Here is a 288,358-nt window from a genome sequence, read left to right on the forward strand (position 1 = left end):
TTTGCGCCATGGTAGAGAAGACACCACAGTGTGCGTCAAATCCAACTGCCCAGGTGGTTTCCTGTTAGATCTGTGAAGCCCAGGAGACGGAGGGACCCTGCCATCAGGAACACCCTCGCCAGGCGCCCCTGAAACCAACACATCGAGCCTTGCATTTCTCAGGCTTTGCCTTCTTTCTCCTTTTCTGTCCTCTGAGTGACCTACAAGGGCTGTCGCTGTTAAGTATGAAAGAAAATGCTCCCTAAGGTTTGAAATCAACACAGAAAGCAATCCACTATTGGGGTATTTATATATATAAGTTGTGGAATTAAAATTAGCCACCTACTGTAGGGTTATCATTTTCTTCACAACTTTAAGACGTTATTTAGGTCAAATAAATGCACAATTTTTAATTGTGATGAAGTCCAGTTTGTCAATCCCTTTTCTTGTTCCTGCTTTTGGTGTTCTATCTAAGAAACCTGTGCCTACCACAAAGTCACAAAGGTGTTCTCCCTTTTCTGCTAAGAATTGTATGGTTTTAGCTGTTACATAACATTTATAACCACTTTGAGTAATTTTGTATGTTTTGTGAATTCAGGGTTAATGTCGGTTTTGTAAATTATGAACATCTAATTATTCAATCATCATTTGCTGAAAAGACTTTACTTTCTCCCATTGAATTGCATTCATCTCTTTGTTGAAATCCAATTGACCACATATGTGTGCACTTATTTCTGTGTTATCTATTCTGTTTCATTGATCTAAATCTCCCCTTTCACAAAAAACACTCTCTTGATTATGCTAGCTTTACAATAAGTCTTAAAATTAGAGATAACATGCCTTCAAACTGTGTCTTGTTTTTTAGTTTCTTTTGTTATTCTAGGTCTTTTGCATGTCCATGTAGATTTAGGAATCAGCTCATGAATATAAAAAAAAAATGTTTATTAGGATTTTTATTGTGATTGCATTAATCAATTTGGAAAGAATTGGCGTTTTAATAAAACTGAGTTTTACAATCCATGAATAGGATTTATCTCTCCGTTTATTCATATCTTTTATTTCCCTCGTAATGTCTTGTAGTTTTCACTGTGATGAACTTGGATGATTTCTCTTAGGTTTATTTCTAAGTAATCTATGACTTGGAGGAGATATTTTAAATGTAATTGTTTGTGTTTATTTTATTTTCCAAGTGTTTGCTGAAGTTTTATAAAATAAAGTTGATTTTTGTATCCTAATTTTGTGTCCTGTGAGCTTGCTAAATTCACCTGTTAGATTTAGTAGTTGTAGATTCCTTGAAATAGGTTAACAGCCATATAATTATAAAGCAGGGAGAGTTTTACTTATTTCTTTCAATTTTTTTTATGATTTATTTTTCTTACGTTTTGGCAAAAGTTAAGACTTCCAGTGAAAAATTGAATAGAAATATAAGAAGTGGTAAAAGGGGTCATGCTTGATTAATTTTTCCCAATTTGGGGAGGAAGGCACTCAATCTTTCACCATTAAGTATAGCTATATTTTTCCACATATTTTTTCTTTTTTCTATACTCTTTATCAGCTTGAGGAAATTCTCTTTTATTTCTGGTGTGCTAAGTGTTTTTATCATGAATCGAGGTTGAGTTTTGTCAAATGCTTTTCGGCATCCTGAAATTATTATGTGTGTTTCTCCTTTATTCTCTTACTCTGGTTAATTATATGGATAGATTTTCAAATATTAAACCAATCTTGCATTCCTGAGATAAGTCCTATTTGGTCATAGCATGTTATTTTTTGTCTGTTTTTGAACTTGATTTGCTAGAATTTCTTAGGAATTTTTATATCTATCTTCATGAGGAACATCAGTCTATAACTTTCTTTTTCTGTAATGTCTTATCAGGTTTTGTTATTAGAGTTAAGAATTACGTTATTAGGGATATATTACTAGAGTTAGGCCTCATAAATTAAGTTGTTCAATAGTCCCTCCTCCTCCTCCTTTTTTGGAAAAGTTTGCTTAAGATTGGCGTTATTTTCTCCTTGACTGTAGAATTCACGGTGAAACCATCTCGGAATGAAGTTTTCTCAAGAGAGATTATTTAAATACTGAATTTAATTTCTTTAATAGATAAAGACATTATCATATTTTTTGCTTTTTCTTGTGTCAATTTTAAATCTTGTATTTTTTTAGGAATTTGTCCATTTCATCTACGTTTCTGAATTTGTTGGCATAAACCTGCTCATAATATTCCTGTTATCCTTTTAATGTGTAGGATCTGTAGTTAAAACTTCTATTTCTGATATTAGTGATTTATTTACTGTCTCTTTTGTATCTTGACCAATCTAGATAGAAGTTTGTCAATATGGTTGATCTTTATAAAGAACTAATACTAATTTTGGCATTAATTTTCTCCACGTGTGTCTTTTTTCTTGATTGTTCTCCTTACATTCATAATTTTGTTCCTTCTACTTACTTTGGTTTCACTTTGCTCTTCTGTTTCTAGCTTCTTGAGGAAGAAATCTTAGGTCATTAATTTAGAGCCTTTCTTCTTTTTAATTTAATCATTTAAAGCTAGAAATTTTCCCCTAAGCGCTGCTTTAGTAGCAACCATATTTTGATATGTTGTATGTTCTTGTCATCCAGTTCAAAATATTTTGTAATATTTTTATTATTTGTTTATTGACCCATGAATTACTTAGATGTGTTGCATCTAATGTTTTCCCAGATAATTTATTGTTAGTCATTTCCAAATAAGTTCCATTATGGTCACAGCACGTACTGTATACACACATTTTATGCCTTTTTCTTTTTAATCTACATTATAAAGGTCAGTGTTTGCCAGAGAGTATTTGATTTTGTAAAAGGCAAAAGATTTATGTGCTCTGAAAAGAAACATGAGCAGAGGGTATCCGATTTTGAATGCAAAATGAAAACTACTTTACTTATGCAGTCAACTCACACATATTAATATTTGATATTACAGGAGTGAAAATAGGCCACAATTAAATGTTGGTTGACTGAGTAGCCAACTAACTTTTGCTCCCATATAAGTGGGCTGCGATTAAGTATAAGGAGTGTAGTTTCATAATTTATTTTCATATTTTGAGTGATGCTCATTTCTCAGGCCTAGAGAACAAGATGGAATTGTTGTTGACTTTTATACTCTCCAAAATATTCAATACTCTAGGAGGGACTGCCTGCGTTTGGTGTTTTTCAGGGATGGCTCGAAGCCCACAACACTTCTAAGCCATTAATATGTTTGACCACAAGAGACTTATTACACATGTAGAAATCCTTCATTGTAAAGAAAAGTGCTTTTTCCATACAGAAATAGTTCTTTGAAGATCTTGCCATAAGGAGAGTCGGCCTGGTTGGTTAGTGTTACTAATAGGAGCATGACTTGTCTTTAGATAAATAAAGTCCTGCTGTTGAATCGCCCTGGAGCACTGCCACAGAGGCTCCCCCTGCCCAAGCAGGAAACAACTCCATCACGGATCAACCTCGACACTGCTCAGCAGACTGCCTGCTCAGCCCCACAAGGTCTCTGTCCTCAGGGTTCCCAATGGGAATATTGTGTGCAACATCATAGCCACAGCTCAAGTCAGACAACCCCAAGCTTTCTCTCTAAATTTGGTGAAAATCCCTCCAGCTTCATCATTCTCTGATGTGGTAAGTGACACATAGAAGGAGTTTTTGCTAGATAAGAAAAGGAATATGTTTTAATAAAAAGACTATGATAATTTACTATAAAAGCAGACATTCTGCAATAAAGAATAGCTCAATCTCTTTAAGGTTTTGTCTACATCTCTTTAAAGTTCCAGAACACCTATCTCACAAATATGTTGTAAAAACTAAATGAAATAATAGGCCTGAGAACAATTCATAAATCACATTAGAAATGTTGGTTTATCTTAACCTTCCAGCTGCAGTAAAGGGAGAGCAATCGCTGAAGACATACACTAAACCACATCTCAAATGTCAGTGAAGGAGAAATTTCAGAAAACAAGTTATTAGAAAATGAATTTATTATTTTAATGAAGACTGATTTTTGATTTAAAAAATATGCCATATGATATTGAATCAAATCCTAGAAGGATAGTCTAATAAAGAGAATTGAATACATTTCTAGACAATCTCAATCATATTAAAACAATTTTGGAACAAGATAAATTTTTTAAAAATGAAACATATATTTACACCAAGCTATGTATAATCTCATTTATACAAAGCTATTTTTTAAAAATCCTAAAAGGGATAAATAAATGTATGAGAAAATGAATCAAATGTAAAAAATGGAATCTTCCTTTTCAATGGGTATGTTTTATACATTAAAATAAATTGTTTATTATTATCATTAGTTTTAGAAAAATTAGCATTTCATAACACGTAGTAATCTACTTCTTAGGAAACAAAAACATAGTTTTAAACTGAGGCAATTTAGTAAGTGGCTATTTTTTCAAATGCTTCATGTGACTTAAATTTAACCCAAGATGTTAGTAACAGATCCTTCTAATCCTTGACCCATGTTTATAAGGTGATCAGTGTTGAGCTGTCTGCGCACAAGTCCAGCCGATAAGAAGTGATGGATCTAAGTTGTTTCTCTTTGATGGACTTGTTAGGTTAAGGTGTGTTAGAGCTGATGTGAAGGGCAGGTGTTTGCTTGCTTTTCTACTTCAAGAACAGCTCAAGCAATGGAGATACTAAGGGGAGGCAGTTGCATTATTCAGTCATGGGCATAATATTAAAACCATAAAAAGTTACTCAACAGTTCAGCTTTCACCCAGAATATAGTTTATCTACCTAGTGCTTTAAAATAATCCTTGAAAGTCTACCTTCTTCATCTTTTTCCTCAATTGATGAAGTCATCTGAACTACTTCTCTTTTATGGCTATACGTCACAGTCAGTGGATCTGTTAACCCGTGTTGCATCTTGCAAGACCTTGACTACGTGGAGCCATTCATTCTAGACAACAAGCTTCTTAAAGACAGGCACAGATTTTAATTTCTGCATCATGACACATCATATTAATTTGATGATCATTCCTGGGCATTCCATAATGCTTACCTTCTCCTTGGGGCACTCATTCTCAGCAGAGATAGTTATATTCTTTGAGAAAAATGACAGCTTTATATTTGATATACATATAATGAGTATTTTATATCTAAAGGAGTATCTTAAGCAGGATATTTTTTCTAGAAAAAATATATTTATGAAGAATCTGGAATTAGTCAGATATGTCTCTAATGTGAAAGGAGATTTCATTTTTATTACTATTCCGAATGCAGAAATATTCCAGGAAGCTTTCATGTAATACTGTACCCAATTCCAGATTTACTGAGGCTGCCATATTGCCTCTGGACAGTCACGGTATTCCCTTAGATCTTGTGGGTCCAGACCTCAATTTGTTGGAAAGAGACATGACTTTAGGCTGTTTTGTTCGGTCATTATACATGTCTTAACTACCCAGGGCAGTGGTTTTGTCTTACTCTAGGACATCTGGTCCACTATGGAGTAATGTAAACATCTGCTGTTCTACAGAAACAAGGAACTTTTAGACTGTGTTGCATGAATATCTCGTTCAATTAACTAAATGAAAATATCATGACTTTGGCATTTGAACTGTCCATTCAATGAGAAAATCTCCCAAAACATCATCATAGCTCAGGAATGAGAAATTTTTCAATAGAGTTCTTTCTGCCTAAAAAATTCTGAAAGTTGACACAATTAATATTAATCAAGTAAATCCACAAAGTAAATCAAGTAAATGAGTACCATATTATTCATTTAATAATATTGGTAATATAAATTGAAGGTCAATGTTTATAATAGCCAGTTAATTTAGAACACTAGAAACATCTTAATCATTAGTATTGTGAAAACTAAATAAACTAGTCTCACAAAATTTTAATTCTTCAGCAAACTGTTTTGCTACTGAGGATAGCGAAGCGCTGCGTGCAGGAGCCTACGGTAAAGAAGAGTGGAGGGAAGTGCCATCAACATATGAAACACATATATCGCTCCTACAGTATGTCATAGAAATTTAGCAGCGCGATATTTTATAATTCTATTTTCATCAACTTCATTGAATAACTGTGTTAGAATTTACTTATTTATGCTAACTTAGGGGTTATTTTTTATGTGAAAAAGTTTTGGAAGTTTTTATTTTAATAAGCAATATTGCTCTAATATAAAACCCTGGCTGTAACAATTGATTACTTTACTTTTATGCCTTACTTTTTAAAGATTAGAACAATATAATGCAGTTGTTCCCATATTGTCCTAAGCAAATAATCCCATTTCTTGGTAAGGATTCAAGGAATCAGATAACCTCATGGTGCAAGGAAAATTAACATTTTCCACGAGTTCCGCCCAATATAATTTTTCTTCCTACAGTATTTCTTGACTTCCACTGGTGTTCAAATGGATGAAGTCATTATCATAGGCAGCAGCTTATTCCATGATTGCATGGGTTTATCAGTAATTGTTGAATAACACACTGCGCCAGAATTTAGAGTCTTACAACAGCAAGCATTTAATCAGCTCCCAAGTCTTTGGGGGCTGGAAGGCCTTGCTCAAGCATCTTTAACAACTGCTGCCAGCTGTGGAGCAGCTTGCTGATTTGGGATGGGTATCCTAGGGCCTCTGTTGGACTGAATCAGTCAACTCAGCTCTGTTCCACATGGCCCCTCACCCTCCAGCAGGCTACCTTGGGCTTGCCTGCATGGCAATGGCAGAGGTTGAGAGAAAGAGAAGGTGCTTGAAGGCCCCTTGAGGACTGATAACTGCCACATTGCCATTTCTGCCATATTGTATTAGGCAAAACAAGTCATACGGCCAGTCCAGATCCCAAGGATGGAGAAGAAGACTGCACCTCTTGATGAAATGAGTTGAAAAACCACATTGAAAAGGTTATGGATAAAAGGAAGGTAATAACTGAAACATTCTGTAATCAGTCTACCACAATTATGTTTTGTTTACAAATTTCTTTCTAATGCTGAGCTGGGCCTTTCTCCCAGCTGCCTGTGGAGGAACACAGACACAAGGTATATGTTCCTTTCCCCATAGATTTTACTATTAGATTCATGGCTTCACAGGGTGGGTCCCTCCACCGCTCCTCTCAGAAACTTTCATCATCCTGGTTACCTGACTCTTGAGGCTTTCTCATTCATCAGGATTCCTATGCAAATTTGACTTCCAGAACTAAAACCACAACTGCTGATATAATTTAACAATAAAAGGTACATAAAGGCACTTAATTTCAATGATATGAAAAGTCCTGTTCTGGTAATACAATTAAAGAAGTTAGCTTTTAGGGGAAAGCCATGTATTAATGGCTCAGTTTAATTTCAAAAACATTCATCAAGCACTTAAGATAATCAAAGCATGATGCTTGCACTAGATACACAAAATAGCGGCAAAAACATCGCCATCTCTGCCTTCAAAAAGCTTACATGTAATACAAAAGGTAATCCAACAAACATTCGTTTCCAGTATGATAAAGATTAAGCTAGAGAAATGCATAGGCCTCTATGCGAGAGCAGAATAGCACAATAGATAACAGGATGATTTAAAATTCTCATCAATAATTACTTCTTGGCTTATGCTGCCCCAAATCACCAGAAAATGGAAAGCCCAGACTTTGAAATCATGTCAATCTGACAGGGACCATATTTTCAAATACTTATTAAAAAATACATATCAATTTCCATAGAATTAACATTTGCTTTTATTCTAAAGATGTAAAATGTATTTTAAGGCTAAATACATGATTTGATATGGAGCCCTTATTTCATCTTGTTGGTTTCAAATGAGTTTTCCAATCCTTTTTAATGTGAACCCTCTTACCTTTGCCTTAATGATCATTTACCATTTAAAATCCACATTCTATGACAATCATATTTTCCTTTAATTTTGAAAATTTACTCTTCCAAGGAGAGAGTAATATAGAATTCCTCTAGAGATTTCCTTCCACTTTGTCCCAGAGAGACTAATATTTATATTCTATTGTTTAACCCACTGCACATAGCCAATATATTACCCTCTTACTCATTGTCAAATGCTTCAAAAATTACCACGTTTCTGGTATTCCCCTGCTCAATCACATAGCAACTTTACCACACACAAAATGAGGTTAATTCGCCATGACATTTTCTTGAGAGCTGTTATTGGCTTCTTTCCGTGTTCTTTCGCTCCATGTCATGTTCTTTTCTAAGGCCTCACAAACCTTCTGCCAGATGAGTACTCAGAGAAGGTACTAAGGGATTAATTTAAGTAGTTGTCCTTTTAATAAATCAGAGGAACATTTATCAATGTCCCAGTTTTCTGGCCCCTGTGCCCCACTCTGTGAAGTCACAGAGATTACTACCTCAAGTTCCAAGGTCAATTATCTAAATTTCTTCAGCTCCCTGCATTTCTTATCTATTTGGCAGTAAGTGTGTGCCAAGTGTATTATTAGCTCCTCAACTAATTTGGGGGAAAAGCTTTTTCAGCACTTTGTTTATACTTTCTGTGTGCTACCAAGATCCTTCTCCCTAGTGGAAAAACGGAAGAAATATGATTTCGGTAATCATTCTCCACGGTATCTGCTGTCATTTTCACTGTTCTTTCTTTCCCGCTTCTTGCTTTCTGAGGAGTTGAATATAAACATTTCATTGCCGTGTCATATTTTCAACTCAAGCCTCAACTACTTTATCTTTCCTGAGATGATCCTGTTGAGTTTTTATTACTATTTAGACTTTTTCACTAGGCACTTTCTACTCTATCCACCTTTTCTCAATGTTATTTAGAAATTTCTGTTTCTTTTTTTTTTAAGCTATCAAAGAATTTCCTGTACAGTCCTATTTCTTTCCATGGACACTCTTCACAGCCCTGGCTATACTCCCAACCAATCCCAGCCAGCATCCCATTGCACACAGACATACAGATGGGCACACACCTTTCTCATTGTTTTCAATAGCATGGGTTTCACTGAGCAGTCTGTAGTAAATGCCTGCAAACCTATCACTCCTTGTTCTCCTTTTATGACACTAGTCCTTTTCCACTGAGATTCCACATCCATGTTGAAAATTTATAAAAATAAATTTCTTTCATTAAAAGCAACTTTAGAATAAAGCTTACACTCCCACTGACATAATTCTACCACATTGCAATGGTTCATATGAAATTGCATTTACTTTCTTTTGCTAATTTTTTTGTTCATTGGTATTCAGATGTCTGAGGCCACAAATAATATTTCTACTTTTTTTTTTTGGATGGGGAAGATTGGCCCTGAAAGAAAATCTGTTACCAATCTTCCTCTTTTGCTTGAGGAAGATTGTCCCTGAGCTAACATCCATGCTAATCTTCCTCTATTTTGTATGTGGGACGCTGCCACAGCATGGCTTGATGAGTGGTGTGTAGGTCTGAGCCTGGGATCTGAACCCATGAACCTTGGGCTGCTGAAATGGAACATGCAAACTCAACCACTATGCTACCGGGCCAGCCCCTAAATATTATTTCGTATCAGTTTTCTTGTTACTTTCACTTAGGAACTAGCAGAATTTATCTTCCTAATAGTCATTTTACACTATGTCAAATATATTTCCATTATTCAAAACTGGGCTGAGAGGCCAAATTGGGAGTGGAATAATAATTGCGACTAGAGTGGTTGATAGCAGGACGTCTAGATAAACAGTTAGGGCATCAGTAGAATACGGAGGCAGGGAACAGTGTTAAAGAAATAGAATTAAAAACAAAATTTTCTCCCAAACCAGACAATCTCTCCACAAAGGTAGAAGAGAAAGAAAACATGTTTATTACCGAATATGCATTAAACCAGAATGTGATGCGCATCACAGGGAATCCACGAAGACACTGCAAAGACAGAAAGAAAGCTCACCCTTCACAAAGCCAAGCAGGTACGACCCATTACATACATGATCTCGAGATAAACAATAATTAGTCTTCAAGCAAGAGATATCGATGGCATCCATTTATTACACATAGTTCATCCCAAATTCACCTGGTAATTGGGGTCACTATCTGTGTTAGTTAATTGTCTTTAAACAAAGGAAAAATCAGCTGCTCCTATATTTATGACAGGAGGTAGCTTTGCAACTTGGAGCCAGGTTCCTCTGCAAGATAGGCTCCTAACCTCCCACAGACTGGGAGACAGGGCTGTTATCTCCCTTGATGTTTATATTTCAAAGAAATGGCTCCCAAGTCCTTCAGAAAGACATTCCTGGACCAGCTTATTTAACATTTAAAAGATTTACATACTTTCAAAGACACAGAGAAAGAACTTACAATTACAAATTTTATGATAAATGCTCTTAGTAAAGGGCATGGAAGGAAATAACTTCCCTTGTTTTCAACAGGGAGAATTAAGCCTCTTATTTTTAATTTGTATTTGTCCTTGCAGTAGGCAACAAGGTCCACCAGACAGGCTGACCAGTGGAAGCAGAAACTGGAGTTTAGGAACTAGGTTACGGTGCAAGCAAATAAGAAAGTGATCAAAGTACTGAAATTGGGGTACAAGGTTTGATAAGGAACAAAAGAAAGGTCCATTTTGGAATTGGGATAAAAAGAGAGACGATATTAGCCGCATCAGTTAATTGAGAAGTTTCGGGCTACTGGTCCAGAACTTGCGCCGTTCCCTCCACCAGGAGAAGGCCGGGTAGTAGAGCCTGTGGTGGAGTGAGCTGCACGAGCCACAGAGCAGATCTGGGGGAACTGATGGGTTTGGGAGCAGGGAGTCAAACACGCCTGCACTTCCAATACATGGCTTTGTAGTTTTAGCTAGAGTTTTATCTCTCCTTTCTTAAAATTTAATTTAAAGCCATCTCTATGAATCCACCAAATCTTTCAAAATCATTAATTTTCATTCCATAACAGCAGCTTTTCATTTTTATTTCAGCAGTCATCATTTAGAAAATGGAAGCATTTGCTTTAATTACATCTATATAGTTGTTCGCTCACTATTTCATCCATTCTCTTTCAAAGAGAATTAAAAAGAGATGGGAAAACACCACCTGTTCCCTCAAATTCCCTTGCTTCCATCTCAGAAATTCACGAGAGATTCTTTCCTGACTATTTTGGACTTTATAATTTTTCCCTACATGAATCAGCAAGAAACGTGTGCTTTTATAATGACTGGGAAGTAAGTACCTCATGATTTGAATACACACGTTCAATTCAAACAGCCTGCTTTTCACTTGGCCCTGGCAGGACGCCATGTTCCCCGTAGCAGAGAAATTCACAAAACACATATCGCCAAGGTCTCCATTCTTTGCTGTGTCAAGTTTCCTCTCACTTCCAGGGCCTGTGAATTTGTTTCTTATTGTTTCACTTGAGATGACTGTTCCTTCAAATTCTCTGGAATTATTCTTCTCCTGATGTAGGATAAAGATGTTCGAAAACTCCTCACCCTGTCTGTCTAGCAACATGGAGATGATAACAATGGTCTTATCAGATAATACTGGTATGAGGGGTGCACAGGAATATATACGTATAGAGCTGAATATAGAGCCTAGAAAATCGGGAGAGCTCAATGGTAGCAACTATTAAATATATTGAGCTTGGCTATTTCTAATGTCCATTCAGCTGTTAATTCTAATATGTGATCAACTCAGAGAAAATACGCCCTACGTTTTCAGTGTGATATGTTTTCTATTGTATATTTTACAATAGTTGATTCTAGAAAATTGTCCCTTCTTCATCCCCACTGTCTTCTTTCTTGAGTAGAATGCTTCATCCTGTCTAACAGGTGTGATCTAGAGAGGCATTGCTGAAGTCTCTTCACACGGATCTCTAAGAAAATTAACAAGCTTTCACACTCAGCAGTGAGCCACATAAGAAACAAAGAGACATTACACACCTGTTAACCAAAAGAACTATTCTGATGCTTGTAAAATTGGTAAGAAAGACTTTATTCAGGACTATTTTAATAGGGGTATTGCAATAGAGGAGAGAAATGGTGCTCCACTCCAAATACAGCCAGGACAGCTGGGGATTTCTAGCCAACAAGCAGAGTGAGGGGGTCAGTGGATGGAAAATTACATAGAGGAGACACCAAGGTAGGGGGACTCTGGCTTAACGGGCCTAACAGGATTACATGAAGGTGGGGACTGAGGAACTTGGTCAGATATCAAGGGTGAGAGAATTCCAGCTAACCTGACTTAGCAGGATCATGCTCAAAGTGGGCTAGGCAGCCACAGATGGGATGGGGACAAGGTTTAGACCTAGTCGAGAAGAGGGCTCCGTGGAGCCTGACTACAGTTTGGTCAAGGGGTGAGTCTTTGGCACACCCTGAAAGCTACCACGGTACCTTTCCATGTGTTGCATCTTAGCTCTCCAGATTAAGTCCTAAATCCGCCTGAAAAATTGCCGTGGAAACTATCTATATTTTTTCAGTTGCTACACTAGTGTCCATAAAATAAACTTTTTAAAAACTACTTAACCTACTTTCCTCTAGAGTTTAACATTATAAATAGTTTTAATTTATATGAGTTTTGTCAATTATTGAAACATCAACTATCTCTCCAAAAACACACAGACAAGTGCAGGCACACCCCCATGCGCAGGTGAAAAGTGTTCCCTGGTCAAAGGCTAGTTGGGGAAATACTGCAGGACGTGTCAGTTTTTGGAAATCCACATTGCTACCCATATGAGGCTATGAGAGATCCTTTAGTTAAACAATGATGAAAAAGAGAAAAGGGAAAAAGCAAATTTATAAATATTATTTACTCCAGCACTTTCCAATTTTTTTCCCTCACAGAGTCTTTTTCTCTACATCTGTTGACATCTGTAAACCAATGTTTCCTTAGGAACAATTACTGAAAGCCTAGCGAAAGCATGACAAATTTCAAGGGAGCCCCCAAATAAAGAGAGTGGGGGGCTTCAACAACATGCTCTAGAATGGTTATATTCAGTCCTGTATCTCCAATGCCTATCAGAGTAAGCTCCCATTAATATTTGAGCAACTATTTAACCTATTTCTGCCAAAATTTGCAAAATTCAAACTGTACAGAACAAATAGGATAAGAAATACTATCATTCTCTCTAAATTCCCTCTGTGGCTGGGTTTGTTGTCTGATGCTCCTGCTTATCAGGTACCTCAGAGAAGTGTTTAACCCTACGTAGCTCTGTAATTCCCCTAAAAAGATAATCATCCTTTACAGAAATGATGGAGAAAATGACTCAAAGATTTTATAAAATACTCATGTGACTTTTTAAAATAGCCAGAGATCCATGAAAATTGTTCTAATCAAACTAAAAGTAACAATTCTTTAAAACTGTTTAGAATGTAGCTTTAGACTAGTTCCAAAAAATGTCCTTAAAGACATTTATAAAAATGAAACACAATATAAAATGTTTGAAACAAACTCAAAAATCCCTTTTTTTTTTTTTTTTTGCTGAGGAAGATTAGTCCTGAGCTAACATCTGTTGCCAATCTTTCGCTTAATTTCACTTGGGAAAGATTAACCTGAGCTAATATCTGTGCCAATCTTCCTCCCCTTTATACGTGGGTTGCTGCCACAGCATGGCTGACGAGTGATGTAGGTCCATGTCTGGGATCTGAACCTGCGAACCTGGGCTGCCGAAGTGGAGCGTGCCAAACTTAACCACAACGCCACAGGGCAGCTCCCCAGAAATACCATTTTTAAAAACTGAGGAATATATGAAACCAGAACAGTTAATTATAGAAGCTAACCACCATGTTTATCTCTAAGTAACCTATCAGCCAAAGTAAAATTGAAAAGATCTTTGATTATTTAGTATTCAGAATCTCATAAATGCTAGCGACAAACATTTCTGGAGCAAAAAATTAATATATTTATTGAGCAGGCCTTTTTGTAATTGCCAGTTGCAGCTGATAAAGCTGAATAATTTCTCCAACTGTGTTTTTACAAAAGACATGGAAACGTTGCTCAAATGTACGTTACGTATATCAACTATCTATACAAGTGGATAATAAACACATAGAGAAGTTTTCAATGAAGGAAGTCTTCTGGGGATCTCAAACTATAGCTATAGTGAGAGAGAGAGATGTAAATTATAGTACATACATCAGATTTACTGATGATTCTACTTAATAGATCTGAAGATTGAGGTTAATGGCACACATCCTTGACCTAGACCAGTTTTATCATTTACTACCTTAGTGGACTTGGAAAGTTTACTTAACCTCTCTGTGCTTCCACTTTCCCCTTACAAAATGGGGGTAATGATTATGCTTAGAATAATATCTGATGCATTACTATGCAACTGTTGGGTAAAATAAAAAAGCATAACTTGAAATAGCTATCAAGAGTTGGCAACTTTTGCTAAATATTAAGTATTTTAAAGCAGCCCTTGACAACTGTAGGATTGTAGTTAATCCATAATTGAATTATTTGACAAGTATTTGAAGTGCTGTGTTTCAATGTTGTCAGTTGAAGAAGAAACCATGAACCTATATGTGGAAGAAAACTTCTGGAAGTTTAGAAGCCTGATTTGTATTCTCATTATGTGAAGGATAAGCATATTTTAGATGCAGGAATATCTCTGAACAGAATCAATATAGTTCCAAGGAAGAAAACTGGCTTGATCTTTAGAACAAACACTTAAGACCATAAAATTCTACTACATCAAACAAAAGGGGATGATTTTTCACTGAAAAAAATTAGTACATAAATTATTAATCAGCAGCCACAACTGTAAAAGAATCTTGGCCTGACATGTGGAGAACATCTGATTTTCAGTATAATAATTACTGCTTTTTACCAAGGATTAGTTATATGCAAAATAAATTCTAAGCATTATTGCGAGCTGACCATTTGAATGAGGTTCTTGAGTAATACGTTTAAATATGTACAGATGGAAAGCTATTCTCTGTGCAGATTCAGTTGATTCGTAAATCAGTGTTCCTTGTTTGAGATAATTTAATTAAATCATTGGCACAGATGATATTTCTTTAGGGGGCACAATTCTAATTCCTTCCAAAACTAATGAATTGTTAAAGTTTAAATTAGGAAAAAAAAAACTACTCAAATTTGCATTTCTTTTGTGATTGGTATGGTTGTTGTTGCTTTTAAACTCTGTCTTACATTGTTTTGCACGATTAGCATGTTTACTTCAACATCACTCATATACTTTTCAATAACATATCTAGTAATCTAGCACAGACTCTCAGATAGTCTCATTCTGAAATCCCAATCATCTTTCTAGAACTTTCTTTAGTACCAGGGTCTGCACTGAAGAATCCCACCAGTCTTGTTCAACCCTTTTTTCCAAGACTATTACTTAGAATCTTCCTCCTACCCAATAAGATTCCCACCTTCCTTCCAAGACTGCAATCTCTTTTCCTTCCAAGATGACAACTAGCTATTTTTCTAAAGGAGTACATGAAAACAAGCCAGGTGACAAAGTCTAGAGGACTTTACCACTAGCATAGTATATGCATTTTTCCAAGAGCCTTTTGGAGATAGTGATCATATTGTGTTGATGAACTCAAAAGAACGATTCCAGTGGAGGGAATTTCACACCATGTGAGAAAGTGCAACACCCCCACAGGCTGGCAGGAAAAGTGTGAGATGAATCTGGACCACATTTGACTTTCAGCATCAAACTGTTATTAGACACCATAATTTCAACCCAAATAGAAATATATTTTCTGTTCTCTTTCAAATATATTTTGGGCAAAATAACAACTGCCATTTATAAAATTTGGTACGTACACCAGTCTACTGTGATAACACCATTTAAGATCAATATGACCTTGCAGTAACCAAAAAACCCACAAATTTTTAGGCATCACTGTATTCATTCTATGTTTATCTCTGTTTTCTCCTATCGATTTTCTTAAATGCTAATGGCTCTAGGAAGACTACAGGTCTCTTTAAACAACAAGTCAGTTTAGTAAACTCATTAATTATTAGCTCATCTTCATTCTTGGGTACTTTCATTCCTGTGAGAAAAACTTACATAACCAGCAAAGTCACCTCTGTGACAACTAAAGCAGAATCTGTAATGAATTTCTACCTAATTAAAGGATAGTTCATCCAATTTTATTCCTAAAGAAAAATACAACCTATATGCAAACTGTTGATAGCAGTAGTAGTAGCCATATTGAGCCAACGTAGGATGTATACATACACTTGTGTACTTAAACCTTAATGGAGAGTGCTGGTTTAACTACTGGAAAGGGGCAAAAACCCTGTGTTGGTGCTCTGCATGACTATTCCTCTGAACAAAAACAGCAACAAGCAGTCAACGCCTACAGCTATTATAAAAGTTCTTCTTTATTTCACTCATTCATTTCAATGTTGTGCATGACGTATACCACATGGATTCTCTACCATCTAGGGTTTGTTTAAACAGTTTATTGAGATATGATTTATGTACCATAAAATTCACTGGTTTTACGTGAATAATTCAATGATTTTTAGTGAATTTGGAGAACTGCGCAACTATCATCACAATCTAATTTTAGAACTTTTCCATCATCCTTAGGATCCCCTTACCTCAACCATGTGCCAGATACTCATATCCATTGTGTTCCCTACCATTCCGGAAGGTGGATTTTATTAAGCTCTTTATTAAAGCTTATGACAATTAAATAAATTGCCCATAGTCATGCAAGAGAGTCAGTAACTAGAAGAACCATAATTCAAACCCAGGTCTATCTGATACCAAAACCCAAGATCAATCCATGACACATGCCGTCGCTCTTATTTCTTCTTGTAACTCCTGCTGCCTTCTGCCCACCACTCCTACCAACGCCTCCAACCTTGCACAGTAATAGGTACATAAGAAATATTTACTAAGAGCCTGTTGCTTGAAAAGAAAGTACTCAAGATTTTAAATGCTATAATAATTGGAGAATTTGGAAATCTTTCTTTGAATGATGAACATTAATAAATTAACTAATTAATGAATTAGTTAACTGACTCCCCCTTGTGTGAGCCAGATTAAGGGTCTCTCTAACAGGAGAGCATCTGGCTTGACAACTTTTCAGGTGCTTTTTGGAACCAAAGTTTTTATGTTCGTAGAAAATCCAAGTTTTAGAAAATTCTTTAGCTAATAAAATGCAGTGGCTGAAGATGTCACCAATTTATAAAATCACATGAACTCCAGTAGGGGTTGATAGAGATAATTAGTCAAAAATTTAAAATCTAAACACTTTAATCCCCTTAACAAGAACAATGGAAAACTGATGATCAATCCATTTATGACAACCACCAATGCAAATGCTAGTGGGTCTGTGAGCTATAGAGCTCTCTTAGTAAATCAGATCTTTATAGCCTTTGCCCAAACTTCAGGAAAATCTGTGTAACAATTATGGAAAATATGCTCATCCGAAAATGTTGCACCATTTTGTTTAATGATTACAAAATAAATAAGATACTATGGAAATCTTGATACTCTTTTATAATATGTGAAATTTGATGAGTCCAATTTTATATTTAAAAGAAGCAAAGAAACATTCCAACACAGGAGGTCCGGATAAAACAAAAAACTTCCTTTATTCCATTAAATGCTTGTTGACTTGATCCTTTCAACTTCCTTAAATTTGAAAATATGTAAACTCAGCAAAAACATCCCAGGCTCCACACATCTGACCCTGAGAAAAGGTTTTCTTTGCGTGGAACATAGCACAAAACATAATCACTTTATTACCTATTATTAAGGATTATCATTATAATCATTATCATTGATCGACAGTGGAAAAAAAATCCCGTCTACATTTCCCTATTCCTGTGATTTGCCCCAGGCAAGGACAAGTCACCTTTCTGTTCCCTATAGGTTTTCCAGTTCTGGACATACCAAATAAATGCAATAATACAATATGGTACCTTTTTGCATCTGGCTTCCTTAATTTCATATAATATTTGTAGTTCATTCATATTGTATTGCATATCAATATTTCATTCCTTTGTATTGTTAAGCAGTATTCCCCTACTATTGAGTTTTTTAAATTTAAATTGTGAGCATAAAAAATAAAATGACAGTTAATACAATTATCTTTAAAAATGACCATGGTTCCTCTAGTCTGTCTCCTTTTCAATGTAAATCAGAAAAAAATTCATTTATAAGGGAGATTATTTTGCTTTAGAATCACCAACATTACTACAAAGAGGCACAAAGGATTATTTATATTAAGTTCCTTTAAAGTAAACTGTTGGTAATTTTTTTAAATAAACAAATTAAAAAAATTAATCATACTTTATCTTTAAATTGACATTTACAAATGATGCTCTTAAAGATTTTATAAATATTCATAGCAGCCTTCTTCAGAAAGAGCAGAAATTTTTACTGTATTCTAAATGAGAGACCCTTTTAGTAATTTTATGAACTCTCTGGTTTATGAAACACTTCAATAACTCACTGTCAAAACAGGGCCCTAACTCAAAGAGAAATAGTCATTGGAGAATCATATAATGTATTTGAGGCCTTCTATTTTTAAAAATTTATCATGTAATTAAACTCATAAGATGTAAAACAAATACGTATGGCTGGATTTCTATAAGCTTTTTATATTTAATCAAAGATATTAGTAAATTGAAATAGTTAAGGCATTATAGAAAAATGCTGTTTTCAATGAAAGCAGTTGAAAGGCATTGAATGATTTAGGTGATTATAGACAAAACTCCAGTACCCTCTCCTTATCTTTACCTCCTTTAGCTTACAAAGACATTTTCTTAGTTCTCAATACCAATTTAGGATCCGATTCAGTTCTTCTCTCTGGTCAAGCTTCTGCCATTTGTGACTGTAGATAACTTAATTATCCACATAGACAATTCTTCGAATTTATCACTCAAAATAGCTCTACCTATGAGATTTAGTGTTCTGAACCCCCTCCTGCAGCCAATCGCTCTCTCTCCCACTTTTCCACTCACACTAAACTGTTCCTCATTCTTATGGTTACAATTTATTCTTCAAGACTTCCATATTCTCATTTGCCTAATCTGCCTGGAATCCATAGTCAGCCATTTCAATCATATGCTTATTTCCTCTAAGGTTGCCAGAAAAGATATAGGACACCAGTTAAATTTTAATTTCAGGCAAACAACAAATTACTTTTTAGTATAATTTTTAAAAATAATTTTTAAGTATCGTATGTCCCATGAAAATTGAGAAATTCAAATTTAACTAGGTGCCCTGCATTTTTATTTTCTAAATTTGGCATCCCTACTTCACATCCAAGAAATCCTCACCCCTCACTTTCCCACTGTTTTCATTTTGCCAGCCTTTAAAACTAGGTAAACAAAACTGTGTATTCATGACTGGCTATATAATTTGTTGGGCCCAGTGAAACATAAAAATGCAGGGCCTTATAAAAAATTATTAGGAATTTCAAGATGGTGACAGCAGAGCATTAAACCAACTGTGGGGCCCTTCTAAGAGCTGGGTTCTTTGTACTTGCACAGGTCACAGGCCCATGAGGTCAGCCCTGTATTTCACTATTTTTTCATTCCTGGGTGTTTGAAATTGTCATAAAAATTCTGATTCATTCACCCAGTTATTCATTTATTCAGCAAATATTTACTGAATGCCTATGATATATCAGGCACTATTAGAAGTGATGATGATAAAGTACTGAACAAAATTGACTTTCCCTCATGTGTGATACACATTATATGATATGTTACATGTACACTCTATATGATATGATAAAATTTAATTTAATTTATATAACCTCTTATTCCTCATCATTTCTGAATCCCTATTTTACTTCCCACAGCAATTGCTCTGACACTGCTCCACTCGCTTTTAGCATACAAACCCGTATCCATTCTTGACTCTCAACAGACAACATTCTTCTCCTATTTACTAAAGAAATCAAAGCCATCCAACATAAAAACACTAACTTTCCTCTCTTCCGTCAAATCTCTCCAGGTCGTCATTGCATTTTCTCTTCCACTGCTGTCTATAAAGAAATGTTCCTTATCTTTGTCCAATATCATCCCTCGTCCTTTTTCTGTGATTCCATCGTCTCTTTTCTCCAGTACGTCTTTAATGTATCACTTTAATGTATCACTTCCATTTTCCTCTTCTGCTTGTAAACAATTACATAATATACTCCCTTGATTTAAAAGTATTTCCTAAATCCTAACATTTCTCAGTGTATGGCTTGCTCTTGCTTACCTGCCTTTAACTGGTAAGTAGCCTACTCAGATTACTGCTATTTTCTCCTCACCCGTTAGCCCTCAGCTGCATACAATATGGCTTTCTTCAAAATAACTCTCCTGCATCTTTCCTCTTTGTGATCCAAAACAAATGCCTAATTGCCAAATTTGGAAATACTTTCTTATTCTTCAACTTTCTTGAACACGGTAACTATTGACTGAAATTATTGATTTTTTCCCTTGAATTTTGACTTTTCCTTACAGAGCCTTGATACGGCGCGTCTGTTCTCCCTACTGTCTCCCTTCCTGCTTCCCCTCTCTCCCTCCCTCCTGTCCCTTTCCCTAACCTATCCCTTAAATGTAGATTATCCTGGCTCTGTGTTCAGTCCTCTGCTCTTCCTTTACAAAAGGCGTTTTCTGAGTAGAACTCAGAAAAATACATATGCACACAAAACTTTGCCTATTTTAAAGGGGTTCAAAAACCCTTGAGACACAGTCTTTAAATCAACAACATTCTGTGTACTGCAGGTGAAGGTACTGTTCTCTGCTTCAAGAGTCCCTGCTCTGCACAATCTGTCCAGCAATCTCACCCACATTTTCGTGCTGACGTATAAATGAAACAAAATTAACATCCTGATTCTATTATTGATCTCAAACTCCCAGATTCCCTATTGCCTGCTGGATATGTGCTGTGATGTGTGGTCCACATACCCAAAACCAGTCTTATTATCGGCCACCCAGAACAAGCCCACCTGAATTCTGACTTTTTAAATGTTTTAGTATTTTTCATTGAAATGTAACATACAAAAGTGTAAATTCGTCAGTGCACTGTGAACAGCTCACTGAATTTTCACAAGCATACTTTTCAGCACCATTTTAGTGGCTGTTTTCTCTCCTATCAAGCCATCCCTTAGGAATTATAGATAAAAAGGCCGAAACAGTTAATGGCCTTTTTATCTTACAGGAGGGTTCAGAGGACAATATGGGCGCTTGACTGGGTTCCTGCAGGATTCCTGAAGTCCACACAACACCAACAGGATTCTAGAGTTGAAGAGCTAACTCAGTAATGTGGTTAGTCTTGAACGACCTTGAACAGGTCCTACACTCCAATCTGCAGGTTTCTTATTTTCATTTTTATGTTTTAGTTTACATACAGGGAAATTCATGCTTTTTGTTGTACAGTTCTATGAGTTTTGGCAAATGCTCAGTCATGTAGCAACCATGAGTGAAATTACGTGGTGTTTATCTTTCTCTGTCTGGCCTGTTTCACTTAACATCATACCTTCAAGGACTATCCATGTTATTGCTAATGGGACAATTTTGTCTTTTTTTACACTTGAGTAGTAGTTGACACCTTCTTCATCCATTCATCTGTAGAAAGGCACTTGGGTTGCTTCCACATCTTGGCATTGTGAATAATGCTGCAATGAACATACAGGTGCATAGATCTCTTTGGATCATTGATCTCAAGATTCTTGGATAAATACCCAGTAGTGGGATAGCTGGATCGTATGGTAGTTCTATTTTTAATTTTTTGAGATATCTCCATGCTGTTTTCCATGGTGGCTGCACCAGTTTGCATTCCCACCAGCAGTGTATGAGGGTTCCTTTTTCTCCATATGTTCTCCAACATTTGCTATTTTTTTCCACTGTCGATCAACGATAGTGATTATAATGATAATCATTAATAGTAGGTAATAAAGGTTTTGTGCTATGTTCCACTCAAAGAAAATCTTTTCTTTTCTCAGGGTCAGATCTGTGGAGCCTGGGATGTTTTTGCTGAGTTCATATATTTTCAAATTTAAGGAAGTTGACTTGATCCTTTCAACTTCTTTTCTTTGTTTTGTGTTGTGAGTTTATGACTAAGTTGAAGTGTTTATGTTACCTTTGATGCTTTCCTTTCCCTTACCTTTTAAGTTATAATTCAGTATCTGCTACCCTGCTCTGAAAGAAAGCTGCACTTTTCTTATTTTGCCTGTCTGTTTATCTCCTTGCTCAATGTTTTGTATACCTTTGCCTTTTGTTTTTCAGGTATGAGGGCATACTTTACCATTTCTTGTAGGGAAGGCCTAGCGGTGACTTGCTACCTCACCTCTTGTTTATCTGGGAAAGCTTTTATTTCTCCATCTTATCTGAAGGATAGTTTCACTGGATAGAGTATTCTTGGCTAAAAGTTTTTGTCTTTCAGTATTTTGAATATAGCATTCCATTCTCTCCTAGACTGTAAGCTTTCTGCTGAGAAAGCCACTGAAAGCCTGATAGGAGTTTCTTTTTAGGTTATTTTCTTCTGCCTTGCCCCCCTTACCATTTTTCTTTGTCATTGATTTTTTTCCAGTCTTACTAATGTATGCCTTGGAGAAGGTCTTTTGGACTGATGTAACTAGGAGTTCTGTTAGTTTCATATATTTGTAAGTCTGGTTTCTTCCCCAGGTTCAGGATATTTTCATCTATCATTTCTTTGAACAAGCTCTCTGCTCCTTTCTCCCTCTCTTTTCTCTGTGAAATACCTATAATCCTTATGTTGCTTTCCTAATTGAGTCAGATATTTCTCCAAAAATTCCTTCATTTTTTTTATCTTAGTTCTCTCTCCTCCGCCAGTTGAAGTGTTTCTGTAGTTCTATCCTCTAACTCATTAATTCTTTCCTCCACAATGTCAGCTCTATTTTCAAGGGTTCTAGATTATTTTTTAACTAATTGTGTTCTTCATATCCAGAATTTCTGCTTTTTTTTTTTTATAAATTCAACCTCTTTGGTGAAGTATTCCTTCTTATTAATTTTATTCCTGAGCTCATTGAACTGTCTTTCCGAGTTTTCTTGTAATTTGTTGAGTTTCTTTATGATAGCTACTTTGAATTCTCTGTAATTCATTTATTTATTTATTTTTTTTTTTTTTGAGGAAGCTTAGCCCTGAGCTAACTACTGCCAGTCCTCTCTTTTTGCTGAGGAAGCCTGGCCATGAGCTAACATCATGCCCATCTTTCTCTACTTTATATGTGGGACTCCTACCACAGCACAGCGTGCCAAGCAGTGCCATGTTGGCACCGGGATCCAAACTGGCAAACCCAGAGCCGCCGAGAAGCGGAACATGCGAACTTAACTGCTGTGCCACCGGGCTGGCCCCTGAATTCTCTGTAATTTAGATTGTAAATTTCTGTGACTTCAGTGTTGATTTCTTGAGCTTTGTCCTTCTCCTTTTGCTTTGAATTGTTGCTGTAGTTTCTCATGGTGTTTGATGAACTAATCTTTTGCCGGTCTATTTTTGGTAGTATCAGTTCACAAATTCCACCTGCAACCACTGGAAGGAAGCAGGAGCTGTGTTTCTGATCCCACCCCATCTGCTGGAAGTTGTGCAGGTAGAGTGGATGGTCCCACCAGCCTGAATAAGCATTTGCATGTGGGCTCAGTGTTGCCCCCGTGTCAAGGCACATTCCCTCTTGTGGGGCTGCAGTGGTACTGTGGGCCCTTGACCAAGCCAGGAATGTGTTAGTGTGCATGTATATCTGCCACCACCTCTTCTTATAGTCATGCTGGCCACTGTGTTTGGTGGGCAGGGCTTCTTCATGGGGTTGAGCCTGGACCTCTCATTGGGAATGCAGCAGCAGGGTGGGCTCTCTCATCAGCTGGGAAAGCATTTGGTCATGGGCCCCAGGATGCTGCCACTCCCTCCCACTGTCATGCCAGAGCACCCTCCCACTTTTGGGGCCACAGCAGTACCATGGGCACTCATATGGGCCAGGAAGGAGTTCAAGAATGTGCACAGGGCTGCCTGGGAAGGGTAGAGGAGTGTTCACCTATCTCTGCCACTTTTCAGAGAGCCAGTCCATCCACCTTCAGATGCATAGCTGTGTGGGTCTCCTAGGTGTCCCATTGTGCTCTGTGGGTATTCTCCGTGGGTCAATGAATGTTCATTTAGTTGCAGTTCAAAGGGGGAGAGATGAAGGGAAGAGCTCACTCTGCCATGTTGCTGATGTCAACTTGCCATTTGCTTTTTCTTCCAAATTTTTTTCCAGCTTTATTGAGATGTAATTGACATGTAACATTGTGTAGGTTTAAAGTATGCAGTGTGATGATTTGATACATGTATATATTGCAAAACGATTACCACAATTAGGTTAGTTAACATCTTTGTCACCTCACATCATCAGCATTTTTGCATGTGTGTGGTGAGAACATTTAGGATCTACTCTCTTGGCAATTTGACTCATCTCCTTTCGAAGTCTGCTGTTCACAAACACTCCAACTAGCTCCTTTCAGTTCTCACTACCACAAGTACTATAATTGCTGTACCACTTTTGTGGGACATCTATTTTACCTCATATAACTACTACTTATTTACATTTCTCCCCACCACTCTTACTAGATTTTTAATTTTGTCATAACTTCTATCACAGAGCTTTAAAGCATATTTATTGGGTAAATGGATGATAATCAATGTTCATGTATGTTTACTGTTTTTTGCATAATAGTGTTTTTAAACTCTATACAGTTGGGACAATTACAATCATAGTCACATAGTAGAATCCCAGATGTCACAGAATCTAATATCTAAACAAATCAGCAGGACAAGGAATCTTGACTTGGGATAGAAATAAGCAGCTTCTGCTTTTTTTTCCCATCAGGAGGAAATAAAGCACCCTTCAGTAGATTAGCACAACAGCCAGTAGGAGGAATAATCAAATAATGTTACTACTGCTTCTCTGGATGCAGACCTGTGGTGGGTGCACCATGAGCCAGCAGAGCTGCCTGAGCAGCAAGAGCTTAGCCAGTCTGTTTCATAATATAACCCAAAGAAGAATGACAAACTAAGAATCACAAACCTAAGCAAAAAACCAAAATTTACCCACACAATTGTTATTTCTTCTTCCTAGCCTCCTCTCCAACTGGAGAATCTCAATAGTACATATAGATGGCCCATAGGTAGATAAAATTATTTTTTATTTGTAAACTAAAAATTATTCACTGATCCATAGCATTCTGTAATATCCCAGCTGTGACTTTATAATTCTGAATTGTATCAAGTCTTGCTGTGTGTGTATGTTAGGTAGGGCTTGGATGATTTAATAACCATAATAGTTTGCAGAACAAGAGTGGTACCAAGAACGGTTTGATCTGCAGGGATCTTGATCTGCTAATAATTTGGCCAGATGTTTAGGTATGGAAGCAAAAAGATAGCCAGATTGATTTGGGAGAAAATTAGTGGATAGCACTCTTAGAATGGGATCAATGTTTGAGGATACTTATGTACCATGTGAAGGCTCACCAACAGACCATCACTAAAGAGGAAGTGCTCAAAAATCCAGTGAATAAGATGGCCCATTCCGTGGATGTCAGTCAGCGTCTTTCAGAAGTCATTCCACTGTTTCTTTAGAGCTCATGAACACAAAGCCCAAATGGCTAGTATGGACGTTGTGCATGGGGTCAATGACACACACTTTCTCTTAATAACTACCACCACTGTGGAATATTCCATCATAGAAAGGGTGGCAATGTTTCTTCACTGGAATATACCTATTCTGAATATGGATTTCCATCTGTGCTGACATTCTTGCCAGCACGACCCTTAATGGACCTTAAGCTTACTCACAGTTATATTCTCCCAAAGGTATGATTGGTTTTACAGGAAAATAAAGAGTGAGGGGAAAATGCTGATAACTAATCAACTTCACTACCTCACTTCTCATCACCAAAAACACCTGGTCTTATGGAAAGCCTGATAAGTACATAGAAGATTTAATTTCAGTGCCCTGGAAGACACATTGGAATATTGAGATATTTCTATAAGATGTCCTATAAGATGGGGTATATGCTAAAGTGGGAGTGGCTCTCTTACATCTAATGGACAACAGACAATTAATTGCCAACCCTCTAATTTTAGGTTCTGCTGTTCAGAGTGTTTAGTACCCAAGGAACAAATGCATCCATCAGGAGAAAAATAAGGAAATATTTTAAAGTATTTTAATTTTGTGCAAAGTGCCTGTTTAATTTTCCCTAGAGATAAAATAGTTCTCAAACATCAGAAGCACACTGGAGGCACGTTTATTTGTCATTACATTTTGCTTTTAATACCACTTAACCAATCCTTTTTCTCCAGTCAAAGATCAATGATATCTTGGATTCTATTAAAATCATGCTGCAAGATTAATTACCATAGATATATTTCATTTATGGCATTACAGCAGAATTATTGGGCATCATGACATTAAAAAATATCTACTAAACACATACTTAATTCAACTTTTGAGAACAGAAAATTGCCCCATCTCTCTATTGCTGGACAGGAAATGTACAGATATAAAAGAATAAGGACCAAAACAAGAAGTATGAAATGACTACATTAGGAGGGCAAAAGGAGGGGAGATAATTGTTACCTGCCATTGCTTTAGGAAGGAGGTGGTATCAGAGAGATTGTCAGAACTTATAATGTCAAAAATAGTAGTGTCAAAGCACCAGGCAGAGGGAATTAGGCACGCTGAGGTGCAGAAGAACAAGTACATGAGATAGGCTCAGAGAACAGTGAGTGGGATAAGAGAGAGGTGAAGGTAGGGGAGTCGGGTCAGGCGAGAGACAGTGAACTGCAGGAGAAAGAGAGAAAAATGAATGAAAAAGAGAAAAAAATGGCCAGAGCTGGACAGAGATAAAAGAAGAAAAAAGAAAAGAAGAGGGCACTAAATAACACAAACACACATGACTGATTAAGGGTAGAGAGCTGGTTTGATGATCTCTCTCGCTGTTGGAAGAAAGGTCACGAGTGGGATTATGAGGAGAGAATAATAAGGCGCGTGTCAGTACGCAATTCCAGCTTTGTCTCTACATAACCTGTCCCTAACCTGAAGTCCACTCTGGAAATGCTCATGAGAAATCCCCTAAAGATGAATAAAAAAGGTCTCACCCAATTTTTATGTTTTAGAGGCTTCTATCATGGTATTTTGTCTTGAAATTATCATGAAGAATAACTATTAATTTTCCTATGTGACTAAGAAAGAGGTTTCATAAATATTTAATATATTGTTTTATCCAATAGGAAAATGTAGGGTTTGCTGCTATGGATTTCATCGGGACTGGAGTGACCTTTTTGTCCCTCCATTTCCTAAAATGGATTATTCTTTGTTCAGCAAGTACATGATTTCACTTATCTGATTCTGCATTCATCTGACTGCCTGGTGACTGCTGGTTCTCAGAATGCCTGACAGAGTTTCTTGTAAGCGTCATACATGATAGAGAGAGGGTACTGATGGAGCAAAAGACTTTGAAGTGTCATTTTGGATCAGTGTGCAGCATGACTCAAGGTTGTACAGATAGAGAACTCTGAGGAGACATTAAAAATGTGTGTGTCCATATCCTGAAGTGCAATGTGAATCTACACTGGCCACTCGTGTTCCCAAGGCCAATTGATGTGTTTACCTCAGCTTTTCTCATCACAGATTTTACGCTATCTGAGAACTCAGATTACTTAGAAGGATTAGTTAGAATTAATAATCTAATGTAATTATTTGGGGCAAAAGTCAAAATGTGGATTGATTACCTTATTTTGATGATCGACAGGCATTTTCTATACTGTTACAAAGGCCAGAAAAATCAGAACCTATTTATAAAGTTACACACACACACACACATATTATAGTCTTAAACAATTGATTTAATTTGACGTATCAAGCGGAAGTGTAATCATAGAAATTCCTAACTGATACACTGATGAGATCTTGCATGAATCTGAATGTGTGAAATCTTTTAGGATTCATACAAATATATCAAAATCTGTGTTGTACTGAAAGCAGTATATGAAATCCTTCTTAGTAGAGTGTTTCAACCCATTTATCTTTCAGCTCCTGTAGTTTTTTTTTAAAGGAAGTTGATGAGTTATGTGGTATATAGATATTCGTAACTGTTACATCTTCACTGGGAATGACAGCTTTTAGCATTAGAAAGTGCCCATCACAGGCCCTTTAACATGTTTTAACTTGAATTCTCCTTTGGTATTAGGGTTGAACCCCTTTCTTGTGGTTTATTTTTCCTGGTATACTTTTGTCCATCCTTACATCTAGACTTTCTGAATCATTATTTTAGGTGTCTTTTGAACACAACTCACAACTGAGACTCACTTTGGAGTTCTGTTAACAGATGACTTTACCCCATTCGTGTTGACTGATATGACTGATATGATTGGGTTCAGCCTCATCATACTATTTTGTTATAATTAAGATGTGTATCATGTTATAATTCCTATTTCTTCTCTATATGATGTATTTTCTTTGTCATTCATTTTTTAGCCCTCTTCATAATTAAAAAGGTTTATATTTTTGTGCTTGTGTTTTATTTTTGCTTATGTCCATAGCCTTCTATTTTGTTATTTATCCTTTCACTCTCTGGTGTGTCACTTTTTAATGGTATCCTTTCTCTCTCCTCTATTATATGAATAACAATACATAAGCTTACTCTTCTTTTTTCTTTCCCTTTCCTTTCTCTCCCCATCTTTGTTCAGTTTCATTACTTCTACAATGTCAGAACATATACCTACGTGTGCTTATTCAACCTCATCCCACTTTTGTTTTAATCTTAGATCTGTACTTAATATACCAAATGCTCACCACCAGTGATTTGCTGATCTTTCCCCAGTCATTTCTTATTTGAATGAAGCTTATAAACTCACATCTAGTCGATTCCTAAAGAGGGCTAATGTGGACTGTGTTTCTCGGGTGTCTGTATGTTCAGAAGTGTTTTTCTATAGCCTTAATATTCAGGGAACGTATTGCCTGGCTATAAAATACAGTTGATTCTGGTTATTCATGGTAGTTTTGCTCTATAAGGTTGCCACAAATGCTGAATTAGTGAATACTGAATCGTTGCCCTAGGGGAAATACCGGATAAGGTTCTCGTGAGCCTCTGGTCACAATATTTACATTAACTGATCAATATGTAACCTTGTTTTATGTGTGTTTCTGTTCAAAGACACCAATTTAATATATATTGTTGACTCATTAACATGAAACACATGGCCCACCAGCGCTATAACTCACCCCTGAACAAAGTTTACCTAACGCATATATTTTCTCTGCAAGGCATGTCACAGCCTTCCTACGCTTACGAACGCTGGATAGCACTTCAGCACGATGGTTGTGGGCCACTTTAAACAGCAAAATCACCATCAAAGAGCACAAAAATGCAAACAAAAGAAAAAAAGGCTGCACTAAATAGACCATGAAAAGGACACATTCACGGTATGAGAGCTGAAAGGAGAAGGCAGGATGTCACCTCGTTCGATACCAGCCGGGATCATGCACGTCCGACGACTCAAATTTTTCATGCTTTATGCATATGCATGTCCACAAGTAACCCCCAAAATGCCATGGGTATTGATTTTGGAGTTACAAAATACATTTTGGTGACTAGGAGATTTGCAAATATGGAATCTGCAGATAATGAGGATCGATGGTAATTGGTTCACACTTTCTTTTCCTGAGTTTCTTGAGAAAGTTGTTTCATTTTTGCTTTGATGTTATTATTGAGAATTCCGACATTAGCCTGATTTCTTGCTCTAGCAAATTATGATCTTTTGTTTGAGGCCCTAAGTACTTTTTTTCTTTATCTTTAAAGGCTGAGAGTTTCATTAGAATATGGTTCTGATTTTAACGCTTTGGGTCATTTTTCTAGATGTCTCACGGTCCCCTTCAATATGTAGGTTCAGGTCCTCTTTCATTTCTTGTACATTTTCTTGAATTATAATTTTACATGTAAGTTCAAATTGTTTTTTGTTTTATTTCTTTAGGGACTCCAGTCCCATATGTCCTCTGTTGGTAAAAGACAAGATAATTTCTTAATGGATGGCTTTTTAATGTGGAGGTGGGAAGAGGGTTATGTATCCTTTGCATTGTCTGGTTATTTCTGTCTTGCCAGATCTTTAATTTTCCTGTCTTGCATCTTTTACCCCTTATCATCCAGTCTGCAGGTGGAAACTCTCCTTCTTTCTCACCTCTTCCCCCAGAAGTGATGTCTGTCTGACACACGCAGCGTGTCTGGGCCGCTTTCAGTTGTTTTCCTGGAGCCAGCGTTCGCAAGTAGCAGGACGGTTCCCACTGAGGAGGCACTTTCTCCTTCTGGATGTGCGTTTACCTCATTCATGCCACTCTGTTTCCCTTCTTTTCTCCAGTACCGTTTTTCCAGATGCCTCACCTCTCCACAAAGACTTACAGCAGGAGTTTTAGAAGAAACTCTGCTGGAAATCGCTGTTTGTTTTTCTACTTACAAATAATTTAAGGTTTATATTTTCTGACTTCTCTGCTGAAGGTGTGAAATTTCTGCTTGTCGATCTGCTAGTTTTTTTGGAGAGATTTGGATTTATATGGCCACCATTACCTCAGCCACCTGGAAATTCTCCCACTCTTCCTGCCATCGTTATGCATGTTTTCAATTTTCTCATATAAGATGCATACATCCCTGATTTCTCATTTCTTTGACATTATCACTTCCGATGATTTTGTCCTACACTCCATCTCAGTCATTTTTACTAATAGTTCAAGCCTAGAACTGTAAACATTCACCATCCGTGTTAGTCAGCTCGGACTACTAGAATAAAACCCCACAGCCTGGGTGGGGAAACAACAGACGTTTGTTTCTCACAGTTCTGGGGCTAGCAAGTCCAAGATCAAGGTGCCAGCAGATCTGGTTCTTGGGAGGGCCCTCTTCCTGGCTTGCAGACTGCAGCTTTCTCTTTGTAACCCCACATGACAGAGAGATGGGGGGCTCTGGGCTCTTTTTCTCATCTTATGAGGACACTAATCCCATCATGGGGAATCCCCTTCATGACCTCATCTTAACCGAGTACTTCCCAGAGGCTGCAGCTCCCAATACCATCATATGGGGCTTAGGGCTTCAACATAGGAATTCCATGGGGTCAGAAATATTCATCCCATAATATCCTCCAAAATCTCTATTTCAAATGTCCCACTCTCTGGCCACCAGATTGTATTTTTCCAGCTCTTTCTTTCGAGTAATTCCACTCCAACAATTCTTTCACACCAAATCCACTGCATCCTTTCACCACACATCAGCTCCCACCTGTTCTTACTTCCCTCCTCACCATCATTAGAATCATTCTGCTGCACCTGCCTCAACTCCCTTGCCCCTCTCTTCCTTCACTGAAATCATCTGGATTATTAGTTTCCTATTGCTCTGTAACAAATTGTTACAAATTTAGTGGCTGACAACAACACGTATTTGTTCTCCTACAGTTCTGGAGGTCAAAATTCTAAAATCAATGTCATGGCTCTGAAATCAAGGTGTCAGCAGAGCTGGTTCCTGCTGGAGATTCCAGGGGAGAATCCATTCCTTGCCTCTTCCAGCTTCTAGAGACTGCTTGGCATTCCTTGGCTCATAGCTGCATCATTCTAACCTCTGCCTCCATCTTCACATTGCCTTCTCCCCACTCTGATCTCTTGACTCTCTTCTGAGACTACATCAGGCACACCTAAGTAATCCAAGATAATCTCCCCATCTCATGATCCTTAATTTAATCACACGTGCAAAAGCCCTTTTGTCATATAAAGAAACATTCACGGGCTCCAGGAAATAGGATGCGGACATCGTTAGGGGTGGGGGCATTATTTAGCCTACTACACTTGCAAAACGTGCACCTCCAAACTTGAGATAACCAGTGCTTTATCTTTTCTGTGTCTTCACCAAAGTAGTTGAATTTGGCTGTGAAATAACAAGCAACCATGCTGTTAAAGTCTCACTTTAAATATAAGCTTGCAAACCTCAAGTGGGCCAAAGGGACTAACCAGAACCTAATACATCTCTCTAATTCACTGTTCCACTCTAAAAGGTGACAACTTCCATAACACGCTTCTAACTAATCTTTTCTGGCTCTTACCCTCAACAATGCCCCACCTACTTATTTTGTGGAAAATAAATAAGCCACCAGAAGAAAACATCCACATTCTCCCACTGCCAAACCAACTTTCATGTGTCCCTGTATTACTCTGCATTCCCTTTGGGTACCATAGATAGACAGCTCGTATTCCATAAGATCTCCCTATTTGTGCACTAGATATCATCTCATCTTATCTATCGGAAAGTTCTCTCTTGAAAATAACTCCTCCTTCCTCTATTTCATCAGAGTTTTTCCCCCTCTCTAGATCATTCCCATAAGCTTACAAACATGCAGTAATACCTTTCAACTTAAGAAAATGCTGCCCATGCCTCCATAGCCACTTAACTTCCATCACATCACTTAACATTCTAGAGTTACGCATACTCAGTGTCACCATTCTCTCTCCTCTCCATTTGTCTTACATCTGTCCCATTAAACTCTCATTTCTATACCCCAATAAACACGCTATGTCAAGATTATTAATGACATCTACATTGCTAAATCCAATGGTCAATTCTTGGTCCAGATCTTACTTTACTACTCAGCAAGATTTGCATAGCTAACACTTCCTCTTTCTTGAAAGATAAATATTTTCAAATTAGCTTGAGTGACAAAAAACAATTTCCTGATTTTCTCTTTGCCTTACTAATGACTGCTACTAAACTGAACCTTCATTGCTAGGTGCCTCATCCTCTTCTCAAACTTAATGTTGGAGCACTCCAAGGCTTGTCTTTACATCCACTTTTCTCCTCTTGCTAGACTGGCTTTCTGGCTGAGCTCGCCCATTCTTGTAGTTGTAAGTATCATCTGTATGCTCATGATCCCAAAAATGAGTTCCCTAACCTAAACCTTTCTCCTGAACTCTACTGGCATATTTAATTACCTACTTAACACCTGCCCTTGGAAGTCTAAGATGCATCTCAAATTTATTACATCTAAACTTGATCCCTTCATTCCCCATGTTTCCTTTCCCCCTTAGTAAAACCTGCTCATCCTTGGAAATTCTCTCTCTCGTTAAATGGCAACATCATTCAGTGAGTTGCTATAGCCAAAGTCTTTGGAGACAGCTTTGCTTCTCTCTTTTCTTTACACTTCACACCCAATTCTATTATCGCCACCTACAAATATTTAAGAATCAGACCACTTCTCAACAGTGCCTCTACTAACACATAAGTCCAAGTCATCCTCATCTCACTAGGACTACTTCTTGTCCTCTTTAACCCATTATCATGCAGTAACTAAAAATATAAGTAAGATTGTTTCAAACCTCTGTTTAAAACCCTCTATGTCTTGCATTGCACTTAAAAATAACTTCAAATACCTTACCCTGATCTATAAGGCAATGAAGGACAGATTGTTGCCTACCTGTCTGACATCATCTCCCTTATTTCTTTCTGGTTCACTTTCTTCTAGTCACATAAGTATGCTAGCATACAATAACTTGGTAAATGATAAACATGAAAAAAGTCTAGTCTCTAGTAGTTGCTTATGAATTGATATTGATCTGCTTATTCATCTTTATTAATTACATTGTTTAAACTGGATAGCTTCATTTATTTTTATCTGCTTTAAATAATAAAAAGATGGAGAGGTATGTTAAGGACTCCCACAATTATTATTTCTGTGTAGGAATCCTATGATATTATGCTTTATATTTTTGATGCTTGATTATTCAGGACAGAAGGACCATGATTATTCTCTCCTTTTATGACATCTGTGCCAATATAAGTTGAGTCTTTTACTGTATTAAATTTTGTTGCCTTGAATTATACAAAGTCTCTATTATTGAATTCCTGGATTCTTTTATATTTGGTTGTAATTTTGTATTTATTTAATATATTCTTACCTATTTTTAACGTTTAATCTTTGTGAATCATTTGTTTTACATGGGTCTCTCAAAAGTATTATGAGATTAAAACTTGTTATTTTAATTCAAATATTATTTAACTTTTAACAAAGACTTTATTATTCTATTGTTTTAGAAGGAAGATGTCCTGTTTCTAATTTAGTAAATTTATCAAAATATTATTTAACCAATATTTTCAAAATATCACATCCAACATTAAAAACTTCATCTTCTGAGTTTCCTCCACGTGGTAAGGAATCAGAAGACACTCCAACATCAAAGTTCCCATTCTTCCACTTTAAATTACGATCCAGCTCTCCTCCAGTTTGAGTCCACTGTCAAGAAATGTTTTAAAGAGCTAGTATAGTCTACAGGTTGTTGCACGTCCAAGAAGGTCTGTTGCATTCACATGAAAGACAAATTAGCTGGGTAAAATAATTAGGACAAAATTATGTAGAGTTCCATTGTACTCTGGTAGTTAGCTTTAAAGAGAGAATGTCTGAGACAAATCTTTTTTCCTCAGTTTTGTTTTCTCACTCTGAAACCAATAAATTTTATTCTCTACCCTTATAATCCAAATATTCGTCAGAAATACCTAATTTGTGGCTCTCTGTTCATTGATTTTTGCCTGGAGCAATGTGAACTTTTCAGTCTGGATGGTCAGATCTCTTTCAGCTGATGACGATTTTCTTCAATATTGGGTTTTATCACTTCGTCTGTTCAGTTTTATTGTTCTTCTCTAGTATAAAATTATTTTCAAAAATAGATCAAGATGCTTTTTCCTTCCTGTTGATCATATTCTTTGTCACTGTTTTTTCTCTTTGACCTTTTCTACCGCCTCTAAGACTGCCTCTCAAGTTTGATCTCTGCAGCTCTGCTGTTTCACAGGGATGACTCTATCCTCAGGTCATGGTGCTGGATTTTCACTTTGTTGCTACATTTTCAGTTTGTTTGTTTTTTTAATCCCACCTTGAGTTGTCCATTTCTCAAATTAATCTCATGGTATTTTTATTTCTGCATTTTCTCTCTTCACAACTTTCTCCCATTTCATAGATGGAATGCCTTGTTTTATATAGTGGATAATAACAATGTATTCTCTGAAATTTCCTTCAAGTTTCTTCATCAAAAAAAATTTGTAACTATGTCTTCTTTATTCATGGACACGATTTTCTCCTTTTGTGGTTCAGCAGTATTTTATCTTAGCTATAAGTTGTGTGTGTGTGTCAACATATCCACACACACACACACACATATACACACATATATCTTCCTCCTCCTCCTCTTCTTGCTTTTCTTCTCCTCTTAACTCATTCTCAAAGGAGTTAGACTTATTTATATCCCATGTTCAACCACAAGTGGGGTGTATAGTTAGCCTTCATCCTATTTAGCTGTCCCTTTTGGTTCTGACCAGCTTTCGGTCCAATACTTGCTTTTGGGTATTCATTTAGTTTTCTTGCGCTGAGCTTGTAAGTAACTTACCCTATCCCACTGCCTCATTCTCTGATATTTTGCACTGAGTACATGAAAACATACACTGCCCAGAATGCATTGCTCCTCGGGTTCCGTACCTTCCACTACAGTGGCTTGCTTGAGAGAATTTAACCTCTCATAAAGCAGCCCAAACCTGACAACACTTCTCCACCTAAGGCGCTGTTGTCCTCTGGATGTTACAGAATCTGAAGGGCTATAAAAAGGAGGCACCGAAAGGGGGAATTTGAGGTAAAAGAAAGCAGCACTTACGGTCAATAAAAATGTAGGAAGAGCAAGGTAAAAAGGAGGTCGTCCAGATTTGTATTTGGTACAGCTTGATGTCAACAGTCCCCACAAGCATCTTTATTGAAATGGGGTCTTTTTTGAAATTAAGCCTGGGTTCCCATAGGAATTTTCTTCATTCGGTTGTTTGTTGTTTTGTGGTTTTGTCTGTCCCTTCTTCTGAGTCTTAACGGAATTCATGAAACATTGGTGCTCCTGCAGGTTCAGCTAGACGTGGTTTTCACGCTGCTTCTACAAGATCCACTGAGGAGTGGTCTTTATATGGCAAGGGTATAAGCATGTAGGGATCACATGAAAACCAAGCCCACCTGAAATTTTGGAAACTGTCACATACCCTCATATTAAGATAGAGAAGGAAAAATAGTATGCTAGCCACCATTTATTGTGTTCTTACCAAATGACAATTCACTTGGTCATTCATTTAGCATGGGGAAACTATTTTATGCCAGGCACTACTTTTTGTCCTGGCAATATAATAGTGATTAAAAAAATACAATTCCATACTTTACTAAGTTTATAGTACAGCCAGCCATTAACTGAGTAATCACACTAATGAATACTCAATTAGACAGTGAAAGAAGTACTTTGAGTGAATGTTTCATAAAGCATCAAGATAGAGGATGTGGTGGCAGGTGGAGGTCAGAAAATATATTCCTAAGGAAATCACCATTTGATCTGAAATTTGGAGGAAGGGTGGAGATCACCTAGGTGCACAGAATAGAGGAGAAATACAAACAGAGGGAACTCAATGTGTAAAGGCCCTGGGAGTGCTGAGCTCTGTGCTAAGTGCTCACTCTCATGGGTTTTTTTGAAGCTCCGTTTCAGTGTGGTCAGGTTCTGTTTTTCTTTTCATTATAGGTATTTAGTGAGAAATTTGGAGTGTGTTATGGACTGCCAAATGAACACAAATTTTCAAATCAGATTTCTAATTTAAATATAATTTTACATAATATAGCAGTCTTAAAAACAGTTGAGTGTCAATGAACATTGCATACATATCTATAATCCTGAGTATTATTTTGCCTCTCACAGTGAGCAAATACAGGTTTGATAGTTTTCACATCCTAGAGCAGTTTTAATTCTCCTGTTAATTTTCCTTTGACAGTGGAAAGCAAACTGATGTTAGGGAAAACTTATTTGCAAAAATAAGTTAGTTTTAAGAAAGTCTTTAGGCTTTCAGCCTAAAACTAATATGGACAAACCCAAGTTAAAGAGATGATTAGTTCAACCAAACCTAGTTGAATTTACACTCTAATTCCAGGGAGCCAATGAACTTGATGATTTATAAACAGATCTACAGAGAAACTGGACCTCTCACCTTTTGTTTTCATGAGTAACGCAGACTTTCAGTGGTGAAAGTTTACACGCCGCACTCAGATTAGCCTTTGCAAACACCGATGTATTCCGGGAAGCCAGGACTGAAAATACCCAAACAAACGTAAATGAGTTTTATTGAATTTTTTATGTTTTGAGGTGGTTATTGGTAAATTTAAAGCAAGGCCCCCATACAGGAAATAATATCTAATGATGCAAAACTCAAAACATAATTATTCTCAGCTACAGTGTAACAATGGATGCTCACGACACAAATACCTTTGGAAAAGAGAGCAAAGTTGCACAAGATAAAATCACATATATTTAGCACATGTACTGGCTCTTGGTTACAGCCTCCCTTATTTCACAGGGCTTTTGGCACACGTGTGTGTGTGTTGTTGAGGGGTAAGGAGTCAGCTACCATGACAGTGGCTGTGACAAATTTTGTGGACATGATTGTTTCCTATACTCAACTCTGACCCTCAACCATGTGGGGACTTGTTGGCCCAGTCTAATGAGAGCTGGGATTAGAGGCAGAAAATCAAGTTCTGAAGTCCAGAAACCTGGTGTAATCCCACATCAGGATTATTCCTAGTAGTGTGAGTTATGAAAAGTTACTTTCCTCTCTGAATCTCAGTATCTCCGCTGTAAATTGCGGATAAATTTGATGCCTAGTGAATCCTTCTCACAGGAATTTTATGAGCACCACGTGAGGTCATGGATGTGTAAGTACTTTGTTGATGGCCCTGTGTCATGCAGTTGTTTGTTTAATCATTAAATATGCATGGCTGTCTTTTCTGTGCCTTTGACTCCTTAGCCATAAGGTTCGATGCTCTGGAAGGTTCATGAATACTGTGAGGAAATGAAGAGACGCAGGAAACCAGATTCAAGAAATGTTTTCCAGGTATACATCTATAAATTAGATAGTCTTTCTACTTTCTAGACTTATTCCAGCTTATTTAGCACACATTTTTTTTTTTATTGAGTTAATGATAGGTTACAATCTTGTGAAATTTCAGTTGTACATTAATGTTTGTCAGTCATGTTGTAGGTGCACCACTTCACCCTTTGTGCCCAACCCCCACCCCACCTTTCCCCTGGTATCCACTAAACTGTTCTTAGTCCACATTTTTAAATTCCTCATATGAGTGGAGTCATACACAGATTATCCTTCTCTCGCTGGCTTATTTCACTTAACATAATTCTCTCAAGGTCCATCCATGTTATTGCAAATGGAATGATTTTGTTCTGTTTTGCAGCTGAGTAGTATTCCATTGTATATATGTACCACATCTTCTTTATCCATTCGTCAGTTGCTGGGCACTTAGGTTGCTTCCATGTCTTGGCTATTGTAAATAATGCTGCAATAAACATTGGGGTGCATAGGACTTTTGGGATTGCTGACATCAACCTCTTTGGATAAATACTCAGTAGTGGGATGGCTGGATCATATGGTAGTTCTATTTTTAATTTTTTGAGGAATCTCCATACTGTTTTCCATAGTGGCTGTACCAGTTTGCATTCCCACCAGCAGTGTATGAGGGTTCCGTTTTCTCCGCAACCTCTCCAACATTTGTTACTATTAGTTTTAGATATTTTTGTCATTCTAACAGGTGTAAGGTGATATCTTAGTGTAGTTTTGATTTGCATTTCCCTGATGATCAGCGATGATGAGCATCTTTTCATGTGTCTATTGGCCATCAGTATATCTTCTTTGGAGAAATGTCTGTTCATGTCTCCAGCCCATTTTTTGATTGGGTTGTTTGATGTTTTGTTGTTGAGTTGCGAGAGTTCTTTATATTGATGGATATTAAGCCTTTGTCAGATATATGACTTGCAAATATTTTTTTCCCACTTAGTGGGTTGTTTTTTTGTTTCAATCCTGTTTTCATTTGCCTTGAAGAAGATTTAGCACACATTTTATGTGGTTAAATCTTAAGTCCAAAACAAGACTGCAAACCTCCTGAGAGCAGGGAGATCATCTTCTATCTTCCATCAAGACTCCACATATGAAGTGCTTAATGCCCCCTGTCGATGGACTGATTTAAATATGTATTATCCTTTTCGTATTTATAAGTAAAGCTTTTAGAATTTAACAGATATCAGGGATGTATTTCTCTACACTTGGAAATCTGTATATTTGTAAGGAATTTATTGATTTCTTTATTCAACATATTATCTACTGACCATAGACACTTTGATTGTCAGTGGGAGTTCACTCTGGTCTAAACCATAACCATCTTTCGGCTTGATTACTGCAATCACCTCTTAATTATTCTCCCTGGGTCTACTCTGCCCCTTTTAGTCCATCAACAACATGGCAGCCAGAGAGATATTTTCAACACATAAATCAAATCATACTACTCCTCTTTTCAAAACTCTGCAATGGCCCCTCTTTCGTCCCCTTGCTGACTTTGCTCCAGCCGTGTCAGCCTTCTCGCTGTTCCTGGCAGATGCATTACGCCCCTGCCATATGGTTTTGCTGTTGTCTCTTCTCTCTGACTATAACACTGCTCTCCCAGATAACTGTTTTGCTGACTTTCTTCCCACCTCAAGCCTTTGTTAAAATGGGGCCTATCCTGACCATGTCAATACTGGAATACAAACTCTCTGCCTACTCCCAAAGTTCTCATCTGCTTTATCCTGCTTTTTTCCATAGCATTTATTACTTTCAAACATACTATATACCTTATTTTTTCACTATGGTTATTTTTTATTGTCTATCTCCCCCTACTAGGATGCGAACTCTGGATGGCAGGGATGTTTGCTTTGTTTACTGATATACCCAACCACCTAGGCTGCGGCCTCATGAATGGAGTAGCCATTCATGAGGTGCCCTGACCTCCCGTTATGTGCAGCCTCTTAAGAAAGGCATGCAGTGAGGGTCCACTGAAAGTGACCACTCCCCATCTCTGTCTACGTCAATTTTGTGCTCTCTCTGGGACAATTTAACTTGATATAAAGTTCTGTTCTGACAAGTATTTATGATCTATACTTTGATAATGGTATTCTATTTCCTCTGTCATCTAGTTTTGCTGCCGAGAAGTCTGCTTTCAGATTGATGGTTGTAACATCGTAGGTCACCTTTTTCCTCAAGCTATTTTTCAGATCGTTTTATCTTTGATGTTCTGCAATTTCCCTAAGAGGTAACTACGTGCAGATTTATTTCCATGTGTCTTCTTTGGAGTTGACTTTAATTCTTGAGTCTGATGCTATTACCTCTTCAAATATTCTTTCCCATCCTATCTATTCTCTACTTTTAGAATTCCTATTAGACACTGGATGACCTTTCACATTCTATCCTCCATGTTTCTCATGTTCTCTTTTCACTTTTTCCATCTCTTTACACCTCTGTACCTCCACACATCTGCCCATTCCATTCCTGTTTCCCTGAATGGTTTTACTCCCCTTATTCACTCAGTGAACTCACACCTAAAGGGGTAGCTAAGGTGTCTGTTATGACACTCTCTGACCTACCAAAGCCTCACTTTAATGTTGCTAATGCAACTACTTACCTGCATGCTCCTGCACATTTTTGAGTTAGGTATTGCTTATAAGAAACTTGTCAGATTTATACTCCCATTCATGAACTTCTATTTCGGTTGTATTTATTTTGCTGTTTAATTCAATGATTCTAGTTTTATTTTATTTTAATGACTACTTTTTACCTCTAGAAGAGTATTTGGTTGTGTTTCAAATATTCCTATTATTTTTATCAGGGTATCTTAATATTGTTTTCAACTGCCATCTTTAATAACTTAAAACACATTTATTTCATAGCTCTAGAGGGGTCTAATTCTGCTTTGCTGTAGCTGCCCTTTACTGATCCTTGATTACTGATTTTTGTGTTCCTTCATTTTGGGTTGTGGGTTTATCTTCAATGGGGCTCTATCTGTGGGAAGCCTGTTCTTATTCCGGAGTGCTTTCCTGGATTGGGACCAATTTTTGTATTAGTATCTCAGCTTGGAGTTTGCTGGGCAATGTATACAATGTAGACTTCCCCTCAAACCTTTAAGTTAGGTCTAGGATTTTGAATAATTATGGACGACTAATTATTTTCTACCTGGGATGTAGGAAAAAGAGACAAGTGCTCTTTTTGTCTTTTTGTACCAACAAACACAATTTTATTTAATCCATCTTTTTACCAAATTTGTAGCTACTCAAAGATCATGACTGGCTAAAGAAGAACGCATTCTCACTCACCTGACAAGGCCAATGCCTCGTTTACTCTCTCCAGGTGTTGAAATCTTGGCCTTAATGTTGTAGAGATTAAGAAGCACCACTCCATCTCATCTTCACCTTAACTCTCCTGTTCATTTCTGTGCTTCTGTTCCCGTTTTGAACCTTAGAGACACTGCTTCCCTTCCTGTGGGCTCATCTATTTATTCAAAATGTTGCATTGTCCGGTATTTTATTTATTTCTTCTGTAGTTGTATAGCTTTTCACCCCAAGTTCAGGTGCTTCCACATTGTCTGAAATTGAAGTCCTGTCTGTTTCAGCAAGGAACAGAGTTTCCATACAACCATAGGCAGGAAAAATTAACAAAGAAAATTCAGTTTCCTCGGAGTTCCATTTGATGAGGGAGTGAAACAGCTAAGTAAACAGTTTTAATGAAATGTGGCAAGTGCTCTGGAGGCACTCAGAGAGCACAGAGGAGCTTTGTGAAATACAGGGAGGGCAAATGGTTACCAGGAGAGGCTTCATGGGGGAGTTGAATCTTCAGCCAAGAAAAGAAAGACGATGAACACTTAAGACTAAGATGAATGAAAAGATTCAAAGAAATTCAAGTAATTTTTTTGTGGCTAAAACACAGTGTAAATCTGGAACGGTAATTGAAGATAAAGCTGAAGAGGGTAGTTAAAGCTGAGATCATGAAGAGACTTCTGCTATGCTGATGAGTTAAAGTGCAAGATTTCCATCAGGGTAATGACACCAGCAGATGTGCACGGTGTAAAGTGCATTATGACAACAATCAACGTGAAAGGTGGATTGAGAAGGAAGGAATTAAGAGGCCATTGCAGTAAAACAGGCCATAAGATGATGGAAGCCTAAAGTAAAGCACTGGAAATGTGAATGCGGGAGAGCAGACACACTTAAGCAATAATCAGGGGAGATCCAAGGACTTGCAATTACATAAGGAAAACTATACATCACTTTGTTTCTAGTTTGAGTGTTTACGTTTATCACAAAGACAGAAACTGCAATAGGCATACATGTGGTGCCAAGATAACACATCCATCTTCAGAGAAGTTAGACCTGAAAATGCATCTGAGACACTGAGATAAAGATGCCCTTCCCCTCAGCACAGACACATGCAAATACTCACTCTTCTGCCACTCACAAACACAGCTCAGAATTTTGCTATTTGAATGCCAAGATAGGCACTTCCATTTTACTTTATACCCCAGAAAAGCAGACCTTCAACCAGGGTTCCTTCGCTGGTTCTCAGTTCAAAAGATATTTGGAAGATGTCTAAGCAAAAGTTAGGAGACAGAATCACCGCCCACAGCCCCAGGACCAGAGATTCTGATTTCACCAGGTCCAAGTGTGGTCCAGGAATCTGGCCTTTTAACAGCTCTCCTAGCTGATTATGATGCAGTCACTCACTGAACACCCATTGAAAAACACCAGCCAGGACCCTCCTATTCTTAAAATGAGACCCTCAACCTCAGTTTCTTGATATACTCCTTGATTTGAATGTCAATCAATGAATCGACATCATAATAGCAGCAGAAAGGCTACACTTTCCCTGTTGTGAAGTCACCATCATGTGATCTTTTGACAGGAATTGCACACAGAAATTCTATTACAGAATTTAACTAAACAGTGAGTAAGTAGCCAAAGCCAATGTGAGTGTCAGACATCAAGCTTTACACAACTTACAAAACTGAGGCAAATAAATAATCTAGTTGAAATCACTGGTATCACATATGGACCTGTCATATCACCAATGCATCAACGCTGGTCATCTTCTTGGTTACAGTCTGGGTACAGAGAGAGTGGAAACTGTCAAATGTGCAGTGGTGAGAGAAAAGAGAATTCTCTCAGAAAGAAATGATAGGAATAAAAGCTATGCCTGTCTTTTCAACAAATGGTGTTGAAACAACCAGATATCCACATACAAAAAAGTGAATCTAGGGACAGACCTTACACCATTCACAAAAGTTAACTCAAAATGGATCATTGGCCTAATTAGAAAATGCAAAACTACAAAACTCCTAGAAGACGACACAGGAGAAAATCTAGGTGACCTTGAGTTTGGTGATGGTTTAGATACAACACCAAAAGGATGACCCATGAAAGAAAAAAATATTGATAAGTTGGATTTCACTAAAATTAAAAACTTCTGTTCTGTCAAAGACACTGTTGAGAAAATGAAAAGACAAGCTATAGAGAAAATATTTGCAAAACATCTATCTGATAAAAGACTAGAATCCAAAATACATTAAAAGAACTCTTAAACATCAACCATAAGAAAACAAACATCCTAATTAAAAAGTGGCCAAAAGATCTAAACAGACACATCACTAAACAAGATAAAAAGATGGCAAATAAGCACATGAAAAGATGCTCAACATCATATATCATTATGGAAAAGCAAATTAGAACAACAATGAGATACCACTATACACCTCTTAGAATGGCTAAAATCCACAAATCTGACAACACCAAATACTGGTGAGGACGTGGAGCAACAAGAACTCTCATTCATTGTTGGTGGGAATGCAAAATGGTACAGACACTTTAGAAGACAATTGGGCAGTTTCTTATAAAGCGGAATATACTTTTATCATCTGTCCAGCAATTGCATTTCTTGGCATTTGCCCGAATGAGTTGAAAACTTACATCTAAACAAAAACCTGCACATGAATGTTTATAGCAGCTTTATTCATAATTGCTAAAACCCGAAAGTAATCAAGATGTCCTCCAATGAGCAAATGGATAAACAAACTGTGGGACATCTGTACAATGGAATACTCTCCAGCACTAAACACAAACAAGATAGGAAGCCATGAAAAGACATGGAAGAACCTTAAATGCATATTGTTAAGTGTGAGAAGCCAATCTGAAAAGGCTGCACACTGTATGATTCCAATTTTTTGACATTCTGGAAAAGCAAAATTATGAAGACAGTAAAACGATCAGTGTTTGCCAGAGGTTGGAGGTCAGGAGAGAAGGAAGGATGAACAGGTAGAGCACAGAGGGTTTTTAGGGCAGTGAAACTAGTCTGCACGATACTGTAATGGTGGAGCAGGTCATCATACATTTGTTAACACCCATGAGGTGGATGAGACAAAGAGTAGACCCCAATGTAAACTATGGACTTCAGTTAAAAATAATGTATTAATCTTGGCTCATCAATTATAACAAATGTGCTTTACTAGTGCAAATGATAATAATAGAGACAACTGGGGGGAGGAGAGAGAAGATTTTAGGGGGTATATGGGAATTCTGTATTTTATGCTCAATCTTTGTGTAAAATCTAAAACTGCCCCCCAAAATTGTCTATTAATTTTAAAAAAAGACAAAGATTCTATGCCTGGGGTGTTATATTCAATTGATGAATTAAAGTATCATTCTTTTAACATCTTATTTTGGTTAAGGAATAAATAGTTGGGATTACGTTCTACAAATCTATAAAGTTTGGAGTTGAAAGAATTGATAAAGTGCTAACAATTAAAAGGCAGGAAGCAGGAAAGCTCTCTGCATTTTAATGGAGACATCCTTATAGGACAAAAACAGCTAGGCTGACGAGTCAACACTCACATCTCAATACTTTCCCTGCTCTTCGTTTTTAACACATCATCTGATCTAACTTCACAATTGTTAGAGTCTCTCAGGAGGAACCAATACACAAGAAACTCACTGGTCCTCACCTCAGTTCTGAAAAAAACTGAGACTTAAAACAAAGAAAAAGGTAGCAAATTCTCAAAATATCATCTTTATTTCTAATGAAACCCAGGGTTCAAGCATATAGCTTCTGTAAAAAGCCAATGGGCTTCCTAACTCCACAAGATGCCAGTTAGCCATGGACAGCAGTGCTGAGCCCAGCAGGTCACCCTGCCTTACAAAGGAGGAGCCTGCCCCTGGAGGGGCAGTGTAGATCAGTGCCTCCTGTGGGCAGCCCATTCCTAATTGCAAGAGACCCTGAACAGAACAAGCTCAGTTTAATATTCTTGGATTTACCTATCTTATAATGAGCCCAGTGCCTCTGGAGCAGCCTGAGTAAAGAGGCAGGGAGGAGCTAGGCCTGTTGCATTATTAAGGATCCTTTCTCATGGGAAGAATAGGAGAGAAGCATTCACTCTCCCTCAACAGTTATGCTTAGATAGATAGTATTACGTCCACATATAAATTCTGAAAATGTATGTTTTGGTGCCTTTTACAAATTTGTGGCTCCAAGAAGATCTTAAGTGTCCTTTAAAAATGTTAAAGATAGCTGCATGAACAGGAAAATGATGTCAACATTTGCACCAATCATAATACATTGACGGAAGCCCAACCTGAGACAATGTATGAGGAAGAATGGGAGGCTGGATCCGGGCTCAGCAGTAGAGCTACAATGAATTGGTAAAATCGCCCACAGACACATGAGGAAGAGGCTGGAATATGTGCCCATGGCCACTCCTTATCTACTGTATCAGTGTGAGGCTGCTGACGAGAGATTGCAAGGTAAGAATTCAGATTCATAATTACCATGGTATGAAAGTCTATATTTTAGATTTGTCATACCAAAAAGTGCTCATCAGGGAGAAAAAAAGTAGGCTGCAATTTTTATTCAAATGAGAACACCTTAGGGCTGTTAATTGAGATAGCATTTCAGTTTAACATTGAAAAGCACGTGGCTAAGGCACAAAGTCAGGGAAGCCCAGATATATTTGAGGAGGCACAACCATGTCCTTCAGTGTAGGGAGGGTGAAAGGAGGAGTGACAGGAGGGTCAAGTCTAGAACAAGAGACTAGAACAACAGCTGGGAAGCATGTGCTGGAATACTTCGAATGCCACGCAGAGAACCTGCGCTAATTCAGTATAACGGAGAGCCGCAGAAGGATTTTGAGCTCCAGAGATCAATGATCTGTGCTTCACTTAGGAAAGAAGATTCGTCTTTCCCAGAGAAGGGAAAGAGCCACAGAAAAGAAACAATAAGAGATTATCAGCGAACTCAAAGGTCACCAAATGTCCCCCACAACAAGCAGTCCAATCTGTGATGATGCCATTAGTACATTTTGTGGAAGAGGCTCCGGGGAAGGAAAGAGCTTTCCTCAATCCTTTAGGATCCCTGATGGGGTCTGAAAATTTAACTGACAGAAATAGACTAACAGGAGAAAAGCAAAGAAATTTTGTTGACAATGGGCTTCTGCCCACTTGTTCTAATTTCTCTCTTCAGATTTGTACAGAATACTCTAACCTTTGATCCTCGTGACAGGACTTCAATTTTTCTTTCACAAACAATTCTGTTTTTTGTTTCCAGACTAACACCATCAGTAGTTTTCAATGTTTCTGATATACATGTAGTTAGTACATCCATGACCAGAACTGAACCCAGGCTGCCCGTGTTTCCTGAGGATTGGTGCTGAGAAGTTAAACCCTATCGTGTTTTGTCAAGGTCAGAGAAGAGCCAGCTCCAATTTCTACACTCTAAATCTGATAATTCTATGACTACAGCTCAACATGACCTCTGCTAGCATTTCTTGAGCACCGACTATATGCCAAGCCTCATGCCAAGTATTCTACACGCAAAATCCTATTCAGGACTCACAACACCCCTAAGAAATAGGTACTATTACTGTCACATTAAAGAAGAGAAAATTCAGGTCCTTAAGCGAGATTAAGGCCACATATCTTGAAAGGAGTACAGCTGGGACTAGAACCACTTTACCCGAAAGCCCCTGCTGCTAAGGCAGATGTTCTGGACTCCTTCTCTTTACATTGCTTCAGCCTTTCTGTTTCTGTTTCTTTTTCTATTTTTCCCTCAGGGAGGAGGCAGTGACATTACATAGCTAACCTATAGTGTGCTAAAATTAGTGGTTATGAAACTTGGCTGCACATATGAATCACCTTGAAAGGTTTTAAAAACTTCTCATGCTCGGGCCTTACCCCAGAGCAATTAATATAAATCTCCGAGGGTGGATCGTGTTCGCTGGAATGCTTTAAATCCCACCCAGGTGATTGCCAGGTTCAGTCAGAGTCGCGATCTGTTGCCGTCAGCCCTTTTTACACGTGTTACTGGTAAGTCTCTCTGCCTGGTTCTAAAACGAAGCAGCCGATTTGAAGAGACAAATGCAGGACCTAACGTGTCTCACAGTTAAACCTTATCTGACTGGATTTGGCCCATTTTTCCAGCCTGTCAAGACCTTTATGGAACCTGATTCTGTCACCTAGCATATTTTTTAAACCTCTCAGTTTCATGTCATCTAAAAATGTCATAAGGATTCCTTTGATATTTTTATCCAACTTGTATAGAAAGTCAGTGAGCAGGAAACAGCCTTCAGGCTTGTTGGCTGAATGTCCTCAGACAGGGGCACCCCAACGCAAATTTACAGAATTGTGCTCACCTCTGCTACAGTTCCCTATCTGTTCATATGAACGCCATTCACGACCTTTAAAAAGACTTGATGAAATACAAAGAAACTATCTGTAGCACATTTTTCTGCTCTCCCAATTAACGGCCTTTTCACAAAAAGAATTACTGTGTCCCTGCCATGGCTTAGTCTTCGTTATTGTTTATTAGTCATTCTTAATTACGGTTTATTCTTATTCTTACTGTCTAAAAATCTCCCTGCATATTCATCCCCACCTCAGTCTTCCTTCCAAGGAACTCAGCCTAGAGCACTCAGGGTTCAGTGCGGGTCTGAAACCACCACAGCAGGACAGCGGGAATGTGTGAGGCCCCTGGGAAGATGAGTGAACAACCGAGCGGTAAGATGGCAGTGGACAGACATCATGGAATGACTAGACTGAAGGGCCTAGGGGAAGAAGTTTTGCACTGATAGGAGACTGGGGACATGGGAAATAAGGAACATCAGGAATGGACCATCACGGTGGCCAAAAGAGGAGACAATTTCAGGAAGGCAGGTGTTACCAATATCACACAATGAGAAGGTTGAAGAGGATGACAACTAAGCAAAGGGGTCTCTGCTCCTACGCCAACCCTCAGGAGGGGTTCTGGCACTTCCTATCCTCAGGAGGGGTTCTAGAACTTTCTCTTGGGATCAGAACCTGTGTGTTCTGAGGCAGTAGAATGGCACAAAGGGAGAAGTGGCTGCAGTTTTGATCCAGTCTCAGGGAGGCCTTAGCTGACCCTGCAAGGAACTCTGGAGATAGGATGACAAAGTAAGGGGAAGAGAGGTGGGCCTTTGTGCTCCAAGGTTAAGCAGTCACTAAACGCAGGTGCCCTAGGGAGGGAGCAATTGTCTGACCACCGACAATTCTCCACCAAGCAGCCTCAGTGACCTTTCAAACACAACGTTTAGATCAAGTTGCCTCTCTCTCAAAGCTCTCCAAAGGCCTCTAAACACACTGCTCACACAGACTGACCCTGACATCTCTCTGACTTTACTACTCCTTCCGTTCTGCTTATTCCCTCTGTTGTAGATTTCAGACTACTTCTAGAACATGCCAAAAGAATTCCCACCCCAAAGCCTTTGCACATGCTGCTCCTTCTTCCTTCCTTAATCTTCCCTCTAACTTCACTGCATCCACGTCACTTCCCTCAAAAATTTCATTCCCCACCAGACTAAAACAGACTCAGCCCTGACACTCTCTTTTCCCTGACACTGGATGAGCTTTCCTCATAGCAATTATTATTTCCTGACTCACAGTCATATAGTTATATAATATAAGCGTCTACAAATAACTTCATCTTATACATAGCAAGGTGAATCTTTGCCCTCAGCTAAGCTTAATCCTCCATTTGACACAGACTGTATCACATACTATGGCCAGGCAATTATATTTCTAAAAGACTTACATTTAAAGTCTTACATTAAATGATAAACTTTAGATGAGAAATTCATACTAAATGTCTTATAGCCTGAGATAAACCAGGCAAAAGAAATCATTTTGCTTCCTATCAAAGAAAATAAATTACTTTTTCATCAAATCTAAACAGCATCCACTCAGAATTGTTGACTGCTTTGTAAAAAATTGAACTATAAATACCACTTTTTCGTTTTAATCTGGGGGGAGCCAGGTTGTTCTGACTTTGTTGCATTATGCTTTGTTATTACAAGAATTCCATTTTGTGCTAAAAGAATTTCTATCTTTTTTTTTCTTTCACAAAATGTGCTTGTTTATTTATGACTTCTCTCCCCTCTGGAAGGGGAGCGCCATGATAGGAGGGACTTTGTCTCGTTCACTGCTGCTCCTGTTCACTCAGTACTGGAAGAGTATGGTCTATAGGAGGCATTAAATAAATACTTTTCAAATGCACGTTGAATTTGTTCTCTAGGAACTTTAAGAAATAATTTTTAGGAGAATGGTAGAAATAAAAGCGAAAATGCAGAAGGATAATGTATGAGCAAGCAATGAGAATGTGTAGCCAGATAACCCAGTCAAGAAGATATCTATCGATTAAGGGAAGGAAAGAGTCAGAATCCTAGTGTGACAGAGAAGTAAGGAAAGATTCTCTAACATAAGGGAAGAGAAGAAGTATTTGGGTATATCTACAGCGAGAGGAGAAGCCACTAAATGAATGGGAGGGAATGAAGAGCCAAATAAAGGAGGGATTATATTGTTCAGGATTCTTGATTACAGAAACACACATCGAACTAGATTAGACAACAAGAAATGAATAGTTTGATGTAAATAATCAAATTGAAGGAAGAAGTATGGTGCTGGCCTTCAAAAGCTAACACTAGCAATATGTATATTGTCAATATAATTCCTCTTTCTCTCTCTAAACTCACTTCTGCTTCTTTCTGCTGTTTCATCATTGTATACTGCAGACTAGCCTTATTTACATTCACATAAGTACTGATACCCTCACAACTTTTTAACAAGTGGAAAGGATCTGTTCCCCAGAATGTGATGGAAAAAAATATGAGAAATTCTGATTGTCCCTGATCAAGTCAGATGCTCACCCATAAGCCAATCACTGTGATGAAGGAGGCGGAGACTTGTAAGAATGGGATTCCCATTTGAACCAAAAGGTCAAAGAAAAGACAAGAGTAACTCACCCAAAGAAGGAAGGTGGACAAAATGACTAAGGTTTATAACAAGGACACATGATTAATACCATTAAATTTAAAAAATGCATTTTTATAATTACAGAAAAAAATTCAGGCAGGACCAAAAAGAGATTTCTTTTACATAGATCTTTCAGGATTATTTATAAATGTTCTTATCCATGTTTATATTTCTCAGAGTGTCTTACACAATATATAGAACCTTGTACAATAAATTATTTCCCTTATTATACAATATATCATACCTTGTACAATAAATTATTTTTGTTAATAATTGTTTTTTAAAAAAACACCAAATATTAATTTTTCTCTTAAAACCTCTTAAAATCAACCATAAACTTCTAGTTATAGATGAGATAAATCAATTTTCAAAGTTACAGAGATCACAATTTTCACACAAAATACAATAAAAAGCAGCTTGTCTAAACATGCTGATATTCAAGTGACACCATCAATCACGATTTTAAATTTATGGAAAAGAAATGCAATGACCTTAGGAGATGACTGTAACTAAACCCAATAAAGACCATAACCTGTCTCGGCTATTTTAAACAATGCACAATGAATGTAGGGGATAAAGAAGATGTGGTGTATATATATATACAGTGGAATACTACTTAGCAATAAAAAAAGATGAACTCTTGCCACTTGGAACAACATAGATGGACCTTGAAGGTATTATGCAAAGTGAAATAAGTCAGATGGAGAAAGACAAATACCGTAGGATTTTACTCATAAGTGGAAGATAAACAAACAAAAAACACATAGATACAGAGAACAGACTGGTGATTACCAGAGGGGAAGGAGGTAAGGGGAAACAGAAGGGGTAAAGGGGGACATTTGTATGGCGACAGATGGAAACCAGACTTTTGGTGGTGAACACAATGTAGTTTACACAGAAGTCAAATTATAATGACATACAGCTGAAATCTATATAATGTTATAAACCAATGTTATCTCAATTAAATAAATAAGTAACTAACATAATCTGGAAGCATAATGTGAAAACTCTTCTAATGGGCTTTCAATTTCTACTGTAGACTAGGTTTAGCCACAATTCTATGAAACAAAATATCCAAAAAGACATATCTAGAGAGAAATATTGATTTATCTGAGCAAAAACTTTTCAGAACTACACACACATGCGAACAGCAAGCTGCTTATTTTTTCTTTGATTTACTTCAATATTTAAAGTTCTGATCCTAGTGCAAATTACTAGGTTTTTTCTAACCCCATCTTTAATTGTTATGTTCAACATTATCATCAATTTTAAATTTCAAAAGGAATGGAAAATCTTATTTCCTCAGGCTCACTCATCCTCCCTGTTAAATCTTTATGCTTCTATTTCTTAAATGTCTTCGCTTGCATAAAATTGTCTGCAAACAATTAAAGTTAATTATGATAACATCACTTGAAAGTAAAGCCATCTCATCAGCAGGTATCAGCTTGTTAAGCAAACGAAAAATAAGTTTTTGGAAAATAGTCAGCCTTTGTTACCAAGTCACAAATGGCAAAAAAAAAAAAAAAAAAAAAAATGGCTCCCTTCCTAATTCATCCTGTTTGGAGGATGCATTATGTTTTCAGAGTCATTAGATGCAATTAGCTAGTCACCCTTCTCTAGCAGCTTATTTCACAACACAACACTACAGATTCAAGAATTTGCACTTTGGCAATCTTCTTGTATATGAATTATGATAAAATTCTCATAAAGACAGCAAGTCTTTTAACTGCCAAAAGAGCTCTCTGGCCAGATTCCTTGGCAATTAAATCTTTTTTGGTGTATAGGACAAAGCACTATTCATTATCAGCAGTTACACTGATTTTAGATAGGCATTTGTGTAACTTTCTTACATAAATAAGCAATTAAAAAGGATTGAAAATGCTGAGACTCTCTCTAGGTATAAGAAGGGGTAGAAAAATGATACACGGAAGTTTTAAAATCCATGAGAGGCTAGATAAACCTTCTGAAGAGGATTGGAAGGAAACAGACCAGAATGATAAATACAATGTAAAAATGCAATAAATGTTAATATCATTACTAAGAGTACTGACGTTAGGAGATGAAAGAACATTTTAATTTTTTTTTCTTTTTTTTTTTCTTCTTTTTTTTTTAAAGATTTTATTTTTTCCTTTTTCTCCCCAAAGCCCCTCCGGTACATAGTTGTATATTCTTCGTTGTGGGTCCTTCCAGTTGTGGCATGTGGGACGCTGCCTCAGCGTGGTCTGATGAGTAGTGCCATGTCCGCGCCCAGGATTCGAACCAACGAAACACTGGGCCACCTGCAGCGGAGCACGCAAACTTAACCACTCGGCCATGGGGCCAGCCCCAGAACATTTTAATTTTTGAAAAAGTTATTTCCTGGATGATGAAATGGATGATTCCAAAACTTCATTAATTTGAAATATCCTAACAAATCTGTCCTATATAGAGGAGAAAAAATAACTTTCCCTCTATCTTTCTGAGTCCTTAGCTGCGACCCGTGTATTAAAAGACAGCTTAAGAAGAGAAAAACACGTGGAAGTTATTAACATGTAGACCTCCTGTGTACAGGGGAGATACCCAGGGAACAGTGAGTAACTCCCCCAGGTGGCTAGAATTTAGGCTTAAATATCATCTTAATAGGGAAGGGGAAGGAGGATGTAGGCCTCTTAGGGGAGAGTAAAGGATTTTTAGGAAAGATAAACAGGCCCTTAGAAGACTAGATGGGAGGTGTGATAGTTTGTGACAAAGTTTGTCTGGATGGGGGGTTGACTTCTAGACTCCTACCCTGTGAGAGAGTCAATCTTTCCCAGTTGATGAGACTCCCTGAGAGGGGACTGACGACAATTGGGTTCCTGTCAGAGGATCAGTCTGTAGACAGGTAACGGGAGTTCAGAGAAAGCTGCTCCCTGCATTTGTTATTTTCCAGGTGCCCACAGCTCAAAATAATCCAAATACCAAAGCAGCAGATTTTGGGGTGGCATGTCCTGACCTCTTATCGTCATATTAGGGGGTGGCATCTTCTGTTACCCTTCATAAGCTTCTTACTTTAAGGAAAGTAATAAAAGGAGTATATAGACTATAATAAGGCAGGGTTGCATATTATAATTTAGGACCTCTGCTAAAAGCATATCAAAAGTGTGTACTAACTAGCTGATAGAGGGTAAAATAGAATAATAAATAAACAATATTTGATTAACTCCAAGGAAAGTGAGAAAGGGAAATTTTTAAAGGAACACCAAAAAGGTGACTCAAGTAAGAACAATTAGAAGTAGATATAAGTAAATATTTATAGACCACTAATTGCATTAATGTAGCTGAAAAATAATAACCTATCTAAAAGACAGTATTTTAGACTAAAAAAATCTTTTAAGAGAGTTAGAATAAAAGAAAAAATATGGATAAAAATACGTAATGAAAACAATATTCATAATATAACAAATGTGTGTGACGTAGGGTAATCAGAGCTTAGGAAGAAATTTATAACCTTAATGAATATATTAGAAAAAGATAAAGACTGAAATTCAATGTTCTGGGCTTCCAGCTCAGGAAGCTAGAAAAAAACAACATATTAAATCCAAAAGTATAAGAGGAACTAAAGAATAAAAATATGAATAAAATAAATAAATTAGAAAACAAACCTAAAATTTTAAAAGTGAGGAAGGTAAAAAGACAGGTAAATTTTAACAAAATTTGTAAAGCCCTAACAAAATTGATCAAGGAAAACAAAGAAGCAAACACAATTACCAAAATATAAATGAAATGTAGGTATCAATACAGATCACTTAGGCAATAAAAATGTAATTGAACACATTATACAATCTTTATGCCAAAAAATTTAAAACTTAATTGAAGTGGATAAATTCGATTTCATAAAACTGACACAGAAATCGAAAACTGAATGGCATTATAGCTCCCGAAGTAAATGAATCCATTTAAATCCTTCCTACTAAGAAACTCTATGATGGATGATTTAACTGGAAAATTATTCTAAAGATTTAAGGAGGAAATTATACCAATTTTGATAAACTGTTCCAGAGAGTAGAAAACTAACATATAACATTTCCCAACAAAACATGAAAAGAAAGGTAAATTACTATTTCTCTCACGAACATGGCTCAAAATTATAAATGAAATATTAGCAAATCAAACCCATATATATCCATCTATCTATCCAGGGTAATATATCATGAACGATATATTCCAAAAATTCGAGAGGGGTTTAATGTTCAAAATGAATCTGTTAATGTGATTAATGAATACTACAAAACATTGAAAGGAGAAAGGAGTGTAAGAAAAGCTATTTGACAAAATCAACACTCATTCATGACAGAAAGACTCAGCAAACTATGTAAAGAAGGGAACTGATAAAGACCAGGTAAGAGAAATTGTAGCAAACAGTGCTCTCAATAGTAAACTACTATATACCCTGTCTGAGGGGAGGAATGAAACAAAGACATCCACTGTTAGCTATTTGCGTGTGTGTGTGTGTGTGTGTGTGAGGAAAACTGGCCCTGAGCTAACATCTGTGCCAGTCATCCTCTATTTTATGTGGGATGCCGCCACAGCGTGACCAAACGAGCGGTGCCAGGTCTGTGCCAGGGATCCGAATCTGTGAACCCCTGGCCACTGAAGCAGAGCACTCGAACTTAAACACTACAACGCCAGGTCAGCCCTAGCTATTGTTTTTAAATACTAAAAAGTAATTTTAAGTTACTTGAAGTTGTAAAAAAGTAAAATAATAGCTAAAAAAAAATCTGTGAAAGAAGAGTAATGTGATTAAACATTAAAACATACTCCAAAGCCTCAGAAATTGAGTGATACTGACATTATGTCAGTGACCATAGAATACATGTAAAAGTTGACTCGAAAGAACAAGAGACTTTAGTATCTGATAAAGTTGTCATCTTAAATCAATGGAAAGATGATGCCCTATAAAGAAAACTTTTCAGGAAAACTTCACAAGCATTTGAAAAAGAAATCAAAAAGCAAGGTTTGAACCATACCTCACAGTAAATACTAGGAAAAATTCCAAATGGTTTTATGATTTAAATTTGAATCATAAAAATATGAAAGTGCTAGCATGAAACATAGGTAAATGATTTTATGACCTAGGTGTGACAAAGGCTTTCTAACTATGACACAAAATCCTGAAGCTATGAAAAAGACTGATAATTTTGACCATATAGATATAAAAACTTCTGCCTAGCAAAAAGCACCATCTCAAAGTGAACAAATTTAAATTTCTGCAATGCTGCACCCCCCGAGTTGAAGCCCACTGCTGTTACAAAGGCGAATAGCATGCAAGTGACCTTTAAGAGAGGACCAGGCTCTTCTCAAATACCAACAAGCTTTGCCACTCACTGCCTGCGCTATCTTCGGCAAGATAATTAACTTCCCTTTGTCAAGAACTGTGAAGAGTCTAAGATGTTACCTCATTTGCAAGCCAAGTTCACTTGCCACAGTTTTATGGATTCTGGTAGATGTGAGGCTGCTAGGTCAGAGACTAAGAACTCCATCAGTGATGGTACAGGGGTCAGCATGGTTTCCTGTTTGCTTCATTTCCCCCTTTGCCCCCACACCCCGTGGGAGTGATGTGGAAGCAGACCCAGGCAGAGGCTGGGCACACAGTGAGTTTGTGTACATCTGAGGAACTCCAAGCTTAAGAGATGCCAGTATTTTAAAGGGATCTGCTAGCAAAACTGCCAAACAGAGGAAGATAATATCTTTATTATATTTGTCAGAAAAAAAATCTGCCCTTTACCTTGGGGCAAGACACTATCTCTAACTTCCAATGCAGTTTGCTATACAAACATCCTTTAGAGAATAATCTGGAGTAAGAGCTGATGCTGGATGTACAGAAACACCATGGAGAACTGTCTGCCGACACTCTTAGTCTGAGTCGTTTCACTTGTGTAGTGTGGACTGTCGAGCAAGTAGCATCTGTTGCCGATCACCAGGAGTAGAAGTCATCTTGGCATCGAAGTGGACGAAGAAAACACAGCACAGTCCAGCACTGGATGGAACAACACTTTACTCGCACAGAGAAGAGACAGAACAACATAGCTCAGGAGTGGACGTCAGTCCCCCATGGCCAGTAAGTACGTCCCAGCCACCAACGCAGGGCAATTGGCCTGCACAAAACCCCTCTGGTGCTGCCACAGAACCAAGGACCCCGTCCCCTCCCTGCAGGGGACAGATACAGCAGTGGGGTTGGCCAGGTGCCATGTGACACACACACTTAGACAAAACAAAGGAACACACGTTGAGTCCAAAGTAGGGAAAGATATTCCCACACAAGGTGACAAACACAGCACGGCTGTGAGGACTCTCTCTGTCTTGGTAAGGAAGTGTTCCAGGCCAAAGCCCATTGTCACGTGGACAAGTGGGGATTAGAAGACGGGACACATGAGACTGCCCCTCCCAGCTTGGGTAATGCACATGGTCTAGTGCAGTTACAAGAATTAAATAGAAGGTCTGAACAGGTCTGGGACGATGCTAGCACCTCGTAAGTGCTCACAACACAGATGCGATCATACTTTTGGTTATAATTATACAAACTATCTTTAAAAATGTCTATTTTTAAACACACATATTAAACTATGTTTAAATATTATTTCGCTTTCTACAACTAAAGACAGGTTTCTTTTTTATACTGAAACATAGAGATTAGCTTCTAGTTTCTACTAATTTGTATCTGGATTCACTATAAAAGGACTTTGAAACTTAACTCTTGTGTCTTCAATGGTTAACAAAAGCATTTCCCACAATATCTCTGACTCCAAAATAAATAATCAGGGCTCTACATATATTATAGAAAGAATCATAAAATTATCTTTTTTAAGACAGCTAGTCATATTCTGAAAAAACTCTTTTTTTATTATGTGCAAAGTCGGTAAAGAAGTAGAGAAAGCCAGCTAAATTATGATCCAAATTTTATGTAGCTGACAAAATCCTAAGGGCGTGTTAAAAGCAAATGGTATACATGGGAAATTAGACCTATCAAGTCGGAAACAGATCAGTTTGAAAAATACTGATTGGTTCAGAAAAGAAGTCACTTTCCCCAGAAGCTTTTCCATTTTCAGTTTGGCGTGATCTAGGATTATAAAACGCTAAAAGCATCCATGTTTAATTCATCTTGAAAGTACTAGAGACTAACAGAGCAGCACAGTAAAAATCCTTATAAAAGTAAATAATTTAATATTTAGAGCCAAAATCTGGTGTCGCCGATTGCAATTTTAAAAGTAAACAAACCCTATCATTATTAAATCCCTAAAATATAGCCTTAATTGTTAAAACACAACCCCCCAAAAATGAGGTCCACTGTTTAACTAGGTCTCCATGTGAATGGTTGCATATTTGCATTTACAAAGGCATTAGCCCTTTAGGGTAAACTGATTTAATGCTGTGCGGAAACTGCTAGAAGGCAATGAGCAACAGTCATTTTGAAAATTAATTTCAAACAATTTTTGAACGTGCCATGGGAAAACAAGTCATTAAGCAGCATTATTAACATGCACAGCAGCTGTCATACGATCGTGCATCGTCGCCATGTTCACACATGCTCTCTAATATAGTCTTAAAATACTCCATTGGTCTGTAGTTCGTCATACCTCAATGGGCTGCAAATAGCTTTAATTTCAATTTCTCATCAGTTTTTTTTTTTCAGATTGTTCACAGAGGAGCATTTGCTCAATGCATGTTTGGGATTAACTGTTTTTGAGTTACCTTAGAGAAACCTGCCAAAAAGCCTGTCACACCCAAACACAATCCTGTGAACACACTGAGGTTACTGTTTTCCATCCTCCTGACTGCTTTGTTCAGCGCACCAGGCGACCTTCAGTCGGTGAAGCACAGTCTGCTGCTGTGTCTTAGGTCAGCTCTGCCTTTAGTTAAGCTGCCTACCATGCTTAAGCAGCGTCCAAAGTACTTGCGTTGCGCTACACAAATGAAGCGTTTGTTCTAAATCCCACATTTGAAAATATGTGTCTAAGCGTGTGACTGGCCAAAATGGGCTTTCCTAGATTTAGGTCCCGTCAGGATCATTCCAGAATTTAAGATGATATGCTTTTGCTTGTGTTCAACAGAAAAGTAAGACAACCCTTCTCAAGGAAACGTTTGCTTCCAAAAATTTGTTTTCATGTCCTCAAGACCTAGAATTCAAGGCCACCTTCTCCCTTCTGGTAGACTTTACTATTTTGTTTCTGTCTTCTCAATCAGCAGTAACTTCTATTACTAATAGTTTTCTTCCAAAATGTCTTTTCTGTACATTTGTTTTATAATAATGCCCTAAATATTTCAATTGGCTCAGACAAAACTCTTAAAGGATAAAGTCATTTTTTAAACACTTATCTATACAACAATATAAGTGTATTTTATAGAATGTGACATGTTTGTGAACAAACTCTTGCATATATATAAAACTGTGTGGTTATTTGGTGGGCCAAGACCTTGGACTTCAGGTAAGTTGTAGAAATAAAGGTGCAAAAAGGTTATATGTTGAAATCCTAAAAGATTCTTAGAGTCAGTTATTATGCGTTTAATAGTAATTGACTTGTTTTATAAAGATTAAAGGTTTATGCTCCTATAAACTATCTGGTTTAGGATACCCAGCCAGAATACGATTATGAATGTTTCTGTGCCAATAGTTCATTCTAGGTTAGCGCCCCATCCCCAGCAAAAGTCTTAGCTAGGTTAGTAAAAATATACTTCAGTATTTTTCTTTTACGTTTTTAAAGTCAAAAATCACAAGACTAAAACCTTAGTAAATAAACTGTTTTCTTGGACTGCATATGTTTTTAATGTAGGATCTGTACATATTCCAAACGAATGTTCAGCTATCCATGCAGCTTATTAAAAATAAAGTAGTGAGAACATATATATACACACATGGAGAGAGAGAGAGAATCTTCCTCTGAATAACACACAGAAGACTGGAGAATTTATATTTAATTTAAGAATATTAATTAATTTCCACAGTGTTATACTGTTAGGTGTGTTAAGAATTCTTTATATATATGAGGATATCAAATTTTGAGATGTTAAGGCAGTAACCAAGGTTATTCAACATATGAATATATTCAAAAACATAATTTATACCTCCTGACTCCCAGATCATTGCTCTATCCAGTACACTTGAGCTCATTTAATAATAAAGTAAGTAAAGATAGATGGATAGATACAGATACATGAAATTCTGATTTTTTTTTTTTTTTGAGGAAGATTAGCTGTGAGCTAACATCTGCTGCCAATCCTCCTCGTTTTTGCTGAGGAAGATAGGCCCTGAGCTAATATCTATGCCCATCTTCTCTACTTTATACATGGGATGCCTGCGGCAGAATGGCTTGATAAGCAGTGCATAGGTCCACTCCTGGGATTCGAACTGGCAAACCCTAGGCTGCCGAAGCAGAGCACACAAACCTAACCACTGCACCACCAGGCTGTCCCTGAAATTCTGAAATTTTTAAAGAATAAAATCTGAAATAAGGAAAAAGATCACATGTATACTTATGCTAAAGTGATCTTTTGCCTGACGACATATAATTATATATATACACACACATTAAAATATATATAATTAAAGTATACAACTATGATATATAAAAATCATATATATATGATTCTCCTTGAATGCTATATTTTTATTGCTAAATATAACAGATGTACAGAATAGTCCATTAACCATAAACGGGAACAAATTTTTTTTTTTTGCAGGGGAAGTTTCGCCCTAAGCTACCATCTGCCAATCTTCCTCCTTTTTTCTTCCTTTTTCCCTCCTAAAGCCCCAGAACATAGTTGTGTATAGTTGTAAGTTCTTCTAGTTCTACATGAGCTGCTGCCACACCATGGCTACTGACAGACAGGCGGCGTAGCTCCACACTCGGGAACTGAACCTGGGCTGCCCAAGCAGAGTGCACTGAACTTTAACCTCTAGACCTCAAGGCTGGCTCACAACAGAATTTTTTTTAACAACTATAGATGTTTCCCACTTCAGGTTAAGACATAAAACTTACCAGTGCACCATGATTCCCTCAAAAATCACTTCACAATCTTAACACCGTTCTTTCACTCTAGCAGTCATCATTCTAACATTTTTGATGTCAGCTTGTTTGACTTTCATTATATTTTAGACCTAAATAAATACATGTTTCCTTTTTGAACCTTTCATAAGTGGAAGAATAAGGTATGTATTCTAATTTTCTAGCTTCTTTTCTTGAACATTATCTCCTTAAGATATATCCATTTACTTCCAGCTCAGCTGTTGGTAGGTAAGTAATTTTGAACAACCTTCCCACTGAGAACACTTTTAGAAAGCATATGTCATAATACAAAAACCATTATCTCAAAGCATCATAGAGAGGACAAGGGAATTAATCATTATAGGACAAAAATCTTGGGAAAGGAAACTTTAGATGGGAGCTTGATGTTTGGGGACATTGTTCTCCATCAGTGTCTGCAAGTTCCAGAAAAGAGCATAAGTGCTTTTGAAATACTCATAGTGCTAGGGTAAAACAGCTTAAGAGAAAACCTTGAAAGTACCCACAGGAAACAGGCAGATTACCTTCAACAGAGCAACAATTAGAAATGACAGCTGACTTCTCAACAAAAAAAACAATTCCCTCAGAGTGTAGTGGAATCTTCTTTTCAAAGTGCTAAAGAATGTAACTGCCAAACTAAAATACAATATGCAAACAAAAGAAAAATGATTTGTCATCACAGATCTTAACTCAAGGAAATACTAAAGGGTGTTTTCAGGTAGAAAGAAAATGAACCCACATATAAGATGGCAAAGAAAAGATAAGGGTAAATATATTTTATAAACATAAGTACACATTAATATTATAAAACGACGATAGTAATTATATCATGTGTAATTTAAAATATACATAGAATTAAAATTTTAAAATATCAATGGCTTATAAGTGTGGAAGGAATAAATGGAATAAAAAGTACTAAAGACTACATTTTCTGGTAAGAGGTTAACAGCAATAATTAATATTAGACTTTAGTTAAGAATGAATATTATAATATATACAATAATCATAAAAAGAATAGATGAGTGCATAAGTTCTAAGCTAATGTGGCTTGAAATATTGGAATCATAAAAAATCCAAAAGGAGACAACAAAAGATATCAAAAATATAAAAGAGGCTAAAAAATAGAAAACAATAGTAAAATTATAAGTTTAAAACAGAAAGCAACATTAATTGAAGTAAATATAAATGGAATATGTGCTCCAGTTAACAAAGCTAGATGGAGCAAAAAGGTTGGCTGTACAAAAAGATATGCTCTAAAAACCCACCCACAAAAAGTTGATATAGTTATAAGATCAGACCAACCAGACAGAAATGCAAGACTCATTGTTAGAGGTAAAGAGGGCATTTTATAATGATAAAGAGGCCATTCTAACAGAAAGATGTGACAATTTTTAATTTGATGCCCCTACAAGTAAAGCCTTAAATTATACAAAAATATATAGATCTGCAAAGAGAAACAAATTCACAATCACAGTGGAAGTGTTTAATATACCTTTCTCAGTAAATATTAGAATAAACAGGTTAAAAAACTAAGGATTTAGAAAATTTGATTGACATCCTTAACAAATTTGACTTATTCACATATACAGAATATCTCATCCAATGCAAAGTATACCATTTTTTTCAGTGGCCTATGGGACATTTGTAATATTGACCATATTTTGGGTCACACAGCAAGTGTCAACAAATTTCAGTGGATTTAAGTTTCACAGAGCATGTGCTCTGACCAGTGGAACTGAGCTAGAACGCAATAACCAGAAAGACATCTAGAAAACCACCAATCATTTGGAAATTAACTAGTACATGAATCCATAGATAAAAGAAACAAGTGCAATGGAAAGTCAAAAATATCTTGAAATAAATGACATTTTATAAAAATTACATATATCAAAGGTTTGTGGGATGTAGCTAAATCAGTACTTACAGAGAGGTTTTACAGCATTAAATGTATATTATAGAAAGAAGAAAGAATGAAATTCAATGTTAGGCATAAATCCCCCAAAGCTAGAAAATTAACAGCAAATTTAAAAAATTAAAGTAGAATGAAGATAATTTTAAAGCAAAAGTCAATAAATTAGAAACAATAGACCTACTTTAAGTTCTTTGAAAAGACTAAGAAAAAATGATAAGCTCTTTTAAGAGTGGCTGAGAACACAGAACAAAAGGCACAAAGAATCAATTACAGGATAAGAAAGAGAGGTTAAAAACTAAGAAGAGAATATTATGAATAACTTTAGGCTTACAAATTTCAAAGATTAGGTGAAATGGAAAGTAATCAGCAAAAACTGGTAACCAAATGGAGATAAAAACTAGAAAATACTAAAAGCACTACAACAATTAAAGACATTGAATACAGAAATAGAATTCTTCCCACAATAAGATTCATGAGTAGATGACTAGAAGGCCTCAACAGCAAATTCTTCTAGACATTCAACGAAGTGATAATGCCCATCTTACACAATTTTTCCAGACAAAAGCATTCCCCAACTTATTGAAGAAGATGACAGAACTCTGATATGAAACCCTGGCAAGGATCTTACAAGATTAGAAAATTAAAGAGAAGATGAGAATGACTAAGTTTGCTGGAGACAGTCTATGAATAAACGTCATTCAAACTTAACTTTAAGGCCACTTGGGACGATAACTGTACAGCCCTCCGTGGAGAATTGCAAAGTGAGTGAGTTTAGAGGAGACCACATCAATAACAGTCGCTTGGCATTTATCAACGCTCACAACATGTGGAGTTTCTTCTACTGTATTCGATTCACTCAGAATGCTTTATCCAATCCCCACAACAACCCCACAGGGTGGGCACAACTCTAACCCCACTGCGCTGTTCTGCTTCACTTTCGCTCCTCCTCCTCTCTCTTAGCCCCCAGCAAAATCAGCACTGGAACCAGCTTTAGGGGTGCCTACTCCACAGCACTTTCTCCAAACCACACTGCCTTCCCAAGACTGAATGAAAGGTTATTTTCAACTGTACCAGCAAATCGAGGTTTGCAAACAACAAAGGATGAGGATGGGAGTTTGTCAGAGAAAGAGATAAAGGAGGCAACAGGAATAAATAATCCCAAAATTCCCAACTCCAAGGATGTCATTCTGATGTTCAGTTCCTGGAAATGATGAAACCCTGCCAGTGGTCCAGGTTTGCTCCAACTGGAACGAGAAAGGCAGGGCAGGTACAAGCACCATCCATCTGAGGCGCGTTCGAAGATAACACTGAATTGCTCTTTCTTGTCGTGACTCTGCTGTTCAATTATCACTCTGCAGAGAGTTCTTTATCCTGATTCTTGATGTACAAATCTAGTTACACATTAAGCAAATGTGACACACTAATGGGGTAGAATGCAGCTTCTACTGTCTAAGAAAATTCAGATATTTATGAAGTTTTGCAAAGTGCTGCCAGAGATCCCCAGAGAAAGGCACTGTGGCAAATACAAATTATTAATGATGTGACTTTGGCTTATTTACTTCTTATGTGTCTATAGAACGTTTCTTCTGAAAAGCCTATTTCCTAACGTTTTGAGAATAAACTTCAAATCATTTCCTTGTCAGAAATCAGAGCATTTCTATGAGGTTAGGCAGGTACTAAATTGACCACAGTCAGACACAAAGTTTGGTCGGCATCTCAAAGTAACTGCTCCTAAGCCAAAACATTCTTGATCTGTTTTTCTGTGTTTCCTTCTTCTTGGTTTCTGAGTTTGTTTTATTCTGTAACATTTTGTCTATTTTTTAGGAGAGAATTTAATGTGACTCATGGGTATAACCCTATGTTACATATTTTATATAACTATTATCAAACTGATAAGATATGCCAATTTAATTTAAATTTAACTCCAAACATTAAACTGTATAATGAGAATAACTCAAAATACAACTTAATACTGAGAAAATATTGATTTCCTACAAGCAACTGAACCGCTGGTGATATAAATTGAAATTTTGAAAGTAACTTTTTGCCAAGTAACTTTTTCCTGCTAAGAATATTGATTATCCAGTCTTTTTACTAAAAATAAGCATTTAAAAGTGATTTCAAATTAATTTTTAAATAAAGTACATAACTTATTTGAAACTTTTTAAAACAAATATGTGGCATTTGTAATACGTTTTATATAAAAATTGGAGGGTTATGTAGAAAATTATTTTCCTACAAATACTCTGTTTGAATATCATAGAAGAGTTTGAAGAGAAAGGTACCAGTAAAGAGCAGGGACAGGAGGAAACTGGGTGCATCAGACAGGTTTTTCCACAATTTTGCTGTTTTACACCCCCCGACTGTGTGAACTCCAGTGGCTTAAAATAGTCAGCGTTTCCTTCTCACTTACAGCCCTGTGTGTGGCCGCCACATCTGCAGGGCCCAGCAGAGGGGTTCTGAGCTTGGCTCCAGGCCATGGCTTGTGTTCAGGCTGTTCCATATGTCTTCTCCCTCTCCTTGCTTGATAGCTACTCCAGGCACCATCTTCCTGTGGCAAATGGCAGAAGTGCGAGAAGGCAAGCCAAAGCAGGGACACGCAGTAAAGCCTCTGTTCCTATTACGCCCACTAATATTCCTTTGGCCAAAGCAAGCCACATGGAGAAGCCCAAAGTCAATGGTGCAGGGAAAATACACCTGACCTATTCTAGTGGGACTTTCCTAGAACTGCAAAGTGACATGGCAAAGAGTGTGCATGAATAATTCTTTTATAGACAGGAAGTAAAGAATTAGGAACAATAACCCAATATACCATTTTGGGGAAATCATCATTACCATATTTCTTAAAGAATAATTTCTGCCTGCCTAATTGTGTGTTCTCAGAAATGCAAATATTTTCAGAGTTTTGTAAAAGAAACTGCAACAGATTTATTTCTTGTGGGAGCCTAGGAAACTAAATGCTTGGGTGAATTTTTCCATCCATTATCATAGTTCAAAACCAGAGAGAAAAATTATCCAAAGAAAAACAAAAGAAAATTACTTGAAGTAAAATTGAAAGTGCACAGCAAGCGATTGACCCTAGATATTCAAAGCAGTGGTTTGTGGTGATTTCCTCCCTGAAATATTTATTAATCTCTAAATGTGTGTCTCGCAATCAACACAAAGTTTTTCCATAAAACTATAGTGAAATATAACTGAAAATGTACGTGTCCTACTTATGTTCTTAATGAGTTCATAAATACCACACTAAAGGTTCTGTATAAGAATATCAAAATAAATGATTGCACCAAAATAAACTCTAGATAGCTTTTTATTCTATCATTTACCATAGCAATGACCTGAATACATTTAATCTGCAAAAATAAAGTAGTGAGATGAATGAAGATGTTTTCTTTGGTACGTCACAAATGTTCGTGAAGCCATTTCTATCCAGTACATGCTGATTCCAGGGCAAAGAATATGTGCTCTGTTCTACAGTGCTTATCTTCCAGGAGTTTCCTGGTGGAAAATACCTATGGGGTGACACAATCAGCTAATACCACTTCCGACAGCATCACACAACCGGGGTGTCACAGTGGGAGGCTGTAGTCCTGAGCCTTGAACACGTCGCATCTTGATATGCACAGGTGTTGCAACGTCCTTGCCTCTCACCATGCACGGTTAGGGAAAGGAGGCTTACCATGCCCTCTATCTGTGAGATGTTCCATAAAAGAAAGTCACAAAGGCTGCCTCAGGATGGTGGCAGGCTTCTGCCTGGTCTGTCAAATTTCCCAAAGCATCCACGCATCCAGAATCATCCAGTTGAGCTGAGTAAAAAGTAGCCACGATTGGACTCGTAACCAAGAACTCCAATTCTTGAGCCCATTTTGTTTATCAAATCCATACTCCATTAGTGAGCTTCCTGCCCAGGTCCTTTTGTGTTTTTCTCATCATTTGACAAAAACTGAAGATTACTCCATTCCATTATACATATTTGCACACATCCAAATTGCATGCGATCAGAGTAAAAAAGTTAATAAATTAATAGATGCAAACAGAAATGTGGAAAAGGGGCACCACCAATTCCACCAATTGGTGGGATTCAAGTCCTAATTTAAGTGGATATGTTTGAGGAAAGATAGGGTTTAACTTAAATATTCAACTGCCCTAGCCATAGATGAGCCATTGAAATGCCCTGTAACATTCATATTACAAACATGTATGCAAATAAACAGTTCTTAAAATTCACGAGCCCGTGTTTACTCACAGAAAAATACTTTAGTAGCTATAATCCTAGCTTTACCCCGGACATTTTCTTGTAGCTCCTAACTTTCTCCCTAAAAATGTGACCCCAAAATGGCAAGTTATTTCATATATGTTCAGAACAATCATAAGAATCCTTGACTTTCATTAAAGTGAATTTCACACCAAATGAATAATTTTTGCAACATCTGGTACACTTACTGAAAGAGTTTCATGTGGTCTAAAAAATAAGTTGGATTTATTCAAGCCATGGATCCAAACACCATACCTTCATTTAAGTTTATATATATATATATATATCAAACTCTAGTTTTGCTTAAAACTCAACCACTTCTTGACTCCACTTAAACTTTCTTTAAAGAAATAATAATTATTTTATTGAGCTTTATTTTCCCAATGAAACAAAGTTTTTATCTTACACGTAGTATATTATGTAATATTTATTCAACACATATTTAGTGAGTACCTACTATGCGCCAGGTAAAGGACAGGTAGGTGTGGGAAGCAATCTAGGCAGAGAAATAGCATAATATAATAATGAATGAAACAAAACAAGTATATGAGCATAAAGATTTTAGGTTGCTTAATACAGAGAGAGTTTAGAATTAGACGGAAGGAGTGCCAATAAAGTGAGCCATTTGGAAGAGTTAGACAGTAGTAGAATTTGCAAAAGTTTGGACTGAGTCCTTAATGTGGAAAGCATAGAAGCAGTATTAGCAGGAAAATGCCATGACTAAATCTGCATTTTAGAAAGATTACGTGCAAGTGTTGAGGCTAGACTAGAGAGTAAGAAGTTAAAGAAACGACACCAGCTAAAAGGTTACATAATCTAAACAAGAGATGTGATATGCAGAACTGAAATTAGTGTTACTGGGAGGAGAGAAGTGAAAAAGTGGAGCTGTATTTTGCAGGTAGGGTCTATAGAATTAGGTGATTACTTGGATTATGGGATAAGAGGCAGAGAGAACTCAAAGACAGCACCCAGGTTTGGGGCTCAAATGGTGGAGTGCATGGTATGTGATTCATTGGGACAAATACCACAAAGGGAGTTGCATGTTATGTAAAGAGGAGGATGACTGTAGTGGGGCATATGTGAGTTTAAGGTGACTATGGATTTCCCAGTGGAAATCCCCAGTAGGTAGGTGGAGTGTAAGCTGTAATATGAGAACTGGGCAAGAAGTATGCAGGTGGGAGACATTAACATATCTGTAATATTGGAAGCCCTAGGAGCAGACAAGATAACCCAGAAAGAGTGCTCAAGAGAAGGGAAGAGAATCCTAGCATAGAATCTCAAAAGTTGTCAACACTTTAAGAAAGAAAGGTGTAAAGGATGCAACAATGGGCATTGATAAGCCAGGCCAGAAAGGCAGGCAGAACACCAGGACAGTATGTCGTCCCCTGAAAAAAAAGAGTCCACTTCTAGGTTACTGGTGGCAAACGCTGTCAGGAGGTCAAGCGCCTGAAGGATTAGTTTCTATTATGTTTAGTAACATGGTAGTAGTAGCTTTCACTTTATGAAAGGAATGTCAATTAAGTTGTAGGGGCAGAAATCAGACTGCAATGATTTTGGGAGTGAACAGGAAGAGGAGACAAGTCCCACAGTCATACCAAAGGGAAGGACAGCAAGGAGAGTCTAGGTCAGAGGAGGAAGAACCAACAGGAACCACACAACACAAAATTCTGTTGATTGTCTCAACTGTCAGGAAGTCCTGAAATGCTGTGCCACTGCTGTCAACTCCAGTAGTCCTGCGTCTGTGACATCTGAAAATGTTATAAAACCCAAAATAGTAATTTCAAAGGGTTTAGGCTTTAGTCGTTAGTCGAGTAAGTACTTACATAAAGTATATTGATAAGAAAAAACTACTTATTTATATGAATGTAAATCTCATTTACTTAAACTCCAGTGCCACATCATATACCATCTTTGGAATAGGCCTTATTTTCAAAGTGATGTTTTACTTGATGTCTTCTCAGTAAGCAAAAATATTTTCTAATTATTTAAGAAGTTCCTTCAGATGCAACGCACTCTTATTACACACCTTTACTATAACTTTTAAATTCTCTGTTTCTAAAACAGAGCTTCATTTATGAATTCATGTTCTAAACACATTCATTCATTTATTCACTATATCTTTCTTAAGAGCCCCTATGTACCAACTGCTGTAATAGGGTTGGAGATTTAGTGAGTAAATTAGAAGAAATAGTTCTTCCCCTTATGAAGTTTAGAATTTAGGGACGATTACTAACAGGGAACAAGTAAATTCAAGTATGAGGAATGTTAACAGGGTTTACTGATGTGTTTACCAGGGCTATCTAGTCTACTGCAGGGGTTTATGGAAGAGTATGGATGGCCCGAGGACATAACCTCATAAGCTTGCTTGAAAATTTAAAACCATCATTGCATAAAACACCTTAAATTCACACGAATCTGTATTAGTACGAACCAGAGGAATCAAACTCTTAGAAAACTATTTTTAAAATCAAAGAAACCCATTATAGTTATCTGCAATTATGAGAAAGGAGATACTGTAATTTACGTAATATTAAAAACTAAAAAAAATAGGATGCTATAGAATTAAGATGTGGTTAATTGGATTTTCTGGTTAATTGAGTGCTAAGAGTTTTTACTGCAATGTCACATTTGAATTGAAAATTTATGCTAGCATAATGATGCATTTTAATTGGCTACCAACTGTAATCTAAGAGATCCTTCGTGGTTCTTACCATGAATATAACATTTAAGAGGCATACACCCTAACCACCTTTCCAAACAGCTGAAAGAAAAGCCAACGCAAATATTTTAAATGTAGGGGTACTTTAAATTTCTTTTTAGATCCACTCATTGATTTATTTTTTAAGCAGATCACTCCCTGCTCAACTGTTATGTCAACGTTTCAGTGATTTAAAGGTAGGCGAAATTTCACAACAGGGACCTAACTCTTCTTATAAATCATCCCAGGGGACACACATTTTAGCCTGTCATTTCACAGGAAGATATTATTAAAAATGAGCTCGGTACGAAGCGCAATTCAAAACAAATTTGCTGCTGATACCTTCAACATGCATTACATTTTCATTAGTTGCTGATAGAGGTGGCGGTGGGAAGTAACACCGTCTGATCCGCTGACTAAATGATAATGGCTTTCCCTTCAGGTAAGAGCAAGTCAGCTGTTTTTCTTCATTAATACATGTGTGCATTTCTACAGGCGCTCTTCTGCGTTGATGGGCACGGGAACGACAGATTCATTGGTTAGACACACTGGTGGAACTAACATAGTTAATGAGTTAAGTTTTTTCCCTAAGAGGTCCCTCACTAAGCTTTAGTGATGTTAACATTTTTGAAAACAGCATTGACACAGCTTCCTTCCTTCCCTCTCTTTCTTTTTATCTTAAGAAATCCCATTGGCTCCCTACAGATATTGTTGAAATTATGTATTTGTGTTCTTTTCAAAAATGTTTTGAGGGGACACTCAAAAAAATGCATGTAAAATAATTTCGTAAAATAAAGATAGAATATTATGGTGAATGAACATGGTCACTTAGAATAAGTTTTTATTTTTGACTGGTACTTCCCGGCAGCCTGGGCAAAAAAGGAGAAAATAAATTACATAGCTCTTGTTATCAAAAAGAAAGAATTATAACATCATCTCAAGAGGGAGAACATACTTTCTGGCACAAATTACAAAAGAAAGTTCTCACATGGAAACTGATAAAGAAATGATACAATACATAGCTTTAATGAAATAATTAACAGCTAAATAGGTAAAAAAAAAACCCCGACTCTGTCATTATGTTCCTTTAGAAACAAAAGAAATTCATCATATACTTAAATTCTAATCTTTTGTCTGAGTTCTAGGGCGACTTTACAAAGAGTTAATATACTTGCTCGGGTATAAGCACCCTAATTTGGGTTCCATAGATAGACAATAATTTTAAATTCATGCATACATCAAAAGGTCTGTTATTTTCTACATGGTAAAAATGAGCTTCATTTTCCAACATAAGCCTATGAATTACATTTAAAAAACAACCTTAGTAAATTTCCCTAACAAAAAAACTGTAGTTATATTTCAAGCTCAAGTATACATTGGGTTCTGCCACAGGACATTTGAATCACAGTATTCTTTAGAGATACAGTATACTATACTGTACTATAGAGATAAACTTTAGAGCGCCTGGGAATGCTCTTGTGGTACAATATAAAATAATGAAAACAAGATAAAACACATACATGAGGAAATGATGCAATTTTTGCATTGAAAGTGGACGGGGAAAGGGACGTATTTATAATATGTTGCTTCTAATCTGCCTCTCCTCCACTAAGCACGTAAGTTAGACTCACTACGATTTAGAGTGGAGGGATGAGGACAAGAAAACAATCACTGAACTCTGACTTTTAGGAATGAGCTATTTCTGACGGTCAGTCATGTATTTGGCACTCTATCCGGGTCTATAAAAATGAACACGACATATGAGCCCCATCTTAAAGAGCAGGTAGGAGTGAAAATTCTAACAGGACCTTCACAACAGACCAAAAGGCTGGTGCTCAGGTTTCCTTCTCCAATAAATTTTACTTTAAAGCCTAGTGTTTGAGAGCCTAGGCTCGGGATCCAGACGGCCCGACACTTACTAGCTGATTGCCGTGGGCCAGCCACTTGCCCAGTCCTGCTTCTAGTCTTCTTCTCTACAAAATAAAGGTAATAGCAGTATGTCACTCGCAGCATTGTGGGGAGGACTAAAGAAGTCACTGCAGGTAAAACGTTTAGAATAGTGCCTCGCATATAGTAGTCGTGAAAAGAATGCTAGATATCTTGTGACAGTTCATAATGTTTTATATGGGAAATTGTAGATTTCCCTTTAACGTAAAGGCCATGAGGGAAATAATAAAATTTCTGATCGTTGCTGTTTACTGGAAATATGTGTGTTGCTGAGGGGTGAGATGAAGCAACCTTCTTGACTCCGGAGGGAGGGGCGTGGGGTGCTTGCTGCCGTCATTTAGAGAACAGAGAGAGGGAGACGACAGGTCCTGCGGGGGCAGGAAAGCACCACAACCTGATCCATCTTCCCGCCCCAAACGCCAATAGCGCCCTCCTTGAGACTCCTTGCTACAGGAACCAAGCTCTAACGCCACGTGACAGTCTCCGTGGCTGCAGGAGGTATTTAAAAAAATTATTATTACTTGAGCTTATGACAGGCATGTCTTAAACGGATTAAAAGAAGGACACTTCAAGGCGAATATAGTTTAAACGGCATGGGAGAGAAGATGGGGAGGTCTTTATACACCTCATTTCAACTAGTGACTCGAGAACATATTTTTTGCACAACCCTAGCGAGTCGGGAAGAGGAATGTTGAAGTTCACAGCGGCGACCACGACACGCCTGCAGCATGATTTAGTGTGTCACCTGGGTTTAAAAATAAAACTAAAACAGCCTCTCTTTAGGAAGTAGATAAATACACGTTTTGAACTATTGGAAACAAAACGTTTTTTGAGAAGATTTTAAATTTTCTTACCTATTGGTAGGAGGACTAAACACATTTTTTTTTCCTAAGGAATATTTGTGTTTTGTGAATTGTTGGAAATCACGTTAAATGTGAGGCTTTTCTCTGACCCAGTTAATTCTTATTCTCCGTTACTGAGACGAGTTTGTGGCTGTTCCAGATTTAAAAGCTGAAAAGTAAACATTTCTTATCCTGTGGACAAGAAGGTTAACAGTAAATTGGGATTCAGAAAATATTTGTCATTGTAAGGTGTTTGTTTTCCAATACATATAAGCTACTCCTTAAAGGTAAAAGAGATTTTTTTTTTAATTATGGTCATTTCTAGAAAAAAGCACATAACAGCATTGTCCAATAGAAATATAACATGAGCCAAAAATTCAGGGCACAAAATTAATTTTAAATCTTAAATTTCAAAATTTCCTAGTAGCCATATTAAAATAACATAAAAAGAAACAGGTGAAATTAATCTCAATAATATATTTCATATATCCAAAATAAAATATTTCAAAGTTTAATCAATAAAAAATTGCTGACATATTTACATTCTTTTATTTACACCAAGTCTTCAGAATCCAGTGTGTATTTGACACTTGAAGTGCATCGCAGGTTGGCCTGGCCACATTCCAAATGTTCCACAGCCACACGCGGCCAGTGGCCGCTGCACGGAACAGTGCAGATCCTGAGTGTCTTCCTCATCCCCTACCAACTCTATCTGAATCCCTGTCATTTCCTGAAGGTCTAAGTGCCCTCAGTACATCCTTTTGAGAAAAAAAAAAAAACGTTAAGAACCAAATATTTATCACAGATACCAGCACATTATTCCTCTCTCTAACCTCAAGGATCTTACATTATAATCAAAGAAGCAAAACATATGAAAAAGTAACCATAAGATGTAGAACATGATGAATAAAGGAAGAATTTTTTTAAGTTGTGATAGTACTTCTGTCTTGAAAAACATTAATATAGCTCTCATGCCTCTATTTTGCACCAGCTTCCCTTCTGTTACTATTTCCACATCAGATCATTTCCCCCAACTACATAAATTAGTGAAAATGGGAATTTAATTTATCTTAGTTCCAAAGTAGTTAAATACAATTGAATATATTCCTTGCTTTAACAATCATATGAAATTAGGAATTGTAAAACATATGTATATATAATTTTTTTTTCTTTTGGTGAGGAAGATTGGCCCCGAGCTAACATCTGTTGCCAACCTTCCTCTTTTTGCTTGAGGAATAATGTCCCTGAGCTAACATCTGTGCCAGTCTTCCTCTATTTTGTATGTGGGACACCACCACAGCATGGCTTGATGAGCAGTGAGTAGGTCCACGCCCTGGATCCAAACCTGTGAACCCAGGGCCATGAAAGTGAAGTTCACGAACTTAACCACTATGCCACTAGGCCAGTCCCTGTAAAATATATTTTTATATGATAAAAACATAAATCTCAAAACAAATATCAATGCTAGCAATCACCAGAGATTATAAAGAAGAATAAAATAAAGAAGAAAAAACTCATTAGTAATAATTTATTCCCAAAGATATTATTATGGCATCATTATTCTTTATTTTACATTTCTCTAATTAGATGGTAGAAAATGTTAAGCCATTGTTAATAATATCAGGTTCTACGGGAAAATTCAGAGTCAGCATTTCCTCCTCTCGCCAAGTCTTTATACTTCTTTTTTGCTTTTGCACATAGGAATTCTATTCTGCCCTTTTTTTGTATATAAATACTCTCAGCAACAAGTACAGAAGAAAAGCTGAATGGGTTTATGCTGTGCTGTCTCTGAGATTTCCTGCTTTTCTGTGGGAGGTATACATCAATGTCTATGTTTTATTCAAGAGTTGTTCAGTTGAGGACTACAGAGAATAAACAGATACGTCTGCATCTCATACACGTAGGGAGACCACTTGAGGACACAACTTGGAGTTGGAATGTCAAACACTATAACTGGGCTGTTTTCCTGTATTTGAAATGCAAAGGCCAGTTTGACGTGTCCTGCTATTACTACACTGGGCACGTCCTGTTGGAGATGTGCTGAGTCTCCCCGATTACCTAAGCAGTAGGCAAGAACTGGGAAAGGAGGCCCGGTCCTATGACCAAATTTCTATGAGGTAGGGTTTCCCAAAGTGTGGGGTCGTAAAGATTCAAAGCGTAGAGTTTTGGGGAAGAAGGCCCTCTTTGAGAGGTAGGAAGGCGCAGCGGTGGAGCTCCACGGCTAGGAGCTAGGTTGAGTCCTCAAGAGAATTCCTATCCATAGGATTTAGCCTTCATTTATCTTGCCCTTGGAATAAGGAAACAGTCACATTTATCAAACAGTTTTAGATGTGCAAATCATTACATATTCACTTTTATTTTCTCCAACTCTTCAGTAAAGTCTGACGTGCCTGACCAGCCTCCAGTTGATGCTGGTAGGAGAATAGAAGAGTGAGACAAAAAAGAGAAATGTGGCCTGCCTCACATCCATTCCCGTGCCCAAGCCCACGCGGAGGGAGCACCCGGCATTGAGAGGCCTGGCAGATGGAGGCGTTCAGGCAACCAGTGTAAAGGACGAGCTGGGCCTCGGTGAAGCTAGAAACAGCGTGAAGGAGCATGAGCTGTTGAGATGGGGCTTCCAGGTGCTGAGCCAGAAGTGATAATGAAACAACGCCCCTTTTTCTCATATATCCAGAAGAGGGCACATTTACTAGACAAAGATGATGGAGGAGGGGGCTGCAGGAAGAGCCACCTGATTTTCACTCTTGTCATCCCTGAGTAGGACAAGGCAGTGGTCAAGAAGTTGGGCTCTTGAGTCAGATAGATACACGCGTGTATCCCACACCTACCAGTAAACAGCTGTGTGAACTGCGGCACACATCCTTTCTTAGTGGTCCATCCACAAAATAGAAATAATATCGCCTTTGTAGTGTTGTGAGACATAAATAATATAACACACCTAAAGTTTTTAGTAAATGCCTATCACTGTCAAATTTTAATATTATCTATTATAATTGGTCTTTTAGTTTTAGTCTTTATATTTTCAAGTTTATACACTGAATGTTTATTACTTTAATAATCACAAAATAATTTAGTATATCACTCTGAATAAAGACATTCCTACTCTGTGTAAAGAACAAAACACTAGCCGTTAAGGGGAGGTTCGGAAATTTCAGGGTAAGAGTTCTTACTTTGAGCTGAAGTTTTGATATTCAAGAAGTCTCTAGTCAAGTTGCAAATCATTTTCCAAATACATTTCTTATGTTCTTAGTTATTCAGTCATCACTTCCCCTGAGAAAGCTTGAGACATATACTAAGAAGTCATCTTCAGAGAGGTTATAGTTGGAACATGTAAATAAAAGTTGAGCCAACAGATGACACAGATAAACCAGGGAAACAGGAGGGCCGCCAAGACGGGGAAACGAGAGGCAGACGAGGAGCTTCAGGCAGGCTGGAGAATAAAAGGAAGCAAAACACATTGGAAGCTAAGAGGAGAGAATTTCAAGAGAGAAAAGATCATCACTGCCAAATGCCACAGAGAGAACAGGAACTGACAGTATTATTCAACTAAATTTGGCAGAACGTCAAGTTGAAAGAATTTTTAAAAACCAGTAAGTTGCATAAATGTCAATTTTAGGCTATTTTTCCCAGAACTTTGCAACGGAGGGGATAGATGGCAGAAGAGTGAGTCAAAGGAGGACGAGTCGGGGAGGGCACACAGGAAAGCCGGTCAGGCTGGAGGCAGAGGGAAGCGTGCAGATACATGTACTGGCACTAAGATTTGAAAGCTTTCAAGTGTTTATAATTCCTGAAGAGATGTACAGCCACTGAACTCTACAAAACTGCCCCAACATCCCAAAGTGATAAATCTTGCAAACAATCTGGACGGAAAAAGGAGCAAACATAGAGGGTTTGTCACCCTCTGCTCGGTGGGGGCCCATCTGCATGGAGCTGTGCGTACCAGCTCCCAGCTCACAAAGCAGGCCATCAGTGTCACTTATCCAGATTTACTGTCTCTGAGAGGGCTGGACAGCCTTCTAGGAAGGAAACCTTCAGTTTCCTTCTGAATCTCCCCATTCTGGTAGGGAGAGTGCACCCTCCTGACAATCACAGAACCTTCTCTTCGCCAAACTAGAACCAGAGGGAGCTAATACCACAAACTGATTCTCCTCTGAGCTGATCCTTTACCTTTGAATCTTGTAAAGTTCCCAAAATAAGCGAAGTTTTTGAAAAGGGCTGAGAGTATCTCTACTCCTCCCCCAGCCCCCTCACCAGCTCGCATACTGATGCTAAGCTCTTTAGAGAAATACCTTTGAACTCACCGTAACCATCATCCTTCGAGCTTTAGTTTTAGAAGATGGAGACTCAGAGAGATTGAGCGACTTGCCCAAGGAAATTAGCTGCTGAAGAGCAAAGCTCTTCATTGAACATAAGTTTTCTAATTATCAGCCCAGGGCGTTTTCAAATGAACCAGAGTGTCTCATTTAATTTTTGAAAAGACTAAATTCTTAGTACAAAACAACAAATTGTGGGATGCTTCACTGGATAACTGAGCCTTACTATTATCTCTGAATACATTTCCAGCAGGCATCCTATTTTTACTTACACATAAGCATGTTTCTATTTTAATTAATAGAAAAGATTCTGTTAATAGATTAATTCTATTTATTAGGTTAATATAACAGAATAATCTATATCTAATAGATCAATAGAATAGAACAATTGTGAAGGATTTTATAAGATGTACCATTTTTTTTTCGAGGAGTGATTCTACCTGTCTGTGTAGAGACGACTTAGTCAGAATGGATGTGCCTTTCTTTTCCATAGCACAGCAGACATTGCATAACTCTGACTCTATACTGAATGACATGACTTGAAAAAGAGGCCACTTTCGTCCTGGCATACCTCTTTCTCTGGATTCATATTGGAGCTTTAGCTAGAACTGCCAAGCTGTTTACCCAGCCTAGAAATTAGCATGTTTAAATAAGAGAAGTTGAACTAGGTATTGATGAAAAACATTTTTGATGCTCTTCTCAATTTCAATTTTATAGCTAATGGGGTCAAATTCTGCAACTTTTTATTTCTAAAATAAAGTTTATTAAGAAAACTTAATTCTCAAGATAAAGTCTTTATGAAATTAGATTTAAAGAGACCCTTGGACAAAATATGATTAGCATATTGTGCTCTAGTTCTGCTGTCGATGTTTTTAATCTGTTCCATAAGACTTCAAAAATTATATATTATGTCTGTCCTAAATCCATGATTCTCTGAAATATCTACAAGCATTTTTGGATTTTCTCATCTGTCTTCTTGCCCTCTCTTCCGCACTCAGCAATGGAGAGTTCCCGCTCCTTCTTAAAATTCCCACTTTGGGGCGGGCCCAGTGACATAGTGGTTAAGTTAATGCACTCGGCTTCAATGGCCTGGGGTTTGCAGGTTCGGATCCCCAGCACAGACCAAGCACTGCTCGTCATGCCACACTGTGGCAGCATCCCACATAAAACAGAGGAAGATTGGCACAGATGTTAGCTCAGGGATCATCTTCCTCACAAAAGATAATAATAATGATCTCACTTTTATGGCATTGTGACAGCTCACCCTTCTGATTGCTTTCTGAAGTCTCCAGGGACTCTCGGCTTCCTTCAGTGGCTGCTCCTCTGTCTCCTGGGCCCTGATTGTGTTCCTCTCTCCTCTCTCAGCCCCCTCTTTCTTAAAGGACCCCAAAGAATTCCATCCTGATGACCGTCATCTAAACTTCATGTGAGTAAATTCACGGACTCCACTGTTCTAACTCCTCAGAGATATACACACAAAAATATGAAAAACTCTCTACCTAAGGCGTAATCTGGCACATGGTCAAAGTTTGACAGACTGTTTCACTGCTAAACAGTCTGTAGATGAAGAGTTAACAGACCCATGTATCATGACCAGCCAGATCTTCAACTTTAAAAGTTAATAATTTAAACCAGGTCTAAATTTATTACTGTGTGTTTTGCCATGCCACTGCTTCCACCAAGCTACCTCCAAGATCAAGAATTGCTAGTGGCTCCATTCAAAGTGCCCTCTCGTCAGGCCTTCAGAGTATTGCTTTAAAATGCAAGTCTAGGGGCTGGCCCCACGTCCTAGTGGTTAAGTTTGGGGTGCTCCACTTTGCTGGCCTGGGTCCAGTTTCTGGGCAGACCTACACCACTTGGTGGTGGCCATGTTGTGCTGGCAACCCACATGCAAAATTGAGGAAGATTGGCACCAATGTTAGCTCAGGGTAAATCTTCCTCAATAAAAAAAAAGAAAAAAAAATTGCAACTCCATTCATGTCACTCTTCTCTCCCCAATATAAACCAATTGCTGACACACTGCCTTTAAGAAAAAGCCCAGATTCTTAACACGGCTTATGAATCTCTATCTACATATCTCTTCCTTCCTCATATTTCCAGTCTCACATGCTTTCACGTTCTCTTTCACACGCCATGTTCCAACCACAGAGGGATCTCTCAATCTTTCCATCCTTAGACTTCAACACGAATTGTTTTCTCTTTCAAGAAAAATCACCCTGTTCTTCCTCGAACCCATCTATGGTTAACTCTTCCCCCTACTTCATGTTCAAACTGAAAGTTACTTTCTTAGGGAGTATCCCATGCCATTCAAGCTACACTCAGGTTACTACTCTCTATTTGGACACGATGTTATTCTCTCATAGTACTTAGTTCAACGGCAATTAAGTAATTATTTGCCTGTTATTATTTAACGTCAGTTTTCTAGAGTAGATTCCAGCTATATCCATCGGCTTTTCTGTTCTTCAAACACGCCAAGCTCACTGCTGCCTTGGGGCCACTGTGCGTGCTCTTCCCTCTACCTGCAAGTTTCTGCTTTCGGGTGTCCACCCTCTTCCTTCAGGTCTCTGCTCCAATGTCACATCAGCAGAGCCACTCCCCTGGCCATGCTATATATAATAGCACCCCCATCTCCATCATTCATTATTTCCTTTATTCTGCTTGAATCTTCTTCGTAGTAATTATTACCATCTAAAATATTATTAGCTGATATATATATATTTTAAAAATATTTTCACTATCTTTCTTCCATAAGTAGAATAGAAGTTTCATAAGAGTTAGGATTGTTTTCTAATTGCTTCATCCTTAGTATCTATAACGGTGCATGTAGGTAGTACACACTCAATAAACACTGGAGCTGTTGACTGTGTGACTAGAGTAATCATACTTTCTTTTTCATGTTTCTGTTTCGATTGCTTGAGCAAAGTCTACACACTAAAAGATGAACCAAATGTGAATTTAAATTCATATTCTATATTCACACTGAATTTCATTTGCCAATACATTCAAAATGTTATTCAAAATTGTAGTATTTACTTTATTTTCAGCATTATTTTACAAATCTATGAACTGCTTTTGAGAAATTCATTCCTTTTTGTAAGCTGGATATGTAATGGATCACATCAGTAACAACAAAAAAAATCCAAAATGAAACAAAAATAGTGTCATGCAAATGAACTGAGAGCATGTTACCTCAGATGAATGTGCTGGCTAATATCTATTACCAATTAAGTGTCTATAGCTCATGTGCAGCCTTTAAAATATAGCAATCATTAAGAAGAGAATGATATTTTCCTGACCTCTTAACCTCACAGTTCAGATTTATTATGGGTATATAAACAAAAATTGCTTCAATTTCTTCTCTTCTAAAATGACCCAAATACCTGGCCCATTTGCTAGACAACCAGAGACGTCCCATAGCTTTACAGATTGCAATAGATCTTTTTTAAAATAAGTGTTTCCACATAAAAACTTAGCCCAGATCAACAATCCATGTGTCATCATTATTTCAGATTTTGCAGTTTTTAAAAAAGCATGTTTTATAGACATTAGTACTTGTCTGTTGCTTGTTTCAGTAGGATATTGATAGTATGATAGATCCAATCAGCCACTTCAGGCTGGTAGCTAGTAATTATTACAGAGCATCCTGCTGGGTACATGTGCATCAAGCTTTAGATGGACAAGCCTCCCTAAAGACTACTTTATTATAAAATTAGTCAAAAGCAGGGAATCATGAGCAATTAATCTTCAAGATAGAAGCCAATTTGGAACATTTCTTCCTGACTATGGATTATTTCATAGGATCTAAATCAATAAAATATATAAAACAGTTCTCATCCAATACAAAGTCAGAATTTCCAAACACATTTATATTCATTTATTCCTATATACATTTATCTGTTAAAAAAATAATTGACTGACTACTATGTGGCCAAGCACAAGGGATCCAAAAATAAATGAGATCATCCTTGTGTACAAGCATCTCACCATAGAACATCTCTCTTTAAATATTTATTTTTCTGCTGACACACATGATTGATGATGCTTATGTATAGGATATGTCCCATGGCTGACTGAGGATTATGGGTAACCTCCAGCCACCTGCTATAATTCTTTCTTTCCTTACAATCTAAGCATTCACGTGGGAATGCAAGTAACTGAAAGTGTTATTATAGGACAACCTTCAATCCACCCTGATTTGTCATTCACAAATACCAGCATCATAATTACTATCAGCAGCAATGTTCTTCACATGTACCTCAGAAATGATTACGACACACTAGAAGAGCTGACCTGGTATAGCATAAACAGGAGGCAGCAGACAGAAAGCTGTAATTTACACTTTTTCTTCAGTGTTCTCTTGACAGACAGCTAAACCAGTAAGGAAGTCTGACCTCCGTGTCTCACTCAGCCACCTGTTCTGGAGCTCCCCCCAGCTGCCAATATTCCACCCACGTATCGTTAGTAGGAGGGATAAAAATAGCCTTTTGAATTCCACCGAAGACAACATATAAGTGGTTAATTATACTCCTATTTTTAGTTTTCTTTTTTTAAAAAGGTCACTAATTATAACTGTAATTTACCAATTAGAAATAAAGTATCCCAACAAAGAATTTACAATTATTATTTGTAAATAAACCTAGGCTAATACGACGCCTGTTTAAAAACAGAGCAGATAGATAGAATTTTAATAATCCACCTAATAAAAATTCCAGTGTGATTCAAATGGCACGTTTTTGAAAGGCTGCTGGCAGCCCACATGCAAAAGTAGTAAAGGGGAATAACAGCGCTTAATGGTTTGATGGATGTGTGGAGCACCTATTTGAATGTGTAAATGGCGATATTTTGCAAATGGAATGCATTAGTGCTTAAGCACCAATATCATCTGAATAAATCCAAGTTTCTAACAGGAACACAAACCTGAGGTGCTGTCTTGCATGTGTAAAATCCAGGTGATTCTGTGCAGACAAGGAGACCTGATACACCTGTCTCCCTGAAACATCCTGCTGGCTACAATGAAGCAAGAAGGATGCCACTACCACCTGTTTCTGCTAAACTGAAGCACATGTAATAACCATGTACCTTCTAACAAAGAAAAGAAAAGCAGCCAGGAAATTTTAACTTTCGTACTTTTAAATTTTGTTTGAATACGTTAAAGTGGAAATAAATTACTCCCTTTCTTCTTCTAGCCCACTTATATTGGAATTGGGGCATTTAGTATTGTTGTCTACAGACATATACTAAAAAACTATTATATCCAAAAGGCATTGTTTTCATCTTAACAAACAATCAGTGCACCTTTTCACAAGCCAATTTTTTAAAAGTTCTCACTTGACTTTCGCTCCCAACCATGACAGAGTTGTTAATACTGGACCATCTCTCCCACGAAAAAATGTGCGCAGTAACTGTTCTCAAGCTGAACAACAAAAGCATAGGGCTGTTACACTTGAGAAAAGGAGAACACAGAAAAGTGATCCCCATGATTGTCACATGACCATTTGCTCTAGCTTTCTCCCTGGGGCCATTTGCTGTGTAAGGAGCAGGGAAGTGGATCCTGAGCTGATCAGAAGTCTCAATGAGATGAGGAGTCCAAGATAGGAGTTCCAGGCTTGCTGAGTAACTGGATCTGGCAGGACAGTTTACCTGAGAAGATGGGGGTGGAGCATCTCAGGAGACTGCACGGGGTAATCACTATGGACGCTTTGCTCAAGCAGAGCTTGTACGTACACAGGCAAAACTGGAAATAGCAGAGGTTCAGCAGTTCTGAAAGACATTGGAGTTCCAGCCTACCCATCGTGAGAGACTTCACTGAGCACCTCAGACACTCAGGTAAGACCTAGTAAGTGCTACTCCTTAGCAAAGAACCATGTCCCAGAGTAAGGCACCTACTAGGACTAAATTCAAGACAGCAATAGACCCACCCTAACAAAGAATAAGACCAGACAAAAATAATCTGCTAGTGGCTTAACTACCTGCTAGAACAAATTCTAAAGAGAGAGAACATAATTCGTATTCCTTACAATGTTTCATCTACAAGATCCAGCAAACCCTCAAAAATTACAAAGCACACTAAGAAACAGAAAAAAATGTGACTCAAATGCAGAGAAAAAGTTGCAATTGAAAATAATCATGAGATGACTCAGATGTTGGAGTTAGCAGACAGAAGAAGTGCAGCTATTTAAATATATTAAAGGACTTAAGGAAAAATGTGGTCATAGTGAATGAAGAGATGAGACATTTCAACAGAGACATGAACACGGTATTTAAAAACTCAAAATTCTAAAATTTTTCCTGCATAATATCTGATTCTAGATGAACCTAACAGCTGACTGGAAATGACAGAAGAAAAAATAAGTGAACATAAAGATGGTTTAATAGAAATCATCCAATCTGAAAAACGATGAAAAAAGATGGAACATAAATGAAGAAAGCCTCAGTCCCCTATGGTACAATATCAAGCAGTCGAATGTAAGTATGATTCTAGCTCGAGAGAGAGAGGAGAAATAGAGATTATATGGGGCAGAATTTTTTGAAGAAATAATGGCTGAAAGCTTCTCAAAAGCAGTGAAAACACAAACCTGCCAATCTAAGTAGCTTAGCAAACTCAAGCAGCATAAATCAAAAAACATCCACCTAAACGTGACAGAACCAAAATGCTAAGGCTAAAGATAAACAGAAAACCTTGAAAGCAGATACATACACAGGAAAGTCTACACATTACACATAGAGAAACATGAATGATAGCTGACTAAATATAAGAAATGATATAAGCCAGAATAGAATAAAATATATTTACGTGCTGTAAGGACATATTGCCAACTCAGAATTCTATATCCAACAAAAATACTCAACAAAGATGCTCAAATAGGACATTTTCAGATAAAATAAAACTAAAGCAATTCATTGCCAGCAGACCTGCAGTAAAGGAAATTCTAAAAGAAATTTTAGAATTCTGGCTGAATAGAAATGACGCTAGATGAAAATTTTAATGTCTAGGAAGGAAAAACAGCAGAAATTGCAAATACGTGAGTAATAATAAAAGAGTGCATATTATTTGCCTTTTAATTTAACAAGGTCTATGTCTGTTAGAATATATATATTCCAACACTCACACGCAACACACACATAGGCACACGTATCACTATATTGTAAAGTTTGTATTATATGTAGAGGTAATATATGTGACAAAGATAGCACAAAGTTTGGATGGAACTCTACTGTGGCGAGATTCTCACATCTTCCCAGAGTGGTAAAATACTAAGTCTAGTTAGCCTGTGATAAATTAAAGCCACATATTGTGATCCCTAAGGGAAACACTAAAAAAATTATGTAATGTAAAGTATAGCTAAAGCCATTGGAGGAATTAAAATGGAATGCTAAAATAAAAGTAAGCAATTCAATAGAAGACAGGAAAGAAGAACAGAGGAAAATTGAATGAATGAGAGACAGAGACAGAGAGAGACATACCTCTAGCAAAATGGTAAATCCTCCAAATCAATGACTGTATTACATATAAGTAGATTAAACACTCTAATTAAAAGACGCAGATTGTCATACTGGATTAAATAGCAAGATACAACTATATGCTATATGATGTAGTTGTGTTTTAAATATAATGATGGATACAGGTTGAAAGTAAAATGGTGAAAAATGATATTCCATGCAAACAATAAACATGAGAAAGCTGGAGTTGCCATATTAATATCAGATAAAGTAGACCTTGATGCAAGTACTGTTAGCAAAGATGAAAAGAGATATAAAAATACAAAGGTAAATTCATAAGGAAGACATAACAATCGTGACTGTATATATGATTAATCGTTTCAAAATACTTATGACAAAAAACTGAGAACTAGAAATGAATAGATAAATCCACATATATGATATTTTAGTGCTCTCTCTCACTAATTGATACAACTAAACAAAACATTAGTAATGATATAGACTATATGAACATTAGCTACCTTGCTATAACTGACTTTCACAGGACACTGTACACAGCTGTAGAATGTACAATTTTTCATGTGTATGTGGAACTTTCATCAAGATAAATCATACACTATGCCACAAAATACTATTCAATAAATTTTAAGAAATCTTACTTAATATGTTCTGACAGCAGAATTAAACTAGAAATCAACAAAAATCCAATAGACAGAAAAGCTTCAAGTATTTGGAAATTAAAGCAGTTCTAGAGAACACGTGGGTGGAAAACTATATTTCTGGCACAATGATAATGAAAATACAACATATCAAGATTTGTAGGATGCAGCTAAATTAACGTTTAGAGGAAATTTAGAGCTTTAAATATGTATGTCAGAAAAGAAGAAAGGTCTAAAATCAACAGCCTAGTCTTCTACATTAAGAAGCAAGAAAAAGAAAGAAAAGGAAATCCAAATTAGTACAAACGTAATAATAAAAGTAAGAGCAGAAAGCAATGTAACAAAAATAGAGAAAATCAACAAGGCCAAAAGTTGGTTCTTTGAATAGAATAATAAAATTGATAAGCCCCTAGCAAGACGGATTAAGGACATAAGAAAGAAAATGAAAATTACCACTATCAGGAATTAAAGATGGGACATGCCTACAGATTCTATGGGCAATAAAAGTAATAAGGAAATATAATCAAGTACTTTATGCCAATAAATTGGACAACTATCATGAAAGGACAGATTCTTTGAAAAATACAATTTACCAAAAAGCCCTATCTTTTTAAAGAAGTGGTTTTCAAAGTGGTGGACCAGTAGCATTGGCATCACCTAAGAACATGTTAGAAATGCAAATTCTCAGGCCCCACTGCAGATCTACCAAATGAGAAACTCTGGGAGTGGGAGTTACCAATCTGTGTTCTAATGAGTCCCGAAGGTGACTCTTACGTGTGATAAAGTTATTTGAGACAACATGGATGAATCTAGAGAACACTGTGCTAAGTGTTTCTAAGTATACGACCTCACAGAAGGTCAAATCCTGCAAGATTCCACTTATATGAGGTTATCTAAAATGATCAAACTCATAGAAGCAGAGAATAGAGTGGTAGTTGCCAGAGGTTGGGGGAACACGGGGGATCGTTGCTGAACAGCTATAAGTTTCAGTAACGCAGGATAAATAAGTTCTAGAGATCTGTAGCACAGCACGGTATCTGTATTAGCAATACAGGATTATGCACTGCAAAGTGTGTTAAGAGGATAGATCTCAAGTTAAGTGATCTCACCCCCAAAAGACAAAACATAAATCAAACACAGCGGAACACAGGGAAGTTTTTGGAGATGATGGATATGTTTAGTACCTTGATTGTGAGAATGATGCAGGGTGTATGTGTATGTTCAAACTCATCAAAATGTTTACATTAAATATGTGCAACCTTTTATATATCAATTATATCTCAATAAAACCGTTTTTAAAGTTGGAAAACCACTTTATTAAGTAAATTAAATTCATTTTCAAAATCGTTTAACAAAGCAAAACCCAGACCAAATGTTTCATTGACGAACCTACCAAATCTTAAAGAAAGAAAGAAATACCTATTTTAAACCAACACTTTTAGGTAATAAGGGAAGAGGAAACCTTCCAGCTTTGCTTAGTGAGGCCACCATAACCTTAAAACCTAACAAAGTAATAAAGAGTAAAAATATAAAGAACAGAAGCCCTTATGAGGACGGGTATAATTGCAAAAAATCCTTTTCAAAATATTAGCAAATCAGAACTAAAAATATATCTATCCATTTCCTATTGTTGCTGTAACAAATTACTAAAAGTTCAGTAGCTTAAAGGATCGCAAATTTAATACCTCCCAGTTCTGGAGGAAGGAAGTCTGAAGTGGGTCTTCAGCAGGACTGCACTCTTTTTAGAGGCTCTCGGGGAGAAGCCATTTCCTCCTCTTTTCCAGCTACTGAGACTGCCTGTCTTCCTTGTATCAGGGCCCCACATCACTCAGACTTCTGCTTCCTTGGTCACATCCCCTTTTCTAATCCTCCTGCCTCGCTCTTATAAGGACCCTTGTGATTACATTGGAGTCACTCAGATAACCCAGAATAACATCTCCATCTCAAAATCCTTAACTTAATCATATCTGCAAAGTCCCTTTTGCCATGGAAGGTAACATATTCATTGGCTTCAGGGATTAGGATGTGGGCATCTTTGGGATATTATTCTGGCTACCACAACATATAACATGATTGTGTATCATGACCAAGTGGGGTCTATCTCGGAATTAAGATGATAGTTCAATGGTGAATCAATGAAAGTCCACCTTATTAGCAGAATAAAGGGAAAAAAATATAGGCTACCTCAAGGCATGCCCAAATACGATTGGATAAAAGTCAAAATCCATTCATGATTTGAAAAGAAAAATTCCCCAGCACACTAGGAAAAGGGGAAAAAAAGAATTCCTCAATCTAATAAAGGGCATACATGAAAAACCTACAGCCAACATCACACTTAATGGTGAGATGCTGAATGCTTTCCTCCTAAATTGCTAACACGGCAAGGATGTGCCTACTCAAACACTTTTATTCAACACTGTGTTGGATGTTTAACCCAGTGCAATGTAAAGAAATAAAACACATGAAGACTGAAAAAACCTGTATTTTCAGATGACAGGATTGTTTGTATATAAAATCCAAGTAATCAACAAAGTAACTACCAGAATTTCTAATTCAATTTAACGGAATCAAAGAATAGACAATATTTCAAATCAGTTATATCTCTATGCACTAGCAGTAGACAATGGAAATAAAATTTCAAAAACAGTCAAATTACAATAATCTGAAAAAATCGTTAGGAATAATTTATAAAATATGTTAAAAAATTTATCAAATAATTTATCAAAATCTCAGCAGTAAAAAACGCAGAACATTTCTGAATGTAGTTTAAGAAGATTTAAATAAATAGTCTTCTATACTTCTGTACTGGAAGACATAAGATGTCAATTTTCCGCAAATAGGTTGATAGATTCAACATCATCTCAGTCAACATTCCAGCAGGTTTCTCAGTAGGAACTAATAAGTTGAACCAGAAAATATTTGGAAATGCCAAGGACCTGGAGTTTCCAAATGACTGAAAAGAACAATAATGAAGCCTACTTGATTTCATGACTCACTATAAAGCTTCAGTAATTAAGATAGTATGGTGTTGACACAAGGACAGACAGGAAGAACAACAGAACCGAACAGTGAGTCTAAAAATAGACTCATCCATATACAGTCAATGGATTTTCAACAAAGACATCAAAGCAGTTTAATACAGAAAAGAAAATCTTTTCAGCAAATAGTGCTGGAAATATATCCATATGAAAAAAAGAAAGAAAGAAGGAAGGAAGGAAGGAAAAAACTTGATTCCTATCTCACTACTTTGAGAAAATTGCCTTTGATAAGAATTATAGAAATAAACATAAAAATTAAAAGTATAAAGTTTTCAAAGAAAACACTGAAGAATATCTCTGCCACCTTGGGGCAGACAAAGAAACAGAAAGCAACACCGTTAAAAAAATATGTAGAACTTTGTCAACTCTTTTAAATTGGCAAAACAAAAAACATGCTTAAGAAAATGAATAGTCAACACAAACTTGGACAACATATTCTCAGGTGTAGATGGATTATATAAAGAACACATAAAACAATATAAAAAGACAACACAAATTTTTTTAAATGGGCAAAAGACTTGGACAATTGACAAAAGAAGATATACAAAGGCCAATAAGCATATGAAAAAGCTCTCCACATCACCAATCAACATGAAAATGCAAATGACAACCACAATGTGACGCCAGTACTCACACTTTAGAATAGCTAAAACCAAAAAGCCTGACAATTCCAAATATTGACAAAAATGTGCAGCAATAGAGACTCATACTTTGTGGGTGGGCTGCAGAATGACACAAACACTTAGAAAAAAATATTTTTTGGTTTGTTACTGTCCATCAGATATATGCTCTGTGACTTTATTCAAGAAAAACTAAAACACAAGTTCACAGAAAAGCTTTTAGAAGAATGTTTGTAGTTGTACTTAGAATAGCTCCAAACTACAACCCAAGTTTACAGGAGAAGAGATAAACTTGGGTATATTCACACAATGATACAATGGAGTTCTACTCAGAGAGAGAGGGAACAAAACCAGTATTTGTACTGATAGCACAGGCATGAATCTCCAAGATTTAGGCTGAGTAAAAGAAATCAAATACAAAAGAGTAGTTTCTGTAGGATTCCATTTACATTAAATTATAAAACAGGAAAGACTGATCTATAATGAACAAATTCGGAAAATGATTGTTCTCAATGGGGTGGGGTGATGGGAAGCGGCGCAAAGGTTGTGACTCAGGTGAGAGAACTACGCTACAGTGTGAGGGGGCGGGTCACGCAGGTGTGTGCCTTGCTGATACAATGAAGACGATAAGTCGGGTTTGTGAATTTCTCTCTATGTACCTAAAAATAACTATAAACATACGTTTGAACAAATAGGTAAAAACATTGAGGACGAGGTGAGCTAAGTTTGCCATTGCTTGAGAAAGGAGTCACATATGTGAAAATTAGGCTGACTAAAATTTACCCAATGTGGTTGGAATGGAGTAGGGAATGCCAGTATGTGTGCATGTATGTATGTAAGTACCTATCTATCTGTCTTCCTATCTAGCAGTCAATCAATGGAGAGAGAAAAAAATTAGATAAGTTTGTGCATACACACAGCCATACCCACACACAAACAGCTCTGTCCACTGAGTGGTCCTAAAAGCAACGGTACCAGTAAGAACAAACATGCGTCATTCAGAGATCTTAATTTATTTCACCATTAGGGCATAGAGGCAATGATCCATCATTGGCGGTTAGCACACCTAATGTTCGGACCTTGGTTTCAAAATACCATTATCCACTAAAAGGATGCAGGTATCTTTTGGCAAAATAGCCAATTTCAAGGCTAGGATAGGGAAAGTAGAAGAGCCTGGAACTTATCTTGAGCCTAAAAGTCGTGGAAGCCTCTCAAAAGGACATGGGAAGCAGTCTGAAGGAGTTCCCATTGTCCAAATCTGGAAAAATTTGAGTGTCAAAATATATAACTATAGCAATGGATTGTTATCCATAAAATAAAGTAAGATTCCATGATACTATGGAGCTATATAGACATATAAAGGATGGAGAAGGAAAATTTCTTCCTTAGAGTAGAATGCCAACTAGTATAGAAGGAATTATGGAGTTAGAAAATCATTAATGAATACTATAAAAAGTGGATAAAAGTTTGATGAGTAATAGGATATTTATAGAATCTCAAAATATCTACTCACAAATTATATTAAAAAGACTTTAACTGCACAATGAAAATTCTCATCACTAATATTGTAAGAAACTTTTACACTCTATCAGTATAAAAGTTCTTGTTTGAAATTTATAGTATGGCTATGTAAGAGAATATCCTTTTTAGGAAATACATACTGAAATAGTGGCAAAGGGAAACTATATCTACAATTTACTTGCAAGTGGTTCAGAAAAATATATAACTATATTAAGAGCTGCGTGTGTGTATCAGTGTGTGTGTGTGTGTGTGTGTGTGTGTAGATAGAGAATGATAAAGCAAATAGAAATAGAGCAAAATATAAACAAATGTTGAATCTGGGTAAGAGTATTTAGGGTTTCATTGTACTATTCTTGCAATTTCAGCCTAGGTTTGAAATTATGTAAAAAAACAATTACTAAGAAAAATTCTTATTTCATGAGACCAGCCCTGTGACCCAGTGGTTAAGTTTGGCATGCTCCATTGGCAGGCTGGGGTTTGGTCCCCCAGCCTGCAAAATGGACCTACACCACTTGTCAGCAGCCGTGCTGTGGCAGCAACCCACATATAAAATAGAGGAAGACTGACACAGATGTTAGGTCAGGGCAATCTTCCTCAACAAAAAAAAAAAAAAAAAAAACCCAAATATTTTGTCAAAGAACTGTGCCTGTGAAAAAATTTGTGTGTGATATAAAAAATATTTGGTAAACAAAAAAGGCATATTAATAGATAACGGGGAATTTCTGAACATTGAAACAGAGTGCAGTAGCACACTACCGTGATGAAAAATTTCCAGGAAAATAGATTCATAAAAAGACAATATAAGTTCTGCAGGAACAAATTTAAGTTTTAAGTTATAGTCTGCATGATAGAGAATTCAAAGATTTACAGGTAACAATTTTTACTGTTTAGACTGATAAATTAAGTATTTACTCTAAAAGTGAAATTTTTGAACAAGATAAACCATTTTCCTCAAATAAATTTTGCTAGCACCAGTTAGGATTTAATATTTTCATTATTTTTATTCACAATCATTATGAAGGTGGACATTGATCAATGAGGCAATTATTTATCCCAGAAAGGAATTAACTTTTATCTAAATGGGAAATATATGGGTCCATCCTTAACGACGTACAACTTAGAGTGGACAATAAAATTATATTTTTCTCCCATTACACACAGAAGCCCAATTTCATTAGGCTTTCAATTGCCTTTACACATCATTACCCTCTTGGCTAGGCCGCTAGCCCATGAATTTCAAAGCAATGCATGGGATTTCCCCATGTAAGTCCTACTGACAAAATTCTTGCTTTGTGCAATGAAACTGTAGGGTTCATAGACTTTGGAAATGGAAATGTCTTATTAGGTCATCCTGCCCATTATTTTGAAAGATTATTACTCATTATATGGTCTCTATTCCCAAATGGTTTACCCAGTCAGACTTTTAACAACTCTACTACCATTACAACTTTGTCTGTTGACTTCTGAAGACCATTTTACAATGCCCTGAGGATTCTTTTATAGCCTGTATGTCTATTTTCCACAAAGAATTAAAGGATGAAGTACCAAATTTTCTTGTATCTCTGTTGAAACTGAATCTCTCCACTGACTTCTTCAATGTATTTCCTTCTTCTTTCTACAGAGTCTCACAAAGTTTTGCTTCAAGCGAAAAAGGTGTAATGCTACTGGTGAGATTTTTTTTTTGTAGGCTTTTTTTTTTTTTTTTTGCTGAGGAAGATTTACTCTGAGCTAACATCCACTGCCAATCTTCCTCTCTTTGTATGTGAGCCGCTGCCACAGCACTGCCACTGAGAGATGAGAGGTGTAAGATGGTACCAGGGAACTGAACCCTTGACCACCGAAGCTGAGTGTACCACACTTAAACAGTAGGCCACCATGGCTTGCCCAAGATTTTTTTTTTTTAATGTTTGTGGTTTGACTGGTCAAGGAATATATACCATAGAGATCATATGGCTGTAAATGCTTCAGCCAGTAAGAAGAATTCCATTAATTACCATTAAAAAATTAGCACAATAACAATATTGTTCCCTAAAGTAAAATTTCATAGCAAAATCCATTTTAATTTAATATGTATTATGCTCAGACAAATAAGCCACAAAACAAAGCTTAATGTTTCTCAAAAGCAATACTTATATCAAAAGTAATGGCACTAATTTTTAATTATTTCACTTATATTTTAGCGTTACTTATGAACTGACATTCTGGAAACTCTCTTGCATTCTTCTTATTAAGGTCTTCCTTCTAGAGATTGGTTTCAGAAATGGTTGTGAGATCAGGGATTATGGTCACCACCAAAGCATTCTAAGATAGTTATGAAGGACAGAACGTCCTACTCCTAAAACAAATATATAGTAATCGAGTCTCTGTATTTCTATATCATTGTCATATTAATGCAATAGAAATAGAATATTGTGATTGTATCTGAAAAATGATGCTTTCTGTGAGAACTTAAAATTAATCTAATTATTGGCTATCATTTTTAATCACCATGAAATATTTATGTTGAAGTGTTTTAAATAATGTATTAAATTGAATCATAAAATGATTCAATTAATTTCTATTTATTTAAAACATGTTTTATTTAATCCGGAAGATATCTCAATAAATTCCAAAAATCAAAAATAGTACAAAAGACACACTCTAAACACAATACAAATCAGATGATACTTAAGAGAAAAAAATTAAACAGTTAAGACCCCATTTTGTGTGAAATAACAGAATAAGAACAAAAATCTCTCCCTGACTGACCCTCAGATGAGAAAAAAAGACTAAAAACACAGTTATGAACTTCTGATGAAAGTTGATAGAAAATTTATATATATATATATTTTTTTTATTGAGTTATTGATAGGTTACAATCTTGTGAAATTTCAATTGTACATTAATGTTTGTCAGTCATGTTGTAGGTGCACCACTTCACCCTTTGTGCCCACCCCCCACCTCACCTTTCCCCTGGTATCCACTAAACTGTTCTTAGTCCATAATTTTAAATTCCTCATATGAGTGGAGTCATACACAGATTATCTTTCTCTCGCTGGCTTATTTCACTTAACATAATTCCCTCAAGGTCCATCCATGTTATTGCAAATGGAATGATTTTGTTCTGTTTTGCAGCTGAGTAGTATTCCATTGTATATATGTACCACATCTTCTTTATCCATTCGTCTGTTGATGGGCACTTAGGTTGCTTCCATGTCTTGGCTATTGTAAATAATGCTGCAATAAACATTGGGGTGCATAGGACTTTTGGGATTGCTGACTTCAAGCTCTTTGGATAAATACCCAGTAGTGGGATGGCTGGATCATATGGTAGTTCTATTTTTAATTTTTTGAGGAATCTGCATACTGTTTTCCATAGTGGCTGCACCAGTTTGCATTCCCACCAGCAGTGTATGAGGGTTCCTTTTTCTCCGCAACCTCTCCAACATTTGTTACTATTAGTTTTAGATATTTTTGTCATTCTAATGGGTGTAAGGTGATATCTTACTGTAGTTTTGATTTGCATTTCCCTGATGATCAGCGATGATGAGCATCTTTTCATGTGCCTATTGGCCATCAGTATATCTTCTTTGGAGAAATGTCTGTTCATGTCTCCAGCCCATTTTTTGATTGGGTTGTTTGATGTTTTGTTGTTGAGTTGTGAGAGTTCTTTACATATTACGGATATTAAGCCTTTGTCAGATATATGACTTGCAAATATTTTTTCCCAGTTAGTGGGTTGTTTTTTCTTTCAATCCTGTTTTCATTTGCCTTGAAGAAGCTCTTTAGTCTGATGAAGTCCCATTTGTTTATTCTTTCTATTGTTTCCCTTCTCTGAGAAGGTATGGTGTCCGAAAAGATCCTTTTAATACTGATGTCAAAGAGTGTACTGCCTACGTTTTCTTCCAGAAGCCTTATGGTTTCAGGTCTCACCTTTAGGTCTTTGATCCATTTTGAGTTTATTTTGGTGAATGGTGAAAAAGAATGGTCAATTTTCATTCTTTTACATGTGGCTTTCCAGTTTTCCCAGAACCATTTGTTGAAAAGACTTTCTTTTCTCCATTGTATGCCCTCAGCTCCTTTGTCAAAGATAAGCTGTCCACAGATGTGTGGTTTTATTTCTGGGCTTTCAATTCTGTTCCATTGATCTGTGCACCTGTTTTTGTACCAGTACCATGCTGTTTTGATCACTGTAGCTTTGTAGTATGTTTTGAAGTCAGGGATTGTGATGCCTCCTGTTTTGTTCTTTTTTCTCAAGATTGCTTTAGAAATTCGGGGTCTTTGTTGCCCCATATGAATTTTAGGATTCTTTGTTCTAATTCTGTAAAGAATGTCATTGGGATTCTGATTGGGATGGCGTTGAATCTGTAGATTGCTTTAGGTAGAATGGACATTTTAACTATGTTTATTCTTCCAATCCATGTACATGGAATGTCTTTCCATCTCCTTATGTCATCATCCAATTCTCTCAGAAAGGCCTTGTAATTTTCATTATATAGGTCCTTCACTTCCTTAGTTAAATTTACCCCAAGGTATTTTATTCTTTTTGTTGCGATTGTGAATGGTATTGTATTCTTGAGTTCTTTTTCTGTTGGTTCATTACTGGAGTATAGAAATGCTACTGATTTATGCAAATTGCTTTTATACCCTGCAACTTTGCTGTAGTTGTTGATTACTTCTAACAGTTTTCCAATGGATTCTTTGGGGTTTTCTATATATAAGATCATGTTGTCTGCAAACAGCAAGAGTTTCACTTCTTCCTTCCCTATTTGGATTCCTTTTATTCCTTTTTCTTGCCTGATTGCTCTGGCCAGGACCTCCAGTACTATGTTAAATAAGAGTGGTGATAGAGGGCATCCTAGTCTCATTCCTGTTTTCAGGGGGATGGCGTTCAGTTTTTGCCCATTGAGTATGATGTTGGCTATGGGTTTGTCGTATATGGCCTTTATTATGTTGAGGTAGTTTCCTTCTATGCCCATTTTGTTCAGAGTTTTTATCATAAATGGCTGTTGGATCTTGTCAAATGCCTTCTCTGCATCTATTGAGATGATCATGTGGTTTTTATTCCTCAGTTTGTTGATGTGGTGTATCACATTGATTGATTTGCGGATGTTGAACCACCCCTGTGTCCCTGGTATGAATCCCACCTGATCATGATGTATGATTCTTTTGATGAATTGCTGAATTCTGGTTGCAAAAATTTTGTTTAGAATTTTTGCATCTATGTTCATCAGTGATATTGGCCTGTAGTTCTCTTTTTTCGTGGTGTCCTTGTCAGGTTTTGGTATCAGCGTGATGTTGGCCTCATAGAATGTGTTAGGAAGTGTTCCATCTTCCCTAATTTGTTGGAATAGCTTGAAAAGGATAGGTATTAAATCCTCTCTGAAAGTTTGGTAGAATTCCCCAGGAAAGCCGTCTGGTCCTGGGGTTTTATTCTTTGGGATGTTTTTGATTGCTGTTTCAATCTCTTTTCTTGTGATTGGTCTGTTCAAATTGTCTGCCTCTTCTTGAGTGAGCTTTGGGAGATTGTAGGAGACCAAGAATTTATCCATTTCCTCTAGGTTATCCATTCTGTTGGCATATAGTTTTTTGTAGTATTCTCTTATAATCTGTTGTATTTCTGCAGAGTCTGTTGTTATTTCTCCTCGCTCATTTCTGATTTTGTTTATTTGAGCTTTCTCCCTTTTTTCTTTGTAAGTCTGGCTAGTGGTTTGTCAATTTTATTTATCTTCTCAAAAAACCAGTTCTTTGTCTCATTGATCCTTTCTACTGCCTTTTTCATTTCAATAGTATTTATTTCTGCTCTAATTTTTATTATTTCTCTCCTTCTGCTGACTTTGGGCTTCATTTGTTCTTTTTTCTCTAGTTCTGTTAGGTGTGCTTTAAGGTTGTTTATTTGGGATTTTTCTTGTTTGTTAAGATGTGCCTGTATTGTGATGAATATTCCTCTTAATACAGTTTTTGATGTATCCCATATGAGTTGGTATGGCATGCTATCATTTTCATTTGTTTCCAGGTAATTTTTTATTTCTTCTTTAATTTCTTCAATGATCCATTGCTTGTTCAGTAGTGTGTTGTTTAGTCTCCACATCTTTGTGCCTTTCTCAGCTTTTTTCTTGTAATTAATTTCTAGCCTTACAGCACTATGATCTGAGAAGATGCTTGTTATTATTTCAATTTTTTTTAAATTTGTAGAGGCTTGCCTTGTTTCCCAACATATGGTCTATCCTTGAGAATGTTCCATGTGCACTTGAGAAGAATGTGTATTCAGCTCTTTCAGGGTGAAGTGATCTATATATGTCTATTAAGTCCAATTGTTTTAGTTTTTCATTTAGCTCCACTATTTCTTTGTTGATTTTCTGTCTGGATGATCTGTCAGTTGATGTGAGTGGGGTGTTGAGGTCCCCTACTATTATTGTGTTGTTTTTAACATCTTCCTTTAGGTCTGTTAATAGTTGCTTTATGAATCTTGGTGCTCCTGTGTTGGGTGCATAGATATTTATAAGCGTTATTTCTTCTTGATGAAGTGTCCCTTTGATCATTATATATTGTCCCTGTGTGTCTCTCTTTACCTGTCTTATTTTGAAATCCACTTGGTCTGATATGAGAATTGCAACACCTGCCTTTTTTTCCTTGCTATTTGCTTGAAGTATTGTCCTCCACCCCTTCACCCTGAGTCTGTGTTTGTCCTTAGGGCTGAGGTGTGTTTCCTGGAGGCAAGAAATTGTTGGATCATGTTCTTTAATCCATTTTGCCACTCTGTGTCTTTTTATTGGAGAGTTCAATCCGTTCACATTGAGAGTGATTATTGATGCATGTGGACTTAATGCTGTTAATCTGTCGCTCATTATCTTGTTTTCCTGCGTTTCTTTTCCTGTTTGCTTTAAACTACCCATTTAATACTGCAATTTCTTATGCTGGGTTTCTTAGATTTTTCCTTATTTATGATTTGTGACTCTGTTCTGTACTTTATTCTAGTGTCTACCTTGAAGTTTGTATTTAGAATCTCATGTATAATATAGTCTATTCTCTGGTGGTCTCTTACTTACTTGACCAATACTGATTTAGACCCTTTGCTCTTCCCCTCCTAAATAATTATTTTCATTGTTTATTCCAACTCGTCTTATTCATTTGTAGTTAGAGTGATAAGATCGTCCTTGCTTTGGTAGTTTCCTTACCTTTACCCTAATGCTATAGTTGAATATTTGCTATCCTGTTCTGGTTCTATCCATCGGTCTCCCTAGTCTGTGGATTGTGTCCCCTTTCTCCCATTTTTCTTTTTTCAGGTATGAGAGCCTTCTTGAGGATTTCTTGTAATGGAGGGCTTTTGGTTACAAATTCCCTTAACTTTTGTTTGTCTGGAAAAGATTTAATTTCTCCCTCATATCTGAAGGAAATTCTTGCTGGATAGAGTATTCTTGGCTGAAGATTTTTATCCTTTAAAGCTTTGAATATGTCACTCCATTCTCTCCTAGCTTGGAGGGTTTCTGTAGAGAAATCCGCTGACAGTCTGATAGGGGCTCCTTTATAGGTTATTCTCTTTTTTTTTCTTACTTCCCTGAGTATTTTTTCCTTATCTTTCCTTTTTCCAATTTTACTACTATGTGCCTTGGGGTAGCTCTTTTTACATTGACAAATCTAGGAGATCTAAAACCCTCCTCTACACACATTTCTCCATCGATCCCTAGATTTGGGAAGTTCTCTTCAATAATTTCATTAAGCACACTTTCTACTCCATTTTCCTTTTCCATATTCTTGGGAATTCCTATGATCCTTATGTTCTTACTCCTCATTGAATCCATTATCTCTTGGAGATTTTCCTCATTTTTTTTAATTCTTAGTTCTCTTTCTTCCTCTGTCTGGCGCCATTCAGCCTGTCTGTCCTCGATTATGCTGATTTGCTCCTCTAGGTTGTCTACACGGGCATTCAGGGAATCTGTATTCTGTTTTATCTGGTCCATTGTGTTTTTCATCTCAAGTAATTCTGTTTGATTCTTCTTTATGATTTCAATCTCTTTTGTGAAGTAACTCCAGAACTCGGCTTGTTTCTCTATCTTTCTCTTTACCGCATTGAGTTTTTTGATTATAGCTGCTCTGAACTCATTATCACTTAGTTTACCTAATTCCAAGTCCTCAGGACTTAATTCTATGTTTTTATTGTTTTCCTTCTGGTCTGGGGCTTTTATAAATTGCTGGATGGTAGAGGAGCGGTTTTTTCTCATGGTGGTAGGATTCAGTTGCAGTTACAGCCTGTCGCCACTAGATGGGGGTCGAGAGCGGCGTGTTAGCTCTCCTCCTTAGGGCAAGATGGCTGCGCCCACTGGCTTTGCTGGGGGGAGGGGCTGTTACTCACACGCGCTGGTCTGGGTTCAGATCAGTTCTGTTCTCTGGTCTCCCAAGGCCCTTGGTTTATGGGGTCCCCGCGGATGGAAGCTTCCCCCCATCAGCAGGTCTCCACTGAATCAGCGGCAGGAGTCCTGGATGATCCCTGGTCGCGCAGCCCCTCCCCCGCTCCCTCCAGACCCACGCTGCAGCAATCGCAGACTCTAGGAGGGGGAGCGATGTTCTCTCCTACCGTTCCAGCTCTTCTGAGGCCGTAAGGAGGGTTTATGATCTCTGCCTTCTTGGTATTGTAGGTGTCTAACGAGCTGGCATTATGCTTATTCTCTGAAATTCAGTTCTTCCAATCTTTTGTTGTATTTTGGAGGGGAGAGAATCCCGGGTCAGCTCACCCCACCATTTTGCTCTGCCCCTTCCCCAGAAAATTTATATTTTTAACTGTTAAATTTACCATTATGCTTACACATCAGATGGAGAACTCTCTGTTAACAAGAAGCTGTAAAAAAAAATCCAAAAGTAGAAAGCAAATGGAAAGCATCACAGTAATCTTCAGTTGGCCAGGTGGAGCCTCAAGAATTCTATAACAGGGGCTGGCCCAATTGCTTGGCAGTTAAGGTCACATGCTCCACTTTGGCGGCCCCCGGTTTCCCAGTCGGATCCCGGGCACTGACCTACACACCACTTATCAAGCCATGCTGTGGCAGGTGAACCACATATAAAATGGATGGGCTCAGATGTCAGTTCAGGGCTAATCTTCCTCAAAAAATACCCAAAAAACAAAAAAATTTGATAACAGAATATAAGGCCCAAATCAACATTTTGGGGAAAGCTAAGACACTAAAACAGAACCAAGTACAATTTACAGAACTTACACCTAAGGAAAGAGAATTAATAGGGTCACCATAACAGTAATGTAAAATCAGTGCATTTAATATGTGCACAAAGATGAAGGGAGCATATTTATGATGAAGCACACTGTTATAAAGCAGGAAAAAAGTTATGAAAAGTATCAGTTACAAAGCTATAAATTTAAAAATTATATAATTGCTTAAATAAAAATCTTCTTAGGTTTTTAATGGCAGAAAGGACATAGTTAAAGAGTTAATGTCTTTGAATTGCAACCTAAAAAAATTATCCCTGAATATCACATTAATACCATAAAATTGAAGTTGAGAAATGAGAAAAATATCAAAAAGTTTCAGTGTCTACCTAATGAGATTTTCAGAAAAGGAGCATGTAATTTTGGCAAACTTGAGAAATTCACTGACCTTCAAAAACAGACAGAGCCTGAAGTGGCCTCCAGGGAGTAAATACTCTTTTCCCTCTCTACTATATTCAGCTCCTACTTGAGCAAAATCACTATGAGGACGGAAACCTTAGGAATCCTATTGATGGAGTCACACAAGTTCACTTCCTGGGTCAGAGAGCATCATGGAGAAGGAGAAGTACTCTAGGAGAGACAGATTTCCACACAATGACTTTTGTCCAATTGACTGGGTTATTTTTCTTGTTGATTTGGAGGATATACATTTTTTTGTCTTCTCCCAGTTTGGGGCTGATTTTCTTTACTCTTCTTGTGTTTCCTTTTTTCTTTTTTTCTCCCCAAAGCCCCAGTGCATGGTTGTATATCCTAGTAGTCAGTCCTTCTAGTTCTTCTATGTGAGCCACCGTCACAGCATGGCAACTGACAGACAAGTGGTGTGGTTCCATGACCGGGAAACAAACCCGGGCTGCCGAAGCGGTGAGAGTGCTGAACTTGAACCACCAGACCACCAGGGCTGGCTCTCCTTGTGGTTTCTTTTGATCCACCAAAATATTTGATTTTTAAAAAATTTAAGTTATAATCATTCTCTCTAGATTGTTTTTCTACTGTCATTTTTATTCAATATTCTTTGTAATCCTCACAGCAAACATCTGTTTTACCTATCACTGTTTTTCTCATCTTACAGATAAGAGAACAGCCTTAGAGAAGACAAATAAGTCACCTTAGAATTCCCATTCAGACGTTCCAGAACCACAGTGCACCTCTTACCCACCACGCTAGATGACTCTTGTTGGATATTTTTGTGTACGCAGCTGTACGCTTGTATACATCTCTAAGTTAAACTCCTAGCCTTGGACTCACAGGATCAGATTACGTACATGTGAAATTTTGATGGATACTGCCAAGTTTCCCTCCCAATCTTTCTACCCCCTTGCCATCTTTGAGTACTATCATCTAAAAGGAAAATTATGCCAATATTATAAGTTTAAATGGTATCATGATCTTGTCTTAATATGCATGCATTTCATTATGAGTTAGGTTTACCATATTCGGATTTTGGGCCATTGGTTATTTTTCCCCCTGGCGATTTCTTTTTAGTATACCTTTCTCCTTTTTCTACTTGGCTGTTTGTCTTTTCTATAATGATTTGAAAATTAAGAATGTGTTTCCCTTGTCATTACCTGTGATGCAATATTCCCTCTATTGATATTTTACTTTCGTCTTCATATTGTGTGTGGTTTTTGAGAAATGAAAGATAAAATTTTTATTTAATTTAATACATCATCTTCCTTTGTAGTTTTTTTATGGATTTTGTGACATACATGGTATTGTTGCTATTGCAAATAGTACTTTTATTATATTTTAATTGATTATTATTTACCGTTGGGTATAGATTTTTGGATAATAATTATATACCCATTCCCTTAATTATTTTATCATTTCTCATAGGTTTTTTAATTGATTCTCCTGGGCTAGCAAGTATAAATCATACCATTTAGAAATAATTAAAATTTTGCTGTTTCTTCTCATTAATTAAATTCCTGGTTTTTTCTCTTAGCTAATTACATGGCATAGTAATGTTGGAATAATGTTAAATGATAGTGGAAATAAGAGTCATCCTTTTTGATCCTTATTGTAACGAGAATTCTTCCACTGTTTCACCAATGTGAAAATGTTGGCTTTTAATTTGAGATATATTTCAGTATTTAGTCTGAATCCATCAGTTCCTTTTCACAAAGAATTTTTAACAAAAATAAATGTTATTGTTTCTCAAATGTTTCATTAACATTTGTAGAGATAATTATTTTTTCACCTATTAATATTATAAAATATCCAGATGCATTTCTATATATTGTACCACCCTTGCATTCGATGAAGAGATTATAAAATAAGCATTATTTGTAATAGTGAAAAACTGGAATCCACCAATGTTTTATAATACAGTAGTGCCATAGCTATTAAAATTATTCAGATAGTCTTTTTTCTAACTGGTCTTTAAAAAAAATAAACAAAATATAGAGGGGCAAGATAATGAAAATTACTTATTAACTTAAAAGACTGATATAGTACTTACTTCGATCACAAAGTGCTTTACAAACGTCAGTTCATTAAATCTTCACAACTCTATGATGCAACAGGGAGCTGAAATAGCCAGCCCAAGGGAACACGGCCAACAGGTGGTAGAGAAGGGGTTCAAATCCAGGCACTCTGGTCAGATCTAGCAACACTAATTGTTGCCTCTCTTCTTGGGCTGTGTATTTCAGAGAGGACTATTCTTCTCTCTTGCCATAAACATGGTCATTTTTATTGTCCAAATCTACCTCCTCAATTTTATCAGTCCCCTATGAGATGAAATCACCAAACTTAAATTTCCAACTCAATTTCTTCCCCTAACTCAATACTAATAACTTTATGTTTATTTTTTCTCCTGAATTATAAAATTAATTCATAAATAATAGGGCGTTATAGAGACTAATTGTCAATGTAGAGAATTTGAAAAATAGGTAAATTTTAAAGAATAAGATAAAAATTCCCTTCTTTCATTGAAATATATTTGACATACAACATGTAATTTTAAGATATACAACGTGTTTATCTGATGCAGTTATATATTGTAATTTGATGGCCACTATAGCAATAGTTCGCAACCCATCATATTGCATAATTATCATTTCTTTTTTGTGGTGGGAATAGTTAAGATCTGGTCCCTTAGCAAGTTTGATGATCATAACACAACACTGTTGTCTATAGTCACTATATTGTGCATTAGCTCTCCAGGACTTGTTTATCTACTAGTTGCAAGTGTGCCCCCTTAAACACTCTCTCTCCCATTCCCCAGCCCCAGCACCCAGTAGCCACTGTTCTACTCTATGTTTTCACAAGTTTAGCTTTTTTGGATTCCACATATAACTGATATCATACAGTATTTGTCTTTCTCTGTCTGACTTATCTCACTTAGCATAGTATCCTCAAGCTCCATCCATGTTGCCACAAATGGCAAGATGTCCTTCTTTCTCATGGCGAAATAAGGTCCCATTACAAATATATAACACATCTTTGTCCATTCAGCCATTAACAAGCACTTAGTTTTTTTCTGTATCTTGGCTATTGTAAATAATGCTGCAATAAACATAGGAGTGCATAGATCTCTTTGACATCCTGTTTTCATTTCCTTTGTGTAAATACATAGAAGTGGAATTGCTGGGTCATATGGTAGTTCTATTTGTAATTTTTTGAGGAACCTCCATATTGTTTTCCCTAGTGGCTGAACTAATTTACATTCCTACCAACAGCATACAAGGGTTCCCTTTCCTCCACATCCCCACCAACACTTATCTCTTCTTGATGATAGACATTCTAACAGGTGTGAGGTGATATCTCATTGTGGTTTTGATTTGCATTTCCTCGATGATTAGTGATGTTGAGAATCTTTTCATGTACCTGTTGGGCATTTAAATTTGTTTTCAAAATTTCCTACAGTTCCACCACCTAAGATAAACATTATTAAATTATAATCTTTCCTTCTAGCCTTTCCAGTGTATATATTTATAAAATTTATCATACTATATAATCAGTTTAACTTCCTACCTGTTAACATAACATTACATTACCATCAATTACCCATTTTGATATAACCTTAGCAATTGTTAAATATTGCAGTATATGGATGTACCACAATTTATTAAAACTCTCCTGATATTGGGCATTGGGATAGCTTCCAATTTTTTCCTATTTTAAATCAATATTACAGAACCATTCTACATTTCTAGATACCACTTTTGCCTATACTATTCTCTCTACTCTGACTCTATTTCCTCATTTTCCTACCTGAAAATGTCCCACTCACCTTAGAACACCCAGCTCAACTGCCAGTTTTCACCATATATTGTACTATCTTTGTAAATGCAATTATTCTCTTTCAGTCTTCCCAAATAAATTTGTTCATGACTCTGCGATGGCATTTATCATTTTGTGTTATAATTTGTCTCTCTGAATGTCAACCTCTGTGAAACCACAGGATCAGTTATAGTAGCAATTTTGTCTTACTCATTGATCTTTTCCTAATACCTAGTTCAGCACCTAACACACAACAGACCATCAGAAAACATTTGTGTAATTATTAAATGACAGATGATTAATTAAATAAATCACTGATTGAATAAAGAAACATATGAATAGAAAGACAATGCAGGAGCATGTTGACAAAGGCTATGTGGGTCCTGAAAAGATGTCTGGAATTTATTTTTAAATAATTAGGAGCCAATGAAGTGTTAAGCAGTGTAGTGCCATGATTATCACGAGTTTATCTTTACTACCACATTTGTATTCACCACCTATAGACTTCTCATAACGATCCTTTTCTATCTTATTTACATATGCATAGGGCATGGACCACTATACACATGGTAATATTTAGATAGCATATAGTATGTATTGTACATGCATGTAGCAACACAAAACCAGGTAAGTCCAAATTCCATCATAGAGGTGACCGGTGACACTAAAAGGATTTCATAATTCAGCATGATTTTATGATAATAATAGGAATAAATAAAAGTGATGGCAACAGGAATTACCATTTACTGGATGCCTTCTCTAAAGAGTCAACGAAATACCAGATTGTTATCATAAAATATTCATATAAATGACCTATTAGATACAATTTTAATCCCACTTACAGAGATAAAAAGAGATTTAGAAAGAACAAGTAGGTTACACAAAGCTTTACAATTAAAAAGTGGTGGAACTAGAATTCAAACCCAGGTACACCTAATTCTAAAGTCAATTTTTCATCTCTTAGGGCACAAACACAACACTAACCTGTGTTTTACATTCTCTTAGTGCAATAGCATGTTTCCTATTAGGAGTAAACTAGTTATATTCCATTCAACAAATGATTTCTAGATTCTTCACAAAAATAATTTCCAAGAATGTAGTATAATTTTTCTGAAGTTGCAAACGAAAAAAATTTATTAAAAGAGTTAAAGAAGTTATCCTGTTTATATGTCAAATCATCTCCTAATTACCATTAACCTATTAATTCTTTCATTTTGAAAAAAAAAGTAATGCAGTCCTCAATTACTGTAGCCAACTGGCTTAAAAGAGACATTTAAGTAAGGGCAGTTCGCGGAACAATTCCTCTTGCTCTCCCAACTCTGCACTGCCTTCAAGGTGGACACTGTTCTGGTCACAAGAAAGAGACGGGAATTGCTCCCCAAGGCGCTGCCATGGATCTTAAAAAAATGAAGGTCTTAAGCACACTGAGCACTTTCCCTCAAGTAATCCTCCTGAAAATTTTGAAATATTCCCTATATTACTCTCCTAAGGTAATTTTATTATGTAGCCCTTCTATAATAAAGGTTATTTTACAAAACTGCTTTAGACAGTATCTATTGCAATTGGAAATTCATAAAAGTCTTACAATTATTATTTGACTGCAAATAAAGCCAGGAAACTAGAGATATAAAATGCATGGTTACTAAGAAAAGCTTTATAAAGAGAGTGTACTGACTGTATATTTGTTGTAATTTTCCAAATAGTATAGTGTACTTTTGAATAACACTACAGAAAATAAGTTTTTATGCCAAAACTCACTGTACTAGCTTTCTGTACGCATTACTACACCATAGAATTACTGATGAGTTCTTTGTGTATTCCATTTACAAAACATAATTATTTCAAGAGCTGACAGTCAAGCTATCCACCAAATCATTAATGCTGTACTGTTCCCTGGTGAATACTCAAAATCTACCTCACTCCTTATATAAGTTTTTAAATAAAGTTGGTACTAAACTCTTCCATTACTGAATGCACCAGCAAATCGCTGCAGCCTGGTGATTCTGTAGATATTTTATGTGAGAATTTGCCAAACATTCCCTACAGAAATTCTTCTCTTAAATGTGATAGGGGCTTGGGAAAATCATTTTAAAATCAAAGTCGGTTCCCTATTTTCTGAAGTGAATGGCTTTTTAATTCCCTAATGCAAAATCGCCTTTTGTGGGTTTTGAATAATGCCTTTCTAAGGCAGTGCTCGTAATTATGCTCAAGCATCAGTGGAGAAGAAGAAAATAAAATCAGACAATGAGAATAGAATGTCAGAGCATTAAGCTGTCAACATATTTATGTTCCCAAGATTATTCACATTAGGACATTACATTTAAAGACCAAGGTAAAGTTCAGGGAGAGCTATAAGTCTTTAAATTTCTTCCAAAGGCTTTAGGAAAGGAAATAGAAAATGTATTGCTGGGGCTTAGAATCACTTTGTAAAATGAAAGCCTTCAATTCTTTCAAGTTTAGGTTTTCACAAGAACAAACCATTCCCCTGAAATTCCACCCTCTTTCCTATTTCTGACCCTAATGTGACATGCTTCTCCCTATCATTGTAGTTCTAACCAAATTCAGCAAATTGATCCCGGAAAAACACATTTATAGAGCAAGGTCTCTCGCTCAGGAAAAGTTCACAGATGAGGACAAAAAAGATTACGCTATAATTTGTTAGTGCGTTTTCTTCATCATTATTTAATAATGACACTGAGCTATAGAAGTCCTTCTTCTTAAAAAAAGCACTACCCAGCATGTGCTAAAATGGATATATATTTTCTACATAAAATGGGAGAAAACAATATGGCCCAATCTTATTGTTTTGAATTATCTTTTCCATGAGGTGGTCAATTCATTAACGTTCAAGATATATATATATCTCAACAGATAAGATTAGTAAAATCATATCTTGCAAAGTGAATCATACTAACTTCCTCAAACAAGAATATTTGAGAAAAATTTTCCTAAAGTCATGAGAGAGTAGAGAATTCACTACAGGAGAACTGAGGACCACAGTGAGATTCCTCTCTCTAATTCCACGCCCTTCCAACATGATTTTATGAAAACCTTATCACCGTATGCCATTGCTTCACCTAATGTAAAATGAGGGACTCTATACTAATCAGAGATGACACATAGGTCTTTCTTTACAAGACAATTGTGAATTAATGGAAGTGGCTACATGAAGTACGTGTTGAAAATTAATCAGAGGTTATGTGAACTTAAAGCTCAGAAGGTAAGAATGTGGTGTGTTAGAAACTCTGCCTAATCATGAGAAGGGTCAGTGGTGACATCTATGCCTGAAATTAACCACCCCCAGGCTACAAGACACCCAAATCTCTCCTAGATATGTCTACGGATGCAGTAGCTCTGCGGACGTGGTTCAGGAACAGCAACAGGGAAAGAAATAAGGTCAAGCTCCAGAGGCTCCACTGGCCTACACACGCATGGACGTTTCCATCAGTAGACTCTTTTCTTAAAATTTCCTTTCACGTTATTTTATATATTGTGCTTTTATGTGAAGTTTTCAGTTCAAAGTTGTTCTACTGCACACATAATGCACTGATGCTTTCAATCATGGTATCAGGGTGAAGAATGAACTTATTTTTATGAAAATATTGCATGTTTCTTATAAATAGATGCTATGGAAAACAATTCTAAGTGAATGAAAAGATTGAGCTCTCCCAGCTCCCAAAGCCTGAGGTAATTAGAGATTCTCAAGGGAGAGGTGTCAGTTCATCTCACTCCATAAGTGGGCTCTCAGGTCCAACCACTTTTCTTCCCACAATCCCTTTAAAATTAGAGATTATCTTTCCACTGACAACATCAGAGGCTCTAGATTTAATTTTATTATATATTTTGGCAGATTACTTAATTTGTGTTTCCAGGTGTGAAATTCACGAGTGATCCTCAAGTAAAAGATGAATCTTGAAAATAAGAGCTGAGACTTCAAGGTTGAGTCATTTTTTTGCAGAGGGAGATTCTTCACATCTTGAAAATGTGAAGTCACTTAAAAGAATCAAAAGTTTCCCTTACAAGAGAATGTCAATAAGTAGAGGGACGGGGTGTAGTATATTCAACCTCATTCCATCACAAAAAATGAATTCGGAAAGGAAATTATACCTTAAACAAATTAAGTTACATTGATAAACATAAAATATAACTCTGGGGACATAAAAAAAGAGATCCTAATCTACTTTTTAGGGGAATTAAGAAGTTCTTCTTAAGAAAAAAGAACTTAGGCATGAAAAGTTTACCAGGTAAAAAGACAGGGAAGAAAATTCTTAGATGAGAAAGCCATATGCTGAAAGTGGTGAAGATAAAAGAGCTCCTAACTAAGATGTAACGGAAGAAGTACAAGAACGACAGGAAAAAAGGAGAGGGGAGAGGATTACAGGAAATGAGACTGGTGACTTAAGCAGAGGTCTTACCGTGGAGGACTTTGGAACGACATTTTGGGATTTCAACTACAGCAACAGATGAGTCTTAAGCAAGCAAAGGAGTTGATCAGATTTGTATTTCGTACATATCATCCTGTCCGCAAAATAGAGGGGAGACAAAAGCAGATGCTAGAAATCCCCTTAGAAGGTTGTTGCAGTAGTCCAGGCAGCAGATAATAACGGACTTGGTTAGGGTGGTAGTAATGGGTTTAGAGATATATGTGGAATTTCAAATTCACTTAAAAATTTGAAATTAAAATGAACTACGACCTCCATAGAAGCAAAAGCTTTTTCTTATTAAACGTTGTATCTCAGCACCTGCCACCTACATGATATAATACATAGAAAACATGAATTTAGTTAATAACAATGTTATCAATACAATACATATATAATTAAGAGATTTAAAATAAAAGAAAATGCCCTTTGTTTTCTATACTAGTTAGAAATAATATAAATTTAACCATATTTTCATTCTCATGCTGCTGAAAAAAGGGAGTCGTGAAAAAATAGATAATTGTTATTCTCAGAGTGTCTTGGCATTTCTAGATAGATTTCAATTTTTAATGTTTTTCCACAAAGAAATATAATATCTGTCATGATGAGAAAGCAAAATTACATTGACACGGTCTAAAATAATTGCTGTATTGTAACAAAAATGAAACCAGTGAGTGTACACACTTATAATAACACCATACATAATTATGGATTAATTGAAATTCTTGTAATTATATGGTATAAATGCCTGAGTTGAAAATTCTTTCTAAAAAATACACATGGTGGGATATTTCATAGCTGTATTTCTAAACCTCCAATGCCAACTGGAAATAATAGCACAATATTTGACTGTAGCACTTGACAAATAGCATATTTGATTACACTATGTGCAATATAAAATCACAACAGGGCAAAGGTAGGAAAAAAAGTTGATTTGAATCTACTCCAGTTTTAAAGTCATAATCAGAAGTACAGTATCTAGATAGGTAACAATCTATACACTCCTCACTCTTGAGACCATGTCTGGCAATCACTTTTGCCCCATTGTGGCAACCACCTTTAAGAAATGTAGTGATGGTACTGACACATTGTCTCTAGCAACTTGAGTTACAGAGCAAGGTCAGAGCACCCATCCATGAAACCACAGAAACTCCTCTTTCTTCCCAGCACCAGATCTCTTCCTGTGAGGAGGCCTTCTCTCTGTGCTAAGCCAAATATCAGTGGGGATGTTTCTCATGTCTACAGTGGTCAGTCTTTCACGTGTTGTCTCATAAAAGGGGAGGAAAACACTCTGTTTACCTGACAAAGACCTCTGTTGTCTGCTGGACAGTCTGAAAGTACTTTTCTAAGATATGGAGAAAATCCCGCTACAGTACTCCAAACTATAAAGTTGGCTTATGGGTGTATTATGACTCAATAAGCCTGGCCTCCCAACATCACAGATCCTTATTGAAATATTCTTTCACTTTACAATAGTTTTTGCCCTGCTTGGGTCAAAATAGGTGTCGGTGGGATCGGGGTGGCTGGGTGTGGAAAGGAACCACAGTATCACCCCAAACCTCTTTTTTGAGGCCGCTTTCACAGGACACCTTGAGTTGAATCTTTATCATCAGAATCAGCCAGCAGACTAGGTTCTCCCCCTACTAACAAAGAGTCTTCCCTGGCCTTTGTGGCTCCTTGTATTATTTCATGTCACTTTCCCACAGTTGGGGCCTCCTCAGTCGGTAGCCATACTGTAATAGCACTGAACTGCAATGGAAAAAGGTCTGGGCAGCAGTCATCCCAAAAGAGCCCTCAGCCTCTGTGTAAATCCGCATAGCACAATCTCAAAACTTCCCATTTCTTGGGTCTTCCATATGTGTGAGATGCAATTCAATATAGCTACAGAGCTGGAATTTCGGCCTGTATATTTCACCCCAGAACAGCTGGTATCCATTCCCTTTTTATATGCATAATCAAAATGAACCAAGCAAGTGGATAAACTTATTCAAGGTTATTCAAGGGAATTTGATGTCTTCACATCTAGAAATAGAAATGGCTGCCGACTTACCTTGTAAAAACACAAATAACATCAACAACAATAGCAGGAGGAGGCCAGGGACTCCTATGCTAGTCACCTTTTTAATTCTAAAACTTAATTTATCTGAAGGTTCACAATAGGTGCACAACAAACATTTAGTGACCAACTAATAAAAACGACGTAAGATAAAAACGTACTCCAAGCATAATGTGCACACTAATATTTCTTCTTTCAATTTTTAGCTGAGATTAAAAAAAACACACACGAAATTTTATTAAGAAAATGTTATCAAATTTAGGATTGAAGGGTTTGGTTAAAAGTATATTTATAACTGGAATATTATAGCTAGACAAGATCTGAGATCCTTTTTAAGGTAGTGATTTCTAAATGACAGTGAAACGTTCAAAAATTGAGAAGGGGTACAAACAAGATCAGTCCAAGAGACATATATCAGGGTATCATCTGTATGTAGGTGATACAAAGCTGGCACTTACCTGGCATTGCAGACCAAGAGCCTAGAAAAAGCTTTGCCTCCTCCTCACCTAGTTATATCACACTAGAAATTTATTCTAAGCAAATAATTCAAAGAAAGAAAAAGGTTGTCTACTGCTGTATATTAATAGTAAATAAATAAATAAGGAACAGACAACAAATGCTGGTGAGATGTGGAGCAACAGGGACTCTCATTCATTGCTGGTGGGTGTGGAAAATGGAACATCCACTTTGGAAGGGAGTTTGGCAGTTTCTAACAAAATTAAATATATTCTTACCACACGATTCTGTGATCATGCTCCTTGGTATTTATACAAATGAATTGAAAAGTTACGTCCACACAAAATTACATGGATGTTTATAGCAGTTTTATTCATAATTGCCAAAACCTGGACAAAACCAAGATGTCTTTTAGTAGGGGAATGGAGAAAGTGTGATGCATCCATACAATGGAATATTATCCAATGCTAAAAAGAAATTAGCTATCAAGTCATGAAAAGACATGAAGGAAACTTAAATATATATTACTAAGTGAAAGAAGCCAATCTCAAAAGGCTATGTACGACACAAGTCCAACTATAGAAATTCTGGGAAAGCCAAAACTATGGAGGCAGTATAAAGATCAGGGGTTGCCAGCGTTTGTGGGGAAATGAATAGGTAGGCACTGAGGATTTTTATGGCACTAAAACTATTTTGAATCATACTGTAATGGTAAATGCGTGTCATTATATATTTGTCAAAATCCATAAAATGTTCAACACCAATAATGAACCCCACCGTAAACTGAGAACTATGGACTTGGGGTGATAATGATGTGGCCATGGAGGTTCAGCATTTGTAACAAATGTACCTCTTGACAGGTGAGAAGGCTGAAGGTGCAGGTGGGAGTGTCAGAGGGTATATGCAGAAACTGTGTACTTTCCATTCAATTCTCTTGTGAAACTAAAACTGCTCTAAAAAATAAAATCTATTTAAAAAAAACAAGAAATATCTCAAGCATCAGGGTAATTATTGTACATCAACCTAATGTAAAAGCTTATGAGCTACGAGCAATGCAGAAAATGTTCTACAACACAGTAAAGGAGAGAACTAAATCCCAAGGTTTATATACTCTCTTGTTACAGCTTTGGAAAATATATATGAAAATGGACATACTTAAAGAGAGCATGAAATATTTAACTAGTTTAAGTGGAACTGGGAATGTGGGTCATTTTTGTTGCTTTAACTTCTTGCAATTATTGTACTATGTTGCTTAGAATAAATGCATTTTTAACGGAGGCCCATGTTGTAGGATTCATTCAGTTGATATTCGCAGTGAGAAATAGTATCAATGCTCACTGTGGATCAATAACCTCTACTATATTTTGGGACCCAGAATCACAATTCAACGAATAGTAAAAGAACATTAATTAAATGCTGCAAACTTTATCAGGCACTGTGGATATGATCATACAATCGTGAGCAGAACCTGACATGGTTTCTACTTTCATGGGGTTCGCAGACTTAACTGAGGAAATAAAATAAAATTATAGGCTGGATGATAAAAATTTCCCACTGTGTATATTCTACAAAAAAAGAAGTATACAAAGCTTACCTTAACAACAAATCATGGGTGTCTTTGATCTAATTATGGAGGTGAGGAAAGACTTCTCCAAAGAGGGGATGTGAGCTGAGTTAAGAAGGATGAATCAACCTTAATTAAGTAGAAAGGGGAGGGAAAAGCATTGCAAACAGGGGAAATAAAGTATGCAAAAGCCTTTGGGATGAAAATAACATGGTAAATGGATGAGACCAAGATAAATTCAGTGTGACTACAAAGAGAAATGAGGTTGGAGAGGTAGGTAGGCCTTAGTTAGTGCAAGGATTCAGATGTATATGGAAGATTAGCATCCTAAGACACATGGCAAGCCTTTGAGGATTTTAAGAAAGGAAGAGTGGCTATTTCATATCTAAATTATGAAAAGATCACGTTTAATGAAAATTAATATAAGAGGTATTTCAGAGACTTGGTCAAGAGATTGCAATATTTTAGACCAGGGTGGCAGAGACAGAAAAAAGGAACAGATCCAAGACGTAAACAAAATTCATGCAGTGAATTAGACATGGACAGATGAAGGAACGGGGCCGGAAGGACACAGGTCAGTCTCCTCAGCATGTCTTGGGGGGATGTTCCAAAGTTGTTTCCTAACTACCACCATCTTCATGTTCTGCCACCACCTTTCTGCAACCTATGTTCCATCCACGTGAAACCCCCCCACCATTCCCTGAGCACGGTACAATCTGACATAGCTGCTTTTTCCTATTCTTAAAATAATATATATGTTTTGATCAAGATTCACTAGCTTAAATTTTACCTCTTCTGTGAGTCTTTGCTCTGTTTCACTTATATAGACTTAGTGGTTCTCTGGCATGTCAGGGTAGTTTTCATATGCCCTACCGCATGTTGTGGACTGAATTGCATCCCCCGCAAAAATCCATGTGTTGAAGCCCTAACCCCCAGTACCTTAGAATGTGACTGTATTTAGCAATAGGGACTTTAAAGAGGTACTTAAGGTTAAATGAGGTCAGCAGGGTCAGGCCATAATCCAATAGCAATGGCGTCTTTATAAGAACAGATGCCAGGGATGCTTATGCACAGACGAGAAGTCATGTGAGACACAGTAAGAAGACAGCTCAGGAGAAACCAAACCTGCCGGCAGCTTTATCTTGGATTTCTAGTGTCCAGAACCGTGAAAAATAAATTTTTGTTGTTTCAGCCATCCAGTCTGTGGTAGTTTGTTATGGAAGCCCAAGCAGACTAATATACCACATTCGATTAAATTTATGTGTACTTCTTTCTTTTTAAGTAGATCACGAATCATAAAGTTGTCATTCTATTTTCTACTTTGTATTTCTATATCTGGTACATTGCCTGTATATACTAAGTCTATAGTAAAATTTGGATTAATAAATTCCTAAAATCCTAACTGTATATATTCCCCCAAAACATTGCCCTTATCCTCTACTCATCTATCTCCAAGGGTTTAACTAAATTTCTCTTTTTTCCTCTAAATGGAGTTCGAGTAAAATATTTCCAGCTGCCTTCTGTTATCTGCTATCACAACTTCATTTTGAAATGAGCTTATTCACAACCAATTTAGCATCTTTGCCTCCACAAAATAGCTTCTTCTCTTCACTTCTGTCTCCTTATACATACATTTGGAATCTTAGATACACTTCACCTATCATTCTACTATGTCCTGCTAATGGTGGGTTTTCCCCAAAGTGTCTCTCTTTCTTTCTCAGCGCTTCTCTCAAATCAGCTCTCACACGTGTGTACACCATTGCAATGGCCATCTATCTAAGTTTTGTCCTATCTGTTTCTCCTCTTTTCAGATCTTTCTAAGATATCAGTTTTTATTTATCACTTACATATTCAGATGTATAAAACGTCATGGTCCATTAATAAATATCTGTCAGTAGATCTTAAAGGAAAGAACTAGCAAGGAGGTGAGACTAAAATTTGTGGAGAGTAATAAAAATTTAAGCTCACAGATGTAGGGATGTGAAGGAACATATATCATATATATGAAAAAATGACAAAATGCAGTGGTGTCAAAGTAGCTGCCACATTTAAGAATCAGGACTACAAATCAGCAAGATGCAGACAATTTTCGGGTGTCTGGGAACTGGCTACCTTACTGAGGATTATCTCCTCTGCCCTCTTCCCAACGCTAATCTGTTTCCAGTCTGTTCCCTGTTTTTCATTCAATGGCAGGACAAGATGTAACAACTGCATTAAGCAAGGCGTGCACATCTTAGGAAATGTGGAGATTTGTTGACACTCTTGGTCAAAAAAGATGTTTGAGGGATTATCTCTGAACTCCACTGACTAGTGGAGCATTTGACTTGGTAATAAAGTAATAGTAAAAGTTTATACCAAGGTGGGTGATTCTCAAATGTTATAAAATGCTATTCTCGCTGAGCTTGAACATAAGTCTCAAATTTATGGAAAACTATTTCACTTCATTTTCTTCTCCTTGTCAGTGTATTGACATTGACCAACAACCTAAGCCATCTGTTAAGTTTTAGTTTTCCACTTATCTTAACCTCGGAATTGGTGAGCTGATTTTTTTTCCAGTTCTGACTTCAGAAAAGAAGCAACAGATTTCTGATGAGACATTTGTTAGCATAAAAGAAAAAATGAGTGTTATTCAAAATGATTTCCAATATGTATTTTGAAGTAAATTTCAGAACCAAATTTCCACATTCTAATGGCCTGAGAAAGGCCACAGCAACTGACTTGGAGTATTTCTGGAGTAACACAGGCTTTTATTTTTAACTATCATTCTCTATCACGATTTTCTACTTTCCATATACATGTTTAGCTCACTTTAGAGTCTTTTTTTTTTTTTTTTTGGTTTCTAAATCTATAAAAAGTATAGTGAAGTGTTTATTTTCTTTTAACCAGTTTAAATCTCAATTATAAAAGCACTGTACTTTGAGAAAATGCCCAATCTTGAACTCAAATCTATTACTTTACTTTTTTAAATCTACCTACAATAACAAATCAAACATAGGGTATATGGGCTCATGTATAACATTGCATTGACTTCCTCTCCAGTCATTATTCTTCCAGCTTTGATATTTTAAAATCAAAGCAACTGATCCCACATCTGATTCCCTATTTTGCTAAAGTTTATATGAAATCTCCTTCAAGGTATGTGTGAGGGGAATGGAAGTGATGCAGGCGGGGTACACCCTATGACTTGTTCCAGTTTTATTTTTTTATGATTATATTTTTATTTTTCCTGAACCAATCTTTCTAGAAAAAGAAGTAATTAGTAATCCATACTCCAAATGGATGAAACTCCCTCACTGACAAGTTAGACTGTCTAAGTTTTCACTGAACACCAGGCAATAACAGAAAGTGTACACAGAGGATGAACACCGGCTAAGTCAGTCAGTTCAAGCCATTTTTAGTTGTGAAGATACTTTAGAAATAATTTTTCACAGATTCTTTTACCCCTTAAAAATATTTCACTGAACACTTCTAGTGTTACGTGAAGAATTATTCCCTTACTCTCCAATTAGAGCATTAAAATTTTCAGTAACAGTGCCACATGTCAGAATATTTTGTTTGCTCAGCCCATTCGTCTGCAAATTTGAAATCATTTTGTTGACTCCATTTTACCAGCCACCATTTACTTTCTTATTCACGTCTGCTGCACGTCAGCACGTACATTAGGCACCTTATCAACCCTCTGAAAAGAAAATATAAATCACCTTTAATAGCATACCGCAACATACTATTTTATGTGACTATAGATTCCATTTTTTTAGCAGCTGCTCTACAGCCTGAATTGCTAAACTATTTACAGTGTAGACAGCATGAGGCCAGGTTTCACAGAGATTTCTTGAATAATATGGGCATCATGACATGTTTATTAATAACTAGGCACCTTGAAATAAGCAATGTCATTTCTTCAATGTGTTCTCTGCAGTGTGAACAAGTAAAAAGATTTTTAAATAGCCGTGTAGTACACACAGTACATTCATCGCAGTGAGCATGGATTCATGTGAGCCCAAAATTTAGACAAGTATGAAAAACATCTCCCACATTGTAATTCCTACTTTTCTATTCTTTAAACTTCCTTAGGAAAGACTGAAAAATATTTTTGCAAGACTTGACAACCTCTGCCTTTTTTCCCTCTTTTCTCTGACAGTGAGAATTTTCACACAACAGTGAGAAAAGCATTTCTAATAAGCAATATGCTGTTAAGGACAGCCCAATCTGTCCAAAAATAAATTATAAACTGCACATTGTCTTAAATGATTGAAGAATTTAAGTCTTCCTAAATCAAAGTAACAAGTTTAGTCATTAAAATTAATATATGTAGTCATGGTTATTTCCAAGTAAAATTAAAGGTGATAGAAACTCTCTTCTACAGATTTAAAGTTTCTATACTCCAACTATCACAACAGATACATTTTTTATTAGTCTTTTACAGTCTGTCCTCTGGCCTTCAATAACTCAGGTCCTTCCCAGATAGATGCAAAATACATTCAACCCTCCCCAAGGTTCACAAACGTCTCATCTCATTACAGCATCAGGTCAAAGTCCAAAATCTCATCATCTCATCAGTTCAAAGTCCAAAATCTAAATCAAGTCCAGGTGCATATGAGGCCTCTCCATTTAATCTATTAAGGATGGCTGCTGGGAACAATTCTTCTCCATCTGTTGACATGTGAAACTAAAGGGAAAAGTCATCTGACACTCCCAAATACAGTCGAGGGACAAAGGGGAACAGTTATAGATATTCCATTTCAAAATGGGGGAAATGAATGTAAAAAGGACGTAACAGTTCTGAACTCCATCTGGACAAATGCTGGATTTTTCTGGATTAGGTTTTAAGGTCTGGGAAAATTTTCTAGTGGTTCTGGGCTCAACCTTCTGTGTTCTTAGCTCTGCTCTTTGAGCCATCCTTTATGACAAAAGACAGCATATGTTTGCCGCTGTCCAAAAATAAATTGTAAACTGTATACTTCTTTAAATGGTGGAAGAATTAAAGTCTTCTTAAATCAAAGATTTTCTCAAGCTTTTTAATATCCGCCTAATATTCCATTGTTCCAACGCACCAGTTTTTATTTAACCAGTCTATAACAATGGTTATTCTGATTGCTGATAATTTTTCTTAATTATAAACAATATGTAATTAGCATCTGTGTGTGTGTGTGTGTGTGTATCTGTGTGATTATACAAATACTTGTAGGATAAATTTCCAGAAATTAAATAGCTGAGGTAAATGTTATGCCCACTTAGAAAGTTAATGCATATTGCAAACTTACCCTCAAAATGATTGAAACCATTTATACTCCCACCAATGAGTACGAGTATCTGTGTTTCATGAACTCTCTGCAGCATTTTTTTAAAAATTAATCTATTCCTAATATTATGTGAAAATTTGTATTTCATTGTTTTAGTTTGCATTTTAAACTGTTAGTGAAGTTTAGCAATGCTATTTGTATTAATTTCTTTGTAAATAGACCTGCATGTATTTTGTTCACCTATTGTTGAAGTTGTTCATCTTTTTCATGTTGGTTTATACGAGCTTTTATATAGCAAGAAAACTGTCCCTTTGTCATATGTGTCCTAAATATCTCCATGTTTTTATTTTATTATCAAAATTTTGTACAAGTAAATATGTATTAGTATAAGTATGTACAATTTACAAGATGTATTGGAAGGCCCTGGAGATTCTTCAATGCCTCCTCTCTTCATATGTTCTTATGCATAGGGGAAACATTGATGAAATTTTTATGAAATAATACATGTTAAATCCCAATAGGGAATATTGACTGTTCTTGATTCTGATATGGATGATTACTGTAATAAATCAACCTGAGTCATTCAATTTTATCTGCAACCCCTTGCATGCTTATCTGAACGTTCTGCTATAAGTTGGCAAGAAATTGGGTCTTCAAAACAGAAGGACCATTCCAGAGCCTTGACACAAAAACCTGTATTGGATATTCTTAATTATTCTGCAATGAATAGAATCTTGCATATTTAGGGGTAAAAAAAAAACTGGTTAAAAATTCCCAATGTAAGCTGACATCCTTGCCATGAGTGGACCACAGTAAGATGGCCCAGGGAATGAATCCGAATCCTCAGAACTCTATTTAGTCCAGAAGCAGACAATATTAGAAAGGACAGTGCTAAATCAAGATCCAGCAGGACGAGAAACAATAAAAAGGACTGAAGCAACAGATGAGCAAAATTGTGTGTTTATTTGTTTTAGAACAGCGTTGGCACTTAAACCGCGTTCCACCTCCTGATAACCTCATGTGCAAGCCCTTCCTCTCCTGGACACATCTCTAAGTCTCACTTTAGACAAGTGTTTTTGTTTTGTTTTGTTTTTAAGATGCTTTGTCAATTTGAATACAATTCTCATTTTTTTTGATAAATTGAGAAAGTAGTTGATTATAAAGCAGACCTGAGTAATAACATCATAAAAGTGAAGACAGTTTGGAAATGAAAAGAATCTGATACTTCCACATAATGAAAATCTTTTTGAAGCAACAATAATCAGCATAATAAGTAATTAATTCAACAAATAAATTTGAGTTTCTATGATGTACAGGATAGTTTCCAGGCTGAAAGAATACAGAAGACAGGAAAGCATAAAATGTCCTTACCTTCACTGAAGTTACATTCTAATGAAAAGAGATAGATAATGTTTAAGTTAATAGACAAATAATCAAGAATATTTTGGGGTATAAAAAATATTTAGAAGGAAATCTACAAGGAGTTGGGGTAGAAAGAGCTGGAAGAAACAAAGGGACAGGTCCAGGAAAGTCTATTTGATGAACTAAGACCTAAAAATGAGAAGAATTCAGTTACACCAAGATGCCAACAAAGAACAACAAAATAAACTTTAGACAAATTAAGGTCAACTCTGTAAAAAAATTAAATATAAAAAAACTAAAAAAAAATGTGTGAATATTTATTTATATTCATATTCATATTCTAAGAATAAAAAGCAAAGTAAACCATACACAAATTAAAAATTTGATAGATTTCACTGTCTGAAATGTGATATTTTACCTGTGAGAAAAAATAACCAAAAGAAAAAGCAACAAATTGAAGAAAGTATTCGCTACGGCCATAACTGAAAACATATTTATTGGTTTTACTATATAAATCCATGTTCTAAGTCAATTTAATAATAAGAACAACTGATTAATAATTTCTTATTATTTCTTATTAAAATATAAAGGAACAATGATTTCTCGGTAGAAAATGGCCAAAATACATGGAGAGGAAATTCACACACAAAAATATATAAAACTTAACATGTTTAAAATACTCAAACTATTAATCAAATACCTGAGAGGTAAAACAGTCACAAATAACTGAAAAGATAAAACAAAATGTGGTGTTTTGTGAGCATGTATAAAAACCTCATACACACTAGGCGGGAAAACAAGTTACCTTTTGCCTTTTGTAGTGTAATTTAAAATCTTAAAAACATTTACAGCCCAAATTTATTACCAGAAATTTATTATACTTTATTCTAAGGAAAAAAAAGATGTTATCATGAAGAATTTATGAACAAGAATGTTTCTTTCTGTATATTTCATTTAAATGAAATTTGTAAACAATCCAACCAAGAACTGGCTAAAATGTCGTTGCAAAAATACATTACTGAATATTGTACCACTCTGAAAATGTTTCCCACTACCCTACTGTTTTGATTACTGTAGTTTTTGAAATACATTTTGAAATCAGGAAATGTGATACCCCTAGCTTTGTTCTTCTTTCTCAAGATTGTTTTGTCTATGTGTAGTCTTTTGTGTTCCACGTAAACTTTAGAATTGTTTTTTCTATTTGTGTAAAAAAATTCCATTGCGATTTTGAAAAACATTGCATCAAATCTGTAGATTGCTTTGGGTAGTATGGACATTTTAACAATGGAACAGAATAGAGAGCTCAGAAATTAATTTGCGCATATACAGTTATCTGATCTTCAACACGGTGCTGAAAATACACAATGGGGAAAAGATAGTCTCTTCACAAATGGTGCTGGGAAAACTGGATATTCACATGCAGGAGAATAAAAATGGTCCCTTACCTTACACCATATACAAAAATAAACTCAACATGGAATAAAGACTTATATGTAAGACCTGAAACTACGAAATTCCTGGGCAAAAATACAGGGGAAGAACTTGATGATGTTGGTCTTGGCAGTGATTTCATGGATATGACATCAAAAACCAGGCAACACAAGCAAAAATAGACTAGTGGAATTACATCAAACTAAAAAGCTTCTGCACAGCAAGGGAAATAATCAACAGAGTGAAGAGTTAACCAATAGAATGGGAGAAAGTATTTGCAAACCATATCTCCAATAAGGGGTTAACACCCAAAATATATAAGGAACTCACACAACTCAATAGCAAAAATCCAAGAACCCCATTTAAAAATGCGCTAAGGATTTGAATAGACAGTTCTCCAAAGACTACATACAAACAGCCAGCAAGTATATGAAAAAAATGATGATTATCAGAGAAATGCAAATCAATATCACAATCACCTCACAACTGTCAGAGTAGTTATTATTAAAACACACACACCCCCACAAGTGTTGGCAAAGATGTGGAGAAATTGGTACCCTGTACACTGTTGGTAGAAACAGAAAATGGTACAGCCATTATGGAAGACAGTATGGAAGGTCCTCAAAAAATTAAAAACAAAAGTACCATATAATCCAGCAATCTCTCTTCTGGGTCTTTATCCAAAAGAATTGAAATCAGATTCTCAAAGAGATATTAGCACTCTCAAGTTCATTGTAGCACTATTCACAACAGCCAAAATGTGGAAACAATCTGAACGTCCATCAACAGGTGAATAGGTAAAGAAATGTGGCATATACACACAATAGAATATTATTCAGCCTTTAAAAACAGGAAATTCTACAATATGTTACGACATGGAAACATTAAGGACATTAAGCTAAATGAAACAAGCCAGTCACAGAAAGACAAATACTACATGATTCCACTTATATGAGGCATCTAAAATAGTCAAATTCATGGAATTATAGTTGAATGGTGGTTGCCAGGGCCTGGGGGGAGGAAGAGATGGGAGTTACTAACCAACAGGCATAGAGTTTCAGTTAGACAAGAAAATAAGTTCTAGAGATCTGCTGTACAACATTGTACCTACAATCAGCAATACTGTGGTGTACAATTAAAATATATTAAGAAGATGGATCTTATCTTGTGTTTCTACCACAATAAAATAGAATAATTTTTTAATGTAAAAAAGTAATTATTTTGAAGAAAAAACATTTTTAAGAAATTTGAAAAAATATCAACCAGTAATTAAAATTTAGGCACATTTTACAGACAAACCCTCGTGTTGTGATCAGTGAGGAAAGCTTTACAAATACAAACCATACTCTGCTTGAAGGCACTGGAGAACACATGAGGCAGTGAAGAATTACCCAAACAATATCTCACTAACGGAAAACCTAGAGGTTTTTCTTCACGCAGAAGGAAACGTTCCCAGGTGGATGCAAGAAGAAATGTAAAGAAAAAAAAAAACTGTGTATGGGAAAATGTGAAAATATTGCTGTTGAATACCAACAATTCATCAATGCATTGTCCCAGAAGACAATAAAAGTACATGTAACACTAGGCCTTGATAAATCAAGGATATATTTTATAATGTCTACAGTAACTACCAAAGGTAAAGCCATAAAGTTTATAAGTAGGAGCTAACAGAAGAGAAAAAAGTAACAAAGTATTAAACAATCAAAAAGAATGCAAGAAAAATAGGAAAAAAGAAGGGGTGAGTCAAATAGAAAGCAACTAGTAAGATGGTAGATTTAAAATCAAATGCATGTAGGACTGAGGTAGGGGATCAAAGGTGAACTGGAAGAGTTCTACTAATGGCTGAGTAGCTGGCATAGCCTAACTCTACCACAGAAAACAACAGTAAAATCTTTAAAATAAAACCCACACACAAACTATTTAAAGAATTTGGAAAATAACCAAAAGCAGCCAGAAATCAGAAAAGTATCAACTTTTGAAAAAAAGGAACTAGAGCAGGTGACATTTGCAAGTTTCTGCCTCCTCGCCTGCAGGCACTCCCCATCTGAACATGACTAAGAGTAGCATCGAACTGTACTATTATTGTCTGGAAGTATGGGAAGAGTTCAGTCCTGGTAGAGTGGCTGAGAAGTTAGTATGAGAATCGTGGACAAGAGAATACTGTAGAATGGATGAGCTCCAAAATCTACATACGAAGAAATTCAAATACAAATTCTAGAAGAACAATAAATAAAATTAAATACCAACTGAATGAACTTAATAGCAAATTGGAGTTGGCAGATGAAAGAGTAAGTGAATTTGAAGATAGACTAATCAGAATTTTACAATCTGAAGAACACAGAGAAAAAATGAAAAACTGGGAAAAAAAAAAGAACAGCTTCTGTGATTCTATGGGACAATATTAAGTGGCCTATCCTATGTGTAACCAGAGTCCCAGATGGAGTGAGAAAGGAAGAAAAAATATTTGAAGAAATTTACTGGCGCGAAGTATCACAAGTGTGGTGAAAAGTTTAAATTACAGATCCCAAAAACTCAGCAAACACCACGTAGGATACAAATACAATGGGACCATCTGTAGACACATCATAGATATACTGTTGAAATGCAAAGATAAAGAGAAAATCTTGAAAGAAACTAGAGGAGAAAAGATATTATAACAGGAGAACAAAATATACAATGACGACTCACCTTTTATTAGAAAGGACAGAGGCCAGAAAGCAGTAAAACACCATACCTGAAATGCAGGAGGAAACACAAAGCTTAGCCAAGACTATTATACATGATGAACTTATCCTTCACAAACAAAGGCAAAATACTTAACAAAATTTTAGCAACAGAATCCAAAAGATAATAATGCAGCATGACCAGATGGGTTTATCCAAGCTACGCAAGGTAAGTTAAACACTCGAGACAAATTTACGTAATCCACCGTATTCACAAAGTAAGAGAGAAAACTCGTACAATTATCACCATAGATACAGAAAAAAACACTTGAAAATGGAAATACAGATGTCTTGGTTGTTGTGCTGTTTACATGGGTGTATATATTTCTCGACACTTATCAAACCATATGCTAAATTATGTTCATTTCATTTTAGATAAAATATACCTCAATAAATTTAATTAAAAATGGGTATAATTCGTCACATTACTAAGATTAAGGAAACACACGATTAACTCAATAAATATAGAAAAACATGGGATACATTCAGCATTGATTCATAAAAAAATAACAATGACCTAAGTTTTCAAAGGCCTGAAGGGTGAACAGCATGAATATCTTGCTCAATATTCCACAGCATATGGACATATAAGGACTAGTGCATGGGTTTGGATAAATTAGTCCAGTAAATTGCATTACTTTTCATTATAATGGCCATTAATTGAAGGCAAAAAGAAATCTTTTGCTACTGGAAGAAAATTTGTTCGCCCTTCCAGAAATGTCATGTAAAAGGAGAATGATGGTCATAGAAGAAAACATAAGATGAATGTCTTCGCTAATTTGCATTACACAAAGATTTCTTAGAAAAGCCACAAAAAGCACAAACCATAGAAGAAAAAAATAGTTGATAAATTAGATTTCACCAAAATTAATAACTTTCATGGAAACTTGTTTTCAATAATCATTGAAAAACAAATAGGCAAGCCACCCCAGTTTCTATGATCCACGCACAGGACTTAAAACATAGTTCTACTCACAGCTATGACTTATTACAGCAAAAGGTACAAAGCAAAATGAGCAAAGGGAAAAGGAACATGAAAATACTGCTTGAAACCAGGGGCAAGCTTCCAAGGGGCTTCTCCCAGTGGAGCCACAGGATGTGTGTAATTCCCCCAGAAATGAACTGTGACAACCCACAAGAAATTTTGACAACCATAGAAGCACATGACACACTCACTGCCCGGGGTTTTACTTGAGGACTGGTCACATAGGTACCCCCTGCCTGTCAAGTACCCAAATTCCAGACCCCCAGAAAGAAAGCAGGGGTTCAGTGTGAAACCGTTTTGTTTGTTAAATAGGAAGAGTGAGCCACTCTCACCAGTTAATGGTGGGAACCGTCTCGAAATCCAAGTTCTCAGATGCCAGCCAAGGGCAAATCATGTAAGCAGGACTTTGAAAGGATAGAAGTCTGGCCTAATATGTTTACCTTCTTCTGTACAGATGTTGCATATTTTTTTCATATGTTTATTGGCCTTTTGCATATCTTTCTCTCTGAAGGGTCAACTCAAATCCTGTGCCCATTCTTTTATTGGGTTGTCTTTCCATTACTCCAAATACAAGGACTATGTCAAATCATCTATTGTTTCTATTTCCTCCTACTCTGAGGGTCTTGGGAACCCTCTGACACAACATCACTAGTCACTAAGGAAATGCAGATTCAATCCATAATGAGACACACATATAGTCCTTTCTAACTGGCTTTTTTCATACCTCTATATATCTACTAGAGTGGCTAAAATGGTGTAATTGATAAAATCAAACGTTGGAGAAGATGTAGAGTAACTGAACTCTCAGATGGTGGGAATGTGGAATGATACAACCACTTCAGAAAAGGGTTCAACAGTTTCTTGAAAAGTTAAAACATACGTCTATGCTATCACTCAGTAATTCCACTCCTCGTTATTTAAGCATGACAACTGGAAACAAATGTCCACCAAAAGCCTTGTACAAGAATGTCCACAGCAGCTTCATTCAAAATAGCAGATAACTAAAAATAGCCCATTTGTGCATCAAAAGGAGAATGGATAATTAAACTTAGGTATATTCATATAATAAAATATTACCTCATGATAAAAAGGAATAAACTACTGACGTGCAACTATGTACATGAATCTCAAAAATATAATGCTCAATAAAAAAGCCAGACACAGAAAAGTACATGATTATTCAATTTGAAAGAAATTCTAGAATATACAAAAAGTGACCTACAATAGAAATAAAATCACTGATCGCTTTTTATTGGTAGGTGGGGTGGGCAGTGACTGACTGGGAAGAGGTGTAACAGAACTTTCTGGGGTGATAGAAATGTTCTGTGTCTTGATATAGATGTGGCTTTTTATACACATAGGATTTGTCAAAACTAACAGAATAGTGAATGGCAACCTTAAAATCTGAGCATTTTGTTGAAACTAAATTATATTTCAATAAAAAGGAGAAGGATAAATTCATCAGAACATGAAAGTACACTTTGTGAGTACCTTTAGTCATTGTTAAAATAGGCACTACGAAGACCGCCTGTAGATATGGTCAGTATTTTCACCCTCTTCTTTAGACTCTTTTAATGGAAGACGTGCTTATTTTTAAGATAAAAAATATGTGTAAAGTACATGACTTCAATCATTAAAATGGAATTAAACAACTAAAATTGGTTGAGTTTTAAAAAGGATATCAAACTTTTGCTAAGCTAAATGAAGCCACTCAAATTCAGAGAAAATTTTACACTTCAAAATTGTTTCAACCCTCAACTCTTAATTAAACTACAAAGAATAAATAAAACTTTAAAAAGCAGAAATCTGTTCTATTGATTTTTTCAGCTTTCAGGAAAATTATAAAGTTAAAGATATCAAAGTGTTATGTTTTATGTTATACATATGTCTTCTAATAATCCTATAGCTTTTTTAGCTCTGATTATTGAAATTCAAGGTAACTGTTCCCATTGAAGTTGCCTGGGTCAAGATATTATTGTTAATTTCAATCAGCCATTCCTTGGTATACACCTTAAAAAAATTGATGGATGGATATAATCACATCAACCCAAAAGCTTATTTTCTGGTCCATTTGAAGCATATTTAATACTTACATATTTTTCTTCTTTCAAACTGTGCAAGGCGGCAATACAAAGCAAATGAGTCCTATTTCTTGTTAAAATTTTTTCTCAAGAATTTGAAGGTAATGAGTTATGACATAAGGCAGTTTTAGCTAAATTGATTAAAGATGATTTTTATTGCTTTTCAGTAGTTTTCTGGTTACATTCTTTATGTCAACTCAAGTGTTGCTTTTCCTTTACTGGAGGCTCAAATACAGATGCTTATTCACATAATTTAATTTTCCCAAATTTCTCACAGTCAAGTGTAATATAGTATATAAAATAATTATTGAGGAAGTATAAAATGAGATATTCTTTTGTAATCACACTTTGGTTAAACAAATTGATAAAACATTGTTATGATCCAGTAAAGTCCAGCCATGTCAGCAGCTGATACAGATCACCTAGAAACCAAAAGACTTTGACGTTAGTTTATAAAATTATGAAGGGCAGTTAATTCCCCACTTTTATGTATTTTAAATATGGAGTACATTCGTTATTTCTTCAAGAAAGTATATGACAAAAATATTTTATGCATAAGCCAAAATGTATTTTCATTCTAAATGATCACATTTGATCACCTGCTCAGACTCAATTTACCAGCTTGTCAATATTTCAACTTCATTTGCACTGTGAAGATTTGACATTCAATTTATACTGTGAGATCTTCCGTTGACCGATTGCTCACCTCCTGCAGACACTACTCAAACTGCTTTACGTGCAGTGCCGATGTAGTCACATCAGGTCCATCTGAGACGTGGAGTGTTTTTCCCATTTCACCCTTAGATTGAATCTGAGAGATATTAAGCGTATGTCCATGTTTGCACCGTAAGACAGTGGTGGCCCTGGGATTCCAGCGCAGCTCTTCTGACTCCAAAGCACTGAACATTAGGTCACATTGCCACCCAAAATTTCACAAAATCTCAAATGCCTTGAATTTACTTTATTTACTATTGCTTTCAATTCATTCAATAGTTAATTCACAGAGGAAGTAAAAAGCATTTTTTTTGTTAGACACCACTATTCATATTGGATCGTTCCAAACGTGTTTCTGACCTACTTTCTGAAAGTGAAGTCAAAAAATATTTTGACTTATTATTATTTTGAGTTAGCGTAATATTTTTCAGATATTCTTAATTTTTCTTTAATAACCAGTTATAAGAGTGTGCACCTATTATTTTACGATTAATTCAAAATTTGCCAAACATCTATGAGAGTCATGCCCTAAGCATCAGAAACTGCTTCCTATAGCATCTGAGTTTCTGTGAAATGTGCTCCACTGGTAGCCCTGTATTAGCCTGTCCCTCTCAGTGAGAAAGAACCACTCTAAATTCCCGCTTTCTGACCTATCACATCCATCTCTCCTGGTGAGTGAACTGAAAGCTGAGTTAATGGTTCATAAAATCCCCTGAACTAAATTCATTTCAGGTTGCTCTCTCATTTTATTTTTGCAAATGACATGTTTTACAGGGGCCATCAAAGTCATACTTTCATTTGGCGTGAATTAAAAACAGATAAACTATGAAATCTGGCAGTATGAAAATATAAACATCTTGTTGATGTGCCATTTAACGAAGCTATTTATAATCTCCTATTTTACTCAGAGCAATCACACGCCACATTTTGAGATCTGCTTGCTCGTGGATGAAGGAAAGTCTGAAAAATACTCAGTTAACTTTTGTGTAAGAAACAGTGTGATATATGAAAAAAATATGGTCTTTAGGTGGGTGAGGGTTTCAACTCCGTCTTGAATACTTCCTCAAATGCCAATCTTCATAACTGTAGAAACATAAAAACGATTTCACAAGGCTGTTGTGAGGACTTAAAGAGAAAACACAGGTAAAGCGCACAGCAGGTGACCGGTGTATCGTGGAAACAGACTCTGGAGCAGAGAGCTCCAAGTAACCATGAACTTACAGAATCTAACAATGCAAACACACCCGTGCACAGCTTAATGACGTTTCTGTCAACAACGAGCTGCCTATATGATGGTGGTCCTCAAAGGTTAGTACCATAAAGCCTAGGTGCTTAGTACTTTGTGTAAGTACCCGACGATGTTCACACAGTGACAAATTTGCCTAATGACGCATTTCTCAGAACATATCCCCACCATTAAGTGATACATGACTGTAATAATAAAAAACCCTTTACATTTTTTCAAATAAATTTTATAGGCATTATCATCACAACAGTACAATGATGAAAACAGAGCGATTTAACATTTTAAAAAAATAGCAATGAGAAACAGAAAGTTTACCTAAACTGACAGCAACATGATTATAACATAATAGTTAGAATTAAAATTTAGCCTTTTTTAGAACACTTTCAACACCCCAAATAGAAACCCCATACCCATTATCAGGCACTCTTCATTTCTCTCCAATCCTACTCCATCTCTAAGCAAACGTTTATCTACTTTCCATCTCTGTGGAGCTCCCTACTCCAGATATTTCACACAAATGGAGTCATACTGTACGTGGTTTTTTTGTGACTGGCTTCTTTTGCTTAGAATAATGGTTTCATGTTGTAGCATGTATCTGTAATTCATTCCCTTTTTATTGACAGATAATATTCCACTATACAAATATACCATATTTCATTTATCCATTCAATTGATGAACATTTGGGTTGGTTCAACTTTTGGGCGATTATGAACAGTACTGTATAATAAAGATTATGACTCCATTTCTTGATGTTTGACTTCTGAAAGCTTTTAAGATTCACCCTTTCTTTTCCCCTTCTGCCTCACATCCAGGAAAGCTGATAAGAAATCCCAGATGCTCCCACTTTTGGCACCAATAGGAAATTCAAGCCATTCACAGAAACCCTCATCCCAGCTCTACCCCTTGACCACCATAAAAACCCCAAGCCAGTCTCCTTTCTCTGCTCTTTCAAGCCGTTTTAGACCTGCTTGGGAGCCACTCTTCCCTCCGTAAAAAGCCTCGTATGTCAGTAATAAACCTTTTCATACCCTTTCAGTGTGTATGTGTGTGGCATCATCAGTCTCAAATCCAAACCAAATTTTGGGTGGGGGTCCATCTGCTTCCACAAGATGATTAAAAAACATACTGATATGAACATTTGTATACAAGTTTTCATGAGGAAATATGTTTTCAGTTACCTCGAGTATATACTTAAGAGTAGAATTGTTGGGTCATACAGTAACTCTGTATTTAACTTTTTGAGGACCTGCCAAAATGCTTTCCAAAGTGGCTGCACCATTTTACAATCCCACCAGCAATGTATATGGGTTCCAATTTCTCACAATACATTGTTTATCTTTTTTATTTTAGCTATCCTAGCATTATATCTCATTTTGGTTTGGATTTGCATTTTCCTGATGACTAATATTGCTAAGCATCTTTTCATGTGCTTACTGGAAATTTGTATACCTTCTTTGAAGAAATAGCTATTCAAATCTTTGCCCACTTTTAAATTGGGTTATTTGTCTTTCTGTTGTTGAGTTATGAGTTCTTTATATATTCTGGATATAAGTCCCTTATCAGATATATAATTTGCAAATATTTTTTCCCATTCTTCAGTTTATCTTTTCATTTTCTTGATTGTATCTTTTGAAACACTAATGCCACGCTCAACAACTCCAACCTTCAGCCTATTGATTTTAATTATGTTACATGGCCACCTAATCTGCAAGAGGGCCTGGGAAATGTTTTCTACCAAGGCAAAATTGTCCCTTCCAACCAAATTGTGGCTTTGTTACTAAGAGGAAGGACAGAACAGAGTTGGGGGATGGCGGCCAGCAAACCCCGCCATTTAGGGTAAAGGGATGAGTCGATAAACCACTATCGCAGCTCTTCGGAAGGTATCTTGCCTCTCAGAAGTCGAAGACAATCTAGGGCATCTCCTGCTCTTTGGTTCCAAAATCCTGCCAACCTATGTAATGTCTCCCTTTCACTCTCCAGCCAGAGGACAAAAACTGACTCATCACAATCAATAATTGACAACCTCTGCCTTACAGCAGGGTTTCTTGAGCCCTGCATCATTGTTATAAAGTTCCTGCTATATCCCATAGCAAGTTTTTTGGGATATTTTCTTCACCTCTTCTTAACAAATTAGAATACACAGACATCAGAGTTTTTACAGTAATCATCTTTAGATAGAGAACTAGAAAGATATAATGTACAAATGAGGAAATAGTGCTAACACTGACATGCCTCATTTTAGATCACAGATGTTACTGTATGTCTTGTTCAGTGGAATTTTACTCTCCACTGAATAAGATTATGTCGTCTTATAGTTTTCCAACTTCAGTGTTTAGTATTGACTGCTTAATGGAAAAGACAGGACCCTGAGCATACTCAGAATGTTATTCATTTACTGTTTATTCACTCCTGCTCGGTAGATATATATCAGGTATTTACCATGTGTGAGCCCCTTGCTCTCAATGAGCTTACGGTTTAGAAATGAATCAGCGATCGATCCTGCTGTCTATAAATGATGAGACTGAGCTTCAAAGGGAGGAGCCCCACGATGCAGGGTATAGTTGTTAAATATTGATCTTTTCTTGTCTTCTCTTTCTTCATCTTTTTTTCCTTCTAGATTTAGGCTCTGTTGCAGTATCTATATTGTAGCTTTTTAAAGTATCAATTTTAAACACAAATTTAATTCAGAAGTATTTATATAAATACAATTCAAACTTCTTCTATTTAAAAGGCTCTTGAGCCTTTTAGTAAACACAGACTTTTTACAACATGATGTTTTAGGTGTCTCTGTTTAAATGTTCACAGGGACTATCGAATATGCAAAAGTATCATTTACATTGATGGTGTGGAGTGAAGCCAATAATGTGACAAAATGACAAAGCCATCTTACCTTATTTCTTTACATTTGGTTTAAGAAGATGCAATAAATGGCTATATTTTAGGAACTCTGTAATAGGTTAACATCCAGATATCTTTTCAAATTAGAGTAAATAATTTATAAAATTAAAAATGGAATATTTTATTCATAGTGCATACAAATGAATATTTGACATAAAGTACAAATATTTTCCAAAATGCATTTGATAACTTCTAAATCATTTATTATTTCACTGATATTATTATCCAAAGTAAACAGAGCCAGAAATTTTGTCTTTTTCTGAATTAAAATATCTTGATCTCCCCCAAACTGCCACTACCTTCTTGGAATTCATCCAGTCATCTTTGTACTTCCTCTCAACAAGAGGAAAGAGAGGGAAGGGAGATTGTAAAGGAGGATCAGTGCCATAATCTTGCATGATGATTTGATCTTGGAGACATGCCACAGACTGACTCAACTGTGCCTGTTTCTCTACGAGCACAGCTGGGGTTATTGAAACGTGCCTCATTTCACACCACCTGGGCTGCTGAAAGGAAGGGGCAAAGATCAGTTACTAAGGTCGACATTCGGTCATATTTCCAGGTCCAATACAGAAATCTGTCCATCATCACATGGTATCTTCTAGGTGATAGCCACAGACAGTGCCATTTCCTATGTGAACTATGCCTTCCATCAGTTGTTCACGTACCCTTGTTTACCACTATACTGTTTACGTAACGCAATGCCCAGGCCCTCGTCAATGTCATGTCATTACTCTCTAAACAGCATTTTCCATGATCATGCAAAACCAGTGCGCTAAAATAGTTTACATACTTTTAAGCCAGGTATAAACCGTAGGGGGAAAGGTCACTCCTGGACACTAATGCTGAAGCAAAGGCTGTAAACACTGCAATTGTGTTTCTCATGTTTGTGTCCGGCTTTTAAAGAGTTTTGGATTTGCTACAGATGAGCATGTTTCATGTTTGGAATAAATATTTCTGCTTGATCTAATGTTCCAGTCCATTTGGTATATCCTATACTAACCTTCTTACCTGTTAACGTATTCAGGGAAATTTTTCATTTCCAGCCAGACTCATGGATTTATGCCATGGACCCTACAGATATCTGAGACTATATCAACATTACACAATGTCTAGTATTCATAGTGTATAAAGAAAAACTACTGAATCCAAATTGGAATTTAATTAATATCATGGTTAACATATCATTATTATATTCAGGACAAGACAGCGTATTTACATGAGGGTGTCAGTCTATGAAAGGGGTCAGTACTTAACCCATTTAAGAATGTAATACAGGAACATGTAAAAAGATTTTGGTACAAGTTACATTCTGTATAACATTTGATAATTTAGGGAAAAAGTCTGGTCTATCTTTTTTAAAATCTTGAAATAACTTTTAAGACCGAGACGCGCGACATCAAACTCATATTTTAAGAAAGGATGTGCAAACTACCACACGATAAACAGCCAAGGCTTTTTTAAATTGGCAAAGTACTTGTCACCATTATGTAACTTCAAATCATGTTTTTGAAAAATCCTGCCTTTACTGAATTGTGATAAATTCACAGCGCCTTATCTTCAAATGCAGACAACAAAATGCACCAAGATAAGAGTAGCAAAATGTTTACTTTTCATGGAATTCTAGTCCTAGAAATGAAAATCAAAGTGCTTTCTGTGAATACATGGCTTCTAATATCTGCAATATATACTGTGGAGAAGAACTTACACAGTACACAATTATAGCCATTATCAGATTTGTTTTGGAGTCACTGTCAGCCAGTTTAAAGACGCATATTCAGTCGTGTGGACTGTGATTTGTGTTGGACACATTCGGATTTCTCTGAAGTCTACTTTGAGAAGCCACAGCATCTCAGTACTGCTATGGAGGCATATATTTATTTAAACTTTCAAGTAAATTAGAAAACCAAACACTATATGTTTTTAAAGTTTATTCCCTTCGCCATTACCAACTTCTATTTTTAATCTTTTCTCCTTCTTTGACACAAAGTTTTTATTTACTCTGGAAAGGCAACTAAGTGAGACTGATAATAACCAGTTAGAGATGATGAGAGCTCTCAGGAGCTACCTGGATATAAATGTGGTAAATTATCTGATTATTTCCTGTGTAAATACAATTTAACGAAAGCTGTATTGTTTCATTTAAAGAAAAGACAGTAAATTTTTTAAAATCTTAAAAAATGTTTATGAAAAACATGTTTCCCTGATATTTTCCAACGTCACAGAAGATACGTAAGCACAAAGTGCCCTGTTGTCAGAGGGCTTTGGAATCAGGCAATCCTGCGTTCAAATCCTCATTTACCATGTATTAGCTAAACGATCTTGGACAAATTATTTAATTTCTCAACAATAGATGCCCCATTTGTAAAGTAGGAATAATATATGCCTACTTCAAGTATTGTGGGGAGGATTATTTAAAAACACAAATGTGAAGAGTTAAGGAAATGCCTGACCCAGAGTAAACACTTAATAAATGTTAGATTTTCCTTCATCAACAGGCTTAGAGTTGTATGTGAGAGGAAAATAAGTAAATAAATAAGTTCTGACTACAAGACTGTTAAGGTAATAAAGTGGACTACCAGGGATGTTGTCAAATCTATCTCCTTCTGCAAGTACCTTCTCAAAATAGATAAAAGTGTTTCTCCAGTAGACTATGAGTGAACCTTACATCTCAGCAGACTCAGTAGCCTCTTCACTGACCTTCATCTCCTGTTGCTTCCATGTCTGATTTAATGGCTAGAAGAATCTTGCTTAAGGAACAGAAGAGCTTCTCTTCCCAGAGGAATGCAGAGCTCTTGATTCAATAAAATTCATGATGTGAGTTTCAAAATCCTCCACTATTCGTCCGTCTCCATCATGTTTATCTCCTTAGCTTGGAGTTCAAGATATTGAATTCCTTCATATTAATTACTTGCTGGTTATCTCTTACGGCATGACAAAACCAAAAAAGCATGGATTTGGAATGAAAATACTTCATTTTAAGTCTTGGCTCCAGCATTACTCCCAAGGCTTATGTTCTACGTTTATAAAAGAATCACTGCTCTGCCCACATCCCAAGAGAAAGTCAACATTCAGTCATGTGACAGAGAAAGTGAAAGACATGAAAGGTACAACAATGAGAAATACTTTAAGACAACGCTTAGACTTTCATGGGAATTGCAGGCAATTAATGAAGCCAGAGTGATGATGTCGTGACCAGGGAAGCTCTGCTTTAGTTTTATGACAAAGCTAATATAGGATATCTCTTTTACTACTAAAATAACTTTCCTCTACTCACTAAAATGTCCTAATTTAAAACTCTGTAAGATTCACAACTAAATAAAAGTCAAAACTCACCAGTCTATCTACAATAGTTTCTGCAGGCTCTTGCAACCTTTGTGTGTGTGTGTGTGTGTGTGTGTGTATAACAAAAATTCACTTATTATCTAAAACTCTAGCTGATTTTGATTCCATGGGTGTTTCATTTGTTTGCATGTATTTATCTGTGTTTGCTTTGCTCCTCTTATTAATGACCATGTTTCACTTTCCTTTATGACTCTTCATTATCCTATGTTTCAAGTGATAGTGTTTTAAAAAATAAATTTCTCTTGGAATTTGGCAAATGAAGCAAATATTTTAGGTAGATATTCAATTACTCTTGACATTCATTTGTTTCAAATTTTAAAAATAAACTATTAATCCTGATTTCTTGAGCACTCAATTCTTATTTGGGTTCATAGTGATGATCCCAAATCAAATTTAAGAGGGAAAAACTTATTTTAGAATATTCAGATTTTTTAAAGTTTTCCTTGTATATATTTCATTACTATACAAGCAACACAGATGCACTGCTGAAAAAACAGTAGAAACTAAAGAGAAGTTAAAAATAATCACCTATAATTAGACCACACTGCTTATATTTTGGAGTATATGTTTCATGATATTTTATGCACATGAATATACCATAGTTTGAAAAATGGAGTCATATTATTCCTAGTTTTATAATTAGTTTATTTCACTTATATGTGCACATCTCTTAATGGCAATACCCATATATGAATACAATCATTATAATGACCCCAGAGTATGCCATTGCATATACCAAATTTTATTTACCAATCCAATATAACTGGACATTTACATTGCTTTAATTTTCTTTATATAAGCAATATTATGATAGATATACCTGAATCTTTGAACAATTGTGTGACTTCTTCCCTTAGGATAAATTTCTAACTTTAGACTTCCTTATGTCAAAGGACATGTATCTTTTTAGCTTTCAGTGTACTTCAACAAAATCCTCCAAAATGTGTCACTTTATTTTTACTCTAACCAGCAGGGCAGAAGGTGCCTCTTTCCTGTATTCTCACCAATATTGAGTTTTAACTTTTAAAAATTTGTCTGTTTGTGGAACATCTTGCTTTACTCGTGCATCTTTTACTACTATTAAAGTTGGTGTTTACAACACATATCTTAGTTGGCCATGCGTTTTTATGGGACGAAATGGCATTTCTCATCCTCTGATCATTTTTTCAGTTGAGCATTTTTGTTCATATTGCTTAATAAATAGCTTTTTACTATGTTCATGTTGATAACCTTTTACCTACATATATATTACTTATGTTTTTTCAAAGTGTTTTCAGTAATAAAGTTTCTGATATATGGAGTTTTTAAAATCCTATGTATCCATTTCATTATGGTTTCTGTTTATACATTCTTGCCAGCACTAAGATGACATAAATACACAGTAGGGAACCCCAAGTCTCCTTGGGCTTTAGATTCAAAGTTAGTGTCCCTTCCCCAGCCCCCTTGGTGTGTGTGTGAGGGCACACCCATATGCCCCTTTGCCTACCCCCCATAACATTTAACAAGCTACATGACCAATGTCTCCTTTTCAGATGATAAGCTCCTTGAGGTTATGAAGAGTCTTACTTACAGCTTGGCATAAATGGGAACTTTGCTAAATCAGATCTCTCAGTTATTGTCTAGTAGGCATTCTTAACCTGTCTTTGAACTTGCCAGCATAATTGTAGTAACCCAGTGTTATAAGCACTTAGTACCATGTACTTCTTCAAAGTGTATGTCATTATTGCGATATTCACATTAGTCATACAATTGCTAGCTTAATATTTGTTGCCTCTCTGGAGAGAAATCAAGTCTATTTTGTACGTTACTGGATCACCATTATATTTCATTAACTATAGTAGCTGTAGAATAATTGAAAATTGTAAGTGAATGAATCGACAAATAAATAATATATAGTTTATAACCAAGGACCTCTAGCAAAGTATATCGCCATTGCTCTAACTTTCTTGAAAATCCCTTAATATTTTAGTATTTCTATCCATATTATGATAGGAAACACTGTATGATAGGAAAGATCATGAAGAAGATTTCTAGTTTAATTTCTGCTTTCATTATTGTGTCATATTGAAATAACTCAAGGAGGCTATAATATTTAAATTTTAAAATAACCATCAATGTCATGCTATCAAACACTTTACAGCAAGAGCATTTTGCCTCAAGTTGCCAATGAACATTTTTTCTTAACATGGACTCATTGTATGTATAAGCAGCAAAACACAATGCTGGACAGGAGAATAATAAAAACAGATGGAAGACATTTTCAGTTGGATGACCTTTAAGTTCACAGGCTTGAATAAGACTGAATCTAGTTATGCTAAATAACCAATGGTACCTCTGAGCACCTGTTCAGTCTCCCAAATGCGTTCAACCTTTGCTTCTGGGTTTGTGAGAATAACGGGAGCTTGTGATGGGAGGCAGATGTGACTTGATGTTGATGTGGTTGTACAAGCCATTCTAGCGAATCCTCAAGGGTAACAAATGCACAACCTTCAAGATGAACTATAAAGATGACAAACATTTGCTTAAGGCCTTTTCTCACCATGGAAAAAATATTTAAAAATTTTCAATGAAGAGTATAAATGCTATATTTGTTTTTCAGTCTTTTAGCGTGATAGGTGACAACAAAATCAAATTGGGTTTATTCGCAACCTTTAATAATACATACCTGGTTAAAAGTATGTTAAACCCATTTTTAATAAATTAACAAATTGTTTCATTTAACAGAAGAGCACGGTCGTTCAGAGGCTGGAGTCAGCATCCCTGGACTCAAATCTTGGTTCTAGCTCTGTACCGTACCAGTTACTAGCTACATGAACTTAGACAAGTTGCTCAACTTCTCGATTTTCTTGGCTATAAAAAGGGGTTTATAATACTATTAACAATTATCTCAATTAATCCTTGAGACACTTCATGCTAATCATTACCATAGTATACTTTTAAAGCACTCAGTAACTATTACCAGTTAAGAGTATTATATGAATAAAAACCTAAATTATAGCAGCTTTGTAGGCATAGATCCCTATGTGTCCTTCAAGATTCAGACCATAAGTCACTAGTTTTATTGAAATCTTACTTACCCAGAGCAGATCTAATTGCTTATTCATCTGAGTGCCTATTTTCTCATGATTAGTCAATATATTGAGGTAAATTTGTTGGGTTACTATTTAGATAAGTCACTGGGCTGGGATGGGACCCTTCAAATTGAATTGCTTGAGGAGCAACAAGTACTCACAATTCTGTTAACTATGAGGTTTTTGTTTTATGGAATGCAGTGGCCAAGCAAAACTGCTTAGGATAACAAAGGAAATTTAGAGAGTCTGTATGCAAGAGGAAAAAGTGGACAAATGAGGTGGTAGAGAGAACTGAGAAAACTTGGAGAGAAGACCCTGTACACCTGAAGAAATTTATTCAGTTTCTGGTATTGTATTGTGCAATGTGAGTTCTCTTCCCCACTAAATCTTTAGTAAAATATCTATTTTTAATTAAAGCCTTGCGAAGTTTGATGGATTTGGAAGGAGAGTGTACCAAAGCACTGAGTGAAAGCCCTGCCATCTGCCCACTTCCATAGCTAGCCTGTGAGTTCCCGCAGAGGGACAGTGTGGTGATAGCTGATACCTGCCAAAGAGTCTAAATAGGTGCTGGGGACTATAAGGAAAGTTCCTACATGTCTTTACCCTTTCCAGACTATGAAATCCTATCTTCCATTAATATTGTGAGCTGAACTTGTAAATGTCGTGTTACAACAACATTACAGAAGTGAGATTCTGATGGTAATGGTGCACCTAACTAAACCTCATGACAAATCCATGCAAACTGAAATGCTCATGATCACAGAGATACACAAGGAAATATTAGCCTCTTTGTTACTTTTTTAAAGTTTTATATAAATGTTTCCAAAAATGTGGAGTTTTAACATGTCATTCTAAAAACATGTCATTCTAAAAACTGATTTGAGAGCCAGGAGATATCAAAATAACATTTATATTAAAAAAAATTACTAATCACACAGCAACATTTCCAACATTACTTAATTAAATAAATCATGTATTTTCTTTCCCAGCTAAATATGATGCCTATCTCAGTCAGGAATAATGAAGCTAAAGCAAAATTTGACGTCTCAGAAATGCCAAAGGTGGGGAAAAAAAGCATATTTAAAACAGTATTAGAGCAGAGGCGAAACTAGAGAAACAAATATAAACATATTGCAATAAATGCACTATATATTTTGATAAATTACAGGTATAGTTTCCAAAAAGAGGTCTAAAAATAGTCATTCCTATCACTTTATTACCAAAATCCACTGGGGCTTACAATTAAAAATACTAGCACCTCTTGAACACTAATTACATCTTGGCAGATTTGTCAATATATATACTTTCAGTAATGTGGAGAGATTTGGTAGATTGTGTTTCTTCTGCCCTCAGTTTCTTTTTAAAGACCATGAGATCAGGCTTGGATAATTCTAGCTACAACAGGAAGAAAATTGAGGAAAGAGACCAGTGATGTGGTACTCCACTTGGGATGGTCAAAACCCACACAGCTTTTAAACAGTCTCACCCATGACACGACCATTGTGACGGAACTCACTGTTCACAAGTGTGACCAATTTTGCTGTTTAGATCATTAAACTCAAGCTGATGAACTCATTGTCTCTGAGGAGCAAAAACAATTCTGGAGCCACTCATTTCTCAAACTCTGCAAGACATTCTAGGCAGAGGGAACATGAAAGTCATACACAGATTTTAATGTTCCCATGGTCTCTGCTTGAATATTCTGGGAATGTCTATGCCTCCATCCAACTGTGATGCTTTCTCTAATTTAAAGTTTTAAGGAGATTACATAACTGAACAAAAGTTTTCACATCTTCTAAGTTATCAGCTGCAGGAGTTTCATTTTTTTGTCTCCACTCAGCCTGGTCCTTTTATATTAGAATCCTATTAACCGGCTTTGGGATGATGATAACGTAGCTTGGCCAGTTCAATTGCCACATTTTGTCTGTCGTTTTCCTCTCATGTACTTAGTGTCTGCTTTGTACAAGATAAAAGACACCGTGCAAATCCCCCTTGAAAACATACACAAATAAGTTCACATAGTCATAAATTAAAGACAGGCAATCTTTCCTTTCCACCTGCTTGCATCCTTTTGTCTGATTGCTCCATTAGTCCTTTTCCTCTGAAGTTTCAAATAAAGAAAATGTAATGTCACCTTTAAGTAGAATTAGAATGGATAAATGAACAGAAAAGGACGAAGCATTCTCAGTCATTAATTGTCCTAACAGACTCAATCTGGGAAACATGAATAACGAATATGTTAAACAAAGGAGAATGTGCACTTTTTGCTTAGAAGCAAAGTAAAAATCAGCAAGAGCGTTGGTCTACAGGAGGAAAATACAGGATGCACATTGCTAAGCATCACTTAGCAAATCATGTCTGCTTCTCCACTAGGATATTGTTAAAACAGGGATGACAGCCACACTGTCATGTGTTTGAGTGGGCCAGTTCTGGAAATCTTGACTTATTGACAGGGCTAATTTTAAGATGCAAAACTCTCTTTTTCAGATTGTGTTTGTATATTCAAACTATTTGATCATTTAAATTATTTTTGTTTTGTTATTTAAAATCGAAAGAGATTTTGTTGTTTGCATGTGTTAAAAGATAAATTAAGTCATGTTAAAAATTTGAAGAGTTTACTTGAGCAAAAATACTTCTCTTTGGGCAGCGCCAAACAAGAAGTGATTAGGAGAAATCCACCAACAGGAGCTGGGGTGGGACCTTTACAGAGAAAAGGCAGAAACAAAGCAAGACAATGATTGACTGGCTGTGCTTGAAGCCTCGTTGGCTGTTCGCGGTTGGTTGTTATCAGGTTTTTATTTCATAATCTTGAGGCATTTAAAGGCTTAGATTTTGGTTTGCTTATGTAGGCTGCCATGGCATCAGAGCCACCTCAGTCTAATGGCCTCCTTCAACACATGTGTGTGTGTGTATCTGTGATTATGTGGGCAAACTTTTAAAGCAGGCTTAGTTCCCAGCATTCTGGTAAAGAATGTATAGCAGGAGGTGAGAGAGCAACTGCACATCTACGCAACCATAGTCCACAAACTTCTCCTCCCTCCAGAGACAGAGTGGTGAGGGAGTGAGGACTCAGCGAGCATGCTCCCTCAGCGAGCATGCTCCATGGGCCCAAATCTCGGCTCTGTCACTTACTTGCTCTGTGATCTTGAGCAAATTACTTTTTCTCTATGTCTGTTTTCTTTACAAAGTAGCAATATTAGTAGCTAGCTAATGAGATTTTATAAGGAATGCATGATTAAATATATGAGTGCTTAGAACAATGTGTAGCCCAAGGCAAACACCCCTTACACATCAGGATAACCATAAAAGATCATGACAAGACATGGTACCATCAACTGTGTTATGGTTGAAGTTGGAAGATGACATCAAGTTTTCACTTGATAATCCAGGGTTCAAGCAATCTATCCAGAGTCTGGAGTGAAAGGCATTTGCAAAATGTAAAAGTACTAAAGATATATTGAGATGGCTACTGAAGATTTTACCGAAATCATAAAGATAAGTTAGTCATTGTAGAGGCCATGAGGATGTTGCCTTTCCTGCTCCCTCTGAGCCTTTCTGACCCCACTTCTAAGTGTGCAGTAAATCCGAAATTCAAAGTTCATGTAAACTGATAGCCCAATGTCCCATACGTGCAAAAAATTCTAAAGGTGCCTAATTCTTATTTGATATTCCCCTTGTCTCTCACTTTAGCAATTCATTAAGAGACAGAAAATGACAAGTTTGTAGAGAAATTGCCTGATATGGAGAATCTTTTTGGAGCACTTCCTAACATAACTGTCTTTTTCAGTAAGCTACTTTCTCCCCTTTGCCTCCACCCACCATTATAGCCCAAGACAACAAGGGAGAGCACATGAAGAAACAGGAAGAGATGAGTTAGTTGGACATCTACCACGCAGGAAGAGGAGTAGGAAGCCATGGATCCCATCATCCTTCCACGCTGTGGCTTTTGGAAGGAATAAACAAAATGGAGAGAAGTTGAGGAGAGCATGCCTCTGTCCCTACCTCTTATTCCTAGTTCAAACCTGGTGTGTGCTGTGAGGAGGGGAGGCAAACTGTAGAAATATCCAGATAGGAAAAGGGGAGCAGGGGGGCTAAGACATGCTGGCCTGAACATGGGCTCAGAGGACCTACAAGCTCCTAAGAGACACCCTCCAGGCACCTCAGCACCACAACCATTACAACATGGGAGTGACGTCAGTTCCCACACATGCCATAGAGAACATGCAGAGGTGCCAATGGTGACACAGAAGCCTGCAGTCAGGAAGAAGAGCAGCCAATGGCAGAAACCCAACATCTGAAGGCAAGGGCCAAATTAGCCATTGTGGGCCATTAAATTCCAAAAGGCGAAGTGACAGGCACAGTCCAGAAGATCAAGTTCAGAGATGGAGCTGATTGAGCCAGCCCTCCTAGGTGGCTGAGGGCCAGAGTTCACAGACACGTGGCCCTCTCCCTTGTGGCCACAAGGTCAAATTATTCCTCCATTCCAATACACCCGGGTACAACAGTATGAAGAACAGAGGGGGAAAATATCCGAAAGTCTGGTCATTTCATCAAAAAAGACTTGAATAACTACATTAAGGGTGCTTAAAACCCAAAGAGACCAACACACTTTTAAATTTCAGTTCAAGGTACATTTCTACACTTCCATACAACACTGCCCCCAATCCAGTTGAGGGGGTTTCTATTAATAATTAAATCAGATATAGAAAATAGAGAAACTGCATTTTCTTTCTCCATATTAGTGTTTATAAAAGTGTGACCCCATTATACTTCCTTTCCACAAAAAGCAATTGTACTGAAATCTATGAAAATTGGTTCTATCCACACTATCAAAAGGCCAAACGTGTTCTCACTTAACAGTCTAAAATAAGAAAATGGTTTTTCTTAGAACAAAGAAAAGGAATAAGATAAAAAACGGTGACATACTTTTTAATGAATGGAGAATTGGGGTTGTTTTTATTTTTGGTTGGTTTTAGGGGATGGATTTTTCAGGGTGTTTTGGCTTTAGACTCAGTCATAGCTTTTGGTTGTCATGCCCATAAAGTGTCAAAGGGGCAAAAGACCACTTCTTAATGAAGCAAAGAGGACACATGGCAGCCCAGAAGCGATTAGTATGGTTTCCTAGGGTTAGAATTTGCATGCCATTTGTAAGCAGTGGGAACCCAAGGACCAAGAGTGAACATTTGATTCACGCTACTTAAAATCTTAGGTTTCCCTGAAAAATGTCTGCAAAACACATTAAAAACCCTCTTTTAACTTCCTTTACTGGATATTGCTTAACAAATATTTTCCCAGGAAAAATGGACACCACATACCCTATTTTGAATTAATTATCATCTCTGACACTTATCCAATCTAAAGCCAAGTATATGATAATCCACGGGGGAACAGGGAGAAAAAAGATACTCTTAAGTATCCCAATATGACCATATATTCAAATTTTAGCCAGACTATATTAGATAACCATAAAATAACCCTGAACTCTAAAAAAAGTAAATAAAAGCTAACAAAGAAAAAGTTTTGTGTTGGTGTTTCCCTTTCTTACTAAACATTCAAAATATGTTGTTTCCTAAACTGTCATATACCATTTATATATCTGGAGTCTGAAAATTTTTCATTAGACCTCAGAATTATACTGTAGAATGGATCCAGATTTAACTGAATAATCTTGATGTAAGCTTAATAGGGACCAAAATTTAATATATTCATAATTCACAATTTCAAAGGCAAGGTATTAGTATTCATTGAATGTATGTGTTATGATAATATCCGTTTTTCAGAATTTGAGATACAAGAGAAACATAAGAACACATAGCTATGAAAATCTGGTCCGTAGAGTTGAGTCTAGAGTTCTCCAGGCTTTCCTGGGACACAGATTTCAGACATATCTTTTCATGGCTTTCAGTTTCAGCCTTCCCTGGGGGACTACGGCAAATCTAACAGGCCAGTGAGAAGTTCAAGAACAGGTGTACTTGGTAGCTATCGTATTCATGTCTCCATCAGAAGTTGGGCAATAGCCTGGATCTTTTGATGACTCAACTGTTAAAACCTTGACTCAACCTCTACAATCACTTTCTATCTATTTGCTTCCAATACACGCAAGCAAAGTATGATTTGGAATAAAATGTAAAAGATGATAAATGAGATGTCACAATTCATACACATGTTTCTCCTCTTCCTTAGGGATCTGTTTATATAAGAATTTTAAAGCATATCATTAAAAAAACAGTGCTGAATGCACAATTAACAACATGAGTCATCAACTGATAAGATTTTTTTTATGGATGCAGGATGGCAGGAATTAATACTAAATTTGACCATGTCATAAGCAAATTCTGTTTTAAAGTCCCCTATTCTTTTTCCTTCTTTGTAACTTTGGTCTTCTTGCTCACCCTTGACTCATTAGATTGTTTTATTGGCTTTGGGCTCATGAATCATAAAGGAACGTACATCAGCTGTTTGTGCATGGTACTGTGGTTATAAAGGTCAACGTATTCTACACCTCTGAAGACTAGACAGGAGCAACAGAGAAATAACTAGATCCTCCTCAGAGGTAAGACTCTAAGTAACTAATTCTTCTCACCCAGCTGTATTCTTCTGCATGGAATTCATTCCTTCACTGTTTATCTGAATGTCTGTTTCATTTCTCTCCAGGAAAATCATTTTTATAAGCATTGTTCAAGCCTTTCTCTTAGTGTTAAAGTAGAAGCTTCTTAAAGGTTTTACGTGTGACCCGACAAAGGAATCAGGCAGCAGGAATCAGCATTAATATAAAGTGACCCTCTGTTCTATTTAATAGGGAACAAAGAACCTCCGAGTTTATAGCTTCCAAGATTTAAAAGGAGATTAAGTTTAAAAACTGTGCTTAGTATCCATTTGCAACAAATGACAGCATTGGCCTATAGTAGAAACTTGTGGCAAGACAAACTAAGATCATTAGAACTATGATTAGCTTAGTCAAATTTGAAGAAAAGTATTCCTCTATAGTTGTATTTTATAGTTCTCAAAAATTTTACAATATATCTACAATTAATGATCATAAGTATAACAGATTTGTATCATATATCTCACAAGAAAAATGTACTAAGATATTTTATAGTTAGTTTCTAAAACGATAGAAAATAATTAACAGGTTTGCCAATATTCGTTAATTAAGAATATTAGATTTGAAATTTCCCTCTGAAACATCCATTGCTAAAAGAAAGAAAAAGCTAGCTTAATTAACTCTCAGCTAGATGGAGTACAAATTTGGATGACCACTTTGGAAAATTCTTTGGTAGAGATTATTAAGATGAACATATGCAAAGTCTGTGACCCAGAAAATCCTGCTTTCAGGTACACAGCTAATAGAAATGTGAACATATGTTCACCAAAAGACGTGAACACGAACGTTCAGAGCCTCAGTATTTGTAGTGGTCTCAAATGCAACACAGTCCAAATTTTCATCTGTAGTAGAAAGTACAAAACACTTAATGTATTTATCCAATAAAATACTATACAGCAACAAGAATGAATGAACTGGAAGTAAACGCAACAAAAGGGATAAACCTCACAAACACAACCTTGAATTAAAGAAGCCTGAGCAAAAAAAAAGAAAGAAAAAAAGTATATCACTCTATTTATACAAAGCTCAAAGACAGGTCAAGTTAATCCATGGCTTTAGAATTCGAGACAGCATTTCTCCTTAGCACAGAGTAGGAGAAGGGGTGGGGGGGGGGAGTGACCGTAGAGAGGAGGGGCTTCCTGCTCTGGTAACATTCTGTTTTTTCTTTATCTGGATGCTAGTTACATAGGTGAGTTCACTTTTGTAAAAATACTTTGAGATGTACACTTACATATATTTGCAGGGGGCGGGGTAGATGGTATGTATCAAAAAGATTTACATTAACGAAAAAGACTTCATCATAAATTCAGTCTCGTTCCCTAGGGCTCATGGCATAAATATCACTTTCAACGTGCTAGGCTTGATATAAGGATAAATTTGTGAAATTTCAGTGGCCCAAGGAAAACTTCGGCATTATCAAATGTGATATTTTTACTGTCCTCTATCAACACATTTATCCTAGCACATCCCCAAAATGTCCATGGTACATACGCAAAACCACACACACCTATACCTGAAAACACAGTCAGTGGTAATCCAGCATATTCTCATTTCTATTACATTCAATTTGTTCAGTTCTCTTTTACTCATACCAAGCAAATTTGCCATACAGCTTATACTAATTTAACTAAAAGATACTAAACTGTTTAGTAAGCATCCATGTTTGAAACAAAAAATAAGTTACAATATTATACCTTAACATGCTGTTAGAGACATGTTATAGCCAACAGAAAAGATAATATCTCTAGCATTACAATATTTCCTTTTCTTAACTTACTTCACAGGTGATAAACCAAGTACAATTCCTAAGTGAAGGCATTGGCTTCATTTGCACTCAATATATAGAATTAATTTAACACACGCTCCTTCAATGCACACTTATGGAGAGGCTACCTTATGGCAGGTGCTGAAGTAGGTTCCAATGATACAAAGTTAAATAGGAAATGATGACTCCCAATGAATTTTCACTCTATTAGGGGCAAGACACAAATAAATTAACAACTACAGTGAAGCAGAAGAGATCTGGAAAAAACATGCATAGCATTTTGGGGCAGTGATCCAAGCACAAAGGAAAACACTAACCATAAATTTAACATCTTCTCAGGACAGGTTACTTCTGGGCAAGATTTTTAGCAAATATGTGTGTGGAGGGGAGGGGAGCAGGGAGTAACTAATCAACTAAGGGAGAAGGGAAGAGTTCAGCCAGTAAGAATGGCATATGACTAGGCACAAATCTCAAATCTTTCCGATCCCTCAGATGATGTTTAAGTATGATTCCAAACTTTTATATAAGCCTGATTCTAAAATATCAAGATGACTGCAAATAGTTCCTCAAAACAGGAGAGTGATTTCACGTGGTCACGTGGCAAGAGATGAGGTTAGAGTAACAGGCAGGAACCACATCATGAAGGGTCTGTGTACCAAGTTAAGGAGTATCGTTACCCTGAAAGTAATTTGTCCAAGATCACATGACAGACAAAAGGTGAACGAGGCTTTCAATCCTAGTCTGATTCTAGAACTCACGTCTTAACCATTGTGCTATATCGCATCGCATTTTAGAAAGATGGCGTCGGTGTACACAGTGCTTTGAGAGAGAGTTTGCCAGGATGGTGAAAACCATTAGGAAGTTCTCACAGCGACTGAGACGCTGAGGTCCTGGGTGGAAAAGGAATGGGGGCAGGGGGTGAGGATTCAAAGGAAAGAGATTAAAAACCAGTTCATAGATTGAAGGATATTAATAAAATAGTTCCATAGAATTCAGTTTAAGCCAGATCTATCACATGACCTCGAACCATGGAGATAAAGGAAACATTCAGGATCAGGCAGACCAGGGTCCACTCCCAGATCTTTGATTTACAAGCTGTGTATCCTTGTGTCAGTAATTGAATCACACTGAGCCTTCACTAATGTCTGTAAAATGAGAGTAATAATATTTAATCCCACAGAGATGTCATGAAAACTAAGTGAGGAAATGCATTTTCTAATATCTATCACAATGCCTAACACACTAAGCCTTCTCATTCCAAGGTTAAAGTCAAGGTTTGGCAAATGTGGTTCCTGACACAAGTATTGTGATTCATTCTAATGTTGTCTCTCCCTAAAGAGCGTACAAGGAAGTGTGCATGGGGAACACTATTTCCTTAGGAAGATAAATTGAACGTGGTTCTATGTGTACGGATGCCACTCTTTGGATACGTAAATCATGACTCAGCTTCCTCATGACATCAAAGTTTAGGACGCGTTTTAGGAACTGGCAATGTTAGGGGAAGGGTGCATGTGCAATGATATTCGTCTTGCACTCAATGCTCTTTTCTTTGTCCCTTCAAACTAAGTCTTTTTTAAGATTTTCTTCTTTACTTGTAACTTAGCAAAAAACTAAATCATTGCTGTTTTCCTCTGCTCGTGCTGTGTCAAAGGTTAACATTTATTTTGTTGTTTGTGAGTTGAGAAAATGTGTTAAAAGAGCAACAACATGAAACAGATTTATAAACCAACAAATCATTACCGCCTCTCATTTAGGAGAAAAGTATTCGTATGAAATACAAATCTGTCCAAATAGCATGAATACATGAACTGGAAATGAAGATTTCATTGCACAATCAATATCATGCATATGGATTTAATGTATTTCCACCTATATTTCAGAGACAAATATTCTTAAGTCAAAAAAACTTCATCAGGAAATATCGAGAAGACTCCAAAGATATCAGCACTAGAGAAATTTGACAGTTGTATGTATTTTCCTTAATTATAAGCCTTTTGTGATTTTCAAAAACAATATGATTTGCAAACTATGAAAGCCATGTTGAAATTTTATTATCCAACATAAAACCAATGATCGCTACTTCCCTGAATCTTTTGCCAATTAAAACTGTGAGTAGTAACTATTCAAATTAGAAGCATAGAGATGGTAAGACCCATAGATTTTAATCATGGAAAGTTTTAAAAGACTTTAATTTCCTTACCTGAAGGTCTTTAAAAGTAGACTCCTCAGCCATCTGAAATGCATCCTCTCTTGCATCCTGAATAAATTAAATCGAGAAGAAAAATTCAGCTTGGACAACCCACCAAAGATGTGTGAGTTCGAAATTCCATGAGTCTTTGATAATAGATTCACTTTTCTAATAGCAAGCTACAGTTTACATTTCGAATCCAAATGAGGTTTGGTTAAAGCTCAAATAGATAGTGCTGTTAAAAACAACAGGAATGATATTTCCAACACTAATGCTTTGCTTCTGCACTGTGATAAGGTTTATAATAACCACATGAACTAAGGGCCCAGCATGACTACTTTGTACACTGCTATTCTCCAAAAATGTTATAGCTGGATGCACATAGTGGAAATTAATAAACAGCCATTACTAGGAAATACTACCCATGGAACCAAGATATTGCTGATGAGTTTCTCTATGCTAGATATTAATTTAAAACTTATGTTTGTTTGCACTATAATTTAGAAATATGGTTTTCCTCTTTTGCAAAATTAATTGTTATGCCCATGTCATTTCTTTTCAACCTTTATAAATACTTTGCATTATGAGATATACACATAGAGAAGAATGGATAAAACATATACGCTCATTTAAAAATAATTAAGACAAGATACTTATAACCACGTCTGAGGTTAAGAAGTAGACCTTGCTTGCACTACTGGAACACACTTCTTTGTCCTTCACAGTCACAACTCCCTACCTTAGCCCAGGGTTCACCACTGGCTTGACTTCTGTGATAAACATTTCCTTGGTTCCATTATGATTTTGCCATTGCTATAATTTCCTAAAACATATAATTTCACTTTGCCTGCTTTTTTTGCTTCATATAAATGGAATCTATTCCATATATTCTTCTGAGAATTGCATAATTGTTCAACAGTATGTTTGAGAGATTTGTTCATGCTATTGTGTGTAGCAACCATCCCCCTCAGGTTTTGGCATCTGAGTTAATGCTAAGCTCTTAAAATGAATTGGAGAGTATTTCTCCTTCTATTCTCCATGGGATTCTGTGCAAGATTAGGATTGTTTTATTTCTTGAATGTTGAGAAAAATTTCCCAGAAAAAAATTAGTATGTGGTAATAATAATAATGTAGTGATTTTTTCATGAGTATGTATTGCCTATCATTTCAAAATTTACTATTATCTATATTACCAGCGCTATTTGCATCAACAGATACATATATTTACTTGATTTGGAATGGACTTCAGTCTTCCTTGATTTTGCTCCAATATCATGTTGGTTGTTTGGTTAATTTTTAATTGAGTAAATTTTTAATTGAGTAAGGCTGTTCTCGACTTTTACAGCTATTCAGAAGAATAAGGTAATACAAACAAGTAGCCAGAGTTTGATTTTTTTAGTATAGAGATAAAACGTTTTTCTCTCTCCAGATAGGTAAACATAGAAACTGTTTTATAGTTTTGAAAGTCTGTCTTGAAATAACTTTTGTGGATATGTTCAACATTATGTGCTGAGTCATGTGACATCTGTTTATTATAATGATGACTCAGAGAGTCCATTCTTCCCATGTTCTTGTGTGGAATTTCAAACCAGCCCAAAATGAATAACCCCAACTCCAAGAAATGAGTCTCCTGGTGCACTGTGATAGAAATGCCTGTTAAATAGAGACAGAGTACACACTGATGGCCAACATGATTGGCGTCCAAAATTAATTTCATTATCAAAAGTTGAACTAAAAAGTAAGGTCATGAATTTGTGAGTTTATTTAACTTCTTGCATTTCAGATTTTCAACTTTGTGCTCTGATTTCTTTTTTTTAAAGAAAATTCCTCCTGAATTAAATGAATTTTTAAAGACTTCATAGAAACCAGTGTCTTCACATACCAACAGGGTCTTTTTCTCTTTGCAGACATGAAATACTCGCCTCTATTGTATTTTGAATAACAAGTTCTACAATATTCTTGGATAGTTTCAAAGATATAAATAGATTTTGTTCATAGACTATACATATATTTTTTCCCCTAAAGGAAAAATAAAGTACAATATAAATCACAGACACATGAACCTAACAGCAATTAAAATAAAATATTGGCCTTATTAATTATCAAGTATCCAGGAAAAAGATTAAATAAACAAATGAAGGATAGAAAGAATGAAAAATTTACATACTCTATCTTGTTGTGATGGCACTAACATTCAAGTCAAAACCAAGGCAAACGGGGGCCAGCCTGGTGGTGCAGCGGTTAGGTTCACACATTCTGCTTCGGCAGCCCGGGCTTCGCAGTTTCGGATCCCGGGTGCGGACATGCCACTGCGTGGCAAGCCATGCTGTGGTAGGTGTCCCACATATAAAGTAGAGGAAGATGGGCACGGATGTTAGCTCAGGGCCAGTCTTCCTCAGTAAAAAGAGGAGGATTGGCAGCAGATACTAGCTCAGGGATAATCTTCCTCAAAAGGAAAAAAGAAAAAAATCCAAAGGCCAATGTAGACCGTGTTTGTTTTTATTCCATCTCTGAAGAAATTAATCACTTTAAAGCGGCTCCCACACTACACTAAAGGTTACAGATCTTTTCCAAATTGCTAGTGTTCTCTCTGGAGAACACAGTCTCAGTCTTAACTGGGTGGATAGATTCCTGTGATCACAGCGTAACTACCTTATAATCTTTGAAAATATAGAAAGTTTTATGACAGAAAAATAGCATTCTTTTTATTCTTGTTTTCACCTAGCAGTCTTTTCTGGCATTTTTTCAAAAATCTAAATTTAATCCCACACGCTGTAAAAAAGTATTCTTGATTCTTTATACTTAAGTAAAATAAAAACAGAGCATCAGAATTTTTCTCCTAAAAAAAAATCATTTTAGAAGTTTGTAAAAAAGCTATTTAAAAGGGAGTATCTCTCAGAAATTTTATATCCTTCCCTAATAGTAATTCCAGGGAGTAAAGTTTCAGTCTAACTTAAAAAGTGAGAAGATACACATGAAACTTTCATGTTCCATCTCTGTTCTCTCATATCTCCTAGACCTAGAAATATGATACAATTATTGTGAATGGTGCTTTGCCTAATGTGACCATCCAGCCTTTCTCAGGCTTAAAAAATCCCGTTTAAAGAACCAACTGGGTTTCTACCCACTGTGAAGGCTAACCTCCTGTTTAAACAGTAAGCCCCTACCACAGGGAGGAACAAAGTTGTAGCACCCACCCCTGGGCAGCTCCACGCTTCTTCTTAGGGATTGGAGGGGACATGGTCTGGCCTGGTTTTGTCTCTCATGGAATGCAGCACAGGTTCATGCTCATCAAGGCAGCTCACACTCACCTCTGATCGTTTTCATAGGGTAAAATTATGGCTGCCTCTACATGACTCTTATGTGCTTGAAAGGATCAAGTTCACAGTCATCACTTTAGTTTTTTGCAGAACAGCTCACTTCTCTTTATTTAGCTCTCCATACATAATTAATTTAGAGACATTCAAGACTAGCCATTTGTACGTAAGGCACCTCACTCTTCCTTAGCCTCTACTTAATGTTTGCTGCTACAGCCACCCCTTGTTGCCTTCGGGTGCCTCACTGCACCTCTGTGAATGCTAAGGACTCTTCATGTATCCTAAAGTCTAACACAACATTTTCAAGAGGTTCACTGAGTACAGAAATTCTACCAAAAAAAAAAAAAGCTGTTTAAGGTGAGATTTACCTAGAATTCTAGAAAACAATTTTAGTTTTTAGTTAGAAACACAGATTATTATTACGGGCAATTCATATCATCCACCTATTAGTCATAAAGTAATAAGAAGTTTTCTCTCTCCTGGGGGTCCCAAGAGTCTAGAGGTGAAGGTCTCCCAAGATAAAAACCTGCGTGAACACTGCTCTACAATTCATTTACTACTTGCGTGACCCCTAAGAAGTTGCTTACCTTTACTAAACTTCATTTTTCTAATTATAAATTCTTCATTTTTCTAATTATAACTTCTTCATATTTGAATTAGTTTCACTTGTCTATTGCACTGGATGGACCTTCCAGTATGAGGCTATTACAGAAGCGATGAGATGCACACACTCCCCTTAGCCCCATTTGTAGGGGGAAGTGTTCAATATTACCGTTGAGTCTAACGTTAGCTAGAGGATTTTCATGGAATATCAGGCACATATGCAACAGGGGCTCTCTCAATATCTTAAACCATCCCATCCCTCAAATCTTACAGTTACACAAATTGTAATGTTGTATTTTCAAGAGATACAACCAAGAAAATGAAATGACAAGATAAGGTTTAGTGATATTTTAAAAGCCACTTTAAAAGCTGAAAAATACAGTGCTTTGATTTTAGTCTGTGGAATTATTATGTGCACCACAAGGTCCATTATTCTTTCAAGAAAAGCCACGTCATTTATCCCTTTCCATTCTCTTAAGCACTTCAATTTCCTCTGACAATTTTACCCCAAAATTAAAATGCATGTTAATAAGACATAATCCTTGGTTTTTCCCTACTAGGTTGCTCAGAACTGAGAGAATTTAAAACTTTATTCCTCCCAGCTTGACTCAACCCATGAGCACATGTTCTTCCTTCTTAACAGATCTGTACAAACTATTATCCATGGGGACAGCAAGCTCACACGTGCACACACTCTTCTCCCATTGTTAACAAAAATAAAGTTCTTCCTCATTATTTGTCTCTGTTTGACAAACCAGCTCTACTTTGTAGGCTGCTTCAGATCCAGAGACATTTCACAAGACAGATCTTTCATTAATGTTTTATGTGTTCAATAATTCTAACTCGATTTATATTGTTGGTCTTCTCAGAGAATAGGATATATGCTAAATGAAATTTCCTGTTATGTGCTTGAGATGCCAAATCCTTCTATTTGAAGACGGCCCCTCCTCGTTTTTGTATGTAAAAAAAAAAGAGTTGTACGTTCTTTGAATTTGACAATGAAAGCTGTGGTTGCTTCTGGTGGTATTCAGCACCATTAGTCATGTTTCTCTGTGACCCATCTTGCTTACTTCCTTAATACCAGAAATGTTCATGCTTTAGTGTTCTTTATAAAAAAAGTATATGGGGGAGGGAATTCTAATGAATTTCTGGTGAGTAAGAATGGCCACCAGAATCTGAATCTCTTAGCAGACCATCTAAAAACCCTATCACTCAATAAAGACAGCAAACAGAACCACCTTCAGTCCATGCCTATAGTCTAGCAAGACAGATCATACTAGAAAACTTAACCTGATGTATATAGGGAAATAACCATCCCCACACCAGCAAAGCCAGCTCCAGAGGCTGGACTGGAAAGTCAGGCAAACACCATGCAGAAAATAGGAGAGAGCTCTGTGCACCTGAGGTTAAAGAGGTTAAAATCATCATCATAGAAAAAGAGGCCAATCCTCTTTGGGAGAAAATACTGAGAAGAATCTGAGACCTTCGGTTCAGAGAACTGGCTACAGGGGAATTGAAGGCAGAGGACTTAGCAGTCCACATGCACAGCCGTCTTGGGAAGGAATGACTTCCTAAGGAGGAGAGGGAAGAGACCCGGAAGACGCGCACTTCAAATATTTACTGGCGAAGCAAAAGAAAGAAGCAGGCAGGAGACTCTAACGATCCCACAGAAACAAAAGAAAATCACAAAATCAGAAGACAACCAAAAAAGAAGCATATGTTAAAGAGCCTGAACATCATACTAACAGAAGGGGACAGTCTTGAACAAAATGACAGAGAAAGCCCCTCTAACTGCTCACTCCTGCCTGGACAGCATCAGCTGTTACTGTTCATCCAGGATATGTGACTTCGCAAAAGAGCAGACAGTTGCAGGTAACATCCACATAAAGTCACGATAAGAATAAAATGAAAATGAGAATCAAAATATTTTAATGGATAAAAATTCTCCCCTCAAAACCAACCACAAAACAAAAGAATAAACATAATGCAACACTGCAACCCGAATTACACATTATTAAACAAGGATTTATAAATAAGAAAAAAACTCAAAAAAACTTCAAAAAAATCTCAACAAGAAAAGGATAAAACCAAAGATGTAAACTTGTTTATAAGATTCGAATTCAAGAAGAAAACTGAAGGAAAAAACAAAATTATCTCAGAATTGAAAAACGAAAAACAAATTAGAAGGTGCCAAAAAGGGAGAAAAGATTTGACTGGAAATTTAATAAGAATCATTGAGGAGAGTGATGAAAACAGTCAAAATGACAGAAAACAAAATAAAGAAGTAAAAAGTATCAGAAGGTGATAGATTTAGAAGACAGGTGAAGAATATCCAACATATTTGTAGATGGAGTCCTCAGGAAGAAAACCGAAACAATAACTAAGACGGTGTGGTGTTAGCGGAGGGACAGAAGCATGGATCAACAGAACACATAGAGAACTCAGAGATAGATCCACAGAAATATGACCAATTGATTTCTGACAAATCGTCAAGAGTACTTCAATGGAGGAAGGACAGTCTTTACAACAAATAATGCTGGAGCATTAGACATCCATAGGCAAAAAATAAGCATTGAACTAAACCTTATACCTTATATCAAGTGGGGCATACATCTAAATATAAAACTAGAAAACTTTTATGAGACGATAGGAGGAAATCTTCACAACCTCGGGTTAGCTGAAGTGTTAGCTATGACGCCAAAAGCACAATCCTTAAAAGAAAAAATTGATAAATTTCATTTTATCAAAATTAAAAGCTTTTGCTCTGTGAAAGTTCCTGTTAAGAGAATGAAAAGACAAACTACAAACTAGGAGAAAATGTTTGCAGATCTCATATCTAACAAAGGACTCATATCCAGAATATATAAAGAACTCTGTACACTCAACAGTAAGAAAATAAATAACCCAATTAGAAAATGAGCAAAGGAATTGAAGAGACTTCATCAGACACAATGACAATAAGCACGTGAAAAGGTGGAGAACATCATTAACCATCAGGGAAATGCAAAGTAAAGCATGGTGAGATCCTATAAGATACCTATTAGAATGTCTAAAATAAAAAATGTTGACAGCACGAAATCCCAGTGAGGACGTAGAAAGTACATCTCCTATACACTGACAGGGCAGATGTCAGATGCCACAACCACTCTGGAGATTAGCCTGGTATCATCAACCAGATAATCACCTTGGTTTGTGTAGATTCCGATCTCTAGTTAGTTATCCCTCCTGTCAAAATGCACAGCCTGGCATACTTTTCGAGGCTCTGCCCACTGGCAGTTTTCCTACGCCACTGTCCTTCAGGAAGACCTCAGAGAGGGACTGCAGTGAAGCAGCTGAACTATCTGTTAACCAGGCCCAAATGTTTTTTACTTCAGTCTACTTGTCATAGAGAACTTTCCACACAGTCACAGGTGGAGATTGAGAGATAGCAGACAATGTAGCCAAACTGTAGGCTTATGGCTTCTACACCACTAACTCGTGCAACTTACTGGTACCTTCAGGACCTGCTGGAGCCTGGTCTTGTGTATACTACTTCTATTTGCTACTGGAGTGCTGCTGTGTATGCCCAAATTTATGGCTAGTCCATGATGAGCTAACTTAACGGACACTCATCAAGTATTCAGTACCTAGCGAGGTTGTAGCTGTTTCTCAAGAGGAGGATAGTTATCTGCAGAGAATAGCACCCTTTGCTCCAGAATCCTACAGGTCTGTGCTGTGATCCACTTTTAGAGTCATGCTAAAGGCTCTATACAGCGTTCCTATCTGCCACAGACCTTTCAAACATCAAGCATTTCCTAGGACACGGCTCAGATTGCAGAGCAGCTGGCACAGAAGCCTGGACCGGTAGCACAGTCTTCTCTTCTCCTGGGTGCCACTCAAAACCATCAGTTTTTCAGTTACTTGGTAAAAGGGTCAGAGAAGCTCACCCAAATGACGTAGATGCTGCCTCCAAAATCCAAATGGGCCCCCTGTGCCTCTCCTTCACCTCGGCAGGGGTCTCTAAGCATATCCCAGACCATTGGACCTTTAGAAATATGATGGGGGAGACAGGCCCCTGAAATTTTCTGGAATTGATTTTCTGTTCTTGGTCATGCATGTGCTTTAGCAAGGTGCCTAGAGTAGTTGCTGCTTCCTGACCACCCATCCAACGAGCACGACATCATCATCCACAGACCTTCTACTGTGGATTCCTGTGGAAATGAGAAGCAATCGAGTTCTCTTCAGATTACATTTGACATAGAGCTAGAGAGTTGATTTAGCCCTGATGTGGGACATTAAAGGTGTAATGTTGGTTCTGCCAGTAAAAGCAAATAGCCTCTGATAGTCTTAACTAACAGGCAACGAGAAGCATTTGCCTGATACCACATTTGGATATCAAGTACCAGAAGATATGTTGATTTGGTCTAGCAAAAAACCCCACACATCTGGATGAGCAACTACAACTGGAGTCATCCCTTTATTAAGCCTATGAGAATTCGTTCTTCACAGCTTCCGTCCGTCCTCTGCACTGGCCAAATAGGCAAGTTGAGTGAGAAGTGGTAGGAGGAAACAGTTCTGCATCTTTCAAGTCCTGGATAAGGACACTAGTCTCTGAAATACCGTCAGGGATGTGGTAATGCTTTCATTTTACTATTCTGGAAAGTAGAGGTAGTATATCATGGTTCTCCAGAGAAACAGAATCAATAGGATATGTATGTATATATGTGTATGTATGTATGTGTGTGTATATCTACATGGGGAGTGGGAAGAGATTTTATGGATTAGCTCACACAATTCTGGAGGTTTGGCAAGTCCAAAACATGCAGGGTAGGCTGGCAGGCCTGAGAACCAAGGATGAGTTGCTGTTGAAATCCAAAGGCAATCTGCCGGCAGAATTCGTTTTTGCTTGGTGGTGAAGTCTTTGTTTTATTAAGGCCTTCAGCTGATTGGATGAGGCCCACCCACATTAGGGAAGGAATCTGCTTTACTCAAAGTCTACTGATTTAAATGTTAATCTCATCCAAAACATACTTTCACAGAAATAGCCAGAATATCTTTTGACCAAATATCTGGCCACAGGGACCCACTCAAGTTGACATATAAGATGAACTGTCTCAGGTTGTTCTATCAGATTCTAGTTGACCTTACCTAGCATAATAGCCATTTTTCCAAGTGTCACAATTCTTAATATGGGAATGCTGCCACTTCCTGAGCATAGCAATTCCAATTATTCCAACTAGAACCCTGGGAATAATAATAGGATGGATTCAGAGACACAGTGTGTCCACCGTGAGACAAGCCTGAGATAAAACTCCATTGATTACCCATTTTTCCTAAGTCCCTACTCTCCCTGGTAGACCCAGAGAGTTTTGTGTCCCTAGGAATTTGTGTCAGCTCAAAGCCATGATCCACTGATCACCAAACAGACTGATCATTACCTTTTCTCTAAAGCATGGCCCCCTAATAAATGATAACAGGCCTGTCTGGGAAGGCTGGAAGGAAGAGAGGACTTAGCCTTTCTTCATCAAACAGGTCTTGGTCTGCTAATCAGTTGAGAAGCTGTGACTCCCAATTTCAGGGACTCAGGTCTGACTTCTTTTTATCACACTTAGGGCTTTCCCCCTTATACAGAGCAAGTAAGCTTTAGAACACTGCCCAGCTATTTCAGTTCTTAGGACATCATGATTAACTACCCAATGCTACAGGTTATTGCAGTTCAGAGTATTTTGATTACTGCTTCAATTATAACATTTTTTATAATTGCTGTCTATTATAATATTCATAACCATCTTGTGTTTGGTGATAAAGTCCCACCACTTACAGAGATATCATAATCCACATAGAATTCAGGAAACTCATTTTGATTTCAACAACTCTCACTGTAATTTTGGCCTAGAGAGAAAAACCAACACATATAAAACAAAGAGAGAAAGGGAGGGAGAAAATAGAGAATATATCTTCTCCAAAGTCAGATGAGATTATGGTCTCAAGGACCATTAAAATTGACTATATGTTGTCATTTTTTTTAAATCTCTAAAAGGTTGATAAAGCAGAAATGACACAAACATTTTCTGTTCAGAATGCAACAAAATTAGAAATTAATAACAAAAGCAAAAACCAAAAAGTCTTCACATCTGGGAATATTAAAACTGTTACACTAAATAACTCTTGGGTAAAAGTAAGAACTCAAATTACAGAATTTCTAAAATATAATGATAATGATTACACTTCAGAGCAGTGATCAGACACAAGTTCTTAGCCTTAGGTCTTCATATCAATAAAATTGAAAAGCAGAATTAAAATGAATTCAATTCTAACTCAAAAAAAAATAGAAGAATAACATTTTATGAGCATCTGCTACATGTCAGATCTTCTTAGCAACTTTACTTACTATTAAAGCTATTTAGTGTTGACCACGGCTAGGTATGATACTAGCTATTCCACAAACAGGCGTCGTTTCATCCTCGCAACAATTCTATGATGTAGCGTTATCCTCATTTACAGCTGAAGAAAATGAAACCCAGAATAACTTATCCAAGATCTGCAGCTAATAAGAGAACCGGGGTTTTAGAGGAGACCCAGCTGACTCCCCAGTGTCTTGGCTCAGCCTTACTCTCAGAGAGCACGCTCACTCTGGGAGTGCCTGAGAGCTATGGCATTTACATGATTATGTTTGAACAGCGTTAAAGTGTCTGAGGAATGTAGTTTTCTGTTGCCTATCACAATTTTTAGTCTATACTTCTTATCTCTTTAAGCTTGAGTACATGGCACTCCAGCACACAGAACGAAAGAGGAATCTCTAAAAGCACCTAAACAAATTCACAAAAATAAAAATTCTTCATGACCAATAAAGAATTAAACACTTAGTGTGCCAAGGACACAGTGACAGCCAAAATTTACTCTCATGCCACTCATCTGAATTTATGTGACTTTCTGTTTTAAAAATGTCCACAGCAACCATGCAAATTAAGTTTTAAATGCTAAGTTGATCCTTCATGCTAACATGCGTATCATTTTGTAAATTCACCTAAATGTGTAGAGCTTCCAGCTGGGGCCTCAACAGACTCACATCTGGTTGTTTTGTAAAATATGAGTCAGGTGCCCTCTCTGATCCTAAAGTACTGACGTTCCAGCCTGAAAATAATGGACCGTGAATAGACCGTGTGTTGAGTGTGCATCACAGCAATGCTGTAGGAACATGATTGTGCTACGTAAAATCTCTGTTATTACACATAAGTACTGGCATTCAAAGAGTTCAATTTAAAGCATTTCAAAATCAGCTGAAAAATTTATACTGAAATATGTAAAAGAGTTCATGGTAGGAATAGTAGCAGACACAGTCCAAATTGATTTAGTCATTTCTTTCACATTCTTAGAGACATGCCATCTGTCTTAGTCCATTTGGGCTACTATAACAAAGCAACATAGACTAGGTAGTTTATAAACAACAAATATTTATTTCTCACAGTTCTGGAGGCTAAGAAGTCCGAGATCACGGTGCCAGCATGGTTGGGTTCTGGTGAAGCATTCTAGGTGGCATACCACCAAATTCTTACTGTGTCCTCATATGGTGGAAGGGGTGAGGGATCTCTTTGTTAAGAACACAAATCCCATTCATGAGGGCTCCACCCTTATGACCTAGGCACGTCCCAAAGGCCCCACCTCCTAAAATCATCACATTGGGCATTAGAGTTTCAACATATGAATTTTGAGGGGACAAAAACATTCAAACCATAGCATCAGCCTATTGCACTTTTCTGAGATGACTATGGCCAGACCTCTCTTCCAGTCTTGCTACTTCTAGTAGTCTAAGTGAATTCTTTATAGATTTAAGGGTCCTCACGGTAGAGGCTTCTAGAAGCCTGGCTCTCAGTAAGATATCAGGAATAGCCATTTATGCACAGAAGGTCAAGAAGAGATTGCCTTTGACAATTACTATAGTTACTATAGTTACTATATGTTGTCATAGCTACAGTTACTATAGCTAAGACCCAGGCTCAGGGTAATATACAGTGTTTAGTGGGATACTATGGCGTAAGGATGTAGAGAGCTGGACTATCCTTTCCACTCTACCACAGACTGAGTGTATGACCATGGAGACATCATCCACCTACTCAAAGTCTACTGTTTCTGAACTATTCTGTGGAGAAAATAGTGTATATAATTTTTAAGGTTTAACTGAATTCTAAAATTCTGTAATATATGATTCTTGGTAAGACAGCAAACTAATATGGCTGGCTGGCTCCCTCCCCCAAATCAAGAAGCTACAGTTGGAGAAACTATAACTTCTGGATGGAAATATAAATTCAAATAACTAGAAAGAGAAAGAAGGGCAGAGAGACAAGAGGGGAAGAAAACTTCTTGAATAGTTTTGTTGGGAATGGAGTTAAGGTGGTCAGAGGAGTTGAAAAATACATTGAAGAAAAGCAATTGCACTTCTGTTCTTGCCTCTCCTTTGCTTTACTTTTGGACAATTACTATCTAACACATCACCACAGGTATTAGGAGCAACAGCCAAGAATCCTGATGGAGGTGTACACAGAGGTCCTATCAAGGCAAAACAGAAGTTCTGAGGGAAAAGAGGAGGTCTCACTAGCTGCTGTCAGCCATTTATTTATCTGTTCTTTCTACTTCAAACTCCCAGGGCCAGGGAATAACAAACTAAAACAACATCATCCCTTAAGTCCTGCTTCTACCTGAGTGTTTAGAGGTAAAACCCTGAAAAGAGGAATTCTCTGGCAGGGTGGTGGCAAATGGAAGCCACAAAGATAGTTTTGTGGGTTGGAACCATCTATTCTAGATGTTCATAACCCACTCTCCTTAGACTCAATCGGACTGATACAAACTAGGGCCTGGTCTTTGGCCTTTTCACAGTTTGGATTACCAGAAAGAACAGCTGATACACTCAAAGAAACATGGGCTCACAGGCAGAATAACTAAATAACTGATGGGTGCACGCCTCGAAAGTAAAACAACTTTGAAAAGTTTGAAATTTGGAAAATCCAGCCCAGAGTAGAATTATTAGAAGAGATGGACCCAGAATTGAAATAAGAATGATGAACATACATAAGGAGATAAGGAAATATATCAGCAATAAAAGGAATAAGATTATTAAAAATCAAGAACTATTAGGTAAAAAAATAACAGTTGAACAAAGAGAACACTACAGATGGGGTGAAGCGGACGATACAGCCTGGCAGATTTGGCTGGTAAAGAAACAAGCCCTCTTAAGATTCAGTTAGTTTATTAACTTATATACGTAGTGAAAGTAATAGCAGCCAAAGGCTCCAGCTTCCTATATCATTTATCCCACAAGACAGACAGCTCAGAAAGAAAAGGGTATATGCCTGTAACACAACTTATGGACACACTTGCTAAGGAGCCAATGCCATCCAGCTAATTGATTTTATATCCTGTTATACACCTTAGGATAGGTGAAGCAGACATTTTCATACTTCATTGGAACCAGGGAGGTAATGAGAAACCGTCTCATGACAGCCTCCTCGGTAGACAGAGAAACGAGTGGGAACTGGCCTTTTAAAAGCTCTTCAGAAGCCTCTCATGGTCTCATGTTCTGGGAGGATTTCAAGGCATTCTGCCAAGACTCAGATCAGCTATGTTGCCTACATGGCACATGTAGATATGTGCAAGGTTGTCAGGGTGCCACGGCAGTCATTTCCCTACAAAGAAATAGCATATGGAAAAGAAAATAAAGAAATATTGATGACAGAAATGAAAATACCAATATCTAGATAATAAGAGATACAAGAAAGAAGAGTAAAAATGAAAAAGAAAGAAAGAATGAATGAAGATAAGTTTTACAGAATTAAATAAAGGTAAAATATCTCAGATTAAGAGGTCTAATAATGTTCCAATAAGGAAATAGAATGGAAAAACCACATGTGAAGATGAGAGTATGAAATTTAAGAATATCAAAGACAAGGGACGATTCTGAAGATCTCTAAAGACCAAGAGAAAATAACCAAAAAGAAAAAAAACATTAGGTTTATATTCAACTTTTCAATAAAAATGTGAATGTATTAAAACAATGAAGTCATTTTTTTAATATTGAAGGAAAATAATACTTAAATTTGAATGTTATATCAAGTCAATCTGGCAGTCAAATATGAGAGAATAATAATGATATTGTCAAGAACCTCTGCTTCTAGATAGGATGTAGCAGTTGGTGACAGACTTATATTTCTGTTACAACAAAGAGAAAAAGCTAGACAATTTACAAAAATCAGATATCAGATCTATCAGAGAGTCATAGAAACAAGGACTAGATACAGTAAAGCTCAATAAGGGGAGAACTGTGTGCTGAAGTGAGCCGGTGATTGCCAGCTGTGTCTTTTCCCAGGGTCATTTGCTATTCTAGACAAAGCCTGAAGATCTTGGTTGTTCCAGACAGAAGGCTTCTATTAGGGCCAGAAAAATCAGAAAGAATTCACCTGGGGCTGAAGTGACAAATTAGAAAATTGAGGAGCCTCAAGCTGCTCATACACATATACACATACAATATTTGCTCATTTATGAGGCTGTATAGGAGGCTGGCAAAATATGCCAAAAGATTAAGGTCTTACAGCACTTAGCAAGCAAAACCCACTGGCAAGGAGGGGTCTGTCTCCTACAAGGAGAAGACACTTGACCATCTTACCCCTCAGCCATGTGGCAAATTTTGAAGCTGCATGAGGCAGAGGTTTAAAAAAAATAGGTTGAAATTCCCAGGTAGGAAAAGCTGAATCATCTACAATCTTTTAGAGATGAAGACACAAATATTTAATAGGTTCTTAATGAACAGCCCATGAAGGTCACAATGTAGGAATAGATACAATCCGGAAAGAAATTGAGTTATTAAAATTGCAACTCAATCCTAACCCAATACAATCCCTGACTGAAACAATACAATCACCCTCTTATGCTATTGTCTATCACAAAAAGGGAAAAACACTCTCTCATAGAAGACATCATCATCAAGAGTTCTTACAGTTATTTGATACAAAATGATTAGCATACAAAAAAAATTACTACACTTGAGAAGGCATATGACTGATAATCAAGAGTTAAAATAAGTAATAAAAGCAAACTAAGATAATCCAGATATTTGGGTTAGCAGACAAAAACTTTAAAATAATAGTAATGTGTTAAAGAAAACAGTGGGAAAGATGTATAAAATAGGGAAAATTTAGAGAATGTCAACCAAAATATGAATCAACTGAATAACTCAAAACTGAAAATATGTTTTCTGAAATAAGAACTCAACGGATATTCTTAACAGCAGCACAAGATTGGCAAAGTGGAAGACATGCCAATATAAAATAGCCAAAATGAAGCACAGAGAAAAAAAGAATAGGACAAATAAAGTATAAGAAAAATGTGGGGTTTGCTGTAAGCCTTAACACACATGTAATTGGAGTCTTAGAAAGAGAGAAGACAGAAAGAATGGAACAGAAGTAATATTTGAAGAGATAATGGCTGAGAATTTTCCAAAACTGATGAAAAATAATCACCTGTAGACTGACAAAGTTCTGTAAAGTCTAAGGAGAATAGATACAAAGAAAAGTACAACTGGCATATCATATTAAAACAGCTGAACCAAAAACAAAGAGAAAATCTCAAAAGAAGCAGAGAAAGCAATATGTTGCCTTTACAGGAAGTGAGATTGACAACTGACTTCTCAACACAAATGATGAAAGCCAGAAGAAGAAGGAACATCTTTAAATGGCTAAAAGGAAATCAGTGCCCTTCTATAATTCCAAATCTAGCAAGCACCCCTTTTGAAAAAGAAGGCAAAGTAAGGACGTTTTCAGAAAAACAAAAGCTGATGAGAAATTCTACACTTCACGTCAGACAAAAATGATCACCGGTGGGAATATAGAATACAGAAAGGAATAAAGAACACCAAAAAGAGTAACTATAGGGTAAATATAAGTTGACTATAATTTTTGCCTGTTCCTAAGTCTGGTCTGAATTATTGGTAGGTTTCTTTAAACTGTGAGGTTCTTCACGTCTCTCTGGCCTCAACTTTGAGCCCTAGTCATTAATTAAAAAGAGTGGAAATTAATACTAAGTATTATTATAAGAGCCTTCAAAATATATGACAAAACATTTCAAATAAATACCACTCAATGAGAAACACAATATGTGCCCCCAAATGATTCCTTTCTGCTGGAATGTTCAGGGTCTGGACTTTATGAAGGAGGTAGACCTGATCTGAACTTAAAGAGTAGCTGAACTATAAATGGAGAAGAGGCAGAGGGAGGATATTTTATGTAGTGATTGCAGTCAGCATGGAATTTGAAGCCTTACTGGTAGTGGAAGCAAAGAAACTAGATGGAGTCAATTAACCGAAAAATGTCAAACCTGAGTGATAAGAAAAATAATAATACAATTTGACCAAAGCAAAGAAGCCTGGGAGAGGAACTAGGAATACAATAACATTTTCAGTTTGAGACATGTTTAATTTTAAGTGATGGCAATGAATAAATTCAGTAGCCAGAAGAAAGATGCTAATGGAATGCAGGAGCAAGGTCAGGGTTGTAATTGATCAATTTGCATTATAAAGTCATATCCTTCTTTTTAAAAGGGGCTAATTCAAATCAACTACCTTAGAAATTCAGGTACTCCCGGAAGCAATATTTCTTGCTATTTTAAATTCACTCAAAACCTCAAATCAGACCTAAAAAAATTATATTTTAGCTGGTTCCTTCTTTCACTCTTTTTCAACAACTTCTTTTGCAGGATAAGAAGAGGGCTTATTTAAAAATAGCTTGATATTCTAAAATTTTGATTTGGGAATTAGTCACTAATGTACGAGTCACTACGAAGGATTAAATGTAAATTAGAATTAGTGGGTATTCGTTCTGTGGAGTATGAATATGAATATCATTGTACTCATTCAAAAGAAGCAAAAATTTCAGGCAAAATCAATACTTCAATACTTCTAGATATTGATGACCCTATAACTTTAGCAAAGAAGAAATAAAAGGTAGAGTATTTTTATTGCATTTATGCTGTTTCTCAGGTGCTTAACATTAATGACTCTAAAGAGATTTTTTTAAATAAAGATTTTTTTCTATGTGAATTGAAATTCATTGACACCTAATTTAGACAGCAATATGCAATCATCTAGGTAGCTTATTTTTCATGATGCTTTTATCTAGGTGGTGTCCACGAAAATAATCCATAACCAATCTATAAATGAAAATTTGGGTGAGTTTATTCTGAGCTGAAATCTGAGGACCATGGCCCGGGGCCTTTCTTCCCAAAGGAAGAAAGGGCACCAAAGAAGTAAGGTGTACAGAGTGGTTATATACCCCCAAGCAGAACATTTCACATATGATTGAAATGTCCCTCCCACAATAGTCACAAGATTGCCCTGTCAGCACAGCGCTTCATGGACACAGCAGGCAGTGGGTCTGCTATCTCAGTGGGTGTAGCAGGAGGCAAGTCTATTGTCTTGAGCTGGGTGGTCACAGGTGAGCGCAGCCATCAGTTTCTAGCCTAAGGAAAGATGCTTAATCCTTAAGGAGATGCCAACGTTGGGAGGGGGAGGGAAGTTGCACCTTTATCTCAAGGGCCTTTGTTCTTGCCATAGGGAATATGTAAAGCAGATATACAATGCATGCTCAAAGGCCTAGGTCAGGCCCTTTTGGAAAGACAAGGTCAGGCCGAATTAGATTTATACCAAATGGCTTCCTCATATTCTCCAATATATCCTATTGCTTGCCATTTTTATTTGTCAGTGGTATAGAGAATAATTCTCTGAAATTTTCAAGAAATGCATTCCCAACAGTAATAAAGAATGAAATAAAAGTATTATATTGATATTTTGTAGAAAGATGTGAAAGTATTATGTATAATAAAATAGAACATTTCTATTACTGGTGCTCACATACTTGTATGGAAAAATTTCTAGTTAGTATTTAACAATTTTGAACAATGTAAAATTCATAGCATGCAGAATAAAGCACACAAAATAAAAAATGTATAAGACTAATAAAATATTTTCTTTATTCTCTTTTTCCTTCAAAGAGAATGACTTCTGCATTACTCATTGTCACTCTCTATATGCGGAGAGTGAGGATGTTGCCTGTCAATCATAGCAGTCGGCTTCAATAGCCAATGACAGTCACAATCACTTGACTGAAGTGGGAGAAGACAGTCCACAGTTCCACAGGGACATTCCTCCATGATCCTTTGATTTGGCCATAAAAAACAAAAATGGATTATATCAATCAGGATAATATTAGTCTGGAAGCAGTAAAAAACCTCACGAATAGTGACTTGACTTTAGTAGTTTATTTTGGCGCATGTAAAAATTTGAAAGTTTGGAGGGCAATACTATAGGGTGATACAGCTGCCTAAGGACATTTATCTTCCTGATTTGCCTCTCATCACTTTTACTCATGGTCACTTGATGGCTACTTCATTTCTAGGCACCACATTACTGTCACAGGCTTGAACACGGGGAGAGGACAAGACTAGTGGGGCATGCCAGCCTAACTGGCCCCAGAATGCCCGCTCAGGCTTCTGCTTACTTTTCACTATTTGGAACTGGATCACCTCTGGCTACAAGAAAGTCGAGGAGGTATTTTAGCTCTCCATATTCAATGCTAAAGGAATGCAAAGGGAAAAGGAAAGTGGGGATGGCTTTGGGGCCAGTGACATATAGCAGAGAGAATACCAGGAACTGCAGAAGGTCCCTTCCAGTATTCAGCTGAGTGCTCAGAGTTTATATGCGTACCGTACAAGTGGACATAGTATATGCGTAGTGTATGCATGTGAGGCCAGGAACAGAATCATCTGAAAGCATTAGGGAACAGTGCCCAGTGCTCACACAGGTCTGTTCCCACAAGCCAGGTGAGAAAACATTATGATTCATGGGACGTTGGGTAGAGTATAGAAAGGTTTTGTTCTAGTAGTGGGGAATTACTAGCTCTAAACTGAGCACTGCTTCAGTCTCACCTAAAAAAAACTCTTAAAAGACCAAAAAGGATCAACTGTTTCCAAATATCTTAACTATAGGCAAGAATAAAGTTCAAGAACTTACCAGATGTTCAAAGAAACAGGAAAATACTACCTGAAATGAGGGAAAAAAGTCAATCCAATTAAAACCAACTGAGAACTGACACAGATGTTGGTATTACTAGATAAGGACACTACAAGCTATTAAAATCATATGCCCTATGTTCACAAACTCAAGGAGAGACATGGGAGATATATATGTATATATATATATATATATTTTTTTTTTTTTTTTTTCCTGAGGAAGATTCATGCTGAGCTAATGTCTATGCCAATCTTCCTCTATTTTGTATGTGGGTTGCCACCACAGTATGGCCGCTGACAAGTGGTGTAAGTCCACTCCTGGGAACTGAACCCGCACCGCTGAAGAGGAGCACTCTGAACTTAACCACGAGGCCATGGGGCCAGCCCCAACATGGACGATAGTAACAAAAAAGACTCAAATCAAAATTCTACAGGTGAACGTTACAATACGTAAGATAAACACACTGGATGAGATTAATGGCAGATTAGACATTGCAGAAGAAAATATTAATAAATTTGAAGATAGCAATAGAAACTATCCAAAATGAAATAAAGAAAAAAATGAATTTAAAATATGTAAAGAGGAAGAGTGAGTTTTGAGACAACTTCAAGAAACTTTATATGCACATAATTGAAGTCCCTGAAAGAGAAGCAGGAGAGAGGTATAGAAAAATATTTGAAGAAATAATGTCTGATTGTTCACAATAGCCAAGACATGGAAACAACCTAAGTGCCCATTAATGGATAAATTGATAAAGAAAATGTGATATATGTTTACAATGGAATATTATTCAGTTATAAAAAAAGAAAAAAAATCCTGCCTTTTGTAACAACATGGATGGACCTTGAGGACATTATGCTAAGTGAAATAAGTCAGAGAAAAACAAATGTATGTTCTCGCTTATATGTGGAATATAAAAATGGCAAACTCATAGAAATAGAGAGTAGAATGGTGGTTGCCAGGGGCCAAGAAGATATTGTTCAAAAGGTACAAACTTCTAGTTATAAGATGAATAAGTTTTGGGATTAATGTACAGCATGGTGACTACAATTAACAACACTGTATTACAGTAGCACCCCCTTATCCACAGAGGATATGTTCCAAGACCCCCAGTGGAAGCCTGAAACTACAGATAGCACTGAACCCTACATATGCTGTTTTTTCCTATACGTACATACCTCTGATAAAGTTTAATTCATAAATTAGGCATAGTAAGAGATTAACAACAATAACTTATTATGAAATAGAACAACTGTAAGAGTATAGTGTAATAAAAGTTATGTGATTGGCATCTCTCTCTCTCAGAATATCTTACTGTATTGTACACACCCTTCTTGTGATGATGTGAGATGATACAATGCCTACGTAATGAGATGAAGTGAAGTGAGTGACGTAGGCATTGTGATGTAGCATTATGCTATTGTTGACCTTATGATGATATGTCAGGAGGATCATCGAGCCATGATGATGACAATGGCTGGATGTCAGAAGCAGACAATGTTGGATGGTTGCTGAAATACAAGCACTGTGATACCACAACAGTTGATCTGATAACCGAGACAGCTGCTAAATGACTAACAGGAGGGTAACATATAGCATGGCTACACTGTGCAAAAGGATGATTCATGCCCTGGGTGAGGTGGTGCAAGATTTCATCATGCTACTCAGAATAGCAAGCAGCTTAAAAGTTATGAATTGTTTATTTCTGGAGTTTTCCATTTAATATTTTTGCACTTCAGCAGAGTGCAGGTAACTAGAACTACAGAAAGGGAAACCACAGATAAGGGGGAATTACCATATATACTTGAAAGTTGTTAAGAGAGTAAATCTTAAGTTTTATCACCACAAAAAAAAAATGGTAATTTTGTGAGGGGATACAAGTGTTAATTAACTGTATTATGGTAATCATGTCAAAATATATGCGTGTAACAAATCATCACACTGTACATCTTACACTTACATGTGTTATATGTCAATAATATCTCAATAAAACTGGAAGAAAAAGAAATAATGTCTTAAATTTTGCCAATTTGATAAAAACTATACATCCAGATTCAAGAAGCTCAACAAAACCCAACCACAAGAAAACTATAAGGCACATTGTAAGCCAAAACAAGTGAAAAAGAGAAAATCCTAAAAGCACTAAAGACAAGCTACATAAAAGCAAAGGTAAGGATGACAGCAGATTTCTTATAAGAAACAATGCAAGTGCTAAAACAGTAAAGGAACATCTTTAACATACTGAAAGGAAAAAAAGGTTAACCTAGAATTCTAAACCCAGCAAAATAAATCTTAAAAATGAAGGTAGAGCTGGCCCAGTTGCATAGTGGTTGGGTTTGCATGCTCTGCTTCAGTGACCCAGAGTTCGTGGGTTCAGATCCTGGGTGTGGACCTACACATCATTCTCTAAGCCATGCTGTGGCAGCATCTGACATGCAAAATAGAGGATGATTGGCACAGATGTTAGCTCAGGGACAATCTTCCTGACCAAGAAAAAAAATGGAGATAAACATCAAACATACAGATTCTGAAAGAATTAATCGTGTATAAGGAAAATGATATCAAATGGAAGAAAAGAGCTAATCAAAGAAATTAAGAGCACTAGAAATATAATTACATGGGCAAATATACAAATATTTTTCCTTATTGGTTAAATGTCTTCAAAATATAATTGATTCTTTAAACAGAAATAACAATAGTATTGTGTGGAGTTATAAAGGCAAATGCATGACAATACTAGAAAAGCTGGGAGTAAGGAACAGAAAGACACTACTCTAAGGCTCTTATATTCTACATCAAGTGGTATTATATCACTTGACAGTATACTGTGGTGACAAAGATATAACTATAAATCATGAGGCAGCAATTAAATAAAGCTTAATTGTATAATAAGCCAACAAGGGACATAAAATAGAACCATAAAAAATTCAGATAATTCAAAAAAAGGCAGAAAAAAGAGATTAAAAGGAACAAAGAACAGATAAGACAAATAGAAAACCAATGGCAAGATAATAGATTTAAGTTATCCTACATCGGTAACAACAGCGAATGTAAATGGTCCGAATACCCCACTTAAAAGGGAAAGATGGTCAGATTGGATAAAAAACCAAGATCCAACTATTCCACGTTATTGTATCAGTCAAGTTCAAGTTCAACCAGGGAAGCATGAACAGTACATGCATGTGTGTGTACGTATGTGTATATATTTATATCTAGAGGGAAAGAGATTGAAAGATTTCAAAAAATCCCATTACACAGTTGTGAAGCTGGCTAAGCACATTTAAAATTTATAGGGCAGGCATTCAGGGAAGGATGAGCACAAACCAATGCTATTGGTCACACAGAACTTTTTCTCTTTCTAGGAGAAGCCTCATTCCTGCTTGTAAGGTCTTTTAACTCTTTGAATCAAGCACCCAGAGAATCCAGGATAATTTCCCTTAAAGTTAACCAATTAGGGACTTCAACTACATCTGCAAAATCTCTTAACAACACCGAGATTAGTGTTTGAATGATTTGGGACTACAGCCTAGCCAGGGTGAAAATATGTGGAGTACGGCTAAATCATTACTTATGGAAAAATTTACAGTACTAAATTCCTGCATTAGACATGAAGAAAGGTCTCAAATCCTTGATCTCAGCATCTGCTTTAAGAAACTAGAAAAATAAGAACAAGTTAACAAAATAAGTAGAAGAAAGGAAAGAGTAAGTATCAGAGTGGAAATCAATGAAATGGAAGATACAAAAACAATCGAGAAAAACCAAAGCAACTCAAAGCTGGTACATTGAAAAGATTAATAAATAATAAATCAGTCTACCAATACTGATCAGAGAAAAAAGAAAGAAGACACTAATTACTAATATCAGGAATGGAAGAGGGGACATCACTAAAGAGTCTATAAATATTAGAATAATAATAAGGAAAATTATGAAGAACTTATGTCAATAAGTTTGACAACTTTAGAGGAAATGGAAAAATTTATTGAAAGAAGTAAAAACAACAAATCTAAGTTAAAAAGAGAGAACTGGAATATTATCCATTTCAGAAATTGAATTTGTAATTTAAAACATTCTCATCTCTGGTGTAGTGGTTAAGTTTGCATACTCCACTTTGGAGGCCCAGGGTTCACAGCTTTGCATCCCAGGCACAGACTTATATATGGCTCATCAAGCCATGCTGTGGCGGCATCCCACATACAAAATAGAGGACGATTGGCACAGATGTTAGCTCAGCAACAATCTTCCTCAAACAAAAAGAAGAAGATTGGCAACAGATGTTAACTCAGGGCAAATCTTTGTCACCAAAAAGAAAAAAAAGGAAAAGAAAAACCTGCTCAACAAGAAGACTCAAGGAGCAGAGAGATTTGTTTTTAAAGTCTCCTTAACATTTAAGGAAGAAAGAATACCTAATCTACACAAACTTTCCAGAAAATTCAAGGAGAAGACACTTTTCAGCTCATTCTATATGGCCAGAATGACCCTAGCACCCACACCAGACAAGGACATTTCTGAAAAAAAAGAAAACTTCAGGTAAGTATCTCATAAACCTAAATTCAAACTTTGTGAACAAATTTTAAAAATTAAATCCAACAATACATAAAAAGGATGATACATAATATCCAAATTCAGTTTGTCTCAGAAATGCAGGCTTGGTTTAACATTTGAAAATCAATCAATATAATTCACCAAATTTATAAAAAAAAAATTATTTCAAATAAGAACTCTCAGTAAATTAAGAATCGGATGAAATTTCTTCAGTCTTTCAGAGCTCTGTGCTTCTCTTCCATCTCCATGACCTCTCTACCACCTGTATGTTCAGATGCCCATGCCAAACCATCGGTTGTCCCACAGGCACAAGCTCAGCTAGAACTCTTCATTTTCCTTCCACCTCCCCTAATCTCGACTCCCCCGTATCAGTAAACAGCACTACCAATCACCCACCTGATCAGACAGAGAAGCCTGGGCCCTCCTTCTCCCCCTACTTATGGTGTTTAATCAGTCACCAACTGTCTACTTATGCAATAACTTTAACATCTTTTTTTAAGTATGCTTTTTGGTCAGGGAGATTGGCCCTGAGCTAACATCTGTTGCCAATCTTCCTCATTTTTTTCTTTTTTTCTCCCCAAAGCCCCAGTAGATAGTCAGATATCCTAGTTGTAGGTCTTTCTAGTTCTTCCATGTGGGATGCCACCACAGCATGGCTTGATGAGTGCTGTGTAGGTCCAGGATCCGAACTGGCGAACCCCAGGCCACCAAAGAGGAGTATGCGGACTTCACCGCTCGGCCACGGAGCCGGCCTCCAACATCTCTTGAAATTATCCTTTCATCCACTGCCACCACCTTCATTTAGTCACCTCATTATCTCTCCTCTGGAAATCTCCTACCTGGTCTCTCTGCCTCTACTCATGTTCTACTCTGACCCATTCCTGATGCATCTGTCCAAGTAATTTCTTGAACAGTAATTCTAACCCTGCCCTTTGCTCTCCCTGTTTAAAAGCCTTCATTGGTTGTCCATTATCTACAGGAAACATTCATGCTCCTTAATGCCCTGACTTTTGCTAACCTCTCCAGGCCCATCTTAAGTCCTCCTCAACCTATTCCATTTACTCCAAGCATATTGAATACTTTGCAAGCCCTCAAAAACTCTAGCAGTGCATTTTAATATTAGAATTAGATGGTCCTGTTTCAAATCCAAAGCAGAGTTGAGGCCTTTTTGTGTGTCCGCCTTCTTCACGGCACCCTTTCATGGGTCTCCACAGCGTATTTGTACTGTCACTTTGTCACATCATCCATAACTAACTGGTTGGACCAGAGATAGAAACCTGACCCAAAATGAAACAATCAGATTTTTACCTCTAGGTATTTGGATCTGTGACACTTCAACTGTTTCTGATGTCACTTAGACCATGGGCATGTAATGTCAGGAACAGGGGGGTTAACCACATGCCTAACAAGGCAGTGAGAGCTAGACTGAAAGTGGGACGGAGCACAGCACGGAGAGAGGAGACAGAGAGGAGAGGATGAGAGAAGCAAAATTCCAGGACTCCAAAGGTGGAGAGATGGAGAGACAGAGCTAGGTGGAAGCTTGGATTCCCAATGAGTCTCAAGTTTCTATCCCTTTGGCTCTCTGAGCTACTCCACTACGCTTCCAATTAACTTCTCTCTTTCACTTATTTTTATAAGGTATAACCAAATCAGATTTGACTATTAAAAAATTAAAAAATATATTGACAAATAAAAATAAATAAAACCAATAGGAAATAAAATGTTTTATTTATTTAAAGTTGCTATTTTCCGTACAGTATTTTCTTTTAACACTAACATTAGGTATATTTTATACAGTGCCCTAAGTTTTAACAAGTTTGATTAATTTACAATTGCATAGAACAGTCAAAATCAAAAAACTCTCTTCAACGTAAATAAAGAAGATTTGGGCACATGATTTTACCATAAAAAAACACCTGTAAGTTGGAGAGGGCAGGTAAAGAGAAGACAATGAGAAGAATACACATAAAGGGAATATTCCACAATGAATAAGAAAAATAACTAGACTTTTATCAAATCACTAAATGTCCAAATGGGAGTCTTATTATCCACCAAAGCTTTTCTAGGCAAAAACTCCTGGGCTGCACTCACATGATAGAAGGAAGGTAGTTGGATTCAGAAACATGATCCCACCCCCATCACAATTGATTAGTCCAGAATCAATCAGACAAAAACCCCGCCATTCACAGTGTCTGTCAAACTCGTTTGAAGAACAGAGAGATGAACAATTCCACCATAACTGAGAGCTCTTTCCCTGTGAATTTGGAGCTGGAGCTCTGAGATTTGCCAGTCTACCTTTATGGCTGGATAGGTGATATGCAAACGCAGAACCTTTTAGGAGCCCTTTCCAACCCACGCATGGAAGGGAAAAAAAGAGATTCAGTCTGCAAGGAGGAAAAACAATGAAACAGGCATCAATGGAGATGAATCTCCCGGCACAGGCAAGGAGGAACAACTCTTCTCTGTATTCCACGACATCTTCCAATGTCCTTATAATAAATGCCCCCATTTTTCTTGGAAAGTTGCAAGCGGGTTTCTGTTGCTTGAAACTATGGTATATGGTATCTTACTTACGATAGTTGTTCAGTCAATGTTTGAGGAAACGGAACTACTTATGAAATAGAAAATTTAACGGAAGTTGATCTGCACGAACCCTATTGCTCATAATCATATTTTGCAGAAGAGGGAGACTGTAGACAAATGGATTACTCCTTAAGTAAAAGAATAAAATAAGACTAACGACAAGTTTGAGCACCTTTCTCATTTTATTTTATGGAAGAAAAAGAAACAGGATATGTAAAGACGAAATAAACATTCAACCAAGAGAAGTCAACTAAAATTCAAATTACTATTTCCTTTGTCTGAAATTCTAGGGAAAATTCATTTGTGTGTGTGTGAATCATTAGATAACTATACAAATTTAACAGCCTCTCAAGCAATAAAAGATCTTAAACTGGGATTCAAAGAAGCTGCTGAGTAAATTGGCGCTCGATACCTAAAAAATAAAGCGTGACCAATGGAAACTGCTTCTTCCATTCTGCGTTGAACATCTCACTTAATCATTGACTTGCCTCGCTTTGAGTTTGAGGATAGGAAAAGAAAAAACTAGGAATGTTTCATCCTAAATTATTCTCTGAGGATATATATCCCAAATTATGCTAAAGTATTCCTTTAGATATAAAGTTTTATAAAGGATATTGATTTTCATCTGAGTGCTGTTGTGCTGTAACTAGAAATATCAACAGAACAACAAGAAAAATAAATCTGATCCTGAATTTATTGCCTGACAAAAATAATCTTAAGGACGGGAGTCTGAGTAACATGCATGTTTGCATCTAGTGCTCAGCAGCATGGGGAGCACGTAGATGTGGAAACGAGCCTCGAATACACTCCCACTGAGCCCCACACCTCCTGGTATTCACTGCCTACATTGTGCCAAGGGTGATCGGTGTCATCAGAAGAACACTGCAGAAGTGATAAGATCACTTCCAAGATTAGGTTATAAAAGACATGGTAGCTTTTGTTTGGGGTTCACTCTCTTTCTTTCGGAACATTTGATCTGGGTACAGGCAACTGTCATGTTGTGAACAGCCCTGCATGAGAAAACAGTGTCTCCTGCCAATATCCACATGAATGAGCTTGGAAAAGGATCCCTTTGGGCCACCCAAGCCTTCGGATGACCCTAGCTGAGACCTTGACTGCAGCCTTATGAGAGATCTTCAGCCTAAGTTCTTTCAGATTCCTGACACTCATAAACTGTAAAATATAAACATTTGTTGTTTAATTTGCTCTATTTGGGGGTAATTTGTTATACAGCAACAGGTAACTAAAACAAAGATGACTGATCAATGTTTGCTGATTAAACAAATACGTGAATAAGTATTTTATAATAATTTATAATTTTCAATGCTTGATTGATTTTTTAAAAGTTTGAATAATGCCAGGGCCACTGAAAACTCTAATTCATACGTACATATTTTCAGACACGGCAGACAAAAGAAGCGGTGGTAGCACTTCTATTTTAATTCAAATCAGTAGTTTTTTTAAAGTCTTAATTTTCTTATTTTCAAATATCCGAAAGGTACTTTTGCTTTTTATAGGATATCAGCATCTAAATCACCATCTGCTTCCCACCAAAATTTCTAGTCTAATGAGGGGTACAAGATTTTAGGTGCAAATTTCAACCCTTTTTTGTATTTCTTGTTGTAAATATTTTCCAAAAAAATGTGGGAAAAGGGAAGCTAGGCCAAAGACAACATCTAGAACAACAATTTCCCTACGGTCAGCATATTCCAACCTAAAGACAAGACAGGTCTACATTCAACCAGTGAAATTCTTGGAAAATTAAAATCTATTTATTGGAACATATATCAGTTTACTTCTCCCCAAAGCAACATTGCACATTATTTGTCAGGTACATAAACCCTTATTGCAAAAAAAAGAAAAACTTAGACCTCAAAAACTTTCATATTAATATGACATAGAATCTTTCAAGCAAGGCAGATAAATGTGTTTTAAAGCAGTTCTTCATTACGCCAGTGCCAGGAAACACGATCAATTTCCAAACTGTGATTCACATCCAATTTAAAACGTTTTTTGGGATATGCATACTTGGTAGCACTCTTTCTTTCTCAGCTTTGAGAATAAAAACTACAGAGAGAAAAGATAGAACGCAAGCAAAGATTAATAGGATCCAACTTCAATTGTTTGATACTTTCTCAGTTGCTAAAATAAATCAACCAATGGGTCAGGAAAGCTACCATCTCATCTTAAAAGCATCAGCCGTAGAGTATAATGGGATTTATGCATATTAAAGCAGCAGGATGAAAATGCCAACTGATAGCACATCATCATTTAAGAACAAAAAACAGCACGACTGTCCACCACACAATACAAATAGATCATAGCTGTTTAAAGGGCCTGCCTAAAAGCGCAATAAATTTAACTTTAGTAGAATTGTACTCTCTGATTTTTCACTAGGCTTAACATATTCCTTCAAAGCCATTACTCTAACAATATATGTGTAGAATTCACTGCCCAGCAGTGATGAATGTGTTTATTTATAGCCTAGTTATTTTATTTTCTCATTGTAAAATCCATCCATTACGGTGCCTCTAGACATGTGAGAATAAAATCAAATACAAATCTATATTTTCCCAAAAGACAAAAATTAAAATGAGGGTTATTGGATACCACAGCCAAATGAATTTAACTGTACTGTAGAATTTGATCTCTTCAGTTCACTTCAGCACATCTAAAATGGCCACAGTCCCACAGACGGGTTAGGACGTGGGGATCCGAGCCAGTAAAACACGGCCCCAGAGCGGTTTCAGTGCTGAGGAAAGAAGAATGAATTTTTCAATTCAGTGCTTTAGATGAAGACTTATAATTGGGAAAACTATATCTTGAACACTTTCTACATATATTTGAGCATTCTCCCTTCTCACCAGAAACAAACATAGGTGCATTCTGCCTCCACAAATCCCACTTCGGTTTCTTCAGCTTCTTCAGATTCCATATAAATTCTCTAAATGATCTTTCCTTTCTTCCCATATGTTGACCTCTAAAAATTCTCGTTTCTTTAGTCTTACAAGGTGTTAAGAAACACACGCACACACAATGTTTAAATTAAGTCACATAAATATGTGAAGGACTGCCATCATCTGAACCTTTCAGAGGATTTGTCAACCAAAGGAAGATTCCTAAATGAATCTCTTTAGAAAAATGTGCTACGAGGGGTCCCCAGGTTCGCCTCCAGTCGCAGGTTTATGTAGCCCACTAAATATAGTGAAAATCCTTCTTAAAACATTGCATTTAAATCTAGGCCAAGATACTAACTTGTCTCTTTAAAACAAAACAAAAGAAAAAACCTAAAACTAATTAAAATAGCCCTCAACGATGGGAGTTGAGGCAAAATTGTATGGTTCATTAAACAGCAGAGAGGTACTCGAGTCTGCCTGACAGCTGGCATCATGGGAATTTGGTCTCTGTCTTGATATTGATTCTTGATTTGTCAGGATAAAACATACAAGAGAAACTTCTGCTGGGTTCCAACACATATCACATTTATTAAAACAACTTTATTAGTTACACATTATTACATCCATTCAATACACAATGGAACTGAGGCTCAGAAAGACTAAGTAACCTACCTAAAATAGCACAATTAGTAAGTGAGAAAACAGATTCATATCCTTGGAAATTTCTTCAAAGCCTAAATATTCTCTCCACTCCAGTTTGCATTCTCCTCCTTACCTTAACATATATGCTCAAATGATTTTTAAACTATCAATTTAAATAAATCACCGTAAGCCTATAATTATATAATTCTGGGTACATTGGAACTTCATAATTCTCCTTTGTGCAGTAGTAACCATATCTTCTACATTCCTGCATGAGAGGCTAGTCCTGTATTCAAATCTTCAAAACATTCTGTGAATCAATTATTTCCCAGAGAAATATGAGCTTTTGAAAATGATAAATCTAAAAAGTACCTAGAGGGGCTGTCACAGTGGCATAGTGGTGAAGTTCACACATTCTGCTTTGGCAACCCAGGGTTCATGGGTTTGGATCCTGGGTGCACACCTACACACCACCCATCAAGCCATGCTGTGGCAACGTTCCACATACAGAAGAGAAGAAGATTGACACAGAGGCTAGCTCAGGGCCAAACATCCTCACCAAAGAAAAAAGGAAAGAAAGAAAAGCACCTAGAAAGATCATTAAAAGTTGCACAACTACAACTTTACAAAAAGATAGCAATCTATCTATGTATTCCCTTCTTTAGCTCTTTGGCATAATATATTCCTGAAAAATATGGGTTACCACAATACAATTTAAGTGCCCAATGTAAAAATAGTACTGTCTTAGCTAACTAGTTTCCTCTGCTTCTTTTATCTAATTTCTATCGAGTATTTAATGCATCCATTAATAGAGTCAAGAGCAATTTATGAAAGATAATAAAGTATTTCATAGCAATGATGCAAACGAAATGTAAATTTTGAATTTGCAAAATGATTCAGTTAAAGCAGGAAAGAAAATTAAAGGTGAGTTAGTATAGAGAAAGCAATAACAAGACAAAAAACTTAGACTAGTAATTGATGGTCCAGAAATAAATAGGCAGTTAGATTTATTTTTAAAATAAGTTTAGATCAAAGAAAACTGAATTGCAGGCTATCCATTGGGAGAGATGAATAAATGTATTATATGGAATAACAGAAGAGACCATATTTTTACCATATAAATATTTAAAAAGAAAAGAAACACGTTACTCATTTATTACATTAAAGTGACAAATATATAACTGAACAAAAGATATTACAGCTACATATAAGCATTGTGGCTTCTCATTAGAGTCTACGGAATGTTAACATTGAAAAATTGGAAATAAAAATAATTATCAAAAATAATGTAATAAAATTTTTAAAATGTGTGATTATATCATACAACCTTTATAAAACATGTACTTACTCATTTTTATTAAACCTCAATAGAAATACAAATAAGTCGCATTTTACTTACTGATAAAAAGCTATGGTTATTCCCATGTCACTATAGTTATAGGAATTTCAAGTTTTGTTGCTCATTGGATAGTGCACACAGGGCCAGACTTGATACTATCAGTATTTCTGATTAATTTCTGGATTTTTGCCCATTGTGGAGAGATGAAAGTGACAGTTTGGCCAATCTAGAACCTTGCAAGCTGACAGGATTTGTCAAGTGTAGTCACAACTTTCAGTTTCAGTTTAATTTCCTGGCTGAATATAGAGAATATTCTCAATGATCCTAAGATGAGAGGTAAGGAGGAGACTTCAAAGGAATTTGGATTCTCAAAAGCATAGCTAATTAAGTGACACTGTTTACAGATTGTCACTTTTAACAAAGACATTGTCACATTTATTGACTATCCAAAGGAGGACGTTGGAGGCAGTCACGTCATGATGCCCCTCTGGCCTGGATCACAAGGAGATGAGGCAAAGCGAGCATGGGAGAGGTGGCAGGGGCTGTCTTTCATCGACATTCAGACATGTCATCTGAGTTTTATAATTATTCTGAATTAAATAATCTTCAAAATGAGACAAATCTGGAGGGTATAAATGTAGTCCTTTTTATTACTTTATGTTACATAAAATTTGGTGGTGTCCTTTACTCCTTTTTTTGAAATCAAATACTACATAGGTTCCATTTCCCCTTTCTACAGAGGGCAACTTCTTGAAAACAGTGGTTAGCAATTAGTTATTCAAGAATTTCAGGAGATGACTCCTTAAGATAGAAACTATATAGCTATTTCTGGGCCCCACGAGGAACAAATATCAAGCCCAGAATTCTTTTAGTAACAGAGGCTCCAATTTTCCATAAGGAATTCATGATCAAACTCTCTCTTCCTTTCAATTTTTCTCTTGAGAAAGAACACCAGGGCTAGGCCTACTTGTATTCTAAGATAGAACCAGAAAAGAAAATGAAATAATATATGCAACTGCTCTGCACTTTTTTTAAAAGAGCTATTTTCATCAATTTTTAGTATACACAAAACACCTGAATTTAACCCTAAACTTTCTATGGCTCAGTCAAGATCAAATTCAGAAGATGCACTTTGAATCCATGATAAAGTCACTCTCAGAGGCGGGGGGATTATGCAGGGTGGGCTGTCCAGGTGCTCACACTCTACTTTATGAAGACCATCACACACCGTCTACATGCAGCCCCTGAAGAAATGTATTGGTTGAATGGGGGAGCGAAGTCCCCGACCACCTCCATGATTTCTGATCTGTAAGGCATGGCTGGAGCAATGCTGTTGGGGGTATGTGCTAATCACTTATAAAACAAAGCCTGCACTGAGACTAAGCCGGCTGCCCATAATTCACCCACTGCTTCCTTTTAGTCCCTTATCTAGGATAGGCAGCACTTACCAGGTGCAATGAAGAAAAAAATAAAAACCAGGCTCTTCTAAGTTATTTTGTACTAGAATTTGAAATTGTATCATACTAGAGCCGATGCATAGATATAGGTCCTCAGAAATCTTTCCCAAAAGTACTTCCTTATTTCTTTACGTTAGTAGTCATCACCACCAAATGAATATTTTGAGAGTTATATCCTTGATGTGTACTGATGATTTACCTTCATGCTATGAAAATCTGGATGAGGACTCTGCTCCCTGGATTCTCATTCTGTACAGTTGCCTAATTTCTGATCTCGGTACACTGCGGTTTTCTCCGTCATGCAATGAAAAGGCATTACACAAATTCCCTCTGGAAATGAAAAAGAAAAGCCATGCTTCCACAAACTTGGCATATTTCATGGAATTGAACACACTGAATTTTAAACCAATTACTCTAATGGTTCTCAAAGAATGTGTTTGAACATCATCATTCTGCATTATTCTCAGGAGCCCGTCTTTATGTACAGTGACAACATACACTCTTAAACAGCAGATGCCTTAGGTGGAAGATGGGTCTGTCAGAAAGTATCTGCCACCTGCTTTTGCCCATCATTATTCCCTTAATAGCTTACTACCTATGGGCACATCGAGCCACCAAAGAGAAGTGTCATTCCCAAAAGTAGCACCACAAAAGCCATACTTAAGAGATTAGCATCAGAAAGCCAGCTGAACAGCATTTCCCAGTGCACCACAGCAATATGTCATTTTTGAAAATGCCATGTTAGTGGATATGACTTTGGGAATTGACTTAATAACAATAATAACCATAAAAATGGTTAGCACTTAGCAAAGAAAGTGTTTTTCATCCCAAAAGGCCCACAAGTGCTTCAGACACACAAATGCAGTTAACGGTAAGAAGGGTGATAGCACTCAGCACAGTGACAGAAGCTCAGAGAATGATCAGCAAGGAGAAGAGCACAAGCTCTCATCTAAAAGAGATGTCACAGCTTTTCATTTTCATATGGGGTGATATAACCTTGGATTTTCATCTCTTCAGAAGGTACCAATACATCAAAACCAGGCTTTTGTGCTCCACTCTAGGTAGAAGCTGTGAGAGGTAAGGAAAATTGACCTTGCAGCTCTGGAGCTCAGGCTTAGAAGGTGTGAAAGTGGATCCAAACCACCACAGCATACTTTTTACTACCCAGGATCTCCACGTAGCCATCTTAATACAGAGACGTACTATTAAAATATGAGCGAAGTGGGTCTCTGCTTTAAATAGAGAGAGGTAATGAAGGTAGATTGGCCGGGTAATTCTGACCCTTGCAGACCATGTTCACAGAAAAGGTTTCATTATGCTGGCAAAGGGCTTTTTGATCTTGCTGAATGAAATTGCCATAGTTGAGACTGACTTCTTAGGTTTATTGATTACGTTCATGTACAATACTGGCTATGAGGATGTTTTCTCAGATACATAGCAAGAAACATTTGTGTGCAAATGATTGTCAAGAGTATGCTTTTGTTAAGCCATGAATAGTTATTTTCTTCTCTTTAACATAGACACGCCTTAAGTACTGACGTTTGAGTTATCCAGTGGCAACTCTGATCTGAAATTACTTTGATTTACATATCTTACTATCAAAATGACTTAGCCAGTTTGCCCTCTGGCTCTGTTGATAACCACAGACTAACCATATTAAATGGATATCTTTGTGAAGGTTCGACTTTTCCCAATGAGTTTCAAAATTTCAGGAATACTCCATTATTTTAACAAAATGATACCTTATTTTTCTTCCCTGCCCAACCTCATTGCATAAAACTTTTAAAAGTCCCTCCCATGATTCTTTTCCTCCAAAGATAAATTTTCTTTATGGAAATGTAACAGGCATAGTTTTCCTCTCTGAGTGATGCATATGTGATGTTTTATGCAGTAGTTCTTTTCACTGTCCCTTTTGACACTTGACAGAAATTTGTCTTCTGGAACCAACAAAAGCTAATGTGTATCCTGGTAATAAAATCCCCATGACCCAGAAATCTATGGCATCATGCTATATTATAGTTGTTCCAAACTTAATTGACCCTGGGCCTTGCCTAAGACCTACTGAATGAAAATCTCTGGAGCCGGGACCTATATCTTCAAAACTCTCCATAAAGGGTGCTCTATCAGTTAAAATTTATATACAGTGGCTAGTAATAAAAACTTGAAATAAATGTGTTTAAACACAGTGATAGTATACTTTTTTCTGTTTTTCTCTCAGAAATTAGTTGATAGGCCAGGCCAAGCTGGAACAGAAGCATCACCAAGTCAGCGGAGTCCTGGGCTCCTTCTTTCTGCTCTGCCATTTATAATCATGGCTTCCATCCTCAGTGTCACTTAGTGTTCCAAAACAGCAGCCCCTTGTCCTTTTCTCATTGCAGGCAAGAAACAGGAGAGCAAGAGATGAGAGAAAAATGAAGCACTTCCAAGTGCAGGGATTTCACTGGAAGCAGCCTCTGCAGTACCACAGGCAATATTTATGCATACATCTCATAACAAAGAGTTTCTACAAGGCACTTCATCTAAGACACATTGTCTCAGACTTGGACACTCTGACTTTGCAAATAAAATTGGGTCCTGTTTCTAGGGAAGATAGAATGGATACTGGGTAGGCAACTAGTAATTGAATCTCTAAATTATCAACAGATTTGAAAATTAGAAGAGGTTCTGATCCAAGATGGTGACATAGGAGCTTCCTGAACTCATCTCTTCCCACAGACACACTGAATCTACAGCTATACACAGAGCAATTCCCTCTGAAAGAGACCCAGAAACTCGTTGAGTGGCTCCTATACACTGGGCAAATGAGAAAATACACACATCACCCACATCTAAATGGGTAGGAAAGGGTGAGACACTCTCACCATAAACACCATTCCCAGGGCCCAGCTGCATGGTGTAGTGGTTAATTTCATGCACTCTGCTTTGGAAGCCTGGATTCACGGGTCTGGATCCCAGGCATGGACCTACAGCACTCCTTAGCCATGCTGAGGTGGCCACCCACATAAAAAGTAGAGGAAGATTGGCATGGATGTTAGCTCAGGGCAACTTTCCCTCACCAAAAAAAGCATGCCATCCCCAGTATAGTGCCATACAACCAGGCGGGAACTCCCAACTCCCAGCTTCTCCCTGAGGAGCAAAGGGTTTGGACCCTACATCTAGCACTCCAACTTTTAAGACTCCCACCTGAGGGATGAGCCCCCAAAACATCTAGTTCTTAAAGCCAATGGAGCTTGTATCCATGAAAGTCACAAGACTACAGCAAACAAAAGTAATCCCCCACCTAGGACTCAGCACTGAGGCAGCAGGCAGAAAACATCCACCTCCCAGTCTTTCCCTGAGTCCTATTTACATACGGTAAAAGCTGCTGCCTGAGGGTCAGGCTTCTAACTTAGCAGGCATCCACAGGCTGACAGCGATCCTCTCCAGAGACTATGGAAGGCAGCAGACACTACCTTTGCCTTCTCACTTAAGCTCACTACAAATGGCCAACATCTCCCTGAGAGGACCTTGTATACACATGTGGTACCCAAGCTTTTGTGGCTGCCACTCAAGGGATGAGCACCTGGATCACTTGGCTCTGATAGCTAAAGGGGCTTGCATTCATGAGTCTCATAGGAGTGTAATAAACAAAGAAGTCGTGATTAACTGACATGGGAGTACCCCCCTGTGGCTATACACATGGGCCCAGCACAGAGGGAATAGGCAAAAAAAAAAAACAAAAAAACCATCTTCCAGTTTATCTCAGCAAAGGCACTAACAACATACTTTCCCTGCTGCTGCCTGAGGTTCTAGCTTCCAGTCAGCCTACATCAAAGTGCTGAAATCCCCTCTTTGGGACACTGACAGGTCTTAGCATACCATCAACTACTGGGAACCACTAAGAACAAAAAAGGCAGCTTCCACAACCACAGAGGTTTGAGAGACAGCCAAGTGTTTCAGCCAGACTAAGCAATAAGGTTCATCTCCTACAAGAGACCCCTCTATCAAGACTTGGAGAGGTGGCTGTGTTATCTAGTGCACAGAAGCCAACACAGAGCATCAAAGAAAATGAAGAAACGGAGGCATATGTTCCAAACAAACAAACAAACTAAGACAAGATGAAACTCCAGAAACCCCCCATCATGAAGTGGATAAAAGTTATTTACCTAATAAGAGTTCAAAATATTGGTCATAAACATACTTACCAAGGTCAGGAGAACAAGCAAAGTGAGAATTTCAACAAAAAGGCAGAAAATCTAAGAAAGTACCAAATGAAAACATAGAGCTGAAGAACAGAATAACTGAACTGAAAAATTCAATAAAAGGGTTCAAAGAAGACTAGATCAAGCAGAAGAAAGGGTCAGAAAACTCAAAGACAGAGCAGCAGAATTCATTCAATCAGAGGAGCAAAAAGAAAAAACAGTGAGAAAGAGTGACGATAGCTTAAGGGACTTATGAGACAACATCAAGTAGACCAATATTTGCATTATATGGGTCCCAGAAGGAGAAGAGAGAGAGAAAAGGGCATAAAGTTTATTCAAAAAAATAATGGCTGAAAAGTTCCCTAATTTGCAGAAAGAAATAAACATCCAGATAAAGGAAGCCTAGAGAGCTCCAAATAAGATGACTCCAAGGAGACTCATATTGAGACACATTATAATTAAATTCTCAAAAGTTAAAGACAAGGAGAATCTTAAAATCAGCAAGAGAAAAACAACTTGCTGCATACAAGGGAACTCCCCATAAGACTATCAGCAGATTTTTTAGCAGAAACTTTGCAAGCCAGAAGCGAGTGGTATGATATACTCAAAGAGCTCAAACACAAAAACTACCAGCCAAGAATACTCTAACCGGCAAAGTTGTCCTTAAGAATTGAAAGAAAATAAAGAGTCTTCCAGACAAGCAAAAGCTGAAGAGTTCATCACCACTAGATCAGCCTTACAAGATGTTAAACGGATTTCTAGAGCTGAATCAAAGAGTGCTAATTAGCAATAGAAAAACATATCAAAGTATAAACAAAGTAGTAAAGGTAATATATATTTAAATTCAGAATATTCTAATATTATAATGGTGGTGGGTAAGTCACTTATAACTCTATTATGAAGGTTAAAAGAGAAAAGTATAAAAAATAAAACTAAAATAATTTGTTAATGGATTTACAAGGTAAAATGACATAAATTGTGATATCCAAAACATAAAAAGTAGGGAATGGAGGTAAAAAGATAGAGTTTTTGCATGCAATAGAAGGTAAGCTGTTATTAGTTTAAAATAGACAGTTATACATTCGTTTTATGCTCTTGGTAACCACAAAGCAAAAACCCAGAGTAGATACTTACAAAAGATAAAGAGATGAGAAACACAGCATACTATTACAGAAAGTTATCAATTCACAAAGGAAGAGAGGAAGATAGGAAGAAAGTAATAAGGGAACTACAAAACAGCCAGAAAACTAATCAGATGGCATTAATAAGTTCTCACCTATCTGTAATTGTCTTAAATGTAAATGGATTAAATTCTCTAGTCAAAGGGCATAAAGTGGATGAATATATTTAAAAAACAAAAACAAGAGCTGACTATTTGCTGCCTACGAGACACTCAATTCAGATGTCAGAATATACACAGTCAGAAAATGAAGGGATGGAAAAAGATATTTCATGTAAATGGAAACTAAAAGAAAGAAGGGCTAGCTGTACTTAGACAAAACAGACTTTATTCAAAGACTGTAAGAAGAGAAAAATAAGATCATTATAAAGGGGTTAATCCAACAGAAAATATAACATTTGTAAATATTTATGCACCCAATACAGGGGCACCTAAATATATACAGCAAATATTAACAGACCTGAAGGGAAAAGTAGACAGCAATACAGTAATAATAGGGAACTTCAATACCTCACTTTCAACAATGAATAAATCACTCAGGTAGAAAATCAGTTCAGAAACATTGGCCTTGAATGACATGTTAAATCAGAATTAACAGACATTTACAGAATAGCCCATCCATCAGCCACAGAATGCATATTCTTCTTCTCCAAGATAGATCATATATTGAGCCATAAAACCAGTCTTAATAAATTTAAGAAGACTGAAGTCATATCAAGTATGTTTTCTGATCACAATAGTATGAAACTGGAAATCAATTACAAGAAGAAAACTGGAAAATTCACAAATATGAGGAGATTAAAAAATATGCTACTGAACAAGCAATAGGTCAAAGGAGCAACAAAAACATATGTTGAGACAAGTGAAAGTGGAAATACAATATATGAAAACTGTGGGATGCAACCATAGCAGTTCTTACAGGTAACTATATAGCGATAACCAACTACATTAAGAAACAAGAAATCTCAAATAAAGAACCTAACTTTACACTTGAAGGAAGTAGAAAAAGAAAAATAAACTAAGCACAAAGTTATCAAAAGGAAAGAAATAACAAAGATCAAAGCAGAAATTAATGAAATAGAGATTACAAAGATCAGGAAAAGACCAATGAAACTATGAGAGCAGGTTTTTTGAAAAGATAAACAAAATAGACAAACTTTTATACAGATTTACCAGAAAAAATGAGAGAGAACTCAAATAAATAGAATTAGAAATGAGAGAGGAGACATTACAATTGATACCATGGAAACATAAAGGCTCATAAGAGACTATTAGGAACAATTATATACCAATAAATTGGACAACCTAGAAGAAATGGATAATTCCTAAAACATACAACCTACCGAGGTTGAATCATGAAGAAATATGAAATCCGAACAGGGTCATTACGAGTAAGGAAATTGAATCAGTAGTCAAAAAACTCCCAACAAAAAAAAAACCCAAGACCAGGCTTCTCTGAAGAATTCTACCAAAATTTAAAGAAGAATTAATACCAATTCTTCTAACTGTTCTAAAAACTAGAAGAGGAAGGAACACTGCCTAGCTCGTTTTACAAGGTCAACATTACCCTGATACCAAAAACAGACAAGGACAATACAAGAAAAGAAAATTATAGACCAATATCCCTGATGAACATAGATGCAAAAATCCTCAACAAAATATTAGCAAGCCAAATTCAACAGTACATTATAAGGATCATACACCGTGAGAAAGTGAATTTATTCCAGGGATGCAAGGATGCTTCAACATCCACAAATCAATTAATGTGATACACCATATTAACAAAATGAAGGATAAAAATTATATGACCATCTCCATAGATGAAGAAAAAAATTTGACAAAATTCAACATCATTTATGATTAAAATACACAACAAACTGGATATAGAGGGAACACAACATAATAAAGGTCATATGTGACAAGCCCACACCTCACATCATACTCAATCATGAAAAGCTGACAGCTTTTCCTCTAAGATCAGGAACAAGACAAGGATGCCCACTTTCACCACTTTTATTCAACATAGTATTAAAAGTCCTAGCCAGAGCAAATTAGGCAAGAAAAAGAAATAAAAGGCATCTAAATCAGAAAAGAAGTAAAATTTTCTTTATTTGCAGATGAAATATTATATATAGAAAATCTTAAAGACTCCACCAAAAAACTGTTAGAATAAACAAATTCAGTAAAGTTGTAAAAAAAGGAATATACAGAAATCAATTGTGTTTCTGTTCATTAACAACAAACTTTTAGAGAAATTAAGGACACAAAACATAAATAATAACCAATAAATTTAGCCAAGGAGTTGAAAGATCTGTACACTGAAAACTATCAGACATTAATGAAAGAATGTGAAGAAGACACAAATAAATGGAAAGATATTCTATTTTAATCAATTGGAAGAATTAATACTGTTAAAATGTCCATACTACACAAAGCAATCTAGAGATTCAGTGCAATCCCTATCAAAATTCCAATTGCATTTTTCACAGAAATTGAACAAACTTGTATGGAACCTAAATCTTGTATGGACCCGCAAAAGACTCCAAATAGCAAAAGTGATCTTAAGAAAGAAGCACAAAGTTGGAGGCATCATGCTTCCTGATTTCAGACTATAATACAAAGCTATAATAAAGGCATACCTTGGAGGTATTGAGGGTTTGTTTCCAGACTGACTAGATATTTTTCCAAGGAAGACATACAAATGGCCAATAGGTATATGAAAAGGCATTCAACATCACTAATCATCAGGGAAATGCAAAACAAAACCACAATGAGATATCACCTCACACATGTTAGAATGACTGTCATCGAAAAGACAAGAAATAACAAGTGTTGGTCAGGATGTGGAGAAAATGGAACCCTTGTGCACTTTGGTAGGGATATAAATTGGTGCAGCCACTACGGAAAACAGTATAAGAGTTTCCTTAAAAAATTAAAAATAGAACTACCATATGACCCAGTAATCCCACTGCTGGGTATGTATTGAAAGGAAATGAAAACAAGATATCAAAGAGATAGCTGCACTCCCATGTTCACGGCAGCATGATTCACAAAAGACGAGATATGGAGACAACCTAAGTGTCCATCAATGGATGAAGGGATAAAGAAGATGTGGTGTATATATGTATATATATATATATATTTCAATCATATACATATACATACATATACGTGGAGTATTATTTAGCCATGAGAGAAAATAAAAAGAAAATCCTACCATTTGTGACACTGTGGGTGGAACTTCAGGGCACTATGTGAAATGAGCAGACAAAGCAAGGAAATACTGCATGATATCGCTTATATGTAGAATCTGGGGGTGAAAGTCAAACTCATAGAAACAGAGAGTAGATCTGTGGTTACCAGGAGCTGGGAGGTGGGAAAATTAGGGGGAGGTTGGTAAAAGGTACAAACTATAAGCTAAATAAGATCTGAGGCTCTAATGTATAACATGGTGACTATAGCTGATAGCACTGTATTGTATAATTGAAATTTTTTGATGGAGTACAACTTAAATATTCTCAGCAAAAAAAAAGATTAATATGCGATGTGATAGATATATTAATTAACCTCATGGGAGGAATCCTTTTTCAGTGTATGCATATATCAAATCATTACGACATACGCTTTAAATATCTTACAATTGTATTTGTCACTTACACCTCAATAAAGCTGAAAGAAAGAGAAAATTAGCGCTCTAGTCCACTTAGCTAATGGCGATTTGCTCACGGATTTTCTACGATAAATTGTTATATAGTTGAATCAAACAATACTAACTAGTAACGAAAAGTTCTAGTTTGTCAGGTACTAGCCTAAGAACTTTACATGTATTGCATTTAATCCTCACCCAAACCCTATGAAGTAGGTTCTATTATTAGTCTTATTTATCTGATGGGGAAACACACAGAGAGGTTTAGTACCCTGTCCCAGGTCACACAGCTAGTAATTGGTAGAGGTCAGGAACTCAGATAGCCAGCGAACTACACAGCTTCCCTCATTTTACTTCCAAATTACATATATTTTTCTTATGAAAGTCACTGCAAAAGTTTTTAGTGTTTTCAGATAGTTATAACTAAAGCAGAGCAAGTTTATTGCTTTTCTACTCACCAGCTATTTGCCGCCTTAAAATCTTCATTCTGAAACCTCAAAAAGGCAAAACGGTAATTTATCTTGATAGAGAAAATTCCCCTAAGAAAAACTGACAACCTTACAGAGTTATTAAGATATTTCCATGTCAAAATGCTTTTTATCCCACAGAAACTGCCTTTTTTAGCAAAATCCCCACGGCGAATCTGCCAGAGCCACTTAGGTTTGCAGTGCTTGCTTTCTCACCCCTCCCACATCTGCGAAACCTTTTTTCAGAGCGCTTGAGTTTGGACCAGGATGTAGCAGAAGCGGGTGTTACCGCAAACCTCGGTGGATTCAGTCCACTGCGGCTGGAAGGCGAGTTTCTCCAAGAGACCAGAGGGCAGCACAGTTCCGTTGTCGTTCACACGGCAGTCCTCGCAATTGCAGCAGAGGCAACCCAACAAGTACTTCTAACAGGGGAAAACTCTACAGTCTTGGATATGTTTCTCTGTCACTAAAAGCTTTGTGTGATCTCAGGTAAACTGTCTAATCTCCTCAGACTCAGGGTAACCATTTGTAAAAAGTGCGTTAGGGGAAATGAGCCTCCAGTTTCTTCAGGTTCCATAGTTCTGTGTTTTTATGACCTTGCCTTGAACACTTACATTCTCCAGTGATCTGCTCACCACCTTAGAGTTGGGGGCTCAGGATATGCTGCATTGTTGGATAAATAGTTGTGTGGGTGCAAAAACAGATGAATAGAGATGGATGGAGAGATGTATACATACATTTCTTTATAAAGTAGTGTTCTCACTCAGAAGAAATTCATATTAACTTAGCCTTTATTTTTTATCACCTTGACATATAACTTCCTTAAATAGAGCCTTATTTTTTTAACTTTTTATTATGAGAATTTTCAAACACAGAGGAAAAAAATAGAAGAGTACAATGAATGCCCATATAGCCCTCACCCAATTCAAAAGCATTAACTTGCTATCATTCTTTATCTATCCTCGTTATTTTTAAATTAAAATAAAGGAAATCTCAGAAATATCATTTCACTCATAAGTAAAAGTCAAAATAAATCACATTGATGATAAATTCTGCTTTCCAGTTTACTATAGAAACTGGAAATTCTACCCCAATAGAATTGCTGGCAGTTCGCCTATTAGTTTCTGCTTATTTTGAATGTAGTCAGAATCTTGAAAAATATCCTTGAAAATCTACACTCTTACACAGCATTTCACAAACAAATGTTTTCTGTGAAAGGAACGATTTCTAGACAACAGATCAGAGGGATCTGAAAGGGGTAAGACTGTTTAGCCTGTAATTTGCATCAGTCCTAAAACAACCAATTCGGCTAAAATGGAAACTGACGGGGCTGACCACGTGGCCGAGTGGTTAAGTTCGTGCGCGTGGCTGCAGGCGGCCCAGTGTTTTGTTGGTTCGAATCCTGGGCGCGGACATGGCACTGCTCATCAGACCACGCCGAGGAGACGTCCCACATGCTACAACTAGAAGGACCCACAATGGAGAATATACAACTGTGTACCAGGGGGCTTTGGGGAGAAAAAGGAAAAAAATAAAATCTTTAAAATGTAAACTGAAGTTGAGACAGACAGAGACTCAGGAGAGGAAAGTGGAATAAACTCCCGAATCAGATCTTTATAATGTTTACATGTGTACTTGATTGAAATTCCAGACACTAAGCACAGCCGTCCAAAATTAAGATCCACACCCAACGTCCAGCACACATACCCTTTCAAAGCTAACTGTGAATGTCTTAAATGTATCCACTTTTTATAATTGACCATATTTTGATTCCTATTTATCATCAAAGAAAATACAAAAATTAACTAAACTCTCTGTGTGTACACGCTTTCCTTTCCCAGCTCCTCCGTATTCTTAGCTATCTATTTTTCTTGGGATGCTCTTACTCGCAGCCCCAAATTTTGGTTAAACATCAGTTCACCATTAAAACATGCCTCAATCCTCAATGAACTCAATCAGACACATCCTTTTCTTATTGATTTCTAAATTGTCCTTGATTTACTCATTTATTTCGCCCTGAACTATGCAGATCAGCACAATCAACATCAACTTGAAACGAACTTGAATTTATAATTCATTGTAGATCTAGGCCTCTGGTCCAGCCCATGTGAAATCCACATTAAGAAGACTATTTTCAACATTTCCTCAAAGATCATTTCTCAGAAATGCTAGGTTTGTTTTTTGGTTTTTGTTTTTTTTTTTTTTTATCAAACTCTGAGGTAAATAAGGAATAAGAGAAGGAAAATTTAAATTTGAAATGGGTCAATTCCAGATGGATCGAAGGTAGAACGAAATAAGTAGGTCAAAACTACAAAGAATTTCGAAGGTCATACAGGAAAATATCTTCACAATATCTCTGAAAGGAATGATTTCTAGACAACACACAGAAGTCATGAACCGCCAACAAAAAGATCAATAAATTTGGCCAAATAAAAATTAACTTCTAGTTAAAAGACACTTAAAAGTTAAAAACAGGCACCACAATGGGAAAAAAATGTCACGAGACATGCATCTAATAAAGGCTCCAGTACTCAGAAAGCGTGAAAACGTGTCATCAGGAAAAGAGATCCAAATGCCCCAAAAGAAAAACGAGAAGACACACGCGCACAGGATATTTAACAAGTGGAAATCCAAGAGACCCACAGATATTTGAAATTGGGCTCAACCTCATTACTAATCAGGGAAACAACAATTTTATTTGCAAAGAGATAGTACTAGATGCTTATTGAATTGGTGAAAATCTTAAAATATGATAATAGCAAATGTTGGTGCAGATGAAGAGCAATTGGGACTTTGATGAGCTCCTGCAGGAGTGCAAACTGGTACCACCAGCTTGGAAGCCAGTTTGGTATAGCAGTAGAGTTAAAGATGAGCATCCTCTCTGACTCTTTAATTTCACTCTTAAGCATTTGCCTTAGAGAAACGTGTGCGTGTGTGCACCAGGCTGTGTGTATATATACATATATACGTGTATCCACCGTATAAATGTGCTGAGCAGCATTCCTCATATAGCCAAAAGTGGAAACAACCCAAATGTCCATTAACAGGTGAATGTATAAATACTATATGGCAATAAAAATGAGATGACAACTAAATGCAGCATCATGGATAATCTTACAAACACAATATTGAGCTAAAGTAGCAACAAACAAAAGAATACATCTAGCATAATCTCATTAATACAAAGTTCAAAAATAGGAAAACTAAGCTCATTTTAGTTTCAGCTGCTGTAATGTTCTATTTCTTGATCTGAGTGGTAATTATGTGGGCATTTACTGTATTACCTGTTCAACTGTGTATCGGTATGTGTATTGGTTACACTCTCTTCGCTACGTATATTTTATTTCATAGTAAAACTTTTAAATTAAGTTGACCTCAGACGCTCGAATATACGTCTGTCTTTGTTATTCCTTAAGGAATAATATCCATATGCAGTTATGAGTCAACGTTTTTAATACAAGATGTTTTTGGTTTTGTGTGTGTGTGTGTGTGTGAGAGGAAGATTTGCCCTGAGCTAACATCAGTCGCCAATCTTCCTCTTCTTTTTTTTTTTTGCTTGAGGAGGGTTAGCCCTGAGCAAACACCTGCGTCAACGTTTCTCTACTTTATACATGGGATGCCTCCACAGCATGGTTGATGAGTGGAATAGGTCCACGCTAGGGATCCGAACCTGCGAACCCAGGCCGCCAAAGAAAAACATGCAGAACTTCAGCCACTCATCCACAGGGCAGGCCCCTAATATGAGGATTTTTAAACGTACTTCTTTTCTCAATGTTTTAAAGTACAGAATAGTACAAAGGAGATAAGAATATATGGAGTCAAACTTTTTGTTATATTTTCTTCAGATTTATTTAGAAAACTAAAAATTATGAATTTAGCTAAAGCTCCTCTCTTATCCATTTCTCTTCCCTCCCTCCCCTGAGGTAATTATTCTTCATTTTTCTGAAACTAGAGAGTACCATTAGCATGTACTTTTTAAATTCATATTTATATATATATATAATTATAACTATAAATGATAGAAAAATCGTTTTAAAATTTATATAAATTATCACATCACAGCTACATTCTTTCAACCATCTTTGCTTCAAAATTATGCTTTTGATATTTTTGTATGTTGATGAATGTCCCAGTTTCTTTTTTCCATTTTAACTGAAGAGTATTCTATTGCCCCGACAAAACACTGTCTATTGATCATTCCCTTATTGAGGAATAATTAGCTTTATTCTACTTATTTGCTGTGACAAAGAATGCAGGATCAAACATTTTTTTAATATGTCTCTTGCACACATGTTAAAATATTTCAAAAATTTAAAAAAAAACGGACAACACTAAAATAAAATTTAATCCACTCAATCTCACCATTAGAGATAACTGCTTTGAATAACTTTATATTGACTATTTTTCTCAGACACAATGAAATTGGGAAATTGTATAACACATATACATAAACACGTGGTGGTCCTGACCCTGCTTTCTACTTATGATAAATAATTTCCCATCCCGTGAAAGAGGCTTGGAAGCACATTCACTGGTGGTTAGACGGTGTTCTTTTGCACGGGTGGACCGTAATTTATAAAGCCGCTCCCTATTGTTAGACATGCAGCTGTTTCCACTCTTCTCTTCTCTCTCCCGTCTCCTGTCCTCCAGCCAATCCCACTTTCTTTCAACTCCTCACATGCAACTGCTTCTTTCACGCATCACAGCCTCTATACATGTGGTTTACTCTGCTCTTCCTCATGCTTTTCACATGGCCAGTTTCTTTTCATCTTTGAGATCTCAATGTCACTATCCTCCAAAAAAAGAGACATTCTTTAATAGCTCTTTCTAAATTATTATTCTGTCTTTCAGGTGTTTTTTCTTCCCCCAAATAATATTTGTCAGACTGTGTCACTATTTCTTTATGTGTCTTTATTTTTGTGTCTTTCTGCATGAGGGCAAGGACGTGACTGTTCTTGATCACACCTTCAGCATTGGACAGGTTGTGCACTGCACAATTGAAGGAGGAACATTCATATTGTAGTTATCACAGATTTGTTTATTTGTCACAACAGTGTTGCAGCAGGTGTCCATAAAGTATCTTGAGGAAGGGGTCCCTTTTTAAATTTCACTCAATGTTAGCTTTGAGATACTCAATAAATAGATATTGAATGAAAGAATGAACTCACAACCTATTGGTTATCACTAACACCAATGTTTTTCATGTCTTCTTTCTCTGTACAGTTTCCCAGAATTCCATCTTGTCCGGTTTACTACACAAGATGAGTGCAGGAAGGATAATCACAGGATCTTTGTAGCACTTGGCTCAAGATCAGTAATTTGACATACAAAAAGATTGGATGAGAGGCCAGCCTGGTGGCGCAGCAGTTAAGTTCACACATTCCACTTTGGCAGCCCTGGGTTTGCTGGTTCAGATCCCAGGTGTGGACCTATGCACTGCTTGGCAAGCCATGCTGTGGCAGGCGTCCCACATATAAAGTAGAGGAAGATGGGCACCGATGTTAGCTCAGGGCCAGTCTTCCTCATCAAAAAGAGGAGAATTGGTGGCAGAAGCTAGCTCAGGACTAATCTTCCTCCAAAAAAAAAAATTGGATGAAACACCATGTATTTTTGATACTTAAAATCTGAAGCCTAAACCAAAACAACTCGGTAAAAAGAACTTAAGTAAATAAGTGATCAACATGTTGTAAAATGGGCTTAAGAATTCTGTCGTACTCTCACAAGGCTAAGAATACATTGTGCTTTTTTGAGAGCGTTATTTTCATACTGATTATCTAAAAATTAAATGTTATTATCTACAAAGAAAAATATCAAAGATTGGTTAATATTGAAATGACAAGTGCTCCCAATCCTGGGACTGCCATGCACTGAGACTTTGGTAGAACACAAGAATCTTCTCTACTTTCATTAAAGCAAACACCGTTCTATTCTTGTAAAGTCCGGAATAATGAAAGTGTCTGGCGCACTAAGAATAGGCTCTCACTGCATCCGACAATATGGAAAGTAAACCCTGGCGGCCGCACTTCAGCTGCGATGGGAGCTTTCTGACAGCTGTCCTCTCTCTTGCTCAGAAGAAGTGGACTTAAATGAATTCATGTCAGGTGGATTAGTCAGATTCCGTTCAAACCGACAGCAGATCGTGTCTGTACAGCTACTGGAAACTCTCAGCATTAGTCCAAAGAAGGGAAGGATGCTCTGGATTTAAGATCGAGCTTTTGAATATCAAATGTATTTCTTTGACAAAAGTCAGCATTACCTATAATTTTAGGGGGAAAAAAAGGTACAGATCGGTCAAAGAGAGCACTAGGGCTATCTGATAAAACCGGGTTACGGTTTATGTACTTATGCAGTTTCTACCTTATAGACTCATAACCGATCTGGACAAGATGCAATAAAATAGCAGCTTCAGTCACAAAAATGTAGTTTTTAAGGATGGCAAAGTCCTTTTAATATCAAACAAAGCAATTGCTTTATTTTATAGACAAGAGACTGGGTGAGGAGTGAGAAGTCAAGACAGTTATCTGAAGTCATATAGACAGTCAACTTCAGAGTCAAAAGAATAAAAAGTTTGACTATATACTCGTGGAGACTTGGATTTATTCTAGACCATCCAAAATGGCCAATGGGCACCAAAGAACAAATATTACCATACTACAATTACGGAGTAATTTTTGTTATCGTTTTTGAAATATTTAACATTTAACAATTTGTGGGACGGTATTAAAACCTGGGATTCAAGATTTCTAATGCTGAACTTAAAATATTTTGGGGAGTCATGTGACATGATTGAAGCTGCACATGACTTATCGAGCTTCACTGCACAGGACAGATTGGAATGAGGACAGACAGGAAATCAGAAAACAATGGGGAGGATATTACAATAGTCCAGAAAAACAAAGATAATAAGGGAAAAATTATGGTGAATTAGTTTAGGAATTAATAGATCACTGGATCTGGCAAATAAGAAATAATATTCCAAAGAAAGGATTCCTCAGAGTATTAGAGCAGAAGCCACTTGACGCTAGGTTGGGAGTGGATGGGAAGTGCAAAAATTAAAACAGTGACTCGGAATACTGTTCAAGACTTTCTAAAATTTAAATAAAAGTGAGAAATAGGAGAATATTTGGAAAGTAGAGAGATTTTTGTGTCTGAAATATGGTCATGCTGGCAGGCTAGTGGAGAGCGAGCTTGACAACACAAAGAAGAATGGATAGATGATAGTGCTTGTCACTCAGAAAGGAAAGAGAGATTCCTTTCCATCTAAGCGAGAGAAAGGAAAGACAAAACAGACAGAGACCAGCGCATCCGGCATGGAGGGAAACGCAGCTCCGATGGTTCATGGCTGGTGATTTCCCTCCTCCTTGGAGAAAGGAAGGCATGGAATCTGTGAAGTCAGGAAAAATAAAGATAAGAAAGTGAAGAGAGTAAAAATAGTTTAAAATATTGATACACTTGGGCACTACCATCTCAACTTGACGTGTTATGTCACGTCATAATCAGTAACTTTCTCTATAGAGAAATCTCCTCAAAAAGGAAAAACAATGACTTTGGCAAAGACACTCCAAGATGGCCCCCAGCAATCCTCACCTCCTGGTAGTCACGTCTTTGAGTAATCCCTTCCCTCTGAGGGTGGCTGGGAACTGTGACTTATTCTAATGAATACTATATCACTGAGGCGATAGGATCTCACTTCTGTGGTGTGTTACACAAAACTGTATCTTCTGTCATTCTAACAGTGTCTCTCCTTGCCCGCATCAATGAAGCAAGCTGCCACGTGGGGAGCTGCTCTATGGAGAGGCCCACTTGCCAAGGAACTGAGGATGGCCTCTCTTAGCTTATTAATTATGCTTTAAAATCATTTTACTGGTTACTCTAAAGTTTACAACATAGATTTTTAACTCATAGAAGTCTACTTTCAAAGAATACTATTGTTCCCCACGCAGGTCCCTAACACAGAATGTTCCACTTCCTCCCTCCCATCTCTCATGACACTGCTGTCATTCATTTCATTTATCCCTATGCACTAATCACCCAATACATTGTTACTGTTATTATTCTAAACCAACAGTTATCTTTTAGATCAATAAAGAATTTTAAAAAACAAAAGATTTTATTTTATCTTCATTTATTTCTCCTCTGACATCTGTTTTGAGATCCAAGTTTCTGATATAGCATTTTCCCTCCCTCAAGAACTTCTGTTACATCCCCTTTAGGGCAGGGCAGATGCTGGAGATGAAGACCCTCAGGTTTTTTTGTTTTTTGTGAGGAAGATTGGCCCTGAATTAACATTTGTTGCCAATCCTCCTCTTTTTGCTTGAGGAAGATTGTCACTGAGCTAACATCTGTGCCCAACTTCCTCTATTTTATGTAGGACACCGCCTCAGTGGGGCCTGACAAGTGATGCTAGGTCCCCACCCAGGATCCAAACCTGTGAACCCCGGGCCACCAAAGTGGAGTACATGAACTTAACAACTATGCCACCAGGTCGGCCCCGAGACCTTCAGTTTTTGTTTGTCTGAGAAAGTCTTAATCCTCCTTCAGTTTTGAAGGAAAATTTCAGAGGATATAGAATTCTACATAGGTAATCTTTTCTCCATCATTTAAATATTTCACTCCACTTTCCTCTTGCTTGCATGACTTCTGAAGAGAAGTCCAATGTGATTATTAATTCTTGTTCCTCTGTTGGTAAGCTGTTATTTTCCTCTGACTGCTTTCAACATCTTTGCCTTGTCTTTGGTTTTCCGCAGCTTGAATATTTTTTGCCTATGTATAATTTTCTTTTGTTTTGTTGGTGTGCATTCTTCTTGCTGTTCTCCAAACTTCCTGGATCAGTGGCTTTATGTCTGCCATTAATTTTGGAAAGGTCCCAGACAATATTACTTCAAATGTTTCTTCTGTTCTTTTTCTTTCTTCTCCATATGATATACTAACTATGCATATGTTACACCTTTTGAAATTTTCCCACAGATCTGGCAAGTATGTTCTATTTTCTTTTTTTATTCCTTTTTCTCTTTGCATTTCAGTTTGGGAAATTTCCTCCAATCCATTGTTAAGCTCATTGATTCTTTCCTCAGCTATATCATGTCTTCTAATGAACTCATCAAAGGCATTCTTCATTTTTGTTATATATAAATTTTTTATTCCTACCATTTTCCTTCTGATCCTTTCTGAGAATTTCCATTTCTCTGATTATATTATCTGTTCTTGCATTTTGTCTATTTTTCCATTATATGCCTTAACATAATCATAGTTTTTAAAATTTCCCATCTGTTAATTCCAACATCTGTGTCAGGCCTCAGTTTGATTTCTGATGTTTGCTTTGTCTCTTCTAACTATTTTTTCTTGCCTTTCAGGGTGCCTTATGATTTTTTTGTTGAAAAGCCTGTAATGTGGGATCTCTGTTAACCTGGCTAATAATTGGCCTCTAATTTGTGAGGTAGGTGTAGGTACCAGAGTTTCAAGTTCCCTGAGGTTTTTGTTCTTGTCTGCTGACTTTGGGATTCCCTAAGAATTCCTCCTCAGGGATAGTCTATGTCTCTCAGCTCATTCAGACACAATCTTTTATCATTATACTGGAGACCTCTTGGTGCCGTTATGGTAAGGTACTGGGGAGAGGCCTTTCTATAGTCTTCCATTCAGAGCTCAATCTTTTCATGGGCCTGTGTCTCTGGTCAATGACCTTCACAAGTGTTTCTTCTTATATAGCTTCCCCTCCCTTAGGCGAGACAGAAAGACTAGAGAGCTGGAGAGATAAGTGTCCCTCATCCACAGCTCTGGGACAAGTCTCTGATAAGGTTTCTTCCCCCTGGAGACTGGACCTCTGATATGGAGAATGCTCTGGCATATTTCACGAGGACCACTTTTCCTCTCCCTCTGCCAGAGCCACAAGGGGACCCTTCTCAGATCTTCCCCATGAAAATCCAATAGGCTTCCTGGATGTAGAGCCCGTGAAAGTTTGAGGAGCCCTCTAAAACCAGAAGTCTCTCACTCCCATGGTGGCCCACACTCAGCTGCTAACAATTCATCCAAATCACCAGTTAAATGTTCCTCACAATTTACAGCTACCGTGTCTTCTGTTCCAGGTGAGCAGATCTTGGCTATGACTCTCTGGATTCACCTGTCACTCCAAATTTCCGAGTGGCAGTTTACTGTATATATTCAGCTCTCTGACAGGACCAAGAAAATTCTTGATTTTTGTTTTTCCAGCCTTTTCTTGTTGTAAGGATAAGTCTGTCAATTTTCAAGCTTTTTACATATTGGAACTGAGCAGGAGGTTGATGTGTGTTGTTCTGAGTCACTAAGTTTGTGGTAATCTGTAATACAGTAGTAGACAACTAATACAATAATATGCAAGAACTGAAAATAGACGTCGCAAACCATTTTCTCCCAAGCACCCAATTACTGTGAAAGGCTAAATAAGTTTTTAGACCCAAAAAAGGATCACATGGTGCCATAATAAGACTCTCTGAACTGTTATTTCCAATGAGAAGTTAAAAAGTCCATACATATCATTTTCTAGTGCTGGTCTTTAATTTGAAAAATATTCAAATTTAGATTCGGCTTGTATGGCTGGCATTGGGGCACAATGCCTCACGTGTTGGTAATGTAAAGCCTGATAAAAGAACTGGAGATTTATCATATATTTTCAATAGCTAGACCCAAAGCCCTGTGTTCAGTTTCTGTCCCCTTCATAGTCTTTGATATTTAACTCCCTTCTTGAAATATTCAACTCCCTTGAATTATGTGCAAGTCTGTATCCTTCTCCAGGCATTCTCACTTCTTGCTGCAGCTGCATATCATCTAGCCTCTATTGCTGTAAATAGTCTGGCTCCACCATTGAGTGAACTTTCAAAGTCAATATAAAATATTATCACCTTTAAAACCGGAAATAGACTCAAACCTAATTTAACTCCCAGATACTACCTTCCTATTAGTTTACTTCTCAAAAGGTAAGTGAGTTGAGTTTTACTTTTAGGATTAAGGCTTTAGAAATTTTCCTACAATGCCCTATCTAGTATATTATCAATGGAGTTGCACATTCTTCCAAGAGGCTTAATGAAGCACTAAATTGCAAAATAAGCATTAATCTTCAAAATACCCCTAAGAGGTAGATAAAACTAAATTAGAATAAGATCCCTTCCAAGGTTTAGACCCTGTAAAAAGCCAAGGCAAGCAAGCCATTATTAAGAGTGACACTTCTTACACGTTATCGCACAACTTAAAACACTACATGAATCCAAGAATTCTGGCAATATTTAATTGGCAATGACTGACTTGACTCTCACTTCAACAAAGAACCATTTTTTTCCAATCTGCCCTCAAATCACCCATCCACATGCTTTCTTAATCCTGTATGCTAAACTTGAGGTACACACATTACTTTCAACCTGATGCTTATTTCTTAACCTTGTCTAGCTACTTTCTTTATTTCCCTTATGGATAATCAGTATTTCTTTTTGTTAGGCTCTAGCACTATAAATCTGGACAAAATTGACCGAGAAAAGAAAGAAAAAGTAGAATGTAAGATAATCAGTGCTCTGGAAGCCAACCAAAGGGATATGACAATCTGAGAAGCATTTATGGTTGGAAAACTGCTGAAGTTTAGGAAAGAAGAGTGAAAATCTGTGGCTTCCTGGTGTGGGGATGCCCTGAGCCACCTCTGCCCAACGTTGGTCAGTGTGAACTTTGGCTCTGCTCTACTAGCCTGAGGTCGTGGTACTGACTGGACCAAGCTCTCCTGGATGAAGCTCTGCACATTCGCAGCTGTGTCAGAGAAACCCCAACATATTTGCACACTCGTGAGCTACCGTGAAGCTGTCAACATGCACAGAGAGACTCGAAATGACTGAGCAGAAAGTAAAACCCAGGGCAGATCTGAAAACTGCCTGACCTCTTAAATTATCCTACCAACATACAGATCTGTCATCAGATGATGGAAACCTCACTGGCTGAAAAGAAATGACACCTTCAGGTAGAAATGGTGGAAATACACAGGAATAAATGAGGAACACCAGAAATAGTAAATATGTAGGTTAATTTAAAAGACTCAATAAATAATTTTTCCTTTCTTTCTCTTTAAGAAAAAACATGATTGTAGAAAGCAATAATTGTAACACTATAATGTCAGATTTATAACAGATATTGACGTAATATAAATATATGACAATACCAGCACAAAGGAATGTGGAAAAAGGGGAGTTGTATTAGAGCAAAGTTTCTATATTTTACTGGAATTCAGTTAGTATCAATCTTCAGTAAATTGTGATAAATTAAGATGCATATTGTATTCCACAGAATAACCACTAAAAAAAGTATAGTAAAAAACCCCAAATAATTAAAATGGTACACTAAACGGTGTTTATTTAACTCAAAAAAGAGCAAAGAGTACAGTAATATGAAAGACAGACATAAAAAAATACATAGCAAGATGGCAAATGTAAATCTAGACATATCAATAATGACATTAAATGTGAGGGGTCTAAACATCCCAAAGACAAAGCAGACATATTCATTCAGACTGGATGATAAAAGCAATATCCAATTGCATACTGCCCACAAGAGAAATACTTTAGATTCAAGACAAAGAGAAGTTGAAATCAGAAGGAAAAAAAAAATTTGCTATGCAAATAGTAACGATAAGAACTATGGAGTGTCTAAAGTAATTGTAAGACAAAATAGAATTTACAGCAAAAAATATCATTAGAGACAGAGAGAAGCAATCGTAGTGAGTCAACACATCAGGAAAATAGAACAACCATAAATGTATATTCACCTAATAACAAAGACGTAAACACAGCAAAAACTGATAAAACAATTCAACAAGTTCAGTTTGCAATTTCAATACCCCTCTCTCAGCAATTAATAAGTAGTGAGAACATTACAAGTATATTGAAAACTTGAACAACATTATCAACTAACTTCATCCTAACTGCAGAATGCACATTGTTTAAAGTGCACATGGACTATTCTTTAGGTAGAACATATGTTAAGTCATAAAATAAGGCTCAATTAATTTAAAAGGACTAACAGTATGCAAGGCATGTTCTCCAACCACAACAGAATCAAGTTCGAAATCAACCACAAAAGAAATCTGGAAAATCACCAGATATTTGAAAATTAAGCAATACACTTCTAAATAACCCCTGTGTCAAAGAAGAAATCACAAAGAAAAGTAGAAAATATTTTAGCCTAAATAAATAAACACAAATATCAAAAGATATTGACTTCAGCTAAAGCAGTGCTTAGTGGAAAACTTATAGCTTTTAATACCTATATCAGAAAAAGAAGATCTCAAATCAGTAATCTAAGTTGCCACCTTAAAAACTTGAATAAGATGAGGAAATAACCTTAAAATAAATAGAAAAAGAAAATATTAGAGAAGAAAGCAATGATAGAGAAAATCCAAAAACAATAGAGAGTATCAATTACAGCAAAAGCTGTCTCTGAAAAGATCAACAAAATTGACAAAACTTAACCTAGACTGAAAAAAAAAACAGAAGACACAAATTACCAAAACTGGGGGTGAATGAACAGATCTTACTACCGACTGTAGAGAAATAAAAAGGAACTACTACGAATTACCTTATGCCAATAAATTAGACCACTTAGATAAAATGGACAAATTCCTAGAAAGACAAAAGTTACCAAAAGTAACTTAAGAAAAACTAGAAATGTGAATAAACCAATAATAAGTAAATAAATTGAATTAGTTATTATAAAACTTCCCGTAAGGAAAAGCCCAGGCCCAATGGCTTTACTGGTAAATTCTATTAAATATTCAAAAGAAAAATATTAGTAATTCTTCACAAACTCTTGCAGAAAATAGAGGAATGCTTCATAAATCATTCTAATAGTGTAATATTACCATGATGCCAAACCCAGACAAAGACTTCATGAGAAAACTACAGAAAATATCCGTCCTGAACATACATGCAAACATTCTTAAGAAAATATTAGCAAATAAAATCCAGCAACGGGTAAAAATTATTACATACCATAACCATGTGGCATTTATCCCCCAAAAGCAAGGTTGGTTAACAACTGAAAATCAACTAATGTAATACACTATGTTGAAGGACAAAAACTGCATGATGATATCAAAAAATACAGAAAGGCATTTGAGAAAATCCAGTGTCCATTCATAAAAAAAAACAAGTCAAAAAACAGTGGGAAAGAAACATTCTCAACCTGATAAAAGATTTCTTTCTAAAAGAAAAAAAATATCCACGACTAACATCAAATTTAATTGTGAAAGATTGAATTCTTTCCCCCATAAGATCAGGAACAAAGCAAGGATGTCCGCTCTCACCACTGCTATTTAGTGCTGTACTGAAAGTGCTAGCTAGTGCCACACAGCAACAAATCGGGAACGGAATAAGTAAAACTGTCTTTATTCACAAATGACGTGATTGTCTACATAGAAAATTCCAAGGAATCCACAAAAGCTACTAGAACTAATCAAAGAATTCAGCGGATCTCAGGGTACAAGAACAATATACAAAAGTTCACTGCATTTTTCTATTCTAGCAATGAAAACCCAGAAATTGAAATGAAGAAAGCACTTCCATTCACAATAACATTGGAAAACGCACTTGGAAAAAAAATTTAAAACAAGGATAGGTTTGAACACCAAAACTATAAAATATTGCTGAAATTAAAGAAGATCTACAGAAATAGACACATTTCATGTTCATAGATTGGAAAACTCAATACGGTAGTCTCCCTCACCCACAGTTTCACTTTCCACAGGTTTAGTTACCTGCAGTCAAAATATTAAATGGAAAATTCCAGAAATAAACAATTCCTAAGTTTTAAATTGCATGCATTCTGAGTAGCACAGTGAAATCTGGCACCCAGGATGTGAATCATCCCTTTGCCCAGCGGATCCACCCTGTACACGCCACCACCCGCCCATTAGTCACTCAGTAGCCGTCCTGGTTATCTGATCGACTGTCAGGTAACCCAGTGCTTGTGTTAAAGTCACCCTTATTTCACTTCATTAATAATAGGCCCAAAGTGCAAGAGTAGTGATACTGGCAATTTGGATATGCCTCAGAGAAGCCATAAAGTGCTTCCTTTAAGTGAAAAGGTGAAAGTTCTCAACTTAAGGAAAGAAAAACAATTGTATGCCGAGATGACTAAGATCTATGGTAACTTTTGTTACAGTATATTGTTATAATTGTTCTATGTTACTATTACTTATTGTTGTTAATCTCTTACTGTGACTAATTTATAAATTAAAATTAATCGTTAGTATGTATGTACAGGGGAAAACATAGTATTCACAGGGTTCGGTACTATCCATGGTTTCAGGCATCCACTGGAGGTCTTGGAATGTAAACCCCCACTGATAAGAGGGGACTACTAGTCAAGTTGGCAATTCCCCCAAAATTGACCCACAAAAATCAATGTAATCCCTATCAAAATACCAGGCTTTTCTGTAGAAATTGACGAGCTGGTTCTAAAATTTATGTAGAAATGCAAAGGATAGAATAGCCAAAGCAATTTTGAAAAAGAATATTCAATTTTGAAAAGTTGAAAGACTTAAAGTACCCAATTTCAAAATCTACTATAAAGCCACAGAAATAAAGACAGTGTGGTATTGGCACAAGAATAGGCATATAGATCATTAGAACAGAAACGAGGGCACAGAAATGAGAGTCCAGAAATAAATCCTTATGTTTGTAATTAATTGATTCAACAAAGATGCCAAGTCCATTCAATGGGGGAAAGGATAATTTTTTCAACAAACAGTGTTAACACAATTGGATGCCCACATGCAAAAAAAACAGTGGACTCAGACCCTTATGCATTACACAGTACATACAGGTTAATTCAAAATGGATAATTACCTAAATATGCCACCTAAAACAAAAAACTTCTAGAAGAAAACACAGGACAAAAGCTTTGTGAACTTTGGGGAAAAGTTCATAGATAAGACACCAAAAGCACAATTCATAAAATAAAAATTGATAAATTGTCTTTTACAAGAATTAAAGACTTCTACACTTCAAAGACTGCATTAAGAAAATGACAAGATAGCTAAAGACTGGGAGAACCTATTCACAAATCATATATTTGATCATGAACTTGTATCAAAAATTTATAAAGAAGTATTATTGCTCAAGGCTAAGGAAACAAATAACCCAACTCTTTAAATAACATGAATAGATATTTCACCAAAAGAAGATATAGGAATGGCTAGTAAGTCCATGAAAAGATGAAAAGATGCTCGTCATCATTAGAGAAATACAAATTAAAACCACAATGAAATATCACTACACATCCACAATAGAGGTTATAATCAGAAAGACAAACAATAACAAGTGTTGATGAGCATACAAAGAAACTGGACCCTTGTTCATTGCTGGTAGGATTGTAGAATGTTAGGAATGTAAAGCGGTATAGTTACTTTGGAAATCAGTATAGCAGTATTTTATAGAGTAAAGAGGCAAAATAATACGTCATATGATCCAGCAGTTCCACTCTTAGGAATCTATCCAAGAGAGTTAAAAACATATGTCTGTGCAAAGACAAGTACATGAATGTTCATAGCAGCATTATTCATAATAGTCTGAAACTGGAAAAAATCTAAGTGTCCATCAACTGGCAAATGGGTAAACAAACTAAAATACTCTTCAGCAACATAAAGGTACAAAGTACCAATGCGTGTTCCATCATGGGTGGACAGTAAGCCCATCCAAATATGCCAAATCCAAAAGACTACATCTTATATGATTCCTTTTATATGACATGTCTAGAAAAGGCAAATCCATAGAGAGAGAATGCAGAAGGCCATTGTCTACTTTACATTTTGATGTAATACCACTGACAAAGATTCTTTAAAATTCAACTTAATGTTATGTGACAGAAATGGCCACTTTACATTCATAAAGTTATTTTTAATCATTTTACTTGAAACTCCCATTACCAGTATTAATAGATATCAGATTAAAAAAATAAGTCAATATGTTCAGATTATTGGCCCAAAAGAATATGATGTTTAAATAAAAGACAGTTTTTAGGTTTAAAAGTAGCATGTTGTTTTACTAATTTCTATCTACTATAGAACATTTTTTTAAAAATTCTCATAACATGATCATTCGAAAAAGAAACAATATTTCTTTCCATTTTCTATGTTTTGAATAAAACTTAGTAATATTATAACTAGAATTTAATCCTGCTATATTTTTATCCTTACTGTCATACTGTAAGCATTTTTCCATGTCTTTAAATATGCTTCAAATCTTATTTTTAATAGTTTTATAATAATGTAGCACACTCTGAGTTCACTGAAAAGAGAGATTTCTAGTTTGAAGAGTGTGAATATTTGCAGTCTTTCATATAGATGGTCAGCCTCTCATACTGGACAGATAGACACATGAAAGACAGATGATAGATAGGCGACAAAGATTTTATCAATTTATATTGCCACCAGGAATTAAAGTACTGATTTCTCCTAAATATTAGGCGTTTTTTAAAAACTTTTGACAATTTAATAAGGAAAAGTTATTCTTTTTTTTCTTTTTCTAATTTTTATTTTTTTCGGATGTACATCATATTTCAAATTCTGGATACATTACATCATGTTCACCACCCGAACACTAATTATAGTGCATCCCCTTACATGTGACCCTAACCACCCCTTTTGCCCTCCCCCCTTCCCCAGTGGTAACCACCAAGACATATAATCAAAATGTCTAAAATTAAAGACAAAGAGAGAATCCTAAAAGCAGCAAGAGAAAGGCCACAAGTGACATATAAAGGGAAGCCCATCAGGCTGTCATCGGACTTCTCAGCCGAGACCCTACAGGCGAGAAGAGAATGGCACGACATATTTGAAGTGCTAAAAGGAAAAAACCTACAACCAAGAATGCTCTATCCATCAAGGCTGTCATTCAGAATGGAAGGAGAGATAAAGAGCTTCCCAGACAAGCAAAAATTAAAGGAGTTTATCACCAAGAAACCAGTTCTACAAGAAATGCTGAAGGGACTCATTTAAGTGGGAAAGTAATGACCAAAATAGAGATAAAAGAAAAAAAATTCTCAAAAAACCCCAAAACAACAACAAGGAAAAGTTATTCTTCTTTAAATTGGATTTCTTTAATTATTATATGGTAGAATTTTGATGATCTAGCTAAGCCAGTTTTGCTCTGACGACAATTCTGAAAACTTTCAAGTCTTAACTTTTGACTGTTGAATTCTGTGACCTAGAATTTTAGGGACATCTTTTGTTTAAAATTCTGAATACACAGACAACTAAATGCGTGAAGGGTAGGGTCTGGAAGAAAGTGTACAATCCCTCTTTCAACTGCGACCCTCTCCACAGCTGCCCTTCAAGGCGCAGTTCGATTGTTGCTTTCTTTTTGAAGACTCTGGAAGTAAACTCTCCCACTTAATATATCCCAGAAAATTTTATCTGTTCTTTTCTTGTTGTAGCAGATTTACTTTATTTTAAAATACATTTTATGGGGAAAATGCCATGAATTTCAACGAATGCAGACACCTGATTCACTCTAAGACTATTTTCCCACTAAAGTGTCCCTCACTGAAAGATGTACTGAATTTCTGTGGCAACTGCTGACCCAATGAGTAAATGTATTTAAGTCAGGGCTACATACCTAACAAAAGTAGGTAGTGAATGGTTAACGTGAGCCTTAAAATATGCAGAAATAAAGACCCATTGCCATTTCAAAAGCCCACAGATGCATGAGCAAGGAAAACATGTATCGAGATATATTTTTAGATGCTTCTTAGATTGGTTAATTCTGTCTCTTGTTGCCAGTTGAGTCAAACTTTTAGTGGAATACGAGAGTTAATGTACTTTTCAAAGGTAAGAAGTTTTCCAACAGCAACTTTCCATGAAGTAGTTTGTTTTTTTTTTAAAGTAAGTGTTACTATAGTACTACGATGGCTTAGGGCCAATCTTCCTCAGCAAAAAGAAGATGATTGGTGGTGGATGTTAGCTCAGGGGTTATCTTCCTCAAAAAAAAAAAAATTAAATAAATAAATAAAACTTTTTAAAAGCATGTCATTCTGTTTCTTATTGCAACATTGCTGTGGCATGAGTCCATTTCCTTGCTCTTAATTGGTTTATGCCAAATTTCTTAAAACTGCAGCATATTTTCTATTTGGATAATTTGTCACTGTAATTACTTTGCACTAGTCATATTATTCGCTTAATAATTATTTAAAAATATTTTAAATTTGCTAGTGGGAAATAGATTGAAGCAATATGTAAAACCGAATTTCAAAGAGCATTATTAAATTTTGTTTCATTACTCTTTGCTCCCTTTAGTTCCACATTGTAGACATGATTTTAGTACAACTAGTTCCATTTAGTTTGCTACTCATTTTATTTTTCTTTTCTTAGAAAAACTGAAAGTAAATATTTTCCAATACATCTTCCCTTAGTAAATTTTTACTAGTATAACCAGACTTAAAATACATGTAACATGTTTTAAACTCTGCAAAATTAAGATACAATTTCTTTAGGTCAATTTGAATTTTCCTGTAATTTGTATAGTTGAAGTTAAAGTCTTTGCTGTGATAGATTTTGTTCATAAGCTGTATTTGTATTTTACAAGCATGTCTTGATTTTTCAAGTTTCCATGAAAATAATCTCAGTAATTACAATCCCATTTGCTAAAAGTTTACTTAAACAACCTTGGCAGCTAAAAATCTAAAGTAATAGGTTCACTGATTCACTAATTTTCCTTCTTTCACTTCTCATATTCAATTAAAAGCTTTCTTTCTTATAGAAAAGGAAATGCCTTCAGCAAAGTGAGTTATGACACAAAATAAGTGTCATAAGTGACTGACAGCTAAGCATTCTCTCAAAGGAAAATTATCAAATATCTTAATAATTTTATTTACACGCCTGCTATCAATTCCAAACATGAATATTTGCTTGAATATTCTGCTTTCTCATTAATTAAACACTATGCAATTGCAATAACCACATCTTACTTTCCACAGCTGACAACAAGCTGTGGTCATATTTTGACTAGCTATAACAAGGTGCTAAGACTTATTCAAGCTAAGAAATCATTACTATTTATAATAGAATAATGACCAGGTATCACTCCTTTCTGCTGAATATGGAAATAACATGGTGCCCTCGGATACATGCTAAGAGTTAAGAAATGGCTGTGTGCTTTTTCTAGTGCCCTTAGGCAACAGCATTAGGAGAATATTGAGCAGGAACAGGGCTATTCCAGTAAAAACAAAGAACATGGTACTTTCATTGGAATGCACTTTTAGATAAACAGCAAAATATATTATTCTAAAAAATGAGTGTATAACCTAAAAATAGAAATGATTCCTTAACAAATGCAGACAAAAGTAGTCAAAGTTTAAGAGGAATTAGTCTAAGGAACTGGATTTTTAAAATTTAAATAATTTAGGCAATTACGTTTACATTTTCCTTTCAATGACATAATCATTGGATTTTTTCTTTTTTTTTCTTATCAAATATGAGAGGTGAGAATAGCTCAAGTTTAACCAGCATGGCGAGTTGGAGAAGCTACTTAAATTCTCTGGGCCTCAGTTTCCTCCTGTGAACATTGAATGATAATAGCACCTATTCTTCCATTTGCGGTGAAGATGAAATATGGTAATCCATGTAAAACAGGTTCATGCCTGAGCACACAGTAAATACTCAATAAAAGTAGCTATCAAATATATACATATACTGTGTTATTTAGTCAGCTCGTGCTGCTGTCCAAAATATCATCGACTGGACATCTCAACAACAAGTATTTATTTCCCACAGTTCCGGAGGCTGGGAAGTCCAAGACCACGGTGCTGGCAGATTTGGTGTCTGGGAAGGGCTCTCTTCCTGGTCTGCAGAGACCTGTCTCCTCCTCACATCCTCAGATGGTCTTTCCTTGGTGCACACATGAGGGGAGAGAGAGATCTCTTGTCTCCTTCTCTTTTCATAAGGGCATTAATCCTCTCATGAGGGCCCCACCTTCATGACCTAATCTACCCTGAGTGCTTCCCAAAGACCCCATCTCCAAATACCATTACATTGGTAATTAGGGCTTCAACACGAATTTGAGGGAGGCAAACATTCAGTCCATAGCATATACATAGATCAGTGTGTGTGAGAGAATATAGATAGATAGATAGATAGATAGATAGATAGATAGATAGATAGATTTTTTTTTAGGAAGATTGGCCCTGAGCTAACATCTGCCACCAATCCTTCTCTTTTTGCTGAGGAAGAGTGGCTCTGAGTTAATGTCCATGCCCATCTTCCTCTACTTTATATGTGGGATGCCTGCTACAGCATGGCTTGACAAGCGGTGCACAGGTCCACACCTGGGATCCAAATCTGGGAACCCCGGGCCACTGAAGCAGAACATGTGAACTTAACTGCTGCACCACTGGGCCGGCCCCATGTATATATTTAGAAGATACATAAATAATAAAAACGAAGGAAAATTCCTTTGGATTAGAAAGCACTATTTCACTAATGTACATGGACTTAGCACAGTGCCTGGCATAATTGTTAGTACTCAATAAATATTTTAACTTATTATTTGTATATACTTCTCAGAAGTTAACTCAGTCCTGTTTTTAAATTTTAGTTTAAAAATGTCATTAAAAATGTTCATTTAACTGACTTAAAAATACATCTTTCTATTGAATCATCCTCGTAAAGCTTATAAAAGATGATGCTCACGTGGTTGACCGAATATTTGACTTTTCACTGAATACTATCTAAGTTCCATGAAAAGATCCAAAATACACACTTGTATCAGAATAATTATACTTGCACGAGATGAATGAGACAGATTTCATTAATAATATGGTTATAAGTAAAGTTGAAAATCTTCAAAGCACAAAAAAAGTTATAAAGATTTCATAACAGATTAATCCTATTAAATCACACGTACCGAGAAATCAGCAATCCACAGGCCAGACAGAGGTAATGACACGGCATCAAAGTGTCAAAAGATCCACCTGATAAGGAAAAAATAACCCCATTTTATTTAAGCAGGGGGTCAATGTTCAGCAAGCTTTTCCTGCCTGGAAGTGTAATGATTTCAATGCAATTACTCCTCAGCTGTCAGAATCCAAAGGTCAGATTTGACCATTTGCTATTTTTAAATGCACTTACTGGGCCTATCTATCAGCTAGCCTGAAATTTGCAGTAACTATACAGCTAATTTTGAGTGCTAGTGAGAAAGGAGGGAATCATGAAACAGAAACTGGAAGTTAACTTGTGAAATGGATATTCAATAATACATGTAACGTGCTGGTGGTTTTTAAATATTACAGTTTGCAAACTCTACTCATCTCCAGTTGATGAGAAGATAAATAGCATTCACTCTCTCTAATCTACCAGAGAACCAGAAAAAAAGTTATATTTTCCCCAAACTACTCTTAACTTTCAAAGAATTTTTGTCGTTGCTTTCTTGTTTTAGTGTCTCTTTCCTTCTATAACCTCAAGCAGATTGCTTGAGCACTCTCGGAGTTAATTTCTCAAAGTGCTCCATAAAGAATTTCAACCTCACAAATTTCCTGTGGTATTAGTTATTAACTCTATAAGATATTTATGCTATTAGGTTGAATCCAATTTTTTCAACCAATAATTTGAAGACTCCCTCTACTTCAAGACTTAAGGTATCATTAGCCCTTCCACTAAGACACAAACATTTGACCCAAACTTTCACTTTCCAACAGCTGAAGGAGTCTCCTGCCTCTTTTTTTTTTTTTTGCTGGATTTTACAGTTTTATTGAAGTATAATTTATGCAAGATGAAATCCACCCATTCTAAGTGTATAAATTGATGGATCTGGGGAATTGTACACCCTATGTAATCATCACTACCACCGAGATACAGAACAGGTCCATCACCCTAAAGCATTCCTCTGCGCCTTTAGTCAATCACCTCCTCTGATCCTGACCCCCAGTAAATAGGGTGCAGACTGATAATGGCTTAATGTTAGTGGAAAAGGTATGATCTTAGCCTAAGGCTTTATGTTGTTTAAATCTTGCTTTACACTGGGGAGAGCACATGTATTGTTAAATCCTTTGAGCTGTAAGGAAAAGAAAGACTGGCTAAATAAGAGGGGTTTATTGAAACAGTAAAACAGCAGCTTTGCACTATTGCTTGGCCATCCTGCTTTCTCCCTCTCCATCTGCGCCTCTCATGGTGCTTTGGCCAGTGACTCTGCTAGCAGTGTTGCCTCTCTCTCTCTCCTCTCAATATCTATTGATGCTGAGGTTGCTGGTCTTCTTTCTTCACTGCTGGTTCAGATGCTATCAGGTCTTGGGTTTCTTTGGACTAACTCGCAAGCAGGTGGAGTAAGGAGGGCTCTGCTGCATCCTTTGACTCTACCATTAACTGACTCCACTATGCTCTTGAATTTCTCTACATTCTGCTCCATTATTAACTTCTCACCACTAACCAGCCCGTCTTCCCTGCATTTCCCAATCCTAATTCCAGAGGAAAATAAACTAATTGATTTAACTAAATATTTTCCACACTATTTGAAGGAATGCAAATTCTAGATAGGTTAGGTGGTATTTCTAAAATAAAGAAATATTTTCAACTACATTTGTCTTATAATGATTCTGTTAAAAAACCTTTTTTTCTCCCATCTTGAAGGTTCTCAACCGATGTCAGGTGTCCAGAACCTGTCACAGCAGGCTACCTCACAATTGACTGCCCAGTGTATGGTCTGCCTTAAGGTGAAGTGCCTATTCCCAGGCCAGACAGTGACAATGACAGCCCAAATCTTAGTGTAGGACTGCTTCTCTGAGCAGAGAGAAAGTTCATGAAGAAAAGCCACTGAGCACTGTTGACGTATCTGATACAATAAACATCCACATGTGCATGCACACACAAAACAACACAACACCACACATTGGAAATTGACGGCATTTTGCCCGCTTATTTTAATGCATGGAGAAATGTTCTAAGTTGATGTGGAGACCTAATCTATAGTCAGTGACTCAGTTATCTACCCTTTTGGAAAGTCTGGACATTTGTAACCTTGCTACTTCTATTCTGAATTATGAAATACCGCCTGAAAGAAATAAATCATGGTACATATTCAATAGTAACATAGTTATATGTCAAAACCTGACTTTGTGAAGTTCCAGTTACAGAACCTGTGATATAGTGGGTGCTAAGTGGTTGCCTTGACTGTCATTTCTCAATTAGTGCATCTGTAGGTTCATGCCTGGCAGTCTCTAAGAGAACCATTCCCAGACACACAGTTTGGGTTAGTGTAGAGTGGGGCCTAGGGTTCTGTATTTGTAAAAATTTTCTAAGTGACTCAAATGTGTAGCCATGCTTGCATATCGCTGGCCTAGGAAACCACTGTGGTCATGTGGACCCACTTCATTCACTTTTACCTGGTTTGAACTTCCCAAATGAAGCTTAACCATGACTTGATCTTTCTGGTGACCAGCCTTGACCTAGGAGCCCACCAAGAGTTGCCTCATTAAACCAAAAGATGCTCCTATCGCTCAGGAAATCTCAAGGGATTTAGGAGCTCTGTGACAGATACTCCTATTGCTTAGGAAATTTCAAGGGTCCTAGGAGCTCTATATCAGGAACTGGAGTCAAAGATCAAATATTGGAACAAAAAATTCTCCTAGCCTAACTACTAATAATTTCTTTCATTTGTTTAATGATTTTTTACTATATTCAGGGCACTTTATTAAGAGCTTTACTTATATTAGCTTATTTAATTTTCACACAACCCTATGACTAAGACATATTTATTATCTTTATGTTGCAGATAGAAAATCGAGGCATGAAGGTTAAGTAACTCTCCCACAATCACATAGCTAAGACATGATAGGGCCAGGCAGTCTGACTCCAGGGCTCGTACTCATAAGAAGATGCTGCCTCAATTTATATATACACTTATTAACAATGTTACATAACTACCAATTAACTGGGGCATAGATGCAATTAACCTTACTATGCACAACTCTGAAGCAGTCTTGTTTCATCACAAAGTCAATCCCTCCTCACTAAGGATGAAGAAACAGAGCTGGTCAGTGCGGCTAGAAGTGGAATTTCTGTCCAAGGTCCTGAATCCCACTCGTTCAATCTGTCTTTTCTTTCTGTCTCTGACTCGCACTGTCTGCCTGTTGGGGCTCATGCTAACTTTTGATGATAGTTAACAGAGGCTTTAAGTCTCCTCTGCAGTGGCTCACTGTCAGATGACTAAAGAGAAAGATCTGCAATTCTTACAAAGGAAAGTTTCCACAACTGCTGCCATTTCTGTTTTATTGTCATTAGGGTTACTTTTGATTCAGCTCTCTGGGTAAGGGTTAACAAAACCCATCCCCCTTCTGCATGAGCATTTTAACTTTGGTTAACTTTCCAGCTCAGTTTCCCTAAAAGCTCATAAAGATAGAATATCAACTTTGTTATTAGGCAACTTTACGTGTAGTAAAACTGATCTCTGAACGGTAGATTGCATCTGGACTGTGTGAACTATAAATACTTTGCGGAAAGTCGTAACTTTAGGTATGTCCTGATTCTCATAATTAGGTATGTCACATGTGCCACATGCATTCTCCAGCTCAGAGTCCCCATCTGATCGAGAGTGTTGCCCAACCCTGAAGGCACTTGAGTTTGGAATTCCTAGTAGTCTTCCATCTTTGGGAGGGATTTTATTTCTGACCTGAGATTGGAGACAGGCTGAGTGGAGCACTCCACCAAAACTAGACTCCAAGAGGAAAATGTTTTTAAAAATAAAAATTTCCTTTCCTTATTTCTTCCTTTTTAGACATACATTTGCCATTTCTAATGACTTCGTTATCTTGTACATCTAAACCTATAGCATGAACTTTACAATGGTTTAGAATGGGAAGAACAGGTATAAATGGTCATACTAAGAAATTTAGAGTAGAGTATGTTTCAAAGTTTTTAAAAATTATTTTGAAAAATCCAAGATGAATTCAGTTACTTTTAACAAAATTTCTTTCCATAGTGAGTTCTCAAGGTAAATCCAGAATGAAATAGTTAAACATGTTTTTGTCCAATGTCACCAAACATGTATAATAAGTTGTAATAATAATAACAATAATGTTTAGGGCTAGGACTAATGACTTCAGCAAAATTAAATTGAGTAGATCCAGTTTACTCTGACTTATGAAAACAGCATTTTAAGGGAAAGAAGTAACAAAAAGTACCCTACTTAGAGAACGATGTAGCTTCATAACAAAAAAAAATCAGACTCATCCATTCTTTCAGTTGGTTTAATTCTATCACTTTGCATATTCACCCAGTCTTAGAGAAATGTAAAACTATTTATCTTAGAAATAGAATTCAAATTACTAAACAGAGTATTTTCCTCCAGTATAAATTAGCTCAATACTCATGAACTCCATTTTAATAAGTAAATTTGTTCAATGTGCAGATCAAATTCCAATGTTAATTAACATCTTTCTAGAAAACTCTGAATAATAAAATTCAGAGTCTAAATTATAATTTATATGAACATTGATTTCTATTTTGATAAGTTATTTCCTCATAGTAAATTGCATTTTAATTGGAAGGGTAATGATTCTATGTAACCCAAATTTTTAATTGTGGAACATTTGAGCCAATAAAACTTAAAACATGAGAGAAGTCCAAGGCTTACATTGAATTAACTAAGGAAAGAGATGAATGGCTAGAAGTAAAAGGATTAAAGAGAAAGAGATTTGGAAGGAGGTCAAAAGAATCAGAGATGCAGGGAGGTTGCCCATCTGTGGGACTGGGAGAAGGCAAAAATTTTAAACTCTTTCTTCTTGACCAAGATACACTCTTTAGACAAAGCCAAGAGCATCATTAATTTGCCTAACTCTATGAGCCCTCTTTGGTCTGTCCTAGAATCTGGGCACAAGGAGCTACTGATGAAGAATAGGGAAGGGAAAGTATTAGAAAAAGAGAAAGTTGGCTAACTCCAGCTTAAACTGTGGCCCAGCTCAGTGGCTGCTTGCCTAGAAACAATGCTGAAGAGGTGAAGTGGCAGATTTTCAGCTAGGGGCATCAGTATCGGGGTTGATGATACTGTGCTAAAGGCATCCTTCAGGCAGTGGCCTGGAGCACTCATGAAAGTGGCCCTTGACTGGGGCAATGGCTAAAAGCTAAGAAAACAAACAGTATCATGGGAGAAACAAAAGATTTATTAATAGTTTAGGCTGCAGCTGCACTCTCCAACTTAATGCAGTTTAGGGAATTTTTGTTATTTATGTCCACAGATTTCAGGCATAATCAATTCATTAGTTTACAGAACTTTTTTAATCCTCTGAGTCTTGACATGCTAATAATTCCCAGCATAACCAGATGTGTAATACAAAAGAGGCACAGGTTGATAATGGAGCACAAGGAGGCAAGGATAGTGGCAAGATTTACAGCAGCAGTTCCCAAACTTTAACAAGCATATGCATCAACTGAGAATCTGGTTAAAATTTAGATTCTTATACAGTAGGTCTGGGGATAAGCCTGAGACTCTGTGTTTCTAACAAACTACCAGGTGATCCCAATGTTACTGGTCTGTGGAACACACTTTGAGTAACAAGGAATTAGAGAATGGGAACAATTTCTGAGAATTTAAAAAGGTAAAAAAATTCTCGGCATTGAGTATGCAGTAATACAAAAGAGAATTCAACATGCAAATTTTTTGTTAAAATACAGGAAGATCACAGCCAAACAACAGTCTAGTGCATCACAATTCTGGCCACCACAACCTTCTTAGCAATTCCTATTAATACAGTCAGCCCAACACCCAGTAAATGCAACATGGGTCTAGTAAAAAAAAAAAAAAATCCATGTACATTCCTCTATAAGGCAAATCATTATTGGATAATACATTTCCACACTAGAATTATTTTAACTAATACTAAATCTTTATGACCTTTCATTAAATTTTAAATTTCCCCACAAATATTATATTTTTACTCCCACCAGAGATATTGTAGACTCTAGGTAGATTTGTGAGTTGTTAGGAAGGTAAATTACAACCTACTAAAGACATTTCAAAGTGAAGGATGTTTTTCCCATTAACCTTCAAAGTAACTTAGGCATGACATGAGATCAATACGTAATGACTAGAGAAGAGATTAGAAGAAAGAAGCGAGCATGAGATAGAAGTCCACAATGTCCAAGCCTCGCCAGATATGTACTGCAACAAGAACACCATTTGAAAAAGAGTGAAGATATATCATGACTCAAGAGTACAAGTCAGGAGTCTGCAGCATCATGTATAAATCAAATGACAGCCACACCTATACAGAGGATAGGTTGCTTCAGAATATATTGCTTAAAGTATAAATAGCATAAAGAGCTGGGAAACAAAGGATGATCTGCAAGTCCTGCTATTGCCACTGTGCAGAGAGTTAATGTCAGCTTAGAAAGGCCTGCTTGCAAGGTTGGCCCTTGGCTGACATCTGGGAACTTGGATTTAAAGAGGAAATTTTTCCACCGTTCCTAGAACCAGTAAGAGTCACTCACTGTGCCTAAACTCTGAAAAAACAATGTGGTTTATGCTAAATACCTACTTTCCTTCTGGGAGTCTACAAATTTGGTACAATCTAGGCAGAGGGTGCCAAAATGACCAACCCCAATAAAAACTTGGGACGTTGAGTCTTTAATGAGTTTCCCTGGTAAATAACCTTTCACATATGCCATCACAACTTATCACTGGGGAATTAAATGCATCCTCTGTAACTCCACTAGGAGAGGACTCTTTAGAAGTCTATACCTGGTTTCACTGGGACTTTGACCTATGCACTTTCCCCTTTGCTGATTTCGTTTTGAATACTTTTACTGTAACAAAACATAGCTGTGAGTATGACAATATATTGATTTCCATGAGTCCTCCTAGAGAATCACCAAACCAGGCAAGAGCCTTGGGGACTCTTGACATGCCATTCACAGTCATAAAGCATAAAATAACTATTGAGAAAAGCCAGGCACTGATTTGGGTTCAGGCAAATATCCTTCAACTTTGCAGCCCAATAGCACAAGTAGCCATCTATGTTTAACACTCTTAGAGTTTCTTGACAGTGTTCACTTTTCTCACTAAAAATCTCTGCCCTATTTTCAAACCCTACACTTCAACAACTGCCTACATTTTTACCATCTTACATCATGGACCCCATTTTTAATTCACTCAAATCTCATTCCTTAAATCTCACCTAGTTAAGCTCTTTTACTGTCTGTTAGTTCTATCCTCATTGGATACTAACGTACCCAGATTTGTTCTTTCTTTAAATAAATCCTTATTAGAAACACATTACATACTAATAGGATAAAGACTGAAATCTTAACATGATCTAAAAAGTCCTGAATTGCCTAGTCCTTGCCTACTGTTCCAACTCACTCGTTTCATTTCCTTCTCTGAGCTCCAGCTATGTTGGCCCTCTTTCCAGTGCTCAGATGCATCTAATTGCTCCTGTCACAAGATCAATGCGTCTTCTCTGTGCCTAAAATGTCTTCTCTCCCTTTTCCTGTTTAAATCTAACTCTCCCTCCATATCTCAGCTCAATAGGAAACCTCATTTTTCACATGTTCTCATAGCACTATGGGTACTCTATGACATGGAGCCGTTAGACTTGTGGTTGGCATTAATTTGTGTTATTGTCAGATAAATACATTTATGGGGGTGACACACTCTACAAAGTCAGGGATTATGTATTTTTTTTCTTGGCATTTATCTCTATGGTGCTTGAATAGCAACTGAAACATATTAAGAGCTCCATAAGTATTAGTGAATGAACAAATGGACAAATAAATGAATGAATGTGTCACGGTTCTAGATAACGTAGCAATAAGAAGATAAATAAAATACAAAGTCTTTCCATAAGGTAATTTTACCTTATGGTAAAATAAGAAAATATACGCCCCTGAAACACAAAGCAGAGAGTATTTGTAAGTGGAGATAGAAGAAAATAGAAAACTTTTACTAAGATGACCAAGAGAGGGAAATGGTGCAATTTAACTGGTCCCTTGTCCTAGTTCTTTGCCCAGCAACCACTCTATCCAAAACTACAAGCATTTCTAGCCTGGATTCAAGCATCTTAACTAACCTTCTACCTCCCATTCTTGCCTCCTGCCCCTTCAAAATTTTCCCCAAAGTTCAGTAATAGAGATTTTAATAAAATGTGATTCTAACATTACCTTCCTACTTAAAACAAGTAACAGCTTTGTAGACTCTTAGGTGAATAAGTTTGTCAAGTAAGTACAAATTAAAACAAAGATTAACAGAGTCCCACACGCTTACATTGTTACATACTCATCTCCACAAATGCTGGCATTCTGTCAATTATAAGGAAAAGAGAAATATGAGCAGAATTTATGACCCCTTTCCAAGTTTCTTATACCTTTAGAGTTCCTGTACTCCAACAAGTTTTACCTAGCTCTTAAGTAAACTAAATGTTGTAGAGGGAAATGCCTACTTTACCCCCATGGAAAAGACAACTCCAACACAAAGTAAATTTTTATGAGGAAGAATATAATGTAATATAGACTAAAGAACAATGCAGTAAACAAAAGCTGAGCTCCCAAGCAGTGAGAAGTGATGTGGACGAAGAATAGATCAATACCTCGGTGGGTCTAGACCATAGTACCATGCCACATAGTCCCAAAAGGACAGCTGCTACCGTGTCTAAGAAATTGAGTTACCTGCCCCTAAATGGCACATCTGTCTTTACTGCAACCTGCCACCTCCAGGAGTAACTGTTTGAAGAGTTGAAAGAGGGGTTGTCTAACAATCCTAGTGCCTGCTAGCAAGTTGGGTGACAGCTTTGAGGTGAGCCACTGGTTTCTCTTTGCTCTTGGGATAAGATCCAAAAGTGTCATTATAATTGACAGGGCCTGTATCACCTGACTGTATGGTAATTTACCAGTCCCATCACTCACCACTCACTGGTCACTATACTCTAGGTTCACTGGCTGCTTTCATTTCCTCCAGAACTATGTTCCTTCCTTCTTGAAGCTTTCTCTCATGCTGTTCCTTCTGCCTGGAAAGCTGTCCTCCACCTGTATTCCATCCAGCTAACTTCTCCTACTGCTTAAGTACACAAATCTAATCCCCCAGGGTAATGCAGTCTAAAGTCTAGGATAGGGCTAGATGGTAAATACACTTAAGACACAGTGTGCTTCTCTGCTGTAGCTCCTATCCCAACCAAGTTTGGCGTGGGAGCCTGAAGATGAGAAAGGAATCAAAGAAGATTTTAAGGTTTCAAGACTTAATGAATTGAGGGATTTTTGCTTCTGACTTTGATGGAATAACTATTACCAAACAAGCCCTCCTTCTGTAAACTACCATAAAATTTAAAAAATACATACAACAACTCTTTTCACGCACTGGACAATAATCAGTGCAATCCTATGATCCCTGAGAGATGGGAAACTCATTAAGCAAGCCCTGCAATTACCCTTTCCCTGTGTCTGGGGACAAGTTCCCAATCACAACGCAACAAGACTAAGCAGAGTACAACAAACCCGTTAAGCTAAGGAAGCAAAGATCAGAAAAAGCCATCTGGGGAGTGGCTCGAATTTGCAGGACAGGGCACCTGAAAGGAGGGACCTGTGCATAGAATGAGACACAGAATTTCATGTGAAGCTCCTACATAGTCCTTGGCTGAGGACTGGGTTGCACATACACACAGAAAGACCAAAGTTCCTCAGAGGGCATCTACTATCAGTTAAAATTGAAGAGACATATGAGAGATCAAGCAGTGCAAGGGGACATTGGAGTTTAAGCCAGCCATAATAGACAGACCAGGTTAATATTTCACTAACACCTTGAACATGCATATGAGACATCAGAAAGCTTGTGCCTCAAGAGTCAGAACCATGCCATAACAAATCTTAAAACCAAGCCATGAAAGATCTGCAGGAAAAAGAGTTTAGAAGTCAGTTCTGCCAAGATCTAGAGACTTAGGAAACACCTTGGGCTTTTCATAAACCTTAACTATCAAAGTATAAAATAAATCCTACGCAAGTTTAAAGTGATTATACAGGAATTAAATTGCATAATAGAAAAAAGTCAACACTTTTTAGAGGAAGATAAGCGAAGAATCTCCAATGCGTCATTCACAATATCAAGTATAAAACAAAAGTCTCTACACATGTAGGGAAACAGGAAATGTGCCCCAGAGTAAATAGGAAAAAAACAACATTGACTAGAAACCAAAAATGTCATGGTCCAGGTGTTGGGTTTAGTACTCAAGGATTTTAAACAGCTATTAAAGTTATGTTCAAAGAACTAAAGGAAAATCAGATCTTAATGAATAAGCAGACAAGGACTCTCAGCAGAGAAGAGGAAATTATTTAAAAACACAAAATAAAAATCATATAACTGAAAATTATAACAAATTAAAAATTCACTGAATGGGCTTGAACAACCAAAAGAAATAAGAGTCAGTAAACTTATAGATCAATATAAATTGTCCAATCTGGAGAACAGAGTGAAAACAGAATGAATGACAAAAACATTAAATAAATTTAAATGGGAAGATGGCAAACTTTGGCAAAAACAATGTCAAAAGGAGTGGATAACAGTTTTGAGAGATAACTAAGTTAAATTTAAAGACAGGAAAATATAACAGTATGTTGGAAAGATACAGAGGTCAGCATGTTGATGGGAAGTGAGAGGAATAGCTAAAGGCTTTCTACATTAAGGCAATTCTTTAAACTATACCACTAAATGAGTTCCCAGAAAGAGAAAAGAAAATGAAGAGAAGAGAGAACAGGACCTTGGGGAATTCTCTTTATAAAAACATCTAGAGAGAGAGAAGAGATAAAAGAATCAAGCAAAGAAACAGGAGGCAAATCAGATAAAACAAACCACCAAGTAAGCAGTGGAAGGAGAGGGTGTCAAGAAAAAGGAAGTTCTTGACATATCAGGAAAAAAAGAGGGTTACTAATGATAAAAATTAATATTAGTTCTAGAAATAAGGAAGTCATCGATGACATCTCAGTGGGTAGAACAAAGGAGAAAAAAGTAAAAAGTGGGAGTATTTTAAGGGAGTGAAACAGTAAGAGAGTAGAGGCGGCAAGTAGAGTATGAAGTCTCTAGATGAAAACAGGGGAGACGTAGATAATTTAAGGTCACAAGGAAGACAGAAAATTTGAGTATTTGTTGGTTATAAGAGTACTGAGCACACTAGTTGGCCATGAAGAAATAATGAGTTTATGAGAATGACTGAAAATTTAAAAGAAAAAGGATTCTTAGTAAAACAATATTTGGTATTAGATGAGAAGTGACTGGATGATTGAAAGCACAAGCAGAGGCAGACAACCGTTTTACAGAGGAAGAGAGCAGCTTCTTTGAAATACAAGTAGAGAATGAGTAAAGAAAGAAAATTTGAGATGTAAAGAATGGAATTTGAGAACTTTTGCATCAAGTGGCATAAATATTCTCAAAAAAAAGTCAAATATAAAGGCCTCTCCTGGATCCCTCTTACTGAGAGTGAAAAGGCTTTGAAACTGTTGATATTATGAGTCAATAGGAGATGAATAAAATGAGGAAAGGAAACAAGTTGACATTAGAAAGCATGACCTGGCAGTAAGCAAAAAGCAGCACAATTACACAGCTTCCTTCAGTAATATCTATATAACATAGGTGAAAGAGTGGGAATTATCCAGAATAGCATGTTAGCGCAGCACTGAGTAGTGTTGTGAGTACCAATGGAGATACCTACTAGAAATCCAGGTCAGGTAGAAAACAACAACAACAAAAAAAAAAACAGGAGGAGGATGATCCACACACAAATACATTGCAACTGAGTGAATAGAGGGGATACAAAAAAGAAAAGTTTCTGTAAGTGGAATCAAGAGTATGAAGACATTGGGAAGTAAGAAGGTTATGATCACAGAGAGCCATGTCAAGTCTAAGATCTCAGAAGGGAAGTTATTCAAGTAATGAAGGCTGAAGACTACAGATGAAGGAAATATCTGACATGATCGATCAACTGTTAGATATTAGATGGGTCCGTGAGTTCAGCAATAAACTTTTTCCCTATTTACTTACTATGCGCCAGATTAAAATGTACGAGACACATTTCTTCCCCAATTATCATTAATATTTCAGATATTGAGGGCACATAACAGGAAATTATGTGAAAAGAAATACTATGAGTCATCCCAGTTCCCTAAGACTTATAGTTTCTGGCCCACAATAGAGCCTCAATGAATCTTGAAGGAATTAAATGGTACAAGATATTGTGCTAGGCACAGGAAATGCCAAATAAATTGTCATGGTCTTATGCACAGGAAAGAGACTGTACAAGTCCAAGAAGACAACTTTTCAGCTCGAGCGAAAAGATCAGCACTCTGATGCTCAATCTCTGTAACATTTCCTACCACTGGCCAATCCTTTTGAAGCTAACTTCATGGATTCCAGGACACTACACTCGTAAGCGTTCCATTCTTCAGTCTCAGACGTGGCTTCTCTGGCATTTTATCTTATTCTGTTACCTTTTCCTTCACTCTGAAAGTACGTGCCCCCCAATGTTTAATCTTAAACTCTATTCCTTAACTTTACAATTTTAAAAATTCTCTCTGGTTGTTATTTCAAGCATCATATGTCTACAGTTATTTCTAGGTGGTTGACACCCAAACCTGCCTGCCTGTCTAGCTACGAGCTCCAGATTAATACCTTCCAATATCTCCAGAGAGACAGCTCATTAACACTTAAGTTTTAACTAAAACCAAAATTTAACTTATCAACAAAACATGTTGTTCTTCTTGTATTCCTTTAATTGATTAATATCAGGTTAATTGGTCCACAGTCAACTTAAGCTGTACGTGAAAATTACAAGGCAGAGGTGAATTTTACATCATTCTTTTGTCCATCATGACTTTGCCAAGGATAAGTAAGACCATCATTTTTCAAGTATTCTAATCCTCTATTAGGCTGATCAACTGTTCTCCTTTTAATATAATAATATTGATTTTTATAAAAAGGCTAATCACACCATATGATCCATTTCTATAGCTGTGTTTCTCAAGCTTTAGTGTGTGCAGGAATTTCCATAATAATGATGATTAACATTTGTTGAATGCTTACCATAAGCTAGGCACTATTATAAGAACTTTTTATAGTTATTTCATTTAAGCATCACAAAGATGAAATTATTCTCATGTAAGCATGTTAAAAATAGAGATTTTGATATAGTAAAGTCAGGTTTGAGGCCCAAGAATCTATATTTTTAACAAATACTTAAATGTTTCTGACGCACATAGGCATTAGATTCTCTGTTTTACAGAATCTCTCTTTAAATGCCACTAACTTTTAATTTCTGGGATCACTATGGTAATTCAAGACAGTTTTCTCTCTCTCTATATATATATATATAAATATACATATAAATACATATATATTTCTATTTTTCTTTACAACTGAAATCCTTCCCCACTGTTAAAATCCTGTGCTTTCTAATGAGCAAGGTTTTTCAGCTCCTTCAGCTCACTAGACTAGAATTGCTTTGGTAACACATGGTCATACTACCTCCCATCCAGTGGAGCTCTGTTACGATAGACAATGCAACACTGTCCATATATTCCTACATGTTTAAAAACTCTGGGCTTTTAACTCAAAATATAGATTGTAAGTGATATTGGTTATATTTTAAACTATAAGATATTCTCAATTCTGAGAAAATCTCTTCTAGTCATTCTGAACATAGAGGCAACCCATTTTAAATAAGCAGTGATTCACTAGGTTAAACAAAACTAAAATAAACAACGCCAAAATATCAGTAGCTTAATATATTAATGGTTTATTTCTCCTCATGCCATAGTCAATACACATAACTCGTCAGATGTCATGTCACATGTCATAGTTACCAGCACGGTGGGGGAGAGGAGCCATGCTGATCTGCTTCACACAGTCATTTAGGGGACCTGGAGCCTTCTATCTAGTAGTTCAACCATCTTCTAGGAGTCTCTTTTCATAAAAGCAGTATATGTATTAAATTTTTTTAAATGATTCCCTGAAGCCTTCAGACTCTCATTCCACACCATATAAAGCATCAAGATTACATTTTTCTAAAAAAGAAAATCACTGAATCTAAATAAACTGGAAAAACTTCAATAGAAAACCTCTTTATAGAGTAATTTCCCAGCATGCAAATATGGTAAACATAGGTGTAAAGGTATAAAACTATAGTCTAAATTTTGATGGTAATGCACCTTAAAGGGTAAAAGACAGAGGGCTACAATCTATAGCTCAAAAACTTGCATACCCTGCAGGAAAGAAATAACACTTTATTTCCCCATATTATAGAGGCTAAAAATAATTAACTATATAAAATATAATCACAGTTATTAATGCCTCAAATGTCCTAGCTTTGTAAATCCCACAAAGTTAGTAAAGTCAGATATGCTAATATGAATGTCCAGATAGCACAGCAATACTATAACTCACACGGCCCATTTAATGTGAGCTATGATGCTTGGGTACAGCAGGCCAATTAAAGATGAGTTAGGAAGTATTTTTCCAGCCTCATGAATTAGTACAGACCCAGTGCACTCTACAGCCATTTGGTTCCTCAAGCTTATCTAAATCATCTGATCTACTAGAGACCTTATAAAATAAATGCAACTTTTGTGACTCAATTCATGGAAAACTATTCCTATAGGAGGACTCGACATTTCCCACCACTTACATCTTTTTATAGGAGTTATTTCAAGCAGCTTTGTCCTTGCTCTAGTAAATAATCCAAAATCTATGAGAAACTGCATTTGACCAGCTAAGCCACAGTTTTCTAATTAAGCAGAAGAGGGTTGGTCCTAATAAAATGGGATGATTCCAAATACTGTATCTGAATTTCTTTCACCTGCCTGTTAGTATCTCTGGCTCTTGAAGGAGAGATTAAGAGGAGATGCTCTAGGCAAATGCACATGTAACAGGATGCTAATATGAGACTTTCTGCTTCAATTCCAACTAAGACAAAAAATATGATACACATCAAACATAGAAATGAGTGCAAGACAGATGACCATATGCAAAATTTACAAAGAAAACGTCAATAGCAACAGTTCTTGGACTCTTCAAGCAAATCAGAAATAATAAACTGGGTCAAGGTATGGAGAAAGTGGATTTCTGAAAAGACTTATTGGTGGAAATCCCCACCCTCTCCAAAGAGGGATGACATAAGTGTGGGAGGAGCTACGTTACTGTGGGAATTGGGTCAAGCTCCTGGAGGTAAATCTCACGATTTGTGGGCCCCCCGCCATGCTGGGGCCCCCTAGAGTTTTTAACTCAGAGTTGTCCTCCCTGAACCTCCAGAAGTTCCTCACTCACCCTTCAGATTTCCCACTCTGGCACACGCTCCATGGTGGTTTCTGCTCCTGAATCTCTCTACTTCCAGAAGCTCTCTCCCTGTATTTCGCCTGACTCTTCAATCTTGGGGGCAGTGGTTTGCCCTGTTTCTCCCCTCTCATACAGATCCAAGAAAAGTTGTTGATTTTTCAGTCTGTTCAAGTGTTTACTTGTTAGGACACAGTGATGACTTCCAAGTTCCTCATACGTGAACCAGAGATCAGAAGCCTTAAAATAGATTTTAATCTCTTCCAGCATTATACCAAAAACGTAACTCCTAATACTGTTAATCAACAGTATCCCTGACTTTGACCCATGAGTACTCCCCTCAAAGGTTACAGTGAGAGTGAAGCAGGATGAATGCCCCTAAAATGTATTTAAAAGACATCTTCTAAACCACAGCTCAGTGGGAGATAAGCGCTTGCAACAAAGCCACATATTGCAGCTTTCTCCGTTTTACTAAACTGATTACACAGCAACAAATTAGGTTTTATTTGCTATAATCAGGTTCAGGGTATGAGTTCAAAAGTGCTCAAAAACTGAAATGAAAATTGAGCATGTTGATCTTTATCACTTATAACTTTCCACCCAAGGCTTCTATCTTCACCATATATGCAAATGTAAATCCTTATTTCAAGAGTACAAGGAGCTGACAATTTTAGTTATTTATTTTCTACTCCGTGGCCCAACATTCAAAAAGCAATCTGCTTAGGAAACTATGGTTTTGAACCCAAAGTCTCCATTACCACGGTCAACGTCCCAATATTCTTAAATTCTGAGGACATGTACCTAATCATTCTGAAAAGAGAGGCAGCCAGCTCCAGACCAGCAGAGATTCACTAACTAAAGCATGTAAGGATAACAGATAACTGTACTGTCATTGTGGTGGCTGTAGAGGTTTCTTAGAACCAGAGATTCACCGTGACACAATGTCAAATGAGTTTGGAGTTCTCCTCACCCGACAAATTAGGAAGTTAGCATAATGTCCACTAACAAGGGACTATCAGACACAAGGAGAATAATAGTACATTCGATGTGTGGTGGATCATTACAGGTAACCCAGTGCCTGAGACGAAAAATAAATACGGGTCATGGCCACCAAGGAATTTCATAGCAATGTGAAATATCATTGTTAGCTTAGTTGCTGCCACCCTTTAGACTGAAGAGACAGTGTCCTCTCAATAGTTTTGGGCTCATAAATAGCCTATCAGGATTTCTGGTCTACAAATATCTTTATTCACCTGCTAACTCTTTAGAATTAGACCCTTAAGAATCCATGGTTTTTGCCTTAAGACAGGGATACTTAGGGAAGTCTGCACATTAGAGTCACCTGGAGAGCTTTTAAACCTCAATACTCTCAAGCAACATTCTCAGAGTTTCTGATTTAATTGGTTTGGGGTAAGTCCAAACAAGATTTTTTGTGTGTGTGACAAAAAAAGATTTGAAATGGGGCTGATTTGGGTGCACACAGTCCTTATGTAGGCAGGTGAAATTGTACGTTACAGTAAAAAGGCAAAACTCAAGGCACATGGTAGAGGTATGAGGAGGAACAAGGCACAAAAGGACAAGGCAGACCTTTAAACTGTTTGCTGCGATATTTTGACCAGAACCAACTCTGACTCATCATCATGGCTTAATGAGAGTGCCAACGCCTGATGGAGAGACATGGACCTGGAAAGCTCAGCATAAGGTGAATTTCAGAAAACTTGTCTATTTATCACGGTTGACTTCTTTCTGAGAAGCAGCCCAAAAATGTTTGACAAGCATTGTCTTCACCATAGTTCTTAGCTCTGCAGGTATCTCTCTACTTCAGATGGAGGGAATTTTCATGGAGACAGGAAGTAACCCTACAAAGGTCGCCCAGCACTCTCTGTCACTCCAACTGGGAAAGTAGTAACAAGTTAAACCTAAGGAATGCTTTCTTTCAAAGAGAACATACATTTCCAGGTGGAGGAAGGTGGTAAAAGTCGCCACTGTCTCCTTGGTCAATATTGCCACTCAGACACACAGATTTAACAAAATGCAAAAGAGTTTATGGCGGACCCCGCTTCTACACCACAATTTCAAATGCCATGGCACTAGTAAATAAGATTTAAACCTTTTCAGAGTGCTATAAATGCTTGTAAAGATTTATTTGAAAAATATGGCAACACCAACTGCTTCCACAAGAACAAAAAAATACCGGCTTTCTAAAATATTGTAACCAGTTTTGTTCAAAAATAGGACCACTTTAAGACGCGTTTGAAAATAAAAGGGTTTTTTTTTAATCCAAAAGCAAAACTTTACTCCTCTGTAACTTATTTTATTGAGATGCCAGTAAAATATAATGTGTTCTCTGTAATTTGCAAGCAGGAATTCTTCACTTACCAGAGCTCATGTTGTCTGAGTGCCTCAGACAAAGCAGTCAGGTGTTTTACGGCATTACTCCAAAGCCAGGAAATCATGATGGCAACATGTTACAAATTAAATAGCTCTGCTATAAACATTTCATTTTATTTTTATTTTTTAACAGAAATTAGATTTTGGAGTTAGATTATTTAGCAACCAAATGGAAAATAAGCAAAAATATAAGATCAACTTACCCCGTAACCCCTAGATGATGTTGTTAGCAAGCAAAACTAAAGGCTGGGACGTAAAATTACTGCCTCGGGGTGAGCTGCCAGTCCAACTGCTCCTCACTGTTTGGTGTCGTGAGGGGATTCTAACTGTTCATGAACCTGAAAACTTGTGCTGTGAACCTTTCACCCGACGTCCTTCTGAAGAGTCCAAGTTCTTAAGGAGCCCTCAGAGCCACGTATATATCACCAATTGCCATTTCAGTGGCAACCTGCTGTCCTGCAGAACAGAACCTCAGACTGTGTGTTCAGTTCTTGGGGAGGAAACTTTCTTCTTTACTTTTTATGGCGAATACACACAAACACATCTCCTGGACTGTTTTCAGTCATTTGGTTTGCTTCTCCCGTAAACTTTAGGCCACTGGATGATCAGACCCAGTTGGAGGGCAAATCCGACTCCTGCCTGATGTGCAGCCAGTGCTGGAGGTGGTCTATTTTAGCATGCAGAGCCCAGGCTCCAGAGTCAAAATTTCTTGCTGCTGCTTCTGGCTTCACAAATCAGAAAAGTGACTCCCAGCCTTGGCCGCATGTTGGAATCACCTGGGGGCTTTAAAAACTGCTGCTGTCTGAGCCCCACCCCCAGAGATTTTGATTTAATTAGTCTGGGGTGAAGCTTGGGCACTGGAGGTTTTTAAGCCCCCCCAGCTGATTCTAATGTGCAGCCAAGGCTGAGAAGAGCTGACTAAAAAGGAGGCTCTAATTAGATCTGGTTACGGCTTCCGAAGACACTATTAAGACTAGCTCCTCAGGCCCTGGTTGCCTTCAGAAAACACGAGAAGTCTGACTCTAAGCCCCTCTGAACTGTGATCCCTGTGCTACGTTTCCATACAAACCCTCGTCTATCACACTTTCCTATTCTCTCACCTCCACTTCCTCTTCGGCTTTGCCCTGGGAAACTCAGTCTGTCATCAGCAAAATTACCTGACTCAGTAACTACACCATTCCAGTCTCAGTTTCTAATATCCCATTCTCCACAACTAAGATATTGTTGGATCCTCTTTATCCCAACTCCAACCATCCTTTCCCTCCCTGGGACCTCTAATCTATTGACATCTTTTTTTTTTTTCGCTCCATCATCTCCTTCATAATTTTTTTCATCCTTAGCCTATTCCATGATCCATCATGACACTCACTTCTTTCTCCATCTCTCCTCCAGTATACTAACTTGGCAAAATCCCAATTCTGGTTAACGTCTAGTACCCCCACTTCCTACCCTTACCTGAGCACCTGAACATTGCTAAAGAAAATCTCAGAGCCATGCTGGTCTCATTTGAAATATGTGACCACAGACCTCAAGGGGAGAGGTAATGCTGCTTGAAATTCCATGAAAGCGCCATAGTAAAATTATTCTCCCACTCTCCTACATGACAGTTTCTCACTTTTCTCTGATAACATTCAAAATCCCATCTTTCCTCCTAACTCTAACCTAATTTCTTTCCTCTTAATTCTACAGGGAAAACAGGAACACCAAATGACCTCCACATTGCAAATCCAGATGTCAATGCTTGGTTTTCTTCAAACCTTCACTTTCAGGGCCAGCCCAGTGGCGCAGCAGTTAAGTTCACACGTTCTGCTTCAGTGACCCAGGGTTCACCAGTTCAGATCCTGCGTGTGGACGTACACACCGCTTGTCAAACCATGCTGTGGCAGGCATCTCACATATGAAGTAGAGGAAGATGGACACAGATGATAGTTCAGAGCCAGTCTTCCTCAGCAAAAAGAGGAGGATTGGTGGCAGATGTTAGCTCAGGGCTAACCTTCCTCAAAAAAAAAAGAAAATTAAAAAACCTCACTTTCAACAATGGATAGATATTCCAGACATAAAATCAATAAGGAAACATTGCAGTAGAACTATACAGACACTCCTTGACTTACCATGGTTCCGCTTATGGCTTTTCAGCTTTACAATGGTGCGAAAGCAAAAGCTAAATGTATTCAGTATAAACTGTACTCCAAATTTTGAATTTTGACCTTTTCCCAGGCTAGCAATATGCAATACAATACTCTCTTGTGATGCCAGGCAACAGCAACAAGCCACAGCCTCAGTCAGCCACGCTATCATGAGGGTAAACAACCAATACACTTAGAACCCTTTTGTACCCAGACAGCCATTCTGTTCTTCACTTTCAGTACAGTATTCAACAAATTGCATGACATATTCAACACTTTAATATAAAATAGGCTTTGTGTTAGATGATTTTGCCCAACTGTAGGCCAATGTAAGTGTTCTGAGCATGTTTAATGTGGGCTAGGCCAAGCTATGGTATTCAGTAGATTAGGTGTATTAAATGCATTTTTGACTTACCATATTTTCAACTTATAATCAGTTTATTGGGACATAATCCCATCATAAGTCTAGGAAGATCTGTCCTCTAGACTAATTGGACCCAACAGACAGATCTATCTGCAGCAGAACACACATTCTTCTCAGGCACACATGGGAACATTCTCCAGAATAGTCCAAATAGGAGGTCACAAAACAAGTCTTAGAAAATTTAAGAAGATTCAAATCATACCAAGTACCTTTTTTGACCACAATGGTATGAAACTAGAAATCAATAGCAGGAAGAAAACTGGATAATTCACAAATATATGGTAATTAAACAACACTCCTGAACAACCAATAGGTCAAGGAAGAAATAAAAAGAGAGATGAAAAAATATCTTGAGTCAAACCAGAGTGGGAAACTCAAAACTTATGAGATGCAACAGAAACAGTTCTAAGAGGAAAGTTTATAGCAATAAACATCTACGTTAAGAAAAAAGAAAGACCTCAAGCAAATAACCCAACCTTATACCTCAAGGAACTAGAAAAGGAAGAACAAGTGAAGCCCAATCTTAGCAGAAGGAAGGAAATAACAAAGATCAGAGGAGAAATAAATTAGACACCAGAAAATTAATAGAAAACATCAATGAAACAAAGAGCTGGTTTTATTTATGAAAAAAAAAAATAAACAAAATTGACAAAGCTTTAGTCAGCCTAACTAAGAGAAAAAGAGAAAAGGCTCAAATAAAATCAGAAATGAAAGAGGAGACATTACAAATAATACCACATAAATAAAAGAATCATAAGACTGCTAGGAACGATTATACACCAACAGATAGAATAAAATAGAAGAAATGGATAAATTCCCAGAAACATGGAGCCTATTAAGACTGTGTCATGAGGAAACAGAAAATCTGAACAGATCAATTAATTTTAAGGAGATTGAATTAGTATTCAAAACCTCCCAACAAAGAAAAGCCCACGACCAGATGGTTTCCTTGGTGAATTCTACCAAACATTTAAAGAAGAATTAATACCAATTCTCGTCAAACTCTTCCAAAACTTGAAGAGGAGGAAACACTCACGAAGTCATTTTACAAGGCCAGCATTACCCTAATACCAGAGCCAGATAAAGACACTACAAGAAAAGAAAGTTATAGGCCAATATCCTTGATGAGAATTTACAAAAATTATTCTCAAAAAAATAAAACAAAAACAATTAGCTAACTGAATTTAAGAGTACATTACAAGGATCAAGGGGGATTTATCCCTGAGATACAAGGATGGATCAATTTACATAAATCATGAAATGTAATACAGCATATTAAGCAAATGAAAGATAAAAATCATATAAGAATCTCAATAGGTGCATAAAAAGCATTTGACAAAATTCAACATCTACTCATGATAAGAACTCTCAGCACACTGGGTATGGAAGGAATACTTCATCATAATAAATTCCATATATGGCAAACCCATGCTAAGATCATTCTATGGTGAAAGGTTGAAAGCTTTTCCTCCAAGATCAGGAACAAAACAGGGTTCCCACTTTCTCCACACCTATTCAACATAGTACTGGAAGTCCTAGCCAGAACAATCAGACAAGAAAAAGAAATAAACAACATCTAAATCATAAAGGAAGAAGTAAAACAGTTTCTGCTGCAGGTGACATATATAGAAAATCCTAAAGACTTAATCAAAACACTGTTAGGAATTAACAAATGAATTCAGTGAAGTTGTAGGATACAAAATCAATATACAAAAATTAGTTATGTTTCTACATACTAAGATGAAATATCCAAAAAAGAAATAAAGAAAACAATCCCATTTACAATAGCCTCAGAAACAATAAAATATTTAGGAATAAATTTAGCTAAGTAGGTGAAAGACTAAAAGACTGAAAACTATAAGACTTTGATGACAGGAATAAAAGCTGACACAAATAAATGGAAAGATAGCCTGAGTTCATAGAATGGAAGAAGTAATATTGTTTAAAATGTCCATATACCCAAAGCTAGCTGTATATTCAGTGAAGTCTCTATCAAAATTCCAATGGTATCTTTCACAGAAATCGAAAAAACAATCCTAAATGCATATAGAACCACAGAAGACCCCAAATAGCCAAAGCAATCCTGAAAAAATAGAACTAAACTGGAAGTTTCACATTCCTATAGTAATTACAAAGCTACAGTAATCAAAACAGTATGGTACTGGCATAAAAATAGACATAAACCAATGAAACAGAATCAAGAGCTCACAAATAAACCATTGCATATATGATGAACTAATATTTGAGAAGGGAGCAAGCATACTCAATGGGAGAAGTCTGTCTCTTCAATAAATGGTGTTGGGAAAACTGGATAATCACATGCAAAAGAATGAAATTGCTCCCTATCTTACACTATACACAAAGACTAACTTGAAATGGATTATTAAAGATTTGAACATAAGACCTGAAACTATAAAACTTCTAGAAGAAAACATGGAGAAAAACCCTTTGATATTGATCTTGGCAACAATTTATTGGAAACAACACGAAAAGCACAAGCAACAAAATTAGAAATAAACAAGTAGGACTACAACAAACTAAAAAGGGAAAGGAAAAGCAAAGGAAACCATCAACAAAATGAAAGTGCAACCTATGCAGTGGGGGAAAATATTTGCAAATCATACATCCAATAAGGAGTTAATATGTAAAATATGTAAGTAAATCCTATAACTCAATAGCAAAAAACAAACAATCCAATTAAAAATAAGCAGAGAACCTGAATAGCTATTTTTCCAAGAAGACATAGAGATGGCCAACAGGTACCTGAAAAGATATTCAACATCACTAATCAGGGAAATGCAAATTGAAACTACAGGGAGATATCACCTCACACCTGCTAGAATGGATATCGTCAAAAAGACAAGTGATAACAAGTGTTGGTGACGATGTGGAGATAAGGGAACCCTTGTGCACTGTTGGTGGGAAGGTAAATTGGTGCCGCCACTATGGAAAACAGTATGGAGATTCCTCAAAAAATTAAAGAAAGAACAACCATATGATCCAGCTATCCCACTTGCTGGACCCAAAGGTATGTATCCAAAGGAAATAAAGTCAGGATCGCAAAGAGATATCCACACTCTCTTGTGCACTGCAGTGTTATTCACAATAGCCGAGATACGGAAGGCGAGCCCTGGTGGTCTAGTGGTTAAGATTCAGCACTCTCACCACTGCAGCTCGGGTTGCTTTCCTGGTCAGGGAACCACACTACTCATCTGTTGGTTGTCATACTGTGGTGGTTGCGTGTTACTGTGATGCTGAAAGCTATGCCACCAGGATTTCAAGTACCAGCAGGGTTGCCCATGGTGGACAGGTTTCAGCAGAGCTTCTAGACTAAGACAGACTAGAAAGAAGGACCTGGCCACAAAATTCCAAAAGAGTTGGCCATGAAAACCCTATGAATAGCAGCAGAGAACTGTCTGACATACACCAGAAGGTGAGAGGATGGTAAAAAAAAAAAAAAAAGACTGGGCAGTGTTCTACTGTGTCATACACAGGGATGCTGGGAGTAAGAATCCACTTGACAGCACTAACAACAAAAGATATGGAAACAACCTAAGTGTTCATCTATGGATGAGTGGATAAAGAAGATGTGATATGTATACATATATACATTGGAATACTATTCAGCCATGAGAAAGAAGGAAATCCTACCATTCGCAACAACATGGATGGACCTTGAGAGCATTACGCTAGGTGAAATAAGTCAGACAGAGAAAGAGAAATATTGCATGATCACACTTATATGTGGAATCTGAAAACATTTAACTCATAGAAACAGAGAGTAGAATGGTGGTTGCCAGGGGCAAGGGGGTGGGAGTGATGGGGAGATATTGATCAAAAGGTACAAACTTCCAGTTAGAAGGAAAGTAAGTCCTGGGGATGTAATGCACACATGGTGAATACAGTTAACAGTACTCTATTACACACTCGAAAGTTGCTAAGAGTATATCTTAAATTTTCTCCCACACACACACACAAAAGATAACTATGTGAGGTATTGGAGGTGTTTAACCGTATTGTGGTAATCATTTCACAATATACACACGTATCAAATCATCACGTTGTACACCTTAAACTTACACACTGTTCACATCAACTATATATCAGTAAAGCCGGGAAAAAATAGCAAATACTTAGAATATACCTGGGTCTCAAAATTATAAGCATAACACAAGAGGCTTTAAATATTACAAATACTTAAATATTATATCTAAAATTCAAAGACCACAATTTAAAGAGTTTAAGAAAATAAAAGCCTTTCCTTTTATATTAACACCAAGCAAGGAAAAATACTTTGTAGACAAATTTTACACTATGCATTTAAAATTTAATGTTGAAGATCCTTATTGTTCTCGTAGCCATAAGCAAAGGTCACATTTTGCACAATTTTGTACAAAACAATTAATCAATTCAAAGCTGAGAAAATCTTATGAAAATACATTTTCCTCTTCATATTAAAAAAATTTATCTATGGATTAAATGTTTCATTTTTAAGTTGTTGTCTACAATTAAATCGGTAATCCAGACTGTAAGATAAATTGCTTTTAAATTGAACAGAGTTTACGTGTATGTTTGTAATCAAGGGCTTTAACAGAGAGGTTTTAAATCTGATAAAAGCTGTCTACCCTCTCCAGAAAAAAGCACATACAATATCGTATAGAATTTGGGGAGTTCTGTAAATGGAGAAACTCTATTATCCTCCTGATACCCATGGACCCCAAGTTAAAGAGAAAGAAGACATACAAACATCTGTATAAAATACCATGTACTGAAGCTGCGAAAAATACCAGGTAAGGTCCTAGGCACTTTCTATATTTTTTGAAATCTCACAATAACCCCTGTAAATTATACAGTATCACCACTTTACAGATAACAAAAACAAAGTTGAGAGAGTAAACCACACAGGCAGCATCACATACCCTGAAAAGATAAAATTCAATGTTCTTTCCATCATACTGTTCTGCTACACTTTTTCTAAGATCACGTAAAGCACTATAATCTGAACACAAATCCCCTTGCTTTTTTGACTTTACCTGAATTATGCAATAGCACCAAGTTTTTCTACAAGGCTCCTCCATTCCCATGAAATAGATACATTGGAACTCACAATGGGTCCAATTTTCTATCCCTACTCCCAAGAGAGTATTTAAAGGATATTCACTAGGTTACTGTGTTTTTCAGATGTTTCCCCACTATTCTCAAAATCCTCAGAGAAAATATGAATCATAGAGACATTAAAAATGTATTTGAGGGGCTGGCCCCGTGGCCTAGTGGTTAAGTTTATCATGCTCTGCTTACGCAGCCCAGGTTCCCAGGTGCAGACCTGCACCACTCGGCAGCCATACTGTAGCGGGAACCCATATACAAAATAGAGGAAGATTGGCAACAGATGTTAGCTCAGGGCAAATCTTCCTCAGCAGAAAAAAAAGCATTTGAGGCCATCTTAAGTTCACTGTAAAAATTCAGCAGTTACTCAACAAGGTGTTACTCTGTTTTGTTTTCTATTTTAAACAATGAGCTACTCATTTTCACTCCCAGAGTCTTTAAAAATAAACAACACAGAATTGTTCAGCACTGTGCATAGAGTTCACACCTTTTAAGCTCTTTTTCTGTGAACAACCTCTTACATGTATAAACTCAATACTCAGAACCAGCTAATCTTCAGGCAATAAATATCTAGACCTTCACGAAAAATGAAATTACCTAGCCAGCCAGCTCCTAGCATTCGCCTATTAAAATGTACTATAATCGGGTCTTTAACTTTTTGATAAAGCTAGTAGCAACCTGGATTGCAAACTTTTCCCATCCTCCAGCTGAACACTGATGATTACATGCTGAATGATAACAGCATTTATAGCTTAAGGGAAGCAACACGCACTTCTCTCCAGCCCTAGGACGTGTTGCTGGGTTGGCAGCTCCCTGTTGCCTTGTAATTTTAACTCATTCATCATGTTGTAATTTCAGATATAAATCATAAACCTGAACTAAAACAATCTACATTTTCATTAAGATCAACCATGAATGAAAATTTGTCACCTTGTATATTGCAATCCAAATGAGCACAACAAACTCTTGAACCTGAAAAAGAGTCCTGTTCAGGATGATTTAAAACTATCCCTAACACTATAATGCAAAACTAATTTATGCAACTAACATAACATTCGAGGATTATTTTTCTTGATGTACAGAAAATGCATACCAATCTGTGAGAAAAATACTGAAGCTTCAATAAGAAAACAAGAGCCATGACAGTCAGCAGACCCTCCCTGCACCTACAGGTATAAAAGAGTAAATGTGCAATGTTAAGAACTTGAAACATCCATATGTGTATGCAAAGAAAAAATTACAATAACTTATAACTTAAGAACCCCCAAAAAGCATCGTGATATATTTCCTAAAATTCATTTTTATGTATTTGTTTAATTTAATTACAGAATGGAAACAATACTGTATTTACATTTTTTCCATTTTCCATTCACATCATGATCATTTTCTCATGTCATTAAACATTCCGTGAGACATCCTGTAGACAAACAAGTCCTTTAGGGAATATTTGGGAAGCATTATAAAGCAATATTCAAATGACTTTCTATCACGCACAGATTTTAGAGCATAAGGGATTCCCTGGAGGGAGTAGGGACAAAGACTTTGTCCTCTAAAATACTTCCCCAGTCCCCAATCTTGCCAACTGATAACTGTTTTTCTCAACTTTTGTCCCAGATTTATTTTTTTCTGAGTCAATGTCACATTACCTATGCAGAATTCGGTTATTTATCGTTACTGTCTCCAGAGAGTTCCCTCTTTGTGATTCCAGAAAAATAAGAATTTCATAAACTAAATACAGTCAATTACCAGGGTTTTCTAAAGTTAACCAGAATTTTTAAAGTCCTTTATTGATTATCCAGATCTTGGCTGAAACCTCCAGTTCATTTTTACTTTTCGAGCTCTGGCCACAGTGTGCTTGCTATTGTTTAAATATATATATTCACGTGGACAAGAAGACAAATTCCCATTCTTAATATAGAGGCCATCTCAGGATTATATTTTCTAGCTCTGAATTCAACAATCTTCGATTATTCTGGAAAACTGCATTTTTTAATCCAACTTATAAACAGTCTAAAATTCTAATTTTAGCACATAGTCTCTAAAAAAGAAAAAAACTATAAGACTTAGGTAAAAGCTATACATTACCTAGGAAGTTTTATATTTAATTTCTTGTCCTTCCCTAAATTTTTGTTTGGATCAGGGTAAATACAAATGTGGATTTATTTAAAGTTATTTTCACACATGTTACAGGAAAAAAATCCTCAGGTCTGTAACTGTCCTGAACTCACGAGCCGTAATGACTTCCAACTGCATATGGATAGAGTCCCGACTCCTTTCTGGCAGGTCAGGTGTCCTCAGGCCCCAGGTCATCTGCTGAAGCCTCTGTCCCCTCTGCCTTCTCTCCCGCCTGGCTGATCTCTTCAGTTTCTTCCAGTAACCACACTTGTTCTGTCCTCACAGTTTCTCTTATGCTTTTATGGACTCTTTGCCCTTTTCTACTCTGTCAAGTTCTAGAGAAAAGCCAGGCCTTCAAGATCTGTTCTCAGGTTCACTCCCTTCATTAACCCTTCGCTCAACACAGAGCTTTTATTGTCCTTGCCGTATCTGTTGGTGCTGGTTGTATTGAACTGCTCATTCTCCTGGACTATATTCTAATTGTATCACCCCATGTGTAGCACACTGAGAGGCGGTCTAGTGAGAACTCAATACGTACTTGGTTATTTGAACTTTTCTTCCTAGACTATCAGGGCAGTCTACTACTCCAAATGCTACCACAGCTGTGGAACCTGACACTATCGATGTGACCGGAAATGGAAGTGGAAAGCTTTCAAAGTAGTTTCATTGACCAAAACGTAAACACAGTCAAAATGCTTGTAAGAAAATTTCATCAAGTTCCTGCATTTCAAGGAAGTTACATAAATAAAATAACTAACAAGCAAACCATAGTAAGAGTTTAATAGATCTAACAGCCCAGCCACCCTCGTGGTAAACATGGTATAAATATGCTTAAAAATTAAAACACAAAAATATTTATCTAAATCCAAGTCATTTAGGATTTAATATTCACAAGGTGAAAAAAATGGGCCCCAAATAGTAGATTTCGGGTAATGCTATAAAAATGTGCCTAGTCCGTAGGAAATCTCCAAATTTGATCCTGCAATGTTTATGCAGGCTCCTTCTTTCTTTTGAGTCTTGTTTTGAACCAGTCCAGTATTTCCTGGGTATATCTGACAGCACAATTTGTCCAAATTTTGGTATAATTTTCTCTCTCAGTTAACGTGAAATATTCACAAAATAGGCAAGTTGGTATCACTTTAGGAGAGTTAGAGCAACAAAAACACTGGCAGATTCTGAGAGGCTGCCCGACAAACTCACTTAGCTGGGTGATTCTCTTCAGCTGCTAGTGTTACAGGGAAACTGACTCAAATTTCTTTCAGTAAAAATATTAAGAATTTTCCACGTCACTGGCAAACAATTGAAAGCATGAATCTTAAATACGTAAATGTCTAGAATCGACTGTATTTATTATTTTGTTATGCAGAGAAGGCTATCATCGTTATAGATGCTTCAACTATTTTATAAATGAATCCTTTGCCTAAGATCACGTTAAAATGCTGTCTAAAGCTTTGCCTCCCAAGAAACAGCAAGACAAATGAAAGTATACAGTCATGGGAAGCAGTACCCAGCAGTAGATTTTCTCAGCAGCCTGTAGTCCACGTGATGATTTCATGTTGAGTGGCCAGTCTCCAAACATCGCAGGTGTTTATCAGTGTCTTGAATCCCTATTTTGATACACATATGTGCATGTTTACTTAGATTTTTCCATGGGTAGTCACCCTGCCTTCAATTAGCACCAGTTCTTTAAGAGTACGGTCTTCAATTTCTTTAGCTATTCAAGTAGCCAATTCTGCAAATTCTTTAAAAGCAACAGATCTTGCAAAATACAAACTCAAACTGGGGGGAAAAATCGATATATTTACATTCACCCACGGTAGATTTACAAAGCGGGAAATTTGGTAGAGGTCATTGAAGAAAAGTTTGCTGAAGCCAAACATCACTTGAAATAGTCACTAATAATTTCTACAGGCGGAGAACTCTGTCTGTTTTGTTCCTTCATGCGTCTCCAGTGCCTGGCACATTGTAACTGCACAAATATTTGCTGAGTGAATGAACTAATAGTTTTGTTAGAATTAATAGGGACACCTTAATAATGTGATTTATATTGCAGACACCATGTACAAATGTTTGTTTAATTAAAACTCTGGTGTATGAAAATCTTCTTACCTGTTCTTGACCTCATTGAATTTCTCATCCATGGTAACATGAAATGGGAAGAGTTTTGCTGTCTTAAATTTACAAACATCTTCTACATCGTTTAAACTTCTCCCACGTTCATTCTTTGGTGCAGAGTGGCTAATTTACAGTAAACAGCTCAAAAATTGGGCTGAAAGACTCCATTAGTGAAATATTCAACCCTGAAAAGTAAAGAGTTGTATGTATCTTTTATCTGAAATCTAACTGCCAGCCAAATACCAACAGACGACTATCTTTTAAATCCTAATCCAAATCTACTGAGGTTATTTAGGAAAAACTTTCCATTGTCTTCCACAGCATCAGTTGTTTGGAGTGTCAGAGAAATGCGTTCTTGCCCTGGAGAATTCACCAAGATGTGTGCACATAAAGCAGTTAGGAAACAAGACACAGCAGCGCAGACATTGTGAAACCGAGGGCTAATGACTGTAAAACTATCGCTTAGTCTTTGGACTTGAAGAGTAAGGAATATTTGGATTGGTAATAATCCATCTTGTTTGTTCATAAGAAGTACAGGACTCATGATTTTAAAACTCCAAATGCATTTTTGTTTTTAATAGTCGCTAGGTAATAATTAAGGTACAAAATTAGAATTAACGATTAAAGTTTATAATTGAGGTACAACAAATGGCTGTGACCAAGTATTACCTGAATTTGCTAATTGCTCTCATCTACAACTGCTATATTCTTTAAAATTCAAAACTTGTATGCATTTAAAGAGAACATGTTGATTCAAGAAACCATCGATAAAGAACTTAATTCCTAATAGTATACTTCCTCTCTAGAAGTAGAGTTTGGCATCACAGGACTTGTTTTCCATAGAAATAAATGCTTGCAGTCCTTCCAAATGTTTTGAGCATCTCTATGTGTGAGACACTGCTGTAGGGACTGGAGACAATCAGTGAAGCAGAGAGACAAGTCCTTCCTTCACAGGTCCTTTTCTGTAACTCATTCTCTAGGAAGGGATGACCAAGATAAAAAAGTAAACAAAGAATCTAAGTGCTAAGTGACATAATGAGGATACAGAGTGACTGGAACACTACCGAGGGGAATAACAGCCCCATAGGCGCGTCTGAGGAAATGCACTGATAGTGGACATCACTGAAAATGCTCCATGTGCAAATGCACGTGAGCTAGCCACTCACTAACCTCGTTGAAGAGTTTCTGTAGGTAAAAAAGAAAACAAGTGGAGACATCCCTGGAGGGAGGATGCTTAGCATCATTCAGTTACAGCAAGAAGCCGAGGGTGGCTGAGGAGCATAGAATACAGGGAAAGAGTCACGCAAGAGGCACTAAGACAAGTGGAGGCCAGACTCTGTAAGGCATTGCGGGCCCTCGTGAGTGATAAGGGGCAGCTCTGAGTCTAAGCGCAATGAAGAGCAATTAGAGAGTTCCAAACAGAGGAGTAATGCTAGTCAATTTATTTTTTAAAAAATAATCAACTACTAGTTAATGTGTGTTTACTATGGCTAGGCAATTTGCTAAATGCTTTACAAATGTTATTTAACCACACATCAACCCTGTAAAGGCAATATTGTTATCCCAATTTTACAGAACAGAAAACTGAGGTAGAGGGGGATTATGGGACTTGCTCAAATCACAAAACTGCCAAATGCTAGGAGAGATATTCATTCCCCATTCCAGAGCCTGGGCTCACACCTGTCCTACACTCCTCAGTGGTGCTGGGCCAAAGGAGGAAGGGGAAATTCTCACTCAGGTCACAGAAGAAATAGCAGGCGTAGCTAGAATAAAATATTCCTCGAAACTAGAACTGTGAGGTATTTTAGTTCTCATCATGTCATCAATTTTGTTTAAATTAATTTTTTGATAAGCTTCCTCAAAGATGTCAGCAATTATTACTTTCCTCTACTGTTTTCTCCTTAAGAGCATAATAACTACCTCAAACACCTTTGAATTCTCTACACTTCCTAGCCCCGTGCCATGCAGAAAGTGGGAGCTTTAAAGTACTTGTTGAACAAATGAAATATTACAAAATAACAAAAATGCTTCTTCATACCTGGCACCATGGGAAACCTTAGACCTAACAATCTACTGGTGCTGGTTGATGCTGATGCTCATTCTTAGTGAAACCAGTTTTCAATGAGTTCACATTGAACTTGAAGCTGTGCTTTGAGAAATCTTGAAAGTGTCTTTAAAAGTTTTGAAAATCTGGCCCTAGACATTTTTCAATTCACGCCTTTTTAGATGTGTTTCCCTGATATTGGAAACATCAGATACCCAGTAGATATATTAAAGCCCCTGCGTTGGTTTGCGTTAACTAGAAAATCTCACAGACCTGTTGTCAATTAGATAAATGTATCTCCTCCTCTGAACATCTCCTAGTCCCTTCTGGAATGCTCAGGAGGATCTGTAACAGTAACCCCTTTCCGCTAAGTTCTGATCCTTCCCGGTAATTTCTTGTTTCTTTCAGGATAAAATGTAATGGCGACAGCTTTGATGTCTTTATCTTGCTTTATCCTTTCTTCTTTAAGAAGGAGTTCCCGTTCATTCCTGGCTCACAGGACGTGCTTTATGTAACATCAGCATGAAGGGAATTGGAATGGAAATGTAGATCCCTTTTTGGAACTGCGTCTATTTACCTAAGATAAAAGATACGGCAGTTTTTCAAAAGTAACGCAGAACAATGCTGTACTCTTCCCAATTTCACTGTAACATCTCAGCCGTAACCAAACTACTTGACAAGAATGAATATTAAATCAGGACGTGGGGAAGAAAGATAATGTAGACCTTTCTTATTGAAACAACAAATTAATGATAGATGCATTTAAAGATAAAAATTGAGGGGCTGGCCCCGTGGCCGAGTGGTTAAGTTCGCTCGCGTCGCTGCAGGCGTCCCAGTGTTTCGTTGGTTTGAATCCTGGGCGCGGACATGGCACTGCTCATCAAACCACACTGAGGCGGCATCCCACAACTAGGACCACGTGCCACAACTAGGACCCACAACGAAGAATATAGAACTGTGCACCAGGGGGCTTTGGGGGGAAAAAAACAAAATCTTTAAAAAAAAAAAGATAAAAATTGATAAATAATTAAAATATGACTTGAAAGAGGAGACACAAAGCACCAGAAGATAATTCTGAAATAGTTTGATTTTCCAATTTTTATATGAATGACTTCATTTTCTCAATGGCAATGACACGTATATTCATGTTACCCATCCAGTTCTTTTTTTTTTTTTTTTTTTTTGCTTTGTTCTCTTCCCAATGTGTCAGGAACCATAAACAATCAACTAATATTTACGGGATATCTCCTATGGGTCCAGAATTATGCTAGGAAAAATTATCTATAACACCAAACCTGCCCTCAAAAGACATCTTGTTGTTGAAACAAGTAACATAACAGATGGAGTAAAAAAAATATTAAGGGATAGATCATATGCTGTGATGAAAAGTGTAATAAAATTTCCAAGAAAGGAGATATCCATAGGAACTGGAATAGTCTGGGGTAGAATTTTGGAAGGTGAGGTATTTGGAGCTAAATATTTAAATATAAAGACAAGTCAATTCACAACTTAACTCCTTCCCTAGGCTTAGGGGCCATATGTCACCTGGCTCCCTCCCGCCTCTCAATCCTCACACCCTGCTGTGCTCCCTGCTCCAGTGACGGCTGCCTTCTTGCTATTCCTTAATGGACTCACTCACAAGGCTCAGACCTCTGTACCTGGAAAAGTTCAAAAAACAAGTCTGAATCCCACTTACGAACTATGGCCCTAAATAACCTTTTATTGCTGTCTATAAAAACCCTGGATCGTAGCCTTGGGAATAAATTAAGCATGCCAACTCTATGCCAACTTTATAATTAAAACCCAAAATAAGGGCAAAAATGATTTCACAGAAATTGAATGAGATAGTACAGAAAGTAGTCTCTCAGATCACTGTCTTTCCAAAGGATCATATCGGCATATTTTCAAATATCCCTGTCTTATATCAAAATATTCTGATTCAGAAAATCTGCAGCCATGGAACATAACAAATGTAAACCAAATGCTTGTGGAGGTTTGAAGCATAGCCTCCCTCAACAGATTTCTAGACATGTCTATCTTACTGTATCCACTGGCCTAGCACAGTGACCTGTACTTATTAATTATTTAGTAAATATCTGTTAAGTAAATTGAGGCATTAATGAAGAAATGAATTACATCATTTGGGTTTAACCAGGTTGAGCTGTGGCATCTTGGGAAAATGACCCAGCCCTGCACATTTACACTACTACGGTTGTAACAGGTGTAACTATTTTTTGCCAAAAGAGGTTCAAAATTCGGGCCTTGTAATATTTCTAATGTTCCTTATATTTCGATGGCCCTAATATCACACTGAATTTAGGTTTTAGGGAATGTATTATTGTTGCTCACTTCTGATTCTTCACCTGAGGAAATCTCTCTCATTCTTCGAAACCCAGCTCAACAATGAAGCTCTCTGTCAAATCTTATCTAGATACAGCAATTCCACTTTTTGAACTTATCCCAAGGAAATAATTGGTCAAATGTGTAGAGATGTACAAGGATGTTTATCACAGCATTGTCTATAATAGGAAAAAAAAGATGTTACCTGAGTCAAACAGAATTATAATGTTAAATAAATCATGACTTATTCATTCATGACCACTGTGTAGTCAGTAAAACTAATGATTAATATCTATTGGAAAAATAGTCACAAAATATTGGTAATAAAAAGATTCTGGGGAATATGATTCCATTTTTAATATGTATGTATATAAATGGACGTTTGGAAAATTAAATGTTTTCCCACAATGAATCGTATTGAAATGTTAAAAGTGATTAGTTCTGGGTGGTGGAATTATATATGATTCAAAAAGAATTATCCATTTTTTAATTTTTCTGTAATAATCGTATGTTACTTGTGTTATTTCAGAAAGGGACAAATAAAAACAAAAGAACCGTCATGAATCCTTAGCTTACCGTGATTCTCCACTTTGATTTGCCTTCTAAGGAGCACAGAATCAAATTTAAAGCCTATCACTAGCAATATATCAGATCCTATGGCATATATTTTGTGTACTAACCTTGTATTTGGCTTCATTCTATCATTACATTTTATTTCATCTTTGTCCTGATTCCTTCACTCATTTTTGTGTGCTTATCTTTTCTATGCTTTTATAAGTGCTGTGGTTTTAAATATCACAAGCATTTCACCAACAGCGTAACAGAGGAAAGGCTCGATACCAGCTCCAACAGGGTGCCACTAGGTCAGCATTTATCTTGGTGCATCCAACACAGTTGAGTCTGATACTCAGCTTTGCAGGTTCATAAAGCTGATTTTTATCAGTCTCTCTAGGACCAGTTCCCAGAGGACAATGTAAAGCAGAATGGCAGCAGTTCACAGTGAGAAATAAATCTGTCATTTACACCAAATGTCCACATTGACGTGACCAGCCGACCTCCTTCCTGTGGGAAAATTACAGAGGGAGCCAACTTATCAGAAGGTTACTTGGGGGTCATGGAATCAGACAAAGGGTACTTTTACTATTAAGGAATGACTCTCAGTTAAGATATCTTTAGGCACTCTGATACTGCAAGAAATAGATGGCCTTGCCAATGATCTCACAATTTTCCAGAAATAGCGAGGCAAAGTGAAATGGTTCAGAGCATGGTGTCCAGAGAATGGCAGAGTGATTTCACGTCCCAGTTCCACCATGTTCTCTCTATGTGAACTTGAACTCTCTAAGCCTCAGTTTTCTGTAAGTTGAGTATTTAAGTAATAGCTAAGGTGGCTTAAATTTAAACCACTTAAGTCGAGGATTTTCTATACCGTGTGTAATTGTTTCAGTAGGGAGTGTTAACTCACCAGGCTGTAAAAATAAAATGGTTTTTCTTTTTAATAACTGCAGCCACCTATGATCTGTCAGATCCCCTCTTTCCCATTGGATATCAGGCTCTCTTAGTGACATCTCAAATAACTTTCAGTCACTTTTAGTTATTTAACCCATTTCATTTTCATATAAAGACTTCATGCTGTTCATTTTGAAGTTTCATATGCATGGTTCTTTGAAGGCTTTCTGCATGCCCGTCATAGTTTACTAGTGATTCCAGAACAGACACCCCAAAGCGATCCATGTCCTGGTGCCGCTCTGCTCACTGATTGATCCTGCACTGCAACACCATAAGGGGCTTGCACCAGAATGAAAATCAACTCCATTACTAAGCACAAGGTGTAGTTCAAATGAAAGAAGAAACGGAAAAATTCAAAATTACAGTTAAAATTTCAACACTCTTCTCTCAGTAATTAAGAAAAGTAGAACAGAAAACCAATGAAGACGTCGAAGACTTGAAAAATGCTATTACACAAATTGGCCTAATTGATGTTTACAGGACACACCATTCAACAAAAGCAAAATGCAAATTCTTCCCCGTGTGCATGGAACATATTTTCTACTAAATGAAAATGTAGACACAACATGTCAAAATTTATGAGATGCAACTAAGGTTGTATCTAGAGATGAATTTATAGCTATAATTGCTTATATAGTGAAAAATGAAGATCTAAAATCTATTAGCTAAACTTCTACTTTAAAAAAATTTTTAAGAGAAAATTAAACCCAAAGGAAGTAGAAGGAGGAAAATAGTAAAGATAAGATGAAAAAGAAATTAATTAAATAGAAAATAAAAAATAGACAAATACAATAAATTCCAAAGCTTCTTCTCTGAAAATAATCGAGACATCATAAAGCTCTAGCTAGAATGATAAGAACAAAAGGGGAAGACACAAATTTATCAACATCAAGAAAGAAATAGAACACATCACTACAGAACCCAAAGACTGATAAAAGGTAATAAGGGGATATTATGAACAACTTTGTACCATTAAAAGATGTTCAACATCATTATCCATCAGGGAAAAGTAAATCAAAATGACAGTGAGATACCACTTCACACCCACAAGAGTGTCTATGATCAAAAAGGCAGACAACAGCAAGCGTTAACAAGGATGCAGAGAAACTGGAGCCCTTGAGAATGGCAGGGGGGAATGTAAAGTCGCACAGCCACTGTAGAGAATAGTATGGCAGTACCTTAAGGAGCTGAAAATATGCTTACCACATGGCCCATGACACTCCTAGGAATCTACTCAGAAGAATGTCACAAAAACGTGCATGCAAATACTCATAGCAGCATTATTCATAATAGCCAAAAACTGGAAACAACCCTGATGTCTATGAACAGGTGCATAGACAAAATATGGTAGCTCTACACCACGGAATACTATTCAGCAGTAAAGAAGAGTGAACGACTGACACATGCAGAACAGGGGTGGACCTCAAGAACATGTGCTCCTATAATTAGTGTTCGGATGATGAACATGATGTAATGTATACGGAATTAAAAATATGATGTACATCTGAAAAAAATTAAAATTAAAAAAGAAAGAAAGAAAATAAAGTTCAAAGAAAATATCTAAGAGTAAATGTTATGAGCTCTGGCTACTACTGCAGCCTTTAATTGATGCCTTAAACAAGCTGGACCTTTTCATCATTCCTGATATAAAATCCTCTGCTGAATTCTGGTTTCTCTAACTGGATCTCGATTGTCTCTTGCTCCTGATTGATTATCAATGGCCTGGCCTAATATTCTAGATTTATAAAACAGGTCATTAGTTAGTTTGTTTTTGCTTATTTTTCCTTACTTGGGTCCAAGAGTATTGTTCCTGAAACCTTGCCCCATACCGAAAGATTTATATAATACTGAATATCTGCATTTGAATTCTGTGTTTTAAGAAATGTGTTTTATTTATGGACACATGGTAGACACTCTGTAAGTATTTAGCCAATGAATGAAGAACATATTTTAACATAAAAAAAAAGAACATGCGCTCTGTGAAAGAAGTCAGGCATGAAGACTATGTGGTGATGCCATTCACATGAAATGTCCATAAAAGGAAACTTTATAGAGACAAAAGGTGGAACGAGAGTGGGACCAGGGGTCCCCTGCTTGAGGGAACTTCTAGGAGCGATCAAAACGCCCTAAAACTGAATTGTGATATGGTCACAGAACTCTATAAATTGACCAAAATTCATTGAATTGTATACTAATAATAGATGGATTTTATAGTGTGAAAATTATACCTCAACAAAGCTTTGAAGAAAACCAAGGGAACAAAACGGTTGAAAGTAAAATCTTATGGGAAAATATACCGGGAAAAGCCTACACCAAAAGAAGACTGGATCACAGCATTCTACCCAAACAAGTAAACACAGTGTGTGTAAATTGGTGACAATTTTTCTAATAATTTTCCCCAAAAGCATTAAAACTTTTATGTGCTGTATTTAAAACTATGTTAGAGTATATTCTCCTGGATGGTCATTGTTCATTGAAATTACTCCTAAAATATTGGTTCTAAGCTCCAAAAACCATTTGCTCAATTTTATTCATGTCTTCCTCTATCATAGTTTTACCTCATTAGTCTTCACAAAGTCTAATGATAGAGAAAGAGTTCTAGCATTTTTGTTTTAGAAAAAGGAAACTAAAGCTCGGAGAAGTGGAACAAATTTTCCAAACATGACTCTGGTGGATTTCTTAATTAAGAACATCAAACCCAATATCCCTTGGGTACATTGCATTTCTGCCACTAAATTAGATAAATTTTCATTCCAGATACAAATTATATTATGCAAACATTGTCCATTCTCTTTCCCTCTTAGTGAAAAAAACAGAATATACCCAAATATATGAAAAGAAAATTAAATCACATTCTATCCTGATAGCTGTGTTACCCTCAGTTTTTTCCTCATGTGTGTGTTTGTGTGTGTTGATTTATTTTAAAGTTTCAGCCGTCCATTCTGTGATGCCAGAGTAAAGAGATTAGACACACAGCCAAATGCTCTCTGGTCCAGGGCTATAAGCAGAAGATGACACCAAGGGGAGCCAACCTGCCTAAGATAACAATTCAGTAGGGCAGCGTTATGTCAAGTCATAATTGTGAATATCTTTATGGTCCTGCTTGCCACTTCAGTAACTCTCCTAATCAGTCTCAAAAGTCAGCCATGGGATCTGAACAAAGCAGCAGAGGAAACAGCATGAACACTTTATGACGGCTGCTTTCTTCCAGAATGCACAAAGTTTAGCTTCCCACTCCCCGGTCAACTGAAAGATGGACCGAAAGAGTGATCAACCACTGAGAGTCATAGCTGCATACATTTTATATAAGTTAAGTATCCATGGATTTTGTGGGGAAAGAATTTTAGTCCCTGTGTGCCATTTGAAAACAATAATCTAACACACCTTCCTGATATCCTAGAAAGACAGCACAAGAGATTACATTGGAGAGAGAGAGAGAGCATGCATTAACAGAGAAGGAAAAGAAACGCCAGTTTCTAAATTATTATTCCCTTGGTCTTGCTGCTTGCATTGAAATAATGTATCTTTTTGAACAGAATAAACTCCTTAACAAAAAGGAGAAGAAGGGTAGTGTAAAGCTTCTATGACTAATCAATAGTTGCTATAAATACTTGAACCACTATTATTTTAATGGGGTTTTTTTGTTTCGTGAAAGGTATATAATAGCACTATGGATTTGCATACAGTAAAATGCAGAAGAATTGGAGAGAAAGTCTCAAAGGATTAAAATTATATGTACTTATAGTAAAAAAAAGAAGAGAAAAATAGACTATGACTGAACATATCAGGCTAACAAACACTGGATGGGGTGGGGAGACAAGTTTTTATTTAATCCCGCTTTACTCCTGTTCAAACATATACATTGACCTGGATCACTGTGAACTGGATGAAAGAAATGAACTCATAATCCCACTAGGTCAGATGGGTACCTTGGCTGACTGAGCATCAAGAAAGAGAAACTTACTGAAAAGTGTTTCCTGTATGAGTAAAGCTATATAAATCACATTTCAGGAAAGCACTCAAAATATCATGGAGAGAAAACACGTTAGGTGAAGTTCTTTCTTAGTAAATCATACTTAGAAATGTTGGATAACTTATGAAGAAAATTTCTCCCTCCCTCATTGAAATAACCAAAATTGTAGCAGGGAGCTTTGAGAGATTAATCAGTGATCATGTCTCAAAAATATCTTGGTGGCCCAGCACGACTCAGAGAGCTGCAGGAAGGGATAGCCCAAATCTGAAAATAAAAGAGAAAACAAAAGCTGCCAACATTGCATTTTCTCGGAGTGGTGGGTATCTTAAAACTATTTAGGCAAATTAAAGGAGTACTATAAGTTGAAAGAAAAGCTTAGCTTAAAAAAGATAATTTGTCACATGAGGTACTGTTGCCTTAATAGGGCAAAAGATTCACTAGTAACATTATTAAAATCTTAGCCACTGTGAGATATGCTAAGAGAATTTTAGAATCTATGTGTCATACTAGCAAAAATCCTCTCATCTAGATTTTTCAGATGCCATTAGATTAGTTTTGACAGTTATAATTTCTAGACAAGGAAAAGAATGTCCAACCAGACATTTTGAAAAATGCAACAGCTTCAGCATGGCTTATTATTATATTCACATCCCTATTCCACCTCAAACTCTGCCCCAAACTAGCCAAAGCCAGTGCCTTCTTAGCGCAATTCTAGTATTGTTGAAGGACAAGTGCCTGAGAATTTTCATTCCAGAACATCTTGTTATCAACAGTTTTATATACACAGAAAACACCAACTGAAATTTACACACCACGTGTTCAAACATAAACACTAACAAAAATTATTTAAAAAGAATTCACCAACTCTCCCTACAATCAGGTCCTTCCCCAACCTTCCAATTACCATCAGCAGCAGACTCCCCTCCCCTCCCCTCCCAGCTTGATTGCCCGTCAGAGTTAAACACCTGTCTGTTCCTCCTCAGAAAGAAACTGTGGTCCGCGAATGACCTGCATCAGAATCATCTTGAGCCCTGTTTAAAATACGTATCGCTGTGCCCCACTCCAGATCCATCAAGTCTGAACATCTGGGAACAGACCCCTGGAATTTGCATTTTAGAACACTCCACCAGGTAGTCTTCTGTACCTCAATTTCAAAATCATCCATCTGACTCTTGCTTTTCAATTCCTCCTGCTACTTCTCTGGTCTGGATTCTTATCGCTACACATCAAGAAGCTGATAACGCTCTGGCAGTTTCTCTCTGCCTCTAGTCCCTTCTCCAGTTCCCCTGCGTGCCACTGTGTAAAAGTCTCAACATCCTTTTCATCACAAATCCCTTCTGCTCAAAATTCTTAATTTGTTTTTTATCATATTTCAGGACAAAGGCAAACTTCCCAGCAGAACATTTAAGGATTTCTATGAAAGGACCCCAGGGTGTCAGGTCCACTGACATTTCTCTTGGTTCCACTCTGGAGTCCCTCTGATCAGTTCTGATCAGACTAGACTCCAACCTTATTTCTCACATATTCTCCTCTTTTCCATCTCCATATCATCCATCTTTCTCTTCATGTGCCCTAAGGCCCTTCCTAGTTTTCCAATCTCTGACTCTTCTTCCAAGAAGGAAATTCAGAATCACTTTCTTTGAAGTGGCAGGGAAGATGCTGAAACGCTGTGATTTCCTAGACAGATTCAGAAAAATCCTAGCAGCACCACTCACAACTATGTGAGTTTGAGCAAATTTACCTGATAAATGTGAAATAATGTACCAGATGCCTAGTACATGACAGGAACTCAATAAAGACTAATTTATTTTCTTCACTCTATCATTTGTTGTAAAGTGTGGTAGTTACGGTCTTTGTCTCCATTTTATTTTTTTACATAACCTATTTGTGCTGCAAGTAGGCTCTCATTTCCACAGGAAATCCATTCCATGTGGCCTAAAATTAAACCAACTAAGAGGAAATTGGGATTCAAGCGGGAAAAGGTGATGTCCTGGTAGCATCATCTTTATCCCGAAATCCATCGTGCCTGAGATCCAACTATATCAACTTCATTTACAGCAGTCACTGAATTTCCTTTGGGTTAACATAGTTTCCACTATTTTTCTGTCACTTTTATACAAGAAAAACCTTACTGATACAGAAAGTGGGATGTTGCAAGTAACAGAATTTAAATATGAAAGGATTGAGTTAACCCAGCTGAGGACGTGGAAAGTGAAGGTAGGACCTCAGTGAGACCTTGGCTAGCCTCTCTTTGCTTTGGGGTTGAGTGCATTATTGGTTGTAAGTCTAATGCTTCCGTGGTCAAGCAGAGGCATTTTGAAATGATGCGTACAAGAAGAAAGTTTTTGCTGAGCAGCCAAGAAATAAATGGTGGTGGACTGTGACAACCATGGTTTTGGTCTGTTCACCCAGCCTTTTCTCATCCTCTTCCTGTTATACAACCTGTCTTTTTCATAGAAACCCCACTTTATGAACCCTTACACCCCATCCTCACTTTCCACAGAGATGAGCACATGACCCAATACCTGGTCACAAGGATATTCAGGAATGGCACATGATCTAGTTCAGACCAATGACAAGCTTCCTTGGGACTTTAGTTGCAAGTAACAGAAAAGAAGCATATTCTTTAGAGTGGAACTACAAGCTATAAAGAAAATATGAGTTTCTAACTTTCCTCCAATAGTCATGTCTACCACCGATCAGGCAGAGTAAAGCCATTACAGAAGAAAGAAGAGGTGATGGATGGAGAGAGAGTCAGTGACCTAATGGCATCCATTTAGCCAAAAGGTAGCTCTATCTCCTATACTTCTCCGTTACGTGGACCCGTAAATCCACATTCCCTAACCTAATTAGGCTAGGGTTGGTTTCTGTCATTTGAAACTAAGAGTCCTGAGTAACACATTTGGTCAGTGCTGCATGTCACCTTACAAACGTTCTCTAGTTTTTTCATACATACATTCCTTCTGACTAAACAGCAATACCTTTGAGGAAAAGATATTGTGTCATTGACTTCTTTTTAATTCCTATCGTTCTGATAGAACATTACCACTCATGAAAGGGAAATTTGGAGGGAAAGTCAACGAATTAATTCAAAAGTATAACAAAAACCCAGAGTCATCTATTTCCTTCAGTTTTATGGCCATATTTGGTTAGTGTCCTCCAAAGTACTTAAGGGCACACTATCCCAGGCAAAATGTCATACATAGAACTAGACAGATCTGGCTGCCAGTCCCTTAGTAGCTTTTCAGAGGTTTTCAGCTTTTATGTTCAAATATTACAATTCTTCTTGACACATGTGAAGTGTTTCAAACTCACAAAACGAATCTATCCAGCAGTAAGTACAGCACAATCACCAGTGTCACGTGACAACCTTCTTCCGTGTCTTTAAAGGCACGTATCCAACAACAGGATTTATAGTTCCCCTCTCATCTCTGTGTCATGATTTGAGAAGTATTTACTTCTGTGACTCTGCTCTGATATTTTTGTTGCTGTTGTGCCTGTCCAGTGGATTCTGACTCCTAGTAACGCTGAGGAAAGCAGAGCAGAATGCTGCCCAGACTTTTTCACCATCCTCTCACATTCCTGTACTCTATCAGACGGTGCTCTGCTACTATTCACAGGGTTTTCATGGCCAGTTTTTTTGGAAGTGGATGACCAGGTCCTTCTTCCAAGTCTGTCTAGTCCACAAGATCCACTGAAACCTGTCCACCATGGGTGACCCTGCTAATATTTGAAATCCCAGTGGCACAGCTTTCAGCATCATGGCAATATGCAGCTGCCACAGTGTGACAACCGAAAAATAGGAGGTGTGGGCCCCTAATCAGGAAATGAACCTGGGTCACAGTGAGAGCACTGGATCTTTACCACTAGACCCACAGGGCTGGCCGAACTCTTGATTTAATAATGATTATTAATAATAAAAGGTCCAATCCTAAATATTTGTGAACTCCGTGGGAGCAAAAACATTCCAGTTTTGTTTCCCAGCCCCTTTACTGTGGAACACACCACACGAAGGCAGAATGGCTTAAGAAGACCTCACATCTACCCAATTCCTCTTTTTTTCATTTTCTAGTTACTCAGTTGAATCAAGCATAGATTTCCACTGGGCCAGCCCAGTGGCACAGCATTAAGTTCACATGTTCCACTTCGGCAACCCGGGGTTTGTCAGTTCAGATCCCGGGTACGGACATGGCACTGCTTGTCAAGCCATGCTGTGGTAGGCATCCCACATATAAAGTAGAGGAAGATGGGCATGGATGCTAGCTCCAGGCAAGTCTTCCTCAGAAAGGAGAGGAGGATTGGCAGCAGATGTTAGCTCAGGGTTAATCTTCCTCAAAAGAAAAATAAGTAGACTTCCACGATACAGGCTCCTATAAACAAGGGTATAATTAAAACGTAGAAAAATTCCTGTTTTCTCTTCATACAGAAACTAAAGAATAAAAGACCTTCGAGGTTTGGTATTGTATCAGTCAGGTCCCCGGCAGGAAACAGAATTCACTCCCAAGTGATTCAAATAAAGAGACTTTGGTGAAGAGACTCCTTAAAAAGGTGAAAGTGTGGGCAGATATAAGAGAATAAACAAGGCATAGAAAGGCATGCAGAGGGCAGCCTCAGTGGAAAGTCATCACTACCACAGGGCTGAAGGGACCAAAGGAAAAGCATCACCTGAACCCATGAGAGCTGGAACCATGGAGGAGGGGCCACCTGAGGAAGCACTGGGAGGGATATGTAGCAATTGCCAGAGTTGGTCGGGGAGGAGGAGGGAAGAAGTGTGCTAGCCTCTCACCCTGCTCTCCAGCCTCCTGCCAATGCCTCTTGTTGGTGAAACACAACTGGAAGCAGCCAACAAGGAAACCCAGGAAGGGAAGCAGTCCTCACAGAGGTCATGCTTGTAGGGCATAAAGCTGGAGGGAAAAGTGAAATGGAGCAAGGGGGTGGGGATGGACAAGGCGAGAATAACCAGATATTGAGTAAGGTCTTGACTCATTGGAATATCCAAGAAGAGAGAGTTGAGGTTTCAAATTTTTCCCATTGGGCCAGCCCCAGGGGCCTAGTGGTTAAGTTCAGCACACTCCGCTTTGGCATCCTGGTTCGGTTCCCCGGTTAAGACCTACAGCACTCATCTGTCAGTGGCCATGCTGTCCTGCCAGCTCACATACAAAAAGAGGAAGATTGGCAATAGATGTTACGTCACGGCAAATATTCCTCATCAAAAAAACCCAAAAACAAAAATTTTCCCAGAGGTTTCAGTTCACTGCACCCTTTTCCATCATAGGGATGTGACTAGAGGTGTTAGGAGCAGGATGGAGCCTGTGTGAGAACCATGACTCTGGAGCTTATAAATTGTGGAAACTTCCTCCAGCTTAGCCTGGCACTGGGATGTGGCCTGACTCCCACTCATGGGATGCAACGGACTTCCAGTAAAGGCTCTCAAGATTCTTCCAGTCAAAGAGCCACAGCAGCTTAGCAGTCAGGGTTCAGGACAGGGCTGTGGTCTTTTGTTGCCACATGTCTCCTTCAAGCCCTTCTTTCTGGTCAATCACTGCCAGCCGTGCGTTCGTGCTCCGCACTGCACCGCATGGCTCACCTCACTTGTCTCGCCCAAGGTCCAGCTGACAGATACTGCCCAGAGAGAACTCACTCTCAGTTGTTCCAAAAATCCGATCTTGGGGCCGGCTCTGTGGCCGAGTGGTTAAGTTCGCGTGCTGTGCTGTGGCGGCCCAGGGTTCGGATCCTGGGCGCGGACATGGCACCGCTCATCAGGCCACGTTGAGGTGGGTCCCATATCCCACAACTAGAAGGACCAGCAACTAAGATATACAACTGTGTACGGGGGGGGGGGGGAGGGGGGGTTGGGGAAATGAAGCAGAAAAAAAAATCCGATCTTACCTGTTGGCTGATATTTGGCGGTATTATTGCTCCTTTATAGCAGTGTGGAGAGAATGGAAAATCTAGGTTTTTCTGTGTCCTTTAGGCCACTTCCTTTCCCTTCTCACTTATATTTGGAAAGACGATTCTGACTTCTTATTTCCATTATTTCGTCTCTCAAAATTTGCTGCTTTGCTTTATGTCTTAGAATACTTTGTAAAGTAGAATATTCGCATTCTTCAAATCAATACAGTGGCTATTTGCCTCCTCTCATCCCCAATAAAATAAAGAGGACCCCACCCTGAGGTGGGGAATGTGGACAGAGCGTTTGTGGTGGGGAACTGATGGAGGACTCCACGGCTCAGCGGTCTGTGCCCAGAGACCTTTACAGATTTCTTCACTCGGGTGAAGTCATTGAACATTTACTCAACATACTGAACAGACTCAGAATGTGGCCCTTAAATCACACAGGCTTTTGAAGAACGAACAAGTGTTCCTTAGCAGAATAACAGTGTGGAGTGATCGTCACTTGGAGTGTAGAAGTAAAATTCAGCCGATAGGTTGCTAGAGAAATGACTGAAGGAAAAGAGGAAAAAAGGACAAGCTTAGCCAATGAAATTTCATTTCTATGGAATTTTCCTTAAATTCCAGCATTGTCCTCGTTTGCTGCGTTACGTTGCCTCGGCATTTTGATATTCCCCACATCATATCCCTGGGCCTTCTACAGCAAACAAAATAATTCTTCTGACATAACAAGGCAGATAAAAAATGTGATGAAATAGGAAGGACAGACACTAAGATGTGAAATACCAATGCCGGTGGCCCAAAGTTTGACAGATTGCTTCCCAGAGTTTGCATCACAGCAATCTTCACCACTTTAAAGGTTTCTCAAGGGTAAAGAATGTTTTCTTGCCCAAGCAAGCAATTCCACTTGCAGCAGGAAGAAGGTGCACTGTGGATATCCAGACACCAGAGCTCATAAAGCAAACCTGGTAAGAGGAGGCTTGGAATTGAACTCTTCCAAATGATCTTGTTCTCCCCGCTGGGGAAGAGGCGCTTAATGTACTTGTCACACATTAGCCGACTACGCATGCAGAACTCATCAGTAAAGAAAAGATGGCTTTAAATGAAAATCAGAAATCTGAGATTAAAAAAGAAACACTGATAAAGGTCCTGGATTCTTTCTTCACTCACTTGAACATTATTACGGAAAATGTTTGACTTGCCCTTGCTTGTTCATTTCAAACTTTAGGAGCCCAGCTCCATAAACTAGGATAATGAAGACACCCACCAGTTAATGCCACAGAAACACTGTGAGGAGTTTATTGAAAGACCATTCTGAAGTGAACATTACTGTTATTTGGGCAATGGCCCATGTCACTCTCTAACATTATCCACAGAGAACTCCCTCATAAAGATGGTCAAGTTAAAGTGGACTCCCCACTTCAGCAAACATCGAAAATGAAGTTGGTCCAAGTTTCACGTATGCTGGGAAACACAGCTACGGCAAAGTGAAAATGGTCAGATCACTAGCAATATCACAAGCCACGCATATTTCTGCCACAGTACCCCCACTAGCAAAACAGAATAAAACGAAAAATCCAAAATTAGGCCAATTTTGCATAAGGATATAAAGCATAGATTATGAATCCTTTTTATTTTAGGTGTCATATATTAGGCCACTACCAAATGATATAATTTTAAATTTTTTCTTCTTCTCATTGTAAAATAACACACAGAAACTTGCTTAGCATGGACTCACTGCTCCTGCTATGGAGGAGTTGATAATGGCATTTCTTGAAAAAAGAACGTGATGATAAGCTATGGCATGATATTGCCTGCTACAAATGGCCAATTACCATAAGAAAATATTTTCAGATTCATTGTTAACCAATGAAACACAAACTAAGACATTCATTAGATGCTATTTTCACCCAAAGGATTGGAAAACATTTAAAAGATCAATAATGTCTAGTGTTGGTGAGGATGTGAGGAGAAAAGTATTCTCATATCCTCTACCTGCCCTGGGAAGGGGCTACATGAATGGGAAATACACGTCAAAACCCTTGAAAATATGTGCACCCTGCCTCAAGAATTTCATTTCTAGGATATTATCTAGAGGAAATGATCATTCACATGTCCAAATGTCCAAAGTTATAAGATTGTTTGTAATAGAAAAAAATCAGAAACTACGTAAATGCCCAGTGTGAAAACAGGAGCTTCTTTTTATTCTTAGTATTTATTTTTGCAACTAGTGTGTGTTCTTTTCCTACCCATAAAAAATAAATAAATGTTGATTTCTTTGGAAAAGTATGAGGGAAATTGGTAGTAATGCAAAAATTATAACAAAAGAAAACAGAATGAAAGCAAGAAAGGAAGGAAGGAAGGAAAGAAGAAAGAAAGATAGAAAGAAAGAAAAAGAGAAAGAGACAGAGAGGAAGGGAGCCAGGAAGGGAGGGAGGCAGAAAGGAAGGAAGGAAGGAAGAAAAAACCATCCTGCACAAGTTCTTCAAATCTTAGATTTGTTACCAAGGCATAACATTTGTAAATGTGCCTTCAAAACTGTCTAGCCCTTCTTCAGCTGGAATCATATGACATTAGATCACGTGAACCAAACAGCTCATGTCACAGCAGAAAGAGACGGAGACTTACGACAGGTTACAAGGTTCAAAACCTGGGTCTCCCTCTTCTCAGGGAAAGACTTGCCCACTCTGTACCACACAGACTCTGCTTCACCACACTCCTGTCCTACCTTCCCGGTTACTGTTCTTTCTAACTCATCTCACCTATCATCTGTCTATCTATCACGTGTTTATCTATCATCTAAATACCTACTTATCTACTCAGTTACTATCTACCTGGCTTTTTATCTATATGCCAATTATGTATGTTTCCCATCCATCTTCATTGCCTCCGGCCCTCTTCCATCCTCCTACCCTCCACAAAGTAGGACTTTAAGATTTTGGTGAAACGGAGTTATACTTTTTGCAAACAATTAGAAGCACAATACGAAGCCGGTACAGATATCTGGCAGGGGACCATCGTGATAAAAACTAGTATGAGAGCAGTATATGGGCTAGAATGAGGATGGGAGTGAGAGCGGGAGGGACCAAAAGAACCGTCATGAGGTTCCTGCAATCAGTGAAGCACAAGGTCGGACGAAGAATGCATGACATGCAAGAGTTCAAAGTCTGTGTGTGGCCCACATACATAAGAATATGAGGAATGCCACAAGGAGTCACACACACACTTAAGGAGGTGAGCACTACCGCACAGTCTGTATTGTGTCCACCCCACTGCCAATCTGCCTCTAATAAAATGGTAATAAAAAATAACCACTTTCTTGTGTCTACTATGTCCCACAGCATGTAGCTAGACATGTCACAATAACCTTAAATGCTAGGTATATTATCTCCAATTCACAGAGAAAAACGCTGAAGCTCCTAGAGGTTATTTGCTCAAGATCACACAACTAACAAATGGCAGAGTTGGATTAAAATCCTGGCTTAAACCCAAATCCTTTGCATTGTGCAACATTTCCTTCCTGTGACCCCTCCAAAGGCTGAGAGATATTGATCACCTGACTTCCTTTGATAATCTCCGCCTCATGAATTAATGTAACAAGTCTGGAACCGTTTTTTATTTTATATTTTCGTTAATGTATTCATGTTAAAGAAATATTGAAGCACATACAATGCTCACGTTCCCTAGGATGCTCAAATTCACTTTCCGCTGGTAAAAATCCCCCGGCTCCAACCAGTTCTGCACACACAGTAAGAAAGAAATGGCACGTGCTCGTCGGTTGGGGAGCACTTCCTTGCATTTACCTTAAAAACACCTATCCAAGATTCAGACCAAATCCTAGTTTTGCCTTTTCTTCCTATCTTCAAGCTTACAGTTGCCAAAAACAGGGTCTACTCACCTTTCCAGACTGAGGAGTCCTAGATTTTCAATGCAGCCTTATCTGAAACTGCTCTATTATCCTGGTTCTTTTCAGTACATTTTCCATCATGAGCTTTGCTTGCCTTTCATTATACTCTGGGACCTGAACTGCACACAGTATTCTGTCACATTTTACATGACAAACCTCAAAGAAGGCAGGTATAAGAAAATTCATAAAGCCATTTTGAGTAAATATTTGTGACAGAATATAATTCAGCATCCCAAGTGTTAAATTTTATCCAGACAATGATATAATTAATCCTAAAAATCCAGTTATTATCTTTATTACCATAATTTGCATTGTAAAAAATACGCCTAACTCCGTTGTAGCTAGTGATCCACATATGACTTCATTTTTTCCAATTAGACGTACTTGTGAACAATTTGATTTCTGGACTGAGTAAACTGGGGAAAGGCAGGCACGACACGCTCATTTGCTGGGGCAGATTGTAGCACAGGTGCCATTGTTCTGAAGCCCGTAGCTGCTGCAGAAACTTCCCTTGTGGTAATGTGCTAGCAAGTCAGCTCTGGCTCCTGGTGACCCTATAAATATGAGTAATTCCACAACGTCCCGTCCTCAACAGCCCTACTCAGCTCCTGTAGATTCACGCCTACAGCTTCCTTCGCGGGAGTCAATCCATCTCAGATTTGGTCTTCTTGTTTTCCTGCTGCCTTCTACTTTTCCCAGTATTATTGTCTTTTCCAAAGAATCCTGCCTTCTCATCATGTGCCCAAACTAGGACAGGCTCACTTTTATCATTTTTGCCTCCAGTGACAGTTCAGGCTTAATTCGCTCTAGGACCCACTGGTCGATCTTTCTGGCAGTCCAGGGCATCCACAGAGCTCTCCTCCAACACCATTTTTCAAATGAATCCATTTGTTTCCTATCAGCCTTCTTCACTGTCCAGCTTTCCCACCCATACATAGTAACTGGCAGGATGAGGGTGTGGATAATCCTGACCCCGTCTCTAACAACACTTCCTTATACTTGATGATCTTTCTAATTCTCTTATTGCTGCAACTTCCTTATTCAACAGGAACCTGAAGAGGCAGAAGCGGCAGCAACAGTGCGGTGAGACTTTGGGAGTCTATTCCTCCAATGCTTTTTCAAGCTACTTGATACTATTCAGTAACAGATCCCTTTGCATTTAAACCAGCCAGAATGGATTCAGTTCTCTGCAACTGAATATGCTTACATATATGCATCATTAGAGTAGGATATAAAGATTTAAAGATCATCTCTGAAATATTTTTAAATGTGGTTAATTTTCTATGTTGCCAGCTGTTTTTCCAAACCGCAAAATAGAAAAAAAACTGACAGAAATCTTCTACATTCAGGAGTGGTTTTTTCTTCCCAGAAGACATTCATTTCCTGCTGAGAATTCTCCCTTATAAACAGAATCACCTTGAATTTTTTTCAAGTGCTTGTTGAGATGGAACAGCAGAGGTGCCGGTCAGTCTGCACACCTGAGGTGGGAAAGTAGAATGCAGAAGAATCTTCTATCCTGTCAAGGTGGTGTCTGGCATTATGAGTATACCATTAGGCAGATTTCAAAGCTGCTATTTGTTATTGCTACCGAGGTGCCCTTTTCAGTGGCTACGCCCTCCATGTAGTCACTGGGGAGCCAAAACAATCTGGTTTGCAGAATCTTAAAAAATATTGTCCTCATGGTGCCCATAAGCATTTTGGGAGCAGTTTGTGCAACAACTCAAATAAATAAACTTCCCCCCAAGTGTATATCAGTTATAAACACAAGCCTTGGCCTAACCACCAACACAATCACTTTCCAAGGTCAGATACCCCCACCTAACACCATAAAAACCAAATCCCGTAATTAATAGTTGCAACTTAATCAGATAAGATAAATTCTTCATCGTCAGTTTAGAGATGCTTGCCATCAGGAATTCAATAGTTTTTTTTCTTCTCATGAGTTTTGCCATCTTTGTAACATAAACAATCTCCCATCAGCACCGGGTAAATTGCAGGTGGATTCAGGCAGAATTGTAATCTTAGCACCAAGATTATCACTTAGATAAAATAATTTTTAAAATTTCATGTAACCTACTTAACAAATGAAGAAACTGTCCAGCTGTCTAATTTAGCTAACAAACACTTGAATTTAGAAAGTTGACTTCAAAAAAAAGCCATTTATCCCCAGATGACCCTATCCATAGATAAAGAAACGGGAGACATTAGAGCATATCAAAGCCGCATCCATGAAGACAACAGGAAAACAAGTTAAACTCAGGCAAAATTTGAAATAGGTGCTAACTTCAAACTTCTATACCTCTTAGGTTGTTACTCAGAGGAGCTCACTCCAGTCTGGTTCCAGGACCCCCTCTCCTTTCTTGGGCTACGGAAATATTAACGACTACTTGAGACTTCTCTTTGGTGAGTCACTAAGAGGTGCAATAACACCACTAGCATAAAAAAAGAAAGAAGGAAGAAAAGAACAGGAGTTCCCTTCCCCAAGGATTCCAACCACAAGCCTGTATCACCCAGAGCATATGAAACCTTATGGAGCAAAACCTAATCGTTTAAATATTTATAGGCACAAGCCTGGTGATGGACAGCACTGGCTGCTCCTCACTGCCTGCAGAACCACACTGCCGTGTGGCCAGCACCTCTGAAATACCAGACGTGGGGTTCCATCTGCTAAAGCCTGCATCCCAGCTCATCTCTGACCCTCATGAACAAAATAAAGGAAACACACAGATGAGGCAGTACATTCCCAGGGGATTACGAATGACCTCAAACGAGAGTTATAAAGCCAGAAAGTGGTTCTCTACCTGAGAAGTATTGTAAACCCCACACAATCCACTGTTTCATTACGTCAATTTAGTAGAATCTGTAAATAACAAGAGGAAGAATCGGAGCCCGCTCCATGTGTTATTTCCATCTCTATCAGGATTTGTACTTAACCTAGTTACAAGATTTAAAATAATTCTAGCTATCTATGCAGGCACATACTCTAAAATGCTCTGAAATTCTGCCATCTTGTGGGAATTTGGAAATATAACAATTGATCTGGCTCCAAGTTTCATGTTTTACATAATTTAAAATGCTCATGCAATTATAGGCATGAATGGACACAGTGTCTATAACAGCATCTAACATGCCAAAGACAATTTTATTTTCCTTTTATTCCATATTTTTATAAAAATAAATGCAAGTAACCCTTAACCTCATTGATCTGGACCAAGCAAATCCGTAATTTGAAATAATTTGGACCTGGTAGAAACTTGAAATAAGTTGTAACATTTTCTTTCTATTTTTTTCATACATAGAATAAAAATACTAATCAGATTTTTTTAGTTTTCCTATAGTACTAAACTCAAAAGTAATACTACCTTTTTTTATGTCACATAGTTATTTGAATATTTTATTCTTTTTCATTCTGTTCCTCTCTTTATACTTTAATGGATTTAAGTGATCATCATCCTATTATTCTTATCTTCTTACACAGGCATTGCACTTTATAGAAATCTATTTTTTTCTAGCTGAGTATTATTTTTGAGCCATATCACATGTTTGGGGACAGAAAACAGTGAAAATGAAAATCTGCTTATCGTGACCATAACGAAGTCACTCGGTGTTTCTCCAGGGGCTGCGCCCAAGAGCAGACATGGAGCACGAGCTGCCATCGCCTGTTTACGTCGCTGCAGGGAAGCAGAGCATGAAGTGCGAACCCTGAAAATTCAGCTCACCTTCCAGGACAGGATGATGCTCCAAAGGCTATGTGAGAAGAAGAATTTGATGAGCCTCCTCAAATTAAAGCACGGCTGTTTGTGGTCTCCTGTACAGGCAGTTTTCAGTGCAGGGTCTCCTTGAAACGAGGTCTTGGATAACATCACCTTCGAGTCTGATTCAGTTGTAAGGGCGGCAGCTCAAAGGGAGACAGACTGCCCACCGAGGGCATGAAGGTGATGACGGCTGGAACACAGCTCCTTAAAGAGAGACCTTTAAAAGCGGCTGAACAACAGAATTTTTAAAGGGGATTAGTGATGAGGAGAACTGCCTATACCCTCCTCCAGATTCTAGAATGGTGTTTTGTTCACATTAGCTGCCAAAAAGAAAGTTTAAAAATTAAAAAATATATATGTTTGCTGAACATAGCGTCTTTGTTTCCTTCATTTTCGGGCTGTAGTCAATTGTCCTGCTTCTTAAAGCAAACTTTGCACAGTGCTAAAGTCAGCTTATGTTTGCCTTTGGACTCTATTTTCATTAATGAGATAAAATTTCAAAGTGTACATCAATTAAACTAGTAATCATATTAGCCCATGTGACCTCAACCTAAATAGGAGTCCCAATGTGGAAGAATAGAGAAACTTGAGCAAGATTTGAAATTAGCTACCAAAGACCCAGGCACTTAAGACAATGATTGACTGCTGTGATAAACTAGGACCTTGTTCTCAAAGCAAAATCGACGCGCATCCAGACAGAGGGCTCGCACTTCACCAGCAGTGAATTCGCAAGTCTGGATCCCTCCACCAAAAAAGGTAAAGTGGGTCACTGAGCTTTCACTCTAAGAAATATCAAAAAGCACGCAGCTTGACTTCTTCTTGCTTCTCCTGATGGCTGTCTTCTACAAGCATCCACGCATGAGGGCTGAGGACAGGGCCTGGCACAGAGTAAGTGCCCAACAAGTCGTGTTTATTACTATTATTTCTTTAGAGTGCACATGAATCAAAAATTCAGATTCTGTAAATGCACAGGAATTGAGGGGGGCAGAGAGAGAAAGGGATGGGAGAGCATTGAACACTGTAATCGTTTGCATACTGGCACCAAAAGGTGGAAGAGAATTCTTTAGGTAGCTTGATACACAGAAACCCAACATTGATAGTTCCTGTTTTCTTCTCCAACTACAGTTATTTAAATAAATGAAAGAAAATAACTATCATCCTAGACAACTAACAAGTTTGTGTATTTTTGTTGTTGTTAATGAGAAAAACTTCCTTCGGGATAAACGATTATTTTAAAAGGGAAAGAACTTGAATTCCGCCACAGGTGGACTTTGGGAGCTGAACAATATTTGCACAATGCATGTAGGTTGCTGAGATGGAAGCAGCAGACGATTAAATTCCCCACCACATTCGTATTTGCTTGGTTAGTTCCCAGTCTGTAAAATCCATGCTAATTACCCATCTACCTCACAGGGACACAGCCAAGAGTAAACAGCAAGGAAGCAGCTGGAAACCCCTGAGTGTCGCATATTCATGGGGACAGCAGACTGTCCCACTTGATCTGGCAGGGCTGAGGCAAAGCCCTGCACCCAAACCCTGCATCCTCAAGAGATGGCCAACAGGAGCCCCAAGCGCACTGCAGAGCAGTGTGTCCGGGACAAGAGCTGTCTGGGAGCAAAGTGCACAGTGGGAAACAATAGGATGCAGCCTACCGGGGAGTTTCACTTATCCAGGATGGTTCTGCAGAAGGCTAAGGGGTCACAAACTTCTTATGAAAACAGGTAATTCAGCCACAGATTTTTGTCATTTGTGGTATTCTTTGCCCTTTTTACCTCAGTGTTGACAATCACAGCTCACATATTGAATGCTTGTCATGTAATAGTCATCTTACATTCTCTGTCTGATTTCATTCTCATAACAATTCTGTGAGATGGCTATTTTTATTATTCCTTGTTTATGGATGAAGTAACTGAGACTGGAGAGATTCAGTAACTTGCCCAAGGACTTGCAAGGCGGAAAGGAAGAGACAGATCCAGAAGTAGAGTCTCGCATCTCTAGAACTTGCCTTCAAAATCGTGATGGCTCCTAGATTTTTCTGTGACCTCCTTTTCATTTCCAAGTATTTAATCATTGTCTTCCTGTCCTTCTCTTTAGGCCACTATGTGCTCTCAGACTGCTGCAAGGGTAGGACAACACACACACACACACACACACACACGCCATGCAACTATTAACCAGTTCCCAACCTTGGGCTCTGTTGATAGCAGGCAAACACCCTGGAGGGAAATAATTTCCTATTTCGGAACTTGGAAAGATGTGAGCCACGGATCTCTCTGTTTAAACATAACCTAAAGGGAAACTTCAAGATATGTCCACTGGAGAAGAGTCATTTTGCGTTTTCTCTGAAAGACTAGGCAAAAATCCAAATACTTGAATTTATTTTATGTTTCTGTTCTGAGACTGTGAAATGCTTTCAAGTGTCCACTGAACGTTGCTCTGGTGCAGAACAGCACGAAGGTGCTCCACCTCCTGGGAGACACTTGAAAGCTGAAGGGAAGCTGTTTATCCTCAAAGTGAGCTTAAGGAACAAGCCTGAAAAGTGTCACAAGTCCAGCCTGTCTCCCTTCAGAGGAGTTGGCAGGCCATGCACTGTGCTGACGGGGAACACAGCAGCCCACACAACTTTACAGCAGCTTCTCAAGTGAATTTCACGTCTACCCTGTGACCAGAGGGAAAGAGGAAAGGCGAAAAGAATTAAATGTCCTTTACCTGGCTTCTCGCGTTTCCTTTTAGCATGAATGTTCATAAGCTTGTTTAGATTTCTAAGCACACGGTTTGTGTTGGGTTTTATTTTAAAGGATGAATCAAAAATAATATGTTTGCAGGGAAAAAAATCTTCCAGCAAATACATCTCCCCTCATTGCTTTTAACTCTGTAGAAATGCTAGAGTCTATATAGGATCATCAAAGAATCATGAAGTGAGAACGTATATTCACATGAACAAGGATTTCCATTCATCTCTATCGCTCCTTTTTTTTTTCTTTTATATAGGGACTTCTAATAGTTCTCGGTCGACTCCTACAATGTTTGATCACAACTTGGGCCAAAATGTGTGTATGTGTGTGTGTGTGTGTGTCTCGCTGAATGAAGTCTTCCTCCTGCTGCAAACTGAGCCCCTGCTTCTCTTTCAATCCTCAGTGGAGGTGGAAGATAATTGAACACAGTCCTCTTCCTAATTCTCTTTCAAATTCTTGAAAACAGTTATGAATCTCTCCACCCTAATTTTAAAAACCCTCAATATATTGACTTTCAGAATATCTTTTCAAAATGTGCATTACTATATTTCATCTTCTTGACTTTCCCCCACTTCTCCAGAAATTTACTAAAATCCAAAGATCAAAATTAGAGCAGTTCCCTACTGAAAGTTTAAATAACAATAAATTTCCTAGACTAGTTACTTCTAGCTCTCTAATATCAACTATTTCTGATAGTTTTCAAAAATCAATACTGTTAATTACTCATTTTGAACTTATGATTCTGGTTACGTGACTTATCCATTCTATCTAGTTTTATGTTTTTGACATTTTGTATCAGCATAAATTACAAATATCTCTAATACATTAAATCATACTGCTCCTTTAAAAATTAATTTAAATTTGGTGAAACATTTCTTTGATTTAGCATGTGACACATGGAATTCTATACCTCTTTTCTAAGGTATCAGAAACCTAATCAAAATAGCACCACCTATAACTTAATGGAAACAGTATCAGTTATATCCTCTGTCAAACTGTAAAAGCCAAGGCGTGAAATAGACCTTTAGAGGCAACCAGATCTAAACCACTCCCTCTGGAAATGAATAGGAGGACAGAAGATGAAATGTCTTGCCCAAGTCTCAGTAATCCAGGCCTGATCTCCAGGCTCAGTTCTTCCCACATAAAGTCCCTTCTACTCTGCTACACAGCCAGGCACGTTCAGAACACCATGAAAAATACTCTATACATGGCCTGTTCTACATCCCTCCCACGCTATCTCAGATGCAGACACACACTTCCCCTTGCCCTGCCTCTCTTTCTTCATGTAGGTGACCTCTGTCCACAAATTAATTCAGCAACTATTCATTGTTACTCGATGAATGCCAAGAGTATTGTCAAGTCAAAGAGTAATAGAGAAGTCAATACTGCTGTAATTATATGCTAAGGAGTTCTTAGACTCTTTCACCCTCTCAACAAAGGGCTACGTGCATGGCTCTGATGATCAAGATATCCAAGATACTGACGGGTGGAGCAAGAGGAGAGTACAGACACTACCTGAGGAAGATGGGCCTACTCCTAAAATTGAGTGGACCCAAGAAGCCTGGAGGGGCATGTCAAAGGACAGGAGAGAACTGTAGAGCTTGGTAATAAGGCATCAAAGAGAAGTCTGGTCCATTTAATAGTTCCTTATTTTTTCTGGATTAAAAAAATTTTTTTCATTCTCCTTCCTACTATTTATATCACATCATGGACTAATTAATACAAAAAATACATGCATATAGTAATATACATATGAAACAGAAGCATGTCACACCTAAGAACTCTAAGATACATAAGCTTTGATCCACCACAGAATTGCTCATTTAATAAACATATATTTAGTGTCTATGTCCTATGCTAATTTTTGTCTCATTCTAATACCAAATGCGATCACGATGATGATTCAGTACTTTTATTACATTCACCAGACACATGTGATATTATCTGACACTGGAGTTCTTTCTATGTGTATGATTTACTCATATCCACTAACAACTTTGCTAATAACAATAGTCATTGAAGGAAAACATCGATTGCCCTTAATAATATGTATACATATATCTAGAAATACATCAGACATCTACCAACATCTGAATAACACTCACAGGGTCATAAAAAACTCAATAAGGTCATTGATTTCTGTTTCTAATGCTACATGAATGAGTTCTATTTCTAATTGCTGTCACTACTTGGACTAGTTCTAATGTACTTTCTATTTTTCAAATGTTATCTCATAGTCTATCAATCATTATCCAATAAAGGATAAAACAGAGGGTATCCCATCACTTTTATATGTCACTGAGATTTTTCCCTGGTTGCAAACAAGCGTGCTAAAAGAAAAAGAAGTCCATGTAAGAGACTTTCACTTTTCATTTACCTATCTTCAAATAACTTGTCTGTGTTCTCCTTTTAAATCATGTCAAAAACTAGCTGGAATAAACACAGACAGAGTACATTATGGAGCCCTCATTTTGTCTCTCTCTGTTACCACTGCCCGATTCAGTGTAGACCGTCCTACAAATAAAACCCTAGAATTATAGATGCGGCCAATCCCCAAATCACTGTGTCATTGCCCAGAACCACCACCCAGGTACCAGAATGGGAAACGAGCAGTTCAGATCCCTGATGGGTGGTTAACGATCAGGATGCCACTGGCTCCCCCTCACTATGCAATGGCCACCAACTGCATCTCATGGCTGTGAAAGGGGCCCTGCAGATACGCATTACCTCAGTTCATCCTTTCACAAACCCTGAAGACCAAACACAAAATGAGATTGCTCCACACCTGTGTAGTGATCTCAACACCACCCAGAGACACAGGACAGTCTGGAAAAACATCCAAGCTGACCTCAGGCCCGGCGTCTGGCAACCTTGGGTGCAGTGAATTAACAGAAGCTCTCCAAAATTTCATTCTTTAGAGAAATAACTTTCATTGCATATGTGTCTGTCACTATGCTAAGTATAACACACACAATTTTTACTCAGTCTTTACAACAACCCCATTAAGACATGAATTATTATCCACGTTTGACAGATAAGGAAACCAAAGCCAAAAAGTAAAATGACTTTAATAAGGTCAAGTGGCAGAGCCAGGATTCAAGCCCCAGCCTGTTCGAATTTTTCCATGATACCACACTGCTCCAAATAAAAGGTGTAATGCTATAAGATAGTAGTACTTATTTTCAAAGTCACAAGATGGAAAAATAAATAAATGTTTTCATTTTTTTTGCAAAGTCAGATAACAGCAGTAATTTTTAAAATGATATGTGTACCCAAAACATTTTCTTTTTTACAGCTTGCCACTCAAATTAAAAACTATTCCATCTCCGCTGACTTATGTGGCAAGAATTAAAAATACACATTCCAATGACATGCAGAAAAGGAGATGAAAGTAGTGTTTTAATTTATGAAGACATGATGACTAACTGCTTAGCTCTTAACCAAAAAAGTACTGGAAAACAGAACATATGAAGTTTTGTTTTCCCTTAATAAAAATGAGTCAAATAAATAGATTTAATATGGAGAAGGAGTTAGTATCCTTCCCACACCCTCCCCGTAGAATTACATACATTAAAATATCTTTACCCATTGTGAACTCTTTTCGAAGATGAAAAAGGCACAAAAATCTGACCAAAGAGGCTGGTGTGCACCAAGATTAGTGTCAGGTTGCACTGCTCTGCAACCATTAGAAACACTAGCCTAAGAGAATGGCATATAAAATAGTGATCGTTCCACTGAAATAATCTTAATATTTATGATCGATATATATTAAGAACATAGTAATTCATATAAAACCAAAGTTTAGAAGAACGAGAGGCTGCTCACTTGATCATGGAATTATTTTCCCTGAGTATTTACACCGTATCCACAATAAAGCAAGCTCCAAAACCACAGACAAGGAAGAGGGCCTGGGTCTCCAAGGCATTTGCAACCTGATCTCGAGGTTCTCACACAAGGACATCAAAACATATGATCACAAATTAATTTAACCCAGTCAACCCTCCCACTTGGGGGCTGTATTGTCTGCTCGGGCTTTCATAACAGAATACCACAGACTGGGCAGCTTAAACAACAGACGCTTACTTTCTCGCAGTGTTGGAGGCTGGAGGTCCAAGATCAAGGTGCCTTCAGGGATGGTTTCTGGTGAGACCTCTGTTCCTGGCTTGTAGATGGTCACCTCCTCATTGTGTCCTCAGCTGGCCCTTCTCTACGTGCATGCAGAGAGAAAGAGAGAGATTTGCGGAGTCTCTTTCTTTTCTTATAAGGACCCTAGTCTTATGGGATTAGGGTGCTACCCTCATGACCTCATTTAACCTTAATTACTTGCCTAAATGTCCTTCTCCAAATACAGTCACATGGTGGGGAGAGGCCAGTGTTAGGGCTTCAACATATGAATTTTAGAAGCACACGATTCAGTCCATACCAGTGAGAAGAGATTGTCACATATTGAGGTAAATGGGGTAACTATTCAAGTTCAAAACTGATTCAGCTTGAACTAAAAAGCCTGACTGACGGCCTATCAAGCATACATTGTACATCTGCTTAACCATCAAAGTAAAGAAGGCACTCTCTTAAGATAAGAATGCACGCTTCCCCTCCTTGTCCTTTTGGTAATGCCCAGATTAGTCCCTTTCCTGACACCAGGGTCACGTTGACCTGCAATTTGCAACTGAATATCTCTTTGAAATTTTGATGAAAATGTATGCTGGGTGTGTTTAATGTACATTCTTTGTTCTAAAAAGATAGAAGACTGTGCTGAAACCTATGCCTCTCTGGAACACCTTCTGAGGCCTTCCTAGGTTATAATCCTCACTCTGGCTCATAATAAACTCACCCCGATTGTGACTGATAGGTTGGTTATGGATTATTTGCATCAACAACAGGTACCCAATTCCACATGAACAAGGAATTTCAGTTGCATGAAAATAATATCCTAAATGTCACTATCTGGCAAACAAGGAGCCAGGGAGCCTTTGAGGGGCATCTAAAAACACTAACTCAGCACACTGGCCTTCTGTGTAACGAACTGGTGAGCCGAATGCTAACTTTTAGTTGACAACATCAGTTGAATTAGTCAAGGAAATGTCAGTATCAATTGCCTTGAAATATAATACAATATACTAAAATAATTGTTCCTAAGAGTCATTTTGAAACACAGCTACTCCCTTCAGGACAGAATAGTTACTAAACACTCTAAGAATTACTTTTGGTCAAATCTATCAGTCCTGCTCCTTCACAGACAACAACTTTCCATCTCTCTGCACCCTGCACCGGCTAAGGTTCCAGCTCACCCCAAGTTGTGTGTTCCAGCATTCCTTGACGGTTAGGAAACCATGTGCATATATCAAGCCCAAGCTATCAGCTAGGTGGCTTTAAGCCTGCTGTGGTCCTCACCACATAGAAAGGCCAGAAGAAAAGGTTCTGACTGCTGTATCTTCACTTCACCTCTTTAAGATATTTTTTCCATCACAATAACCCTACTGTGAAAACAGCCACACCATATAGTAAAAAATGTGTTTCCTCATGTATTAAGAACAAGCAAATCCATACATAGACAAATAGCCCATCAGAACTCTTACAAATGCTAATAACTCTGGTAAATAACCCCAAAGAGAAAAAGAAAAAGGTTAACTTCATGTTGCTTTTCCAAAAAGTGTTGAAGAGAATTATTTGTGCTCAAAACCACTTGAGCCTTGCAAATGCTTTAAGCATATCTTTGCATTTCACTTGAATATTTGGAATATTCAAAACACCGTTGGGATTAGTTTTCAAAATGAAACCATGAATTAATTCGAAATTTAATCATTGTTATTTCAAGATAGAATAGATTTTTTCCCCTTTTAGGTAACTACTTATAATTAGCATTTTTCCTGAGTCTCTTTCATAAAATATTTTATAAGTTATCAGTACCTTTAAAAAGCTTACTTCTTTTCTAATTTTACTATACTAAACTAATTACAAAATGAATTTTTTATTTCATAATTCTTTACCATTTTTATTCACCCTCTGGGTACTGAATTATAATTAATTCTGCTTTTCTTTCTCTAATAGATTTATGTGTATTATCATATATATTAAATTTTCAGTTCTGTAACTTTTTCCATTTTATTGCTCTGCACACTGACAATGTGCACTTCATTAAAAACATGTAATCCCTTAGCTGCGATCAAGGCATAATTGCAAATCTTTATAATATAATGACATCCATGTTCTTCCTATTTTATTACAAGAACTCCCATTCCACTTGAAAATTCTGGAGTTCCTAGCCTCTTAAAATGCAATATGAGAATAAGATTTAAGAATTTCAAGTTCTTATGACAAAACCTCTAATAGGCACATCTGTCAGTTTTTTTGCCTCCTTCCACTCTAAGTTAAAATGTATTTACTCATCTGTTTATTGATGTCAATGTGATATTTAGATTAATTTAGACAATTAACACAACACACAAAAGGACTGGTGTTTTTTATCTGACAGTCAAGAACATCTTGTGATAAGATGAAGCAATAGCACTCTGCTGGTAAACTAGATTCTTTGACCCAATCCACGTTTTCCAGAAGCAGATGTCTTAGTACAAATAAGTCAAGTCAGAAGTGCACATTTGAAAGACGTACAAAGTACAAATGTGGTGTAGCAGGAGAGGGAACGGGGGACTGAAAAGAGGGGGGTCTCTTCCGAGGCTGCACTTCACGGATGCTATTATGCTCTCCTTCATCCCACACGAGTTTTGGCAGCATTCTCCTAACTTGCCCAGAATTCACGAGAAGTCGCTTTGGGAGTTCACAGGATAGTGGTACCTTCCAAACCTGCCAGTCTTTTAAGGAGGGGGAGGGATGGAGGGGGCCCTAGGGGACAATGGAAAACACTCTGCAAAAGGTCGCAGGAGCTGCAGGGGTGTGATCCTTGCAGTCGAGTCATAAACTGCTTAGCACCATAGCCCAAAAAAATAAGACTGGACTAAGGAACCAACTTTATAAATCAGTCCTTTCTCCCAAGTAAGTGATAACTAGGTTCAGTAAAAATTATTTTCTCCTGCCTAGAGCCCTTTCTACTCAGCTTGTCTGAACACAGTAACTACTTCACCGGAAACTAAGTCCATCTTGAAAGGTCAACTAAAGGATAAAAACACTCAAAATGATTAACAACCAAACATTTTCCCTGAGATTTAAAAACATCACCCCTACAAGGTAAACTTCCTCAAGTCTAGAGGAAGTTTGCTTTCTTCAGTGTTCTTGTAATCTAAAATAAGGCTCCTAAGTGGGCACTTCTGAACACCCTCTTACATTCTTGACTGTCAACCCTCTTAACTACCTCAGTTCTTTCCCACTCTCTGTCCTTACACGTCCTACCTTTGATGTATAAAGGTTCTCACTCCTGCTAAGTTTATTAGATGAGGACACTAAACTCCCTGGGTCTTGGATTATCCATTTCTTTTGAGCTCCATGAAGGCAGAAGTCTCGTCTGTTTCTTGTACCACCATTATCTCCAGAATGTAGAAGTAAAATAGACAGAAATGTAATGGTCCTATAACCTCTGCAATTCCACACATGGTTGTTTTTCTTTGCAAAGGATTTGTAACAGCTTAGATGTTATCCTCTCTGGGACATCCTGCCTAAAATTTCAAGACTGTGCTCAGTGCTCCTATGAGATCTCACGGCATCCTGCACTCACCCCTATGACATTATGTAATTGTCTTTTACTCCACTATAAGGTCCTTGAGAACAGACCTCAGTCTTTCACTTTTATTTCCTCAATACCCAGCACAGTGTCTAGAACACAACAGAAATTCTATATTTGTAAAATTCATGAAAAAAAATAGCAGTAGCTCCTATGGTATGGTGACGAGGCCCCCAGACGAACAGTATAGGAACTATGCTGCAGAAATGAGATTGTACCTGGCCCTGGGTCTGTATCCCAGCTTTGCCAGAGAACTCAAGGTTAGAGCCTATGACAGGGAGACTAATGGTCCCTAAAGATGTTCACACCTAATCCCCTGGAGTTTTGAATATGCTACTTTACATGGCAAAGAGGGCTTTAGAGATGTAATTAAGTTTAAGGACCCTGAGAATGGAATTTTAGCCTGGATTATCCAGATTGGCCCAATCTAATTACATAACCTTTAAAAGAAGAAAATCTTTCCTGTCACAAGGAGATGCTGACAACGGAAGCAGGATCTCAGAGACACTACACTCGTGGCTTTAAAGATGCAGGAAAGGGTTCCAAGCTAAGGAATTTGGGGAGGCTTAAGAAGCTGGAATAGACAGGGAAATGGATTCTCACCTAGAGCCTTAAGCAAGGAATGCAGCCCCACAGACACCTAGATCTTAGCCCAGTGAGACCAGTGTAGGACTTTTATAGAACTGTAAGAAAACGGATCTGTGTTGTTTTAAGCATCTAGATTTGAAATAATTTGTTACAGCAGCAACAAGAAACATACAGAGCCTGAGGCTGCCTTCTCAGAGGCTGCATCCTAGACAGACCTGCTGTTGTTCAGAATAAAATGACTGCCAACATTTTTTAATAAAACAATCAAAATAAGCAAATCCATATAGGTATGATTCTTTATTTTGGTAAACATCTTGCTATAGTAAAGAATAAATTCAAATAACGACTGAAGACTTTCCTTCAAAATAAGATATCTTTACTTATATCTGCTCATCCGACTTACTTTAGAGGGAAATATATTCAGTCTGAAAAAATAATTAAATTATTTAAGCTTCATTCAGAAATTTGGCAGAATACAAAGTATATTGATCCATCTTTCTTCTTTTATAAACTACATTGTATTTCTGTTGTGTTTATTGTGTATGATACGTATTACTAATATGCATAAAGAAATATATAACTTCTCCATCACCCTGGTTCAAATGAGAATTTCCCAGTTTCTCCTTACCTCCCCTGCTGGATGTGTGCTCATTTAGACACAGTGTCGGCGTGGTGTGCAATCTCACTGCACTCTTATGAAAACTCTGTTCTGCTATGTCAGCTTCATGATTAGCCTATAAAAGTGATTGTTCCATTGTCCTAGCAATACCAAGTTCCCAAACAATATTCTCATATTCTGTTTCATGAGAATAATATACCATAAAAATTCTGCCTAGTAATTACCTTCTTCTAATAACTGTCACCATAAGAAAAACCTGAGCAATATATTTCAAGTTCAATAGGAAAGTGTCATGCATTATACAATTTTCTACCCAAATCAAAGAACATTTCTGCTGAAGAAGGAGTTACATGGACAACGAAGACACTCGAATACTGGCTATTATCATTAAGCAAAAGTATTTCTTTAATATTTTCATTCAGTGAATTCAGTGGCTGATGTTAATAAGCCTGTCACCAATACATGACGAAGGTTACACTTTAGCCAAAAAAGTTTTTTTCATTTTTGTTTGGATGTTTGTCCATATTTGTTACATCATGTAAAACAATTCACAAGTTCTTAAGTCCACAAAACATGATTCTTTAGAGAAATTTGAGGGAAAACTCTTTATCTCACTCCACTTGAAGGGTCATGGAGCCAGAGGGTAACACAGAAGGTGAGGACGAGGTTCAAGGGGAAAAGGCCAAAGTTCCAGAACCCTGCCTCCTCCCACACAGCCCAGCAGCCTCTCCACAGTGAGAACGCCCAACTCCATCCCAGGGTTGGCTGGCTGACCCTGGATAAACTGAGCTGAGAAGATCTAAACTTGGGACCTCGAGAGTGTGTGGTTTGCGAGAGAGGTTAATACTCAAGACTGGAAATCTGGGGATTAAAGAGAAATCTGCCCTCTGAATGCTGGAACCCTAGCCCCCTCCTCCTTGTCCAACTTCAAGAAGGCTGGTACACATTACCCTTTGTAGGCAAGGGCCCAGATGACCTCAGGAGGGCAACATTCTCCATATGTTAATACTGGACGTCGCCACAATGGAAATTCCAGCTTACCAGACGCAATCACCGCATGGTTAAACTCACTTGTCAAAAGGACCTGTTTCCCCACACAGAGATCCTAAGCAACATTTTAGTGACACTCTTACAGATTAACAAAGAACAAGGGTCACTAGACCTTTGTGAAAATCTTCCAAAAAAAAAAAAATTAGTTGTAGCTAACTGCAAAGAATCAGGAGGATAAAGGATACTCACCTTGTCCTCGGATATGCAATTCTGTATCTCTGGATACGGTTTCAATAAGTATATGTTCATTTAGTTTAAAACTTAAGATGCATATAATTGCCTAAAAGAAATCTACTTCTGCTCTCTTGTCTGGGTAGCAATGGCAGAGGCAGGTCAAGCTTCAGGAAAGAAGTTCTCCCCATATTTCTAGGGCCAGACACTGTGTACTATCCAGTCAGAATTTGAGACCTCACAGAAACCCACTGACTCCAAAACCACCAGCATTCAGGCCCTTGGCTATTTCATAACATACCAATTAGTACACCATATTCTCTTTCTTTGTGCAGCAGATGGTGTCAGAGACGGTTTGCAAGACTTCTGCCTTCCAGAAAGATTTGATTCAGCTTGATTGGCTTCATGAATTGATTATCAGGGGATGAAATGAAGACAAAAAGGATATCATGACTAGACTTTCCAGTTGGTGAATACACAGTAATCAAATTATTCCAACCAAACATATAATATTTTCCTACATGCACATGGAACGTTCTACAGTAGAATAGCCAGATTAACCATCCCTGTGAGAACAGGCAGCCCAGGCCCCATTTATTATGACTTTCAGTTGATTTTCACTAACTAACAACATTAGCGTTATAAAACAAATCCTGAAATATTGGATTATTACACCTGATTTGATTCAGTAAGCCTTTAACATAATTTGTAATGGTAAAGTTAAATTCTGTCTGTATTAGTTAAAAATAAGCATCTACACTTCCTAATTTATATATTCTGAGTACTAACAATTTGAATTTTAGATTCCTGTATTAGTTCGGGTTGGCTAATTACTATGATAAACAAATACAAAAATGTTTAATGGCTCAAGCACAAAATAAACTTTTTCTTGCTCCAAGTCCAAAGTGGGCAATGGACAGCTCTGTCCTGAATGGTGGCTCAAGGATTCAGGATGCTTCCCTCTTGTGGCTACACAATCAGTAATGTGTGGTTTCCAGAGTCACAGGACTTGTCTGCAATGAGCAGTGGAAGAGGAAAGGTCCCAGAGTGTCATGTGTGACTACAGCGTCTATAAAATTTTTTGAAACTGGATACTGACCAGGCCTGGGAGTGGTGTACTTCACTCCCGCCCACATCCCAGTGCATCACATGACCATTCCCAGCTGCCTGGCCGACTAAGGAGCATGGGCTCGGCATGTCCCCAGGAAGGAGGGGTGGAGGTTTGATCCAAGCTAGTCAGCCAGCCTGTCTTTGCTATTCTTATTTTTGCCTCACTTAAGCTCCATAACAAATATTCTACCAAAAAAGATTTATTCATTTCCTAATATTGATGCAAAATCCCTGTTCTTATAGAGCTTATATTCTAGTGTGGGAAATAGTGCCAAACAAATAAGCCAAAAGACACGAGTAATATGTCCCATGAGCTATAGATCCCATGAGGTAAAAAGTGAGTCAGGATGAGGGTGAAAAGTAAGTTGGATCCTTTTAGATGGAACAGTCTGGAGAGCCTCAGTGGGATATGGAACAGAAACTAGAACAAAGCCCAAGCGGGAGCTGCCTGAGACATGGAGGAAGAGCTCTCCAAGCAGAAGGAATGAAGATAAGATGTTTTTATAAAGGTGTCAAATTACTCAGTCAAAAGTGTTTTCCCTTGTGTTTTAGGCCAGTCTAATAAATAGTGAATCATGACTATCGCTACCTACTATGACATATTTTCAAGAAATCTTTAAAATAAAATAACTCAGTTTTCAGCCTCTCTGAGAAATTATAAGTGAAATTTTTCATACAATTAATGTTTCCCTCTTTAAGCACAAAATTATTTTGTTTTAAACCTTTATAGTAGAAGCTCATTACAATAGAGAACACATTTTTTTCTGGATCTCTAAAATAAATAACTGATGGCATTTTATACTCTCTTTATTACTTTCAGTTGTTAGTAACAGGAATTCAACGCAAATTAGTTCATACAAATGAGGGAGCCGTATTGGCTCACTGGACTAGACAAAATCTTGATTCGGGAAATTTTTCTCTCTATTATCAAGATTTTTTTCTTCACTCCTCATTTAGTTTCTCTCTGCATTGTATTTATTTCTCTTATTTCAGCTGACTTTCTCCAAGTCTGTGAAGGCAGCATGACACGGCTTACATTATCAGTTATTCTGTCATTATTTGGCTTCCAGCTTATGTGATCCTACTACAGCAATCCTAAAGCATCTAGACGATGTCTCATTCCCTTGGACATAACACAAGGAAGTGTTCTGAGCTGCCTTACTCGAGTCACATGCCCACCCCGTGAACTAGTCCCTTTGGCAGGGTGGCCGAGAACTAGTTTCCCAACGGAAGAGAAGTGCTTATAACCCAAGAAGGGGGAAAGTATTTCTGGACAGACCAAGACAAGAGATGTCCACTCAGCATCACTACCAATGCTTAAGTACTATGTACTATGTGGCACAGACATCACAGTCAGGTGCACAAACCCTGGTTCCACAGATTATTAGCTGTGTGACTTTGAGCGTGTTGGTAAATTCTTTAAGCTTAGTTCCTTCATCTATTAAGTTCTGATAATAAAGTAACTGTCTCACAGTTATTGGTACAAATTAAGGGAGCACTGAGTTAGCACCCAACAAATGTTTACTGTCATTTTAATTTCATGTTTTTTAATGAACTCTCACAACAGTCCTTTGAAATAGGTGTTAATAGCTCTAAATATAGATAAAGAAATTAAAACTCAAAGAGGTTCTGTGACTTTGCCCAAAGTCACACAGCTTGTAAGTGGCAGAGCTGGGACTGGGTTCAAATTTCATGTCTGCAGGATTTCAAAGCCTATCCTCTTTCCATCACACTACATTGCCTTAATTATGGCTCAAGTCCTTGTAATAGTCTTCAGAGGCTACTGAAGTACAGTGAGTTATTTTCCCTAAATTAAATGACATCCCCCTTGTCCTCCTTACATTGGATTTTCATGTCTTCAGCCTGGTAACCTGTCAGTTCCTGTTACTGTCCCTGAGCTGTGACCATGGAGAGAATGAAATGGTTAAACAGAGGAAGCCAATGCACTGTAGAAAACAGGTGACACCAGAAATTCTACAATCAGAGACTCATTTTATTAAGCTTTTTATCTCTGCAAACATGTCACATTCTCATAAGACATCTACTACCATGGAAAGTCAGAGTTTAGAGAGCTGAACTCAAAGCCCAGTTTTAGTATCCGTGTCTTGGTTTCATCATTCATGAAGTTGAGGTGCTGTCTACTTTACAGAGTTGAAGTGGATATTAAAGGATACAGCGTCTGTGAAAGTGTTTTGTACGGTATAAAATTCTAAATAAATAGCAGGCATATTAATGATAATAAGGTTAAGAATAAAACATTTTTATCATTCTTTAAATCTTAGTACAATCAGGTTTCAGATCCTATACTAAGAATAGCTCTTGAAAGAAGAGCGAGCCTAGGCCCTGAACACTTAAGGGTGGGAAAAAGAGAGTAAGCTCTGCAGTAAAGAAAATGCAAGGAAAGGGGAGTCCAAAGACACCAGAAGACAAGCAATGCTTCATAATTCTGCCCGTGGCCCTGGCAGTGCCTATTTTCCAATATATTAAACTCAAATGCACGATCATGAAGGGTTAAGTGGGAAGGGTCCTCTCCACCACTCTCACAGAAATTTAACTAGACTGCAGTTAATTTCTAAAAATGTGCAAGTTCAGAAACAATTTATAGTATATATTAAAACATCCATTTCAACAAGTGAACTTTGTGCATTTGCAAATGAAGAAATTAACACCAATAAATTGCTTTGGATACAGTATTGTCACTTGTGTGCTATATTAATTTACTGCACTAATTAACTTACTGTCTCACACCAAATCAGCATAACCTCTCTGGGATGAACTCATATTAACATGGACTATATAGGACCCGCCTTAGCTCTCTATAAATGTTCCTCAATATACAGACAGATATTTCCAGGAATTTGTCTATGGTGCAAAATTTCTGTTATATGAACTATTATTCCAGTGTGTATGATATCACTTTGTTTTAATTCCAGCATGTCTAATTTAAGTGTGATCAATCCAATATTCAGAACTTCTCTTTTTTTACTTATGGTATTTTTTTGGTTGCATGAAACAAAGGCATATTGAACCTACTACACAGATCAGGGATGATTACAGAAAAACAGATCTCACAGAGCTGAAGAGTAAGACGTACTGTAGCCAGGCCTCATGGGAACAGAAAAGGGACTAGAGAGAGGATGCTTTTTCTATCTCTTAGAAACCACAGGGTTTCTTTGATCTCTGCTTCTCTTTTTCATTGCTTCTCCACTTTGCTCTGCACTTACTCTCCATTCTTCCCTTCTTTCAACTTACTTATCTGAGTTAAATTTCAGTATGGCTACCTCAGCTGAATCTCTGTGACCTTTCACCTCAAGTGCCCGTGATAAACTAATTGCAAAGTCTTAGTTCAAATTATTGGGAAATCTGATTGGCTCAACCCATTATAATTGACCAGCCGGCCTTGGGAAAGTTATTTGTTCCAGATCCAACCAGTTATGGGAAGAGGAAGCATGTGGTACAAACACAACCACCTGGCTTTTCCCTCTATCGAAGGTTATAAACAGAGCCAGTTCATTCATAAGAAAGAATGAGATCCTTCCAATTTCAAAAGGCAGAGTAAATTTAGAACTTCTCTCTTTACCTCTTAGAAGTCACTTAAAAGAAACAAGAACAATAAGAAATAGAAATGAATATCCATATTCAACAAAAGTTATAGACAACTAAAATCACAGATCAAAAAATAGACGAAATTTATTAAAGGCATTAAAGATCAAATAGAAGTTCATAAAAATGTAAAGAAAGAGTACTTGGTGCTATTGATCTCAGAAAAGCAAACTACCCAAGATTAAAGGCCTCTCTTTTCAGTTAAAAACTAAAATCCCTTATTTCCAACAATGGAAAGGGCTGAACAGACCAGCAGTATGAGCTTTCAAGGAAGCAATTTGGTTTTGAGAACAAGAAGAGACAGTTGTCAGAGAGTAATCACATAGATAAGGCACATTTGCAGGAATTTGTCTATCAGTGAGCAGCAAGGGAAAAGAGAAAGAGCATTAACAGCCCCACAGCTTCAACTCTCTTTTAGTTGGGAAGAAGTTAAGGCTAAAGAAACCCACGTGCAAATCCCTAGGCAACAAAGAAAATTCCTGCTAGCCTGCAACCCGGCTCTGGCATGTTCCCTAAAGAAAAATCCTGCAAATAGCTGGTCCAGGAAGAACTCCCTTCATTTAAAGATGTGTAGTCAAAAAGGACACAGCACAGTATATTTACAAATACAGGACACGGGAAAAAGAATGGGGAGGGGAAAGGAAGCAGAACAAAAACCTCATGAGAAAAATGTTTCCATGGAGCAAATAAAAATTATGACCAAACATGGCACTAAGATACCATAACAACAAAAAGGAAGGAAATATTGTTGACAATGTTTAAGAAAGAAAAAGGAAAAAAATTAAAGGATCACACAAATGAACGTGAAATTGCAAGTAACGCACATATACAAACAGAAACCAGTGATGTGTTGAAATAACAATAAGGGAAATAGAGTACAAGTATAAGACAAATATGTCAGGAAGAAAGGAAAATAAAGAAAAAATACTGTTCACGCCATTTATTTCTAGGATGAAATGTACAATTTAAAGCTGATAAATTAAGTTTAACAGTTATAAACATAAACAAATATGGTGACAGAGAAAGAAAGGAAGGGGATGGAAAAAAGGACATTAATCCTCTCATTGATCAAGTTAGAAATCAATAGAAACTGTCTAAACCCAGAAGATTGAAAGAATCATATCAAAGTATGGTTTTAAAGACAACCACTAAAACAAAAATATACATCTTTCAAATTAACAAAATAAATACACCCCCAAGATAATGAAAATGCAGATCACATAGTGAAAGATCTCAAAAGTTAAGGCTAAAATATATAAAATATAATAAAATAAAAGACATAATGCCAAACATATTTTCCATAATTATAAATGTCAAAGGCTACATTTATCTATTAAAAAAAAAAGTCCTTTCAGAAAGGATCAGGAAAAATATTTGTGCTATATATAAGACATATTTTAAAAGCAGTAATTCAGAATGGCTGAAAATAAAAGGCTGGGCAAAGGTAAATACAAATATTTTATTATTAAACAAAGTTAATTCAGAGCAAAAAAACTAATAAATGAAATTTAAAAGGTAGTTTTATTCTTATAGAGCACAGTTTGCAATGTATATAACAGTTATGAACATCTGTGCATCAAATAAAATAGCATCAACATACATAAACAAAAGCTCCAAATATACAAGAAAAAAATAGAGAGCAATAGAATAGCATCAATTCATCTTTCTCAGCCCATGCTATATCAAATGGACACTCTTTAATAAATCAAAATAATAATGAATAAAAATAATAATGAATGAAGTAGATTTAAATAATGGATAACCTCTGTATTCTGAAAACAGAATTTACATATTATGAGGTCAATATTACCCTGATACCAAAACCAGACAAAGACACCCTAAGAAAGGAAAACTACAAGCCAATAACCCTGATGAACATAGATGCAAAAATCCTCAATAAAATATTAGCAAAAACAATTCAACAATACATTAGAAGAATCATACATCATGATCAAGTGGGATTTATTAGAGGATGCAAAGATAGTTCAACATCCACAAGCCCATCAATGTAATATACCATATTAACAAAATGAAGGATAAAAATCATATGATCATCTCAATAGATGCAGAAAAGGCATTTGACAAAATTCAACATGCATTTATGATAAAAAAAAAACTCTCAACAAAGTGGATATGAAGAGAATATGCTACAACATAATAAAGGCCATATATGATCAATCCACTGCTAACATTATACTCAACAGTGAAAAGCTGAAAGCTTTTCCTCAAAATCAGAGACAAGACTAGGATGCTCACTCTTGCCACTTTTATTCAACATAGTATTGGAAGTCCCAGCTAGAGCAATTAGGCAATAACAAGAAATAAAAGGTATCCAAATCAGAAACAAAGTAAACTGTCACTATTTGGAGATAACAGGATACTATACATAAAAAATCCTAAAGACTCCCTCAAAATACTGTTAGAACAAAAAATGAATTCAGTAAAGTTGCAGAATACAAAATCAATATACGAAAATTGGTTGCGTTTCTATACACTACGAATCAACTATGAGAAAGAGAAATTAAGAAAACAATCTCATTTACAAGTAAATCAAAAAGAATAAAACACCTAGGAATAAATTTAACCCAGGAGGTAAAAGACCTGTATATTGAAAACTATAGGACATTAATGAAAGAAATTGAAGATGTAACAAATAAATGGAAAGATAATTCATATTCATGGATTGGAAGAATTAATATTGTTAAAATGTCCATATTACCCAAAGCAATCTACAGATTCAATGCAATCCCTATCAAAATTCCAATCGCATTTTTCACAAAAATAGAACAAATAATCCTAAAATTTGTATGGAACCACAAAAGACCCCAACAGCCAAAGCAATCTTGAGAAAGAACAAAGCTGGAGGCATCACACTCCCTGATTTCAAACAATATTACAAAGCCGTAGTAGTCAAAACAGAATGGTATTGGCATAAAAACAGACACATAGACCAATAGAACCGAATAGAGAGCCCAGAAATAAAGCCACACACATTTGGTCAATTAACTTACAACAAAGGAGCCAAGTATATACAATGGAGAAAGGACAGTCTGTTCAATGAATGATGCTGGGAAAACTGGACAGCCACATGCAAAAGAATGAAACTAGACCACTGTCTTACACCATTCACAAAAATTAACTCAAAAGGGATTAAATACTTGAATGTAAGACCTGAAACCATAAAACTCCTAGAAGAAAACACAGGCAGTAAGCTCCTTGACATCAGTATTGGTGATGATTTTTTGGTTTTGACACCAAAAGCAAGGACAATAAAAGCAAAAATAAACAAATGGAACTACATCAACAAAAAGGCTACTGTGCAGCAAGGGACACTATCAACTAAATTAAAAGGCAAGCTACTGAATGAGAGAAAATGTTTGCAAATCATACACCTGATAAGGGGTGATATCTAAAACACATAAAGAACTCATACAACTCAATAGCAGAAATCAAACAATCTGATTAAAAAATTGGTAGAGAGGATCTGGCCCGGTGACGCAGTGGTTACGTTTGGTGAGCTCCACTTCGGCAGCCCAGGGTTCACAGGTTCAGGCCCCGGGCACGGACCTACACCACTCATCAAGCCATCCTGTGGTGGTGTCCCACAAACAAAATAGAGAAAGATAAGCACAAATGTAAGCTCAGTGACAATCTTCCTGGGGCAAAAAAGAGGAAGACTGGCAACAGGTGTTAGCTCAGGGCCAATCTTCCTCACCAAAAGAAAAAAGAAAAAAATGGGCAGAGGATCTAAGCAGATCTTTTTCCAAAGAAGAAATACAGATAGCCAACAGTTACATGAAAATGTGTTCAATATCACCAATCATCAGGGAATTGCCAATCAAAACCACAATGAGACATCTATCACCTCACACCTGTAGGAATGGATATTATCAAAAAGATAAGAAATAACAAGTGTTGACAAGGATGTGGAGAGAAGGGAACCCTTGTGTATGACTGGTGGGAATGTAAATTGGCATAGTCACTATGGAAAACAGTATGGAGCTTCCTCAAAAAATTAAAAATAGGACTGCCACATGATTCAGGAATTCCACTGCTGGGTATTAATCCAAAGGAAAAGGAATCACCATGTCAAAAAGATGTCTGCACCTCCATGTTTACTGCAGCAGTATTTGCACAGCTAAGACATGGAAGCAACCTAAGCATCCATCTACAAATGAACAGATAAAGAAAATATGGCATATGTAGAATATTATTCAGCCATAAAAAAGAAAGAAATCCTGCCATTTGCGACAACATGGATGGACCTTGAAGGCATTATATGCTAAGTGAAATGTCAGACAGAGAAATACAAATACTGTATGATCCAACTTATATGTGGAATCTAAAACAAAAACAAAAACCGAAATCATAGATACAGAGAACAGGTTGGTGGTTGCCAGAGGGACGAAATAAGGGGGTGGACAAAATGGACGAAGGTAGTCAAAAAATACAAATTTCCAGTTATAAAATAAATGTCTTGGGGATGTAATGTACAACATGGTGAGTAGAGTTATGATACTGTATTGCATATTTGAAAGTTGATAAGAGGGAAAAATCTTAAAAGTTCTCATCACAAGAAAAAAAATTTGTAATCATGTGTGGTGATGGGTTATAATTAGACTTATCATGGTGATCATTTCATAAAATATACAAATATCAAATCTAAAATTACACATATAATATATAACATAAAATTTGTACTATAAATTTATATTTATAATAGGTATACATTAAGCTTTAATACTTTCTTTCCATGCTGGTGGATGATCTGGTATACTCCTCGGGTGCAAAGACCCAACTTTGGAGGCCCCTCCTGCCATGGCAACCACACAGGATTTAGAAGACCTGAGCTCCAATGTTGGATCTACAATTACTGACATAGTCATCCAACGACATTTACTTAACTGTACACTTTCCTCCTTTGTAGTGAGGGTTAAATGAAATGATGTATTTAAACTTTCTAGTATATTATTTGATGTACAATATTTTCAACAAATTTTCATAGAATCTGAATGACATCTCATAGTTTTCTTCTCAAGAGCTATGATCAAGGAAGACATTTAGATATGAATGCTAATGAAGAGTGAAGGACTTTTATTCTGATCATTTATATTATTAGATGAGGGAAGCAAAAGTTTACCCAATGGAAAAAATTGTCTGAAAATTTCAGTATGTTCTCATTTTACCTGATCACGTTTATGATTTTTCAGCAATAAGTCAAATCCACTTCCTGCATTAATAAATTAAACACTTACTGAATGCTTGCCATGAGCCAGGCTCTGTGCAAGTAGACAGAATGGTTGAAAAGACAGGAATATAGTTTACTATTTGCTTGAGATTATGCATGCTTTGTTTTTATTTGATTGATTTTCCTCAACTGAGTTTAATATTTAAGTTATACAAACCATGAATTTGATGTGGCTTACAGTTAAGTTAAATATACAGCTTCAAATTCCATCTCTCTGATTTGTAAACTACGCAACCTCAGGCAATATTCCTGAACTCTACCTCTCACATCTGTAAAATGAAGATAATTACCTTCATCGTTGGATTGTTGTTAAGGATTAAATGGTACTGTTTGTGAAGCACTTGCACAATTCTAGGCAAGTAATGTTATGTTCAACAAATATGTTATACTTATAAAACATTTTGAAAGGACCTTGTTAACCATAAAAATAAGTGTCTACATCCCAGTTCTAGAAGAGTTATTTAATTCATGCCCTTGCCCTCAGATCAGAGCTACATTCACATTAACATGGCCATATCTAATGCCCACTGCAACTCCTTCTGAGTTTTAATCCCATATTGAGTTTTAATCTTCTACCATTTCTCACACATCACGTGAACCTTTACATTTTAGAAAAGAGTTTGTTGATTTTATTAATTTTTTTAGGACACATACGATGCCCATAAGGGATGACATAATTTAGTTATTTCCAGAGCAATGAGGGCTGCACTTGCGTGTTCAGCTTTATGCCTATGAAGGTTTCAGGAGGAAACCCAACACTACATCTAACAAAATATTATATATATATTTTTAATTGCAACTTAGAGCTACTTCACAGGACTTCTAAATGCACTTTGGGGGTTACATTTTTTGTTCCAAAGGAATTATAACTATAAAGCAAATTCTTATGTATTCAGTAGGACTCTGCTTGATATCAGAAACCAGCATAAGGAAACCAGTGGAAAATGGAGCTTTATTATTGGAATGCCAAGGTGTCGATTACAGCGAAAAGGCAGGAAGGCTGTAAAGGGTGTGGGCCAGGTGACGCGAATCATCAGCACGCTCTCGGATGCTGGCCTCTACCTCACCAGATCCTTTGCCTTACTGTTTTCTTTCTACAGACTGGCTTTCTCTCCTATACAATCTATATAGTGCACTCAAAGTAGCTGCCACACAGTTTCATGTTTGTATATCACACATCCAGCCAGACAAGGGACTAACTTACTATCTTTCCATCTCAATTCTACATTCCTTAGGGAGAGAGCTGGATTGCTCCCTGGGTTCCTTCTCTACCATACAACTAGTCACCTGTGGACCCATGGAGAGATTCACACAGCAGAAATGACTCTGCCAGGTCCTCATGGCTCTGGAATGACCGTGGTGAGACAGGATGTGGGGAAGAGAGCAACTCTCAGAGCAGCAGTTCTCTAAGTGTGGTCTCGAGGCCCACAGTGTCCCTAGGACCACTTCAGGTAGTCTGTCAGGTCAAAACTATTTTCATGATACTACTGGGATGCTATTTTTCTTTTTCACTTTTTCTCCCATGGATATACAGAGGAGCTTTCCTGAGGTCATTTGACACGTGACAGATTGAATACAGAAGCAGATAAGAGGTTCCCATTGTTTTGTCAGACATTAAAGAAATTTTGCAAAAATGTACAACAATGCCACTGTTCTCAGTAAATTGGTTTTTTGGGCAGGGAAATAAGTCACTGTTTTTCTTTAATTTTATTAATGTTAACATGTAATGACTTTATTATTATTTTATTTTATTTTTTATTGAGACATAATTGACATTATATTAGTCACAGGTATCATTTTTGTTTTATGACAAATTTTATTAGTATAGTAGAACAAG

Source organism: Equus quagga, chromosome 2 (assembly GCF_021613505.1).
Source record: "Equus quagga isolate Etosha38 chromosome 2, UCLA_HA_Equagga_1.0, whole genome shotgun sequence".
In the NCBI taxonomy this organism is placed as follows: Eukaryota; Metazoa; Chordata; class Mammalia; order Perissodactyla; family Equidae; genus Equus; species Equus quagga.